The following is a 288,358-nucleotide window of genomic DNA, read 5'->3' as shown; positions in this document are numbered from 1 at the left end:
ATGTATGCACAATGGAGCATGTTCCTGAAGTGTCCTTCCGTTGGAAAAGCCAGCTAAAAACATAACTGGGCTATCAAGTTTTCAGTTTAAGAAATTCTTATGTCCCACCTACATTATTCTTGTGACATAAATAGTTAATAGCATGAAATTCAGACAGTCAGAAAATTAGATTGCAATCACTTATATTTATTTAAAGGATGAGTATAGAATACATCAGCTTTTGTGTATATCACATTTAATGAACCTTTTCAGTGAAGGATATTTGTACATACCACATTGTTTTTCATGCAATTCTTTGCACTGATTAATAAGATATTATTCTTCCCTCTGTAGTCTGGTGTCTCAGTCATCCAATGAGGTTTAGCATGGGTTTGCAATTTTTCCATGGACGGGTTCACATGAGTTAGTAGAGATTAGGCATTTTCTTTTACATGTCTTCTCCAGAAGAGAGTAAAGGGAAAGCTGTTGGGTGCATCTAACTTTTGTTTCTCTAATTAGGGAACTTTTACATCACCTAAATGCTACATCTGCGAATCCTTTGAATTCCCAGTGGCTGTGTAGATCTTAAGATGATCTCACTCCAGAAGCCAAGTGTTTTGCCATTTATTTGGGAGAAAGGTTCTTCTCACAAATGTCACCAGCAGATGAAGCTGTAAATCTTTTAAAATGTAAATCAGAGTGGAAGCATTTTCACAATTTTTTTCACTATTATGAAATGCTTTTCTTTAGTCATGGAAATATTGACAACAAAAATGTCAAAAATTAAAAAATGGATAATAGAAACCAGAAGCTGATCTCCTGCCTTCACTGTTAGTTATCAAATACTCCTCTCCCCCATTCCAAACCAAAACCCACAGTTGTCATCTCTCACCCATTAAAATAAACAAAATAGTAATTGGAGAGGATACAAATTTAAATACAATTTTGAAATAAAATTTAAAATAAAATTTTAAAGTGAAAGTTAAGTAGAGAAGATAAATTTTCCTTTGGTGTTATGAAGTAAAAATTTTCCTAGTCTTGTAAGTTATGAGTTAAAATGAATCCACCCTCTACTTGTTTTCTCTGTGACTAAAATCAGGACATCTCAATGTGCCAGTATTACTTACCAGTCTTAGGGAACAAAAAGAGGGTTAACAAGTGAACTGTTCTGTGCAAAGTCACCTAAGAGGCCAAACTGGAATATCAAAGTCGGAATTTTAGTTGCAACTATATTAGTTAATAAAATGTCCAAGGTCCATTACCTGTCCCTAAGTGCAAGTGGCATGGAACAGAGCACATCTTCACAGCTAAGCTGTCTTATCAGCCAGTCTATATGACCTCTTAGGAAAGATCCATGGACCATGCTATTTCCTGGACAGTGCTCAAGCATTACCAGTGCCTGCTGGCATGTAGCAGAAACTGAGCTGAGGAGCATGGCATGATTTTAAGCAGAACTAATGATCACAGGGTAGCACGGAAGTGTCTGGGTTTGTTAATTTATTGGTATAGTCATAACCCTTGCATTCCAGTGCAAAGCATTAGGCATTAGGTTACCTTACCTCAAAAGTAATCCTATAAAGTCATATAAATACCTAGTTCATAGATCAGAGTTCTGGTCTGTAACTAGAATTTGCAGGTATAGAAATATTACCTGAATTTAGGTGTTTCCCCAGCTTGAGAAAGTTTCTCTGAACTTGGCTTTTATGTTGGGCATAATGTAGTAGATGGAATTTTATTTTCAGTGGAAGTTTTTCACTGGGAATTTCTTATGTGACAGATGCATTCTATTCTCACAAATCAAAAGAAGCAACAAGGGGGTTTTTTTGCTTTTTTTTGGTTTTGTTTCTTTTTGTGGTGGAGAGAATGCTTTGTATTACTCCTGGTAAAAGAAACTAACTAACAAATAAAAATGCAACACAATGCAGCTTTATGCCAGCTTTTGTTTTGAACATGTAGTAAATCTGGTGCCCAATAATTACTATCAAGCTTGATTTTTATTCAGTTTAGTGTTAGTTCAATTGTAGAAGAAATTATGAAAAAAACATCCCAAATATCAGATTGTGAAGCACATCTTCTAGCACCTTTTAAGACAACTCTTTAAGCAAATTTCTCTTTGAAAGAACGTGCCACTTACTGAATAGATTGACTGTTCTTCCTCACATTGCCCACTGATATTTACACTAAAGTGATCTTAGTATAGTGTTTCTTTGATGACCAATACCCCTGTGATGATGGTCACAGAAGCAGTGACCTTTGAACTTGAGGTTGGTTGATGCACTTGTAAAGCCAGCTTGATCTTCTCCACAGCGTTTGTCCTATTAATTTTTTGTTTGTGATTCTTCTGTCTTGCCATGTGCTTTCATTTTGTCTTGGTGTGATGCTGAGTTTGTATTTTATCTATCTCAGACAAATTTTATACATGGCAGTTGGCAAGGAAAACAAGTCTTGAGAGATACAGAGATCACACAAAGCATGGGGGGATGGAGGAACAGGAATGCTGCATTGGGTTGCTGGTTTGAGTTGAATTGACTATGTTATCAATCACAGCTTTCAGTGACACTGATCCACGAAATAAATACTTTCTGTGACATTACTGAATTTGGTTCAACAATAGCAAAATTTGAACAAAAAAAATGAAAAAAGAGCCACCATGGAGACATGATAGCCTGAAAAAGAATTTTTGGACCAGGTGAACATAAAGCAAAATATCAGTTTTAGAAATATCAACACAAAATGCACGACAGTACTGAATTTGCTAGTAAACATAAAACACTAGAGCTATTCTGGCAAGCACTCCCAGCCAACACTGGAGTGCTTTTGAAGAACTTTTCTTCAAAAAAAGTCATACTTTTCTTCAAAAATAGTAATTTCCTGAATAAGATGCATTACTCGGGCAAAATTATTTTTGGCTATTATATTTGCCTTATTTTATGAAGGTCTAGACCATAGTTTTGTGAGGTGTGCAACTTTTTCCACATATTTTAATTAAGATAATTCAGCTTGCAAAACTTACGAGCATGGATCATGCTTAAGAGAGAGATGGGAGACCAAACAGTCCTTCTGTTGTAGGTACCAGCTGCAGAGTGATAGTGTTGATGTCAATAAGAACAGGAAACTGCTAAAGAAGAACACAGATTTAGAAATTAAACTCATACTATTAAATCCATGCAGTCTTGAACAATGGATGAGACACAAGAAGCCTAAAATATGAACTGAGTATCTTTGGGATTAAAATGGGAGGTCTTTTCTTAACATTATCATTACCTGAGATCACCCTGCCCCCTGCCCAAAAAAAAAGGAGATAAGGAAACAAGCTGGAAATATGTAGGATGCTTGGAAATTCTAATGCATAATGAAGAAAGTAGTCCACAGAAACAAATAATAAAGAAATGCTTAGAGACAGTCAGCTAAAAGACAAATGAGTTTAAAATATCGAAAGGATATCCAGTTTAAGGAAAGATTGAGCAAGAATATTGAAAACCAGCAGGGAGGACAAGGAGAAAGAAGGAGTATGGGTTGCAAGATGCTGTTAGAGGTATTTCAGAGAGCAGTTTCAGTGCATGAAAATGACAGGAACTGGTTTGGAAGTGGTCCAGATCAACTTGGTAAAAAGAAATTTGAGACAACAGCTATAATCATCATGTTACGTGAGCTTAGAACTGAAAGGCAGGGCATTCCTAAGATTCAGGGATAAACCTAAAAGGGGAAAGCTTAGGGGAAAACTATTTGAATGTTAAAGACCAAGAAACGGCAAGAAGGTCCAAATGAGCAGGAAGTGCTGTAAGACTGAACTCTGCAAGAGCAGAACTGAAGAGGTCTCAGGAAAAATTAAACATACCTTTCTGAATTAGTGTAAGCACAGAAGATTATGAGCTGAATTACATGAATTATTAGTCTGTAATGTGAATGATTCATGAAGTAAAAAAGTCCTTTTTTAGCATACAGGGAGAAAAGAAGAGCTGGCATAATGAAGCAACAATGACGGGTACTAAGCTGTTTTCAGGACAAAACAGAGACTAACATAGCTGTCGTGTGACTGTAAGATGACCTCCTCTGAGACTGGACTAACCGCTTATTTAAAGCACCCAACAGGTTGTTGCTTATTATTAAATGTATGTTCTTTTCTGTGCATCTGGGTAAAACTATTCTTTTTCTAATTTAATATCATCAATTTTCTAGAAAAAATATTGTAAGTCTACTAATAAAAATAGCATAATCCCTTTAAGGGAAAGAGAACCACTTTTACTGTGATTCGCCTACATTTATTTGCATTTCTGTATGTTATTTCAATAGCTTTAATGGAATTAGTCAAAAGCTCTTTCTGCTGCATTGCTTGGAGGGAAATGTAGGAACACAGAGGGAAGCACTGAGGCCCTGAGAACAGCAGGAATAGGAACAGAGCTTACATAGCAGGTTACAAGGCCCCAGGAGTGCCTCCTCATGAACGCAGCATGGCTGGTATTAAGCAGGTTGAGAGGCTGTCAGCTTGAAGAAGGAGTGAGCCTAGGGACAGTCACTTAAGTTAAATGCCAGAGAAGCCATTAGCAGCAAAGCTCTTGAGTTTGTGCTGCCAGGAGTAAAGGAAGGATGGGAACTAATCCTCGCACAGATATTCTACAATCAGAACTTGATTTCCCATAGATCTTTTATGCTTAGCAGGCACTGCTCCCTCAGTTTATCCATAAATATCCTCTCCCTCTTTATTTCCCCCTGCTCACTTGCATTCTTCTCTTGACCTTCACCCCATCACAAAATGTCTCTTTCAGAGCCATGTAAGATAACACTGCTTGAGCAGTATTTAGAGGAGAAAAAATACATTTGTTGCAATAGGCTGAATTTCCCCCCAGAAAACTAAAATATGTGTGCCACCACATTCCACAAATATCCTTGTGAATGGCATTAAGAGAGTATCTAAAGGAAGAAGGAGTTAACAGATATCTGGCTGAGATCATTATTCTGAATTACATTTTCTAATCAGTTAACCAGTGAAAAAAGATAAAACTGTTCATCTGCATGCACCATTAGAGAAAAAAAATAGAAACCTTTTACTGTACTACACAGTGTTATAGGTCAGATTCCAACTTGAAACACACACCTCCACGTTTCTTGAAAATTTCCAACACAACCAGAAAGCCATATGTTTAGAGATTCACAGAAATACTCAGCTGGAATTAGAATGTGATCCTTAATACCTCAAGTACATCAAACAAGCTATGTTCATTGTGGCTAAACACCATATGAAAATAAATATGAACTGAGGTAAGACTGTATGAATAGAGTATTTCCATATATTGGTGTATGACAAATCTCACATTGAGGGTATGCTTATAGCATAAGTTTACCCTGTGTCCCTGCCTTCTGATTACCAAATAATGAGTTTTCACAAGCAATTCTCTGATGCAGCGAGAGTGAAAACTCAGTGATCATTCATGCAAGTAATGGCTCACTTGCATGAGGGTGAGGTTTACAAAGTGACTTCTCTCTGTTAATTTCTGATCTGTTAGCAAGCGCTATATGTGCAAAGTATCAGCAGCTTAGAATACTTTTATCATCAGCTTAAATACATTCGCAAAAAGTATAATTTCCTTCAACAAATAGTCTGAAGGCTGCATTGCATTATAGGTATGTGCAAAATGTCATATTCTTAGGAGAAAATAAATAGGAATGCAATAATTATTAAGCTTGTCAGGCGAAAAGGGTATATAACTCAAAAAGCTGTCTCAAGTAATGTCCAGTAATCGGTGTTCTGGGAAAGAGCATGAGAATTAGCCAGCCTGAGAGTGGCCATTTCCTGGTATAACATTTTAGATTCCATCTAGAGACAATTATAGTCTCTTTTGTTTGTTCAATTACAAAACTAGAAGTTTTAATTAAAAACAATAAGAAGAAAAGATTTCCCTTGGTTTTTTTTAATGGAGCATGTTTTCAGAACATAGAATTAAGTAATTAGAGAAGTTTTACATTTGCTCTCCCGCAATAAAGGTGGAAATTTTCATCTTTTGAAACTCTGTTTCATTTTCAAATCATTCTGACACAAACAGACATATTGACAATGAAGTGGAAAAGTGTTATTCACTGTGCTCTGCTTCCTGTCATTCAAATGGGAAAATGTATGCAGCCCAGCTAGGGCCTTCAACTTGGAGAAAATCTCAAATAGGGATAGAGCAGGGAAATAGGGAGAAGTGATATTTCTAACATAAATATAAAATCTTACCAAGCAGATGAAAACATAAGAAGCTTGCCAATAATTTTTATTTTGTTTCTGTTAATTTAAATATTTTAACTACTGTAAATTTGGCAGTGAAAAAAAAAAAAAAGAGCATATATCTTAAATGTTCCAGTTCTATTTCCAGCATATTATACAAAAGATTTCAATCATTTCCATAAAAAATATTGTTCCAAAGGGCCTGGTCTTGTCAAATATGCTCTGATAGGACATCTTCACCACTCTTTTTAGTCTCTGGTGCCAGTGAGGCATAGGCAATGATAAGTACACATCTACAGGAATGAAGCATCCAGTCTGTTCAAAAAAATAGATGTCACAGAAATTTCAGATCAAATGGGGAGGCACCCTGAGTTTAGGCAGCTAATTGAATGGATTAGAAAAGGATTCCTTGGCCCAGGAAAGGAGATGACCTCCAGGAATCTCTAAATGTCCCTTCCAACCTCAACCATTCTGAGATTCTGAGGAAGGTACTGTGGGTAACGATTATGCATTTTGGGTTTTTTTAGAAGTTCAAGTTGTTTTCAATGTGTCAAATAACTTGCAGAGTTAAATTTTATGTCAGACATCTGGCTACATATCCTTTGCTTTCCTAGCTTGGAGATCTTTTCCATGTTCTGCCACACTCTTGAATATGCTATGATGTTACAAAAAGAGAAATAGACCTAACAATCAATACAGAAGTTCTAAAGATGAATGTGAAAGCACCAGAGTCTTTAGATAATGGCAGTGCTTTAAGTGCACTCTAGCACCCAAGTGTCAAATCAGAACATAAGAAAAGGCATGCTGGATCAGAAAAAAGGTCATACAGTCCAGTAACAGAAAAAGCCCACACTTAACTACCCTTCTGCTGGATTTAACCTGCCATATTCCCACCTAGTGTATTGCAAGGTACACTAACTGATTCTCAAAAGTAAAAAGCAAACTCCATTGGGTAAGGGTTACTGGACGACAACTGAAATGCTCAGAAACTCTTCTTAAATGTGGCAAGTGCTCTTAGCAGTCTTACACAGATTTCATAATTTTCAGATATCAGGGAAAGAATTGTCAAGTTTAAATGTAAAGCTATATCAATATTTGCAGCATCTACTAACTGATCTTTATTAAATTATAGTTCATCTTTTAGTGAAGGCACTATATTTCTACTTAATTATTTCAGGTTCTGTCAGACTTACATACAGAGGATACTTGTTCCAAGAAAACTGTACCAGCTCTTTCAGCAGTCAATATTTTCAGAGGGTTCAGGTTTTGCACGATTTTTCAGTCAACTGTTAATTATCAAAATAAAGGACAACAAGCACTACTTAAATTTAATGATTTTTCATTTTAGAAAGGCCATCTAAACAAAACATAATCATGATTTCATATAATGTAGACTTCATCTTTGTATCCCATTACATTTGAGATTGAAGAATGAATGATCAGAAAATATGTATTTTGAATAAAAAGATAATGTGCTAAAAGCAAAAAAGACACAATATTCACACTGTCTTTAATGCAGAAATAACATTCACAATGCATATTGATAACATATTTTGTTTAAGAAACAGTTAAATACTAAGTACAGAGAATTAACTTTTATGTAACTTCAGACTGACATTTTAGAGGTGGATACAAAATTACTAATTAAATAACAGGATATATTTGGAAAGCAAGAAATATAATTTGCAAAGTAAGGGCATAAGCATATAAATAGGATAGTATAGAGAAATCCTAGCTAATTTAAAGAAACATTTCCGGCTACATAATGAAGACTACTGAGCTGAGGTAAATCTGCCTTAAACCAAGAAACTTTATTTCATTTCCAGTCCAAGGGAATTTAATCCTGAGGCAAGGTAATCTCTTCCCAGAATAGTCCTTCATTTGCACACTATTGCCCTGAGGCATTTATCTCCAGTCTTTTGTCTTGAGATTCCCTATTTTGGGTTACTTCACTGGTGTATTCCTACCCTCAGTCTCAATTTACAGAAATAACAATATAAGAAATATTACTTAATGTAGGAGACTCGATAGTGGTTGATAGAGTGTAAGACTCTATCATGCCAACAGGCTGTAAAGTAATCTCAATTATTCCACAGATTTGACATTACATAAGTCTTAGGAGAAGTCCAGTACTTCAAATTTCCCTTTTTACTTGGAGCTAATGCCTCAGATAATTCCATGAAGAATAACTGGAGTGTTTGGTAGTAAGTGACTGCCAGACATCTGAATTCCTTACATTATTACCCTGAATTTTAGTTAAACATTACAGTTCCAATCATTCCAAAGGTTTAAAGGAGAGGACAGAAAACTCACCAAGCTCCTCAGGATTTTTCCTTTTGAAGTACCTTATTTTCATATTTTTTTGCAGTGTACCAAAAAACTAGAAAACTGACTGAGCCCCAGCTTTATGCTGCCGTACACACAGCTGAAAGCCATTTTTGAATTGTGAGATGGAGTGATGAAGGACAATTAAATAATTATGTTTTTTATGATACCACACAGATCACCTCACAACATGACAGTTGGCTGTAAAATGGACATTGTGTGTTCTGTCATGACAAAAAACATACTGGTTTCAGTACGCCAGCTCTCTATGAGAAGGACACTATTTTTCAGTGACAGTGAATGATGTGCAAATGTCTAAAATTATAAAGCAATTTTTTACATTTTCAATTACATACAGCATTTGACAATTAACATTTTGTTAATCATCAAGTTCCCAGTTCTATTTGACTTCTAAAGAAAATAGGTTACTCATTACCTCAGTAAAATGATTATCAGCTGAATCCCTAGCATTCTGCAATTTTTGTATCTGGCTTACTAGTGTGGACTCCTGGCAGTAAATTCATTCACCTCAGCCAAGTTAAGTGACTTTTTCCTACATTGCTTGACTTATTTGCAGACAAGGCCCCCAAGTGGTTCTGTTTTCAAACATCCTTCTAATATATTTCAATTCTTTGTTTTGTTTTCTTTTCTTTTTTCTTTCCCATCTCAGAATTTATCTTACGTAATTTGGGCAGCTACATTGACTCTGTCTTCTTTGAATTACTTTTTTCCACTGTTACCTGCCCATGTCCATTAGAAAGCATTATATCCCAGTGTATCAAAACACTGAAAATCATGAGCTGAGTCAGCTCCCAAAATAGTAGATATCAGGAGCAGAATTTTACAAACAAACTCCCATATATTGTTTGACAGATCTTGGCAGAATGTTTATGCACTTCAAGCCAGATGTAGGCATTGTTTTTCCCAGCCATGTGGTCCACTGTGATACAAAGTCTACAGTCTCTGTTCCTTACCCAACATCTCTTGCCTCTGGAAATTCCTAGAGATTACATTAACACTAGCACAATCAGAAGCCCTCAGAGTTGCTAATATCAAAAAAAGCACTTTCTGGACAGTCTCCATCTTCCAGCACACCAGACCATCTCACTCTGCTGTTCTTTAGACTTACTAGCATTATCCACTCACCTCCCCAACAGCCATCTACTCCAGCCACAGTTAATTGACTGTCTTGTACTGAGCCCCAATCTAGAACAGGATGAATATATGCGTAGGTGGCGAAACTGGTGACTCTTACCTGTGAGAACGATTCATCCAGAAGCTAGTTTTGTAGCCCAGATCTCATGGTTTTGTATTACAACCAGAAGACTAATCTGCCAATTTTCACCTTCACAAAAATGTTTATGCATTTCTTAGCTGCCTATGTGACAGATGCTGCGATTCCCCTGACTCCATCTGTTTCTGCTGCTGAGTTAGACGCCCACTAGTGATAAGAGGTGTCAGGTTTCTCATCAGAGAAGTTGTCCTTACCACAGCAGTATGCAGAAGTCAAATGCGATGAAGTCATCTGAAAACTTTTTTACCCTGATGCACGGAGCAATCATTCCAGACATGTAACCACCTTTCCTGAAGGCAAACTTCAAAATTCATTCCTTCGCTGCAGAACTGGCAGGTGGGTAGTTACACATTTTTTTCTCTCTATAGCCTTACTATAGCAACTGGAACCCCATGTAATACTATGTCATGTCAGGGTAATTGAGTTATTCATTGCAGATCAGATTATCTGATGAATTTCACCATTTTCTGCAAAATAAATTATTCAAGGATGCATTAGATGAACAGATCTAATTTCAGGTACAAGTGTTCTATAAATTTTATTCTTTTCCCCCTTTTGAGAAGCTCACAGTCTAATAACTCCATACTTGAAAGATAAGAGTAAATCTGTGACTCACACCTTAAACATCACAGTATAAAGTACATGGGTATATACCCAACTGAGACAAAGGACTCAAAAAAACCAGTTGGTAAAACATTTAAACTTGTCTAAATCTTTGACTGCTTAAGCGTTCTGTAGGCCATCTGTATGCAAGAAAGTATATCATTTTATTAATCATTAGCATTAATACAGGATTAGATCCAGCAAAGGACTGAGGCACCAAGTGTTGCCTGACTGCCCCCTCTTCAGATGAAATAAATTGAGTTCAAACAGGCAAGGTGTTACAACAACTAGTTGCGTCCAGGAGAGAGCCTAATCCATCATTCAGCTTAATCGTTGTACAAAGACAACATACAGGAAGAAACGAATGGAAGTTTTTCTGAAGGAGGTAGAAGTATGAGGGAAGGATAATGAACGTGGAAATAGAAATGATTTGCATTCTGAATTAAGAGCCCATGTTAAGAGTATGCTTGCAATCTCTTCAAGGAGGTTTAATCAGTAAAGCAAACTGTAAGCAACCTAACAAGGAATTTATTGTCATGTTCCCTCTAAGAATCAAAGCCTTTTGTTTATAAAACAAGTTTTTAAAAAGAAAAAGGCAAAAATCTAGATTTTAACAAAAAGAGGGACATCTGAAGTGTTCGTGTTGAGGAACAGCTAATAAAAGAGATGTAAAAAGAACCTCTGAATTGTTTGCAGTTTACAAGGGAGATAATCAAGTGGTCTTGGCCTAAAATTTCAGTTACGTTAATTTTTCTCTTAGCTTGGGAACATCTTATGAATTCAAATATTTAATATTCCTGTTTCACATTGATTCAAATCAGATACTCCTTGACAATAAATTGAACACTTTTTTATTCTACTGCCCCCATAGAAAAACTATATCACAAACATTTCAAGGGTAAAAAAATTAAGGTGATCAATATACTCTAAAATTTATAAATTCTAAAGACCATTAATTCATTACAAATAAGTTTCAATATTTATGTGGGTTTTAATCAGATAAAATTACTGTACATTTTAAGTTTTATACTTTTTAAGTTTTGCTTCATTTTTAAGGAAGAATGAGAATGCAAACAGGAAGGAGCATTTGTGCATATGGTCACCTTTTACTTCATCTAAAAAGCAGCTCTTCTCATTGGACTTTTTGGTTGAACATTGTTTAAGAAGAAGAAAATACAAACTTTATTATCAAGAGGAAAATAATGCACATTTCAAGAGTCTTTATAGCCTAATATCTTATTTGAAAATAAGATAAAGGTTATTTCATCATGTACAAAAGAATACCCTCCCTTATTATAATTTAAATTTGAGGTAGTATAAAGTTTTTATACTCACAAATCAAAGGAATATTAAAGTATAAATTTGCAAGCCGGTGAAAACTGTATTAAGTATTGGGCTCTCAATGACTTTAAATGGAAAGATTGGACTAGAATATCACATAATACTTTTCAATTTACTTTGTGGAATAGGATTTCTGATAGATATTTTATTATGAAGTCATAAAGTTCTGTTGGTCTTCTGTCCTTGGTTGCTCTCCTGCAATGTCCCGGAATCTAGAGATTTTGCATTTCCTCCAAACAAGTTATATTTTAGGGAGCAAAATATAGACTTAAATATCCAGTGAAAGGACTTAAACATCTAGGGGAAAATCAAAATGCACAAACTGAAATACAGGAAATTGCACTTAAAAGAAAAGAAAAAAAAATTATTGTGAGGGTGTTCAAACACTGGAACAGGCTGCCCAGAGATGAGGTTTTGGAGTCCCCATCCTTGGAGATATATAAGCTAAATTCCTCTTGCTACTGTTCAAACCAGTTCTTCACCTTTTAATCCCTGTGGACACAGAGAACAGGCTATTTCCCTAAGCAATTTTATTACATATTTGTCTGTTGTCAGTCCGCCTCTCATATCAAGACTTAATGTTTCACTCCTTTCAGGTTTTCTTCCTGTACCTTGTCTTTTCTAAACTTCTTATCATTCTTACAATCCTCTGGATTGTGCCTAATTAAGACCATTTGTGGGCACTGGATGGATTATTTTATTTCTTACATATAACTCTGTTATTTCTGCATCACAGAAAAATTTTGGCTTTTGCAGCCATGTGACATTGTTGACTGATGACCAGTTTAAGAATTAAAGTATCTCCCAGATTACGTTCTGCAGAACTATCTAGACAATGATTCCACATCTTGTAGGTGCAGATTATTCTTGTTAAATGTAGTATCTTGCCCTGTTTCTTACTAATTTTTTCCTATTTTTCAAGCATTTTTACAGCTTGTCATGATCATTTTGAATTATATTCCTGCCCTCCAAAGTACTTGCAACTTTTCCAGCTTGCTAACTTTACATAAATGTACTCCCAATTATTGTCAAAAAAATAAATGGTATCAGACCCAGAACAGATATCTGCACGACCCAGCTTCATAAAGTCTTTAATAGCGAACAGCACACAACCTTACTTTCTTTTCTGGTGCTCTGTCCACCCACTTTACAATAGTTTCATCTATACCGTATTTAACCTACTTTGATTATGATGTCAACTAAAACTGTATTAGGAACCTTAAAGCAACAAGAAAATCTACATATTTCACTTTTCTCTCTTGCACAAGGAATAGTTGGAAATTGTATTGATTTAGCATGATTGCTCTTAACAAATCTATACTGGCTCTTACTTACTGCCTTATTATCTTCTAAATGCTTACAAATAGATTGTTTGATTTTTATTCCATAGCCTGAAATTCAGTATACACATTTCATCTTACCACCTGAGGTTAGGCACCATATCTTTTTCCAGTTCTCTGATGTTCCAGTTCTCTGTCCTTCTTCATTTCCCAAAGATGACTATTAACTAGTCTGAAATTATTTCAGCCAATTTCCTAAAAGCAAAGTCGATTCAAACTCTAGTTTATCTAAGAAGACTTTAACTTATAATTTTTCCTATTATAACTTGAATTTTCACCTTTATACGATTGGTGCCAATTGTTAGTCATATGGCACAGTTAAACTTTATAAGAGAGAAAAAATTACAAAAGACAATGGCACTTCTGGTGTTTTCAGTGGTTTTTTCTTATTAGCTTTCCAACCTGCTGAGTCATTGACCAATTGCTCTTGCTGCTGATGTAGTGACTCAAAGCATTTTTATCTTCCTTTAAAATTCTGGTAAGCTGTAGCTTGCAATTTCCAAGTGCATTTCCATTTTTTATTTCAGCTTTTCCTCCTCCTGGATAAAAACTTTGGATTCCACAGTTCCGTGTTGCTCCATAAAAATCTGTGAAAGGATGCAGATTTCGTCCATAACGTCATATTAATCTCACCTAACATTAGCTATTGAGAAAGTCAGGCTACTCTAGGATAGTTCTATATGTTCTTCCTACAACAAATGATGAGAAGTAGATTGAGAAGAGGAGATAATCTTATGACACATCCCATCCTAAATTTGGTCTCTGAGATAGGGAGGATGAGGATAAACTGTCCTTTGGAAATGCTCATTGCTGTTGCTAGTCACAAACTGTGCTCATCACACCCACAACATGGTTCTGAACTTCAGCAAATATAAGGGATCCAGATCCAGTGTTTTATTTCTGTGCTAGCTGTGTAACTCTCATGAAATTATCTTAAACTGCCTTACAAATATTAGTTAACTTAGGTCACAATATCTCTGTGAAAGAAGAAAATAAAGACTGAAGCACCCATCTGTTCTCCATCACAAAACAACGCTACTCAGCACTTTAGGACAATAAATATTTTGCGTCTAACTCAATATGTAATCAGAATACAGAATTAGGTGAGGTGATCAGAAAATGACCTGAAATAAAATGAGAAAGGCCTGAAATAAAGTGTAATCATGATTTAAACCTTAACTACTCTGTTCTGAAGAATGTAATCTGTGATTTCTAATGCAAAACTACTTCTGGGATTTTGTTTTTCTGCTGTTTCTTCAGCTAGGCAGTTCTAGCACTGTACAAGCACTAGGTATCATTTTTAAAAAGCATTTTTGTTTAAATGCCTGTATTTTCATAGTTACTCACTCCATGTCACTAATAAAGTAGTTAGCAATGAACTGCTTTGGTGAACCTGTCTTCTTGGTTCATGCAGAAATGGGAAGATGTGCATACTATACCACCAGTATAAATTTTTGCCACGCCTAGATGACCTTTAAGGAACCTTCACATTTCAGATGTCACATTTTGCTTTTCAGAAACAAAGAAGCAGAAAAAAAGACTATATGTGTGTTTCCACCATTTCTGAATGTTCACTAGTAAAGATACATGACACATAATTTCCTAAACAGGTACGCTATAAAGTGTGTCAGAGTACAATATCAATGGTTCCCAAGTGCAGCACAATGTATTTGCTGCTGAGCATTATAATGAAACTCCTGATATGAGGACCTAGTTGTTTGTGACATAGTTGTCTTATCTAAGACAAGGTTTTATTAAAATATGCTACTTTTGTCTGTCCTGCTGATTAATGATGCTTTGGAAGGGTTCATGCTTAGGAACCGGATATTTACAATAGAAAGACATGTACATATATTCTATAACCTATACAAGAACGTACTTAAAATAATTCACAGAAGAGGCCTCTGGCTATGTACTCGAGACACCTTCAAATCCCTTCTTCTCCTCCAGCTACCTGAGTCCAAGGACAGCTGGTGGCAAGGTAGAGTAAGCATCTGATATTGTTGAGAGCACAATTCTGGCTGTAGGATGTCTTAGAAAAACAGAGGCTTGAGGCATTACGAATGGCAACTCAGATCAGTCCAAATTCAGATCAAATCCACTGAAATTTGTATTGTCTTCAGGAAGATGGTGAGATTAAGGAAGAGGAAAATGGTCTTGATATAATCTCCTGGACTTCATCCTCAGCTAGGAGAAAGGGATAGAATTCTTCCTATTGTTAATGTGGGATAGGTATCTTCCATGGTGTACAGAACAGTCCTAGTCTTTCAATTATCCGTACAAGGGGACTGACTGGAGCTTACTATAGCTTCCCCCCCTCCTGTTTTGCCCGTGTACCATGGTTTTTGTTGCTGCAGTTTCACGCAGGCACGAGGCAGAAGCAGACACATCCAATGGCCACTGGCATTCACTGTGTGTATTCACTTGTGTATTAGCACAAATCACTGATGAATATCCTGAACTGCTGCAGCTAAATGCACTAGAACTCATGAGTCAAAACTTTCCATTTCCATCTCTGTAAAATGAGATGATAAAACTTCTAAGTTTCTAATACGTTCTACAAGGCTCAATTGGTGTTTGCAAAGTGCTTTGAGATACTATAATTTAAACAAAGACTCATATGCATTTCACTATGTGTTATTATCTCAGTGAATTTTCTTGAATTTTATGTGTGGGAATATTTTCTTACAGTCCTGGCACAAAATATATAGAAAAACACAGATCAAATATAATAAAATTTTAAAAATGTAAACTATAGTGGGTGTTCAGAACATCAAATGATGGCAGAATTTAGACTCTTCAGCTTGAAGCTGATAAACACATGTACAGATTTTTAGAAGGAGGCTTCATATTTCAGAAAGAAATGCTTAGATATCAAACCCAAACAAACGGAAAACACAGTTAACTGATCCGCGTGCTGCAATGGTGGATCTGAAATGGTATGTGTCTGTCCACCCACTATTGTACAGGCACTCAAGATACTAGTCATGAAACTATTTTTACCATCATGAGCTTGGTCTTCTAACCACCCACATTTGTCTTTTAGGTTCTCACCTGTCAACGATGTAATTCACACGTTCACTTATAGCCCTGCCCTAAAGCCAAGAATAATATGAAAGTAACAACATTTTTAAATTTCATTATTTCTCCTTAGGATTTGTATGCCTCTGTATTTTTTTTGAAAATGTTTACATGAAATTATTTCTGCAACAGCATTCTTTAAAAAAAAACAAGATTTCTGAGAAAAACAAAAATTAATTATCATTAAAATATTCCTTAGGAAGTAAACTGTGTAAACTTTCGAGTTGCAGACTGAAAGAAAGCAGATAATTTTTATTGCTGTTTATAGCATGGTTCCTACTTTGCACTGATTCTGTATGGGGACTCTTCAAGGATGAAAGTAGCTGCTTCACTCTAAAGAGTGTCCATCTACTTTTCAGTACATGGTAACTATCAGGACCCTTTGTTTGCTTGTCCAAATTAATTTGCTTTCCAACTGATCCATTTTCCAAGTCTCTAGAGAACCTTTTATATTCCGTATGTTCAGACATCCTTTTCATAGCTGTTCATCTATCTTTCAAGTGGATCGAATCCATTAGATAAGGGGTAGGAAATTTTGTTAACTTTTACACAAAGGGACCATTAATTAGGACAGAGTTTTCTTGGAAAGAAGGCTACTTGACAACTGCCCCTTAATTATGCTCTGAACTTTATCCTAGCCTTTCTGTCCTCAACATTGATATTCACAGATTATGGTATCATAAAGAACCATTGAGATTATCCAGTATGGCCTTAAGATAGGCCAGAATTAATTTTTGAACTAGGACAGCAGGTAGTAACTGTAGTCTGAAAAGTCCTAATGGTCAAAGTCTAAATCAGGCCTTTTAAAGATGATTCTCAGACCATATATAGTATTTGCAGAAAAATAAATTTATATATAGTAACATTCTGCAATAGACAAGAAACCTGTCACTTGGCTAAAAAAGCTCAGTAACTTCTGAACCGCAGTTTAAAAAAAAGCCTTGCTTTGAAAATTCAGAGTCATGAAGCATCTACCATAACATTGAGAATGTTAGTGCACTAGTCAGTTACTCCACTGATCATTCTGCTGCTGTCACTGTTAAAAAACTTTGTCTTGTTTCTAGTGTAAATGCAGGTAGTTTAAACTTCCAACCATAGGCAAAAAACCCTTAGTGATTTCTAATTATGTTAAATGTAGCAATCAATCAGCTACGAGCATGTTCTTATATCTCAAAGGAGTTAATTCAGGTGTTCCAACGGAGTATGTGCCATCTTCATTTTTGCTGAGTACATGAGTAGCTTGTGTAGAACTCTTACATTTATGTCATTAATTGCTCTTACTATAAAACATTTTTAAGAGACTCCAGATTCTTTCCAGCTACAGAATTGTGACTGCTACAAACTGCTTCAGAAAAGCGTATTACAGAAAAAGTTGCCGTCTGGATTAATAGTGTGCACTATGGGTTCACAGCCTTCACAGTATGCTGGAGGCTCCATTGCTCAGTTAAATACATGCATAGCAAGCACTGCATATCTTTGCTCTCCTATCCAATGTGTGCAAGTTCTAAGGTGAATCCAAGCCATTATGACCACTTTCCACATTGTACAAGATGCCCCTGTTACTACCCCTAGCCTGGGGTTGAGTGACAGCTATAAGAAACAACTCTTAACTATTTTACTTAGGGAGGAAACAAGTTGGTTGCTATCCTGCAACTGCCAGGCACATCATAGCTTTAAGAGTGGACAGCAATATGTCATAATATTAATGTATTTCTGATAATACCTGTGCAGCCATTGAGGAGCTACATTTACTAATAGCAGCACAAGCACTTTGTCAATCACTGCACACAAAGTCATCCACAAATCTCGATGGTTCCATGTCAAACACGCTCCTTCAGAAAGGACGCGTAAAGATTTGCTGTCACCATAAAAACACTTTTGCATGAATTACAAGCTATATGCTTACTTACCAGTCATTCACTGTTTTCAGGTGATTTGAGAAGTCTGTCCTTTAAGTCTGATGTGAAATATGAATACAGAAGGGAATAAGCTAGAGAGAGTGTACAAACAACACGAATCTCACATGCTGTGAGTCCTCTGGACGAGGGCTTGTGGTGTGGATCCATGCATGCTTATGTTGGAGATAAAGTAATGCAGGTGAAATATGATGTATCGGATTCAGTGCCTCAGTAGTCTGATATTTTGGGCTTTTAAAAGTAAGAAGCAAGTTCAATATCCCATTGGAAAAATGAACATTTTCACCTTTTACAACCACATGAGAGTCCAATTCTAACACTGCAAAATGACAAGAGACTGAAATAACATATTACATTTTACTTTTTCAAAAGCCATACCTCACCTAGTACATAATCTTATTCATGTCTAAGGACAGTGCAAGCGAGTTGCAGTTAAAAACTCATGAAAGTATGTCCAAATAGTATTTTAAATATGCCTGCTTACTCTATAGATGGGAGCCCTAATAATACACAATTATTTAGACATATGTAGTTACTTATTTTTATTTCCTCCAAGCCTATTAATTACCTCTCAGATTTCAAATGTCTCACAGCTTCCCACGAAACCTTGCAGTCTCTCTCTAGCACATTGCAGCATGCATGTCTCCTTTGGCACTTTCTTCATCTTCATTCAGGAGCTCCTAGCATGCCGCTACTAAGATTTTAGCTGGAAAACACTCTTCTTTCATGGTCTGCCTCCACCAGGGACTCAGCCTAAGATTTAGTTCACAAAACTTTGACTAAAGTAACATCTACTCTAACTTAATCAATAAGGATTCTTTTAAAGTCAGTGGGTCATGTAATCTTTCTAATTAAGACAGTGATATTAAGTCAGCTTGAACCACCTACTGGCAATGCCTATATTGAGATGAGAGAGAGACTGGATGAGGAGGCTAAGACTACATGTATATCAGTAAAAAAAACAGGACATGTACTGTATTCGACTGGTATGGCACAGTTTTGAGTCCTCCATTCAATTACACACAAGCTCTTGCCTTCCAAAACAGGGGGGCTGCACCCAAAGTGCTATTGGAATGGTACCTGGCCTAGGCTGTCCCCCAGCAGCGCCTGGATATTGTCTGGGGAAGCAACAGTTAGCCTGGGAAAAAACTGTGCCAGGATCTGTGCTTACAGCTGGATGCTATGGATGATTGCATGCCAGTGGTAAGACCCACATCCTTGTCTTCTGTGGTTTACCGGTATAGGTGTAACCTAAGTACATGTAAGTATCTAACTTCTACACATCTAAAAATGAATCTAATGAATATACATTTTAGTGTTGAATATATTCTGTATTAAAAGAGTGAACTATCATAAAGGTAACATTTTTTTTGGCATGTAAGAAAAAGAATTATTGAAACCTCACTAATCAGTTCACCCACTGTGCTAAAGACATCACTTAGAGAGCATTTAGCCAAAAGCTACATATCTGAGTACTGTCTACACCAGAAGAGCCTCTGCCACTGTAATCATGCCAGATACCAAGACTGGCACTGGTACTACAGTAACTCTTTAACATAGACCTGGCTTTACTAACAGGCAAGCACTAAAAATAAAGTTCTATATTCCCAGGCAAAATTAAGTTACTCTTATAGATGATTAAACAGAAGTAGGCTGTTTGAATCTGTATAGGGACTTTTACTTGAAAAGTAAAAATAAATTCTAAGATAGCTTTGCATGTGAAGGGCAATTGAGATACACCAAAGTTTATTTGTATATTGTAATAAAATAAATGTTTTTATTATATGATCTTAATTTTTCTCATACACACCTACTGTTTGAATTTTTTTTCTTTTCCTCTTGACACAGCTATAGATCATTTTCTGAGTAACTATTATGAAAATTATATTGTCTGATTAACAGCTGTGTAGCTTCCCAATAACCTAAGAGCTCATTCTGTAATCACAGAAATAGTCCTTCTGAGTGCAATGGGGCTATTTGCATGAATAAAGACTTGCAGCCTCAGTCCCTAAATTTGTATTTATAGTATCTTTAAGTATAATAAAATTAAATTACAAATGAATCACTGATTAAGTGTCCTTTCAAGTGCTATGAAATCTTGCATTGAGCTAGAGCTCCCTACTGTTCCTGCAATAAATAAGTGTTCAGAAAGATAACACTGAAGGGTTTGGTAGGCATGCAGATTGTGGGATCTGCTTTATCCCAGTATTTGATAGAAAATGGCTTTTCAGGTTTACATATCATCTGAAAAGATATCCAGGGGCACCAAACCTCATTCTAGTTCCTCTTCAGACACTGCAACTACAGCTTTGGAAATGAGGTCTGGAAGGATTTGAAGAGAACAGTTCTCCTCTGGCACGAAATAGGGGACAGCTGGCCAAGCCACAAGCCCCACAGAAACAACAGGCTTTTGTCAGGACACCTTAGTTACAATTAGTGACAAAGAAATCTGGTGAGAAAAGAAAACTCAAGGAGATTTGGATGCTGTTGTGAAAACATCCCAACAGAAAAATGACATAGGCAGCAAGGACCATGATGCTATGCTGGAAGGGCTGCTGTCAGTAGTGGACTTGGTTAAAGCACAGGTCCTCCTTAGTTTCCTCTTTCTCTCCTATCAACTTTTTTCCTTCAAATATCTCTGTATTTTCTACTCTGAAAATAGTCACCCATCCATCCCATGTCTGAGACACTGTGCATCTCTCCTTTCTTTTGGCCCACTCCAAAATATCTTTATTTTCCCTCTCACCTAGTAGAAGGTACAGAGAGATGGTTTTCCCAGCTACACCCCCATTACCACCCAGCTTTTCTCCCTGGCCCCCAGCCGAGGCTGGCTTTGGGAAGGAAGCATGCTTGAAGAGAAGGAATGAAGTGTGTTTCATTCTTCTTACCCCTTGCTTTCTCCTGCTGGCTGAACATCTATCCCACACCCCCTAGACAGTTTCCAGCTGAGAAAACACTGGTCAGTTGTTTAAGTGGTGCTTTTTGCTGTGTTTAACCAAAACCTGTAGAGTTCCAATTTTTGTAACCTTAAACTGCGGATCTGATTGGATCTTGTGTTCAAAATGTATCACGTTCTATATGAGCAAATGGAAAAATCCCAGTTGCTTAGGGTCTCAATTTGTCCATAATAAGAAAAAAAAAAAAAAAAATTACTTTTTTCAGTGAATTATGAAAAAAAACCCCAATCAGAAAAGTGGTCCTATACTAATGTTTCTCATATTAATTGAAAAAAAACCCAACCTGTTTCAAAGCTTGAATGTTGAGAAAAATATCTGCGCAATATAGGAAGTATACACAATGCATGCATAGGAAACATGCATAAATCAAGCTAAAATCTTCTTCCTTTTCTGTTTAGAATCTTACAGCTTTAAAAATATAATACTAACCTGAAATCTATAACTGGGATTTCTGGTTGGAGAGGGGGACACTAGGCACAGAAAAACTTATGAAGCTCTTTAGTAAGAATCTGATTCAAGGCCTGTCATTATCATTTCAGAGCCTGTCAGCAATTTTAGTGGTATCTAGGTCATGCTACAAGAGCAGAAATACTATATTTACTTAGTTCACTTCAGGATATTGTAGGAAATCACTCCTTGGATTGTACTAATGCTGCTAGACAAATATATAGAATCATAGAATCATAGAATCATTTAGGTTGGAAAAGACCTTTAAGATCATCAAGTCCAACCATTAACCTAGCACTGCCAAGTCCACCACTAAACCATGTCCCTAAGCACCACATCTACACTTCTTTAAAATACCTTCAGGGATGGTGACTCTACCACTTCCCTGGGCAGCCTGTTCCAATGCTTGACAACCCTTTCGGTGCAGAATTTTTTCCTAATATCCAATCTAAACCTCCCCTGGTGCAACCTGAGGTCATTTCCTCTTGTCAAATCGCTTTCTACTTGGAGAAGAGACAACACCCACGTCGCTACAACCTCCTTTCAGGTAGTTGTAGAGAGCGATAAGGTCTCCCCTCAGCCTCCTTTTCTCCAGGCTAAACAACCCCAGTTCCCTCAGCTGTTCCTCATAAGACTTGTGCTCTAGACTCTTTTATATATATATAAACATCTTACCTCAGAAAGGATTGTGCAAATGAATTGTCATTACTTGCTGAAGAAGTCTCACTGCCTCAAAAATCACTTCTGTAATAGCAGAGCCCTGAGATGTGAAGGGTCTACTCCCCAAGGCTAGCAGGGAGCACTTTGCTATTTTTTAACTGGAAAAGGTAAGCAGGGAATTTTCAGAAATGGCTTTCCTGTGACTGATAAGTCCTTTTCACTCCCAAAATTTAAGCAAGGTAAAAGCTAGAGTGAAGGCTGATCAACATCTCACCTTAAATTTTACCTTGAATCTCACCTCACTCCATCTTGGGGCTGACATATGAGTGCAAGTAGATTAAACTTGTCTGGCTGAAGCGGCTATTTCCTGCTATCATTCACCTTGCCTCTTGCAGAGGTGGCCACTTGCAGCTGAGAAGGCTGGTCCAACTCTAATGCTATTTCTTGAACAGCTTACCACTGGCATAGTAAAGCAAAAGGCCAGCAGTAAAATGATGCCATTCAGGAGTAGCCTCACATGGAGCCAGCTGTCCCAACCATGGGGACAGCACTCGCAGGGAAAAAGGTAAGGCGGAGTGCTCCGAGACACTTCAGCCACCTGAGTTTAATTGTTCTGTGAGTCAACACCCTCAATCACCCTGAATATCCTTTGGACCTGTTGCTCTTATTACTTCATTTACACACTAAGCCATTTTCTATATCTTGCTCTGAAACCCCTTGCATATGCAGTTTCTCTGGTGTTTCCACTTTCAGGCTTAGCAGAGACCACAAAATTTACTCTCTGTTATTTAGCACCTCAAGCTAGACAGCAACTTGGCCGTAGAAAGGAACAGTCAGTGTTTTATTCACCATTAAACACAGACACCTCTTAAACTGTTCACAGTGCATTTTTATTAAACAAAAGGCACATTATTGGCTTAGAGCCATTTCACATAAATATTTCTTGGTCAAGATCTAATAATGTAAAACATCCTGAAAAACATTAAAAGAATCGTATAACAAGATTTGTATGTCAGATCACATAAAACTGAGAAATTTAAGGTTGATTAGTTGGAAATTATGGTACTGTATGAACTGAATGTTGCTGAAACCTATAAAAAATATAACATGAATATATAAGCAGAAGTTCTGATATCTATTCCAGATGTATCATTTTAGTCTGGTTTCTTAGTGTAGTAAGGCTTAAGCTACCATGCTGTCTGTCCTACAAATAACTTTTGAAGTCACTCACCAATTTCAACCAATTTAATAAAGAATTTAACTTTTCAAAGTTCATATGATAATTGGAATCTGGATAGAGGAAAGAGCCCCAAATTATTGTCTCTCCTGAGGGAAAAGGAATACAACTTATCCCTTTACCTCCTTTGAGAGGAATCAGACATCTGGCCATTCAGGATCTGTATATTGGCAAGCAATCATCACAAACATTACATCAAACCACCTATAGCAAGTAATAAAAAACTGCCTAAATGAAGTTGAGGAGGAGGGAAATACTGTCTGTGGCAAGAAAAAAGGATAAAATTCACAGGACAAAATTCAAAGGAAAGAAGGCTTTGCTACTTCCACTATCTGTTGAATAAACTTTTCCTTCAAAACTTTTTTTTTCTTTTTTTTTTCTTTTGTTAAACCCCATTAGCATCTCTCACATTTTTTGTACGGAGAAGGAGTTTGCATTTACAAGCTAGTAAACAGCAATCATCAAATAAGATGTACAAGATTAGGGCCTTTTTTGTGTGTGTGTATATATGTCTTGCTATGAATTATGGGAAGATCTTAACACATGAAATTACACAGTATTATAGATGCAAACTAGAATGAGGTTCGGGATGTCATTCCCGGACATACTGAAACAGGATTTTAACTTGGTTTAATCTATTGTGGTTCATTGGATCAAAATGTCAGGATGACCAATTTAAAATATGGAATATTTTTCTCATTAAGATTAAGAATGGACCAGCCTTTTCAGTGTTTTGAGGACAAACACTGAAGGTGTTTGTTCCAGGTTTGGAATACTTCCTTGAATCACTCTTTGAAGTGATAACAGCAATCTCCATCTCTTCAGTGGCACAGACACCTAATTGCTTTCTAGATTCACCAGAAAATATTGGGTACTTACTGGGTTTCATATGCTTCTAGCAACAGCTGATCTCCTCCATCTCCAGTCCTAGTAAAGGGCCTCCACAGAAAAGGCAGTGAAACGGGCTGAAAAGCCGGAAGTGAGTCACTGGCCACTAAATGTCTTGATTTTCCTCAAGGACTATGCTCCAGGGTAAAACTAATGCTGGAAGCTGTGCTGGAGAACAGAACCAAGTAGGTATTCTTCCACTTTGGTATTAATGACTCAGCATCAGCTTGGCAGAAGATATTAAGCTGGGTCTCTCAGGGATCTATTCTGGCTTCAGTAACATTCAATGTGTTCATTAATGACTTTGAGGTTAAAGTTGGGAATATGTTAATTGCATTTGTAGATAAATACAGTATTGAAAGTAATCAGAATATCGTGGTGGTACAAAACAGATGTAAATGGCAGAGCCTATGTCTACCTCATCAATATAAAGTATGGCAGAAGCCTGATAACCATGACCAGGGATTCTGGATGTGACTGTCCTACTGATAATAAAAAATAACTATAATGATGATAAATAGGATATAATTCCTGAAAAGAATATGAATCCAATGAGATTACATGAAGCATTCCTGATAAGAAGAAACAACCAGATGCACATATATAAAATATAAGAATCAGTAACTCTGCAGTTAGAGAGAGAGATCTACGTACTTTAGCAGATGATGAATTAAATGAGTCAACAACATGACATATTTCAAATACCGTAAATGCTATCTGGGTTGTATTATTAGGAGTGTCATGTTAAACAAGCTAGGCAATTATGCTGCATTGCTTAGCAGTACATCAGTGCACCTTAGAGTACTATTTTCAGTTCCAGTTACTCCTCAAAAAAGTGCATTAAAAAAAGGAGAAAAATTAGAACAGTTTTCCTAAGCAAATATTTAATCAAATTTGGAAGAAAGTCTCAAGTAGAGGAGTTTGAAAAACAGTAAAATATGCAAATTTACTAAATGTTAAGTTAAATAAATTGATTCTGTAAATAATACATGGCTCAACTATCTTTGCATATTAACCAGAACTAAAAATAATGTTATAGGATTAAATTTAAAGATTAAGATAGAAATCTGAGCATAAATATTTTGTAAAGCTTTGACTTCAAGTTGGCCACGAAAACAACTGCCAGTTGAGTCAACGAAAACACCAATCAGTGTGAGAAAATAGGTACATTATGTGGGGTTAATGGGAAAATCATGCCTTTGCTACAGAGTTTGGGAATCCTGGGACCATAAGCCAGACGTGTCTTTTGTGAAGAAGCCACAGCCATTCCCAGCAGAAGGGCTAGAAACAGTATTATCCATGAATCTCATTGTTAGTGGAAGTGTCCCTGGAGGAAGTGCATTAACTGGTGTAGTGAAAGAGATTTCCAGCCAAAACACATAGAGAAAAGCTTTACATCACCAGTGACAAAGGTGGAACAGAGGCAGAGCAATCCAGAGGATTGCAAATAAAAAAAAAAATTAGTTTCCAGAAATTTATTCCACAGTATAGAAGCAGATTAGTGCTTTATGTAGGATCAGAATAAAAGGTGGATGATAAACAGGGATAAGAGGCAGTTTGAGAGAGGTGGCTGAGTACACCAAGTCCTATAAGAAGTCCCACAGAGGTGAGTTTCAGAAGCCGGGTCTATGGGGACGGGAAGAGTCAAGGTAGCAGTGCAGGAGTGGAGATGATCCCTAGTACAGGAAAAATATATTTTTGCATAAGGAAGCTGAGTGTAATGTTGTCATTTGACAAAGACACTTTGAGTCAGGATGCAGGGAAGGATTCAGATAGTGTCCCTGTGTATTATCTTTCTACAGGGCTATGTGGCCCATTGCAATTACATATCTTTTCACCTCGCTATATGGAACAAGATGCTCCAGAACAATTGATCATGTGGTCTATTGCAATGCAAAATAATAGATGTAAGCTCACTTGTTTTATCTTACGTCTGTTTTGAACACTATTCCACTAAGACTGAAATTTATCTCATACTTTTTTAGTTGTCTACCAATTAGTTATCTATTGTTAGTCAATTGTTTGTATCCCTCTCTAGTCAGCAAAGGAAAATATACTCCCAGAGGACCTTCCCTTTCTCATTCTTTTTTTCTCTTTCTCTCTTTCCCTCCTCCCTTCTTTACTGTTTTTCTCTCTTTCCTTTCTTTCTTCCTTCCTACCTTTCTGTCTTTCTTATTTGGGATAGTTTTCTGCAAACTTTGTGTATTGAACTGGCTCCAGAGAGATCTGATGAACACCATAGCTGGGTGCAGTTGCTGTGTGAGAAGTGAAGAAAAATGGCTATGTATCTGTCAGTGGTGGGGAGCTCTCAAGAGTCTACTGATAGCTACCCAACAGAAACTAATGATACCACTAAGTAAAAGCTACTGTTTTTTTCTTTAAACACTTACTGAATACTTCCCAAAACCACAACGTATCCCACCATACTCTCTCCTCGTTAACCAGGAAAGCCCATTCATTGTTTTTTCTAATAGCTTCATTATGCTTTCTCTTTTTTTTCCATGCTGTCCTCTGCATATAACATTCTCCCTGGACTGGAAACTTGCTATCATAGACAGTTCACTAGGTGGCACATGGGAAAGTCTTGCACACATAATTATATGTTTTAATTAGTACTAAAGGGAATTACATGTATAAATACCACATACTTTTGGAACTCTGTTTAATGCAAAGCTGGAAGGTTACTGAACTCCTCTATTAAAACAAATGAACTATTTCAAGAACAAAAGGAAGAGATGTTTTCCTTTAATGTTAACAATTTTTACTTCTTGGTTACAGTCCCTAATCCAATAATCTGTACTAAAGTAATGATTCTATGAGGAAGAAAGGGACTCAGCTTCTCACAAGAACAGGTTATATTTTTTCATTTCTTATCAAATGATGAATCATTTCTTTATATCCATTTTTAAAAAGCCATGGAAAAGTCTGATTTACTAAGTGAATAAACATGTACTTGAAAACTCCTTATGCTCCCTTAGAATTTTTATGATTCTTATTTATTGCAATCAGAAACGTAATTTATTGCTTGTAGTATTTAGAGGTCATGATATGGGAGAAAGAGACAAAAGCAAGTTGACAGAAACATCAATGTATTCTGAATACAATGGCAGTCTTGTGTACCATAGACTAACAGAAAGGATTGATTAGTTATACCATACCATTTGAAATCTTGTTTACTCTGCATAGAAAAGCAAAATAATAATAGCAAGAAAAATATAATTGTAAGCAACACGTGATGAATGATAGGGAGCAATTTAGTTCTTCAGTGACATGTGATCACTCATTTAGAAGGAAATGATAAAATTCCCAAAGGAAAAAGAATTCTCATATCTTTTATCATTTTTAAGTTAGAAACTGAATATTAATCAGAAACATAAGTATGTTTAATAACTGTTAAATTCAGATGCTTAACAGAACTTTCATGAGCGATCTGAATAGAGGAAAATACTTATATGATTTAGGAATAAAACTTACAAATCTCCTCTTACAAGTTTCTGAAAGAAAACAAGTCCTTTCATGACTGATTATACCTTGAGATCCCTTAACAAGCAGCTACTGAAAGCAATTGATTATACAAACTAACCTTTTTGTATGTATCCCATAATCTACAAAAGGAAATGCTTGGATATATCACAAAAAGATCCAATCTACCAAGCTGTAGATGCATTGTTAACTTTAATCACAGTACTCACATACACAAATGTTTGCAAGATCAACACTCAATTAAGTATTTAAAACTACAAGGACTGAAGCCATATGATTTTCAAACACTAATTACTTTTCCATTTACAACCGTGGAATCCACATGCAATATTTTCTCAATTAATGTGGATAGCTCATTACACTGGGAAAAAAAAAAAAAAAAAGAAATTTATTTGAAATGTCTTTCTCTTGTTAAAAGAAATATGAAAGAATTCAGCCCTGGAATTTTACTGAGCTTAATAGATAAGTGACATGGCTAAATCACACCTGTCATTTCACAGATGAAAGGATTTGCCAGGAAGTGAATTGCAACTATAAATCTTCTATATATGAATAGGATAGTAGACAGTCTCAGGTTCGGTTTTCTAAGCCACGATTTGTTGACAGTAATGGCCCTGATAATTAGCAGCAAGTTTTTATAATATTTAAGCAGCAAACTTTGAGGGTCACTGCTTTTAAATCAAACCTCAGGGTTATTTGAGTTACCTTGTGTTGCGGAATCAGAAGGCCGGCACCTCATAAATCCCCTTGTATTCTTAACTGGTATTGACAGGACTCTGTTGCAGCATTACATGACTTCTGATTTATTTTGTATGGGAAAGGTAGTACTCGCTGTGGAAGTATTACAATACTGGAAATTCTCAGAGGGTGGCTTTATTGTATTAATAGAGCAATACAAATAGAGTTTAAATTGTCTATTGTTCCATAACTTGCAAAAGAGGAGCCTGAAAGGGTACAAAATGTTTCTTTATACCAAATGTGGAAGAAAGCTTATTTTTATGATTACAGTCTGACAGCTAGATCCTGAATTATGAAAGCTACCTTTATAGCAGATCAGCACCAAGTGAGGCAATTAGAACTTTTTTCCTGGAAGCCAGGAACTGCTTCCTCCTACACAGTCTTCTCATAGGGGCCTAGGTTCATCCACCTTAGCCTCAGAGAGAAAGCAGCCATTTCCAGAATGAAATAAATCACTCTTTGAAGGTGCCTCTCCCTACGTTGACTATAAAGGGAGCCTGGATTCATTTTATAAAAGGGTAAAGTAGGGTGAGAGGACTTTAAGCAAAAATATAAGGACTGCCAGGCTTAGATTGAAGCTTTATCTAACTGACAGTGTTGTTCCCAACAGTATATGCCAATAAGACCTGGAAAATCTTTGGAGTAACTATGTTCCCAGTTGCCACCAAAGAGGGGAATCTTGCTGAACTGCTGCTGCACTACCCTTACCTACATGTGTAGGTGGCAGAGATCTTTTTGGCATATGGAAGAACGGTGTTAGCAAGATTGGAGACCTCCTGGTCTACAGTCAGTGGGTATGCGTGGGCACATACTGCCTGTTATGCGACACACAGCATTCCCCATTCTCTGCTGCAGAAAATGAGGGACGCCTTGAATCCCTCGATCCCTTCCTCCCTCCGGCAAGCCTTGCAGGAGGGTGTCCTCCAGGAACACATGACTTTTGGCTACACAGCTCTCCTTATTGGCTTTCTGCCCTCGTATGCTTTTCCAGACAGCATGAGCACACCACAACACCACATGAGCAGGTCTCATGATGTGTAGCTGCTCTGTCCCTGTCTCTGCACTGTGAAAACACTTCCTCACACACATAATTCTTTCATTCTGTTTCCTTGCTTTTGTGCCCATCTAGACACTAACTGATAAGCTCTTTAACTATCAGGAGGGTAAGATATGCCTCTGGGGCAGCATGCTCCGCATTTCACTGTGAATGAATGGAAAATTGTCCACATGTGGACATGTTCATGGACATGGAGCAGTTATTGGTGTCCCCTGTGTTTGCTGCAGCAAGAGGACACCCTGGTACAAACGTATACCACGTACACCAGCTGCAGTCCCTCTTCCACCTCCTCAAGAACTCCTTATTGATGTTACCTTTTTCTCCTTTTCCTTGTATTTATACCTGTGAGGCTTGAGGCCCCACCAATGCCCCAGAACCTCCTCATCACCTTCCTGCTGGCCCTGGCCATTCCTGGCACCAGGAAAAGGAAAGTGCACAGGGAAAGTGGACAACTGCAGACTTTATTTCTATTGCCTTGTCCTGTCACATCTTCATGCATTGCATCAGTGGGCAGTGCCCATCTGCTCCTTGGATGATACTTTCAAGGAGCGATGAGTGCTTTTGGGGGACTCTGGTGTCTCCTGCTGTTTCCCTGCCTTTATGTTTGTGACCTGTTAATTGTTACCCTCCTCCCTTTTCTATTTATTGTTTCCCCCACACTCATTTTGCTCACTCCAGGTTTCTTTTTTTCCTCTGTGTTCCATTTGGGAACATGATGTGGGTTTCGGGGAAAGACCTTTTGTCCAGGCATGAACCTGTCCGTAAGAAAAAGAACCAATAGGAGCACCAGCTGCTGATTTATGTTAAGGGAAGAACATAAGAATAAGGTATATATAATCTTTCTTCTGGTGCTATTTTTCTCTTTTCTCCCTAACTTGCTTCTTCTACCTGCTACCTGGATTCTAGCAGTCATTAAAGTTAGGGATTTTCAGATTTAACATCTATGTTAACAGGTTTAAAACTATCAACTGACCTCTTCTTCATTGATTTGTCTTAACCCCATTTTGACCAACCCTAAACTTCAGCTCTACGACTGTATATAGCAAAAAGTAATACAATGTAACAATACTTTGTGTGGAAAACAATGAATCTTCCTTTTCTTTGCTTTATACTTGCTATTTGATAATTTCATTGGATTATCCCTAACTGCTGCATTGTGAGACTTGGTGAATAATAGTTCCTGATTTACTTTTGCTATACCGTGTATGATTTTATAGGCCTCCTTTACGTATCTTTCTTTATATACCATCCTCAGTTTCCATAATTTGTCTTCCAGATGAGGAGTTTAAAAGTATTTAGTTAATTGCATGTGGTACTGATAGCTTGGATGGAACATTTCTTTTTTTTTTTTTTTTTTTTTTCTGGATGGGATAATGTTAGAAATGAATGTAGTATTCATTTTGAAGTCTCATTATTCATTTCTGCAATACACGATGTTTCCTGTTTATTTTCTTCCCTTCTCTGAATAATTACCCCCTTCTTATTCTAGCCTTTTCCCAAATCATCTCAATCACTGTTAACTTCTTGATTAATGTGAAGAGAGATGACCTTTGCATATAATCACTGTCCTATTGGTAGTGGTGGGCTAACTCTCCTATGCAATTATGGTAAAATTATAAACAAAATATTTCTGTGCCAGTGATATATACTTATTTGCCTTTCAAGGCATTACTAAAAATAATTTTTACCTTCTTGTTGGTATTTTCTCTTCTTCCACTCACTCCTTTATGTTCTTGTTTCATATATTACCCTATTTGTCTCTATTTACTTATGGCCACATTTTGCACATTTGCTCATAGTGAGTACTTGTACTGAGTAAAATGTTACTTCTCAGTCCTACTAATTTACTTCATAGGAGCACACATGTCAGCATTCAAATAATGATATGATTTGGTCCCTACATTGTAAGTTCAGAAACTCAAAGAAAATATCTTACTCTATATTTGTTAAGTATTATATCATTTTTCAGAACCGTAAGAAATAATGAACAGTACATTTTTTTAAAAGTGTATCATTTTATAAATAAAAATAAAGGCCAATAGAATCATTAGTCCTTATCCTGATGGTCTAAAGAAAAGAGCTTAAAAAAAAAACGTGATTTCTTTCTCTCACAAGCCAAAAATTCATGAAGCAGTATGCTGCATCTCCTGAAAGAGTTTAGGAACGGTTGCTTTCCTCTGGGGTATTGCAACTTCATACCACTTTCTTCCTCTGAGCTATGCCTAAGTGGCATAATTGAACCCATAATTTGCAGTTACACTAGCGGGAATACAATTATAAAGATTCTCACTCCTAAAACACGTCTTTTTTTCATTTGATTTAGGCACTTAGGAGTCTAATTCCTATTGACTTTCAAATGTGATTTAGCCTCTTGTGCCAGATTTGTAAAGGTATTTAGGGTCCTAATTCCTGTAATCAATGGAAGATAGTAGCCTTTAAAAATCTGGCCCTGAGGTGCATAATTTCTATTGACTTTCCTAAGTGTCTAAGCCACTTTCAAACTTCTGAGTCACGCAGGTGTTTTTGAAAAGTCACTAAATAGCATCTACCAGAACACCCTCTCGAGTCACTGGGTGAGTAGCAACTGCAGCTACAGTGTGAATACTCTTAGCCTTTTATGGAGGGAGCTGACACTGCCTGCAGTTGGAGAGATGGCACAGAAATAAGTGATTCATTGATTGGATGCAATTACTATATAAGGCACGACTCCCAGACTTATCTTGCTCACATACCGTGATCACCATTATTGCTATTGCAGCTAATGGCATTCATGTAAGCAGCAACTTTTATCCTTGTCTATAAAGGAAAAAGAACTGGACTTTTAAGGCATCGGTCATATTTTGCTCTAGTAAATTTAGTTATTTGTCAGCAGTTTGTTCTATGCAAAATGTTAGTTATTATTCTCTCTGAATGCTCAGTTAAAACACAACTAAATCTTTCTGAGTAGAGATCCAGATTAAAATAAAGAATATAAAAAAGACATTTGCTAATTAAATTTATTACATTTTGTAGCTGGCAGAAGTACAAAGCATAGGCCCTGTGTGTGTGTGTGTCTGTGTGTGTGTGTGTGTCTTAAGAAAAGTGTGGGCAGAACACTTGTTTTCCACGCGCTGTGGACCATATGCTAGTTTTAGTGCATGTACTTCCACTGATGTCAAATGGATTTTCTGATTCATATCTGAAGATATCTGTGGCTCTTTATATGCAAATAAGAATAGACATTGTCCATTTTTTAATATAAATTATGCCCAGATTGAGTCGGTATGCTTTGAAGCCATATGTGTCTTCGTACACTGATGTACAGGCGCATAGGTAAGGGTCTATACAGAAAGGCGGTGGTGGAAGGTTAGGCTATAAGGCATAATAGGCTTAAACTGATTCTGTGTTAAAGATTTTATAATAAATGTGGCTCTGAAAACTGAACAAAAATGTGTTTCAGATGCATATTTGTCTTTTCTCAAATGAATAAAAACCAACCAAACAAACAAAATCCCATGCACACATGCACCAGAAAACAGCTGTGATTTTTATAATGAAATTTTGCAGACAATTAGCCTGGAATGTAGAATAATCAGTTTAAGTAATTTAAATTGGGCAAGATGCTGTGGTTTTAAAGCAACTACTGCGCATTCTCAGAAGCTACTTGCCATTGGGATGTTTACTTTGCATTGAGTACTGCAGGTTCATAATATGCAATCTGTACTATTATTACAACACAGTGTGTCCATGTTCAAAGGAGCCATTACCTTAATGCTGCAAAGTAACAAAAGTAGTGATTGCTTTTTGTATATATCAAACATAAAAGATACTGATGTTGGAAAAGTGTTCAGTGAGCTTGCTTTGTAACTGCAGTAGAAGCTGCAGATCCCCTATAGCTATTTTAAATTATTGTGCATACACATTCATACTACATGTGATAATGACCCTTGGGAAGAGCATGAAAAATATAACTCAATGTTATAGAAAATATCACCATTGAGGAAGCCTGCAAACCCAATGCCTTGTAACAGAACATCCCTATGTTTATTTTTAATTTCCGTGATAAAAGTGACAAAATCAACAATAAATAATTATCCTAAAATCACATTGACAGGTATGCTACATTTCCAACACAAGACAGAGAATACAAAATGCACAATTTATTTTAATGGGCTGCTTTCATAGTTAACTATTCTGATTGTACTAGGGCTGCCATATGTCCAGGTTTTTTCTGACGTCTTCTTTTTCCTCCCGGAAATGGTCTCCAGGTGGAATTCAAGTATTTTGGACATTTTTTTGAGAATTCCAGATGCCTGGCAGCTCAGTTGGAGGAGCAGCACAGACATATCGGCTACATATGGGCAGGTCAATGCATCTGATTTTATGCACACATGCAGGCCATCTGTATAGCTCAGGTGCAGTAAGCCCAGTGCTTTCTGGATGTATTTCTTCTGGGAAATCCTGCAGAGAAAGAAGGTAAGCCTATAAATTACTCAGGCTGAAAGCATACCTCCATTTATACTAAGTTAGAGAACTTCAAAATGAAGGACTCAGTCCCAAGCAACGCTCTGGACTATTGCCATACTATGGAGCTCTTCACCAAATAAAGTTGAAAATGTCATCTCCTGCAGTGTTGTCTCTGCAGCCCTGTTGAGGTGCTTACAAAAAGATGAAGAGTGTAGTGCAGGGCCAAAAAAATTGACCTGTGTAAAGCAACGGATGGCCTTTTAAAGCCATCACATCACAAAGACACAGCTTGGATAGCACTGTATATCAGACACAGCTGAGGGCACACCCTTAACCGGTAATTCACTGTTTAGATGCTTCACTGTATGAAGGTATTACGGCAAAGACTGAATACAATATACTACTGTTCAAGCCCACTTCAGTACTCACAACAGTGTGAGACAATTCCTTATAAAATATAGCATCTTCTGCCCCAAAGAAACCTAAGTCACGTTATATATAAAGTTAGGAATCTTTTCACCGCTGACACCCTGTCCCAAATCTAGTCTGAACTTTAACATTCCTGACTGTAGTGGGTTAAGTTAACACCAGCTTAACACAACTTTTTTAACTTAGTGATTTAATAATGCATGGGGTCTTCAGCTCCAAAATTAGTAACAGATGGTGAGGCAGGATTCATTCCCAGTCCTGAGGAGCACTTTGTTATACTTTCTTTGCTCCAAAAGTGATTGAGAATGCAGCCCAGAAATATAGGTGTGCAGATTGCTTCTCATGGGGAAAGCCTGGTTTGTGCAGAATCCCCTTAACTATTGCTGTCCCTCACTGTTTACTAATATGTAAATCTAAGCTCAATCAAGTTATGAATGAAAATTAAAGAGATGATTTCAAGGAATGTTATATACTCCAATATTTCTAGCTACTTCTGTGTCAGTAAGATACATTCTCAGTGCAGCCACAGCATTCCGAGAAATGTTTTAGCACATTGATATGAATAAATATTTTTCTTAAGAATTACCTGGCTGTGTGTTATATATAAATGAGTGGGAAGCAAAAGTTAGGACTTTTTTTTTTCTCTTTTTGTAGAATTTCTCCAAAATACTTCACGGTATCATTCATGAAAATTGTTACAACCCAAGAGAATATTTTAAGGTAATCTGTGTTTGAAGAAAAAAATAAACATATATACATAATTTTGAACCAGTACCCATACACAATATCATCTGATAACATACAGTATTACTTCCTACCTACCTGCTTTCCACTATCCTGTCTCAGAAGAAGCCCCTTTCTTCTGTTCACCTTTTGAATCATAGGTACCCTCTGATCCCATAAGTCTATCGTTCATTGTTATTCCTTCTTGTTATCCACAAGCTCTCAATTCCATTTTGGTTTTCTCCTAATGACACAAACATTAATCTTTCCACTAAAAAAAAAAAATCAATCTCACTTTCTTCTGCTTTTGAGTTAATTGATCACTGTTTATAAAATCTTTCTTAATTTTTTTCTCTAGCCTAAACCCTCTATTTTCCAGCTTTTCCTTTTAGGTACAGTAAAACAACTCTTACTACAGTTTCTAATTACTCTTTTTTGCCAGACTGTTCTATCTTAATCTGTCAGCTGTGTTTGATATTACTGATCTTTCCTTAAATCTTGTCTCATTTAGCTTCTGCAATGCTTTCCTGGATCCTCTCCTGCTTCTAACGACTGTCCTTTCAGTACATTTGCCAAAGGAGAAACCATAGTGTGGTGGATCTACACACTATGCTCTAGGTTACCTTCTTTCTCTCTTTCATTCTCTCTCGACAGGTAATTCTATCTTCAGATGCAAACTGATTTTATTCTTTCTCTGCTATGATAAATCACAGTTCTACTTTGGCCATATTTGTCTTCTCCTGTACAAATCAAAATACTGTTTCATCTCTCACACATTCTTGAAGATATCTAGTCATTAGCTCAGACTCCACATGGCTAAAATAGGATCTTGTTCTTCCTCTTAAAGACTTCCTCCATTTTTTCCTTTCTGTTGAAAAAAGCAACCAAAGACCTATCTGTCAATCAGATCTATCACCTAGCCATCACAGACACTGGTATGAACAATTAAAGCTCAGCAGTCATTTAGACTTCCTTAATAGTTAATGAAGATTAATAGATACTTCTAGGCCAATTTAGACTTTTCTCTAGATCTTTGTTTCCAGGCTGTGTCTAAATCTTTTGAAATATCTCTTGGTTGCAGCCTTTTCTATCTTTCTATTTCAGCTGCTTCCTGTCATCTGGCATTTCAGTTAGCATAACATCCTTCTCCCAGGCCCTAAGACAGGTAATCTTTCTCTTTTAATACATTCAAAATGGTTCTGTAAAGATCTTTTTGATAGCTTGCCACTTTGACCAACTCAGCCCATCCCTTTATGTCTTTCTCTTGGCTTTCCCTTCTTTCTTGCACTGAACTCTGGCTACCTGCTTTCACATTCAAGGAAGGGCCTTTCATAGCTTATCTTAGCCATTTTCAGTCTGCTAAATGCAGTTGTTTAATTTTTCTGTCAGGTCCTTTATGGTTTTTTATCTTTTTTTTTTACTCATATTTGGAAAGGTATCCTTGCAAACATCTGCAATCCTAATTCACTATCTTCCTTTAAATCTTAAAACTCTCTTTTTCCCTGATGCCTTCAAAACACTTCCCAACTGTCCAGCTGCTAGTACTGAGCCAACTGCCTGCAATGCTGACCAATATGCCTTATTGTTTCCTTATTTTCCTATTGTAAAAATCCGAGCTTGAACATTTTCCCTAATGGTGAGTTCAGTTGTTCAAAGTGGTCAAAAATTCATAAAACAATATACACACTGTTTGAGGGAAGTGGTATGAAAGTGGGGAAAAAATAATTTATTCAAATTACAAGGAATTTTAATAAAGCTCAGCACCTATGTGAAGATTGGGCTTATTAAATACAAAAATTGTAAGACTGAAAAATCAATGAACCAAAACTAATATTACAAAAATATTGAATTAAATAGTCTGGGATAGCGTATTCCCAAAGCTTTGAAAAGAAAATCTTTTCTTGTCGAATGGACTCAGTAGTGAGTCTGGAAAAAAAAAGACACTATTACTGTTGTTGTTATTGGTATTGGTATCATCGTTGTCATCAAGACTTCCATTAAGCAGTCATGATCAGCAAGATGTCCACACTAAGGACATCTGACCAGTGATCCACACAGTTACAAACACAGAAAAAAAGAGATATTCATCCTCTTTCATTCCTTCAGCATACTTCCATGTTTTCCTCAGATTCTTCTTATTGCTGTCCTTCCTTTTCTCACTCTCTTTCTTTCTGCTTTTCAATCCTGAGAGCAATCACAATGACAGCAGAAGTGGAACGACCCAGATGCTTCAGCCTAGCCTCAGCAAGACCAATGAAGGAGATGGACCTGGCCAGATCAGTCACACAACATTCTGGAGTAGCTAATGAGAGTCTGGAGCGGAAACTGTGATATCAGAACTGACTGATCCTCTTCAAAACATCTTGTGAAGACACACCCCTAAAAGTTCTATTACACGCAACTTTTACCGTCCCATCTCTGTTTTCATTTGTGTCTTTTTAAGACAGGAAAATAGGAATTATCACACTGATTAATTAAAAATTCACCAGCAGAGGTAGTACTATGTTTTCCACCATGAGAGAATGAGGCTACATCTAACTTGCTGAAGGTATTCACCCCAGAGAGCAATTCGTGACCTGCAAGCCAAGACATGCAGAGTACCTCATGTCCACTCAGCTCAAAGCTAGCTTCCTCTAGAGTAGACTAGTCTTGTTCACATAGCGTAACACTTAGCCTGAATTTCCTGTGGGTCCTATTTGGTCTACCTCAGAATGAACAGTGAAAAAGGCCATTATTTTCTTCTTTTTTTTTTGGTGTGGGGTTGGGTTATTTTTTGTTTTTGTTTTTTTGGTTTTTTTCTGGCTCAAAGAGCTTTAAATAATGTAAAGGCCTTATTGCACTGCTGATTTTTATAATATAAATCAAAACTGTGTTTGGTCTTTCCTAAACATTAACTGCTTGTTTGTGACTGGATGATGTTAACATACTTGATTTTCTGAGCCCATTCATTCCTTTAAAATGAAACCAATTACTCCAGTGGGTATTATTTGCTGTTCCTTGGTTCTAGACCTATAGACTATAGGTCTTTGAGGCACAGACTTTCACTTATGATCACGCAGTGCCTTACCATGGAGGTCCTGCTCCACAATAACAATTGTTACAAATAGCAGTTAATACTAGTGTCTGAGCTTGTTTATTCTGCTACAGGATTAATGTTATTGGCATTGTGGGAACAACTTTCAATTACAATCAGAGCCTATGTGTTTTGTTCTTTACAAACAGCCCCAAACCTCACCACAGAGACCCAACGCCTTCTTCCCTGACAGAAAGGTCCCTCCATCTCTCCCCAGCAGGCAGAGACATATATACAAAGCCAAGGCTACAAAGGAACGAGCTGAAATAACTCTCCTGAGCTAAGCAGCCCCAGGTTAAGGAACAGGTGTTTCCAGGAATTAGGAATTTGGGAATGGAGGAAGAGGTGAGCTCATTTCCATGAAGAGAGCTTGCCCCAGGCAGTCCTGTAACTCACTGTTGAAGGCTTTCTCAGGGACTAGCCATCTGTCTAAGGTTGACCTATACACTGAATAAGTCAGTCTGCCACAGAGCCATGTCTGTAGCCATTGAGGGCTTGCTTGTACAACCTGGAATATATTGCTGCATATGAATCATCTGATTCCTTTTCCATAGAAGTGAAATTTTAGTTTCCAGGTCACTTTGAGGCCCAATAATAGAAAAGACCATCATTACTTTATACGTTGCCAAAGGCAGATAAATCTATTAAGCAACTCTTGAACACGTGATTATGTTGTTGTGTTTATTATATAACCTTATTTTATAGCATGGAGGATAATGTTAGATAGTTTATATAGTTAATTCAATGACAGTACAATCAAATTTCAGAGACAAATTAACAGTTTGTTCTAGAAGCACAAATGTTTCCTTTAGGGCACTTGGTAGTCTTTTCCTCTTACCATCTTCATTGTCCTAGAAGAATGTAAGATCCCCAGTCACTTAAAGCTGTGTTTTTCTATGGCTTTTTTTAAATTGTTGCCTATTGTATAATTAGCTATTCACTAGGCCACAGAGAAAAACTGAAAGTAAGTCTAGGTCCTGCTAAGAAAAGGAGACCCCAGCAGGGATTCGTATCACCCAACCTTGGCCTATTTCCATAAAGACTAGTTTTAGGTAATTATCTAAATTTCCTTTACCATCAGCAGAGAAAGATTCACAGCTCAAACTAATCCTTAGATAGGTCTTAAGACTGCTTTACTGACCTGATGTTGACTATGGAAGGATCCTAGAAGATGGTTTAAACAAAATGACTACTGTTTAGCTGTCTAAAACTAAGCTGCATAAAACTTGCTCTTAAATTTTAGCTTGTGCCTAGATGATAATTTCAGTTATCATTTGAATAACACAAACCAGAAAAGCTGTAATGTGGGAGACTGGAGGAAGAGCAATGGATTGCCAATATCCAAAGAGTTTGTGTTTCTGCTTCAATTCAGACAGATAATACATCAAAACCTTGGTCTCTAAGGTCCTAGAGAGGGCTTCAGCAGTAGGGTTACCAGAAGCAAGTATCACCACTTCTGCCATAAAAGGACTTTCTTGATTTTCTGAATGGTGCTCACACCAAAAAAAATTTGTGTCAGGAATGCTGACCTGTACTATTATAGTGTCTCTTTTTCACCGCTTTTTTTTTGCTTTTTTTTGCTTTTATTTCCTTTTTTTTCTTTTCTTTTTTTTGCTTCAGCAAAAGCTATTTGTGAAACTTAATCCATGTTCAAATGTTTTCCAGTGCCCTAAGGTTTTACTTTTTGCTAGAAAAATGATCCACTAAAATACTTTCACCTGGCTCTGAAAAGAAGTGTGACAAATATACCTGAAAGAGGACCAAAAATATGTTCTGTCTTGGAGACTTTCCACTGTCCAAGTGAAAATGTGGAGTTAATATCTAAGATTGTATCTCTCTTCCCCTTCCCTTAGCAAAAATTATTTCTCCTTGGTCTGATGCAAACTGGTAGCATTTTGGTGGTTTGCAGTCTTTCTTACCTTTTGAACCATAGGAGCTTTTAAAACCCTTTGGTTCCCTCGTCTTTTGTTCATGAAAGAGCTTGAATTATTCCCTGTGACTTCTTCCTTGGGCAAGACTTACTGGTGGCATATCTGATAGATGTACTAAAATGCTGAACAGTGCTAATAGAAAATGCAATTGGAACACAAGTCAGTTTAATCATCCTCAGGAGAAGCAGACCATGCTTTGAGCCCTGCTCAGTGACCATTAGCTCAGCAATCCCAAATTCGGAATACCTTCTGAACTGTAGGCCTCTGTCCTAATGTTCTCATGATCCTGCCGTAATCCATAATAGCTAATTATATTAACTTTCTCGATTTCATGCCATATGCTTCACTATTTCTGTAAGAGGAGTCAAGATTTCCAAAGGACAGTCTCTTATTTAAGGTTGAATGTACTCAAATTATTATTTTTTATTTTATCATTGTATCCCACTTAGCTTATCCATTTAATGATATAGTTGCATTACCATCAGCAGATAACAAGAAAACTGTTTTTCTCTGGCTTTTTCTTTGTCCTCCTTTTGTAAAACTCAGTTAAACAGTGTTTTCCCTTTCATAGCTGAGAACCCTGCCCAATGACACAGCTGAAGTTAAAACTAGTTGAAAGGGAGTGAGAGCTTTTGTTGGGATCTGGCTGGAAATCGTTGCTTAGTGGAAGGCAAAAGTGTTCCTACTTTTTCCACAAACACTTTACAAGGCAAGGAACTTTAAAGAGGAATGACAGCAAAAACTATTGGAAGATTAATGAGGATCCCTGCAGCCTGGTCTTTTATGGATCACCAGCTTTTCTTTCATCAGCTATATTTACTCAGCAAGTAAATCTACTGCTAAAAAATATGAAAAGCTCTTCCACAATCCTGCTTAAAGGTAAGAGACCTTAAACAAAAGAGGTAACAGCATTCTACCAACAAAGCAAGCCCTGAGGGCGGGGAGGGGGAAAAAAAACCTTTAGGGAAACCTTCATTTTGCCTGTCAATTAGTCATTTTGCTATTCACTGCCGTGCAGCTCCTGAACTATCTTTTCTCACAAACGGAAAGAAAGCAACACAGGGTGGTTAATCATATTACTGCATTGATCTTTTATTAAGCAATATGCTGAACCTCTTGAATTGTTAATAAAACTAAAATGCATTTATGGCATACAGCATGTATATCTAGCCTTTTGGATCAAAGTGTCTTCTGGCACTGTCACATACTAATGAGGGGAGTTGAGCCTAGCAAACTTTACATTTATCAGGGGAAACAAAATTGTGTGTATTATACATTTTTAATGACTTGTCTCAGTCCTGATGTTAACTCATAATAAATTACATTTGTAAGTTATTATAGCAAATGCAATTTGTAATGATACAGAATAGTCCATGGAAATAGCGTTCTATTGACAGAATTTTCTCCTGCGTTTTTGCTCTATTGTTGATGACATGGTGGTGATTCACACCCTATTAAAAATGATCATTCAAAACAGACCACTCCTATTTCAGGTGAAAAGCTCTTTCCTGTGCTCTACGCATCAGCAGTGAGGCTCCCCAACGTGAGAAAAGCTCTCTAATCACTGAGGATCAAGACCAGCAGGTAAATTAAGCTCCTACCAAAATTTTAGCAGAAAGCTAGTCCCTTTGCTACATCTTTTCTAAGAAACTAAGCAGGGCCGGGGCATGGCTTTAAGCAGGGAGCTGTGATCAGGCTACGCTGGGGCACAGTCTGGGTGACAAGGTGGCCAGGACTGGTTACAGGAGTCAGTAAGGACATCTTCTTTTAGGAACGAGAAGATGCAAGCCATGTTGTGCCACTTGATTTCAGGAGTAAAGAATAGGCCATGGCCTGTTTTATTTATTAGTGTGGATGTAGCTTTTGTTTCTTTTCTGCCACACCTAGAAGTTACAGACATATTTGGTGAAGTTGCCTCACTTTTTAAATTACCTTTATACCTATTTAGCCATTCTTTTTGCAATATTTTCCCCATAATAATACTCAATGTATAATTTGAGTTGGTTAGGTTTGGGTTTTTTTTAAATAAAACTTCATTATAAAAATTAATAAATAGCAGATAAACAGTTTCTACCTAAGGTATTTCTCTGAAAAAAACCCCAAAATCTCATTTTATTTTTCTTATTTCTCTTTGAAAGAAAATAAAATCCCACCACCATCAAAACACTTCAAATACAAAAATATTTTCATTTTTACTTTTGAGTTTTCCTACAGAAAATATGAGAAAACCAAAAATGTAAAGGTTAATTTCTATGCACAACCATCAGCCATGTGCCTTAGAAGACAGAAAATCCTGCAGAGTACCAGGTTCCCTACAAATACATCACCATAAGATACAAAAGCTATGTTTGTGTTTAGGTCCCATGGTCTCTTACAGAGGACAGGCTATGATACTAGCAGAAAATCAGACAATATGAGGTAATCAACCCAGCAGAGTTTATACCGTAACATTTTCAGTTAAATCGCCTGGTTGGTGGGACGCATGGAAAAGCTGTGGCGATTTAAACATTTTTTGTTGTTCAAAATGTGCAACAGAAGGCACAATCAGAGAATCTTCTGTATTTTCTTCAAAGACACATCAGAGCTTCTCTCTCTCTTTTTTTTTTTTCTTAAACTGCCTTCAGCCTGCACCGTACAGCACTGTACCCACAGACATGCACAAGTGTGCATACGGGAGAAGAGTGGCAAATCAAGCACAGCCTGCTAGTTATGCATCAAAATCAGCTGAAACCAGACATTCTCACAAGTTGATATCATGCTTTCCTATCATCCCAAGCTACCCTATGGGGCTGCTTCCATTCCAGTTATGCTCCTAACTTTAGACCTATTCATAGGCAAGAAAATCCTTTAACGTATGTTTCATTGATGCTTACAGTGTGAGGCAGAGAGCCTGAGAAATAATACAGGCAAAGATTCAAACAAACACAACTCAGCAGCTACTCATACAACCAGGCTGGGGACAACACAGTCAAATGTGGTCAAGTCTGCTGATTCCCCAGGGTCTTGTAATTTTTTCTGTATGTCCATAAGAAAGAAGTAATTTCTCCATCAATATTTTGGGTGCGCTTATGTTTCCATCCCCAAAGACTTACTATCACAGACACTGATTACTGGCCCAGCCCTGACAACTCGCATGCTACTACTATGTAATATACACCTTCAGTCAAGCTAGGCTTATCAAAAAAAAGAGTAATTCAAATGCAGTATATTAAAATGAACTCTGCAGTGAAAGAATGAACCAAACGACCTTTTTGTTAACATTTTTGCAGGTGAGTCATTAAGCGACTGCAGTGCTTAAGAGGAACATTGCTCAGTAATTCCTCTTCATTTCTGCTGATTAGACTATTGGTTAACAATACTCCACAAATATTTAGGTCTGTTTTGACTAATGAATCACTGACTGCTTTTGTTAAAGTTTGGATGGATCAATAATTTTCAGACCAGAAATGATGTGTGTGAACCTCACCCATGTTATGTAGTTACTTCTATTAGCCAATATCATCAGTAAGTGGCTTGTCACCTAAGACCCACAGTCCTACCTGTAGTCCATGACAGATACAGTTGAAATAACAGAATAAAGGGAAATAATCCTCTTTTTAGGACTACTTATATGTGTTAAAATATATGTAACTTTTGAAATCAGTAAGGATCTGCACAAATAACCTTTACATTTTTCACATACCACATCTTCCAGCCTCAGAAATCATCAGCAATCACAAGCTAGCATACATTTACCTGTGAACGTTGATGAAAATTTACTGTTTGACCACTCTACTTCTGGTTACCCCCCATAACACAGAAGAGACCCACTGCAAACTGCAGACAGGCCTGTACTCCAATTTTAACTTTTACAGATGTTCAGTAAGTTTATTTTCTTAATAAAATACCACTGTTTAAATGTCTGGAAAAGAAGAGAATACTTGCTAAAGCAAATTCTATTAAATACTTATTGGTCTGTTCACTCGCCCCACTTCCTCTTATTACAATTTTATTTGCTTTCACTGCTTTTCGATTTAGTTTTTATATTCTCAGATGATAACATCATATTTTAGTTTCTACTGTCCTCAGCATGGCCAATGTTGTATAAAGACAATCAAACAGTAAATGAGAAAAAAATAACACAACATAACTACTGTCCAGCTGCAGAGAAACTGAAATATTAAGTAACTTACTCCTGAACAAAATAGAAAGTTTTATTTTCTATTTCTTCTCAATACCATAAGCCTCAACTGTCCAAATGGACCAAGTTATCAGCCTAGTCTTTAGCTCTGACAAATAGTGTTTCCTAAATAAAGTAAAACACAAGATCATACCTTTTGTTCTTCTGAAGAACAAAAGCAACAGGTTTGTAATTTTCAGCACAACAATAACAATGCCATCAATAATAATGTCATTGTATTTTTAATATCTTACTTCTGTGAGCATTCTTTTTTTTCCCCACTACCTACTAAAATCTAGCTTTTTGGTAATTGTCGTGGTTTAGCCCCAGCTGGCAACTAAGCACCACACAGCCGCTCTCTCACTCCCCCCCGGTGGGATGGGGGAGAGAATCGGAAGAGCAAAAGTAAGAAAACCCGTGGGTTGAGACAAGAACAGTTTAATAATTGGAACAAAATAATAATAATAATAATAATAATAATGAATTATAATGAGAAGGAATACAATGAGAGAGAAAGAGGAACAAAACCCAAGGGAGGGAAAGAAAAGGGAAAGGGAAAAAAAAAAAAAAAAAAAAAAAAAAAATAATACAACCGCTCACCACCCGCCGACCGACGCCCAGCCAGTCCCCGAGCGGCGATCGCAACCCCCCGGCCAACTCCCCCAGTTTATATACTGGGCATGACATCATATGGTATGGAATAGCCCTTTGGTCAGTTTGGATCAACTATCCTGGATGTGCCCCCTCCCATTTCTTGGGCGCCTGGCAGAGCATGAGAAGCTGGGGAAAAAACCAAAAAAAAGGTCCTTGACCAATGTAAACACCGCTTAGCGACAGCCAAAACATCAGCGTGTTATCAATATCATTCTCATACTAAAATCCAAAGCACTGCACTATACCAGCTACTAGGAAGAAAATTAACTCTATCCCAGCCGAAACCAGGACAGTAATTCAGCTTGAATTTTGGTTCTAGAGTTCCTATTTCTCATCAGCCAGCCAAGCTTGCCATGCAAGAGCAAATGAGGGGTGTGTTTAGTGGAAGCATGTGCCATATTGTCGTACACATAAATCACACGGGCCAGCCTCTTATTCAGTCACTGAAAGGACTGGCGGGTTCACTTGCAGTAGTCGGTAGGTTAATTTGTTAGGTAGTAGGCAGTGAACTTTAGCATGTGCCTATTCCAAGGCTACTATTATGAAAAGAACACAATTTTTCAGCAGTAGTGGATGAAAGAGTATCTTATTCTTCTCTTATGAAAGTACACCCAGGACAGCCAGAGTAATACTGTAGCTCTCCTGAAACAGTGTCTTTGTCTGCTAATATAGCAGGAATTTGTTAGATATATGATGTGCAGATATCAGCATATGTCTACGCACCAGTCATTCAAGGCTACCAGCTCTACAGGTAACATGACCTTTGTCAACTTGAATGTCTGACCCTCTGAAGCTGGATTCCCCCATTTGCTACTGGTAAACTTCACCTTGACTGTGGATTTCAGTTCAGTACAAACTAAACTCTAGCTATCTTGTCATTTTGAATGGCCTTAAAGTCTGCATCTATATTAGCGAATAAAACAGCATTGGGGAACGTTGTCAAATACTGATTATTTGCATATTATTAGAGCAGAATCTGGCCAGACAAGCTAGCACTTTCCTAAATGATTCCTGGGCATGGGCAGGTGCATTTCCCCATGGGCAGCCTGGATGTGGCTGCCTGATCTGGTGGTTCAGCCAGCTGAGGAGTGGGATACAGAATCTCCTCTACCAGATGACCAGTGTCAGACACCAGTCACAGATGTGACACCAAGACAGACTTGTCCAAAGTGGCTAAAAACCATGCCAGATCCCAGAAAACTGGGATCTCCTTGTTGTGTTCTCCATATGTCGTGGGTAGTCCTGTCTCACAGGTAGGGAACAGTAGCAAAGGACTACTGCATCACCTCTAACATCCTTGAGTAGTGAGTATGTACTCACGGGTCTCACAACATGGTTCTGATCCTCCTCAAAATGCCCTTAAGGAATTCTCACCATCTCTGTCAGAGACTTCAAAAGGCTAACAGGACATCTACCTTCCTGAGCCATAATACTGAGGAACCACAGCACTTCCAAGCTTTACGCTTGTTGGACCTTCTAGCAATACTTATTTTGCACCCTATAGAATGGCTTCAACTTTCAAAAGGAACACAGATTAAAAAAGTTAATTTAATCAAACTGTCAAGAACTGCTAACTTTAGTTCAGATCATCAGTTCTGCAGAAATAGTAGAGACTCTGCTTCAAAGTCCTATGTGATTCCAGTGGCGGAACATATCCTGGGCTAGCATAAATTTGGGTGAGCTGGAAAACAGGTGTCAAATCCCTGATTAGTGATAAAATTGGAAGACATAACCCAAAGGAGTTAGAAGGCTGAGAGGAGAATTTGAGCAGCCTTATTACAAGCTGAACTTACACTAGAATGGATGATACTTTCAGGGACAAAAGAAAAAAAAAAAAAGCGAGTTAGACCCTTTATGCCATTGAATCATAGTTCTCCTGATCTATTAAATTGCGTCGTCTTTTAAACTTATACAAACAAACAAGTAATCCCAAACTTCTCATTTCTGGTCCCTTTGCAGCATTCCAGCTCAAAAAGGTAAAACGGACTTTCTTGAAGTTTTGTGAGGAAAATGTGATCCTATAGCGAACAGTGTGAACACCAAATTTCATCCCAGACTTAATTTTTATAGCCCATTTATAAATCTTTGAAATACAGGTTTGTAATGGAAATACTGACAGACCCTTAGCAATAGTGCTGCTATAATAAGATTTGTCATTTATGATTAATTGAGGACAGTCTTAAAACATATTTTCTAAAGGCATCTTCTTTCTATCTGCTTTATTTGCCATAGAGCTATATCATAAAAATAAGTTCCCCAATTTTGTCAAGTGCCAGAGACATTCTGCTTATTTACCCTTAATGATAATCCAAGTTTCTGACATGTAATAATTTCCTGTGTGTCACTTCAATCAAACTGATTTTATTGAAATCCTACAAAACCAGGGTCTAGGAATCTGCAGTGTTTTTAATAATGTATTTCAAATTGCTATATTGTTTTTAAATCTGTATATACAAATGGATTTAAAATAGATGTGTGCCTAATTACATGACTGAACTAAGAATACAAAACAAAAAAGATTGGTTAGCTGAAGACTGTTTAAAAAAATGTTTCATTCTAAATGTTTCATTTAGTGTATTAATACCACTTTGTGAATGCAGTTCGTTTACTCCAGTGTAATTGAATTTGCTTGTTAATCTGTTTCCAAAAGGTGTTTAGAGATACTGCTGTACAAGCAAATGGAATCTTACAAAAATGAATATTGATGAAGATCCAGATTTCCTTATTCCCAAAGGAATGTTAAAATTTTACTCTAAATCTTTAAAAAGATTTTTTATCTTGCTTCTTGCGAATATTAGTGATGTGGGCTGCTTATTAATCAATGTTTAACAATGTAATTACAGCTGGTTTTAGTCTTACCAGATAACACAGATTAATAAATGACCTGCAACTAGTGAAGTGTGTAGAAAGGGTAATGAATTCCTTCCATCAGCACATTAATTTATTAGTAATAAACAAAGAGTATGATGAATTAGAAGAATTTGTAGAGTTTCTGAATATTGCAACGAAATTTCCAGATGAAAGCATTTAATCATGCAGTTTTCATTCATTTTTTTCACTTTGCGTGCTACACTGTGCTGGGATTTGCTTTTCTGAGCTGCATTAAGCAGTCCATTGAAAGCTAGGTTTCCAGAGTTTTATATCAGTTTACATTGATTCAGCTCATACTGCTACACACCAATTTCACCTGTCACCGAAGGTGGTGTAACTTTGATGTGAACTAATTAAATTCTTTCCATATAGCAAAACAACTTAATGCAGCTGAGCAAAGCACTGCTGAATTAGCCCTGTCTCTACACTGGCTATAACTGTGTGGAATTCCTTTGGAGAACCATATGTAGTTGCAGGTAGAAAGAAGCAGTTATAGAAGTAGCCTGATTAATGTGACCTAACTGTCAGTTAAGTGGGGTTATCACACACATCTGCATGCTAGAGAGACATAACAGTTAAAATCATAAGCAAATGTCAGTTTAAAATAATCTTGTTATTTTAGCCTCCTTATGAACTCTTCTGGCTTCCCATCATTTGGATACAGACAGACACTTTTTGAAATCAAAGTTGCGCCTTTCTGAGAATTGGATAATTCCCTATGAATAGCAAAACTGAAGGTGAGAAAAGAAGGTAAGGCATGGATAATACACCATACTCGATGGCATCATCAGAAACTACACCAAACAGTAACAGAAGTGTTAGGTGACTGTCACAGTATCCACAGTGATAACCTGGTATATCCCTCTGCACAGCACAGCAGCCTCCCCTTCTTGTGGCTTTACTCCTGCTACTCCCGTTCCTTGAGCTGTCCCTCTCCTCAGTTCATCAGGGAGGAGGTGGAGGCAAGCTGTACTCTTCATCTTCCCTCACTCTTCTCGTTTCTCCAGCAGTCTTGAAACAGAGCCAGAACAGTGAGCAAGTGGAGTCATGTAGACCTGCCATGCCCTTAGGGGGGACAAGGTGCTTCATGGGGACAGGCGGTACTATATCTCAATGAGGATGTGAAGAAGAAAGCAGTTCTAACATCTGCAATCCCACTGTAGGTTACCATCTCAACTGCAAGGCAGATTTCCTCAGGAACAAGTCCCAGCCTCCTAGCAAAATCAGGTGGGAAGCTAATGGGAGAAGAGGTGGAGAGTTTGCTCTCCATTCCCACAAAAACCTGAGAATTCTTGTTAAAAAAAGAAATTTAATATTATCTAGATACTTGATATTGTAGATTTTTTTTATATATCTATATAAACAGAATTCAAAAGATTTAAATGGTATAACTCATCATAAGGCAGAAATCTTAACAGGTGCATAAAGACATTAACTCCAGGGGCTCACATCAGGTAAGGCTCAGGCACACAGCACTTAGTAATCGGAAGCATGTGCAGAGCACTATTAGAAGAGCTCAGAATCTACTGTGCTTTAACCAACATCCAGCCCTATTACCCATGTGCATCTAAATCCTGCACTGACTTCTGAGAACTGCATAGATGGAAGAATTGCAGCAGTGACTCTCAAAGTGACACAGTGACAGAAGCATATCCAGGGGGAATCTGAGGGCATGTCTGAAGGGAATTTGCAAGCAGAAATCACTGGGATTGTACAAGCTATGCCTAAAAATATGCATAGATTTCAGTAGGTTAGAATATGCTGTAATGAATTATGTAACTGGCATGAATTCTTGCCAAAAAGCCCCAACTAGCATAATGTTGTTGCAATTATGTCAATTCACAAGAGATAAGGGACTGGCCCTCTGTACACAGTATTGCGTGCATGAAACTATATTATCTCTAAATTCCATTTATCTATGACTATTGAATTTGTGAGGAAGTTATGTATGTAGACACATACATATGCATATTTGACAAATAAATGTACTCAAAAGTCTCAGTCTGAACAGATACAGTACAGTGCTTGTTTTGAAAGAAAAGTATCTTAAATTAATCTCCTAGTGAATCCGAATTCAGACGAAGCTCTTGCCAGCTGACAGCAGTTACTCACAGGTACAGTAGAGGCAGTGCAGACTTAAAGCTATGTACTGATTTCAGCTGGAAGGAATGTGACAAACTATGTTATTTTGCTGAGCCTGATTAAGCACCTAAAATCTAGCTTAATTATGCTACAGCTGGTTATATGCAAGGCACATTATATGGCAGGACAAAGGGTCTGGAATAGCATTAAAGCCCTACAATCACTGTTTCTGTCTGAGAGAGGAAAGACTTTGCATAGGCATGCTAGAAAACAGCCTTCAAAGCACTGTCTTACAAATCATAGCAAGGGGCAAAGCTAGGGGCAAGCTGGGGGAAGGAAGAGTGGGTTGGGACAGGGCTGCAGAAGGCAGAGACTGAAACTGGTCCTGCAGTGCACCAGGCAGCCTTAGGAGCGTGCCATAATTTTACAGGCCCCCAGAGCACTTTTGGATACACTTGAGGACATTTTCAGCTTGCCAAATCAGAAGGACATGAAGGTGACATAATGCTCTTTCAGCCTGCCATGCCCCTTGACTGTAACTTGTAAGAGGCTCACTATGGTTTTGTTGGGGGTTTTTGCGTAGCAACAGTCATTGAGAACTCTGTGCCCATTTTGGGGAAAAACAAACTCCCATTACCCATATGGGATGATTAGGAAGATATATGTTAACACTGAAGAAAGAAAAAGTAGCGTAGAGTTTTTCTCCTGGAATTCAGGAAGCTGATTTCTGCTGAAATGTCCTTGGCAGATGCCCTGATCTGGAAGACTACTGTTTCTTTTTTTTTTTCTTAACACTGGAAGTTCAATTAGGTAAGCTGATTTCTTACTGTGGGACTTACTACTATAACACAGCAACTATAGAAATTTGCCTGGTAGTTTGTGTACTAATAAAATATGTGAAAAAAATACAAAATCATATTACCTCACAGACAGCATAAATCTGATTGTTTTGTTTTTAAGGTTCAGTCTGACAGCTGTACTAATTTGTTTCCTTTCATGTAATGTTATTTGAATATTTGCTTATATTTGAAAATGCGATAAAGAACAAAATTAAAAAGCAAAGGGAAATAGAAGATGTTGTTAGTTCATGTATTACAGTTGCCTTTTATTTTAATGTTTTGGATCGTATTATTAAAAAGGGAAAAAATAAAATTTCAAATAAAATGATACAAGTTAGTCTGTTGAGTCTCCCCAAAGATGACTGTTAAGACCTAAATAATTACAGAGTGCAAGGTAGACATCTGTCAAGAATTACAGTCTGGCTATGAGATGGAAAACAAATTAACAAATAAATGGTTGATTTCATCATAAAACCAAGCAAATTACAGGATGCTCCAAGATATGTACTATGAGTAGCACAGTTTAATATATTTATTACCTATTGTAGAAGTCGTAGACAGCAAAGTGGCAAAAGATTACTCAGGTCAGCCAGGATTAAGAAAGGTTATGCAGTGGATTAGAAACCCTACCTCTAAGCAACTGGGCAACGCAATGACAGATGAATTACTGTAGACTGCTGCCATGTTATTCATTGGAAAGAAGAAGAGAAGGAAAAAAAAAAAGAACTATTCAATCACATTGATGGGCTTTAAATTTATTGCAACCACTTAAGAGAATGACCTAGACATCACTGGCAACACTACAGCTCAGTGACAACTGCTTATTGTACCATCATTGGGGAAAAAAAAAAAACAAAACCACCAAACAAAACCTAAAAAACAACCTCAAACAAAAAACCCCCCACAAACCAAAAAACCCTACACCAACAAAAAAATTGAAAAAAATCAAAGTTATTGTCTTGAAAAAAATTGATGTACAAAAAAGCACCCCCCACCGCCTCAGTTAACTCTGCTTACTGCTTACAGTTCAAATCACCTCCTCAAGAAAAACATGTACAAAAGGACAAATAAAGGATTTCTTGAAATGAAGTGTTTTCCATCTGAAGGAGCTTTAAAGATACTTAGTGTTTACCTAACAGTGTCACTCTCATTCAGCTTGAGTAGCACCTAACTCTCACCTAGATCAATGGAACTGCTTACAAGAGGAAAACTATCTGAACAGAGGCTTTAGACAGGAGACAACTAAGAAATTACTTGGTAAATGTACGTGAAATAATAATAATTAAAAGAAAAGAACCCACTCAGTGGTGACTGGGGTGAAATTATCCATTTTGCAGTGCACGTTATCGTGGGGACAGGGATAGCTAATCTGGTTGCATGAGGGACTGGAGAGGTCCAGAGGCAGTGTGGCAATACTGTGGTTTATTTCTCAGTCTGCATTTACCGAACCAGACAGATGTTAGCTTGCCCTTTAGGGTTGAATATAGCAAAACCTTTTTTCTTCATTATAGTCATGTAGCTTAATTTTACAGAGGATTTGCATCATCCTTGCATTTGTATTACAAGATTATTACTCTAGATAAAACAGAATTGACTATATAAAGACACTTTGTTAGGTACTTCTATTAACCTTTGTCACACTACAGTAAATACTAAAGAAATCACATCCTGAAACTACAGTGGGCAAATTCAAGCCAAAAGTAAATGTGTTCTGAATAAAGCATTACTTACTCATGAAACTCACTATCACATGAACTTCCGCGTCTGAAGGAGCTAAAATAAAGTACATAAGGTCTTGTGATTTAACATATATGCTAAGCATCAACTATGTCAGGATAAACCAAACTTCCACAAATTGGTATGTGTATTACTTGTCAGAAATCTGGTTTACCTGCAGTGGATAATGAGAGATCAGTTTTGGGGGGAGGTACATCAACAGACCAGGATAGAAGTGGAAACTTGACAGAGTATGACAATATGTGAAAGATGGCAAAGAAGGAAATCTGCAGAGGCTTGTACTCCTGAGGGATGGAATTCTTAAATTATTCTACTTCAAGGAACACCTTCTCCCATACACTTTGGCAGCTTTCCTGTCAGTAGTGATGCTCCACATCACTATGCTTCCTGGATCTAGAGGTGAAAGCACTGGAACTCCTGCCATTGCAATCTGTAGTTTATCTTTCAGAACTAAATAAAGGTTATTGCATCTGTTCTTTTATCCTTCCCCCTCCCACTTCCTAACACAGAAGGGAGATTGAGAGGAGAGATTTTTAAATTTTTTTTTTCCCTTCCATGCTCTTTCACAGAACCATAAGGAAATTGAGAGATTGAGACTGACTGTAAGAGGAGGTAATATATGGAAATGGGAAATCTACTGGGTCTGATTTTTCACCTCAGCTGGGCTGAAAGAAGAATCTAGGACTGTCACAGATGGAAGTGATCACATGTCACTTGTACTGAGGAAGAACAGGAAGATACTAACTTCACTGGAGCATATTGCTAGAGTTTATCTACTACTTACAACTAATTAACTAAAATAAGAATTAACTACCCTTGTGATCGGGCTCTTCTGTGTGCAATTTTTAGTTGGACAAACATCCAAGGAAAATCCAAACTTTGAATCTTATAGAGTATTGAAGTCAAGAATGTGCTTATGTGTGCAGTTACTTCTTGTTGCACCTGGGAACAAAGGCATTCCTTTAATTCATAGGCAAGCAATGGAAATTATCTCCTTTCAGAATATCTTCAGATGCTGTTGCAGGATGATGGCACTCATTTGCCCTGCTCGAGCTTCCCAGAGGAAGGTCCACAGCACAATGAGATACACTAACAGACTCTGAAGAGTGGTCAACAGAGACAGTATATTCTCCATAGGCTCTTGTTCCTCAGTAAAACAGTTTTCAAATTCAGATTTATCAGTGGAAGCAGTCTTACAGGACCCAGATGCAGTATATTTTTGGACCCCATACAACTCTTTGCTACTCTTCCTCAGGAAAGGCAGAGGCTTTTCATGTTCACATATGTATTTAACATGAATTTAATTTGTGTTGTTCTATAGAATGTATTTCATTTCTATTAAATGGCAAGATGATACACCATCTTATCTCTATTTCTGGACAGTGTTTTTCAAGTGTATTGAAAATTCATAGATTTGAAAAACAGAATCTAAGTATCTATTTAACACAGTGTATAATTTTAAATCCCCCAAGAGAAAATTTGACAGTGAATTGTTATTACCATTCTGATGTATGTGAAGACTTTAAATGTGAAGCTTTCTACCACTATTTTTGATTTGTGCTAACTAAAATAGTTTAAAAAAAAACACCTGAAATTTTAACTACAGAAAGGACAGTTTATATAAGCATGCTTTTCAAACAAGCCAGTCCCAATTCTCCACAATTTCTTTATGAACCAGTAATATTTATTTAATGCACTGCCTTCTTTACTATAATAGAGCTACTCTGACTTATAAATCTACCAGAAGATCTGAAATTGACACCGTACAAAAAATTAATCTCTGGTCCAGATTTGGAATGTAAGTGCCATTACATCTGGAAGACTAAATGCAAAGTCTCATATAATGATTTATTATACATATATTACTTAAAAGTCAAATGTCATGAACCCACTGCACTTTTATATTAAAAATTCTACAGAAGTGTGACAAAAATTGTACGAAAATTTGTACTGCATAGTTCATGGAAAATCTTGTGCACAGGTAAAAGATTGCTTAGGGATTGCTTAGGTTATGACCACAAATGCCCAAATTCTGGGTTTAAAAAAATCTTCTTCTATTACTTAAGCCTAATTTCTACTTTTACTGCTGTAAAACACAGTTCAAATATTTTGGGTCAAAACCAGTTTTAAGGATCATTCTTGTGTGGACAGAACCAAGACTCAATATCATTTTCATAAACTATGTCCGAGGCTAACTTTCAACACCTTTTTGAAGCTATTGAAATTTTGCTTCAGCCCTGCACAGAGTAGCCAAGAAAGAATGTTTGAATCCTGCAAAAAGGAAATTTGTGAAAACAGAATTTTGTAACTACTTTCAAACCATGCTCATTCCCTTACATATGCTTGTATAGCCTTAGAATTCATCCCATATTTCTTGTATCACAATTTCAGATTGAGTTGTGTGGTGGAGATAGAGTTAGCTAATTTTAAGGAGAAAATTCTTTAAATATTTCTCCAAAGTCTGCTTAGACCATTGCAATTCAATATAGGGAAGCTCGGCTATTATCAAGCGAGTATCAGCATAGGGAAGCTAGGTAATATCAAGAAAGCCATTCTAACTACTCACAAGTTCAAATAAAAGGCATAATCTGGCCTACAGATTTTGAGTAAGAAAAAAGGACAAAACAGAATAAAGCAAAAAAGCAACATTCGTATCTTTGATTACATTGTTCTGTTCCAGTTAACTATTTACTTTGATGGTGTCTGAATTGCAACACATTGAGTTGAATGAAGTTCCCAGTTGCTTTTTTTTTCTTTTTTTATTTCTTTTTTTTTTTTTCTTCTTCTCTCAGAGATTTTGATACCAAATCTGAGGGTTGTGGTCCATTTAGCTTGAATATTTTGGTTCAGTTGTAATATTACTCTTTTCTGGTTTTGTTCACAGAAGATCCAACGCTCAGCTGGATGAGATGCAATACAGGCTGTGCATCCTACAGAATACAATGAAGTATTAGAAAACACTACAAAGAAGCAGAGGAAAAGAAAAAAAATCAAATTCACTAAAAAGGATTTCAAATTCTGAATCAATTTCACAAAGATTTAGTGTGTAAGAAGCACAATTTTAAAAAGCCACACTGTAATATACCCTCTCAATGTATATGGATTGTTTTGGTGTAACTGTGAATATATCCATGACTGTTTCAAGGAAGTAGTACATATAATATGTTATCTGTAGCTCAACTTACCATTATCAGGAAGACAGGGCATTTAAAATGAGTTTATCAGGAAGAGAAATATACACCTTATTTTTTTTGTAAATATCTTATTTAGTTTCTTTATGCATTCAGTCATGTGCATATATATCCTTTGTGTGGTTAATATATTTACATAATTTTAAGTATCCTTATATGTGTACAGACCCTATACACATATTATACACAGACAATATTAGATTGTACAATGTAGTACAATGTAGCCTGTATAAATGCAGGTGATAATGAAAATAGGTGTCTGGCCTAATACTATATGCAGGACATGGATATATCTCATTACCATTTGAGCCTTTCTCCTGTCAGTTTGTTCATTTAGTAAGTTCCTGTGTTTTTATGAACATAGTAATTCAAAGTCTTAATACAAATAACTCTTTTAAAAAATACATTCTGTAGGTTACAAATTATCTTTTTGGATTAATGGTGTTGTAGTGAAATTCCTGCACTTTATGCTAGGAAATCATAGAGAACTAACTAGGTTAAGGACTTCCTACATCTGCTTTAATCACTGTTACAACATATGCCATATGAAAACTAACTTTACCTCTGATAACTTGCAAGGAAGTTACAAAATACCTGCATGTAAGTATTTAAAGCAAAATAATCTTTTTACAAGAAGATAAGCAAACTCACTGTTCGGTACATCTCCTCTTTCCGAGTACACACGTATGAGGGATGGGAATGACAGATGAGAGAGGATGAGAGAATCAAGAGCGCATACTTCGCCTACACTCATCATGGTATCCAGAGTATCAAAAGAGCATTTGGAATGAAACACAAAAAGTGTCATATCTAAGCCATGAGTATTAATTATTCAGGAAGTGAAAGGAATACAGTGCATTTTTGAGGCTACCTCCACAGCATTCTCAGAACTAATGAGGAGACCACAGGGAAAGTGCTCAAAGCCCGGAGTATGGTGGCTGTTTATCCAACAACGCTGAGCATATTACTATCATTATTATTATTATTAATTTTTAATTCTAATTTTGCTTTATCTGCCTAAAGATCCCATACACACACACAATTTAAATTTCTATTTATGGCATAACATTTTCTGTATCAGCGTCCCCACTCGCGCAAGAATTGTTTCAGATTCTCGCATAATCTTGCCACCGAATTGCAATTACACCCCCTGCGCTTCGCTGTCTCTCCGGCTTCCAAGACAATAATCACTTATTCCGTTTACATCGCGTTTCTATCCTCCGAAAGGACACAGCGATGCGCTTTTAACAGAGCCCTACAAAACCAGCTCCGCGCCGCACAGCACCAGCCCGGGGAAGGTGCGCAGGGCAGAGTTAGAGGTAGGGGCCGGGCAGGGGCTCCGCGGGGGGCACGGAGCGCGGAGCGCAGCCGGGGCCGCCGCCTCCGCCGCGGGGGCTGCGCGGTCGCGGCCCCGGCCGCGGCCCCGGCCCCGCCGCGGCCGGGGAAGGAGCGCTCCCAGCGAGGCCGCCGCAGGCACCGTGCCCGTCGCACCCCCCTGCGCTCTGCGGCCTCGCTCGGGGAACGGTAAGTTTTTGTGTCGCTCGGTTGCTTCGCTCGTAGAAGGAGCAAGGGTGGGTTTGGGGAAGGGAAAACGGAGGGGTGGGGGCATAATGGATCCCCGGGAAAAGCACTCCCGGCCCGTAGGGTGAGCGCTGACAAAAGAGATTTGGCAAGTTCCTCTCTCCCCCGGGTTTTGCTTTTTTTCTTCTTTTTTTTTTTCCCTCCCCCTCCTATTTAAATTGTCCCATTGTTAGCGGATTACCCTCGCTTCAGGTTACACCCGACGGGGGGGGGGGGGGGGGGAAGCAACCGCCCCTTCCCCCCCCAAGTAAGATCCATATTGTCATTAACCTGTGCTTCGTATTTGGGGAAAATCGGAGACGCAGGATGGAAAACCCAAATAGAACAAAGGGAAGGGAGCCCAAGTGATGTCGACCCTGAGGAACTTGACTTTTGGCAGGGGAGCGTCTCTGGGCACCATCCCGCAGCTCCCGCCGAAGTTCCCCTTTCGGTGGCAGCAGCCCAGGTGCGCGCTCAGGCCGGCCACGGACGGACACTGCGCCGGAGGCAGCGCCGGGACCCGCTGGCGGCGGCTCGGGCTGGGGTCAGCGCTGCGCCCAGGGTCGGGCCCCGGCCGGGACACCCCTCGCTCCCTACCCGCGGCACAGGACGAGCACACGGAGCACACGCTCGCTCGGGGGACAAGCCGGCCGGCGGCCTCCAGGCGTGCGGGGCTGCCCCCGGGTGCCGGCCCGGCGCCCCGCTCCCGGCTCGGCCCCTCCGTCCCGCCGCCGTCGCCCCGCGCGCAGCCCGCAGCTACCCAGCACCGGCGGCAACCCGACACCGCCGCACGCTCATTGGGCGGCACCGCCGACCCCGCCCCCCGGCCGCGACGACTCAGGCGCCGGCTCGGCCCGCCGGGCGCCGAGGATTGCTGCTGTTTGGCCGGAGGCCGCTGTCAGTCAGGTTGAGGGACGGGCCGCCCTGCCGCTGCGGTCCCGCCCCCTCGCCCTAATTGATATTATCGGAGCGCGGCGCGGGCGGCCGGGCTGCAGTCGGGGCTGGCGGGCGGCCGGCCCGGTGCGGGAGCCGGGCAGCAGCGCGGAGGAGGAGGAGGAGGTGGAGGAGAAGGAGGAGAAAGGCAGCCAGGAGGGAGGGAGCGAGCGCCGAGCCAGAGACTAGCAGAGCAAATTCTCCACCGTCCTCTAGCACCCACCAAGCGGCGGCAGCGGCAGTGTCTAGAAATATATAGCTAGAAATATAAAATCACCCCGCTCCTGCAACATGGTTTTCCAAAGTAGGCTCCCTTCTTGGATTATTTTGTGCTCCGTCTGGCTGTTCCGGTTTGCACACACGGGGGAGGCACAGGCTGCAAAAGAAGGTAAGGTGATGCGGAAAACAAAAGTTTGGGCTTATTTATTGCTTTTGTACACGAAGTCTGTGTGGTGGCTTAGTGGAGGACCTGCTTGGCACTGCAAGCTGCTTGTCAGCCCCCCCCTTAAAAAAAAAAAAGGCATTTTTTTAGTTGGGGAGGGAGGGAGGAAAAAGCAAGGCATTCACTGGGGGTGTGCGTGTGTATGTGTGAGAGACCGGGACAACTGCCTTTGCTCTCAGGAATGAGGTTTGCGAGGCATTCGCACGTGATGAAGAGGCATGGGGCTGGGGAGACGGCCCCCGGCCCGGGGATCCGTGCAGGGGAGCCTCGCTCTCCTCTGGCTGCCTCAGTCCTCCCGACGAGGTGCGGGGAGGGCGGGTTACCTCGCTGCTCCCCGGGCGGGGGCTGCAGGGGCTGGGGGCCGAGTTTCAGGGCTCGGGACGTTTCGGGGGAGGCACGGCACGGCGTGGGGCTGAGGCTGCGGGGCAGCTCCGCGCCACTGCCCACCGGGGGCCTGCAGCGTTCCGGCCCCGCGGGGCCGTGCACAGACCGTGGGAAGGAGCACTGGGGTGCAGTTTTGCACCTCCCGGCCATGTAGGCTGGGCATGCATTTAGAGGGTACGTACAGCCTGGCGTCGTGTCTCTGCAACGTGTGTGCTCTTCCCCGGCATCGCTGGAGAGAGGGAGAGGTTTAGGGATGGATGTTTTACACCATCTGCGTATCACAACGGGGCTTCCCGATTCCCATCAATCCAACACCGCTATCTGTGTAAGGCGAACCCCGGACATTGTTTCCCCCGCGCACGGAGAGGAACCGGGCAGTTTTATACCAGAGGCTGATGGAGGTGTATGAAATCAATTCACAAAGTCCATCTGGGAATCTCTTTTCTCACGCTGAGAAAATCCGAAATGATTTAAAGGAGCGCCCTGCTCGCGTTTGACAGCCAAAGGCCGTCAAAGTCCGTCTCCATCTTCGAGGGTGGGGGACGACAGGGAAGGGGGAGTCAGGGGCTTTTTCAGTGTCTCTGCATATGTATCCGTTTGGGGGTTTTCCTCCCTCAGCTGGATACGTCAATATTTTTCATCAAACCGTTGGCATGCAGTAAAATACCATTTCGAGCCTGTAACTGGAGCTTAAAAAAATCCCTCAATTAAAATGTCCTCTGCCCTTAATAGAAGGCGGCGATGGCGAGATTAGAGAGGGAAAGAGGAGAGAACCTGTCCTTAGCAGCATTTCGAAAGTTTATCTGGAGGGGCTGTAAGGCACAGAGACCCCCACGCGTGGGGGGTCTAACGCGTGGCCGTGGGGTGGGGAGCGGAGCAGGGCCGGGCAGGGAGGCAGGCAGGGAGGGTGCGGGCTGCCTGCCCCGCTCTGCCCTGCAGATTGCGCCGCGATCGGGGCTGCGCCGGTGCCTCCGGCGGTAGTCTGCCTCCTGTTTGTGTGTGTAATACGTGTAGGGATAAGTATATATATGCATCTATACATATAAGTGTGTGTGTATAACGTGTGTATGATTGGGGAAAAACAACCAAGCCAAAGGAGGGTCAGGAGGGGGCGAGCGGCAGACAGGAATTGATAGCGGCTACCTGCTGCAAGCGCAGAAAACTCCCGCGGAAGAAAGAGCGGGGGGGAGAAAAAAAAAAAAAAAAGTAACTTTGCAGCTTCAGCCCCGGCCTCGCCGAAGGGCCGGTGGCGGCAGCAGGCCCGCGTGGTTTCCCACCGCTCCCCGCTGGGTACGGAAGAGGGATGGCGGGTGAGAGGCTGAAAAGTTTTCCGAGTTTCCTTTCTGTAGCTAAATAAAAGCCGTGGTGAGATGCCGGAGAGGAGCGGGACAGGGTCCGCCTGGCTCTCCAAGCGAGGGGCGGAGGGCGTTACCTGCGGAGCCCTCTGCCAGCGCCGCGGCCGGGACCCTCGGGGAGAGCGCAGACGCGGGGACGCTGCGGGCCGGTCCCCTCGGGGGTGAGGTCCTACCCCCTCCGCCCCGCGGCTACGAGACTTCGGGGCTCCCTTCCGGAGCTGCCGTCCCGGGCGCTCCCTCGCCAAACCGGCGGCTGCCGGGCGGGGGGGGGAGTCTGGCGGGGGCGGCCGAGGTACCGGTGCTCCGCTGCTGCTCGGCCGCCCAGCCCCGCTCCTCAGCGCGGCGGCGGCTGCGCGCAGCCCCGCGCAGCGCCCGGGGTGGGTGCGCGGCTGCGGCTCCCCGCGGAGGCGAGAGGCCGCTGCTCCCCGCCTGCGCGGCGCCCCGCGGAGCCCCTTCCCCGCGGCCGCGCCACCGCGCTTCGCCCGCCGCTTTTACGCCTCCTTTCGCCCTCTGTCCCGCCGCGCCGCGGAGAGGGGCCCCGAGCGGCGTCTCCCCCGCGCGCGGAGCGCGGCCCGCTGCGCCCCCGCGGAGGGACCGCGCGCGGGAGGCTGCGCGTCCCCGCGGGGCTGCCGGCGGGGTGCGCGGGGCACGGCGCCGTCCTCCCGCCTCGCTTCGCAGCGCCGCACCACCGGCCCTGACGGCCCCAGGGCTCCCCGGGCTGGGAGCAGCGCACCAGCCGCCGGCCTGGGGAGCTCTTCCCCGGTAACTTTCGGTGGCACGCGGAAACGCCACGTTTATCTTTGCGAGGGGTGTTTGCAGAGCAGGGCTGTATGTTTGTTTGTTTGCTTGCTTGTTGTCTTTTCTTTCTGGGATGTGCCCGCCCGTTGCTATGGGATGGAGAATTGCTGCCAAATAAAAACTATAATGAATCGCAGCCATGGGACGTCGTGCTGGTGCTGAAATGGTTAAATTTTTCGTGGTACCTTTTTTCCAGGGCCATTATAAATGTTCTTGTTCAACAAACCACCACATACACCACCTGCTCTTCTATAGAAAGCGTTACAAAGTAAAGCCCCTTGAATCCAAGCTTAACGAAATAAGCAGATAATCTTTCTAGAGAGAGACTATCAAACTTCCTTAATGAGTAGCTCCACTTTATTACTGAAATACAGGCCTGGAAGCTACCGTTTTGTGTTCAGCTAACATTCCAGATATTACTGTATGAACCTTTAAATAACTTTTTTAGTCATCTCATCTTTCTAGTAATTCACTGAAATTTTGTGTTAAATTCTACTAGGATAAAGGGCCGAAGCAACATTTATAACAATTTCAAAAGACCTGACAAAAGTTGCTTCAAGTTACAGCCTTAAATATCAGTAAATTTCAGTGCCTTGAAATATCAGTACTTAAATGCTGTGTATAAAGTTATAAATAGCTTTATAGCTAAAAATATACTGAACAGATTTAAATTATAAATGTTACTTTTTATTTAATCAAATAGAAGTATGAAGTTAAATGTACAGCTTTGAAGAAGGAATCTTCAGAGTGTACCAAACCTAGATATATGGTGGATCACTTTACAGCTTTGGCTGTTTGAAAGAAGGTATTACAGCAAATTATTTCACTTTTTTTTTTTGGACATCAGAGATTAACGTATGTACCATTTGAAAGTCTTACAGAAACTTACAATAATATGCTAAGAAAGAAGCTTAGAGCTATAATTGAAATATAAGACATATATAGAAATGTATGTTTGGAGGTAACAGAACATCAGTAATATCACCTCCAATATGTACTGTAAAATATGTAAGAGTTGGTTTATTAGGCTGTGATTAACCACTTTCAGAGACAGAGTTACAACTAGCGGAAAATAATTGCAGTGCTACTAGAACTGATGTCTTTTTGTATAGAAGTGTCACTGGGGTATAGTGACATGAAGATTTTAGTAAGCCATTACCATAAAGTGAGTTAGTCTGATTTTGTGTTTGTAGTATTTTGTGTATGCAAAGTGTGAGGTAATTGCAGAGTCTTTTATTTTCTGTATTCCTGGTTGTAATTTGTTTATAGAATTATTGCTTTATCACCTAAGGGACATATTCTTTTTCTTTCAAACTCAAAAAGACCATTGCTTTTGCAGTGCAGCTCCTGGTAAGGTATAGACTAGTCCTTTCTAAATCAGTTTGGAAAAGTTTTGAAATGTTGGTGTGTATTTGTTTGTTTTAAGCTCATTTTTGTTTGTTTTAAGCTCATATGCTAACCAGCATATGGGAAATGTCCTTCTTATGACAAAGGAGATGAAGGGAGCATGCATCTTAATGACTGATTAGTAACACTTTAGAGCACTAAGAAAACAATATGCTTTGATTTAAGCATTGGAATTGTTAAGATTAATGTATATCTGCTTATATGTGGATGGTACATAATCGTTTAATCATCTATTTACACGTAAAGGCATAGTTGTGGTTGCAGATATTTTTTTAATAATATGAAGAAAAAAATTAATTTGTACAAAAATTGTATTCTTTTTATCACTTTTTTTAATTCAAGCTTTGTGCTTTGGTTTTATATTCCCACTTATTATATTTAACAAACAGTGGAAATTCTTTTTTTTCTTTTCTAGTAATATTGCTGGACTCTAAAGCACAACAGACAGAGTTGGAATGGATTTCCTCTCCTCCCAATGGGGTAAGTACTCCAGGCAAAAATTAAGTTCCTAAAGATGAGTAGTTGTTTTACCAAAGCAATTGAAAGACTTGCTTTAAAGTAGCTCCCCCTCATATTTCTCTCAGTAATCGTACCAAGTGTTTACGGCTTTTTCATTTTTAGAATGGAAAGAAGTGTACCTCGGGTTACAGTGTACAAATGTACAAGCTAATTAAAAGTAAGAGTCTCTTTAGAAACTCACCTAAATGTTCCCAGTAGCTTTATGTTTTTTAGTGTAATCCTTTGTGCTGTACCAGAAAGCTCTGTATATTTATAACACGGTATTTTAAATCACTTTTTTCTTCTTCATTTAGAAACAGCAGATTTACTTCTGTGTGGAAACTTTCTAAAAATATGTTTTCCATTTTCTGTATAATGGGTGATCATAAATTTGTTTATGATGTTTTCTTTGTAATTGAATAGCACAGATTGAAGTGCTCTAAAATAAAAACATTTATACTGCAGATGTGTTTGAAATGACATTCCAGACTTGAAACATCCCCAAGTCTTGAGGAGCTTGATATCTGGAACTAGGCATGAATTATATGGCTAAGGCCACCTCCAGCTTGCTTACAAATTAATCTCATGGTACTCCATGAAATGTGCCATTGTAAAGTACATCATTATAAAACCCGAGAAGTTTAGAAACATTGGTGTTATTGTCTTATTTATTATGCGCGTAAAGTTGAGAAATGCTGCTTTCAGTCTGAATTAAAACTGGTATAAAACCCTTTCTTCCTCAAGCGTTGAGGAAGAACATTTTCAGCAAGATATAACGGGTATATTGTCCTACCTTAGCTTAGTCCTACCTCAACTCAGTCTGACAAATCATAAATTATAGGGACAGTTCTTACTCATGGAAGTAGTCTTGCTGAATCCATTACGACTTCTTGCATGAACAAGGACTTGGGGGATCAGGCCCTTAATCTTCAGCGCATTAAGAAATCTGGAGCCAGAAGAGCGTGAAGTGTGAGTGGGGATATAAAAGTGTAACAAATCCTTTAAATAAGAAGAATGAAAATCTGAAAGTGTCTTTCTTTAAAAGCAAGATCGTAAAATCAATACAAGCATAAACTGGAAACGAATCTAAGGACTTCAGAAAGAATGTAATGTGAGCTCAACGGGTATGATGGCTAATAACCTTGGCATTAGCGTTTTGCACTGATTGAAGCCTTTACCAGAGGTGTTTGAAAGATTAGCTTGGTGGCAATTGTATTAGGCTAACCTGTAGATAATGAAAGACGTCAACACGTTACACATGTCAACATACTTAAAGATGAAAGTAGAGTCAAATTCAACAAATAGTAAAAGGCGACTTTTAGAGGTAGAAGCCAATTTCAATCAGGAATTAAAAGTGAATCAAAACTAATGACCGGATTCATATGCATGAGAACGTTCAGAAATAGTTGCCTGTACATTAACATAAAAATACAATTTTAATAATGTAATTTTAAAAATAAATGTTTTTCTAATTTTAATTACTGAATTTTCGACGATGCACTAAAGACTTCATGGGAATAAACACAGAAAATCTTCTTGAAACTACTGCATCATCATAGTACGGAATGTATCAGCCAGACACTCATTAAATGCCTTATTCAACTGCAAATGTTACATCTAACAATGATCTCAAACATTGTTAAGATAACTAAGAAGTTAAGATACCATATATTGAAACCAATAAAACAGGACACATTCAAATAGAATTGCATGTTGCAGCAGGACAATGAAAAGTTGAATTTTCTTGCTGTAAAAGCTATCATGGAACTGAACACTTTAGAAAGACTTTAATGAAATGTGACCTCAGATGGCATAGATGAAAACATATCCTGAAGTACTGATGTATTTTTTTTTTCCCTGCAGAGAAGCAGGTACACCTCCAATGGGCTACTTGCAATAATAGCTCTGTGATTACAGAATTGAATCATAAGTCATATTTCCTTAATTTTTTAGGAAAATCATATTCCATGGCTTTGGGAAAATACGGAAAGCTAGACTTCGGCATTTAATGCTAGGGTTAACGCAAAGTAGGACTTCTTATCTGAATTTAGTGTTTTGTATTGTTTTCCTTGACTGTAGCATAAGAATGTCTCTAATACTAGGTAGCCTCATGTAGTGGGCTTTTGACTCCAAGAAGGCTCATTTGTGTTGTATTACTAAAAATGGTTTGATTTTGTTAAATGTATTTTGTTTGTTTGTTATTTTTTTGCTTTGCTTTCTGTTTGGTTTATTTTTTCTGGGGGAGTGGGGATTTGTCTTGATGGAGTAGTCCACATCAAAACCCAAGGAGTCAGATTCTGTTGTGTGGTGCATTAGAGTTACTTTCACTTCAAAAGTACAATATGTCGTCTGACTGGAATATCTCATTGCAGAATCTGGCTTGGTGTTTTGAGGGAGGACTGCTTACACAAGATAAAAAATAAAACAAACAAAAAACCCAAAGAAACGCAAAATCAAAAAACCCAACACTACCTGATGTGAAATGGGGAATATAAAAATCAGTAAAATTTTAGGCTTCATGCCTTTTTTGTCTTCTTTGTGGGGTTTTTGTTTTGTTTTTTTGTGCTTTCTTTTTTTTGGTTTGTTTTGCTTTTTGTTGTTTGTTTGTTTGTTTGTTTGTTTTTCAATGTGTCAGAGCCAAAAGCCTCAGTTCAGGGCCCCTTTTCTCCTTTCCTTGTTAATACTAGTTCTTATAGAGGGGGAAAAAATCTTACGCATTCAGCTCTAATAAATCTATTATGAAGATAGACTTTCTTCTGTTCTGAGATTAATACAGTTCCATATGCAATCAGTTCAGTTAACTCCATGAGCATTTAATAATATATTTCAATAATTTAATACCATATGCATATATAATACCATATATACCATATCTATATTAACTGTAGGTCTTTGAAATGCGCTTTGATATTTACAACTTCTGTGCATTTCAGCATCTACAGCCATGATATATTTTGTGGTGATAACTTCCAGCATCAATTCAGCCACATCTGCTTTTTCTTGGAGCAGTAGACCAAAATTAAAATGATCTCATTTGCTCTCAAATAGGCTTGCAAAGTACTGTATACTGCATGGCTCCAAGTTTGGGAAACCAATGCCTTCCACGCTTGGTTACTGGTATAAGCAATGTCAGTGGGTGCTCCATCCTGCAGAGGTGCCGAGTATGCTAGTCCCACAAAGCACTTAAGCACATGCTTACCATTAAGCTCATAAGTACTGTCATTGATCTTAAGCATGAGCTTAAGTGCATTATTGACACAGGGCCAGAGGGCTAAGCGCCATACGGAGAAGTCATGGTTGCTTGTATCATCGGGTGAGGATAGCTCAAAACCCCCCCCCTAATTTATTACAGCTGCGGTTTCTGCAGTATATTAAATGTTATGAGAAACGTGAAAAAAGTGAGACAGACATTGTTTTGGTTACACCTGGGCAGATCCGCCTGGTTGATCTCAGTGGAACGTTTGCCATTGCCGAAGGTGAGAATTCCCACGCCACCAAAGGCCGTTAAAGACTACGCGGCTGTTACAGGCTTACCAGTTTGTTACATAGTTGTTATCCTAAAGAGGGAACAGCAGCAAAACCCAGGCTTTGAACCAGTGAACTTTCAGTCATGTGGGTTGTTCTTAATTACGCATGTAATCTCATGGTTCATTTGAACTCCGAACTAAATGAAGTTTGCTCCTTTTAACATGGATGCAGCCACTGAACAAAATGTGAGGTGAGGAGCTCCTGCTTACCTTCTTTCGTTTGTAAGTAGAACAGAAGGTGGACTGAACAAAAAGGGGACAAATAAAATGTTTTCTTGATTTTGGATTTTTAATTCTGTCCATTTTCTCTTGCCCTCTCTCTCTATGCCACTTTCATCATATAGGAGTGAAAACTGTACGACTCACAAGTTTCCCATGCTTTCCGTACAACTGAAAGTTTAACTGGAAGTTCTATGTACACAAGTTTTATGTACTGTAACACTAGGCAATTTCAGTTTCTAAGACTTCACTGATTTTAGGTTTCTCTGGAAGTGAAGCTGCCTCCCTCCTTTTGGTCTGTGCTTACCCAAAACTGTCATGACCTTAATGAAATGTGGATGAGCCCAGTGTGTAATCAGAACTTGGTATGTTGAACAGCCTTCTCTGAAGCTTCCCCTTTACAACTGTGCCTATGATATGACAGGGATATTTAGAAGTTATTTATATGTGGGAAAGATGTGGAGGGAGAGAGAGCCTGCAGCTGCATTAATATGTATTTTCTTCATTTGGGTGCTTAAGAGTGTTTTAACAATAACCTACTTTTTCTGAAGCCATACTGTAAAAAAGGAGGAAACTTGAGTTGTGTGAAACCTTTTAAAGTACACAATAGTTACGTCTGGTGGCGTACTTGTTTTGTATTACTAACTGTTTGTTATTGTTTTAGTGGGAAGAAATTAGTGGACTGGATGAAAACTACACTCCTATACGAACATACCAGGTATGCCAGGTGATGGAATCAAACCAAAACAACTGGCTTCGGACTAACTGGATTGCAAAAAGCAATGCACAAAGGATTTTTGTAGAACTGAAATTCACTCTGAGGGATTGTAACAGTCTTCCTGGAGTTCTGGGGACTTGTAAAGAAACTTTTAACTTGTATTATTATGAAACAGACTACGACACTGGCAGGAATATCCGAGAAAACCAATATGTAAAAATAGACACTATTGCAGCAGATGAAAGTTTTACCCAGGGTGATCTTGGGGAGAGAAAAATGAAACTTAACACAGAGGTGAGAGAAATTGGACCTTTGTCCAAAAAAGGATTCTATCTTGCGTTTCAGGATGTAGGGGCCTGTATTGCTTTGGTCTCTGTCAAAGTCTACTACAAGAAGTGCTGGTCCATCATTGAGAACTTAGCTATTTTTCCTGACACAGTGACTGGCTCAGAGTTTTCCTCTTTAGTTGAAGTACGAGGAACTTGCGTCAGCAGTGCAGAGGAGGAGGCAGAGAACTCGCCGAAGATGCACTGCAGCGCAGAGGGAGAATGGTTAGTGCCTATTGGAAAATGTATCTGCAAAGCGGGATACCAGCAAAAAGGAGACACGTGTGAATGTAAGTAAACATGCAACTTGTTGTAATATGTACATTATAGGTCATGTTCTACCAGCTTAATTATTATTATTTTTTTTTTTCCCCAAGAGAAATACGTCATCAGTCTGCTTTTAAAGTTTTTGGATCCTCACTCTAAACTTCACACTGTCTAATCCAAAGCAGTCAGCACTTCTGGATAGGGAAATCAGCAGTTGCATACTGCGTTTTAAAATTTAATCAAGAAAACTTAAAGTTGTATGAAGTATAAATATAGATTCAGGATTAACATTTTAAACCGGTTAAGGTTATGTTCCTTGTACCTCATGCCGAGCAAGTCATACCGATCACAGAACATTGTATTAATAATCTTGGATATTAGTAGTTAAACAATTTGTTCTTTCACATAGTCTGTGGCAGAATTAAAACTAAAACTGAGGAAGAATGAGGTGTGGTTAGTAATGAATGGGAAGAATACCCGTGCAATAAAAACTGAGTTAGAGGTTTGTGTCGTAAGTGCATACAAATTCAGACAAAAGAGTATCATTTTACATCTTTCAAACAGAATATCAAGTTTCCAGAGTAAAGTATGTTTTCCTTTCTACAATATCTTTTTGCATAAAACTAACTCTAAACTTTTGTCTTGCCAGGGTATCATGGTGATTAGTTTAAAATACTAGCAGATCAGAGACTACTGAGTTGTACTTTCTAATTGACTGATTCAGTTACCCATATTCTTAGAATAATACTTACCATTAGCATTGCTGTCACTAGGGCTACATGTGTAAGAAAGACGCTTCTGCTTAGCATGAGAAAGGATATTTCATTGTCTTTGCTTACAGTAAAATCAAGAGAATAGGCAGTTTTTTTGAAGACAGGTATTTTCATGTACATTTAACACAAGGTCTGTTATTTTTATCATAAGATGACACAAGGAGTTATATATTACCATATTTCAATATAAGATAGGCAGACATTTCTTGGTGAGAAATGTTGTAAGTCAAAAACTGGAAAAAAACCCCCCACAAATCTGTGAAGGGGAGAAACCTACAGAATCTCAAAAACAAAGCTGGCAGCAGTCACTGAGTATGAGACATCTGTACGAGGACTTCAAAATCCTCTAGGGATTATGAGCACCCTAAAAGAAAAATAAATGTATCTCATTATTAATAATTTGTCCTCAGGAAAAAAAAAGATTGTGGTCTTGACAAGTTTTTACGAAGAGATTTGATTGATACAAGGTGAAGGGAGTGGAGTTGTTCTGATGCCTTTGTAGCCTTGCACAAATCTTTCATTGTTCTATCGGGAAGGGATGAGGGCTCGTATGCTGCGGAGGGTGATCTCATTAGGAGTAATCGTAATATGAAAAACTGCCCCCACGAAACCATTCAGTAGACTGTATTAAAGCTCTGTTAAAAATATTAAGCACTGTGTCCCATAGAAGCCTGTTTTGAGGTTTTCAAATGTTTTTTTGAAGCGACTGACTTTTTTCCTTTTCTTAACTTGCTCTTGATTACAGACCTAGTCATGGTTGATGTAATTAATATACTAACTTTATTTGACTTTCAGTAAAGGAGAGAAACTATCCAAAAAAGAAAGCAGTGTATGTTAGGAAGTGGGTGGGGGGCAGGAGCTGAGTGAGTGTGGGGAGGGTGAATGAAGAAGAAATTGGTGTTTGGTAACTGGAATTCAAGTAACCCGTTTATTAAACAGGCTTCTTAATTTCTAATCACACTAATGTTGACAAAAGAATTAAATGATAACTCGTACTTGAGTACAGTAGCGTGCTCATTTGCAAGAATACTTCCCATTTTTGGCTTGCTTCCAAAGCAATCACTAAGAGAATATACTACTCTGGAAACAGTCCAGAGGATCATTTATGGTATTTTTTCTCTTTTTTTCAGTGATCCTGTTAAGAGTTTCAAAACAAACTCTGTCTCCATACTGAGGCAAGTTAATGTATTTGAGAGGGAAAAAGTGGGAGGCAGGCACTCGCCAAATGCACGCCGTTGGCAGCTCGGAGTCAGAACGATCTGGGTGACTGCGGCGCACAATAGTAATTGCTGTCTGTGATACTTGTTAGCCATGTCTGTGCTCAAGGATGTTATTAAGTATGATCAACTATGTAGTGACCGATAATACAGCTGGCACACTGATACTGCGTCTGTTTTTTGTGACAGATATTGAGAGAAACTTATCTGAACATTGACACTAATGCAACTGGCTATCTGTTACTGTCAAGCTGTGTAACAGATCAAGCAGAAGCAAGTTGGCGTGTGCTTCCTTAACCCAGAGCTTTTATAGCCCTGTCTGAGGGCTCACTTCTGCAAATACTTTGTACCTGGCATGCTGTGTGACTTCTTTGGGACTACTCATGGCAGAAAGCATTGTGCTCTGTCAGGATGGGCAGAAGTCTGTGATTCCTCTCTCACACTTGCTAAAGCTCAGCTGAATTAACTTGACACAAAGGAAGGTCTTTTAAAGATACAGAATAATACCTTATCTGGCTGCGTTGTAGCAAAGGTAGGAGTAGATGGCCACATTGTAGTTCCAAATAGCTCTTCAGCCTGTAGCTCAGTGGGGATTTTCATTTGTGTTAACGCTAGCTTGATTGGCTGGCTGTGATTGAAGAACGTGTTCCTTTTGCATACAGCTTCTCTCCTGTGTGTGAAATTTATTGAGTTCAGATACTAAAACAATTGAATTTTGATTTATACACAACTCTGCACTGGATGTGTTGCCAGAAGATTTTTTGTTGCATAAATGTAAGTAACTGGTAATGCTGGGACGGATAAAGAAGAAAACAATCATGAGCGGTGAAATACATAACCTGGAAAATGAGCTCCCATGTGTTCCTCCTTCAGTGCTCGATCTTTCAAGCTGAATTAATCTTTTTTTTGGATGTACACTGATTACTTCTCACTATAGGCGTGCCAAGGAATCCGTGCCGCCTCAGTGATCTATCGTGATAAGGTACATACATAAGAGAGCCAAATTCGAGGCAGCTCACAGTTGTCATTTAGAGCAAAATCTTAAGGCTGGGTGAAACAAAAATGAGAAAACTAGATGAGCCTCTGAACTTTGAATTGCAGATTCTTTTGCCTTTGTGCAAGGACACTAGCTCCTCAACGTTGATCTTATGTCTGTTGGTGTGTGGCACTAGGCTTAGGTGTGGAAGCTGTACATTTGAAAAGATTGTCCTGAAAGGTACCTAGCAAAGGTACCAGAAAGATGCTTAGAAATATTCAGTTCTTCCAACATCATGTATTGCATCTGTTCTGGCAAAAAAACCCCCAACCACAAAAACCCAATAACGTTCTCATTAACTGTAGTGGACTCCCAATAGGTCTAACTTTGATTTTTTTTTCTCACAGTGGAGTACAGTCAATATGTTCTGCATGTAAGGATGACACTGCAACTGGTGATTGGTATTTGAAGGAGAAAATAATTCTTTGAGAACTTCTAGTGTAATGTATTTTCCATCTGTTTCATGTTAGTTGGGGGTGGGGAGGGAGAGAATTACATTTATTCAATCGGAGCAGTAGAGTGATATTTCAGAAGGTAGAAAGCATCTCTTAATATGACTGAACTGAGAAATTACATAGATGACTTGGCACCAAGTCAAAAAATTCAGAATACTAGGGAAAGCCAAATGGGTGCATTTTACTGTTAAACATTTTATAATACCATATGCATGAACAGTTGTTTTATTGGCCCCAAAATGGGGAGGGGATTATAGCTATTTGTACATTTTGTCTTGGTGAGGTAAAAAGGGAGCTACAGGCTTTTCTTTCCAAACTTTGTCATGTGCTGTACACTGTGCCAGACTGGAAGCTGCATCTGTTCCTCCTTTTTTTATTCTTGGTACAAACTTTTATCTCTTGACTTTCTGAAATATTACTTGATAACAGATCCAGAAACCAATTTGCCTTATGCTTGGCATATTTGTGGTAAAGTATGTGTGGTTGTGTTTTTTTTTTTAAATTTCATTTTTTTGTTTTTGTTTTTTAATATTACTCCACTTAGGAGCTGATGTGCCACAAGTTTCCTAGTAGAGGGCAATGAATTAAAGGGGGAATGTGAATAAGTTGTCATTAAAATAATGTCACCATGCTTCTAAAAAGCCCAAGTTGCACATATTCTGAATTGGGTGTAGAGTTTAGCCCAGGTAGTGTGTCCCAAAAGCTGCGAGTGACCTGCAGCTTGAGTAACCTGTGTTGATGTTCCTGCATTTTCAACTTGAAAATGTTTTGCTTTGTGGAGAAGGGGCAAAATGGTAGAAAACTTTCTCAATGGCATTTATATCATCAAGAGTCTAAAAGTTTCCTTTTTTGAAGAAGAGTTACCTTTCTTCCATTTGCCTCCAAAATTACTCTAGGGAAGAGAATGTAATTATTCTCAGCAAATTGAACCAGAGCAGAGAATGAGGATATCTCTGAGTCTTGTAATTTTCTCTGAATCCAGTGGAAGTTCAACAGAAAAGTGTCTACCTCCTTCCCTTTTTATCCCCTAACATATTAAATAATTTTTCTGTCCCTTTTTAAAGAAAGGTCAATGTGATCTGATATCAGGTCCCAGATACAGCTGCATAGGAACTATTGGATTTTAAAAAAAAATAATTTAAGTGTCTTTCCAAAGTTTCCTAGCAGGGTTCAGAAGAATGTACCAGATACTTTTAAGGTGAAAGTAAGACCTTTTAGCTAGATGGTCAAGAATACTGAAGATGTTTCTACTATGAAATGCAGAGCTGTGATTTCTGCTTCCAGCCCCCTTTGGAGTTTTGAGAAAGTTGAATGTCTTGGCTTTCCTTCACCCTGGAGTCTTCTGACTGCCATTCTTGTTGGAGAGATGTGGTAGAAAGGTATATTTTCTTGCTATATCTTTCTTTCAGAACAGTCTAGTGTTCATAAAGAGGATGATTTTCACAAATTTGTCAGTCTCCCTAAGTCATTCGGCTTTCTTTGATCTATTTTGTTCATGTCCTTCAGCCTTTTGGATGTGTCGACACAGAGAAGAGAAGGGGAGAGGAGCTATGTGTACTGTTAAACACAACCTCTTTGAAGAGTGGTTTGCAAATTAAATCATACCAAATGGTCAGGGCTAGCCATCACCTGAAGAAACTGGTGCCTTCATGCTTCATAGCATTTTTTCCCAGTCTCCTCTGGGTAGCCTTTTGGCCCTAAGATACAATTATTTTTTTGTAGTGTCCCTTTGCCTGAAGTGTCTGAATTAGTTTGATTAGTATGATTATAGGCCATCATAGTTTTGGCGATACAGCATCGTCTCTCTCGAGTGCAATGAAGATATGTGAGAAGTAAGGTGATGTTAAGTTGAAGTGATTGAGTGGTGGAGGCAGTCGAAACCGGCTAGTTCTCATCCATAATGTCATCAGAGCGATCCCTAAAATGAATTAACTGCAGAGCTACTGACAGGTTTAGTTTCCAATGAACTAGTTGTTTTGCTCTGGAAGAGCTGACAGGAGTGAAACAGCACATGCAGGTGGGCAATCAGGAGCCCAGATCTTAGAAGTGAAATTGTTGGATGATGTAGTTGAATGTAGCGCTCTTCTTCTCCAGCCTCTCTTCTTCCCCGCCCCACTCTGTTCCTCTTCCCAGATTCTGTTGTCTCCAGAAATGAATTTTATTTTTGCATTTTGCTAGAACTTTGCTGAATATCCGTTCCTTAAACTAAATTTGTTGTAGTTTTTTTTGTTTTCTTTTTGTCAGATTCACTGCTGTGCACAGATTTTGAAAAAAAAACAAAGCCAGCAATGAAATCTAACAGAATCTTAGTAATTTCTCCTTTAGTTACAGAGGAAGCACTAAAGCTGTCTTTTTACGGGCCTGGGATGCCACTGCTGAATTAGCTATGGTTGCTCACCAGCTGGGCTGTTAACTCCTTAGCCATAAAGTCTATCTTCTGTCTGTTCTAAATGAAGCTTTAGTTGGTACTTAGAAATGGAATCTCATCATGTCAAGTCTGTTGCCCAAAACCATACATCTTGCTTTTGAAACAAACTTTTCTGCCCAGAAATCTTTTGTGAAAGGTGCAATAGGCATGCAATAGTTTTGTTGTAATTTTCTAAGTATAAAAGATTTTCCTAGACGAAAAAGCAACTGGCTTGCTTGGAAATTCTGAGGGGTTTTTTTTGCCCAGGGTTTCTGTTAATCTCTGAGAATTAAGGCACTAAAATAAATTTAAATATTCTTTCATTTCTGAGTACAAATGGGAGAAGTGACACATATAAGCCTTGTTAGGGGAATCTCAAGTGTACATGCATTCCATTAAATATGACTGTTAACTTTTTAAGGATATAACAAACAAAAAAAAAAACCCAAACCCCCAACTAGAAAGCAAGGTTCCAGGAACTGAAAAAGGAGAGTTAGTAGGTTACAGCGAAACTGAAAGTAGAGATCATTTAATGGAAGAACTGACCACAGAAAAGAGAGGAACATGTTAATAAGTGTTTAACTAATCTACTTTATGTGTCTGTAAGACATCTATTATATGGATGGTGAAATGCTGTTCAAAGTTGTTCAAGCAAATTGCAGTTCAAGGTAGAAATTGTTCTCTGAAAACAAAGTCTCTTAAGCAAAGGAGTGAAGTGGAGGTTCTTATGTGAGAAGTGGGACAAACATACAGAGATCCATGTGTGGTACTGAAGTTGGAAGAAAATTAAAATTATGTGAACAAAATGTTTGCTTTACTACATTAGCTTTTGAATTTTGCAGCATCCCAAACTTCCTCTGTTATCATTAAAATATTTGTCCCCCACACCCCAGCAGTTCATATGTATTAAGTAATATTAAATCTTTAAGAATATCTGTCTGTTTTTACTTGGGAAACAGTGGATATAGTGTTCTTTTCTCTTTATCTGGGTTTTCAGTTAGTATCATGCTTATTAGCACTTAAACTACAGTGTAAAAATTAATTGTTCTTTCTTGACTTCTCAGCGTTAAACCAGGGTGTTTTCCGTGTACTGTGCAAGCTCCGTCTGCAATGTTAATTTAGTTATTAAAAACAGTAAGCTGTACACATTTAGTGGGTTAAAACGTTTTAAACTGAAAACAACTAAAACATTTTCAAATTAATATCTGCAAAGACAAAATGGATCTTTTGAAGTGTACTCAATACATATACTTTGTTTACGTCATGATTGTGTTGGTCTTTTTCCCCCCATAGAAATACTATAAATACTATTTTGTTAATAAAAACTTAAGGCTAGAACCAAGTTAAGAATAAAACAAGTTGTAAGGGGTTTCCTTAAAAGAATTAGAAAAGTATGTGCAGGAAGCTTATTAAAAGCCAAACATGGTTCACATGACAGGAAAAATATGCAAATATTTTCTACTGTAAGCCTTCACAGAATGTTGTGGCATCAAGCAGGGAAAAAAAAAAAAAAGAAAAAAAAGGCAGGTTCACTGTTTAATTCAGCATTACCCATCTTTAACTTAATAAAAAGTAACCTCTCTTTACAGGATGATGTATCTAATTTCTTCTATAACCTTGCATTATTGAGAAAACAGCAGCAATAGCAAATATATTTAAGACATTTTTATGAACCATCTCCTTACTTAGAGAAGCTTTTATCCCTGCATACTTCCTAATCTTTCTGTTGCCTGTGTCTGTCACAGTGAGTTCTCTTGTCCTTAATATTAATGAAAAATGTTATATTTGAAAGTGAATAGTATCCTAGTTAAGAGTTCACAGCAGAAACTTTCTTTTCTGTGGGAATCTCATATTTAGTTTCTTGTGCTCAGACATATCAGCAGTATGTCCAGTGTTTTCACCAAGGTGTCTCTGATGAAGGATTATTCTCATGTACTTTTCCATTAATGACTATTTCTGACTCATCAAGTCTCCCTAATAAACACAACATGTCAACATACTGGAGAGTGACTGTTCAGTATTTAACGCTTTTTTCCTTACTCCTATTTTTCTCCATTAATCAGAGATTTTCCTTTTAGGAAAAATTATCTTTTAGAAGCTATATGCATTTTAGGGAATTTGGCTTAATATTAAGCTAATTTATAAGTATAATTCAGAGTAGCAAAGGAAACCAAGTATAAAACTTGTGTGAGATAAGAATTAGGCTCAATTATTATACTTCTAGAGTCCTGATCCTGTCAATGCATGTACCTGTATAGCTTTATTTAGCTGGGTGGCCCCGCTGCCTATCCTAAGGAGGATAAAGTTGCTCACATATGTAAGAAACATCAGGGCTTTTTACCCAAGGTAAATTGATACTTTAAATTCTTAATTTGGACTAGTTACATGTGACCCTTGGCAAGATATGGCTGTCCTGCAATAATAATATCAATCATTTTTCTAATAAAAGTCTAATTAACTGTAATTATTAGTATTTTCTGACACCTGACATAACACAAATGTGTGTGACTGATGGATAAAAAGAGAGTACATGATTAGGAAATATAATTAATGCTATTATTTCACAATGTATTTGATATACATAAATGCAAAGATTATTTCTTGCTGTAATTGTGAAATAAGTTAAGGGTCCAATTTTGAGAAGCTGGTGAAGTCTAGAGCCCTGTCTTGCTGGTTGGCTACTGATTTTTTTGTTTTGAACAAAAAAAATTCTGATAGTATGTATTACCATAAATAAACATGCTGTAGAAAGTGTAAAAATGGGGCTCCTACTTTTCAGTAAACAAGTTTATAAATATTTTAACGAAGTAATACCTGATGCAGAAAACTATCTGTAGGACTGTGGGCTGAGACATCATCCCTAGAACTTAATGGCAAGAATCCCATTAACTCGATGAGAGTAACATTGTGTGTTAATATTTTCCTACTGAGGAAAGTGCTAATGTTTGAAGTAACTGTAAGCATATACATAAACCTAAAGCTTTTATGTTGATGAAACATATTTAAATACATGTTTGATTAGGTGTGCTTTTCTGAATTGTAGGTATTGTGTTGGTGTACAGAGGAGAGAATATAACCGGGACTCAGAAATTCGACTGATGGTACATGAGATATGTAATCTCTAGCATAATTAATGGATATAGCTTGTTATTATACTTTCCTTACATTTAGTGAATGTGAAATATCACCTAGCCTAGATGACTGGTGTTCATTTTTCCAGTAGATTGAACACAATGGATAGAACTAGGGTGGCCCTTGAAAGTGATACTCAGAGATCTTCTGGCAGGTGACTAATATGGTGGTCCTCATGTAGCCGTATGCATGTGACCTGCGGTATGTTCCCTTCACCTTACTGGATATGTCCTCATGATGCGACTAAATTGCAAGTGTCCCCTGATGGTTGATAGAGCTTATTTTTCTCAAATGACCATGTATATGCTTTTGTTCTAGTCTTATGAAATAGTGTACATGTGCATATTTCTCTATAGAAGTCTAAACCCCTATGTAGGAGAGGGGCAGGATGTCAGAGTTCTCCATCCACTTCTCATGGACCATCAAGGATGAATTCAGGAGTTGTCTGGAGCTTGGGTTAATGACCTGATCAACTCCACCTGAAAAGTTGGTGCTGCCTGTGGCCTCCAACCCTCCAAATCCTTCAGTTTCTCAATTTACTAGCCAGTCTTAATTTATGAGTAGTAAGCATAGCATTCTTTGAACTTTTTCTACACTAAACTATTGTGTGGGTAGATTTTGAGAACAGATAATACATTTCATGAATGTCTGTGTGGTGCCTATTTGAATCAATCCATTTGTGTCCACAGAGGGACATAGTTGGTGTTGAGAATCTCATTAAATCTCTGATTTAAAATCTTGGAGCCCTTGCTTCGCTACCATGAAAATGCTTGAAGAATGTTGGCAATTGAGATTCTATAAGTAAAGTTTATTGTATTCCTAAAAGTTTGGTAGTTTGTGTGCCAAACAGCTCAGTCCTGTTGGTGCTGGAACAAATTACATGTTCAAAAATTTGTCTGTGGAACATGGTCTGAGTGGCTAATGTGTGGCTGTGATCACTGATCATATTTACATGATCTAATTCAACTCAAGTTTTCCAGACTTGGATCAATTATTTTCTTGCTGAGGAGAATTTGAACTCAGATCTCTTCCTTCAAATAGGGGATGCCCATTAGCCAACATACAGTCACTGACAGAAGGTTTTATTAGCCCCTGCTGAAACTTGCTCTTCCCATAGTCTAGCAGTTAGAACCATTCATATGGAACGATGGCTTCCAGTCTCTTAGGTCCTGAACTTTCTTCCATATATGTATATATTTAATATATAAAACACACACGCGCATATATATATATATAAAATGTAAAACATTTAATCTTGGATGTTTGAGCTCTCGTGTTTCAAAATGTTAACATATTTTTGTCTTGATCAATTTATTTGCACAGTATATATATGTATATATTTCTGAGGTGAATGATAGAACTGGAGAAAATGTTCTACTGATTTTTCATTTGTTTATAAGGGTGATTTGTTTATATTTCAAAGCAAATGGAGGCATATTGATCTTTTTTCTTTTTTCTGTTAGACCGTATAGTTTTGTTTGAAGTCTTAAAATATCAAATAAGAAAATGTAATTAGAAGGAAAAAGATTGCATGAAACAGATTTTTTAAAATTTGTTTTTTAAGATCATCTTTGCTATTTCTTTTTTAATTGCTGAATAGAGATAATTTTGGAATGTGATTGGAATCCTGTTGAAGAGAGGGTATTCGTACTTGATTTTGTCTTGGATCAGGCCCATGATACAGTCTCTTAGCTGAAATCAAACATTGAATCTTGGATGTTTGATTTCTCATGTTTCAAAATGTCAACATATTTTTCCCTGACCAATTTATTTGCACAGTAAATAAATTAGATAACTGTCCGTTTTCATTTTTGTCCAACTTATTGAAAAGTTTTGTTCTGTACTGGTAGCCCTTCAGTAAAAATTAACATTCATTATTTTCTTTCTTGAGTATATCATAATTGTGACATTGTTTTGTGCTGATTGTATAAGGACAATATGTTTATACAGACAAATGGACAGCTTTGAAAATGTGGGTAGTTTTACTGACACTACCTAGAAAAAGAAGTGCTGATAAAGTCCCCCCCAAATGATACCTAAAGGAAATGGACATTGTTTTAACTGTTAGCAAATCCCAAGGCTCCACATTGTCACCTAATTATCTCACCTATGGAAGTCTCAGCCAGATTTAATCTGCAGCCTGCTGCTGGCAAATGTGAAAGTATCGTGTGCTTAAAATCATAAGCAGGGTTGAAAATCATGTCCCCCAGTGCAGACTGAATAGAATAGTCAATCTATGATCTGTGACTGTCTCTGCTGTTCACTTTCACTTAACATTAGTTGCGTATCACTTAATTTTCTGATTAAAAGGGGGAATTTTTTGGCTTTATGATGTGTATGCTTGTCTGTCTGCTTTAGTTTGTCAATTGAAATAAGTCTCTATTTGGACTTTTATTAAAAAAGTCTCATCAGTGGAATTGCTAGTGAATAACACCACTAAATGAGGGAGAGAAATAACATCTTTTTAAAACAAACTTGTTCTTTTCCTGGGGGAGTGCAACAGAGGAGGAGACAATGACATGCCTACTTTTCATCTTTTATTTTAAAGATTTTCTGTCTTATGTAGAGCTACACAGTCACTATATTGTGTATTACCCTTGTAAAAATCATGTATCCAGGAGCATAAGATTCAAAATTGTGTGACACAAGTAGAGATGAGGTTTTTTTAGAAAGTAAAACACATGTTGATAGTACAAATTATGTGCAATCTTTAAATGGAGATTTTATTTCTCTCCTTAATACAAGGACTAAATGAAAATACAATCCCTGTCCTCACAGAACAAACCCCATTTTTTAAATTCCACCATTTAAAGACATTTTGTGTGTTTAAGCAGTGACAAGGGTATTCATTATTAATTAACATTCAGGAGATAACTGACTGTCAGTTGCCAGTCAAAGTGGAGCTTGGAAGAATGTTGACATTGATTGATGGACGTGTTCTGGGACTATGCAGAAACAGGCTGCTCAGGTCATCTGAACACAAAAACATTACAGATCAGCTCCACGTACACAAAAAGATCTTTTGCTTGGGCTGTCCTTCTTTCTAAAGGGAGGATATCCTTCCATGTATCCTAGATTCACTTGATTTGTAAGTTAAGCCTCAGCTTTCTAGCACCATGGTCATCAGTTAAGAAGAGTGTAGTTTGGTTTAGTAAATATGGGTAACGTGCAATCGTGCTGTTTCTAGCTGTGAGTGGCTGAGGTACTTAAGCATTCAGATTGAAACAATATTTTTGGATGTTGCTTTATAAAGCATTATACATACTTACTTACCTAATGGATATATACTAATGTAATTTCTTCTTTAGGAGGAAGAAAATCCCCAAACCCTAATTTATATTACATTGAAATGCAGAGATGGAAGAGGCTTTTCAGTCTTGCAATCTCTTCAATCTCTTCAGAAGTGAGTTTTAAATATCTGCAATCATACCAGTTGTCTCTATTTCCCTGAGTCAGTAGTGTATTTATATTCAGTGAAATGAAGATCCAGCTTGTGGCACCCTCATACCTCCTTTTCAAGGAGGATATAACAAGACCTTTGTGTGTCACATACAAATTACACTTGCCCTAGGCTGGGTAGCCTATGCTCCATGGGAACAGTGGCTCAGCTCCTCCTGCTTCTTGTGGTGGGCACCTGGTTGTACAACAGTGGTAGTAGTTGGCTAAAGAAACACAGTATGGTGGTTTATGGACAGTATAGCCCATATAACGAGATGATACTTTCCTGTACAGGTGAACAGCTTGGTCACCTTCAGCGTATGATAAGCACCTGCTTCACAGGTACTTATTTCTCATAATTTTTCTTCATTTTAATTACCAGAATATGCTTCCAAATATATCATGGTTGACTTGGATTTGTTATCTAAAAGAGATGGAGGGCCGTTCATTAAGGTGGTAGAAAAGGAGAATATCTTCTGACTGGAGCCCTTTTCCTGTGATTATCCATCGGGGAAAAACTCCTGTGCTGTATTAAACATCTCTGTAGGTTAACAAATGGATCCATCTTGTCCTCTTTAAAATCCCTATAGCTATCTGCTTTGGGAGACACTATAGTTCCACCCAGACCAGATGGAAGTAGCGTGCTGCTGGGGATGCCTTGCCAATCTCCATCCCTGATAGCAGTTTCTGAAACATATTGGAGAAATCTGTTGAGAGCTGTCATCATTGCATACTTACGTGCCAGTTCTCCCTCTCCCTGTTCCTTCCAAGTACCTGCAACTGGAGTTCCTTAACGCTTCCTTCAGGGCTGGCAGAGCGCGCTGAAGAGGCAGAGCTCCCTGCCTTTACCCAGTGGAAAAAGGGACCACAAATGTTTTTGTTGCAAAACTGCTTATTTTCCCTTGGGTAAAATCTTGCTTGCTTTATTCATAAAAAAAAATAATTAGTCCCTTGGGACTACTTGCGAGAGTAAGAAAAACAGGAATTGGCCCCATGTCACAACCATCTGTTATTAACACAAAGAGCAAGGGCCCAGTCTTGCAGCCCTTGCTAAAAGCAGTTTGTTTAACAGGAGTTACTACAAATATGAAAAATGTCTGTTTTCCTCATTACTGTGGCAATATTCCCTACCAGTAGTGTAAAGAAAAAAAAAGTCATCATGAGTCTTGGTGTACAATTGCACAATTGTGTTATTTTATATTGTGGTAGGCTGTATGCAATAAACATCTCATTCCAAGAAATATATTATTGCTGTATTTTCAAAAATCACTTCAGCTACTTTCATGCATATTTTTTCATTGTACATCTTTTTGTTTTATGGCTGAATTATGACCGGGTTTTCTTTTCTGCTGTTTTTATGACTGAGGTAAACTTTTGATCGCAGCTTGTTTGAAAGTGGTGCCATTTTTCCCTCTCCCCCAGCAGAAAATGTTTGCCTTTTTACTTGATGATCCCCCCCTCCTCCTAACAGTCTCCCTCAATTATAACTACAAGCATTATTGGAAAACTGAAATAATTTGATCCATCCTGCCACACTATGTCATGGCAGAGAGGCAGTTTTGGTGGCTGATACTTCTATTCACCTTTATAGGCTGGACTGCCAGGTTGGATTATGAGTTTTCCCACCTTTGTGACCTCCCCTGTATTTGGCATTTCTACCTTAATATTTGAGAGAATTACTCCATAATATTTACTACAAAACCCATAGCTCTGTAAAAAAACAGTTTTGGTGCCCCCCTGCTCATTTTTTTCATCAGCTTTTATATGCATGGTTTTTAGATCATCCTTAGTTCTGAGAGTTGTGCCAGGCCCTGCTAGATAACTTGAGCCGTGGGTTTTAATAGGGGCGTTTAATCTGTGCTCCTTTGCTTCTGGCTATAAACCTATGTTGGGTATAGCAAGGGTTGTTATAATCCTGTTGATTGCACCTCGGTGGGAGTCCAGTCCTCTGGCTACCTGTACTGCCTTTAAGGGTGGCTTTACACAATCAGTCTGGCACAGAGCACATGCAGCGCAGCCCAGAATCTGGGAAAATATATAAATTATGATAGGAGGCTGGGTGTTTCCATAGTGTATGCAGAAAGACAGGAATTGCTGTATTGGATCAAACAAGTAGCTTGTCAAATCCATTGCTCTTTTTCCAGCAATGTCCAGTAGCAGATGTTTAAAAAAAAAAAAAAAAAGATAAAAGAACATCAGTTTTGTTTTTCTTCAACCCCAAAGCATTCTATACAGCTCTGTTACGTTTCCTTTATATCCTTTCTCCGGTCGTTCTGGCATTCAAATGTTAAAAGATGTCTGATTGTTTTCATTCCGTGTAATAGATATGTTCTAATCCATTTAAGCTCCTAATGTATTTTTGTGATTTTTGTTAAGTTTGTGGCCTCAGATTTAAATAGACTAGAAATTCTACAGATGTTTACATTATTAACTATTCAAGCCTTATTATTTATAAAATGCATACTTTGAACTTGACTGAAAATCCCCTTGAGAATCTGACATAGAAGTGTACACAGTAACAACACTAAACTGATTTCTGTGCACTTAAGAGCTGTGTATTTCAAATAGTTTGACTGAAAAAATGAGTTCATCATTTGTGAAGTATGTGTAGGACAAATGCACTGGAATTTTATTACAGCAGCGTTACAGCAACTACTTTTTCTGCATTTATAGACACTTTGAGCCATCGAAGGGTTAACCCCCCCCCAGGCAAACAGCGTATCACTTTCCTTAAAATGCCGTTGGGAAACTGAGATAAATGGTGAAGCATTTTCTGTGTTGACATGATGTTCGCCTGTCCGATTGCATCCTTCCCAACAGACAGCAGAGAAGCAATTACAAAAAAAGACATCTGTGCCAAGGTTTGGCTAGCCAGGGAGGGCAAGCTCTTGTGTTTAAGAGGTAGAGAATCCAATCGATGAAAATGTCTGGGCCTGTTAGCACCAATAAAGCTGAAGGCCACTGGGAAGCTCAGAGAGGGTCTTTTGTTGCCGAGACAGAAAAGAGGCCGAAGCTGTGACACTTGGGGAGGAATAGGGTCAGCTAGTACGATCATCCATCTTCCTCAATGGCAGCTTTCTGTCAGTTTTTAACCCTGCTCAGCAGAGGATCTAAACCTCTATTGTTGGCACCAGCCAATTCTCAGCCAAGTGTAAATGAAGTTAATATTCACTGACCTTATGCATAGCCAATGAAGGCCCTTGATGTCATCCTGGAAATAATGTTATCTGACACTTCAAAAAGCAGATGTTGGCAGGTTGTTTGTGGTTTTTTGCTGAGCCAGTATGCAAAGGCGCATTGTTTAGCCACCTCGCATTTAAACTGATTTCCATAATAACCACAAATAGGCCTTTTTGACCTTAAATTGACATAGTTATGGTTTTAGTTTGCATATCATTATACGCTGCTCACAAAGCCTGGCTAACCTGCACTAAATGATCTGGGAGAAGTAGCTCGGTTCACTTAGATAAGAAATATATGGGTCAGTGAGCAAATTTTATTTATGCTGATAAAACGGTGAGTAATTAAGATAGTTTAAATAGTTCAAAGCAGACATTTTTAGAACACAATGAAGAATAGCATTTATTTTGCAGCTTACCTTCATGAAAGGAAAGATATCACAGAAGTAAAAAAACCTGTCGCTTTCATGGGTATGGATTTTATTTTGAAAGGCCTATTACAAGCAATGGTTAAGGTCTTCCTTTGTCCCCAGTAATATCTTGTCATGGTGAAACATGATTATTCTAATATTGTTTTAATTGCAGAAAGTTAAACAGTTTTCATAGGTTCCACTTTGCCAGAAATTTATCTAACACAGAGCATACTGATGATAACTGCATATTTATACAGTGCATTTCATCTGGATAGATCCCCAAACCTTCCACAGACTTTTACAAACAGAACGCATCTGCGCTTCTCTTGTGCGAAAGCCAGTGTCGAGCATCTGTTGTAACTCTGGGGTGACACACTATGGCTCTTTTTAAGTCACAGTGGTGTTTCTCAGCAGCCTGTGGTTCTGATTCGAGGAAGCACATAAGCATGTACCAGGCATGGGAGGTGAAAAGTAGTTTGATTTGATTTTTTTTCTTGTAAATTTTCTTGTAATTCTGGCTTACGTGTGCTTACCTTATGAGAGATGAACATAATGGCTTATGGTAATAAAGTGCAGATGCAGGCTGAGTAGTCATTATCAATAAGAATTATCAGCTGTATCCAGCAATGAACTTTGCACAACCATGTTTTTCCCTGCTGTGTACAGAACACAGCAGCAGGTAACAAAAAACTAGAAAACTCTCTATGATGCTGCAGTATTGATTTTAAAAATAAGTTTGAATGATGATTGTAGTATAGTTAGCACCTTTCCGGCTGCAATTCATACCGGTCCTTTTGAAAAAGAACTCAAAGTGCTATGGCTTTTTTTTTTTTTTTTTGTCAAAGAATGAGTTAATGGTTGAACTGAGAAAGCCTGATCACCTGAGTTGCTTGGGGGGCAATTATCTGACAAGCTGGCAAAGATGAGAAATACCAGAACAGATCTGCATCTAATTGAAATCACTCAGATCTGATCTTAAGATAAACAGTCCTAGGATTTTTGGAAACTATTTTATTGATTGTGTTCTTCCCATCAGTTGCATTTGTTTGTACCTGTTAAAGATGTGAACATGTTTCCTGTAGTAACTGATTTACTTAGCAACTAATCAGCTAGAGATTTCTCTGTGTGCCTTTGCTTGATATTAACTCATGTCAGATGGGATTTAAAAAAAAAAAAAAAGAGAGAGAAATAAATTCACTAGGTTTCTGGATGAAATTTTAAGAAATCGGTGATTGATTTTTTTTGAAGCACTGTATTTCATTAGCTTCTGGTTATTTGTGTGCTGGGTATGACATATGATGGCTCAGTCCTGTAGCTCAGATGATTAAAAGGCTACTTTTCGTTTGGACCAATTTTAATGGGATATCTGATAGGACTAATTTGTCCAGATAGATTAACTCAGATTCCTGCCCCCCCCCCCCCCAATCCCATATTCAGTCCATTCTGCAATCACTCTGAAATTACCTGAAGTTAGAAGAAAATTCCTGAAAGACAGAATTACAGCCAGCTACTGAACAGTGTGGAAAGAGCAATGAGCCAGAGAGCATTGAAAGCAATGAGGCACCTTAGTGGCCCTTTAACAAGCCCTAAGTCTGCTAAGCAAGCAAATTAATTTGTTTAAGACTTTACAAAGACCCATTTCTTCTGTAAGTTATATTGAGTAATAACCAGATTGAGTCACATTTTGATTTTACTACACTGCTGTAAATCGATTCATTTCTGGCTCAGTTTTGATAGTCTGTCCCTTTGTCAGGCTATGAAAAGTGCAGAATGCCAAAAAACACCACCAAACTGACCCAGTTCTGCCCTCTCCTCCAGCAGAAATGGATACTGAAGTGCAGAAGTTTATTTCCCATTTCTGGGACAAGACTGTGAAAGAGAAATTTGCCTTTGTGAATTAAGCCATGGGCAGATTGATTCATTTCATCCTGTCGGTATTGAATATTGTTCCTATTTTAGTTGAAAGTTTGCAAAATGCTAGCTTTCCATGGGCAGGCCGCTGAGGAAGTGATCCAAAAATAATGTAAATTGAAAGTGTTTGGTTTAATGTACTTTCCAGTTTGTTTGTGGGTTGTTTGTTTTTTTTTGTTTTGTTTTGTTTTTTTCTTTTTCCTTTAAACAAAACAGAACAAAACAAAAGATGCTTTGGACTAAATGTCAGCAGAAGATTCATTAGGGGGGGTAGTGACACAGCTAGCTGTGAATCTGGGGGTGTGGGGAGGTGGCTGGTGGTGTCTCTCTGGCTATCTGAAGGCAGGAATAAGCCTGGCAGTACCAACAGCTGGTTTGCTGGTGACGTGGTGGCTGTGTCTGGCTGCGCTCATGGAGGAAGCCTGGCAGGTACTGGGAATCTGGTGTTCTTGCTTGGAGCTAGGTTGATTTTGCTCCTGATTAATTTCATCCATAAGGGGTGAGGTCTTCAACAGCAGATTTTTTTGGCTGGTTCTGTTGTTTAGAATAATAGATAATTTTCACCTCTGGACTCTGGGTCGCTGCAGAAATAGTCTGTATGGATCTGAGTTCATTCTGTATTGCTTTGTCAGCATAGCTGTGATTTTCTTTGACAGTTACATCAGTGGGCAGGAGAAGAATGGAATTAGGTATGAAAAATAGTTTTGTTTTCTGGAGTTTCTAGAAAAGGTCTTTGAAGCTGCAGTGTGAAATCTCTAGCACATCTGCAGATGATTTATACTAATAAAGACTAACCAGCAAAACTGTGTTGGAGAAATTATATTGGAAGAAAAAAGCACAAAAAATCAATTGTATGAGGAGACAGAATATTTAATACTGAGTCATCTTCCCTAATCAGTAGAAAAACAGATTATATGACTAATAAAGAATCACCTCAAAGAGAACAGTTAAACCATGTACCATTTTGTTGGACAGATCGGAAATACTTACCAGTAATGAAACGTGTGATTTTACAACAAACAAAATTTGCCATATGGGGGAAAAAAGTCTCAATTAAATGTACCACTTTATTCTTTTGTATACTAACATGGCTATCCATTTGGCTTTTTTTTTTTTTAAAGTCAGTAATATAATTTACTCCACCCACACAAAGCATTGAACTGCTTAAAGCATCTGCTGTCAAACTGAAGCCTGGGAATATATCCTCGAGGAGAGGGAAGGGGAGGGTATGTTGATGAGGAGGGACTGCGGATAGGTGAGGAGATGCCATCTGAGGGCATGATTTTGGGCAGGGGCTGAGCTTGGGGATAGAGATGTTTCTTAGCCTCTGCCCTGTACTTTGGAGTGCCAGGCAGTAGGTATGTCAACAGGTGAATATAAGAGTGAAGCAGGAGTTTTCATCACTGTGGTAAGCATATCATTTAATGGTTTGCATACCACAGCAAAGTGGTATCTGGATGCTGTGCAAATAGCCAGTGTCTCAGCCAGCGTTGGTGCGTGGCTAGGAGCTGCCATCTCTAATGACACAGGATCACGCAGGCATCCTTGGTTTGCACAATGTGTTCTTTACTTAGGGCTTTGCCTCGTTTCATAAAGTCAATAATGCAAATGCTTCAGAATAAAGGTGAGGCCTAACCCTGTCCCCTTGAAGTGACTGGCAGATTGTCTTTGGCTTTCATAAGAGCTAAGGCCTACTTCCTGCTTTTGTTTATTTTTTTCATAACAGTTTTCAAAGTGCCTTTCACACAGACAAAAATAACCGTTTTAAGAGATTAAATTTCAATGGTAAATGTTGTGGAAATACCTTTTATAAATAATAAAAAAAGAAGGGCTCATTTGTAAGTGCGGCCATATTCTTATTTAGTGGAGGAGAATAAGGTGCATTCTTCCTCTTCCCTGCTGCGTGCTGTTCTTTCTTCTCAAACGACAGCAGGTGTGACAAAGGTTAGATTTTTGTATTACCCATACAAAAGGCTTCACTGTGTTTTTTCCACACAGCAAGAGAGGTAGGAACTGTGTAATATCACTTCAGAAAAAAAAAAGATACAATTTAAATTTGTGATCTGGACCTAAGGCGATTGAGCTCTGTGCTTCTCATTAAGCAAGTTGGAATGTCTCTTTTCTCTCTCCACCATCCCTAAGCGCCTACAAAACTGGAAATTAAAAGATGAGTTCAGTAGAAGCAGCCTTCTGAATCTAAGAATTTACTGCCTTTTTTTTTTTTAACTTTTTAACCTTTAGACAGGATTGCATAGCTCATGTAGCGGAAATTAATTGGGTCCCCACTTTTTACAGGGCATGTAGTGATAGGACAAGGAGTAATGTCTTTAAACGGAAAGAGGGTAGATTTAGATTAGATATAAGGAAGATATTCTTCACTATGAGGGTGGTGAGACACTGGAACAGGTTGACCAGAGAAGTTGTGGATGCCCCATTCCTGGAAGTGTTCAAGGCCAGGTTGGATGGGGCTTTGAGTAACCTGGTCTAGTGGAAGGTGTCCCTAGACATGGCAGGGGGGTTGGAACTAGATGATCTTTAAGGTCCCTTCCAACCCAAACCATTCTATGATTCTTTGAAAATCAGGAATGTCTGAAATCACTATTATTCTTTAATCTTTGTGTATGCATCTGTTCAGTCTCTGAAATGTAGTTGGGTCATCTTTTCCAACTATTTTCCACAACTGCAAGGACTAGAAGCCATTTTCTTCTCAACCTAGAGTTTAGGTGGTCACTTGGAAACAACAAAACCAACAAAACTATGTGATTCTTAGAACGGGAATTTAAAATAGATTATCAATTGCTTTAGGATTAAGAAGAAATAAAAATAAATAGAGGAACTGGCAACTTTATATGCTCAAGCATATTTGAGTGTGAAGTCCACATGTAAAACCCACAGTTAAAAGAACTGCAAAGTTCTTTTTTCATATTCAGTCAGATCAGTTTGGGATTCTTTTGCTGTTTATTTAAAACATGCTTTTAGTCCTGATGAATCAATGTATCAAAAGAGTAAGCCAGGGATCCTAGTTCATATCATACACCAGTGATAAGACTGCTTAGGAAGTTGTAGTACCATAATCATAATAACTTTGAGTGGCTTTTATCTGTATAAAACCATCATAGGCAAAATGTCTCAAAGTGTGGGAGAATGTTTATTTGTTGCATAGGTGTAATTGGGGACATAATTTAACTTGTGGGAACACTGTTACCACTGATGAGGAATGGGGAGGAGAGAAGCCCCTTGGGGCTTTGAAAGTCCGTAAGTAGAGACTGAATTTGTATGGCTGGTGAATAGCAAAAACATCCTTTTTCTTGCAAACTAAGTATGTTTGCTGCAGAAGCCACCAAGCAGACCATAAGCATGGACTGCTGTCTCTCTCCGATATGACTGTTTCTAGAGGCCCTTTTGGAGTGAAATCTTGCTACAGCCTGTGTGTGTAAAATACGTCAATGGCCAGACTGCAGGGGACATTGAGCACATGAGGCCTCGCTCTTTCACAGCTCCTTGCGTGCAGCACATCAGGGAGCACAGGACTTGCATTCCAACATCTGTGTGATTGGAGTCTCCCTATGGGCAAAATTTAGATTAAGAGCAAGGAAATACCCTTCTACACTGAGCAGCAGAAGGTTTCTAGTCAGGGCAAACCTGTTCCTCCATGCTGAAGAGTGCAGGATAAAACAGGAATTGTTGGTGGAGAACAAGCATGTCAAGGGGAATCTAGGCTTAAAAGCAATTTAAACTAAACAGGAGCAAGACTTATTGTGTTTGCATGGATTTTATCAGGGACAACTGCATGTGAAGACTGCAGTGATCCTCAGCTTGCAAATCAGATGTTTAACTATGAGTTGCCATGTCTGGTGTCTTTACCACTGACTGCTAAATGGGAATAAATTGTTGGATATGCAATGCCAATCTCATTATTTCAGAACAGTATTCCACTGCATTTTCTACTTTGCATGTAATTTTTTACTTCCACTTAAGTAATGCACAGTGCTCTCAGTACACAGCCCTAGAAGTATACAGCCTTGCTGCTGCTGCTCATTTATGTTATGACATCTAACCTTCCTGGAATGATCAACTCCTGCTCTGCTGTATTAACTGAAATGCTCTATCCTGGTGATATTCCATCATTCACTGAATTCCTTTGCAACACTGGGGAGAAATAGGGGGTAACTTTTAATTCTCTTCTAAAAAATAAAGTGCAGGATTTCACTAAAGTTATGCCGGACAATAAAATTGGTAGGTCAAGCAGGCAGGTCCTGCTTGACTAACCTGATCTCCTTCTATGACAAAGTGATCTGCTTAGTGGATGAGGGAAAGGCTGTGGATGTTGTCTACCTAGACTTTAGTAAAGCCTTTGACACTGTCTCCCGCAGCATTCTCCCAGAAAATCTGGCTGCTCATGTCTTGGACAGGCACACTCTTTGCTGGGTAAAGATCTGGCTGGATGGCTGGGCCCAAAGAGTTGTGGTGAATGGAGTTTACTCCAGTTGGTGGCCAGTCACAAGTGGTGTTCCCCAAGGCTCAGTATTGGGGCCAGTTCTGTTTAATATCTTTATCAATGATCTGGACAAGGGGATTGAGTGCACCCTCAGTAAGTTTGCAGATGACACCAAGTTGGGCGGGAGTGTCTATCTGCTTGAGGGTAGGAAGGCTCTTCAGAGGGATCTGGACAGGCTGGATCAATGGGCTGAGGCCAGTTGTATGAGGTTCAGCAAGGCTAAATGCCATGTCCTGCACTTGGGTCACAACAACCCCATGCAACACTACAGGCTTGGGGAAGAGTGGCTGGAAAGCTGCCTGGCAGAAAAGGACCTGAGGATATTGGTTGACAGCCAGCTGAACATGAGCTGGCAGTGTGCCAGGTGGCCAAGAAAGCCAATGGCATCCTGGCTTGTATCAGGAATAGTGTGGCCAGCAGGACTAGGGAAGTGATTGTCCCCCTGTACTTGGCACTGGTGAGGCCACACCTGGAATATTGTGTTCAGTTTTGGGCCCCTCACTACAGGAGAGACATTGAGGTGCTGGAGCGTGTCCAGAGAAGGGCAACGAAGCTGGTGAAGGGTCTGGAGCACAAGTCTTATGAGGAGTGGCTGAGGGAACTGGGGTTGTTTAGCCTGGAGAAAAGGAGGCTGAGGGGAGACCTTATGGCTCTCTACAACTACCTGAAAGGAGGTTGTAGAGAGGTGGGCATCGGTCTCTTCTCCCAGGTAACAAGCAATAGAACAAGAGGAAATGGCTTCAAATTGCAGCAGGGGAGATTTAGATTGGATGTTAGGAAACATTTCTTCACTGAAAGGGTTGTCAAGCACTGGCACAGGCTGCCCAGGAAAGTGGTTGAGTCACCATCCCTGGAGGTATTTAAAAGATGTGTAGGTGCTTAGGGACATGGTTTAGTGGTGGACTTGGTGTAGTGCTAGGTTAACGGTGGGACTCGATGATATTAAAAGTCTTTTCTAGCCTAAACGATTCTATGATTCTATGATAAAATAAGTCTGAATTTGCCTCATTGTGCGAAGAGTCTCTTGCCAGCTCTTGTAGTGTTATCACGAGCTTTATGCCTACTTGCTGCTGTATAGTATCAGCTCCTGCAGAAATATATTTCGGTTTTCTTCTCTTGAATTTTTTAAAGGGTAAGATGTCAAACACTTCTGATGTTTGAGAAATGCTGTGTAGTTAAGGATACTAAAAGAAGATAATAAGTGATAAGGGATAATAAAAAAAGGAGAATGGAAATCATCATATTTTAAAGTCTCCAGTGCAAATAAGTAGAGATCGACCTCCTCTTCTTAACCTTTCTGTATGTCCATTGTACATTAGGCAGGCAGTTTAAAGTTTTTTGTTGAGATGTGTGTTTCAGATATGGGCCATTTGTTTGGGGCTGTGTGAGACTCCAAAGTAATCTGCTTATTCTGGAGGAAGAAAGTAATGTGTTCTAGGGAGTATTCTTTTAGGGCTAAGAGAATATCTTTCTATTTTTGTCGCAAAGCTATCACCTACAGTGCACTTCAGGCCTGAAGGGGATCATTTCGATGGAGGAAAAAATAGTTGCTCTTTTATTAATAAAACACAGTGTATTGTGTTTGTGCCTGTCCTTGGTGCTGCACAGAGGCATCCCATTTAAAGTCATTAAAAACTCATTGATACATTTATTCTCACCACAATGCACTAATAACATTCAAAGCCATTAGTAGCTGGCTATTGTGCATTTGCAAAAAGTTGCAGTGCTAGGTCAGCACACATGCTACTTTTCTGTGATAAATCAGCAATATTAACATATCAGGCCAGAAACAGATTAAAAATATTTCTAGCATCAGCTTTCTGTCTTACATTTCACTTTTTTTTTTTTTTTCTCTTGCCACGATTCTGAGGTAGGTGCTAATTAGTGTATCATATGGGTATAGTAATTTTACATTATTATTTTAAATTAGAAATAATGATTAAACATAGTTTGACAAACTTGCAAAATGAAGTGATGTAGTAAAAGATAACCCTCTAACATGATTAAAAATTTCATACTCCTCCTTGCTGCCTCAGGAAGCTCAAAGAGTTGATGTAATCTCACAGCACATTACTAGAAATTCAGAACAAAACAAAATGATGTGTAATTCAGGGACAAACAAAATAATTTTCTGCCTATTTGTAGAATGACCCCTTTTAATTTGGCCACTGGGACAACTAAGAAGTTCTTAAAATCATAAGTTTTGTGTGGAAAACATCACTTTCTACAAAATATTCCAATGTGTGCATGTTTTTCTGCCCCCACAGCTTATTTGCATGAGATAGGTTCATCCATGTTTCCATGAAAACAAATGCCAAACCTCCTGCTGAATTTATTTATCAAATGTTGCATAAAAACTGGATGCCATGTTCAGTTCAGCTATTCCCACTGGGTTTTCGTTGGCGGAAGTTAAAAGGTGAAATCTTGGCCTTGCTGAAGTGAATGGCATGAATCTTAGTTTAATTGGACCAGGAGCTGACCCAAAGTATTCTGCTTATTATCTCATATTCATTTCCATGACAGCTAATTGTGATGTCACAAAGCAGAAACATCGTGGGTAAGACAGACATCAGGAGGAGGTACATTTCTAAGCAACATAGATAATGATTTATTTTAAACATGTCCTGTAATAAAAGGAAATCAATGGTTGAAAATCAGTGACATTTAAAGGTATTTCACAACTTGCTTTTAGAAAGAGTTGGTATTTTTATTAGGTAGTGGTGAAAATGAAAAGAAAGATTATAAATTCCTTCATGATTTTTAGCATAATTGTAGTGAATATCTACATGCGCCACTTTGCTCTACTAAATTTTGATCTGAACAATGTACAGGACACTGACCGACATAGGATCAAGGTTTCTCTATTTTGATTCCAAAAGTGTTGTCCACTGTCACAGGAGAAGTGAACTTAATCAGACGTGACTTGACTTTACATCTGCGCAGGAGGTTATCTCTTGTAAAAGGGTAGACTTGTGAATGAAACCTTTGTCTTCAGCTTCCTTGTAATCCTGCAGTACAGTTGAGCATGTTAGCTCAGTTGGAATAATGTGCTGATTTTCTAAAGATGAAAAAGAATTTTAACCCCTTTCCTCTTTTTAAGTTCTCAATTCTGTACTTCCTTAAATTTCACACCTGCCTTGGTTTTAGCAACTCTGATTTCAGTCTGTCACCTTCCCTGGCTAAATATAAAAAATGATACGCTCCTCTCCTTGAAGGAGAATATTCAAGAAATGCAATCCCGGAGAGAGAGCTGTTTTGTAGCAGCAGGGATTCTTTTTTCCTGTCATTTTCTTAATTCAGTCTCTGTTTCAAATCTTTATCAGCACCTGTCCTTTTAAGGAAACAGATTAAAATGTCTGAGGGTAAATGGAGGATTGATTTGGTGTGAACGTACAGCTTCTGTGCTTTTACAATACATGCAGTTATGAACAGGGATACCACATGATTTAACATTCTTATTGACTCTAACTGCTTTGCTTCGTTGCCTTTGTGCATGCTGATTTTAGTTCTCCTTGCACCATATTAGGCATAAATTAAATGTATATTTGAAAATAAATTATATATTTTTTTTAGAAAAGGGAGCATGCGAGGCTGTTGTATGAAATGTTGGATCATCCAGTCAGTGCTGGAGAGGGGTTATCTGTTAGGAAGCTATGGAGGTATACAAGAAGTAAATACTAAAGATATTTGGTTTAATAAAATGATAACAATATTCTGAAATATTACAGAATATATTGCTGTAGCTCAAATATATTGATGACTGTCTGACTAGGTTAGAGATAAAAGCAGTAGACATGCATTTGCTCTGTTTGCTCTCATTTAATTTCATCATAGTGAGTCACATAGGCATCAAGATTTATATGCGTCTGATAAGTAGTCAGGATAGAGAGTGCTAATGACGGTTGTAATGCCTTCTAGAATTCTATTTCTTCTGACTTTGGTTGACATTGTGACTCTAAATACTGCAGACTCTGTAAATTAGAAAGTGGAAGACAGAGGAGGGGAGAACCTGCTTCAGAATTCACACAATATTAATCAATATTTAGTCATCCATAGGTTGATTTTTAAAATTTATTTCTTTTTTTTCCCTGTGTGTCTGGACAGGCAGAATGCATAGTGCTCCTCAGGGAATATTTATCAGCCTGGAGTGTGCATTTATCAGGAGAAATTCAGGGAAAGTAAGGCATAAAACATGCTGAGATTTTTTTGTACATACAAGGAACTTGCAACATTTATCCTTCAATTCAAAGAAAATCCTTTTCATCAGTGATCAGTGCAGAATGGAGACAATTGGCTGAGTCTTACTGATTCACATGGGACAACTGTCTCTAGCACAATCTGTGTATGCTGATGGCCCTAGCACTGACACAACAGATGCTTGGAAAGCTGCTGTCTCTACTGCCACTGTTGTTGACACCATTGCAAATTCTTAAAGGAAAGTTGCAATGAGTCTTACTCTGCTTGAAAAAAAGACCCACAGTAAAAACAAGGCAGTCTTTTACAGCCGATCCTATGGGATCTCTCTTGCCATCATGTGCTTTTGGATGGTTTTAACTATAGGTATTGTGGGTTGAAGGTTTTCACCTCTTTAAGTGACTGTGGTGTTGATTGATAGGAGAATTCAGAATATTGTGAAGTATTTACACGTCTCTTACCATCTTCATTTATATGACTTGGGTGTCTGCTGCTGTTGTAGCAGTAGTCCTTGGAGGAACTGCTTTTCCAGGACATGAACAAAGACAGGAGCAGCAGTATTGCAGCCAGAAAAAACATGGAAAAAGATAGCTATGGACAATTTCCACAGCTCTTAATAAGTAGCGAGAGCAAGTATAGCACACAAAATCAATAAAAGCCCCTTGTCTATCTACCGTCTTACCTCCACAACCCTCTCCTGAAATCCACAAGAAAAAAGATGCAAGAATAAAGCGTTTATCTTCAATGTGCCTGTCTGTTAGGTATATCCTATGGCTGACAGCAAGACTCTTTTCCACTTTATCATTTCATGCTTGTTTTGGTGGAGGTGTAGAGAAGAGAGTCAATTCTTCCATTTAATTCTATTGGCTGTTAGAAAGTATTCTCTGTCCTACTGATATTTTCCTTTAAGCAGTTTAAATTCTTCTGAAATTGCACAGATTTTACTGAAGGCTGTTGTTGCTGTTTAGTGTATTAATGCCTACATGTTTCAACCAGACTCAAGAAGAGGAATCAGTTGATTCTGAGGTGCTACTGTCTGTACACTGAATGGGAACGCATCCCCCTGTGCTCCTGTTGTTCATTATTTAACCAGAGAAGATAGAGAAAACAAGAAAAATGAAGTGAGTTGGCTATGGTCACAAAGCTGTTAAGTGCTAATGTGGGGAATGGATCCGAAATACAAATTTCAACTTAATGTCCTTGTTACTGAGCAATGCTACTTCTAAATAATTTTCTTCTGTGAAGAAGACTGCTTAGCCTGCAAAACTGGCCAAATACCTATTATAGTTAACAGAATAGTAGAATTAAATCTCAAAATGAAATAAAATCAGGTGTGGATTTGGTCTATTTCCACTTCTGCTTTATACCTCTGCTTAGAACAGAACAGAGGCCATAAAACCTAAATTTTCAGGCTGTACTGTACCTCATCATGACTAATGAAAATTGAAACAGAGTGGGGTATTGACCTTTCTGCAGCTCTTCCTATAAAATCTACTTGTAGTTTGATGGTTATCATCACAAAGAGAAGGATAAAAAAATGGACATTAGGCTTATAGACATTTGAATAAATTAATTTTGAAGAAAAGCCAGTATTTTGTGTTTTGCTCATATTTAAACATATGCAACCAGCTGGAACAGTGTATGAAAAGTATGACAAAACTTATCTTTTTAAACATTTTTTGTGATGTGACGTTAAGGACATAGTACATATATTGTTGTTGACTCAATCACTTCAGTGTAAGGGCCTATGATGAAGGCAGACACAGTGAAAAAGTTTATGTTCCCTAGTGAGGGAATAGTCATTTAAAATTGGCAGGCAGGTTCGGTGTACTCAGTGCCAGGAAGTCAGCCTGAAGAAGACAAGGCAGTAAGATGCTGGAAAGGCTGGAAGAACAGCATACAGATTCTCTGATATAAAAATGAGAGGCTAGAAGAGATAAGATGAATTATCATGATGATGAGTTACTGTGGTCATCTTCTTTCAAGGAATAGTTACTTCAATGGAAAATTTACCCAAGTTAATTGAAAATGTAAAATAATTTTATTTAAAGAAATGGAGAATAAAGAAAATGATTGCAGTTTTAATCTGGTTTTGATGCAAAGAGAAAATTAAGGAGATAATGCAGATGTATGGGTTGCCAAATGTTATGTTATTCTTTTATGCAGAAAAATTGCCTTTTCCCATCCCACTGAAGTATTTAAGCATGGCTACAGGCTTAATAAAGTAAACCTAAAACCCACAGAATTAAGGTAACTTTCCAGAAATTTAGGAACTAAAAGCAGCAGAAGTTTGCATCACCTGTTTGACCTTCATGAAAACAGCAGTGCAATCAATCTTCTAAGTTTAACAGAACTGGTATAAAACCTGAGTAGGAAACATAAATTTTGCTGCATATGCAAAGAGCTGCATGTAAATGGACTATATACCTGTCGAAATTTTAGCTGAACAATATAGACTGAGATAATACCAAAAGTCAATCCCTTCCTCAAGTTTTGTGTTACTGGATTTGATTTACTAGTAAACCCACGTAAACCCTACCTAATCTTCTTGCATTCTGAGTCTGTCTGAGGTTTTCTCTGTCCCCTGTTCTCTTCTGATTTTCTCATCTGAAAGAGGTGCTTCACTTTTTTATATTGGTGGGAGCTACTCATCTACCAGCATGACTTGGCATTTGTCGTCTTCATTCTCAAGGTTGTGAGATTTTTTGGGGGTTTTTGGGGTTGCTTTATTTTGTGGTTTTTTTAAGCAGGGCAGAACACATGAACTCTTATTTCTACACAAAATCTTATGCCTGCCAACCTGTTAGAGTGTTACAAAGAGAAAAGGAGTATTTTATTTTCATATGTCAGTGGATGTAAATAAAAATGCTATGTGCTTAAGCACTGTCAGGAACAATTTATATTAAGTTTTAGGACAATTACTATACGATCGATTAGACTACAGGCTTTGCTGCCAAAGGATGTTGTAGAAACATCATCATGGAAAAGGTCAAGAATCCGTATTTCTAAATTGTGCAGCAGTAGTCCTTAATTCTGCAAACCAGCTATGGCTGACAGAAAATTTTATAGCAGCTTCACTGCAAATAAAAAGCAGAGTCTGTAAGTGAATTCAGTATTAAAAAAAAAAAAAAAAAGCAATCAGTACAGGAACCCTAGCATTGCCTATTTTCACATTAAATTCCATTTCTTTTTCCACTAGCTCCTATTTTCAGACTTTGATGAAACAGTTTTTTTGATTGCTGATCCACAATATGTGTTATGTTCAGTTCTGAAGGAGGATGAGTGAAAATCCAGCACTAAGTACGGGCTGTTTGAAACCTCTGGTACTACTGGAAAAGCCTAAGTGCAGAGGACAGATGGGAGGATATATTGGTTTATGTCCATCCAGAGGTACTTGTTGGGAACCTTACTGGTTGAAAACCAGTATGCTTGCAGTGATGATATAGGTTTGAGCTCATTCTTGCAACTATTTACAATAAAGTCACCTTGTGTGACACTGACGTTAAATGTGTGGGTACACATAGTCAAAACCTCTCCCTGCGTTTGAGGAAGATTCCAATGAGCTTTGCGTTCCTTTTACATCTCAGAGCTCCTTGCTCTGAACAGCATTTTGTTTTATTTTGGCAAAGTTATCAGTAATTATCAAATATCTTAAAAGCTGCAGGTTAAATGCAGAATAGGATGCGTAAGACCACTTATGGGCCTTACAGGACAAGGAAACCAAAAGGGTGCAAAAATGCACAAAAGTGCCTTATTAATTCAACATGAGAATTAGTGGCTGGGCAAAGGGGCTGGCACCCTTTGTAGTGCAGGGAGTAGAATGTTAATTAGAGATTCCCAGATCCCCCAGAAGAGTCCATAATTAATGCTTCTTGTAGCTTCATGCATACAGTGGCAAAAAGCCCAATATACGGCTTTTGCATCTGCTATTTCAGTGATGTCATATGTTAGTTTGTTCCAAAGTTTGAAGAAAGATGAGATAAGGAAAGACAAATAGAGGGTTTTTTTTCTTCTTTTAAGAATCAATGTGTACTTGATAAAGTCTTTAATAACTCAGCTTTCTGTGGTCACTAGTAACTGAGAATGTTTACTTGTTCTTGCCTTCACCCAAACTATTTGCTACTCTTACCATTCATTTTTGGACACATAATAGGCCAGTAGAGAGGGTTATATCATTAAAATATGAATGCTCATGAAGCATGCACATGTGTACACCCATGCCCACAAACACAGACATGCTCACGTTGTTTGTGTAGAATTAAGATTCTTCAGATGTGTGTTCTATCTATACTGCTGCTGTAATGTGGTAAATTGCCAGCTAACATTTGCATTCTTACCAAATTAGCTTTCATCATCTTCCACATAAATGTCATAATAGCCAAACATAATCATAAACAACTGGACTTCACCACTATTTTATTTTTAATTTAGATAACTACTTACAGTACACCAGTTCTCTACTCTAAGGCTCAGATATGCCAGCCTCAGCTTGATATCTCATTCCATGTAGGCATACATTACTCATTTCAATTCAGTCACTGAGACTTTGTGTGACAAGCTATAAAAAGCTCTACAGCACTATGTGTATGGATCTGTGTGGTACTTGATAGAGGCAGATCTGATAGAGAATTGTGGATAATCTACTGTTCTCATTTCTCATCAGTACCCACCTATCATAGGATAATAGATAAACTGCTTGCATATGAAAACAGGAGATATTTTACGAGGCTATGCAGTTGGGTGCCATTTAAGGATTACTGGTAATTCTTATGACTGGATGCTTTATATGTTGGTATGCCAGGACAAGTAACTGAGAGCAGGATTTATTTTGAAGCTGTTGCCTGGAGAGCCATTCCACTGACCATTTGCAAGAGGCTGCAGTTGGGTTCATAAACATTGTTTGTCTGGTCTTGTTTGAGGTGGTGTGTAGCATACAAGACATCTTTGTGGGCTGGCAGACGTGATACAGGAGTCACAGAAGACCTATACTCTTTTGGACCATTAGCTGGGGACCTGGCAGTATAGTCTTTCTCAGACTGTGCTAGGCAATTGCATTTAGGCAGCTCAGAATTGAGCCCTGGGTCTCCATAGACTCCAATGAGAACTTAGCTACTCATTACACATGTAAGCACTGACATATTGACACTGAAAGTTAGGTGGTGTAATCTTGGGAGAAATAGCATGCTGAATATTTAATCTGTGGCCTGTTGTCAGCTAGGCAGTGGAGATCAAGGGATTAATTTGGATGACTTCTCTAAAAATATTCCTGCTCTGTATCACATTGCTGCAGTTTCTGTTGATGTTTCCCTCCCAATAGCCCCTTTTTTCCTGCTGAAGTCTTCAAGGCAGACTCAGGACGCCTAGATCTTGATCTGACTTTGTATTTAAATTCAGTGTCAGAGTTGGCCAACCTTTTTCCTTTGTGTAGCTTTCCTGTCACTGTCTCAGAGGAGACCCATTTGAGATCAGTAGGTCTGTTGGATTAGTGTGCTTGCTGGTGATAAGGAGCTGGGTTGTGTAATGGAAATTCATCTGTCTGAGCAATTAGAAAAAGTTGGGAAGAGAAGGGGAGGAACTGAGCCCCAAGTGAGGACTGCATGCTTGTTTTATTTCCTGTTGCTCAGCCCCATTCTTTGACTCCTAGTGGACCTCCACAGTCACTCTACTCTCTGAATTTGTTCCATCTTTGTTTTTCTTATAAAATTAACTTTAAAATTAAAGTTTAATCATATTTGTGTTTTTATCAGTCAGAAAAAAACGTTAATATTTAATGCAGAAAATTGCAAGAATGGGGGAGAAAGGCAGTGGTACTAGAGGACCAGTGTGCTTTTGGGTAGTGTAGCAGAACTGAAGACGGAAATGTGTTAGAGGCTAGAGAGATATCAGGGAATGCTTTCTATCAGTGACAATATCTGCTGTCCCCTGGGCCATTGCCATGACTTTCACGCCTTCTTGAGATATGTTTTATTTCTTCCTTGGCAGTCCATTCTTTTGAGAATGAATGAATGATTTTTGAATAGAGCTGCCTAATTGAAAGCCTTAAATTCCACCCTAAGTGGAAAACTGAATTCTGCCATGGGCTGTGAGGGCACTTCCCTAACACGGACAGTATTTCTTCTGGGAGCTACATAGACATTATACGAGGAAAAACTGGGCCCCGTTGCCTGTTATTGAACTTTATATGAAATTTGCTTTTTCTCCCCCCACTTCTGTAAACCAGCTTTTATTTTCTTTGTTTTTCTTTTTTTCTGTTTTCTTTTTTTGTTTGTGACTATAACAACTTGCTTCCTTCATTGTTTCTCTTTCATTATCTTGCTCTCTTTCAAAGGATTGTGCAGTTTCTTGAGCACTGAGGAACCAATATGTATAAATTTGTCTTTCTAACAAGATACACAGAGCTTTTTGAAGAATTATTTGCACAGAAAAAAAATCATTTGAGTTATAAATTGTTCACAATTAGGACGCTGAGTCAGTTATACATCTGTTAGATAATTTATGTACTGATTTGTCAATCAAAGCCAACAATTAAAGCTTCTCCAAATAAAGAATTCATGTTTTCCCTTCACGATCGTGTCACTAAGAAGGAGCATGGAACAATAGGAGTGAATCTGTAAAGCAAACCAGTTAGTCCTGAGGACTTGATGTCCACACTAAATAAATTTCTGGGGGGTTTATTTGGGGTAGGTCTAATCTGATCCAATTGTGGTTGGAGTGCATTAGTTTCCCTCTTGGAGCACATCTGGTTCTTTTCCTCTGAAAGCAAACTAGTTCATATGCTCTGAGATTACTCTGATGTGAACCGAAACATGGTAAGCAGGGATGACTGGGAAATCCCTTCAAAAGTGCACTCTGGGTCCGAACGAAAGTTCTAATGTGGATGCATTCATGTTATATTAGCATTCTTTCTATTCCCTTTCAGTTCTTCAAAGTTGAAACCCGAGACACAAATAAATAATGATAATAAAGAACACAAATAGGAATTCTAAGTTTCCAAATCCTTAAAAGTTTTGTAAATGCCTTGGAATATCGGTATGCTTGGAAATATACCTGGCAAGATGCAATGGAGATGGTTCATGTGTCTATACTGCATTCTCTGCTATGACGTACCTGAGCTGGCTATGTAGTCAGTGACACCTGCACATAGTCCCTGTAATGGTTGGTGTTTGGAACGTGCTATTTACTCAGCTTCTTGGGCTTTTGAAAGCCACACAGTGTTGTCTGCTGCTGTGGCATTACTGTCAGCATTACCCAGATTCAGTGTTGGTGTGGCTGTATCTGTATGAGCTACAGTTACGTAAGGAATTGTGTGGAAACATGCATTATGTATACTTTCTTATAAAAAATAAAACATGCTTTAACATTCAGGTAAATAATTGCTTGGATGAACTCTGGTAGTTTATGAAAACAATTTGATAAATTCAGGAAAGAAAAGTTTGTCAGGTGATATTACGCAAAGAGATGGAGATGGCTGATAGCTCACGATTGCCAGTGCCTGGTTGTTGGATGCGGGTCCCCTCTGCCTGTGCCCTGCTCTTTCTTTCCTTTTGTAAGCATCTGGCATAGATCATGGCCAGAAACAAGCCAGTGGTCTAGGTGGACCTTTGATCTTCCTCATTTGCCTTGTCTTTATTGCATGATTCAGGTCACCCATTGTCCAAGACACCCATTACTTCAGTGGGTTTGGATCAAGCCCTCAGGGCTGTAATTGCTCAGCTGAGTAATGCACTAAGTTTCTGGAAATTTGCAGAGAACTATGATTGTACACAGTTCCAGTGAACTTGGGCATTGTATGTGCACAGAGCTGTTCTCTTAGGGGGTTTAAAGGATTAAATGTAATAGTAGAGTACACTGAAACTGAAAGTGTGATAATCTTAGTTAAAGAGCTTGATTAGGTGACAGAAGCAGCGTGGAAGTTCATGGCGTTTTCAGTGAAAAAAATCTTTTGTATGGTTAAATGAATATCCTCTTGTCTTCTCTAACAAAAAGAAAGTTCATGTTTTAAGATTGCTCCATGCTGGCTCCATAAAGCTTCCTCGGGTATCTAGCTCCTTTGTTTTGCAGTGGCATTTAATCACTTGCAGAAAATGCTTGTTGTATCATACACTCTTCAGCCATGCACATTATCCCTTAATTATATACGACTAAGCCCCTCTTGACTATAAGACATGTTGTTTGTTCAAACGCACTTACAAATCCATTTTCTTATCAGTTCTTTGCTGAACATTTACACAATGGGATACTGTTTAAATATGAAAATAAACCTTTTAAAAAAAAAATTGTTTGACCCACCCACCTGGCCTCCATCTGTGATTGTTCTGTCTCTGCAATCTGTTGTCTGCTTTTCCTCAGTGTGTTCTTTATCTTTTTGGATAGCTGCTATCTTTGAGCGGCTTTATTGCCCCTCCCTGTTTTGTCTTTGCTTAGTAGAAAGTGACATTTCCAAATCATAAGGATCAGCCAGGCAGATTTGATACATTCTCTGCTATAAGACACACTTCTGCTCCGAGTATGCAATTAGTAAAGACAACTTCATTTCACAGTATCACAACTCATGCTGTACTATTTGGAATTAAAGCATTGTGTGAATCTGGGAGTTTTCTCATAAAAACTTGTAGCAGATAAATCTGTCAGAATTAGCAATGTTTTTTCTTACCACAGACTTACTGAAGCAAACCCAGAAAAAGTTTCTTCATGTTTTATTCCAGTTCAGTTTCATATCAGTGAATTACTATGGTAATGCTTTTCCTCTATATTTTTATTTTTATTTTTTCATTAAAGGGGAGCTATGTGTTTGTAATCTCTTAATAAACTGATACTCTAATCTTTAGATAAAGAGGTTAAATCCATTTTTATCTTGAAAGATTATAGTTAAATACTTACACAGACAGTTTAAATTTCCAGTCTATGCACTGATAAAAATTTTGTTGGCTTCAGTGAACCTGGAAGGGAATCTCTTCTTAAAGAAATTAGAACGTATTTTTTGTTTCCTTTCCAGAAGTATTTCTATTTCTTCCCATCCCAAGCCAAATGTAACTGTGGAGAACAGTTGCTTTTTTGCATTAAAGTTCCTCCAAAAGCACCACAATGGATTGATAGACATGAGCATATTTTTCTGAGTAAGTAGGACAATCAACATTAAATGTAAGAATATCTGAGACCAGGATATGCAACTGAAGTTATTTTTAGATTCTGTAGCACTGTTGTGCAGAAGTGGGGTAATTTCTCTCTTGCGGGTTCTTAGAAGCTAGTCTTTTGTTTGGATGGATTTGCCTGCTGTATAATGATGGCCTTGAGGAATGCGTTACAGAAACCTGTGAAAAATTTCTTCTGGATTGAGGCCTGGAATGGTAGTGGTAGGTCATTGTCCAAAGGAAACAAAAATGTGTTATTAAGTTATTTTAATATCATTTCAATTGGAAAGCTTTCTTGCCAGCCAATTATTAAGCACCATTACAGTTTAATTTGATTTAACTTCCACATCAAGTTGATTGTCTCAAAGCTTCAGGAATTCTACAGCAACAGATCTATTTGCACCGCTTCCTTTACAGAGAACTTTATCCTTGAACCATATGATCTAAGACTCCCCCAAAAGACCTCCGTTATTTCACAGGGGACAAAATAATTTCATTAAAGGATTTCAGATTATCTGAGGCCTTCATAGGAAACTCTGCCATTATATTTGTTTCTGGACAGTTGTCTGTCCTGGTTTGGGCTGGGATAGAGTTAATTTTCTTCCTAGTAGCTGGTATAGTGCTGTGTTTTGGATTTAGTATAAGAATAATGCTGATAACACACTGATGTTTTAGTTGTTGCTAAGTAATGTTTACACTAGTGAAGGACTTTTCAGCTTCCCATCCTCTGCCAGCGAGAAGCTGGGAGGGGGCACAGCCAGGACAGCTGACCCAAACTGGCCAAAGGGCTATTCCATACCATATGGCATCATGCTTGGTATATAAACTGGGGGGAGTTGGCTGGGGTGCAGTGATTGCTGCTCGGGGACAGGCTGGGCATTGGTCAGTGGGTGGTGAGCAATTGCATTGTGCATCACTTGTTTTGTACAGTCTTTTATCATTATTATTATTATTATTATTATTTTCTTTTCCTCTGCTGTCCTATTAAACCATCCTTATCTCAACCCACAGTTTTGGGGTTTTTTTTCCCCAGTTCTCTCCCCCATCCCACTGAGGGGGGAAGGGTGAGCGAGTGGCTGTGTGATGCTTAGTTGCTGGCTGGGGTTAAACCACGACAGTCCTTTTTGGCACCCAATGTGGGGCACGAAGGATTGAGATAATGACAGATCTGACCAGAGCGTGTTAAAACAAATTTGTTATAAGCATTCATTATATTAGTTTAATAGTCGCTGGTCACAATGTTGATTTATTTGCTCTCAAAGTTGTTATGCTTGTTCTCAGAGTTGTGTTATGTAACACCTTACTTGCCATATATACTGTTTATTAGTATTTATGTGCTGTTTATCACCTCTGGGAGGTGGATTAAGGTTATCGCTTTGCTGTACTGTGTAACAATGGCTTATGTTATGATAAAATTATTGTCCGTGAGATCAATCTGGTATTTGTACTCATTGCTGTCACCGCTGTACTTCAGGAGCCATCTATCGGAAATTATTAATAATTACAATTTTTACTTTTTGTCCTCGGAGAGCCAACCTATGGGGGAGACACCTTCCTCCATCTTCCCCTTCTCCTCCAGGCTAATTACAATAGCTCTTGAGAATTTTGAATATCCCTGGGATGTTCAAACCAGCATTTTCCTATTGCTATGTCTCCTGAATGTGTGTCAGGTCTTGCTTAGGGTTAAACAACTATTTAAGAATACTGCGGCTACTCCAACCCCGGCGACAGGCACTGTGACTACTCAAACTCCAGCAACAGGCACTGTGGCTACTCAAACCCCGGCGACAGGCACTGCAGTTGAACCAGAGAACCAGCCTATGCCGGTATCAAGTCACCCCCATGCACAAGAAAAAATCTTGGAAGCAAAAGTGAGCTCGTTTAGTAAGGGATGAATAAGCTTCTCCTAAGAGGGAGCAGGAGGAAGAAGTGTACTGCCCCACCAGCGAGGAGGCAGACTACTCTAAAGGAGGGCCATCATGAGAACAGGAGGAGGAAGAGGAAGAATTCCCCGCTTCCCCCCAAGGAAGAACTCAGTGGGAGGGTTCCTCCTCTTCCTTGGAGGGAAAGGAAGAACTCATAAACAAGATGGTAACCACCCAATCCCTATCCCTGAGTGAGCTGTGAGATATGCGAAAGGATTTCAGCCGTCGTCCAGGGGAGCACATTGTCACCTGGTTGCTCTGATGCTGGGATAACAGGGCCAGTAGCCTGGAATTAGAGGGTAAGGAAGCCAAGCATCTGGGATCCCTTTCTAGGGAACGGGTCACTGACAAAGCGATTGGAAAAGGCGCACAAGTCCTCAGCCTCTGGAGGTGACTCCTGTCAGGCGTGAAGGAAAGGTATCCCTTCAAGGAAGATGTTGTATGTCATCCGGGCAAGTGGAACACCATGGAGAGAGGTATCAGGTACTTGAGGGACTTAGCCACACTGGAAGTGATTTTTGATGACCTAGACAACAAGCAGTTATGCAAAGATCCAGATGAAGTCCACTGCATGCGACCCATATGGCGGAAGTTTGTACAGAGTGCACCATCGTCGTATGCCAACTCATTGGCACTAATGACCTGGAAAGACAGAGTGAGACAAATGGTGGATGAATTGGCTGGCCAACTCCAGCAATATAAAAAAAGTCTCTCTTCCTCCCTACAGACCTGCATCTCGGCTGTGGAGAAACTGCCAGACATGCTAGCCGAGAAACCGTCCTGGGAGTTCCAGCAATTCAAAAAGGATATGACCTGCTTCTGACCTGCACAAGCCAGTAGCTGAGCTATTATGAGTAAGCGTTCCTCTGCTCAAGAGAGAGGATACAGGGGGTACACACCACGAGCCACCCTATGGTTTTACCTGCATGACCATGGAAAGGACATGAGGAATTGGAATGGAAAAGCTACCTCAACCCTCAAGGCACCGGTTCGTGAGTTGCAAGGAAAAACAATCACCAAAGGGGGTTCTTCCAGGAAAATTGCTGCTCCAGTTTCCAGTGGGCAGTTCCCCAGACACAGCAGAAGGGCTGATCTTACTCCAGATTTTAATGAAGGAGCTCCTGACTCTCATCTACAAGGAGTAACGAATATTATCACCAGGACTAGAGGGGCCCTGACTCCAGCCAGGTGGAGGAAAGAGACAACCAGGTTTATTAGACTGTGTGGATTCGATGGCCTTGCACATGAAACCCACAGGAGTATAAGGCTTTAGTGAACACTAGTGCACAGTGTACTCTAATGCCATCAAGCTATATAGGGACAGAATCCATCTGTATTTCTGGAGTGACAGGGGGATCCCAACAGCTGACTGTATTGGAGGCTGAAGTGAGCCTAACTGGGAATGAGTGGCAAAAGCACCCCATTGTGACGGGCCCAGAGGCTCCATGCATCCTTGGCATAGACTGCCTCAGGAGAGGGTATTTCAAGGACCCAAAAGGGTACCAGTGGGCTTTTGGTATAGCTGCCTTGGAGACGGAGGAAGATAAACAGCTGTCCACCTTGCTCGACCTCTCAGAAGACCCTTCTGTTGTGGGGTTGCTGAGGGTCAAAAGAGCAGGTGCCAGTCACTATCACAACGGTGCACCGGAGGCAATATTGTACCAACCGAGACTCCCTGATTCCCATCCATAAGCTGATTCGTCGACTGGAGAGCCAAGGAGTGATCAGTAAGACTCGTTCACCTTTTAACAGTCCTATATGGCCAGTGCAAAAGTCTAATGGAGAGTGGACGCTAACAGTAGACCATCGTGGTCTGAATGAAGTCACGCCATCACTGAGTGCTGCTGTGCCGGACGTGCTGGATCTTCAATATGAATTGGCAACCAAGTGCTATGCCACAAATTATATCGCTAATGTGTTTTTCTCAATCCCTTTGGCAGCAGAGTGCAGGCCACAGTTTGCTTTCACTTGGAGGGGCATCTAGTACACCTGGAATCGATTGCCCCAGGGGTGGAAACACAGCCCTACCATTTACCGTGGACTGATCCAGATGGCACTGGAACAGCGTGAAGCTCTGGAACACCTGCAATACATCGATGACATCATCATGTGGGGCAATACAGCAGAAGAAGTTTTTGAGAAAGGGAAGAAAATAGTCTAAATCCTGAAGGCTGGTTTTGCCATAAAACAAAGTAAGGTCAAGAGACCTGCACAAGAGATCCAGTTTTTAGGAATAAAATGGCAAGATGGACGTCGTCAGATCCCAATGGATGTGATCAACAAAATAACAGCCATGTCTCCACCAACTAGCACAAAGGAAACACAAGCTTTCTTAGGTGTTGTGGGGTTTTGGAGAATGCATATTCCACATTACAGTCTAATTGTAAGTCCTCTCTATCAAGTGACCCAGAAGAAGAACAATTTCAAATGGGGCCCTGAGCAACAACAAGCCTTTGAACAAATTAAATGGGAGATAGTTCATGCAGTAGCCCTTGGGCCAGTCCGGGCAAGACAAGATGTAAAAAATGTGCTCTACACCGCAGTCAGGGAGAATGGCCCTACCTGGAACCTCTGGCAGAAAGCACCAGGGGACACTTGAGGTCGACCCCTGGGGTTTTGGAATTGGGGATACAGAGGATCCAAGGCCCGCTATACTCCAACTGAAAAAGAGATATTGGCAGCATATGGAGGGGTTTGAGCTGCTTCGGAAGTGGTTGGTACTGAAGCACAGCTCCTGCTGGCACCCCAGCTGCCGGTGCTGGGCTGGATGTTCAAAGGGAGGGTCCCCTCTACACATCATGCAACTGATGCTACGTGGAGTAAGTGGGTTGCACTGATCACACAACGGGCTCGAATAGGAAACCCCAGTCACTCAGGAATCTTGGAAGTGATCATGGACTGGCCAGAAGGCAAAGATTTTGGAATATCACCAAAGGAGGAGGTGACGCCTGCTGAGGAGGCCCCACTGTACAATAAACTACCAGACAATGTGAAGCAATATGCCCTGTTCGCTGCTGGGTCCTGTGGTATTGTAGGAAAGCATCGGAGGTGGAAAGCTGCTGTATGGAGTCCTATACAACAAGTTGTAGAAACTGCTGAAGGAGAAGGTGAATCGAGCCAATTTGCAGAGGTGAAAGCCATCCAGCTGGCTTTGGATATTGCTGACCAAGAAAAGTGGCCAGTGCTCTATCTCTATACTAATTAATGGATGGTGGCAAATGCCCTGTGGGGGTGGTTGCAGCAATGGAAGCAGAACAATTGGCAGTGCAGAGGCAAACCCACCTGGGCTGCCGCATTGTGGCAAGATATCGCTGCCCGGGTAGAGAACCTGGTTGTAAAAGTATGTCACATAGATGCTCATGTACCCAAGAGTTGGGCCACTGAAGAACATCAAAACAACCAGCAGGTGGAGCAGGCTGCTGAGATTGAAGTGGCTCAGGTGGATCTGGACTGGCAACATAAGGGTGAATTATTTATAGCTTGGTGGGCCCATGACACCTCAGGCCATCAAGGAAGAGATGCAACATATAGATGGGCTCGTGATCGAGGCGTGGACTTGACCATGGACACTACTGCACAGGTTATCCATGAATGTGAAACATGCGCTGTGATCAAACAAGCCAAGCGGTTAAAATCTCTCTCGTACGGAGGACGATGGCTGAAATAGAAATATGGGGAGGCCTGGCAGATTGATTATATCACACTCCCACAAACCTGCCAAGGCAAGCGCTATGTGCTTACAATGGTGGAAGCAACCACCAGATGGCTGGAAACATATCCTGTGCCCCATGCTACAGCCTGGAACACTGTCCTGGGCCTTGAAAAGCAAGTCCTATGGCAACACAGCACCCCAGAAAGAATTGAGTCAGACAACGGGACTCATTTTTGAAACAACCTCATAGACACTTGGGCCAAAGAGCATGGCATTGAGTGGGTATATCACATCCCCTATCATGCACCAGCCTCTGGGAAAATCAAACGTTACAATGGACTGTTAAGGACTACACTGTGAGCAACGGGTGGTGGGACATTCAAACATTGGGACACACATTTAGCAAAATGTCACCCGGTTAGCCAACACTAGGGGATCTGTCACTGGAGCTGGCCCTGCCCAAACAAAGCTTTTATGTACTGTAGAAGGGGATAAAGTCTTTGTAGCGCACATAAAAATATGCTAGGGAAGACAGTCTGGGTTATTTCTGCCTCAGGCAAAGGTAAACCCATTTGTGGGATTGCTTTTGCTCAAGGACCTGGGTGTACTTGGTGGGTGATGCAGAAAGATGGGGAAGTCTGTTGTGTACCTCAAGGAGATTTGATTTTGGGTGAGAATAGCCAATGAACTGAATTGTATGCTGTTAATTACTACATAATAACTGTAGGTCATCACTTTTCCGGTTGCTATATGCCATATCAATGGTATTACCATAAGAATCACCCAGATTAATGAAGAATGAACTTTGATGAAACCGAAGAAAGTACAGTTATGATGGAACCAGAACTGGCTTCTCAATGCAACAATCCAACACCACACACCATCTCTTCTGCCCTGAAAGACTGTTATGACAGATGGAGCCTGAAGTCATGGACTCAATGAACTCAAAGGACATTTAAGGAGGATGGCCCATAGACCAACGGAATTATATCTGTGTGTATATATCAACAGACAGGAAAAGTGGTGGTGATTAATCATAGAATCATAGAATGATTAAGGTTGGAAAAGACCTTTAAGATCATCTAGTCCAACTGTCACCCCAACACCTCCATGTCTACTAAACCATGTCTAGAAGTGCCATGTCTACATGTTTTTTGAACTCCTGCAGGGATGGTGACTCCACCACTTCCCTGGGCAGCCTGTTCCAATGCTTGACAACCCTTTCAGTGAAGAAGTTTTTCCTAATATCCAATCTAAACCTCTCCTGACACAACTTGAGGCCATTTCCTCTTGTCCTATTGCTTGTTACTTGGGAGAAGAGACTGACCCCCACCTCACTACAACCTCCTTTCAGGTAGTTGTAGAGAGCCATAAGGTCTCCCCTCAGCCTCCTTTTCTCCAGGCTAAACGACCCCAGTTCCCTCAGCCACTCCTCACAAGACTTGTGCTCTAGACCCTTCACCAGCTTCGTTGCCCTTCTCTGGACACGCTCCAGCACCTCAATGTCTTTCTTGTAGTGAGGGGCCCAAAACTGAACACAATATTCCAGGTGTGGTCTCACCAGTGCTGAGTAGAGGGGGATGATCACTTCCCTAGTCCTGCTGGCCACACTATTTCTGATACAAGCCAGGATGCTGTAGGCCTTCTTGGCCACCTGAGCACACTGCTGGCTCATATTCAGCCATAGCAGCAAGTAGGCATAAAGCTCATGATAACACTACAAGAGCTGGCAAGAGACTCTTCGCACAATGAGGCAAATTCAGACTTATTTTATCATAGAATCATAGAATCGTTTAGGCTAGAAAAGACTTTTAATATCATCGAGTCCCACCGTTAACCTAGCACTACACCAAGTCCACCACTAAACCATGTCCCTAAGCACCTACACATCTTTTAAATACCTCCAGGGATGGTGACTCAACCACTTTCCTGGGCAGCCTGTGCCAGTGCTTGACAACCCTTTCAGTGAAGAAATGTTTCCTAACATCCAATCTAAATCTCCCCTGCTGCAATTTGAAGCCATTTCCTCTTGTTCTATTGCTTGTTACCTGGGAGAAGAGACCGATGCCCACCTCTCTACAACCTCCTTTCAGGTAGTTGTAGAGAGCCATAAGGTCTCCCCTCAGCCTCCTTTTCTCCAGGCTAAACAACCCCAGTTCCCTCAGCCACTCCTCATAAGACTTGTGCTCCAGACCCTTCACCAGCTTCGTTGCCCTTCTCTGGACACACTCCAGCACCTCAATGTCTCTCCTGTAGTGAGGGGCCCAAAACTGAACACAATATTCCAGGTGTGGCCTCACCAGTGCCAAGTACAGGGGGACAATCACTTCCCTAGTCCTGCTGGCACACTATTCCTGATACAAGCCAGGATGCCATTGGCTTTCTTGGCCACCTGGCACACTGCCAGCTCATGTTCAGCTGGCTGTCAACCAATATCCTCAGGTCCTTTTCTGCCAGGCAGCTTTCCAGCCACTCTTCCCCAAGCCTGTAGTGTTGCATGGGGTTGTTGTGACCCAAGTGCAGGACCCAGCACTTAGCCTGGTTGAACCAAGGTCATATAGTTGACCGCAGCCCATTGATCCAGCCTGTCCAGATCCCTCTGTAGAGCCTTCCTACCCTCGAGCAGATCAACACTCTCGCCCAACTTGGTGTTGTCTGCAAATTTACTGAGGGTGCACTCGATCCCCTCGTCCAGATCATTGATAAAGATATTAAACAAGACTGGCCCCAAAACTGAGCCCTGAGGAACACCACTTGTGACTGGCCACCAACTGGATTTTACTCCGTTCACCACAACTCTTTGGGCTTGGCCATTCAGCCAGTGAAGAGTACACCCGCCTAAGCCATGAGCAGCCAGCTCGTCTAGGAGAATGCTGTGGGAGACAGGGTCAAAGGCTTTACTAAAGCCCAGGTAGATAACATATACAGCCTTTCCCTCATCCACTAGGCGGATGTAGAAGGAGATCTCCTGGTCGTAGAAGGAGATCAGGTTGGTCAAGCAGGACCTGCCTTTCGTGAACCCATGCTGGCTGGGCCTGATCTCCTGGTTGGCCTACACATGCCTGTTGAGCGCGCTCAAGACGAGCCGCTCCATAATTTTCCCTGGTACTAAAGTCAGGCTTACAGGCCTGTAGTTCCCCAGATCCTCCTTCCATCCCTTCTTGTAGATGGGCGTCACATTGGCAAGCCTCCAGTTGCCTGGGACCTCCTCTGTTAACCAAGACTGCTGTTAAATGATGGAGAGTGGCTTGTCAAGCTCCTCCACCAGCTCCCTCAATACTCTCAGGTGGATCCCATCTGGCAATAATTGGAATGTATTGGAAAGTGTAGGACCTGGGCATGACATAGATGGTATAGAATAAGGGGTGGATACTGTCCTGGTTTTGTCTGGGATAGAGTTAATTTTCTTCCTAGTAGCTAGTATAGTGCTGTGTTTTGGGTTTAGGATGAGAATAATGCTGATAACACACTGATGTTTTAGTTGTTGCTAAGTAGTGCTTACACTAGTGAAGGACTTTTCAGCTTCCCGTCCTCTGCCAGCGAGAAGCTGGGAGGGGGCACAGCCAGGACAGCTGACCCAAACTGGCCAAAGGGCTATTCCATACCATATGATGTCATAGTCGGTATATAAACTGGGGGGAGTTGGCTGGGGTGCAGCGATTGCTGCTTGGGGACGGGCTGGGCATTGGTCAGTGGGTGGTGAGCAATTGCATTGTGCATCACTTGTTTTGTACATTCTTTTATTATTATTATTATTATTATTATTATTATTATTATTATTATCCTTTGCTGTCCTATTAAACTGTCTTTATCTCAACCCACAGTTTTGGGGTTTTTTTTCCCCAATTGTCTCCCCCATCCCACTGAGGGGAGGAGGGTGAGTGAGTGGCTGTGTGGTGCTTAGTTGCCAGCTGCTGGGGTTAAACCATGACATTGTTGTAAGGCAGGATTTGGGGGCATCAGGAGGTAGTAATCTGTGTGAAGACGGAATCTATGGCATAAAGATAGACAGAATCAGTAAACCTAGTACTGTTCTCTCCACAGAAGTACAAGAAGCTACTCAGATTACATTTTTTCTAACTTTAAATTTTATTAATGCATCAATTAAGCATTGGTGCTGAAAGAAGTGGTTCTACCACTTCTCAGCCCCCTGGTCCTGTACTGTGCCTTCACAGACATTTAGTGGCTGTAGAGTGAACTGGATTGAGGAACCAATAAAAGTAACCACAGTAGTACCTCAGAATGGTTTGTAAATAAGGCTTTAGTGACGTGTGAATGATCATCCCTGTATAATAATTTTTTATGTTTTGCAGAAGTAAATTGCTGTTGGGGAACTCCTTTGTCAGCGTAGGTGCATCTACATTGGATTTTGCTCAACATCATTGTGGAGCCTTTGAGTAAAACCAGACTGGCTGAGCGTCCAGGCTTTTAGAAACAAGTGTTAGGTGAACTTCATGGTATACTGGGAAGGAAAACTTGGCCTGGTATCCTCCAGCTGGCTTGAACCATGACTGTCCCACCCATGCCTGCCAATGGTTGGTGTCAGGCAGGCAGGTCAATGTATGGACTCTCCTGAAAAGTCTCAGAGGGGCAGATCCAGTCTGTAGGCAGCCTGAGAAGTGCCTAGCTGCAGGCATCTGCTCTTTCTGGGGCAGCATTAAGCCATGTGTCCCCGACAGCCATAGGACTTGCCCATTGAGGAACGGCTCTGAAGGATGAGAGGCAAGTTGGAAAACTCAGTCTCTGCATACCTGGATCTCTTTGGCTGGCGGATCTGGCTGATGTGTCTATGATAGACCAAAATTTCCACTCTCCCTCTGATGATAGTTTAGAAGCAACTCCACCAGAAAATCTATCACTAGTCTTCCCTTCACCAGTTCATGTTTCTTCTCCTGGAATTTTCTTGCTATTGCTCCCAGGAAGGAAGAAAAGGGGCGGCCAGGGAGCAAGAGAGTTTTTGTAGATATTTGGAAACTGTTTTTGTGGGGTTTGGTGAAAAACACAGTGACTTCATGATCAGAGGACTCTGACAACCAGACTGGCAAGACTATGACTGTTCATTTATCAAGGGAGATGAGAGCCTTTGGGGGTCTTAACAGGCATTAGAGATGCTCCTGACAGGGAACATGTCTACTGCTCTGTATAAAAGGTCGTTGTCTCGTAGTTGTGTTGCAGCAGTGCTGTGTAGTGAGGTTGCTATTTAGAGTGAGACGGTCTTTTTTTGTTTGTTTGATTTGAGGTAATGAGGCTAAAAGACCCTAAAATAATGGAGTTACTTAAAAAAATCAGTAAAAGAGGAAAAAATAAAAGGTCCTACCTAGTAACCAGTACTTTCAGATTCCACTGTATATTTCTGCCTTTAATATCATAGAATCATAGAGTCATTTAGGTTGGAAAAGACCTTTAAGATCATCAAGTCCAACCGTTAACCTAACACTGCCAAGTCCTCCATGAAACTATGTCCCTAAGCACCACGTCTACATGTCTTTTAAATACCTTCAGGGATGGTGACTCCACCACTTCCCTGGGCAGCCTGTTCCAATGCTTGACAACCCTTTCAGTGAAGAAATTTTTCCTAATATCCAATCTAGACCTCCCCTGGTGCAATTTGAGGCCATTTCCTCTTGTCCTATTGCTTGTTACTTAGGAGAAGAGACCAACACCCACCTCGCTACAACCTCCTTTCAGGTAGTGGTGGAGAGTGATAAGGTCTCCCCTCAGCCTCCTTTTCTCCAGGCTAAACAACCCCAGTTCCCTCAGCTGCTCCTCACAAGACTTGTGCTCCAGACCCTTCACCAGCTTTGTTGCCCTTCTTTGGACGTGCTCCAGCACCTCAATGTCTTTCTTGTAGTGAGGGGCCCAAAACTGAACACAATATTCAAGGTTAAATGTTTTTTTCATTAAATCCAAAGGCCTTTGCTGCAATGGAAGGTCAGATAAGAAGACCATGGGAATCTCATTGGCTTTAAATTGAAAGATATTTTTTCAAATTATTTTTATATTTTTGAAATTATTTATCAATGATCAGATTTTACTGTATTTTTATTTAGAAAACAAGCAAACCCATAATACCCTCTCCCCCCTTCCTGAATTATGTTATTTTCATTACTGCTTGGAGCTTTTTTGATGTGTTTTGTTCTCTGTAGGCAACAACAGGAAACCTTCCCTAAGACATGTTGGCAATCACAAAGCCCGAATGCACATTAAACACCTCAAAGGGTTCATTTCTGTATGGACAGACAAGGTATGGCTTTACAGAACCTGTATGAAGTCAGAGGAGTTGAGTCATAGCATTGCCAGTGTCAAAGTTCCTACTGAACTCAGTAAGCTCAGTTTATTATTGGAGTGGCAACACTGTATAAGGCAATCTAGCTAGACTGTAGACTATAAGGAATTTTTTGGTCCTTCATTGTTTGAGCTATGCCCTAAGAATAGGGAAGAAAAAAGTTTAAAAAAAAGCTCATGGAAACAATCATCTATTGTATTAATTTCATCACCAGTATTTTTTTTTTCTTTTCTTACAGCTGTTAGAGTTGAATTTTGTACAAGTTAAAAAAAAACCAAACAGACAACAAAACAGACAAAGATATTAATACAGGAATGTGATAAATTTAGCATTAATTTTTCATACATCTGTTTAGAAAAAACCCCACCACTTACACTGTAGTTTGCATAGCCTATTTCTTTTCATTGCAGCAATGTCTGTTGCCTGCTGATGCATCTCAGGGATGTGTTATTCCGCTCATTTAGATAATCATACAACTTTTCTATCAGAACATAATAACTTCCATAACATAAGTTAGTTAGTGGTCTTAGATTTGCTGACTTCTTAGTCACTGTAATTTTAACAGATTTTTTAGTAAAAAATAAAAAGTTCATAATTAAATATTACCAAGTCAGTAAAAGAGGAAAAAACAAAACTGCAAACCCAAAGATGAAGAAGCTATGAGCAAATCAAGTGCATTTTTCCATTAATTCTCCAACTGGTTGAGAACCTTCTGAGGAAGACGGATAAAATTTCTACTGCTGACAAAACTTCAGGCATGGATTCTTTTTTTTGTGACGAACCTTCATCATGTCCTGCAAAGTGTGGAGCATTTGCTCCCAATCTGGCTAATCAGTCAAGCTGTCGCTCAACTCTGCGCAGAAGCTACTCGAGCACCTTGCAAACCTGATCTTGAGGGAAGGCCATGGGGGAAGAAAGGGGAAAAAAAAAAAGAAAAGAGTGAACAGGAAAGCCAGAATATCTTTTCTCTTTTCATTTCTCTCACCCACCTTTCACTTTTGATCTCTGTTCAGTAAGAGTTGCATCTGTCTGCATTTTTGTGTCTTTGTATCTCTCACATGTTAATTTCCCCGAATTTTCATGGTGGCTTTATATTGTGGTTCCCAAGAAAGTTAATGATAGGCACATGCCCAAGTCCTTGCCAACTCTGAAAATGTAGAGAAAACATTATGTCATAGCCTCAATGCACAACTTTTAACTTACCCAGTTAATTAATTCTGCTCAGACTATGCTAGAGTTTCTTTAATTGCCATTTAAATGTAGTCTTTTATGTACTTCTTGAGAATCATTAGATTCAAAGTAATTTCGCTGTTATAGTATAGTGACATTGGGTATTCTTTGATTTGTAGGATATGTTCTTCAACCTGATTACCTTGTCCTTGTGTATAAATTAACCAGGAAAACATCAGAGTATTTCTTTGTGCCTAGGTTTCTTTGCACCTATGTTTCTTTGCAACTAGATAAGTTAGAAAGGCACACATGATGACATACTCAGGTTTCTTTTTTAAGCAGATTTGTAGACAGGGAAAGGTTTCACTTCATTCGGTGGAAAAATCAGAGTAAGTTACTATTACTTAGCAAGCATTCTATTTCTGGATCTCTATTTGTGTGAATGGCAGTATGTGAACATCTCTCAAAATACATTAGCAGGACTTTGGACAACAAGGGCGTATTAGGCTTGGGAAATGAATACAAGGTCTGAGAGATCCCTGACAGGCAACAGCAAACATTCAGTGGATGATGGTATGCAGCCACGGGACAGCCCTATTTAGATATGTCATTCACACTATAGCTGAGGCACCATTAAGAGTCTTGAGTTTACTCTGGCTAAACCATACAACATAATTCCTTGTCTGAAACATGAATAATCTTTAGATGCTATTGCAGTTTAAAAATCAAGCTAAAATAAACATCTTTTTTAGCTAGACATTTATCATTGCATAGTAGTTAGACAAATAAAATACTACAGTCTAAGCTCCTTATAAAACAATATATATTAGGTGCCAGAGAAGGCATAACAGATGCCATATCTCACTATAAAAGTAATTTACAGTTTCAAACATAGTCATGACTTGAACATACACAAATTATTGGAAAAGGGGATCAGAGGTTATAAAGTCTCCTTTTGTTACTGGATTTCTTATGTCTAATATTTCACATTGAAATCCACATTTGGAAATTATTTTATAATGGTCTGCTTTCAGTTTATCTAAACTTTTCAGATACGTTAGCTAAAATGTGTCTGTGGCTGATGTTGTGATCTACCAGCCAAGTATCTCGTAAGAGAACAATGCCCCCCAAATTATTTTCAAAATTTTATTTTTGATACTGTGGAAGAGTAAACATTTTGTATTTCTGGTGTCTCCCATGCCAAATTGTCATATGTTTGTAGCAGGTTAATACAGAAGGGGGTTGACAAATCTTGCTATAATCACTACCCCATGTTGTTTTCATCCTCCTTGTCTGCTGCTCATTTTCGTTGTGAAAAACCCTAATATATCAGTGACAGGAGGTCTGGATTTGTGGCTGACTGTTATAATTACTCCCACTGAGGCACTGTCAATAGGATTAAAATAAAGATTCTGGACCTGTCCATTGTAGATGAGGTCAGCAACACTAGCAGTAGGAGTACAGTTTCTGCAAGCTGTGCTTTCAGTCCTGAGTTATGGAACCATAGACATTAATATGAAGCAAATATTTGAAAGCTCCAGTGGAGAAAGACCAGCCTTTTTTCTGCATTAGCTAAAATATCCATCTGTAATAAATAATCTAACAGCATCCATCTATGTCCTGATCATACATATATGTATGTTAATTTTCAAATGTATCAGAGCCCCAGAGAGTTTCAATTACAGAACAATCCATTTTGCATTTTATAATTAATAAAGTCTTTGCAGCTGCATAACTTCATCCAGGAAACATCTGCACAAACTCCTTGTGTACACAAAATTTCTGTGAAAAGGGGGTTAGCTGAATTGTCTTTAATGTTCGCAGGCTTGGGGAGGGTAGAAAGGTAGGGAGTTGATTAAGATAACACAAAACAAATCACAAGAATGAAGGCTTATATCTGCACAGATATAAAACAAATTGTAGCCACTGCCTGTAGGAAAAAAAATACAATGTATAGGATCACTTTAACTTACTTTACTCAACTGCAGAGGAGGGAGGAACCCAGGAGAAAACCTGAGCTCTCCCGAGGTGGGCAGTCATTTTGCTGTGGTTCTCAGTGGGACCAGGCTGTTACTCCAAGTTCATAAGTAATAAGCTGTTGCTGAAACTCTGTGATTACTCCTTTGTCATCCTTTGACACTGACTTTGACAAAGTATTGGTTTTTAAATGTTAGTTTCATCTTCTTCAGTGTGCATGAAACCATGGCATGTATGCCACTAAAACTTACTCCTGGCAGCAAACTCAGGGAATGGTGAGAAACCAGAATAAACAGACAAGCTCTCTTGCTCTGCTAGCACAGTATGTCATCTTTATTTTTCCTCTCCTGACACCCATCTACTTTTTATAATGGGATCAAACAGTAATTAGTGCAGTCACCTCCTTGCAACTCATTATGTTTCATTATTTTCATATAAACTAAAAAAATATTATCAAAAGCCATGTTCAGTCAAGTGTCTAATGTGCTGAAACAATTTCGTGCCCTTTCACTCTTATACTGATATGACACCTTGTGCTGGTTTTGGCTGGGATAGAGTTCATTTTCTTCCTAGTAGCTGGTATAGTGCTGTGTTTTGGATTTTGTATGAGAATAATGTTGATAACACACTGATGTTTCAGTTGTTGCTAAGCAGTGCTTACACTAGTCACGGACTTTTCAGCTTCCCATGTTCTGCCAGGTGCACAAGAAGCTGGGAGGGGGCACAGCCAAGATAGTTGATCCAAACTGACCAAAGGGCTATTCCATACCATATGATGTCATGCTCAGTATAGAAACTGGGGGGAGTTGGCCAGGAGGCAGCAATCACTGGTCGGGGACAGGCTGGGCGTTGGTCCGCGGGTGGTGAGTGGTTGTATCACTTGGGGTTTTTTTCCTGGGTTTTGTTCCTCTCTTGCTCTCTTGTTGTTTTCCTTCTCATTACAATTTTTTTTTCCCCAGTTATTAAACTGTCCTTACCTCAACCCACAAGTTTTCTTACTTTTGCTCTTCCAATTCTTTCCCCCATCCCACCGGGGGGGAGGGTGAGCGAGCGGCTGTGTGGTACTTAGTTGCTGACTGGGGCTAAATCACAACACACCTGGAAGCCTTGCACTTCTAAAAATGGAGATTTCTTTTTTTATCTTGTTTGTATTATTGTAGTACTAAATAATTTTCTTGATTAATATGTCACTGCCCTACAACTGTTTACTCTTTCTCCTTTGGTTATATAAATACTGGCTGTTACACATGTCACTCATAGCCCTTGCCATATTTCCATCATCCCTCCCAGTTTAAGTTTCTTAGCTCTCCTAGAAGCAAAATGAATCTCCACAGTGTTTATAGTTAAAAGGTTACATAAAAATGAACAGTACTTAACATGTCCCTTTTTTCCTTTTTCCTGTCCCACAAGTGGGACTCCAGACTGCTGTTTGCTGCTCTCTACATCTGCCTTCGTTCCCCCTTCCAGAATTTCTTGGAATTTTTTTTTATAAATATGAAAAGAAAAATATATGTTATTTGATCTCTACCAGACCACTAAGGCATGTGATAAGCTCACAGCAGAGAAGCTGCTATTTTTCTACATAAGCTGCAGTCAACACCTCTAGTTATGACAGCTAATGCCTTGTTGTGCCACAGATGTGGCATCATAGTTTTTAGTAGTGTGTGTTAATTCCTCAGTATTTACTTGCGGCTTTGCAGTATTCCATTATTTACAGTATTTGTATAGGCCCTTAAATGATACCAAAAACATTGGCTCAAACTGTTTGCAATTGCACTGACTGCAGAGGCATATGCTAAACCTGTATTCGAGCGAGTACCATGCACTGACGCTGCAACCTTGCCCAGCTGTGTACCAGACCCTACTGTCATGATACGTCCTTGTTACGGCTGAGTGCTGCTGGATGTACAAGAAGAAAGCAACTTAGTCCAAGCCAAGAAAGACAGCTAGTGTCATCTTCAGCGGGGTCTTTCATCGTATACAGACAGAATAGTATACGTCTTTATCTAGGGCTTCCAGGCAAGGAACTTTGAATATGAAACGACAATGCCCTGCTCAGTTTCAAACTGCAGCTCCACGGTGTAAGGAAACTCTCATCCGAGGGCCGTTCCCATCATCTTTGTATTTCATGGTGGAACTGTGCCAGCTTCCCAACAAGAGAAACCTCTTTGCTTCACAGAGGAGGTGGGAAGGTTTTCTCTGAGGAGCAGCCATGGCTATTGCAGACAAGTAAACAAATCTAAGGTGCTGAGCAGCCCTGGGGGCATCACTGGTGGTCAGTCCCTGACAGAGACTAAGATATTAAGCAAAGGATTGTGCCTTGGCTGAAGCATAGCTTTCTTCTATATTTATTGTTGATTTTGTACTATGTGGGGAAAGAATTAGTAACTAATTTTTGTGTTATTTGAAGACTGATTTAGATTAGGCTGGTAGGTGTTGTTCTGTGTCTTTGTGCTGTCGGTAAAGTTGACTGCTCTTGGTTTGAAACCTTTTTCTGGAACGTATAAGACTTTGGAGCAGCTGTTTGAACAAAATGGGAGCTTCATCTGGGAAGAGCTGTTCTATTAAATTAGCAGCTGTAAATGACACACCACAGTGAATGGAAGTAAATTTATTTTGTGCTGTCTTTCTTCCCTCCCTCCCCCCCTCCCCGCCCGTCTTTTCCAGTACCCCAGAAGCCCTTCAGTAGCAGAAGTATTCCTGGATCTTCACTTGCTTGAGGAAGATCAAATGAGTTCACGTTTTACTCAGATCAACAATAATAAGGATTATGGCTACAACATCAGAGTGCTGCCTCGCCAGTTATACCCTCCTGCATGTCTCCCATTGCTTGATTTCTGTGCCCTGATTTACAATATAGGTTCCCTTTATAGGGAAGAAGTGCTGCCCATGAGTGCTCTCCTGCACTAATGAATTGAAATATTAAAATGGATGTGATCAAATGCAATTTGAGTTGCCTCAAGCTTTGCCATGAGATAATTTTGTGGAACAGTACCTGTATTTATCACCTTTAGATTTGCATGTACAGAGCTCCAAGTAATGTTTGGCCAATGTGGTTTTCTTTACAATTAGTATTTTTTTAATGTTGCTTATGGAGGTAGTGGTAGTGGGGATTTTATACCACCTGTCCCTGTGATCTTCAAAATATTACGTAAAGAACTAAACTGGATCAAAATAGGTGGATTTAAAATAATGTAGAACAAAACAATGTATTTAAATTACTTGTAATATAAAAAAATTCACTATGGCAATTTGGCAAGATAGGACAAAAGGGGGGAAAAAAAGGAGTAAAAAAAATATTTTCGAATGGTTCTTTCCCATCTGTGATCTGTAATAGCTCACTGGCAAGTTATCACACCTTCATAAGTGGCCCATGCAACATCCTGTCTTGGTAGAGTTTTCAGCTGTAAGTTTCTTGGCAAGGACAATGATATATGTTAAAAACAGATAAAGATTCATAGCTCCCCAATTTGTGAGCAATAGAAGTATTCCACTGCTAGGCTGAAAAAACAAATTTTTGTGACAAATTTAAATTTATGAAGAAAAATGGGAAAATAATTTAGTTGTATTCCTCCAATGAGTACTTATAATTATGATGTGTACCCCTGCGTACCCTCCTCTCTAAAGAACTATGAAGTTTTTAAAAATATTTTTTAAAAGAACTCTTTTCATACTGTTAAAAATTTCAATGCTGGAATATTCTGCCCCTTATATTTATGGGGTGTATAAGTTGAAGGGATGGTTATTAAATGTCATCACAAGCCTTTTATTGCAAAAAAAGCTAATGGAATTGTAGCATGGTACGAGTGCCTGAACCTGCCGCTTGTGATATGCTGTGTGGGAGAATAAATGGCTCTCCGTCATGTAAACTAGTCACAGACATTCAGATCCTTTGAACTCTAATAAGAAATGCACACTTACTTTAAATAGTAAGTGACTAAGCATATAAATGTCTTGATCAAGTCATCAGAAAAAAAATGAAAAGGGGTTTTCTGTTTACGTTTTGTTATTTCTGTCTGAAATCTCTATTTTACCCTCTGCGTCTTTGCTTTGTAATGTTCCCTGCTGAGAAGGACAGACTGGAAACACAGTAGGGATCTTTGCCTTTTAAGTTGCTCTTTGCTTTGCAAGAGTGCTGCGTGCTGGAAGACCCAGTGTATTTGTCCAGTGTTTTGCTCGGTATGAGAGGAACATGACTATTTAAGAAAGGCAGGAAACTATTATTTGGTAATTTTAGCTGCATTTCAATTGCAAGTACTGAAAGAGCAGACAGAAGTTTAAATATATGTCTTAAGGTACGTGCATACAAATCAGTTCAGCTTTTGTGCTCTTTGTCTTTGATGAGGAAATTCTGAAACAATCTTGAATGAAGGTGTAAAAGGATAATTCTGAGTTAAATTTGCCACAACTATGAATTCATGGGTCATGTTTATCTAAAGAGTTTCTCCAAAATTCTTCCTGTCTTCTGTTCTAAATAGCATATATAACAGCTACTGTGGTAGAATCAAACTATAGCATGTTTTACAAGCAGGGCTAGATTTTCTTCTAATGCAAACTCGTGCCCCTTTGTCAAAGTCAAAGGGTGCATGCTTTGCATGCTAATTTTCTCTGCCAGGTAATTTAGCTTCCATCCTCTGTTCTTTTCAGCATGACAAACTCTAAATGTTATGGCGATTTCTGTCCTTTAAGTATATTTTTCTTTTGAAAGTTAGTATGTTGCTAAAGAGTAACAGAGGGCCAGAATTTCCTATCATTTTATACTGGTATGGTATACTGGTTGATTTACCTAATTTACCAACTTTAATCTACTGTTATCTGAAGTATTACCACCATTTTTTTCTCTCAGTTGCATACAATTCATCAGATTAGTAAGAGTCATGTCACTGTAGCTACACTGAGTCCAGTCCAAAGGCTATTAAAGTCAGACACTCCTCGCTGACTTCAGTGAGATTTGGATAAAGCTCATTGTTTCCATGCTCTTTCCATCACTGCAGTACCAGACAACTGAAATAACTGTTCCAAATATCAGTGTCTTTGGATACTTTGCATTTCTGTTCTGAGAAAATATCCAAGCAAATATGAATATAACCAAAGTAAATTCTCTCTCTCTGAATTCAGAATGACTATTTAACTAGCTTTAATATTTTGATACCGAATACTAAGTTTCACCCGCTGTCCCTTTTCTTTGCATACAGGTGATGGCTTAAGAAGGTTAGACTGTTAGGGTTGGAAAAAAAAAGAATAAAATAGTGTGGTTGAAAAAGCCTCTGCTTTATTAGAAAGTTCTGGAGGACTTTTGTTTTCTGTTTTTCATGTTGACAGTGTTTGTAAGTTTGCCTATAACCTCAGTGCTGAAATGGAGTCTTAATCTATTTCCAGTTTTAGCGTTGCCTGATCCCCACTTCCTTCTTCCTCATCCGCTACAGTTCTCATAGTTTATCCATTCTGAAGCTGGCTGTCTAGGTTGCAGTTCTCTGCTTGTAAGAATCATTATAGGTGTGTTTTGTGGGTGTTTCTGCTTTAGGAACTGTGGCAATGGCTGATAAAAGTATTTCTAAACATCAGTTTTGGAACACAGCACATTTTTTACTTCCATGGCTTCACAGCGGGCAAACCAAAGTATGAAATGATCTTATATGCATATTTCCAACTATCTACCTTTTAACTTTCCCTTTAAAGTTTTAGCAAATGCATTTCAGCCTGGTTGTCTCTCTCTGTGAAACTGGAAAAACCAATTGTGCAGCTTATGCTGTCTGCCCTCCTCCTCTTTCTGCTTGTTCCTACCAGCATCGTCTGTTCAACAAGTGTTCACGCCTCATTCTTTCCTCGGGATCAGGGTTCACCAGTGGGTTACAGCTTCTTTGGGTTTTTCAGATCAGGGAAGAGTGGCCTTTGCTCCAGTAATTCCAAATCAACTATTTCAGATACCAGAAACACTTCAGTGGCCTTAAAGCGGAGCTTCTCCAGGCTGTTTTTCCCTTGTTTAGGCCTATTGCAGGCATCCAGCTGTTTCACACCGTTATTGTACTCTTCTTTGGTGAAAAGCAGATGCTTGTTATATTTCTGTGGTCCTCTGTGCTAAAATATTGTGCTGCCAACTGCTGAGGTATTTGTAGTGCTTGAGCTCATAAAAATGCCACAAAATCATTATCAGCATCAACTGAAGAAAAAGAAATTGTGATTTCTTTTGGCTTGCACCAACATAACAGAATGGATAGTTTAGACATTTACGGGAATGTGTAACTCATGTGCAGAGACAGCAAAAAGATCAGAATAATCCATGCAAATCTAAACCTTAATTTGTTTTGTTCTGCTTTAGCTTGTGGCCGTGGGTTCTACAAATCCTCCTCACAAGATCTGCAGTGCTCCCGCTGCCCTACTCACAGCTTCTCTGACAAGGAAGGATCTTCAAGATGCGATTGTGAAGACAGCTATTATAGAGCACCTTCTGATCCACCATATGTCGCATGCACAAGTGAGTCAGTCATGAATTTAATAGTAAAGGACGTTGCTTAACCAACCAGGTGCAGCCACTTGTAGCTAGGAGTTTTGCTTGGCTTTTCCTATATTTGAAAAGTACATTTACAACAGTAAATGAAATTGAAAGGCAGAGGGGGAAAAAAAGTTGACAGTGAATATAGAATCAGCATAAATATAAATTTCATGTTTGCTTGATATAACATTGGAAAAAGTTGCATGTTGGGTAAGTGTGTAACTCATTGTAATGGATAGAATACAGGCATAGTTTTCCCATGGCTGTAAAATTGTTGTAGACAATGTGCTTTATGTGCTATAATACCAAAATGAATAACATGAAAAATGAAAAGTAACCTGTGAGGATCTGAGCTTTGATTGAACTGTAATTGGATCTGGCTTAACCTTCTAACTGCAAATAGGCTAGCCTACACAGATTGGTGGTTCAAACAGTGGAAGTCTCCTAAATCCAAAGCAGCACCAAATATCTCTGTAAATCATATCAGAGCTGATAACAAAGGACTAGATGCAGGTGGTGCAGTATGTTTAGAAGAGAAGAACAAATCCCGTACTTGGGAAAACTATAAAAGACAACCTTTAAGGTACATTAACCAATCCTTTTAATTGCACAGAAGAGGAACGGCTAAAGTCAGTTGCAGTGAATATACAGACAATTGTTATTCTGATGCCTTAATGGAAAATAAATAAAGCTCTTGCCAAGTGAGTTCAAGGAAGCTTTTATGCAGCTTGTAGTAAAAATAATGAAATGTTTATGTGAAGAAAACTGCTTCAACTATTTTTTGTCTCAGTAATTAAAATGCTAGCTACATGTCCCACCGTGGTTCTGTGCAATTACCCTGGACTTTTTTGTCTGTTATATAGGACCACCCTCTGCACCACAGAACCTAATTTTCAATATCAACCAGACTACCGTGAGTTTAGAGTGGAGTCCTCCTGCTGACAACGGGGGAAGAAGTGATGTGACCTACCGCATTTTGTGCAAGAGGTGCAGCTGGGAGCAGGGCGAATGTGTTCCCTGTGGGAGTAACATTGGATATATGCCCCAGCAAACTGGATTAGTAGATAACTATGTCACTGTCATGGACCTGCTAGCTCATGCTAACTACACGTTTGAAGTTGAAGCTGTGAATGGGGTTTCTGACTTGAGTCGTTCCCAGAGGCTTTTTGCAGCTGTCAGTATTACCACTGGTCAAGCAGGTAAGTTTTCATCACTTATGAATCTCAACACGGTGAGACTGAGAGAAATTGGGAACATGCAAACTACAAATGCCATAAATAAGGAGCATGTTTGGTGTGTTCTGGCTCATTAATCTTTTCACCTTGCCAACTAGTTAATTTGAGTTTATACTATTTCATGATAACCTGTCCTGTTTCTTGGCCTCAGGATTGCTTTCAGAAAGCATTCATGAAAGACTTAAAGAAGACATACCGCTTTATTATTAAATAGATTTTCTTAACTCTACGACTTTTTTTTTCTTCTTACATCATTGTAGGTAATTCCCTAGTATTTGAAGAAAAAAAAAGTAGATGTGACAGTCCTGTGCAGGCTTCCTTTCTGAATTTTTTAAATCCGTATGGGAGTCCTAGGTCACTGGAAGATGATTTGGATATCTGATGGTGTTTTCAGTGTTCATGTTTTCCCTCAGGATAATGTTTCTAATTTATCTTATATTTCCAGATATTTGATTATGAGATTCAGTGAGAATGTGATGATTATTCTTTGTTTCTTCTGCTTATCATAATCTGACAGGTGAAATGTCAAGGAAAATAAAATCAAACTAGCATATCACCCCAGGGGAAAAAAGGGCTTTAGTTGTCTGCATGCTGAGTGAAAAAAAAGAATTCTCTGATTTAGGTTTCTGAAATGATGAGTTGCTTGTTGATAAAAATTATAGGCCTCTGAATCTACAATAGTGCACTGTGGGCTTTAAGAGGAGATAGTAAAACCAACCTTTTATGCATTGAACAAAAGATCTTAAACTGAACATTAATTGCAAGATCTGGCTTCTGAAAAAATGCCTTAAAAGAAAATATGAAGTGGATAAGTGATGCTTGCTGTAAGAACAGCTAACCAATGTTTTAAAGGATACTTCATACTTACATCTTGGAGGAAATGCTAATGACTGTGATCAAGCTATTCTTTTTTAGTGCCGTAGAAATGATCTCCTACAGTAATGCTTTGAACTGAGGACAAACTCACTGTACAGGGGCAATGAACAAATAGGAAAAACTGTAGTTATTTTGTACTTTAAAGATGGTCATCTCAAAAAAAAAAAAAAGGACAAGAAATTTACTTCAGAACCTTCCCTCCCTCCCCCCAAACCTAGGACAGTTTATAGAGTTGTTAAAGTTAGGCTGGAATATTTATGGGTTATTTAATTTCCCCATAGTGCTTTTCTGGATACCAAATGCACATTTTATATTATTTTGGAACCATCCCTGTGACTGAAAGGATTGGTCTCTGTGCTCATTCAGGTCTTGGAGTTTATGATGAGATTTTGAGCATAGAGAACTTACCCTGAAACTATTTTTGCACCACAGATTGTATTACTTTGGCACCTTGATTTTTCATCTTTAAAATAATTCTCTATAATTCTTCAAATGTGTACAGGTGGACAGTGTTCTGCTCTCTGTAGATGTCTGTACAGAACTACCACATGAAGAAGGGGATCTGGACTTTTTCTTATTTAGCTAAATCAAATTAGCTTTACTTTATGTGCTTTGATGGTTCAGTGGCACACAGGGTACAGAAAGAGACAGTGCAATTTGGTGGCTAGTATCACATCTCAGGAAGATGAAAAAGCCTTAATCAGAAGTTTGCTGTGTTACCACCAAGATAATTCATTACAGTTAATTCTTTTGTGTTCTCATAGTCATAGATTTATAGGGTTTTTCAGGCCAGAAGACATAATATGGTTATCTCATGTTATCTTATAAGTAACACAAGCTATATGATTTTATCAAATGATCCTCATATCAAGCCCAGAGATGTTAGTGAAACTGTAGCTTACATATATATTAGAGACAACATCTAGATTTTACCTAGTGATTTCAAGTAATGGAAAAACCTTCACCCTCCTAGATAAGTTTTGTAAGAGCATGCAGCAGAAAGCAGGAGACCTGACTCTGTTCCTTCCCTGCTCTCCAGTTTGCTGTGGGATTATGCACAGGTGAGCGTTTCCCAGTGCTACAGAATCTGACACTGTCACTGTTGAGAGAAAAGGTACTTGTACAACTGAAGCTTTGTCTGTTTAGCACTTCTGAATATCAGGATTTAAAGGCTTCCAGTTGGGCATCTAAAAGGAATATACAGAGGAAACAGATTTTGGGGAAAAAAAAAAAAAAAAGGCTTTAAGCTCTCTTTCTTGCAGTTTTCTCTGTCTGTAAAATGAAGGTAACCCTTACCTTTCCTTACCAAGCTGTTCAAGATTTTCTGATTAAAAGTACCATATAAATGCAGCATTTTTTTTCACCCAAATTACAAAATTCATGTTAAAGAAAATACAGTCTTTCAGAACAAATGGATGCACCAAAAGGAAAGACCTCTTTTACATTATTTTTGCAACAGCATGTTTTGGATCCCAGTACTGATTTCTTTGGTTTCTCAAGGAGGAAAATATTTTAGGTGGAACAGATTGATGACTATAATTGAACAGAAAGAGACTGGTTGCTCAAAGGAGACTGTTATGCTTCTGTGCTCCTATTTTATTTTACCATGGAGAGAAAGAAAATGTTGGATTTATTTATAGCCAAGTAAACTAGGATTCATGCAGCTCTCATTTGTTACTGTGTGACTGTTCTATACTTTTGGCAAAAATCACTTTTTCTATGCCCATATTGCTTTTTATGTGTGTAAATGTGTCTAACTAAGCCTTCTTCGCATGTTGTTATGCTAGCACAATAGGTGGCTATATATAATTACTGGGTTCACCAGTTGCACAGAGGCTTGCAGTGAGATTTTCCCTTTGTAGTTTTGGTTTAATTGAATTGATCCTTTGTGGCCATATTCACAAAATTCAAATCATTGTGTAATGATAACAGGAAATTATTGATAAAAGAATGGGGTTATGGAATATATTCAGTGTTTCTTCACCCACATATAACAAGCTTCTGATGAGACAAAGAGAGTATGTCACAGAAAAGAACCAGGTGGTTGATAAAAAACTGTTTATATTTGTGGAAATAACAGAATAAAATGACTGCAAGTGAGTAGGTAGCATTTCACATTGCTCCCATATATACATATGACACATTGCTATTCATTCCTTGTGTTAAAAAGACTTTGTGACTAGGCTATCAGTTGTCATATGGCATATTTTTTATGCTGCAGCCATGAACCATGAGGCTTTTTGTTTTGCTTTGTTTTGTTTTTTGACAAAAGCATGAAAGAACTGAGCTGGAATCAGAGGTAAAAGATTAAGTGCACTAAGTCCTCCAGGATTAAACCATCTTGTTTCATATCTTGCCTATCCAGCATCATATAAAGAATACAGGATGTCATCCCAGTATTGCAAGCTGATCTATGTGAACCCCTGCATCCTTGTAGAATTCAGATTTAAATGTGACTGAGCCCCAGTTACAATAGGTAAATGTACTGAAGAGCTGCAGCTGGCAAACAGCTGACAAACACTACGTTTGCAAGCTTATTGAATAGTTGCTTACCAAAGATAAAATTTACCACTTCCTGTCGTGGTTTAACCCCAGCCTACAACTAAGCACCACACAGCCGCTCGCTCACTCCCTCCCAGTGTGATGGGGGAGAGAATCAGAAGAGTAAAAGTGAGAAAACTCGTGGGTTGAGATCAAGACCATTTAATAGGTAAAGCAAAAGCCGTGCACACAAGCAAAGCAAAACAAGGAATCCATTCACTCCTTCCCATGGGCAGGCAGGTATTCAGCCATCTCCAGGAAAGCAGGGCTCCATCATGTGTAACAGTTACTTGGGAAGACAAAATGCCATCACTCCGAACATCCCCTCCTTCCTTCTTCTTCCCCCAGCTTTATATGCTGAGCATGCCGCCATATGGTATGGAATAGCCCTTTGGTCAGCTGGGGTCAGCTGTCCCAGCCGTGTCCCCTCCCAACTCCCTGTGCACCCCCAGCCTACTCGTTGGTGGGGTGGGGTGAGAAGCAGCAAAGGCCTTGACTCTGTGTAAGCACTGCTCAGCAGTAACTAAAACATCCCTGTATTATCAACACTGTTTCCAGCACAAATCCAAAACATAGCCCCATAGTGGCTGCTGTGAAGAAAATTAACTCTATCCCAGCCAGAACCAGCACACTTCCCTAATAAGATATTCACCTTTCAGTGGTACTGGTAGTTCTTTTTGATCGATCAAATTCCTTTCCAAATTTTACTTTTTTTCTGTACAACACTCAAAAGGCTAATGGAGTCAGGTAGGTTTCACAGCAGATGAATATTTGTCGGATTTTGGCATTTATGCACTTTCAAATCCTTTAACAAGTATGTGTTTCAATAACAATTGTATAATTTTTCTGCTGACACTTTTGCAAAGATAGTGTCTTTTTAATAGTATCTTTCCACATCCTTTCCTCTGGAATTTATCTGAATGGGCAATGGACTGGTACCTGATAAAGGCTGATATTCACCCAACCTAGCCTGACTTTGAGAAAACTTGAGATAGGTTGGATGAATCCTAACATTTATCAGGGTTTGAGAAATTTTAAATATCTGTCCTGAGTCAGTTTGAGTCATCTTTATAGTCACTGGAAAGAAGAAATCATATCCAAGAGGGCACACATCATGTCTTATTACTGTAACCAAACATGACAAACAAAAGTTAAAATGTAATGCCAATACCTGTTCCTAAATATACTCTCTGTTCTTACGCAGGGAGCACTTGCTAATGCTTGCTGCTTCTTCAGAGCAAGAAAAAGGTGCCCCACAACACTCTTAGGTCATGCTGTGTCTTCAGATGCACTTAATGCTGACAACTTGAAGTGGTTAAAAAACCCTGATTCAGTTCCATAATCAAGGCTTACTCTTGAAAAACATTTTTAGTAACAAGTTATTTTGTATATGTTGATTTGCTTTCCCTTTTTTTTTTATGTCTTAGAGTTCAATTTTCAGACCTTTTCCTACAAAAACCAGATCCCAAAATTGACAGTTAAAAAAAAAACAAACAGGGAACTGAATTTTTCAAAGTTTCATTATCCCAGCAACTTGAACAGAAAAAACATTACATGCTATAATATGACTATTAATTAGCAGCAGTACCATTGATTTACACGGCAAGAAGAAATGATTGAATGCATAAAGGAAACAAGCTATCCCTTATTTAAAGCTGTGTGATGGGTTCTGCCTTTCTTAGGTACTTCTGAAGTCTTTCTAAACAAGGGAGACACTTTGCATTCTCCCCTACTCTACATTCTCCTTTCGTTGTTGCTGCTCATAATTTTTGTCTTCTTTGCTTCCCTTCACGTTTTCCCCAGCTCTCAATTATCTCTACTCATTTTTTAAAGTCTCCCCTTTCATAGTCTCTGCACTATTGACCATCTATTTGTTTCCTGTTCCCTGTCAGTCTCACTTAAGCCTCACTTTTTTTCATCAATGAGCTGTACCCCAGCAGGGGCAGCAATCAAGAAGATTTATGCCTTTGGCTTTCCTAGTCGCTTTGTCCTCACTGTTTTAGTCCTATTCTCACTTCTCTCCTTTCCCCAGATCATTTTGGTGTCTTCCCATTCTGCCACCAAGTTGTTTTAATCTACCTTCATCTATGCCTTCCATCTAATGTTCACTTCTGGTAATACATGACAGCTTATTACAAATAGTTTCAGTGTTCAACTTAACATTGCTTCTATGTTTTCCCATTTCAATGGACTTTCTTTATCTTCAGGTTTCTTTTGATATTTCCTGCTGGTGACTTTACTTTTTGAGCTATGCTTCATGTTCTGGCCTTTAACTGTAGATCAACTTTCCCACATTGATATGGCTACGTCATCTGTATATATATTTAAAAACAATGCTTCATGTAAAAATAATTGCCATTATAAAAATAATGTTTTTCTTTTCTTTTTACCAAACGTGTTCCACCTGTTGAGCTGGGAGAATTATTTTATATAAAAAGTCACTTTTCAAAACTAATATTCCCTAACCGCTTTCATTAAGCTGTGGTTTTTAGAAATATGTATGTTATGGTGGTTGTACTTTGGGTTACCATTTTACTTAGTTTATTTAATGGGAGCTACAAAGATGTTAGCGCTTATTCTGAATACTATTTCAGATATATTTTAATCTGTTTTAACTTTTTTCTAAACCAGTAGGCAGACAGCATAGTTCTGCAAGCGTTCTGCACTCCGTAGCCACCAACTGAAAAGGATAAAACTAGAGTAGAAATTATTACATATGGTAGTTATTATTCTTCCAGTTTTTTATATGTCTTTTCAGTACATTTAAACTGGGTTATTTCTGTGGAGCTAAGACTCCCTATTGATCTGCAATCACATTACCCTGGACTAATATCACAAATATTTTGACAGGAGGCGGTAACCTGAATTTGTGCCTGAATTAAACTGATGGATAAAAACTTGATAAGAATTCCAGTCTCTGTATAGCAAATACCACCAGATCAGGGAAAGCAGTTTGTTCATTCACTGATTGTATCAGGTCATATTAAATGTAGTGAAATCCACAAGGTTATAGAGATACTGTAGAATTGCTAGGTTGGGGTGTTATTGTAAGATTGCTAAATGTTGGGGTTTTTTTTAGGATTTTCACAAAGAAGGAATCATATATATAGGATATAATATGGTATGGCGTATATGATATTTGACAGTTTTGATAATATTTTATATACATATACAGAATGTATATATATATATAAAAATTTGAAATTACAGCAATATGTTTTATAAGAAAACTACCACAGAATAGCCAATTGATAGTAATTTATTTTTTCTAATATTTAGTTCTAATTTGTTCTAATATTTTTCACTGAAATATAAGAGAGAAAGCAAGAAAGCAGATGTTAGCTGTGTTGCTTAGGGTCTGGTCCTGCACCGCTGAAGTCAATGGAAGTTTTGTCATTGACTTCAATAGGAGCAGGATTTGAACCTTATGCTCTATCAGAACACACAGGAACCAAAACAATGGGCACTCTGTCATCCTGAAAGGAAACTTTACCTTCATATCACATTTTTATTCTGACTGTAGCAGGTTTTTGTACATCAGTTTGTGGCTGAATGTCATTTGAACTTTTTTTTTTTTTAGCATACTAAAAATATGATTTTTTTTTCCAAATAGGTATCAGAAATCTTGCCTGTTCAGCTTTACCATAAAAGCTTTTTAGAAATAGATGTAATCATTTTTCCTAAGAAACTAAATAAGTTTTTCCAGTAGAGATGATGTGAATTTTACAATATTTAGAAATAAAAATAGCGGGAAGCTACACTTTAGTGTAGCTACACAAAGACAAAGTAAAGCTTCACCTTCACAGAACCAAAACTCTGAATTATAAATGGTCAGATTAAGCTTCTCTGTATGTTAAATGTTTGGTAGCAACCTTCTAGGAGAAGCATGACAGCCACAGGGCTGTTAACTTTCCCGTGCACTGAGCTATTGAAATAGAAGGTTATGTCACCACAGTCAAATGTACACTACTAAAGCATAATTTCACCAGCTATGCAACAAATAACTATGTACTTGAGGAAGAAAATGAGTGATATAAAGTACAATTTAGCCAAAGAAAGGAGAGATTGGTTTGCTAATGTGACACAAAGGACTAGGAACTACTTTTTCTTCTAATGTTACAAACACGGGCCGAACATCTCCCCGATGTTTATTAGTTACACCAATTGTCTTCTTAAAAGTAGTGATGAAAAACTAATCCTGACCTTGAAAAGAAAATATGTGTGTCAACACCACATTTTCTATGACCAATTCCAGAAAGGTTTGTAAAATAAAAGAACTCTATTTGTGACAGCTGCTGGGTTGGTTTTTAGCCCTTCATAAATATGACTGGCTTCTTCTTTCACTTCATCCATAGTTAGATTATTTCTCATGGCCATAAGTCCTTTTGAACAGAGTAGAAACTAAACAGAACTCTTTGAGCTTTATTATACTCTTTGGGAACTCTTATACATAGTTCTGCAACGACCTGGCCAACCTTACGGACTTTCAAGATAACTGCAGTACAAAGACAAGAAATCACTTGATACATTTATACATGGTGATACAGTCTAGTGTAGCTAATTAACTCATGCAAAGAAAGAACAATTCCACAGACCTTTGATTTTGGCAGCAGAACTGCATCTCCAGCTCTTCCTTTTTCTGCTTCCTGTGAACTGTAATATGGTAACTGGATGCAGGATCTAGATGAGTGCTGAACACCATCAGTAGGATCTCATGCACTCGATGTTATTTGTTTGGTATCTTGGACACACATATCATTCTCTTACCAAAATAATGCCATGATGATGATTATGACATGTAGGCAAATATTTATCCAGAAACTTTAGAATTTCCATAGGAAATCATTTTAGGTGAAACACTGTCATGGCTATATGGAGACCTAAGAGTAAAAGAGAAATACAGTGGGGAAACTGACAAAAATAAAGGCCTGTTCTGATTCTGTCATAAAATTTCTCAGTGATATCTTTTGTTTGTCTGGCTGAGCTTCCTGTTTCTTATTTGTAGCTAATAACAACACATAGCTGGCCTCATAAAAGCACAAGGAAGATTTGGTTTTCAGTATTAACAAAACAGATTTGAACTCTTTCAATGAACAAAACTGTGAAATATTGATATTGGTAGGACCAAATAACACATAGTGTTTGAATTAATCTAGCCAAAACCCACTGTGCTAATGAGTTCTGAGATCTTACTTCAGTACAGTGTAATTTATTATTAAGGTGTTTCATTTCTTTGTTATTTTGCCTACAAAGAACAAAATTCAAAGAAAAAGAGTATGATCATATTTGTAGCAAAAAAAGACATTAGAAGTTTTGTCCCTGAATTTCCTAATATTTGATGGTTTGTTTCAGACCTTTTGAAGAACTCAAGTACCATTGTCATTAGAACAAACAAAACCCTCTAAGTACACAGATGCTTTTTCGAAGAGAAACGAGCATCACTGCTGAAAGGCACTTGCAAGTGCATAAGTGCCACCAAATGTGAAATCCTAATTGAGGTTGTATGCAGTAAATTAAAAAATTCTTTAACTGTAACATCTCTATAGAGTGAAGCATTTAATGACAGCATGGCATGGAGCCAGCCTACCGTAATGACTCCTGTGGAAATCTTTAAAAGAGAGAAGATAGCTTATACAGGGAGAGCTAAAGAAGTTTCTCCATTAAGTTTAAATGATAGAATAGCTAAATGTGCAATTTCTAGATGGGAGAGATTGCTCACACTGGTGCCTATTTAATAGCTGGAAGACTTGCGTGGTGAGTCTATCACAGCTAGTGTAGTTGGTATGCCAAAAATGCACTGCAGGAAGGGACAAAGAATGTCTTGAATCAAGAGCTTTCTTAAAGCAAGGTTCAAGTCCACCGCTTAGGGATGAAGTTTAGTCTCATAATTAACTGTCTAGAAAGAGGTGCCATGTAGATTTGTCCAGCATTTTAAGACAGTGTATTTCCAGTTTGCTTTATGTATGTATTCTCATTAGAAATAGAGTCAGAGATTCTGCTGCTGCTCTTTTGGAACAGATCATATTTTATTCAGTTACTTATTTTTTATTTGTTGCATGTGCCAGCAAGCCTGCTTTTTTAGAAGGAAAAATGGACTTTTGGCTAAACAGGCCCTCAGGTGAAAAATAAAAATCTTCCCCTTCTGGCCCATGGCCTTCTGGCAGTTTAGGGAGTATTAATTGCTTAAGAATGAATGGTTCACTTCTGGCAGGTAAGGTGAAGATAGCCGAGATGGGTTGGAAAGTCAGGGCAAAATAAAGGTTTGTGAAGAGCTGGGCTTATCTTTCTGATGCTAGTGGGGTAATACGAAGGGAAGACATCTTCCCTAATAGTAGCAGCCATTACTGACGTACCCACTATGACAGCTCCATGGGTGGCAGCAGATTTTCCAGGTGCTGGAATAGCCTGGGTAATTAATAAGTCTGGACAATTTCTGCCATCTCTGACAAGTTGCTGCCCTATGTAGTTTCTTCTGCTTTGCATGTGATAGAACCAGCCCTGGCTCCATAGGGCATATTCCTAATTGAACAGTTATATCAACTACTCTTTAGTGTATGAATTGTTTTGTACATTTTGGCATTTCTGTAGTCTTTCCCCATTATAGTCAAAATATATCATTGAATCTATTTCTAGAGGAAATTCTCAGGGCAATTTACTGAGGAAGCCATGGTTGAAGGCTGCAAATTGACAACAATAAAAGTGTTATCCTGAGTTCAATAGTTAATGTTAAGATAGGAGATGCTGATTATCTTTTTCTTTGCTTCGTTAGTGATGAATGGAAGCAAATTTGATGCAGACAGCAATCTGGTGGAATGATGCAGAGCTATCTATGAAAACATCTGTACTAATCCACCAATGCAGTAAATTATAGCTACAAGCAAAAGACATTGATCCAAGAGGATCATTAACAGCTTTAACCAACTGATCCAAGTAATAGGGTAAATGAGAGAACATTATCAAGATCTGATTTTTACAGCTGTCAACTACAATTGCTAAAACATGGTTACCATTTTTTCTCAATTTCAACCATTTTATGACTTAAGTTTAGTATATTCTATTGTGGGCAGCCAACAAAGATCAATTAAGTGGTAAAATACGCAGGAAAAAATTGCCCAGCTATCATGCACTCCATTTACCAGGAGGTCAGTCACAAAGGGAGAGATAATTGCTGCAAGCCAGCAAAATTAATCGGGGATGAGCCAGAAAGGATGATGTATGTTCTGTGACAAAGTATGTGACAGAGATGTACGCATAAACCTGTAGCTGCTTGCCTTGTTGAGGACACAAGGACGAGAGAAGGAGACCTGTGAAAAACAATTAGCATGGCTTCAGAGTGAGCAATTCTTAATTATCCATAACATGTCGACATCAGATAATTAGTGTCCCAATTTTTAACAATATTTGGTCATTAACTACAGTAGAATAGAGAAGATCAAGAACAGAGCCATTTGTCTGAGCTAAGTGTTACATCACAGTGTCTGCATGCGAACATAAGTCAACTAAATCATGCTCATGATAATGACACAGAAATCTTCTTATTGTAGGACGAATACAAATGTCCTAAATTTGAGCTTATAACAAGCTGCATTTTATGTTTCCATGAGGTAGGTTGTTTGTGATAGCGACCCACAAAATAAAGCAGGCTTTAATGACAGCTGTAGTTTAAACCTGCTACTTTTTCATCTGTATATTTAAATTTTCAGGATAATCTACACTGCAAGCAACAGAAGTCATATGACTCAGGCCAGTTTAGTATTAATGCCAATTAACAAAAGGTTATTTTAGCTCAGTTTTCTAAATGTACAAGGCCACGTGAGTGTGCTAAATGTGTACTTTGGACAATTTTCTTTCAGCTCCTTTGTCCTCTGTCAAGTTTTTGACCAGTTTTAACTATGTTTGACAGAGAGGTAGAAATCTTAAACTCCTACATAAAGTCAACAGGCCAATGAAAACCTGTACCTTACGGAATGAGCTAAATCATGTGTCAGACATAAGAGAATCCACATGTGCAGAAACACAGAAAACAATAAGAAAAATTATTCATAAAACTGCTGGTATTTTTCTAATGTTAATGAAAGAAATCTTAGAAGTGCAGAATGGGATGTTTCATATCTTACTTCCGTCTGGTTTCTGCCATATACAGGCACAAAGAAAGGAAAAGAGAGGGAGAGATGTGCACACACATGCACATGCACACACACGTGTAGATGTAGCTTAATCTCTTTTTAATCTCGCTTTCTTCTAGCCTGTTAGTGTAATTTTCAGAATTTTTAAGCCAGATCTCACTTCCTCTGAAGTGAGCTTAAGACTCTAGGGACAAGGTCCTGTCACTGTGATTCTTAGTTTTTCTTTTTAAAGATGAGCCTCCTAAACTTTTACATACATTTCAACAGCTTGTTGTACACAATTATCCATTGAATTCAGGGTTACCTCTCACATGTATGCATTTGCAGCAGTAGACCCTTCAGTTCCTGTATCTCCCATCTCATACCTGCTGATGGATCTATTTACCATATGTCCTTTTGACCTTTTCTGTCTGTCTGTCATCTAAGGATTTCTCTATTTTGGGTAGCTCATTTCCTAGTGCATCATGAAGCGCTCATTTTTTTCCTTAGCACCCAAGCTCATTTCAGGCAGTAGTGGCTGAGTCAGCAGGCCGGATTCAGAGCTAGTAAACCCTGATGCTTATGTGGAGAAATGCCATTTACTTCGCTAAATAGTCTATTTAAGTTCATAGAGCCTCTAATCATGGCTGTGAAATGAGGAATTGGATGTTAATATTTCAGAGCCAATACTCTAATGATCTGTCTCTGTGGACCTCCTGTGGAATTATTCCAAATATTCCCTTGCGTAGCTGTGATCAAAATTTCACCCTTAGTTCTATTTTTTTGTATTGCAGCTTAACTGGTAATGAAGAGGGAAAAGTGTCATTGCTCTTTATATTGTGTAGAGTTAATCACATGAAGCATTTTAGGGCTAAACGTTCTGCTCTTTGATGTTGGCATTAAACATTAGCATTTAAATCTTTGGTGGATATTTACATTGTTGTAGTCAGTGGAGATTGATAGGTTTCTTTAGGGAGTGATTTGGAACAAGAGCCAAATTTAGGAATTCTGCATTGACTCGTCCTTCATTATAGAGGAAGCTTTAGATTACCTTCCCTATTTAGCCACCTAAATTAACTGCCAAAAGTTGATGACATGAATGCCCTCTTCCTCCCACCCCCACATATGCAAATGTTAATTTCTGCCACAATGTTAACAGTAAATATTTACATGCTTCTATTTATTTTCAAGAAAATACTAAACAAGCAAGCAAATTTAAAAATAATTTCTTGCCTTCAGGTTTTTAAAACTCCTTAAAAATAATTTGCTAGTCCTATTAGTAATTCATGTTATTAAGACTCTTTGAAGCCTTTTACCATTGACTGAATTAACTGAGGTGCTTAGTGAGGATATGCATATATAGGTGTGTCTTAAAAATAGGTATATTTCACTTGATTGCAGTTTATAGCATTAACATTAAAAATGTTTTAAAAATGTAAAATACTTATTCTATGCTTTCTTTTTATATTAATGCTGGTTAAGAGTCCCCATTAGGAGGGCTGCCTGTGCCTTACAGTTTATCTTACCTACAATAATTGCAGTGAAGACCACTCATCAGTGTTACATGCTTTCATGTACAGAACAATTACAAACAGATAACCTTCAATGAGCAATAAATAGAGCAAGTGAACTCCTTCACCATCCTCCTGGGAGTCGTTTCTCAACCTTTGCCCTAGCAGGTACCTCAGGCTCTCAGAATATTATCACATTCATGATGCTTTGGAGAGTAATTTCTAGATGTCAAAGAGGGAACTACCTTTCGCACCTCTGCCGACTACAGCAGGGGTAAAGGATGGTGGTGATCTCTCAAGGCAGACAAGTCTCATCCCATTTAGCAATCTACAGATCTAAATCAGTAGCTCAGACTCCACTTGGATACTAGCAGACAGGTGGTGGGAATCTAAAGAAGCTAATGTGTATTCCCTGTTTACCAAAGCTATGCCTACACAAAAGGGATCAGGGTCCATCCTCTGTTCCTGGCATGTCAGGGCTCACGCTTGCAAAATTAAACTTCTTTATCTCCCAAAACAGCGTGCCCACATTGAAATTGCTACAACTATGCCCAACTGGCTAACCATGCTAACAAATTAATGGTATAGGCAAGCATGTGTTCATACTCCATCCTCAACTCTACCACAGTTTACTTTACTAGATTAAGTTTACGAAGTTTACTGAGCTATATCTATAGATTAGGAGGTCTGTAAAATTTGACTTCTTGGAAAATATTGTAATAGGCTAATCTCAAAATGATAAAACTATGCACAAAATCAGCACAACTCCTTTTCTGGGGGAAATGCCACAGCTGCCAACTGCAGTGAAGTTGGTAAACTAGTACCATGCCTCTTTTTGTCACATGATCATATAAACTTCTGTGAATACTGAATACTCCCCTGGAATGGGAACAGTCATGGCCGGTGTCATAAATTCTGTTTTTAAAAAGGGTTATGCTTTCCATTGGGGATGCAGAAAGGGCTTCAGTTTGTAGTTCATATTTTTGAAGTTTACATCACTTTTCAGTACTCACTTAAATTTTCATTTCAAGTACTCACTATGAAGTCTAGGGAAGGGAAAAACATTCAGAGGATGCAGAAAACAGTTTTGAAATTATTTAGAAAACATGCAGAACTGTTGTTTCAAAATGTGGGAAAACCTTAAGTATATTTTTGGGAGAATAAATTAAGTAAAGGATTTAAAATAAAAATCTTTTTGCCTATTTATGGTCTGATTCAAAGTCAGTGGTAGGCTTTCCTTTAACCCTGGTAGGTATCTAAGCCCTTGAAAATGGCTATTACTAAAGACAAAAAGGATGGCACAAAGTTGCTTTCCATTTGACTTACACTGAACAGTCAGCATTATCCTAACACCACAACTTAGAGAGTTAGCGCACATAAAAAAAAAAACAACATTGAGAGAAGGTGGTAATTATTCAACTATCGATTTTCATACATTTTAATAATCAGATGTTACATCCAAAATAAGGTCATTTTGAAATTTTCTGTAAAAATCTGGGATCTGGGAAATGCTTAGCAATGTAAATAGCTCAATTTTTTTCAAGTAGGGAATGAATACTTAGGAATTTGCATAAGCTAGCTGTAAAAAATTACTCGATCTTGGGTTTTTTTTCTGCATTCAGAAATGCATTTAGTTGAATGTTTTGAACTTAATCAGTACATCTCAAGGGGAGCTTTCGTATAAAAGAAGTGCAGTTTGACCCCTGTAGCTGTAGAAAGTAAGAGTCAGTGATCTCCATTAGACTGTATATCCCGCTGGGTAGTATCAGTTGCCCTTTTGTTATTGTAAGCTCTTTCTCTTACTTTTACTGTTTAAATAAATATACTGAAGCTAAAGAGTTAATGACAAATTCAGGAAGTCTTGACTTAACGGTGATGAAGTGAGACATGTTTTGTGCTATTCAATGTACACAATTTATAACCCCGTTTGATTACCGCAGCATGTCCTCCGCCTATAAGGATTGCACCCGGGGGACTAGTCAACTTATTAATTCATCACTTGCCGCCTTTTATGGTTGCAATACCCCTTTATGGCATACAAGCAGAGAGATCTAGTAATCTGAAGGCTGCCAGCCGACTGGTTCCACTCTAGATGACCCTTTGTCTGCAGGCACAATGCTGATAACTTTTATTTGGGTTCCTCTTTCTTGGAGGCTGCATTACCCTCCTGCCTTTTGTCTTATGATAGGAACAAGCAGCCACAGTTACTGTGACTTCCAGGGAGGAATGGCCTTCCACAAGTTAAACTGGAGCTTTTTTAAGTGCCTTTTGATTTATCTGTCACCTGATCCATCAGCAATGAATAATTTTCATGGAAGGTGCACTTTAATTACCTTCCCATTTGACTAGCATTATCATGCCCTATCTAGGTAATTAATCTCACAAAGTATCCAATTTCAGTCTTTATTGCTGGCAGGCAGGCCTTCTGAATTATATGTGCTTGAATGGGCATTGGGTCTGTTGTTAAACCAAATAGGCCATGAAACAAATTTTGGGTCCCTCTTTTTTTCTTTTTTTTTTTTTTTTTTCCCCCCTTAAAGTGTCTGTAAGGGTGTTGTGGTCTAGTTGCTTTGGGTGACATGGTTGACATTTGTACAATGTAAAGCAGGAAAGGGCAATGGTAGAAAATGATGGCTGATACAAAAATAATTAAAATAACACAGATCATAAAAGTCAATCAGTCTCTGAAGAAATAGTTACAGATCGTGAAACTAGGTACCAAAAATAATCATTTTTTGCTCTTGAACAATATATAGCTTTTACAGTATGAACTCTGTATGCCGAAGAGTTACTTTGTAGAGCTGGTGCATTGAGAGAATAAATTAGAAGTTCTCCCTCCAATATCAGATTAGGTAGTTGCAATTGTATTCAGTTTTGTGTTTCATTGCTCTGTGGGTGAAAGATAGACCTTTAAAAATGTGCTGTTGAACCAGCAGATTAAATAACATGGTAAAAATAATGGTAACATGGTAATTAAATAACATGGCAACATGGTAGGAGAGGTTATTCTTTTTTCTTATGCCTGTCTCATAAAAATGGTGAAGAGTTAAGGTATTTGGAAAGCTGAATAAAAATGCTGTCTCTGGGTAAAATAAATAATAGCATAGTGCCAATCTTTAATTCAGTTGCCTACACTTTAGAAACACTATGTCTACTTTGGAAGTTCCTTTGTAATTTTTCGGAAAATGTTTTTTCTTCTCTGTTTGATCTCAATTCCCTTCCCATTCCCCAAAGAAAAATTTTAACAGGTTAAATTTTACAAAGGTTTTGACAAAAACATCTTACCTCAGATACAGCTGAGAATTCCTTGAGAATTCTCACAAGTCCATTTCCTGGAAATAAATTTACAGACTTCATCACTGAAGCTGATAAGAATGTGTGTCTTAGTTAAGTTTCATGTTTTGAGTACGGAACAGAATTGTTGGATTAGAAAAAAGTTTTTTAAAGGAATTAAGAAAGTATGAAGATTTGTGAAGGAATTTATGAAAACTTAAAATCATAGGATTTGTCTTTGTTGTCATAATTTTTAAGTTAGCCAAAGCAGGCTGTTTGACACTCTTAACTAAAAACCATTGAAATAAGCAGACAGTTTTACAAAGGCACAATCGAACTTGTAACACTGTTTTTTCTTTACTGTTTGCAGGGCTTCTTTAATATCAAAATTTGATTATCTGCCAGAAGGTTATTTTCTTTTTTAATGGAAGTACATTTTTTTTTAATCAGAAGTCCTCCGTACATGAGAAAATTTGGTATAATTGCGGTTTATGCTTAGAATAATTTTAAGGGAAAAAAAAAAAGAAAATATTTAACTGGATGAAAAGTGGAGGCAACTGTGTTTAACCATGTAACTCTCGCTTCTACCACTTTGAACTTCAGAAAATGGGAACAATGAACAGCATGGAGATTGATCCTGGAATGCAGAATCTTTCACCTTTAGGTCACCAATTCAGATTCAGTCAACCCAAGCAGTGACCAAAAATTGTTACCATATGAAAGTTGTTTGTGAACTGCATGGAATTTAAATGATGATCTCAGTTCATTTTCTTTTTCATAAACATCATCATAAGCAGTGCTTTTGGCAGTCACCCAAAAGAGAGGGTAAGATTAAAGGAGCGTGACCTAGTAAACTTTTCACTCCTGGTCATGATCCCTTCAGGTGAACATAGTAGCTAGAGAATTTGAGGTTGCTGATGTGAATTGTACTTATTCTCTGGATAAAGACAGAACTTTAGTAGCTTTTTCTTTAAATATAATATTTTAATTAATTTGAATCTTTAGAGGCAGATACTGACCCAGTGTGTCAGACTCCTAGTCTCATGGGTGCTCCTGCAGCTTGAATTACGTTCAAACCAAAACCGTTCATTGAATATAAAAAGAAAACCATTTACTTCTTTTTGTTTTAAAGCAGCTTTACCAAATGATAAACTGATCTCTTCAGTTTTGTTTGCGGTTTGCCAGGAAAGAATTTATTTTGGTACTTATCGAATGGCTCCTGCCATATATTCAGACTTATATATTGCTAGTGTGGTAGCTGTTTTCAGTCGCAGGAATATGAAAAGCCTTGAAAAAAACCTGTAAAGGACTTTATTAAAGTATGGTCATTTGCAGAGCATGAAAGATCTTTGCCAGCTGCCAAGATGCTGAGCTTTAGCTTTGCTGCTGACTTTGAAGAGAAATGTAATATTTGGTCTGAAAAGTATTTGTGTTCCGAAGTTTCACAGCTGATGTTGAGACAAGATACAGGGTGCTTAATTAAGCTTTCTCAAAGACTGTTGCTTTAACAACTTTCTTTAGAATGGTGATAGAGCAAAAAACATGTAAAAAATAGCCATTTTGAAAGGTCATTTAAGGTACTGTACGGCAGCTCTTGTCTGTTAAGAAGAGAATGGTCTACTGGTTCAGGCACTGGACGAGGACTCTGGAGATCCATGATAAATTACATAGTCATTCCCACAGGCATCTTGTGTTACTTTGGATAAATGACTTAATCTCTCCATGACGCTGTTCTTCATGAGAAGAATGAAGATAATAGGACTTCCTTGCATCAAAGGAGCATTGTGAAGAAAAATCCATTAGTGACTGTGAGGCGTTTAGATACTATTTTGCTAGTGGCTATAGAAGTACTAAGATAGGTTAAAGTTATCTATCTTCCTGTGGGTTTTTTTTTTTTCTTTTCTTGTTAAAATGTATAATGGAATTAAGCCTTTGTTTTCATACTAATCTAGAGCTGTTGGTCTTCTTTTTTCAGTTTCTTCTTGATTGGAATTCCTGTAAACCTCCCTTAACAGAGTTTTTTATCTCTCTATATTTTCCCTGAGAACTGTAATGCAAGAGAGATTGTAAACAGGACTAATCCAGTATATCACCAGCTTTTTAAGAAAGCTTGGGTCTCCTGCAGCTCTGCTGGATGCACTGGGTAACTGCCAGTGTTGCATATGAAAGAGGAACAAATCTCACCAGGAATCTCCAAGTTCTCAGACAGTGAGCAGGTAGCAGGGTTAGCCCTTAAGGATGTTTTAATAATACATTTGCTTATTAAAAAGAATCCTGAGATTGTGACCTTTCTGAAATAGTTTGTTCTTGCTGGAACTTTGCTTTTAATCACTAATCATTGTGACATTTTTTTGGCAACCTAACCCCTGTGAATCTTTCTGCAATGTTCTAGGTAAGTCTCCCATGGGACAAAGCAGGTCTTTAATACAGCAGTTTTTAAACTATAACACTGATACATTCCTCCATTCCCTAATTGCACCGGAGAAGATCTGGTTCTTGTTGCAGTTAATAAGCTGTTCACCCAGTACTCTAAAATAACAAGATTGGTCACATTAAAGTGCTTTTTCATGGCTCATGTTTTTGCTCACCCCACTACTCCAAATGAGAGGAATAATTTTATGGAGACCAGCACCATTACTCTTTATCTTTTGTGTGGAAAGATCTTAGGTTTGTTTTATATTGCAAGTGCTCTAAAACTTAAATGTCACCTTTCTGCCACATTGCAACATCACTAAAGCTCAAGAGGTTGTTCAGGCATATGGGCATAAGTTTTTTTAGCTTCTGTCCTAATGGCACCAGGGCAGGCAATTTTAAATCTGATGGTCTTCTAAGATCACACAAAAGTAGGTGTAAAGAACAACAGAGGATACCAAACTTTGGGGACCAATTCTGTTATTTTTATTTTTATTTGAAATATAGTTAAAGTCATTTATAGTCCAGAAATAAAACCGCAGACCTTCAGGAAATTCAAACCATTAATAAGGAGGTAATCACAGAGTAAGTTTTAGGTACAAATACTGAGGACAATTTCCCACAGCTCCAGGTAATGGTGAGCAAAGGCAGAACCATCAAGCCTTGGCCTCCTGGTTCCTCTTCGACACTTTCTCAAAGCCACTGTCCTGCCTCATACATTTGCAGTGTGATGCTGTGATCGCTTTGCCACCTTCTTGCTCCACATTACATTTTGTTGACCCAACCATAAGGGAAGAGAGAAGCTCAAATGCTCAGCTGAAGCTTCAACAGTGCACCCTTTTGGGTCCTGTCATGAAAGGACTCCTACTCAGTGGTACATTCCCCTGCTCTGGCCAAGCGCTACCATTTTGCTTTTCTTCACTATCGAGTAGCTTAAATGATTCTCACTAGGGGAAACAGGGATCTTCAGAAAGCCATTTCTTTCCTCATCTTGATTTTGAAAACTTTGGGTAAAAGACTGAAGGGAAGGTAAAATATGTACTACTGAAGAAAAAAGTAAACTGATAAACTATTTTAAAAGCATCCTCTAGATTCTTGTTGAGGTGAAGGAAATTTCACACATTTGGACAATGGGCTAATAACATCTGTGATATAGCTGGGTTTGTAGTGGTACAACCCCAAACATATTAAGAATAGATAAAGCTCTTAAGTGAATGCCTTGTCTACATTCCAAGGGTTTACAGACAACTTTGCACTGTCCCGTCACCATGGGAATAAGGAGTCCTTGCACATGTATGTCCCAACCTGAAGTTTCACTGGTGTTTTTCTAGTCCTCTTTCCTTTCCCTTCTCAAGCCCCTCTTCTTGCCCCTTCTCTTTCCCTTCTTTCTTGTCTCAGTGACAGCTTTGTTCTGTGAAATAACAGTGCATCACCAGTGTTGCTGGCACTTTACAATTACTTAAGTCATTAATATCACTCAGAAGTTGAAACATCACAGTCCACTTACAGGTCAAATTCCAAAGCTTTTCAAAATTACTGTTATTGCAGTTATAAATGAGGGTTTTAGCTGACACCTCTATCAATTAATATAGTTCATGTTCTTGTAAAGCAGTCAAGATTTATATGAAATAAAGAGTTATATCTTCCTCATGGTTTTTGAAACACAGAGAATAGAACTTACCAGTCTAGTAAATACCACATTTTCTAAAATTTTTACTACTGTAGTGAGAAAAGCATTATTTTTTAAAAAGAAGACAGGAATTGTGGCCTCTTTATCTTTTCCTGTGCAGCACAAAAATGTATTCAGTTTAATGGAATGCCATAATGCACTCCTAAACTGTCAGATTTCTAAATATGAGCCGTACATCATGACAGTGCAGAACAATGTATTTTGTACCAAAGCAGTTCTATTAGAGAAGGTGAAAATATGTTAATCCTACCTCGATCATCAGGGACCTGTATGAATTTGCATTACTCTTTTAACCTTGAATTCAGTAGGTGATATCATTTTTGAATTTTTTAAGAAAAATCTGTTCAACTGCAAACAATATTTTTTGTTTGACAATATTATTAATGACGTCGTAGACATCAGTAATTATTATTTGCAAATATGCAAAATATTAAAAATCACAGTGAATCTTTTGGTACACCTTTTTTTTTTTTTCCCCCAGGGGAATTCTCTGAGGGTTTTCACTTTTTTGCATGTAATTTGTATCCATTTTGAGTTAGAATACTAATTGTTTTGTTGTACTCTATAAAGTCTGGACATAAAACTGCTCACAGTTTCTGTTGCCCACAGATTGCACTGAAATGCAAGCTAATGTTGGAAAATCTGGCTACAGATCTGTTATACAGATTTATAGATTACTGCATTGAGTTGTCTCAAATGTAATTTCATAGTAAGAACACCTGAAATTACCACTCTAAAATATATTTTAACCTTTAAAATGTATTTTAATGATCTTGTTAGGTGAACAGCACTAATTGTATTATTAAATTCATTTTGGGTGAGGGGTGTGAAGAAAAAAAAAAAGTAAGGTAAGGTGATTACAAGTGTTACAGTGGATAAAATACTTAATTTTTTGTTGGAGTTTATAAATATGAAGTACGACCAGACAGAACTCGTACTGCAAAGTATGAAAGTAGTTAGATTTTGGTAACTGGTTGTGAATTAAATGAAACCCACTCTTATGTCCTCATCACATGAAAAATCTTGGGGAATTTTGATTTGGTTTTTTGTTTGTTTGTTTTTGTCATGAACATACATATAACAGAAAAGCTCAAGATAAATATGGCTGTGGTACAGATTTAATATAGTGTAATATCTGTGGAGATTAACTGTGATAAAAAATGAAACGGAAGAGGTTCAGACTCCTATAAGAGTTGAAAGCAAATTCTTCACTTTTGTAGCATTAGGGGCTGTATTGTTGTTATTGCTTTGTTGTCTTCAACTGATCTTAAAAAAATAAAAAGCAGTTTGAAACTAGAAGCTTGGTAATGGCTGTGTGATGAATGACAATGAACTGCAGATCAGTTTTTAAAAATAGGCATGAAACCATTTATACTTTAGATTTAGTTTCAAAAAATTAGGTTTGGTTTCTTTTTAATAAGTATGAAGTCATTTATATTTTAGAGTTTAACAAAATTATTTGCTTCTGAAAAGTCCAGGAGTGGCCACTTGGAAAATAAAACTTAGTCTTCAGTATGAGTAAAATAGTCTTCAGTACGAGTACAACGTGGACTCCATCAAAGATGATCCTCATTGTATTGCTTCAGCACCATGATCACATGGGAGCCTGAACAAACCTCAAACAGGTAGTTTAATTCTACATTAAAAAGTGATAATTAGCTCCATTATACAAGTGAAAAAGAAAAGATACAAAAACCTTGAAAGGACCTGAGTGCTGGGTCCTGCATTCATAATCCAGATGCCAGGGTTAAGAAAGCAAAAGAACAGTTTCCTCTTATTCTCCACTGTGGTTCCACAGATCTCATGTAAAGGAAATGATGGGATAGTGCGGTTTTGAGCACAGGGGAGAACAGGAATATTTTATCAGTACCCCATTATTAGGAGGGATCAAGAAGAGTATAAAATTTCACCTTCTGCTTCTAGAAAGTCAGGTGCCTCAGGAGAAGGGTTCAGGACAAACATGCTGGAAGAAAAGCTGTTGGACCTGGTTAGCTGAAAACATAGCTCCTTTCCTTCTGCCTTTAATTTGGCACTGGAGTGTGTATGGGATTGAGAGCCAGAAAACCTGTCCAGGAGCGAGTGTGCCAGTATTCATGATTTTTTTTGAGAAAAGAACAGGCTCAGCTTTCTGTTAAAATGGGGTGCTATGGGTCAGAAATGCTGCTTTGACGTTATGCTGTAGCCTGTGAAATGGGAGAGTCAGGTTCAGTTCCCTTCTTTAACTCATGAGTTTAACTGTGCTTCTTCCATTTCTCTAGGAATATCCTGATTTTTAGGCCACAGAGTCATGTTTATGTGTAGGGCCTAATTTTCTTCCTCTCCTGTTGCCTTTCTTTCACACAACAGAGATTCAACAGGAACGACAGAGAGAGACTCCTTACTGCTGCAAATTCCACTAGTATTCAGAAATACACTGGGAGAGAACGTGGGGAAAAAATCACTAGTGAAATGCTGACTTAATGGAATGACTAGTACTGATGTGAAAACAAATGGTTGATTTTGTAACATGAGATATTTAGGCTGGAAATTATAAGTTTTCTAGCCATCAGACCAGTGAGATTCTGGAGCAGCCTTTTGATGGGAGTAGTGGGAGACATAATCTGATTTTAAGATGGAGCTTGGTCATTCTTTTGGAAGGAATGATGTCATGTGGTTGCCTGAGATGGCAGGTGACTGGATACAGGAATCCTAAAGTACCCTTCCACTCCTACCTTCTTAATTAGGAAAATACTTTATATTTTGTTATGTTCTCTGGTTTCTCAGAAACATTTCACCTGTAATTTGATGGTGGTATTTTTTATTGCTTAAGAGAGGTTGGATATAGAAAAGAAAAATCTTTGTTGAGATTGCAGAAGTCTGGTAATTGATATGTGGTGGACTGGAGATGATGAAATAGCTGCATGCAGGGTAAGAAACAAGGAGGACACTGTTCACATTGAAAAGGCTGGAAGGGATGTATAAACAATTATGTCAGTTTGTATAGCTGTTTTAATATCGATGTCAAGACTGATAAAGCATAGAGTAAGTGTTGTTTCATTGGATAGCGTAAATTTAGAAGGCAAGCAAAGACTTATCCCCGGTTTGTTTACTTTTAAATGAATGTTGCATTTGTTAACCTTTTAGGATCTGTAAATTCTGCATCATTGATACTAAAAATACATTTGACTGTATTCTGACTTCACCACTTTTTAATCAAAACACTTTTTTTATATTTGTGGGAGGGTAAATCATGTTATGTTTTCATCAGTAAAAGGAGTACTCCAAAATATTGCTTTACGTTGGTACTACAGTTAAATGAGTTCAAATCAGATTTTTTAAAAAATTTTTATATTATGCAATCAATGATTCAAACCCAGAAGACAAATTTATGATCCTTAATAGTAACTGATTCTTATGATGCATTTTAAACAAGTTTTGCCTTGTGTTGCACAAAAACTACATGCTAAAAGGGTTTTCTGCTACAAATAATAATAGTATAGTCTTATGTCATGTCTAAGTTTAAGGGACTCTTTGGAAGATTGTGTTTATCCTAGCTTTGTTAATGTTACATATCTAACATCTGAAAAGCTTCTGCTTTCATATGTTGTGCTGCTAATGACTCAGCACCTTACTGGCAGTGAAACAAAAAGCATGTCATTCATAATCAAGGTACTAAAATGAAGTTTTGAATCCCATTATAAGGAGGTACTTTGCAACGAGTCATTGACTTGCTCTATGGCATGAAACCCCTGGAGGAGGGTCTGTGAGGTTACGGATTATAAGTAATGACATAATTGCTTGATGATGTAGATATACGACCAAGGTTTAAAATATGATTTCTCTGAATGCTTCAGATGCTGGATGCCCACTGACTAATGCCCATGGCCTGATTTTCAGCAGTGATTACTGTTCCTTTCAAAGGCTCAGGAAGGAAGATGTGGCGATAGGACACAAGTTCACTTTGCACCGAGTTGCTCAGTCAGGCTTCAGGAACACAACAAAGCAGACACCTGCCAGACTCCTTGGCAGGAGTATTTACTGCATAATTGAAGTGCTACTGGACTTGTAGGCAATTAGCATCTCTGCAAATCATGATCTGAGTTACAAAAACAAAGGAATTGAAAAGTAGAGGCTACTTCTGAAGACTTTGGGCATTAGTATGAATTGCTTATGTACATCTTTTTTTTATTATATATCATTATTTGAAGCTTAGATAGAAAAGAAAATGGATTTGTCCATTGCTGATCATGGTTAATTTATCAAAAAAGTAGAGCTCTGAAAGGAATTGCTTTTTAAAACATTGTGGGTTTTCAATCCATTTTTCTTCCTTTAACAGATTGATCTGTCATTCTTGAAAGATCAGCAAAATCCCACAAAGACCTAGTAGTTTTTGTACAGCTTTTGAACATCATAAAATTGATTCTTTTATATGTGTGAGAGGGTGTACATTTATATGGGTTTTAATAACCTGCATTCATCTACTTACCACTGTTGTTTAACCTTAAAGTAACAACCTAGAAATTTCCAAGATATATTCTCCAGTGTTTAGTTCACTATGTGTTGTTATTTAGTTTGTTAGTTAGTTGGCAAGGTTAAATTACATGAGTATTTGACTCATGGTCACTGTAGCTATACTTCTTTAAGCTGTTTCTCTTCACCTATCAGACCGAGTAGGGTTATACTGGGGAGTATTATTACTTGAATGGGATACCTGCAGTGAGAATCCAGATGTTGAAAGAAGCGCTAAGGATGATCAGAAGATACTTCTTTCTCACTGCATTATGCTGAACCCATTGTCCCTTGTGGGAAAAAGAATTTTGCAATTCAATTTGTTGCTTTTCAAATGAAATGAAAAACCTGAAGTCCTGTGAGCTGTAGCCTTGGCACAATTTGCAAGAGGAGAGGTGTTAACCTCAGTGTCCTGAGCAAATTCCAGTTTGAGTAATTCTGTCTCACATCCCTGTCATTCCCCCTGTAGCTTCAGTAGGATTAGCTATTCATTTCCTGTCCCAAACCTTTGTGTAGCATTTCCATGTGCTCTGTAACAGTTTCCACATTTCACCCTAGAGCTAACTGTAATCATCTTTCTTTGTCTGTCCCCACATACAGACACAGAATAATTGTGAAACTCTTTGCAGGCTCATAGAGAAGCTAGCCAAAGGCCAACTGCATTAACTAAATTAAGATATAATTCTAGATCTAGCACAATCTGAATTTAAACCAGGGCATGAAATGGCTTTAGTGGCATGTATAATAGGTAATCTGCTCCTCTCGGTGGAGAGAGGACAGACATCTATTCTCATCACTTTAGACATATCTGAATCATTTAACATGGTTGATCATGAGATAGTACTTCCTTGCTTGAGAGAGGTAGCAGGATCCAAAGTAATACACTAAAATTGTATTGGCATTCTTCCCAGACAAACACAGACAACAAGTAGTCAGGGCAGACCACCTTTCTGTTCTTCATTCTGGTGTCCTTCAAGAATCAGTTTTATTGCTAGCTCTTTTTGGCATCTATTCTCAGCTACTGTGTGAACAGGTCAGATGGTATGCTCAAGAAATATGCAGATCATACACATTTCTTTTTGTACTTTTGAGACCTGTAACCATTCCAGTTTCACTGTAGTGGAAACTGGTTGAAAGAAAACAGCACAGAAATGAAGAATAGTTGGTTGAAACTGAACCCAAATGAGGCAGAGATGGTACTAGCAAGAAGAAAATGACAAGTCAGTGAGTTTCCAGGCCCAGTATAGTAGCTTCTGGTGAAAGTTATACACCATTTTTTGGTTAGTGCATTCCATAATTTAGGAGTACTTCTGTATTCTGTGTCAAGACTAAAGCTGCCACAGAGTGACGTCTAGTAAATAAAACTGTCCATCTTTCCTCTTTGGGTAAGAGAGTCTACTTCATCCTGCTGGCTGTTGAACTGGCTGCAGTTATTCATGCATTTACTGCTTCTCCCTTGGGTGATAGCAACACAGTATACCTGAGCATAAACCTCTTACTGGGTAGGGAAAGGTATCTAATACAAAAGGTTGCAGCAACTCAGACTACCATGAGCATATCAGACTGCCTTACGCTGGCTTTTCAGAGCATTAGGCTTAACTTCAGTCTCCACTCTTATCTTCAAGACTCTCTGGCCTGGGCCCAGATATCTAAAAGGCTATCTCAAGCCCCAGTGCTTGATAGCTTCACTGCTGGAAGTTCTCCAGTAGATTTCTTCACAGTAAATACAAGGCTTATCATCTGTAGGAGAGAGCATACAGCAGTGCAGTTTGCATCAAAGCCTCTGAGTTAATTCCCAAGGAATCTGATGACCATCGAAGTATTGCCTTATTTCTCTGTGTGATGCAAATTTCTTGGACATGCTTCTATCTTGATACAGTTATACAGAAACAGCCGTAGTAAAACAAAAAGGCACTTTCCAGCTTAGATGTTCAGTTATTCTTTCCTTTACTCCTTGAGAAAGGATGAGAAATATATATTATATTTATATGCTGCTGTGTTTGTAAAGATCCCTAGCTTTATAAACTAGTACAGCTCAAAGGACTACAGTGAAAATATGCCAAATTATTACAGATGATTTATAGATGGGAAATCATTATTACAAGAACTTGCTGGATTATATGGCTCATAAGCTTTTCTTCTAAAGAAGCTGCTAGACTACTTTTTGTTCTGTTGTAAATCACAGACATAGACAACTGCAATATCTACACTGAAGCTAAATATTAAAATAATGAAATAAATGTTATGACTTTTTTTTTTTTTTTTTTTTTTAATATTATTCCTTCCTGTTAGCCAGTAGCCAGAGATGCTGGCTACTGAACAATAGAAAACCCCATTTATTTGTGTACAATTCTGGATATTGATCTTATTTTTTAAATTCTTCACAATTTTGTTTATTATTCCACTCTTCATTATTCTCTGACTGATGCAAATAGTACTTCTTTTGGAGAACTGCAAAATACAGAAGATAGTAAAGTGGCTTATGTACATGTGCCTCTTCACATACCTTCATAATATTTGGCTTATTTCTGGAACTCATGTCTCTCACAATTAGGTTTATTACTGAGATTCTTTGTAATGTTTCTTGAGTCAAAAATGTGAAAGGAAAGAAAGACAGATATTTATTTTTCACAGTATAATTGTATTAACTTGTTAGATACAACAGCACTAAGTATTAGATTGCAATGTGTTCATTAGTAAGAACTGTTAGGTGATAAATGTATTCAATTTAATATAATACATTTTTCTAGCCCAAACTCACTTTCTACTGATACATTTGTATCTGCTGAGTGAACCAGAAAGGATAAAACATACAAACCTAAATCTTTCTGCAGAATTTGGATACCTTTCTCATGACTGTTTTAATTTGTGTTATTTAATTTCAGCAGTTGGAAAAACTTTCTGTGTTTCCTATGTACTAGACTTTGGTAGTAAGAATAAAGTCAGAAGGAAATCATGAGAAAGCTGTATCCAAAAGGCTCAGAAGTCTCTGATGTGGAGTCTAAACTGTTAATTGCTTGCCACATCTACTTAAAGCACATTCCTGGGTGACATTTTTTTAATTAGAATAAATTATTAGATGGAGCAAGATTTTATTCTTTCATTTTTATAAGGAACATATATAACAGAATAGAAGAAGATATAATATCCAAAATACAATTTAGCTTTCTAAAACAGAAATGTATTCAGTTGTCAAGGAGTACTTCGGAGCTAAATGTGTCTGATGTCTCTTTAGTATGAAAATTTTGGCATTACTCCATTCACTTCAATAAAATTACTCTTGGCTTTCATTAACATAAGTTACAGAAGCATCACACTTTTTCATCCCTCTTGAGTTTCCATTAGGATGTCTTTGAATTTTAAACTACAGTATATAGTCTATTAATCCATTATTTTGCTGTTTTCTTACTTCTTATGTCACTGCAACTGTTTAAAAGCCCTAACTGGGCTGGGGAATTGTTCTCTTTTTGCTTTTTAAGATGACACTGTACAAAACAAATGCCAGTCTAAGTCAGCTGGTCTTTCAAGTTAAATAGATTTGTATCTATTATTTTCAAAGTGTTGCTCGTGAAGGTGTAAGATTATCTCAGGACGCTGGCATGTGCAGTTGAGGACTCTCAGAAGGAGCAATTTACAGGCCCTAGCAGGTATAGCAGGAAAAAAATACTTGAGCTTCTTGTGGCTAGGATTAGTCTTCTCCTTCTGCTCAGCCATTGTGCTATCCCTGTTTCACAACAGCCGCTTAGGCTTTCACAGTGGCAGAATTGGGGCTGTCCCACACCTTCTGTCGGGTTCCCAGCAGGGGAGTGGAAAGTGAAAAGCACTTGCTTAGTGCAATGTAAACCTCAGTCCTTGTTCAGATTTGGTGTATTAGGGTTATTGCCCTAGCACAGTGGCAGGTACGGTTCGTAGTGTCCTCTCCTTACCACGCTGAACTTTCTAACATGATTTTGACAGTTTAGGCAAGAGCCATGTTCACAGTGTTGCTTTGCCTTTTCTTGAGGACTTTTATTTCTTTGCTCAAGCAGATCTGAATGTTCAAGTGCAAAAAGAGGAGATTAACAGTAGTGGGCTAGACCTCTCTCTGATACAAAGGTATGTACACAGCTATCACTTCAGGATGTGTTGTACACGTGGAAGTCAATTCGGACTGGTAGTACAGCTAGGACTCCTCTAGGATGTTGGCTTCACTGCTCCTACAGGTATCCCTGCTCACAAAAAAGGGGCATCTTTTGTTTTCATAAAAGGCTCTGAAACACTGCAGCTATCGTGCCAGTTTACTGAAGTACTGATTTCAACTCTGGGTTTGCAACTGCAGCGTTGTGGGAGCAGGCTGACAAGCACACCAGCTTTGCCTGCCTCCAGGGTGGGGCAGAGGGACCCGAGCTATTTATAGCTGCCGCTGCACATCGGCCAGGTCGCCCAGTCACGTAGGCATTTGCAGGGGCTCTGCAAGAGACAAAGTGAAGGTTTATCAGCTCGGGATTTCTGTTTTATTTATCTGTTCTTTTTGCACCAAATTCCTTCCATTGGATTTTGTGGGTTTGAGGGAGACTATAAATAGATGGTTTTGTTTCTTCTAAATATATTCGTCAGAGGAATAGAAAAGTGAAGGGCCACCTGGAGTTAAGATTTTAATATTTCAGTTGTTACAAACCAACTCCAAAAACAATATTTTTTTTCCCCGGCAGATTTGGTGTGAAAATGTTTAGTTGAGCAGATGGAGCCACAGCTGGTAGTGTACATGTTTATCGGGATAGTTGGCATTTAGCTGCATCCAAAACTGATGTCAGGCTCAAAGATGCTAAAAAGCAGGAATGACTGGAAGCTGAGATGATCCAGGAACCTTCTTCAGATCAACTAGGAGCAAATGTCTTTAATTTTCAGTACTTTGGCCTCATAAGAATAATTTTAATCCAGCAGGAAGTTAAACATTAAAGCTAAAATTAAAAAACATGTCAAAATAGGTAAAACATTTGCTATTGCTATGCTTTAATAAATAGCCTGAGGAGTGCAGAACATAACCCAGAACGTATTGATGTTTAAGGCCTAGTTAGCAAATAACACACATCTGCTGATGTTTAATTATCATGTATGCTTTGCTGGCAGACTTCAGAATCTGCATAGTTCATATTTACCAACGTAGTCTCTTGTTTCACACATGAGAACATTCAGCTGGAAGTTTGAAAGAAGATAGGGCACATGAATAATAGTGAGGAACCAAAGAAACAGAGCAGATATGTGTGGATGATAATGATTTTACAGTTGTGTCTGATGCACACAATGAGGTTCGATGTCCCATTGTGCTAGGCACTGTACAAACAGTGGGGGAGAGTCCCTCTGCCAGGGAGTCTAAAAGAAGAAGACAGATTCAGACACTGAAAACTTCGTTTCAAACAAAGATTTCAGCTTAAAGCTCCTTAGGACAATCTTAATATGAGCAAGTGACCGAAGTGTACTCCTTCTGTGGCCCAGGCCATGCAGCAGTCTTGTGACAATGTGGGATATTACTCTGTTTAGGTTAATAATATTGCATACATTTATATCAGGGATGAATTTGGACCCCTGATTTCAACAGTATTTCTGGGATTAGTTTTTTTAAAAGGATAAACAGTTTCGTAATTATTTTTTTCTTCCCCCTATGATTATTTTTCCCAGTACAGTTGTTCCCCCTGTGCTACTTTCTCCCAAATATTGTAAATGCATCTTGGACTCTAAAGAAAAATGGAGTGTGTTTCTCTCATCTCCATAATACACAGCATTCAATAGCACTGGTGCAGTAGAGATCTGTTCCAGGGGCATTCCCGTACAGATGGGATAACATACAAGAAGTGAGATTTATTCACGTATATGTCTATCCTGTAGGCGGCAAAGAATTTTTGCCTCATTTTTGGCATGTGATGTTCTGAAGCAGACTCCTTAGTTTGTTGTCATTGCACAAGTAGCAGAGAAAAGTATCTCTCCAGGCACATAAAATGGCTGCATTATAAATGACAATCTAAAGGGAACCAAACTGCTTTACTAGATGACCAGTGATGCCTGTCACCTCTTTGCCGGTGGGTTGTGAATGCACAGTGTACTAAAATGTAACAGTGCCTTCAATAGCAAAATAACAGCATGCGGCATTGTGCAAACTCTGAGCAACTCTGCTTACCTTAGGGCATCCTTGGAGTCTGCTGTAATACAGAAAGCCCCCCTCAGCTGTCATCTCCTGGAGCCCGTTCCAATTTCCATCATAGTTCAGCCTGGGAAACACAAAAAAGTGCCAGAAAGGCATCCTAATCCTACATTTCACTGAACTGGGCTTCTTAAAAATAGAAGCTTGTACAGAATTCAAATGCCATGTTTCTTCCTTGTTGGAAAATTGCATAATAAAATAATTATGTAGCAGCATTTAAAGATGTTTCAATCATAGACTGTACCTGAAAAAAATTAGTCTAACATTAAAATTGGTGACGTCCCATTTTAAAGCACAGTGATGTCCATTTTTAAAGCACATATGCACTTATGCACTCCAATGCACTCACCCAACGGCAGGGCAATAGCATAAAATGAAGTTATAATTATGCAAGCTTAATGATGATGAAACAATAGTACTTTATGAGATAAACAGCCACAGTGTTTTATAAAGCAATGGGTTTGTTACACATATGTGACTCTTGCTAATTTCACAGGGTGGGAAATACAGTTTCTGTAATAGAGTGTGCGGAGACATGTGGAACCCCTTACAAACGGGATTATCTCCTAGCTATGTCCAGATTATTTTGGGGACATATGAGTCAGTAAGCTTTTTCTTATCTCAACTTTTAGCTTTTTAATGCTGTCTCAGAGCTTTACTAATTGTGTTGGACCATAGTGGCTCCAGAGCACTAAGCATTACCACAAGTATGCAAGCTTTGGTCAAAAAATATTTTTAGACTGGCATTTATGCAGTTTAGTATGTTATAGATAAATCTGATAACTGGAAAGGATATCCCACTTTTTTTCTTTTTATTATTTTTCAATTTGAACTTTATGTTGATTTTTCAAGAACATATAGCCATCATAGCACCTAATTATGAAAATTATATTATATGACATCTAATTATAATGAAAATTTAGGGGATGTGTTCTTACCTTGTGTAATGAACTTGACGACAATGCTTTGTACACTAATGGCTGCACTCCTTTTAAAAAAAGCTAATATAACTGGTCTTCATCGCTACGTTGTAGTGTAGAAATATAAAGCTCATCTTTTGGAACTCCTTTTTCAATGGGGAAAACGATAACACACATACATTTTCACTAAAATTAATATATACTTTTACTGAAGTTTCAGTATATTAAAAACACACTTGCTCTTAATTTGTAGTGAAACCCAGCATTTATTAAACCAGTATTTTTTAAGGGCAGGTGTGGAAAAAAGGAATTTTCTAGTCTCAGCTGCATTTCTTTATTTTCATGGCAGATCATGGCGAACATCAAACTGAAATTTAGCAGATGGACTTCGTGCTAAATCCAGATGCAGTTTTCACTAACAACTGGTAGTGAATATTGAAGTATAAATAGATAAGAGAATATATATCTCAGATTTATGACCATATCTTCATGCAATTTTTTGTATACAGTATGCCAGCAGGATTTAGCCTTTTCAATAAGGTATCAAAATCAGAAGTGTGTTCCAAAATAGTGGATAACAGTGACAATAAGAATTATGTAAATTAGGAAAATGGTCATATTTCACTTGGATTCTACAAATACATGGAAATACTGGACTGCCAGTGATAAAAACAGACTAGAGTGGTGGAAGGTTCAGCTGTTATAAACAGAGAAACAATAAAAGTCCTTGCATAATCTGTCTGTTTTGATTAGGAGCTGAAAATTAAAATTTAATATAGCAATGCATAAAGAAATGAATATGAATGTGTTCTGAGGAAGAAAATGCTTTACATAAAAAATATTATTGCAAGGGATGTTGTAGTCCTAGTGAAGACATAGCAATTTATTTTACTTTTACAAATGTATACTGATATAATTGACTTACCATTGCTATGGGGACAGTAATGATACAACAATACCTGGAAAAAAACAGTGAAAGTCAGTGGACAAAGGAAACTAGTCTGCTAATTAAAAGTCTTAATATATATCTGAACATGTTGCCACTAAAACAGAGACTGTATATTTTTCTCCTGTTGCTTGAGCCTTGAGACCCTGTTGTCTCCATATCCTCTGCTTTCTTCAAAGCAGCCAAAGTTTGAGTGTACTTCTTTTGAATGCAGGAGATACACGCAAGTGCAGATTAGAGTTACTGAGTACAGCTGCCTTCACATTTTCACTGGCTTATAAAGGCAAGCCTGTGGCTGGTTTGCTTGTGTTTTGCGACACCAAAGTCATAGATCGTTTTAGAAAATTTGATCTTTCATATTACCATTTTGTTTGTTTGTTTTATTTTTTTTTAATTCTTCATCGCTTCTCTCTGCCAAATCAAAACAACTTGTTTATCTCCTTTTATATACTGTGAAGAAGAAATAGGCATCAATAACATAAAAATGGAAAGTCTTTGCTGTGTTTATTTTTGTTGTACAGAAAGAATAAGTAATTTTAAAGATATCTGCTAGACTGTTTCTTTTTTCCTGGTCCTGGTTATCCACTTTAGACTAATGAATGTTGATTTTCTCATAGTAATGTTATTGGACTGGATTTCAAACACAGTATCTCTTGCTGTTGTTGTACATGTCAGCACACTCAGTTGTAATGTAAAATATATCCATCCACATAAAATGAAAGGTTAATGGTTGTTTGAGTAAGTTGGGACAAAATTGAAGGAAGCTTATTCTGCACGCTGGTTAGTATAGTTTGCTTTGTTTTGATAAACAAAGATTTTTATAATAGTAAACAACCTTTTGACAACCTACCAATCATAGCATGATGGATTCATTCATTTACCATTTCGGGAACCAACTGCTCCTATTACTGCTGCTGCAATTAGAAAATCAGTCTGTTAAAATATAATGAATTTAATAAATCTCATGCTTTCAGATTTATGAATTTGTTATCTGCTAGTCATGATAGAATCTATAGCTAATATAGTTTTTTCAAAAGCTAAATAATAGTAAATAGATCAGAAGGCTGTCTTGTGTTACAAAGCAAGCCTTTTTCATGCTTGTCATCTCTGGGAGAAGAAAAATTGCTGGTGGGTGTAGAGAGGCAAGGATAATCTCACTACCTCACACAGTGTTGCTAAATACAAACAGCAGTAATAGTCTTATCTTTGCAGAAATGTTCTTATTAAATAGACAGAGGTGGGTCAGTGAATGACCTTTTTGTTTAATGCAATAATTACATTATGTTTTCAGAGAGATATGCCTTGTAGGGTTCATGTCCTAAGTATAGGAAAATCCCTAGGGAAATATGATGTACTGTTTATTTTCCAATCTTCATATGCATCATAAATAAGGGTAAGAATTATTATCCAATGTTGCAGTAGAAATTTCTGATAGAGAGATATCAAATGTTACTGAAGATCTGAAAGGAAATCATTGGCAGAGTGTAGAAAAGAATCCAAACATCTCAACTCCAAGTTTTGTTCCTTAATTATTTAATCATACTGGTTACTTAATGTGAGCTTTGTGGCTAATTTGTTATGTAATTACTTTTTCTTATGGCGTTGTCTGGTTAAACTACACACACACAGACTGTGTTCACCTAAACAGTTAGAAATAGGAAGGCAATCTGGCTGATGTATGGTTCATATTTTGGGTAGACACCTGGAAATGCTGTACACTTTCTTTCAGCAAAAATCCCTTCATGTCTGTTGCTATTTTCCTTTCTTAATTTTATTCTCTTTTTTTCTCCTTGTTCTGAATAGTCTATCTATTTTATCCTTCAAATAGTGGATCAAGAGCCACCTGGCAGCCAAGACCAGGCCAATATCAGGAAGAAAAAAGTTATGTGCACAGCAAAAGCAGCATTATCCCCTCTATCACTGCATTGATGTTGGCAGATGTTTGTTCTACTCATAGGGCAGACTCTCCAAGGGAAACTCTCAGAGCTTGAACAGACTTCAGGAGCATCCTGGTCACTTCAGCTCTGCAGCTGGCATGCTGTGCAGAAAAAGGGAACTATAATTTGCCTGGATATATTCCACCTCTCTGCACCATTGGAAAAGCCTGTGTTGCAATAACCCAAGAAGAGAAAAGGAGTGAGACTGCCTTCACTTCTTTGGGGTGTGTTACTTTAAACTTGCCTTCAGCAGAACTGTGTCTATCAGTGGGTTGTCCAGAAAGCAGCTTTGTAAAAATACTTCTGTTTGGGCTATATCACGTACCACAGGGTTTTGGGTCTCGTAAAGAAGATAGAGTTCAGATTTTGCATTATACTGCTTCCTTCACTTCCTTCCCCTCCCATTGTCACTTCTACCTCCTACCCCTTCACCACAGCACTTTTAGTGTTAGGCTCACTAGGTGACATTTCTCTCCCACTCAGATTTCTCTCCTACCTAAAAGATTTAGTAACTCCTCCCTAGACATTTTAGGGATATTAGATATATGCATTTTGCCTCACCTAGGTGAGGAAAAATGAAAATATCTAGCTTGTTTAGCAAGAGGAAGGCCGATAGGAAATGCTCATAAGTTAATAATGCGTGCATCTCATTCTAGAAACAATCTTCCAGTCAAAAAAGCAGCAAACACCCTGATATTTTGCGTCCTGATATCCTGACCACATAATGTTATCTACAATGTAGTTAACAGAAGATTAAGCTTTATGACCCAGAGATCTCTTTCCAGTCATAGAAGTACGATGACTTGTCAGGTAAGATTTATTTACTGACTCCTAGAAATTCCAAAAATTGAACAATGTATTACCAAATAGAGGAAGGACAGAAAGGATCTAGGAAGTGTGTCAGGCAAACAAACATGTCTCCAGATTATCTTTGCCTGTTACATTAGGGATGGAGAACTGCCCAAATCAGAATATGTAAATCAAGCTGTGACTCTGAATGGAAGTGTCATTTCTTAAAATGTTTATCCGTTGTGATCAGAAACATCAATATTGCCTGGATTTTAGAGGACATTAAAAAAAAAGTAGGGAAAAATAAATCTATTTTTAATTCAGATGTTCAGTATTTCAAAGGCAATAGTTTGTGATAAAGAACTAACCAAAGATTGATAAGCATGTTATTGGTCAGGCTATGTGAACATGATAGCAAGAAGGGCAAATCCATGCCTTCTGTCAAAAAGAATATAAAATGCTAACTCTGTAGAAACTATATGGTTGCAATAGAAGCTTCTGAGGCTTCTTTTTGAACAACTCCTGATGTAAAGGAAGATTTCTCAAGAAATAAAAGAGAGGGTGGAGAAACTCACCCTCTGATATCTTATATTTTATATAAGATATAAGTCCTAAAGTCTTATATCAGCAGCAATCAGGAGATATAGTTTTGGTTGTTTTGAAGCAGTGTCTGGTTCAACATCTTTTGAGCAGGCATTTTAGCTTCTCAGGAATTCCAGCCTCTATAAGAAATTTAACTTGGATATCCAAATTTTTGTTTGTTTTTTTTTGATACAGTGTTTCAGCCCTTGCACTTGAGCTTTGTCCCATAAGTAACCATGATTGCAGTTGTCTTCTGTCCATATTCATTTTAGCTGAGTATACAAGTGTTGCCACTGTTTTGGGGCTCTGAGGTATGATCTCCACTACTCCTCAGTCTAAGTTCTCCAGCTAAAATACTTGCTCTTTCTGCAGAAGCAGACAAGTTGCATTCCAGAGATGGAAAAACAGTATTTGACATGAACTTCCTCATTTTTTTCTTCCTTTATTCCTGTTTAGTTTTAGGACAGAGAGAGAATCTCTGTCAGTTTAAGAGAGAAGACTAAAGAAAGGCAAAACCAAATTAGTAATAATAATGAGAAAGAAACAAAGCCCTAGAATGAGTGTCAAATAAGTCTTTTTACCAGATAGTTTGCAAGAGAATAAAGAAGGGAATCTGAGCAGAATGGACGGTCCTTAGCTGGCAGAGGAAACCAGGGCTTGCCAGGGGAAATAGATTCTCAGAGGGAAGATAATACATATGCAAGGGTCACTTTCACATAGATTTAAACTTCAGATAACACCATCAATTTACATTTGGTATGACATAATAGAAAAGACAAGTTTAAGGAATACCTCTGTTAAAGAATTCTATTTCCTCTAATCCCAAACTAAAATAAACTCAATATATATAAATTCTTATAAGGAGGATCTTAAATGTTCCTTGGGGTTTTTTTCCCCTTCCCAGCATCAGAGTAGTATATTTAATAGTCTTTTTCTGTGCTGTCTAATTCTTTTCTTCATTTAAAGTCTATTTACTGCATAGATAATTTTTATTGGCCATCACAGCAAAATAACTTTATTCCCAACAATATCCTGAGAACATTATGCTGAAATATCAGAGGGCTCTGGTTGTAATAAGGAAGTTTTTTCTAATATGCAACCATTCATCCTTCCTATACAAATGTAGCAATTTAAGGGATAGAACAACATGATTGCATCTTCAAATGTTTGCATTATGTGCAGCTTTTTGAACTAACAGTGCAGAAATTTTTAACAATTTTGGTTTTGGTATAGTATCTGACCCTGCATTATGAGAAGGGAGGCTGAGTGGTCTTTATTTGTAGAAGAGCTTGGTGGAGAAAGACAAGGAACATGCACTTTCTGCTGCAAAGGAGTTATGCATTTCATGGAGTGCCACAGAGAGCTGACATATGGGTGTCACTTTCTCCATTCAATAATCTGAACTTTTTAAATGTCTCTGTGGCTCTTTGTCCCATTCACATTTCTTGTAATGCAGAAACCTTGTTTGGGATGTTGCAGCTATGACCAATCCCTGTTTCCTGAGGCTAAAGAAGGAATGATAGTCAGAGTTAAGAGAAGTTTAGCAAATTTTTGTTTCATTCCTGATGACATTCTGGGGACATTGAGGAGGAGGGGTGAAGAACAGTTAATTAGAAGTGAATAACCAGATCTGTGTTTAGTGTTTAGTTAGTGTTTAGTTAGTTCAGCTTGTGACTCATGTCTGCTGTGTGCAAACAACTGAAAACTCATCTTACAAGAGGCAACCTGGTATTTTAATAGTTGGGCTTTTTTCTGTGAGAGGCACAGAACAAAGGATTTTGACAATTGAATTCCTTCTTGAATATCTTCTATTCCCCTCAAGAAGAAAGATGAGAGAATTTAAAGATTGGTCTGAATCTTTAAATGAACTCAGTCAAGCAGTTCTCAGGGGTGGTAGCCCTGTTATTTCTAGACAGGGTCTTCTTACATGCCATGTATACTGAATTAATAAAACGATAGCCTGCTACTTCAGGAATGTTCCTGTGTCTGTACTTATTCCCTTCTGAGTCTGAATGTCAGTTATGACTTTTGGTTTCTTCAGGTTACTCAGAATAAAAACCTGTAAGGTAATGACTGTGGAAGGGTAATTTCACATTATAAAAATTCATGGTGTTGATTTAATAAAACTAGCCAGGTACAATATTTTAACTATTGAATCAAACTTGAAACATTACTGACAGTAAGAATCGTGGGACCTTATTATGATATCAGGACTTTGTTGCATGTCTTCTCAGGGACAGAGCATGTTATGCTGCAGGAATCTATTGGCTACGCCATGGTACAGAGGTCAGCCCCTGCAGGTTTGATTAGAGCTTAAAAAAAAGCTAAAACCTTCAAAATTACCAGTCATATCCTCTGGGAGTTTGTCATGAGAACTTAGACAACACATTCCACATTTTCTGAAAGGATATTTTCAAACCATATTTAAAGTATTGTGCTTGATGCAATTTCACATCTAAAAAATCTGCATAGTCAAGGAAAAGGAAATAGAGAAGTGAATTGATTTGATCACGTTTGTGGAGTGTAAACCCAGGAATCCTAAAGGTATGCTTAAGATATGACACTAACCTATAAGATTTTCATGGCATGGATCTGTTCTTATAAATAATACTTATGTTGATAAGCATTTATATATCTGTATACATCCCCTTGTGGCTATTATAAAAGAAACTTTCTTAGTGTAACTTCAGCTGAACAAATTCAAAATAAGTTTCATTTAAACCAAGACAACTCTTTATAAGCCTCGGTGGTTTAAGACCAGTTTTGGTTGTTTAGGGGTTTTTTTTTTGATGGTGATGGTTTTGTGTCTTTAAATATATTGAGACACCTTGAGAACATGTAGAGATGAAGTTTTTGAAATAATTAAAAAGCTGACTGTGAGAGCAGGAACAGTCCACTAATCTGATATATATAATTTGAAGCATCTAGGACCTCATACAGACAGACATTAAGACCTGAAATGGATAAATATGTGTCTTATCTACAAGAATCCTTGATAATATATAGGATTCTTGTAGAATTGACTGTCTTTGTCTACAGAATAGATCTTGCCAAAATAAGAGTAGTATGCCCAGGTTGTGTAGGAAATTGCACAGAATCTCTCATTTCTTAGGTAGGATTTATGAATGTGAAACTATTTAATGAAAAGTTAATAGGCATCTTTGTAGTTTGGCTTAATCCTTTCTTCCCAAGTATTTGTATGTAAAAATGCCTCCAAGACCCCACGCTTCTTCCTTCCAATGTCCCAGGCTTGAAAGGGAGAGCTAAGGAAGGACAAACCACATGAAAATTCACCTTGAAGTTAATGTGGCAACAGGTGTATTCATTTCTAGATGGATTCCTTCCATACTGTTCCCTCTGCAGCATGTGTGAGACTGATGAGACATGAAGCAAACTGCAAGAAATGGACTCTGACAGGAAGAATGCAGCAGAGCCCAGAAATTCCATGCAGAGATCTTTCCACAAAGTGCTCTGGTATGCATGTATAAACCCAGAGTAACTTAACTGAGAATCTACCTGAGCACAGTTTGCCTAATGTTTATTACACGTGGTTAAAATACAGTTTTTATCTTTTGTCTGCAAAGGATTCAAATATAAAGCACAAATATATCTGCTTTCTGTTCATTCATCTTAAATGTAGTGAGAGTATGGGAATGTAGTGGAATAGATTTAAAGCAGGCAGTTGCCTATGGGTAGGTTATTTAGTTTGGACTTGATCCCACAAAATAACCATTTTTTAAAAAATAGGTAAGCAAAAGTCAGCATATTCTTAAAACTCATTGACTTTAATTGGTCAAACGTTTAAGCACAGGCTTTCAGAATTTACAGAACTGAAGCTTGTCAAGGTATTCACTGACAGATGGGCTGGTTAAAAATATGTTTACCTCTCTTACCTATTTCTCGCATCAGATTAAACAATTTCAGAGTCAGAAAATGAAAATATGTGTTTAGAATGGGATAACTTCTAAATAGAAGATTTATTTTCTATCAGTGCTATCCTTCAGGAAGAAAACGGCAACAAAGAAAAAAAATCAAAAGCAGAAAATCCTTTCTCTGGCTTTGTGACTCTTTTCAGGTAAATGATTGATTCATGGTAGCTCAGAATCAAATCTGGTATAACCCAGAGTTTTATCAGGGTGAATTTGGCTATAAAGTATCACTCATTCCTGGAAGCATGAGTAGCAAAGCACTGATTCAAGAAACAATCTCTGTGATAGTTTGTATTAGAATTAACATTTTAGCAACGTAACAAGTTTTATGTAGAGAAAGAGTGGTTTGGAGTTTATTTATTTATTTGTTCATTTATTTTTTGGCCACAGTAATCTAGGAGAGATGGCGAGTGTAAATCATCTTTCTCTTTGTGTATTCACTCTCAATTCATTTGTTGAAATACAGAGCTAAAGCTGCTTTTTGGAGCAGCCCATACTTTAGCATATTGAAGACTTTCAGAAATTAAAGGTTTTCAAAATGTAATCTCTTCCAGGAGGCAGGGAGGGAGACAATCTTGCCAGACGTTCATCTTGTTAAAGAATGACTGAATGATTCATAAAGTAACATTCAAACTGATTTCATTGTTGAGGCTGGAGCAGATCACATCCTGAATTTGTTGCAGATTGGGCTAGTTTAATCTGCAGGCCAGCATTTCCCAGCTACGAGCTTTGCTGATTCCACCTCTTTCTTCTTTCATGTCTCTTCCCCCTCTTCCATTGCCCCTTTCCCCTTTCCTGACCTCCTTCCCTTTTCCCCCATATTTTTTTTTCTCTTCAGCTTCAAAACAAAGTGGATCAATTTTGATTTAGTTTCAAAGGGTAATGGAAGTCACATTTTTCTTTCTAAAGCTTCCTGCTAATAAAGGGCAGTGCTTGGATAGGTCTTTATTTGGGTTTATTTAAAGCTCTTGCACTTTCCAGAGCAGGTGATGAAGAGTGTATGTGAGTTCAGTTCAGTGAGCCATTGAGAAATAGGTTGTAGTTTTCAGGAACATTAAAGGTTTGGTGTGGGTAGATCCTGAGATGGAGCTTTGAGTTATCATATGGCACATCACTCATTAGTGATTAAGCCTCAAAGGCTTCAAAACAGTGACCATTTCATGGAAGATAAAGAATATATTGTATACTTGCACCCCTTCAACTTTCTTTGTGCCTTCAGTCCTGTTTTCTTGTCTCTCTCTTAAAATAATATCTTTAGAAAGCTTCTCTCTCACTTTGTCCATTTATGCTGTCTGAAATGAAATCCTATCCCCTGCAAAAAATCCTCTTCAACTTTCATAAGGAAAAATGCTGAAATTTAAGAGCTACAAAAAGGTTTTCAAAATTTTCATATGAATACAAAGAATCTTCATCCTCTTAAAAAAAAGAGTTCTCTTTTCCCATCTGTCAAAGTGCATAAACCTGCTTTCCAGAAAGCATATCCCTGATGGTAGACACCAGAAAACTGGTAAGAAACTATGTGTACCTTTTTATAGCAGTAAGTGTACAGTGTTTGCTAGAGTTGACTAGCATGACACTTCATTTGCACTTATAATCTGGACATGCCTAGCAAAATTTAATAAAGTTTACACATTTACTGTTACTGCAGATATTTTGATTTTGATACCTTGACACACAGAGATTTCCTTCTCTCAGAGTCTTGCTTGTAATTTTGGAAGCTCAGAGAAATCCTGAAAATGTATCATATTTGAAGTGTCTAAATAAAGTGAGGATGCAATAATGCATTTGTATTTGCATTTGTATTGTAAAAAACTCTTTGTTTTCCCAATGTTGTGCTGTACCCTAGTTGTCATCCTGAGGTAAGGAGTAGGAGCGATCATTTCATCCCCTCTGTGTTCCCATGCAAACAACTTTATTCTGGTCTAAGAGCACACATTCCTTCGATAAGTGTATTACCAGAAGAAGGCAGGAAACTGGAGTGTGGCCCACTTGGCAGCCCAGGATCTGGGGCTCCCATTCCTGCCCCCTGTTCGCGCATGGAGAGAGGCAGACCACTGAACTGCAGCATGCTCAAAGGCTGATTAAGCATTCCTGTTCTTCATTGTGCTCCTCTTTTCCACTCATCTATGCTACGGAGTCAAAACGAAGCATTTGTGCAGAAGTTTTGGCAGACATAAAAATCCAAATCTTTCACCCCAGCCTCAAAGCCTGGAAGGAGAGAGGGAGACATTGATCCACAGAGAGGTGTCGGAGCCACGGTGCTCCTTAGGAGGACTGCTGGGGCGTTTCCAGATTTCTCTTTGTTTAAAACTGTGCCGGCATTTGAAATCTAGCTAATGGGAAGAGAATTCATAATCCGATAGCATGCAGTGCTTCCCTTGTTAAGGGTTAATTATTATGCGTCTTTCGCACCATATGGTGGACTTTTGTTTGCTCTAAAATACCTCTCCTTTCAACAGCTCTGCAGATCAGAAAGTAAAGCTCATTAGCTAACGAATGCTATCATTTTTACTTGTGATTTACATTGTTTTATATAATTTTACATACACTTGACTGATTGTCAATTATAACTAGATTCAGTTAATAAAAATTAGGGTTTATTTTTAATATTTCTTTTTAACAAAAATATGTGTGGGGTTTTTTTTTTCCTATACTCTCTGTACTAAGAAGAAAGGTTTTCTTTCTTTATCTAATTGCTGTATTTACGATTAAGTATGACCATGGACTTATATACTCCTCAAATGACAAAAGCTTAAATCACTTGTTGCTGCAGGATCAATGCCAAGCAGCTCCAAGTAAAACTGGTTTTATGAAGCCAAAGCTGCCTTAAACGTATTTAGTTTCATGATAATCCGAGCCTAGGTGTGGGTACAGATAGAACCAAGACAGAGCAAAGTCAATTAGGCTTATAGTTGCTTAAGCATTTCCATTCCAGCTCTTAACTTTTGGCTAAAATTTTTCAGACTGATAGAACTTCTGGTTTTTTGCTTAGTAGTTTGCGGAGGAAGAAAACTGCACTTTTGAAATAAAAGATTAATTTTTTGTATTAAGTGAAAAGTGAAAGGGTAGAGTGTTTTTTATGATGTACGTATATATGCAAATTTATTTGAACCACACTTCCAGCAAAATAACAAAGAACAGTGAGTTGAAATTTTGGCAAGGAAATAGTGATTATTGATTTTTTTTTTTTCTTTTTAATATTCTGATGAAATTCACTTTTGGTCTGGTATAATCACAAGTCTTTGGACAGTACACATTTTGCATGCACCTTTTATGGAGGTATGCCTTATTGAGTGTTACGTAGATGTTCATGAACATTCATGTTGATGAATTCTGGCAACCACAGGATAATGGAAAATTTTAAATATTACACATATGTTACCGTGCCCTTTATATTGTTTATATAACATTAAACACACTTTAGGAGCTACTAGAAACAATCATTACTGTAATATTAAAATATTTATTCCCTTGTTATTGCCATTACCATGCACTACTGGCAATATCACTGTCTGGATATACCACTGACATTATTGATTATTAATGGTAGAGTAAGAAAGGGAATTCTGCCAGTACATTATAAATATTCAGAGAAATGGAATCTGAATTCTCATAGCATACTTGTGTTACACAGTTTTGGAAAGCATACCGTCACTGGAACTAGCTTTAAATGATTCTTTATCCCATTTGGTGCTCCATTTTCATATTTTTATGCTTTTTATGCATTTAGATATTTTTATGCTTTTTCTGCTTGTGACCCATCTTTTCCTGGCTTATTGTTCAAAGAATCTTTACTCCAAAATCTGTGATAAGACCTGTTACACTGAACATTATTTGTGATGTCACAAATCAACTTTATGATTTTTCTGCAGGACTGAGTCCTGCTAACCAAGATGGAAATAGAGGTAACCTATCTTTTTTCATACAGCTATTTCTGATGAAGAGAATGGCAAGGAGTGATGTATAAAGCAAGGGAAAGTAGATATAATTCTGTTATTTTTCTGCTATGAATGTGCCTTATTAAATGTATGGAATCACTGGATTTTTCACCTTATTTTTGGAAGTATACTTAAAATTATCTCTCATCTGCAGGGCCATATAAAACTTTGCTACCAAACTAGCTGAAAGACAGTGTCATTATCAGCGTTCTTTTGCACACTGTTTTTTCTTTTCTTTTAGAATAGTGTTGAAAGGCTTCCATCAGACTTCAGACTGACTACATTAGTCATTAGATACACATGTAAAAATGCGTTCTCTAACCCAAAAAGCTTTTACTTTAAGTAACAATGGCATGCTTTGCCAAGGACAAGGTGAAATGCTAATGTCCTGTTTACCACTCGTTCCAACGTACTGCGTGGTAAAGTAGACAAGTGTCCTTACTCTGAAGGACAGCTTTATGATTCTAATTTCTGGAACTTCCTGAGTAATTAGGACATGCTCATTTATTATGCCAATTTACAATGGTTCTGTCTGGGGAACAATACAGATTCTTCAAATTTCTTTCCACCGTTTTAGATGAAAATCTTTATCTGCTGGTTCAACACACATTTCCCATGTCTTCTTTCCTAAATCTCTGCCATAGACAATTTTTTTTTATTAGGCATGACAGAGAAAACGTTACACAGCTGTTGAACTTTAGATTAGGAAAAGCAGTCAAATGTTAGTTGAGTGTCTGCAGGTTTATTTGAGATGGATTTGATGTATGTCTTACGTGAAATTTCTGGGACTTGGAAAAGTTTAATCCAGCACATTTTTGTGATCTAGAGTAGTTAAAATATCACTTTGCTGGAAGACTGATGAAGTACACATTTAACCAGACCTCAGGTTAAAAACCTTGCAGTAAAAACCAGAAAAATATATTTATGCTTTGCAAACAAGTAATTATGCAAGTCATTTTTGATTGTTGTGGGTTTTTAAAGAAACAGTTCTAATATTAGAAACAGTTCTAATATTAAATTAGTAGAAATAATTACCAGGGAAATATTCTCATGACAATGAGTACTTTGCTGAAAACAGATATATTGCAAAAGATTGAATGGTATTCTTGCCTTTTTTTTTTTTTTTTTTTTTTTTGGGGGGGGGACTAAAACCAAATAAATAACTAAGTAAATAAAACAAACAAATGACTAATAGAGATTTTTGTCAATGTATTTGTAACTAGGTTATTCATTCCTGTATTTTAAAGATATATTATTCATTACATAGATTATATATGCATTATATATTCCAAGTTATATTATATAGAGACAATAATGTAATACATACTAGAATAGATGTTAATTGCTATATGATTATCTTCTATAGTGCTGATTTTTTAATCTTAGTATTATGAATCATTTGACTTATATTAGTGCAGAATTTTCTTTTCAAAGAAACCCTAGTATTTCAATTTATACATATGTAACAGATGTGTGCCTTATTAACCAAACGCACTGAGTTACTTCTAAAGAGGTTTAAGTTATATTACTGTATTTTAAAAAATTTTTTATTCATATTGTAATGAAGAAAAACAAATCTTATGTGTAACATCAGAACACATGAACTGAAATTCTGGTCTGAATTAATCATTTAAGGAAGTTGTATAACAGTGGGCTTAATTTTGTTCACTGTGCAGAAAAATGAAACAATTTACAGATGTAGATTTACATAAATAGAAATTAAGTTGTAGCATTCCCCGGCACTCTACTGATTTATGCCAGCTAAAAATCTAACCTTATATCCCCATGTCAAAGGCCTATATTAAAAAAAAAAGAGCAGAAGCAGTATCCTTTAAGTCATTGCTTTTAAAATAAAATGGTGGCAGCCACTTTTTGTTCTGCCTTGCAAAGTCTCTTCTGTATCAGGTGGCCAGATCTCAAGAGACAGGTTCATTTTTGGTGAATAAAGAGTTCTAATGGCTGTAACTAAGGGCAGGTATTTCATACACAGCTGTGATACGGAAGTCTCAGGGCATCTCACCCACCCACTCGCTGATTCCTGAGATACTCCAGCTCCTCACAGCTCAGTGTCCACTTGTCCTTTCCTTTACAGAGTAATTCTCACAAGCAGTACTAGTAGTTGCTAAAACATGTCATAAGTTTTCCTCGCAATGCAGGACTTGTAGTGATTTTACTATGAATTGGCTTTAACCTGTAAAAGGAAATAACAAGAATAAATGGGTGTAATTAATAAGTAAAAACCGAGTGTTTAATATTCAGCATTGTGTAAGCTAAAATCATACAAGCAGTAAATGTTAGAATGACATATCTGAGACAGCTTCCTTTGAGTGGCAGGAGCATTTTCTCCTTGAGCTGTGGCCAAGCCCTAGATATACAGAGGAGAAATCTATTTGGAAGAGATATACAGAGAGCTCACGATCTTGTTTTCCTGCATTTTGTTAGCATATATCACTAGACTCATGTTTACACTTGAACAGACCCAGCTTTTAGCAGGAACAGCACTGTGAATTGAGTGCCCTGAATTGTCCTTTCACCTTGCCTTAGAAAGGGATGCCACCATTTCCACAGTTAAGAATGAAGGAGTAAGGAAATAAAAAAACTGAGGAAGTAAATGCTGTTAATTCCAGTCTGAAATATCTTTTTGTGAGGCTGTTGTTCAGTGTTTGTTTTGCTTTGCTTTATCCATACACTAGCTTTGCTGACCTTTGTGGCAAGCTTTGGCCAGCTGAGATTGGAATTGCACAGTAGATCATACTTTGATCAAAAAACTGCTTTTCTGGACTCCCCTGGGACAATATATCTGTGTAAGTTTGGTCACATACACTTTCTAGATAAGGACTCAGGCCTAGTTTTAATCCTTTTCAGTTTAGCACCTAACCAGAAGTCTGTGTGCTAGTGATAAAGTTTTTTTTTAAACTCTCCTAAATCCAACAGCAAGACATAGGGATGTTAGATCGGAATGTGTCTTTACTCTAAGGAGTCTTGGAGACTTTATTTTTAACTTTGGTGTGCCATTTAGTGCCTAAAATTGCATGATGATGAACCCAGGTTTTCTGGTCCGAAGTAACCATTAGAGAATGAGGCACCCAGACGCCTTCCAGTCACTGGTACAGATGCTGATGCTTAAGGTACTTCACTTCCATAGCTCCATTTTAGATGGAAATCTATAACATCTAAGAAGGCTGTATTTCTGTTACTACTTTTTTTTAATCAACATGCTTCAAAAGTAATATTTCACAGAACATTTTAATAAATGTTAATAAACAATACATATTTTAAGTTGAATGATGATTAAGAAAATTCAGATCATTAAATGAGAGAACCAGTTTAAAATGTATTAATACTTGCTATGGTAGCACCTGGTTACTGTAAAGCCTGTATTGCAAAACTCAGGCTTGCCTTCACATGGGTGTATGACCATTTATTTTGTCAGGGAAACATAATGTAGTGATTTATTTTATTATCGGTATCACTTTGATGGATTTTGTTTGTTTTTTTGTTTTTTGGTATTTATTTTTTGGTGGTTTTGGGGATGATAATTATCCCAGCAAATTCAGTTCACTATTTCTCACGAATAAAAGAACATTAAAATGAAAAATTACTGTATTTTGCCAAGAACATCTCTATGTGTAATCAGAGATCTGTATCTAGCTCAAGAAAGAATAATATTCTCTCAGGATACAAAGATTCATTAATTGGCAAAAATCAATGTCCTGGCAATATAAAAGTCCAACAGCATTTATAAATATGCTGCCATTGCCTCAATAAAGATGTGATAATTAGAGGGTCATCAGTTTAACACTTTTTTGTTTCTTTTATGTCATTAACGCACAAGTCATTTGTAGTATTGATTGTTTCTGGTGAGCAGAATTATTTAACTGGTGAGCAGTTAAAACAAAGCAGGTGTATTGGCTTCTATTCACGGCTGATGTTGCAATGAATCAGATAGGTCAGAAAATAAATAAACCAACCAAACAAAAAAAGTGCCAGGTGATATGTCTTGAATGAAAGCCCATAGCACAGCCTTCATTGTGCAGAGAGTTTGAGTTAAAAAGCCATATCCTGATAGATACATAGGTGAGATTGTTGTTTACCTCAGGGCTGTGAAAGAATGCAAACAGTACAATAAACTTAGAAAGTTAAAAAGAAAGATGGAAACACCAAGTCAGTAAATAAAAGTATATGTCTAAGAGACAAATAGTTTTACAGAGTACATTAAATAAACCATTGTTAAGGCTGGCAATTTCAAAAGAACTAACTTGAAAAAAAAATCTTTTGAGAATGTGAAAAAAAGCGAAAAAAGACACGTACGTTTTATTTAGAAGAAAACTGTGTTTGAATACATGACATAAAAGTCAAGAAAAAAAAGAAAGAGGACAAAAATGAATTTCATTAAGATACCTATTTTATTCTAGTCACGTAATTTTATTTTCTTTTTTTTTTTTTTAATTTATATCTGTGATTTAACACAAGGCTGGATGATTCCAGTGATTAAAAGACATAATTTGTTTTTCCAGCCCTTGGCAGCATTCTGCTCTTGGGGCTTCTCTCTCTAGGGGTACACACCACCTACCTTCCAGTCCCTTGGGGGGTGCAGGCTAGTAGTATAGATGCTATCTACTGGCTAGATTTAGGTCATTGTGACAAAACAGAGAGGGATGGAGAGTGGTACTGTGTCCTATTATTATTTTAAAATGAATTCACCATTTACAATTAAAAGGGTGAAAGATAATCATAGGATGTAAAAAGGAGTCCTATTTGGACAGTCTCTGTTCAAACATAGTTGTCTCTTAAACAAACCACTCAACACCAGTACATCCCTGTTTTACTTACGTAACTTTTAATCCTCTTCTTCATCTGCCATGGGCAAAGATCACAGAGAAAAGTCTTCTGTAGTAAGATTTTCTGTAGTAAATAAAAGTTTAAGTTAGGTAAGTTTCAGAAAAGTTACAGTTAAGTAAAAGTTTTCTGTAGTAATATTAGAGGAGACTTAGAAGTATAATTTCCTGAGATTGCTCTAAACTATATGTAAATTCGGGTCACCTCTCATACCCATCCTTCAAGGGCTGGTATAGCCTTCCTTTCAATGACTCTATTTTACTACATTTAAGAAGTTTGTCTTTTCCATGCTCTTTGGTTCTTCTACAGTAGAGACACCATTTGTTATAACCTGAGTGTTGCAGTGCCATGTTATAAGTGCCAGTGATTAGACTATTGTTCATTTCAGCTTAAAAGACACTTAAAGTCTTTGTCCACATTTCATATTGCAAATTCTGTGGAATTTAGGTTTCATGAAGCTCTATCATTTTGTTATTCAAACTGCACAACTTTATTTTAAATCTTTGAATGCATTTAAGTGCATGAAACATAACATAAGTGGTAGTTGAGTCAATACTAGAAACACTTCGTCATTATTTTTGCTTTTCAATACAGACAAAACAAGAGAAGGTAGAATGAAGACAGGAAGTCTATAGAGAAGAAAATTCAGATCAGTCTTATTAGGCATTCATAGCAAAGAGATAATAGGATAACAGATATGTAGGAGGAAGGCTGACCTTTCTTCTTCTCTTGTCTGCATAATTTTGGAAAGAAAAAGAGACTCTTGCCCATCTCAACTTCCATTCAGAAAAGACTATGGCTCTATCCAGGAAAAGTTGATGCAAGCCAGTGGACATTTCTGAACCTCAAACTCATAAATTTGGTTCTCCAATGAAATTATTCTCTTGCAAAGTCCCGATTCCTGGCAAAGGGACTTTGCTGTGGAGACAAAGGAAAGAGGGGAGATTTACTCTCAGTTCCAGAATGACTGGGGCAAAGGGTGCTGTTTAAGCAAAAATAGCATTCCTGCAAATCTGCCACTGTCTGGATAACCAGTAACAATCTGGAAATCTGTATCTGGAGCAAATGGTAATGCTGTTGATCGACCTTTCACTCTGCTGATTAATAGCCTAATTAAGAGAGTAGTGTGTTCCATTTGTTATAACCCGAGTGTTGCAGTGCCGTGTTATAAGTGCCAGTGATTAGACTATTCTTCATTTCAGCTTAAAAATAATATAACTGGATTTTTAAAAAACATTAAGTGCTCCTGTCACCATTTTATTTTTATTTGTATTTTCTGCCTTTGAGCTTTATTCTTTTAGGTGTACCATTAAAAATTAGTCACCTGTTAATGTGCTGAAAGCTTTAGGTACCTAGATGATTCTTTGAAAAGAACTAAAGAACACCTGCAATGTCTTAAGGTAATAACCGTCAAACTGTCAGAGGCAAAAGTAACAAGCAAAAATATTTGCAACAAAAGAAAGAAGACAGCCGTTGGAGAGGGAAGCAAAATATATTTATAAAGCAGGTTGTAAAAGCGGTTAATGCTAAACATGTGATGTTTATGCCAATAGAATGAGTCAGATATGCTTCAAGTGAAATACTGTATTTTGAGCTGCCTAATGTCACCAGCGCCTGCAGGGACAGTTTGCTAACTCTCCATGAACACACAGCCATCTCTTCAAAGTAATTTCCATTATGCAACAGTGGAGCTTTAAAGACATCCTCCCTTATTGATCTTGGGTTTGCATGATTCAACTTGTTAAGAACAAGATAAAGTTCCTCTGATAATCATTGATATTCTATAGGTAAGGAGTATTTCTTTAGTCTAACATTTTTATTGTCATTGTTTGTATCTATGCAGACAGTTTAACCTGCTCTGAGACTCTGGTAAGTCATTAAAATGGCTTCCCCCCCCCTCCCCCCCAAACAGTTAAGTTTCCTTTAAACTCTAGCCAGCTGCTTGCATTCCTGACCTTCTGGAAGTACTGAGACAATACTCAAGACCAGTCATGGCACTTCACTTGCTGTTATACAGACAGGGCTGGGATGGAATTTTTCCAGATTTTGCTTTCTTCATGTTAAAGTCAATGAAGCAGATGCACGGATCTGATTTCTCAGAAAGAAAGCATGATTGAAAAAACCCACATCCCTTCCAGACCTGTCCTGTCCGATCCTGTCTTTCCCCTTCCCTTCCCTTCCCTTCCCTTCCCTTCCCTTCCCTTCCCTTCCCTCTTCCTTTTTGTGCCATGTTCTCTGAGCTATGGACTAGTATGAAAACTAAAGGAAAGGAGCAAATAGGATAAGTTCACACTAATTGAATCCATCTTGTGCAAAAATGCTGCAGATTTGGATTTTCTTTCTTGGTTTGGGTTTTTTTTGGGGGATGGCAGGGCGTATGAGACCTAGCTTGTTATTAAATATATATACATATAAAAATATATTCTAAGTATTTTAAAATACTATGTTGATGATCTCTTTTATTTTTTTAAATTCTTTTGTCAGCAACTTACCACAGAGTTGAAAAGGGAAGGAGAAGTACATACTTAACACTAGAGTATGTCATCTGAATAGGCTGGCTGTATAGTAAAACATAGGGTTTAAGCACAATTTTGGATGATCCTGTAACTTCAGTCCAAGCTCGGTCACTTAAGATACATATATATGGCTGTTGTGCTGTAGGTCAGCTGGCTAGCTGCTTGCATGTTACACCTCACAAACCTGCATTAGTCACAACACTAATTTATCAGGTATATCTACATATCTTTTATGTAAGTGTGTTTGATAGAATACAGTCTTGTGGGAATTAATTGCAGAAACTCAGAAGTCTGTTTGTATCTAGGGGGTAAGAGTGGTTTCTAGGGATCCTGGAGAAAAGTTAATGACTGCAGCAGAAAGGTGGGTAGGTGGTAGACTCCATCTGCCAAACTTTGCTGTGTATTGCGTATCAACACAAATTTTAAGCTCTGAGTAAACCAAACTCCTTAAAGGACATGCCTCGTTTACCCTTGAAGAGTGGCAGATGCTTCCAAGGTCCCTCAGAGAGAAGTCCTGCCTCCCTAGCTGGGGGCCTGAGCTGTACCTGATAGGATGTCTCTCTGGAGGCCATTTAGGGCAGTCCTTTTCCTTGATTAGATTTCTTCTTGGAGAGTTTTTCATCAGGCATCTACTGCATAGACTCAAGAGTTTAAATTAGGGGGGCTAGTTCCCAGCTATGGGTAATAAATTGATACAAATACCAGAAATTAGCATCTCTCTATTTCTATCACAGAAAACAAATATTAGACTAACCATTTAAAACTGAATACTGATAATAAATAATAAAAAAATGCCAAACCCTACAAAAGATGTAGCATGAAAAAAAAAATCCTACCAGTCAAGCAATGTAGGTTCCATCTTGAGACACACCTGGAGCAATAAAATCTAACTTTTAGGTTAGATTTTATTGGCCCACCTAAGGCCCACCATTTTAAAGGCCCACCTAAGACTTGCTTACCATAAGATCTAAATGACCAGCAGGATCTCTCTCCACTAACTGAAAGGACCTTAAGGAGACTAGACTTGTATTTTAATATCTCAGGTGCAAAATTAGATGGGATCCGTCCAGGCAGGTATTGCACACTTGGGGAAAGGGTGAAATTTGTCATCAGATAAGGAGAATTGTATTTATTGATAAATTGTATACTACCTTAAACATTGCAACGTATGCAGCCAGTATATAGTAAACGCTCTTTTAATAAAGGTAAGCCTGTTGGGTGCTCCACCCCTAAAATCAGTTTGCAGTCATGTCCATTTGAAGGTATCTATCCTATTTAATCTGCACACATACTGCATGTATGAAGCTATGATTGGTTCCTGTGGGATACAAATGTTATTATAATAAGTGCCATAAGTCTTTATATTATCTGACTTTACATGCGTATTTCATCAACCTTTAATTTAGTTTGGATTAGAGAAATTACAAGGTTAAAAAAAGAAAAACCCTTCAAGTAGAGATTTAAAATAAGACATGCCCTTATCATTGCCAGCTTTATTTTATGACTAATTCAACCACTGTTGGCTAATCAGAACAAAGGGGAAAATTTTTTTGCTTTTTTTATTATCCCTGAGCATATGTGCAGTACAGCTTTGATTAGTTAAGTAGCCTCTCTACTATTCCACCTTTTTACGTGGGGCTCATGTAAAGAGCTACAGAAACTCATATCTAGTTAATGAGGAGATTGAGTATTTTTATCATTGAATAATCACGAGAGGAGTTTCGAAGTGTTTTAGCATAGCTATTTTCTAAGGCGGGGTTTTTACATGCACATTTAAGGGAAAGTAATGAACATTCAGTGTATTTATTATCATGGGAAATTCCAGTACCAATAATTTATTTTTTTCTTTTCATACAGTAAGCAGTGCTGAGACCATATATATTAAGGAAACAAGCTATAGATGTTCAAGATTCTGATGTATATCCATCTTAATATGTGTATTATAATACATTCATGAGTATAAATAATTACACTGGAGCTTTTTCAAATGAGTAAGGCAATAGACTGATATTCAGAGAATATAGTCCTATTTCTGTTTCTGTTTACATACTGTGCAACCTTGCACATTCTGGTATTTAATAATTGCACTATTGGTCTAAATGATGTCATATTGTTTGGCTAATCTAAATATGAACCATATTGTACACTGTGCTCACTCATAAATTGAGTTGCTCTACTGGTGATGTGCCTTGGAATCACTAAATTTAAGTCTTTTGATGTTGGTGGTGAATACAACTTTTGTGCTATATATACACGTAGGTAGCAATAATTTATACTTTAGACTTGGAGCCTCTCATAGAAGAATAGTGTCCTGGTTTTGGCTGGGATAGAGTTAATTTTCTTTATAGTGGCTGGTATAGGGCTATGTTTTGGATTTGTGCTGAAAACAGTGTTGATAACACAGGGATGTTTTAGTTGTTGCTAAGTAATGTTTGCACTAGCCAAGGACTTTTCAGCTTCCCATGCTCTGCCAGGTGCACAAGAAGTTGGGAGGGGACACAGCCAGGATAGTTGATCCAAACTGACCAAAGGGCTGTTCCATACCATATGACATCATGCTCAGTATATAAAGCTGGGGAAGAAGAAGGAAGGGGGGATGTTCAGAGTGATGGCGTTTGTCTTCCCAAGTAACCGTTAGGCGTGATGGAGCCCTGCTTTCCTGGAGATGTCTGAACACCTGCCTGCCCATGGGAAGGAGTGAATGAATCCTCGTTTTGCTTTGCTTGCATGCACAGCTTTTGCTTTCCCTATTAAACTGTCTTTATCTCAACCCACGAGTTTTCTCACTTTTACTCTTCCGATTCTCTCCCCCATCCCACTGGGGGGGAGTGAGCGAGCGGCTGTGTGGGGCTTAGCTGCTGGCTGGGGTTAAACCACGACAAATAGTAATTGAAAAGTGGTCTACACAGTCTGTATAGGAAAATAGTAATTTTCTTTAAAACACAGGATAGTGCTGTGGTTATGACTCAAGTTTAATTTCTTTCGTGACATTCCAGTTTTACTGTCTTTTTGCTGTATCCTTTACAACCTGGAAGGACTAATAAGATGTAGAGACACCATTTTCCCATACTTTTATGTAACAGGACAGCATATGTTGCATGCAGTCTGAAAGTCTGCACTCTCCCAGCACCTTCACTATGAGTGAGGGAATGGAGAATCAGATCTAAAGTTTATTATTTGGGATAAATAGAACCATAATAAACTATTCAAGGATGCTTAATGCAATTTTGCTTATTTTTCCAATATATTGAGTAATTTTGCAATAAAACAGAACCAGCTTCGTATGTTTTTTTTAAGTTTAACCTTTCTGACTAAATGTTGCATGGTTTTCTGTTACTGCAAAGAGCTCCATTTTCATCTCCTTCATCCTGGATATTGATAAAAGTTCAACATCCAGGATGAAAGGAGTCAGTGCAGTCACTACTTATTCACAACATTAAAAATTGAAAGAGAATCAAACCCAGAAGGTCTTGTTCTGGTTTGTTGTTTCGTGGTTTGTTTTTTTTTCTTATAAAAATGTTAGTTAACACTTCAGTTCTACTTAGGAATATTTTCAGCATTAAATTGATTCCCTTCAGTTATGAAGTTGGAGTTATGTAAGTAGTTACAGTATTTAGCTAGAAGCTTGCTAACATACCTCTAAGCTCATCAAGAATTAGACTTACACTATTGTGTGTAGAAAACTGCATCCTACAAGATTTGCATGAGAGGTAAGTCAGAGCAGACTCCAGGGTAATTACCTTAAGGTGCTTTAGGGGTCAAGGAATAAACCTTCTTAAATTCACAAGGAAAATTTAGGAGATAGGAAGAAATTCTAGGTAGTGTATGAGGAAGATAGGGTCTACCTCACCTAAAAAGTATGTAAATGTTACGTGTCAGGTTTATTTGGTGTACCAGGTCATCTGTTTCTCCTAAAATCAGTGCCTAAATTCACTATGTAGTCAGTGGAGAAAGATTTTCCAAGGCCTTAAAATGAAGATGTTTTCAAATTTATGGGTCTCAGTTTAAACAGGCAGGATCTCTTTCTGGATTTTTCCAATGCATTTACCTCTCTGTCACAGGGAGCAAAGCTATTTGGGGGCATTTAAGCACTTAATTTAGGAGAGCTGTAATCGCCTAAAGGGTAGGTGCACCCAGGTGCCTAAGTTAGATTGTCTGGGTCCCATCCAGAACTATTTCTGAAATAGAAGAGTAAAAACCTATCTCTGTGAAATTGGCAAAGAAATTTTAATCTTTTTGTTAAAAAAAAATGTAACCAGTTAACGATGTAGATATGTTGCATGATCAGTTGTGGTAATTACATTTTTAATTACTTTACCCTTAGGACCTGATTCTGATCTTATTTCCATTGGTATAAAGCAAGGATAACTTAGATAAAATCAATGCAGCTAAACTAAAATATAATTGATGAGAGGTCAGAATTGAGCCCTAAATGCTATGCTAAAAGTGGAACTAATCAGAAAGCTAAATGGGTTTATAATTTGTGCAATTGACATTTTCGTAATCTAAATCTCCAAGAAGTTAACCTTTGGATGTAGAACTTGGGTTTCCCTTAGAGCCTCATAGCATTCAGGGAAGTAAAGCCACTAGAAAGTCTGTAAAAAGATTATGATTCTGTACAGCTTTTAAAACCACATAGTAAATTCTTTCATTAAATGACTGATGTCTTTCCAGTTTAATATGTTTCTGCATCAGGCAAGTCTTTGTGCAAGGTTTTCCAGTGAGTAGGCACTGGAGAAGCATTCAACCATAGCATGTTCTCAAATAACAAAAAAATCCCCCCAAATCTAAGGTTATTTTAAGAAATAGGGAGATTTAGGAACCCATGTCTACTCAAAGTCAAGAATATTTAAGGTCTTTTGGAAATTATGTTTAAAGTTTACTGTTTGTGTGATAGATGGTAGGGATATATTTTTTTAAAATCATGCCAATTTATCATACATAGTTGCATAAATCCTAGAAATGTGTTATTCCTGTTACCAGTTTTAATACTATTCATTGCAAAAGAGAGAAAATATAAACAAACTGAAGATATTTTCATACAAATTTTGTGTATTTTATTATTAAGTAAATATGTGCATCATCTCTAAAGTAATTATTGCTGTTTAATAGGCAGGTGTTAATTTATGTCGTATATTCAAATCAATCAACTAGCTTCACTTTACAAAATATGTTCCCCCTAAGATAATGGGTTTTCATTCTGTTTTTGCATGACAGTATTTTTTTAACCGCTCATACATACTCCCAAAATTATTTCATTTGGGACAATCAACATAGTATCAAATGGATTTTTTCTCAGTTATCGGAATGTATGTCAATTTTTATACCTCAAGGGAAAGTTTGAATATTGTATTTATGTCAGTAGCAGTTGTCCACAGTGGTGACCTCACTCTGGTCAGCACAACTGCTTCTTCCCATAAGCCCTGACCGAGGGAGTCATAGGCTGACTGCTGTGCCTCACCTTGCTCTCATGGACATGACTTTCATTCCTGTGCATAGTCACTAACTTCAGGGTTGTTGCTTCTGATATTTATCACTCTAGCACAGATTCCCAGACAGGTATTTGTCTATCTCCTTAAATTCTAGACATGTAATACTCTTTGGGAGAAGAAGTACAAGCTCATAACATGAAAAAAAAAAAAAAGAAAAAAAGCGAGCCATTTTTGCAAGGAATTCTTCCTGCATTCCCTGGGAATACCACCCGTGCTGCTTTCAGAAATATGCCCATCATTAGCAGTACCATTATAATGCATTTCACAGGAATTTGGAAGGCTGGAACAGAAGTTGTACACATTTTAGGAATGTTAATAGAGTAATATTTTTTCCCCACTGAACAATTATGTCTTTGAAAACGTCAGTTTGATCAAACCTCTGGCACAGTGATAATTATTGTTTTGTGCTGACATCTTTATAGAATATTTATATGCTTTTCTGTTAATATTTGATCAACTGTTTTGATTTTTTTGGCATGGCACTTTGTTTCCACATTTTTGTTGGCTATGTCTGAAACAAATTGCTTTGTTATGGGGCTGGAATTCATTTAATTGTCTCTTGGACATCCTACACTAAATAAACATAATCGTACTAGTCCGTAGGCCTCCAAAGCCACAGTTCTAATCACCGCATATCCTCCAGCAAACGCAACTTTTACTTTTAGACAAGTCAAACTAAGGTGGCAATATTAGCTATACAGTAGCAATGAGAATGTATTAAGGGGTTTTGGTATTTTTTTTTTTCCCATGAGTAGCATCCTTGATGCTGACATCTTTTTGTGACTGAATAGATGACAGCATGAAATTCAATTACAGCAAACAGTCTCAGTCATTACACCTGTCTGCTTCCAGAGGAAAGTATTTGTAAATTGTGCTTTATCCTTCTGTTCCCTAAAACCTGTGTCTGTAATTGACACTTGCCAGCAGAGATGACTGGAGACAGAAGGAGAACATAATGTGTCTGAGTAGCCCACCAGGGAAAAGAGTGTCCTCATCTTTGGGAGTTTTGTGGTGTTTTGTTTTCTTTAATGAAGAATAATACCTGTGTGCCAAGGATTTACTGCAAGGCTGGTGGCAGATGTTTCTGCTAAAAAAAAAAGTTATGAAAGATGTATCGCAAAAGAAGGCAGGACAAAAGAAAAATCTAATTAACATAGAAATATTTCTTCTGCAAAGGAAAACAAATGCTTCAGGAGAACAAAAGCCCCTCTCTGTTATTTGTAAGGCTGGTTTGTTACTCTAACACATTTGTAAGAATCAGGTTTGTGCCTAACATGTCAAAACTTATTCATAAAGCAAGAGTTGTGTATACCTTGAGAGTCGATGTTGTCACTTGTTACGCAACTCAGCATCCGTTCAGCACTGACTGATGCCCAAGTCGCCAGTTTTGGAAGAAATGGGATACAGACATGACAATAATATTTGTACCAAATGTCAGGCAGGAGAAACAGGGGAGATCACAGTATGGGTCTAGACATAGACTCTGACCAGAAAAAAAAACAAAACATGGTAGACAAACCGTCAGCCCTGATCTTTCTAAACTGTTTCATTTCTTTCTGGTAAGTTCTTTTTCTTTCTTTTTATTGGTTTCCCTCCCCAGAATTTTGCCAGAGTAGACAGCATATAAAACTGATTCAGCTGGTGAGTTTTGAGCTTGATGAAGGAATTACCAAACCATTAACTATTTTAAATGCATCAGATATATAAAAGATATGAACAATTAGTAAATCACTACATATTTGGTAAGAATGCTGTTTGAGCATAAGCTTTCTTAGAACTCCCCTAATAATATTAGGGGAGATCAGAATGTATTTATTGCTTTTCCTCATTTTTTGACTTACATTTATTAATTGATTTGCAAAAGTATTTGGGTAACTACTGCTTCTGTTCCTCTCTGCAGATCAGCAGGTAATTTGAGAGTTTCTCAACCACAAAAGCAATGGCAAAAAATGTAATGGAGTAATGCAGTCAAGTATTACTTGATTACATTGCCTGTTACCGTGTACTCAGGACATCCCCAAGTGGCCTAGAGAGCTGTGTGTGCCTCTGCTGATGGCTTACAGAGCATTGTAAGCACACTGTAAGCACACTGTGTTATATTTATGAGCCGGAAAGTAAAGTGTGTCAGAGAGGAAGTTAAAATGGCTTCTCTGTAGGATGTTGTTAGTGTAAAATATCTGATTTATTTGGGTCTCTTTTTGAATGCTGCAGCTTGTAAACACAGTGGGGAATTTCTCTGTCATTGATCCAAAGCAATGGGTACTAATGGCATAATACAGTGGTACTCAATAACCTTTTATCATGGGCTGCTTTGTCATATGGAGACTTAACTGATGGGACAGCTACAAAAAAGGAAGTCTTATGAATTTCCATCTATCCATTTAATCATGCTCAGTTTAAGAGCTATCGTATTCTTTTCTGGTTGGTTTGTTTGTTTGGTTGTTGTTTTTTTTTTCATGAACTATCATAAAAAATAACATAAAAAATAACATGAAAATTATTATACATATTAGTGTAAACATGAAGAGAAATGTAGGCATTTTTTCCCAAGAACTCAGAGGACAAGCTATGGTAGATCTCTATCATGGCGTGAGTAGCACTGCCATATTATGGTGCTCTAAAATTTTTATATATTTTCTTTTTCCCACACATAAAACCTTTGTATATTTGTGGAAAACAGAATAAACAAATAAGGGAAATATCTACACAGTAAAGTCTTAAAATTTGCCCAGTACCTGCAAACCCTTGACAAGATACTTGCTTCAGACCAGCATAAAAACCAGTGTGGTGCCACATGCTGACCCCAGGCCCCTGACAGGGGTAGCTGCAATTCCTCAAGGTGTATAATCTGTTTGCCTACCACTCTTATTTAGTAATTTTGGCAATTCTGATGCCTAAGTTTCCTTTCAGAGCAAACCAGAGCATGGTGGGAGTCCAGGTTATGACTTCATTTACACGCTTTCTCTTGGGAGTAAATTAGCATGCTAGCCAGTGCAGAAGGGTGCCATTTGGGTAATCTTGGTGCAGGATTGTTAAAAGAGTATAAGGAGTTTTGTATTCTCTTCCTGAAGAACCATTTAAGAGCTAAGAACAGTATAATTTTCTGCTACTATTTTCATATATATGTATACATCGGTTCATTTTGCGTTTGTTGTTGGTAAGATGCCAGACTCCAGTCTCACTTAAAATAGATGTAGAGTCAAAGCAACTCTGTTATCTAAAGATTTCTGCCAAGAAAGGAGACGGCAAAGACATTTTTTTAAAAAATAATAGAGTAGTTTATAACCATGGGGATGCCGATATCTCCATTTTTCCATGGTTTGCATCTCTTAGCAATGTCCCCTTCAGGCTGAATACTCAAAACACCCTCCAACTGCTGTAGAACATTGTTGCAGAAAAATGGTGTTAATGCTTCTTGTAATGTAAAACTTATGTTGGGCCCTAAGATACAGTTTTAGAGGGATGTAAAAATTGATCTCTTTGCTGCTCTATGAAAAGCCAGTGGTTCTGAGTGATTGCTGCATATCTTTGCGATATGAAAAAGAAAGAGGCCAAAAGCCAAGAGTTTTTGTCCTTCAGGAAGTGCTGTAATGGTCCCATGCTATGAAAGTGAAAGTGTTACTCTTAATTTCAGCAAGTACAAGATGAAGCTCAGATTGGCTTAAGCACATTATTGCTATTATAAAATAAAGAAATATAAAAAATAGTTAAGGAAGGCTGATAGCCCATTCATTCATTAGTCTTTGTATAACAAATGATAAAACTGGAGTTGCAAAACATAGATTTGCTAGCATTTATTGATATGGAATTTGGTCCTGTGCTGGGGGCATTTACTCATGTTCATTTGTGAAACTTTCTTCGTGAAGTGGGACTGCAGGATTGAACCACTTATTTCTGAGGACTTTTAATAGTTTGTTTTATACACACAAATTACTAAACAACCGGAATGCTGCTTCTAGAGAGACTTTTTTAAAAGTATCAAATTAAAGGTCTCCGTGACTGATGCTGTTGATGGAGTTGAGACCCATTCAAGATGCAGAACTTTAAGAAATCTCAAAAAAATGGCTAGGTATGTTTCTTTTACTGAGTTACCTTTTTTCAATACAAAGGTGTTACAGTTGATTTTGTGCTAGCAATTGGTGCATTGTACCTAGTTCCTCTTATATGTGGAAGTCCAGCTTCACATGTTTTAATTTTTAATTTTTATTGTTTTGTTTTAGTATTTTTTACTTTTTTCGTTGTTTGTTTTTTTGTTGGTTTGTTGGGTTTTTTTCTGATACAAAGTGCAAAAGATTTAATTTTGCATCTGTCTTTGTCTTTTGGAAAGTACACTGTGGATCAAGGGAAATGTTAGGCATGAGAACCAGAGAGTAGCTAAGCATAGAGATTAAAGGCATAAGCAATATTATGTTACAACATTTTCAAAGGACTCTGGACTAAAAGTAATGCCTTCCAACATAATCAGTACAGTTTTCTGTACATAAATATTTGCACGTATTAATAATATACCATATGCTTGGCTTAGCAGTATAGATGTAACACATCAGTCTACCAGATGCAATATTCTCTCTGGAGCAGAATATTTCCTTGGAATATCCTGCTCTTTGTGACACCTCAGTTTTAACATTTTCTATAACTTGATCTGAAAATGATGACCAGCTTGAAATCTATATAACTTGAAGGCTTTATCAGTAAAGCCCAGCAGAGTTATATTTCTCTGTGGCTGTGATGTTGAAACCTGGTGAAAAATCAATTTTTCGTTTTGCTGAATGGTATATTTGAAGCATTTAAAAAAGGTGAATGAGTGTGCTGAGGGCCTGTCATTCTCGAAGTACTTTCTTATGCAGCATGTGTAGGTACATCTGCCTGTTAGCCCAGAGAGGCTGTGTGTGTTTGATGCATTGGATGTTGTGTCAGCAGGAAGGAGAAAAAGAAGAGATGAGGTATATCAGAAAGAAAGTTGATAAGGAGAAAAAGGAGAGATGAGGTATATCAGAAACAAAGTTGATAGTAAATAGTGTTTTGAACAGCCTGTATCCCCCAGTGTAATATAGTATGAAAATAATGATTCTGACAAGTGATGCTTCTTTGTAACCTGAAGTGATACAGTAGGGATTATGCATGCTCAAGTCATTCAGGACTGGGTACTTAGTCGTCTAGAAATGCTGTAAGAAGTGCCTTCATAAAGAACAACTTTGTTATAGATGCAGTGGCAAGAGCTAGATTACTAAAAGGAAAAAATACCTGAAACAATTTTTATCATTATTATCAGCTAATGGTAGCTAATATCAGCTAATGGTAGAATAATAATAATAATAATAATAATAATAATAATAATAATAATAATAATTTATTATTATTATTATTATTATTATTATTATTATTTAGCTACCATTGGGAACACAAATTATATTTTTAATTCTGTTTTATAGAGTTATCTTTTTTGTGATTTAATACCATATTTTATCTTGTATTTAGGGATGAACTGTATGCTTTCACTCATTTTCAAGCTTGCTCAAACATAGTTGTTTCAAAACCATAAATAGGTTTTTAATTAATTAACAAGGGTAGGCAATGAGAAGTGGGCTAAAGGTTTAAAACAAGGTCTCAGGAAGCCAGAACAAATAAAACATGAATGCAAAACAGTCTGTGAGAAAGGCACAAGAGAGAATATGGAGGAAATGATTACACTAGAATAAAGAACAAAATGCTTCTGACCTGTACACTCTCATTAAGCACAGATCAAGAAATACAACCCAAAAGGCAGGACAAAGATAGCATATACATCTAGCCTCTAACGTCAACAGATTGGCTTACGTGGTTGCTCTAGTTTACAGAGATTTCCTTGCAGTAACAACAGACCGGTGTACCTTCCCAGAGGAGGATAGTCCGGCTTCAACTGATTTGATGATTCTCTTCTTTCCCCAACAAACGTGGGGACACAAAGTAAGCTTAGGTAACTTACTGCATTTTAGCAATATCATATGGTATGGGAATTATTTACAACATAATTGTCTTCAGAGCTACCAACATATACAGTCTGCAGGGCTGGATTTTCTCTTCTTCCTCATGTGGTTCTTCTACCAATAAAAAGTAGAACAATGTTTTTAGTAAGGGGAAAAAAAGCCAAAACCAAAACCAGCTTTTAATCTGACCATTCTTGAATTAAAAGAATATTAATTGACAGGAAATATATTTAAGAGTGCATTTATTTAAGAGTTTTGAATGCTGTCTTGCAATGTTGATAAATCACTGAGATTTTGTTTCTAATGGAAATTCCTTAAGAATGGAATATGGCTTTTCGTGGTGTATTTTATACAGATGTTAAGTAGGAATCTCACGTAGTATATTTCACTTCCCTGATAAAAATCTTCCCCCTTCTCTGTTCCTCCTTATCTGCATTGCTGTTCCTTCCCCATATACGCAGAGTTAACTACCACCAGAGGAAGCGAGTTCATTTTGCTTCACTGCTTAAAAAAAATGAATGCTATGACCAACGGAATGAAAAAAATTGATAAGCTAAAACAAAAGGCAGCAAATGTTGAGAACAAACTCCAGGGACCTAGGTTATATAAAATTGTTTCTTGATAAGTATGAACATTAACAATTTTGGACATCTAAAAATATAAAATTAGCAATTTGAAAACATTTATCTGGATGAGATAGAACATTATACATGAAACATAATGACCTCTCTGAAATTCAGCCAGGATGCTGTGTTAGTCATTTAGACGAAGAAGACAACTAGTTAATCACCACAAAGAAAACTAGACAGAGTAAATTAGTTTGCTGCATTCCAGACTCTTAGCTACGAAAAAGAATATATTTCACTAATTAGAGAGTGAAAATACTCTAAGCTTTTAGAAAGAGAATGCAAGAAGAGTGAAAGAGAGAGATCCTGGCTTTGGAATGGTGATCAACCCGTGGTGTTTACATGATACAATGTTGTGATTTTATCAGTTAGGAAGCCTACATTAAGGGGTCTTCAACTTTGATTATATTGATTATATACAACATAATAGTTCATAATGAAAATTATCATGCATGGCTTCAATCCTTAATTTTCATGGACTCTTGGAGCCTCTAATGAAATGTAAATATATTTAATTTAAAAACCTACATGAATATACATGTTATAATAAAAAAGGCTAGAAACTTCACAATTAAAATAAGAAGTTAACAATCAAATTTTAAGGTTTTTAGAGGATTATTGTCTTGATTGTGCTGTAGTTCTTTTTACTTTACCATTATATTTTTATCCTTAATGCTACAGGAGTGTGCATTCTATATGTTTTATTTCTATGTTCTTTAAATTAAATAGAGAAAAGTGTGTGTGCTATAGAATATTAGAATGGGAATTAGTCTAATTAGACTCAAAGTGAATGGTAAAGGAGAAAGTGAAGTTAACCTGCTTGTTGCATAGGATAAGAACCCTGTTTTGTCTGAAGACTGTACATCATTTTACATAGTGAAAACTTTACATACAGTTCTGAAATAAGGTTGTTCTTTCTTTACCTAGAAAAAGATTTAAATTTTTCAGAATTTTTGTTCAAACAAACATTCAAATATAGAATCAGTACTAGATTATATATTGCAAAAGATATAAGTGAATTTATCTCTAATTTTCATTTCCTTTCCCGTGTCTGAATCTGCTCTCTGAATACGACCAAGTTCTTGTACACGTAAATGTCATTTTGCTTTTAACTGCAGGGGGCTGAGGATCAAGTCCTCTCTTTATCTATCTTTTGCATGAGCAGCATTACACCCTTGAATTATTTCAATTGAATTGAAAGAGAATAAGATCAGGTTCTAGGTGGTTCCAATGCCATAGTTGTTTTTTAAAGAGCTATAGTTTTACAGAACTCCTGTGCTACATTCATATAGGCAGTATGTACGTTTGAGGAAAAGCATGATGTTGGGCTTCCTCTGGAACTGCGTGTCAGCGGAAAATCAGCTGTCTTTCTTTTTTGATAAACATGAGATAAGCAGATAAAGCAAGCCACTTTTTCAGTCTCTGCCATTTTATTACATTATCTCTTAAACATTTTAAAATGAGAGTCGATGGCTCTGTAATGCTTGTACATTGTTGTTGTTTTTTAATTTCAAAAGGTACTTGTTTGTGGGTGATGTTTATTAGGAAATTCTGTGTGTATGTGTGCACGTGTGCAAGTGTGCACATATGTATGTCTCTGTAGAGTGAGGTGGAGGAAGACAGCATCCACTTTATTTCATAAGATCTACTTGTTAAATTGTCTCACACTTTCAAAAAATGCCAAGACCAAATATGGAAACTTCAGCTCTAAAGAGAGAATGTCCTGGAAGCATTTGAACTAATGAAAAAGAGGGGGTTTAGTCTTTTAACAAAGTCATTTTCATCACCAAGTCATGCTGTAATCAGATAGTGTGACAGATTATTTTTTAAGCAGAATTGGAATCAGTTATATGAAATAAGCCTAAAATGTGGGTTTTTTTCTAAAACATTATTTTTCTTTAATGTGCATTTCAGAAACATATGCAATAAATATTTATCCTCTTAATTTACTACACATCAATCTAAAAATCTACCTTGCTATCTTAATCAGAATTAATTTCCTTAATTGTTATTCCTATCCCATCAATCTCAGTTTTGCACTAACTGGAAAAACGCCACTTTTTCCTGTTTGCACTTTAATTCGACTTCCATTCTAAGTTTATGAACAGTAATAGGGTCCTGCTTGAATATTCATTAGCTTTGAATTGTGAGCTATGAAAAGGTGCTTTCTTTTACCTTAATGAAAGTGGCTCAGCATGGGGTCGATCAGTAATGACATTTGATTTCAGGCATCCAACAAATTTGCTTTTTATTTATTGACACATCTTATCCAAACAGCTCCCTCGCAAGTTAGTGGAGTAATGAAAGAGAGAGTGCTGCAGAGGAGCGTGGAGCTTTCCTGGCAGGAACCAGAACATCCCAATGGAGTCATTACTGAATATGAAATCAAGTATTATGAGAAAGTAAGTGCTAAGATTATCTGTAATGTACAACAGTGTGCTGTTTGCTTCATGTTGGCTTGCTCTGTTATGGAACAATGTTAAAACCATCACCTATCAACTACCCTGTCTCTTCACAGTCACAGTGATTTTGCTTGTTTTTAATAATTAGTGAATCCCTGCAATTATTATTGCTATCATGTCCCATATATTGTATTTTGGTAGCCTATGAATGAAATATCCACTTGAAATCTGCCTTTTTTTCCACTTCCTTTTTTTATTGTTAAGTTGGACTTGGATATTTTACCATGTTATTTGTCATTTTCCTCTCTCTTCTACATTGTGTATAAAGCTTGTTTCATTTCCTTCTGTGTCACTGTAATTCCAGTCTTGAGATGATATATCAAATACAACCCTTGACTGCATTTGGTATTTCCTTACAAGCTGGGCCACTTCAACTTGATGTCTGAAAACTTCCAAAGCACTTCCTACAGTTTTGGCTGATAAATATTCCTTATTTGCTCTTTTAAAAAGTCCCAGCATTGTGAGATTTATTTTTCACTTCTTCTCTCAACACAATAATGAATTGAGGGCTGCTTTTCAATAGTAGATGAAGTGATCTCTGTTTCTGGTAGAGTGAAATTGCAATCTTATTGATGTCAGTCGGAGTTTTGCTATTCATTTCAGTGTGTCTAGGCCTTCATTCACGATAACTTTGAAGTACTTCAGAATAAAAAAATTCTGACAAGCATGTAAGTAGGGCCACATGCAACCGTAAACTGGATGAAAGCAGAGTGAAGGCAGGTTGTGCAGCTACATGTTTGTCATGGGACCCAGACTAAGTGTGGCTCCTCCAGATTCCCTGGAAAATTTACTGTACTAGGTAACGTATTTCTAATTTTTATAAAACATACTGGGAGAAAAAAGAAAGAATTAAAATGCAAAGAAATGAACAAAGGAGCTCCTTTGTGATCGCTTATGAAGACATTTCATCTCTGCAAACAAGGTAGTAGCACCTCTATATCAAAAAGAGCATGTCAGCTTACTAGGTAGCATAGAATTAGGTAAATTCAGACCAGATTGGATCTAATATAAAATGTCACATCTAATTTTCAGTGCTGAATTACACAAATATACTTATCAAAAGATCTTTATATGATTTGGGAAGGGAATAAAATGTTTATTTGTTGATGCTAACTCCCAGTTTAAGTTGTTCACTTTAATGACTCCTGTAACAAAATTTATCAGATATTTACAGATAGCTAAACAATTCATTTAAGGGAATTTTACTAATTTTAGCAGGTAATTTTTGTTCCTCAAGCATGTGTGTGTGCACACACACACAAATAAAGTCCATACATTAAAAAAAAGAAAGTTTACATATTTACCAAAGGCAAAACTGTTCTCCACACAAAAAAACTTAAAAAAAACAAACTACAAACAAAAAGAAGTTTTTGTTTAAAGATGCAGAGTAATTTCTAATCCATTACAATAAAATAAATAATTTAGATAAATAGTGGAAAATGACAGAAAAATGTTCAAGATACTAGACTCTTCATAAAATGGTAACTTTTAGAATGTGACTCATTATTTTCCCTGTATATTCATGTTACTTTACATTAGCAGCAGAATTTCATTGCCGGTTTCCTATGTTTGCAAAGACAAGAACTGATGTTAAACTTCTTTCGTAATAAAAGGAAACCTACCAGTATTATACTTATTACAGTGAAATTAATAAAAAAGAATAAGCAGCTTATCCTATGAACAGTCACAGATAAACTGAACTATATACCTTTAATTTGGTGAGACAATTTCAAAACAAATACTTAAATGCTTGGCCTTCCTTCCAAAATAATGCAGTTCAGCTTGAAAGGTACTTCATAAGCTTCTTGCTCAGAACGAGAGGCAGTTTAAGTTTTGTTCCATTAGTTTAAAAGAAAAAAGAAAAAAAATAAAAGATCTGAACTTTCAGCTCCCTTTAGAGCCAAATTAAATCAAACATTTTTGTGGTTCTGAAATATTCTGATAAGTGTTTTTTTCACCTCTCACTTCTGGCTAGGGTGGGAATGGAAACTGCCTGAAATCTCCCAAGTAAGCCTGTCCTGTGAGATTTCTAGTGCAGGTTATTTTTATTTCTTTGTTATTTATTTATTTTAAATGCAAGAACTGTTGGCAATTCAAATAAGCCTCATTTATGCATCAAAACCCAAACTCTGAAGTTCCACTGTGGCTTACAGTCCCGAACCTGAGTTTTTACAGTTTCCTTACCCTTGTTTCTCATCTCTCAAGCACTCCTGTTCTTTCTCACATACCAACATACATTCCACCATGGTCCTCACATACAGATGTTTTAAACCCTCTTGGAGAAGATAAGAAAAATTGTTGCTAGCCGAGCCAGTGGGCTTGCTCAAATTACAGACTGGGCAAGACCCAGGAGGGGGCATTACTGAATCTCAGAAAAGAAATCATGTATGTTGTATTTAACCCTGTATTTCAGCAAAAACCTTTGCTGCTTTACTGACTGCAGAGGGGAAGGTTCTCCATAATTTTTAGCTGGCAAACTGCTATTGAAATGAGTTACAGATTTATTCCTTCCCTCTGTATCTGTCTCATTAGCACTGTCTCGTATGGCTCATGCTTCTCTGGTCATGTGGTGCATTCAGATGGTTGGTTAATTCATCTCTTCTGCCCTTCAAATCAGGGTTGCATCTGCCACCGAAAATCAACAGGGCTGCACATATCTATGCTGAAAGATAATCTGGATCAGTAAATGTGATGAATAAGTAGAGCTTTTTGAATACTGTAATGATCTGTGATACAGCTTTTGTGGTGTTTGAAAGTGAGTTATTACTCATAGCATTTGTAATTTTACAGCTTCAAATTTGGGAGGTATCACACTGAAGTTCTTTCCCTGGGTTCTTCTTGATGCCATGGAGTCAAAACCTGAGAAAAGACTAAAAGCCAGAGAAAAAAAACTAAGTGAAAACTGAGTTAAGGACCTCAGAATTTGGTGCAAAATCCAGTCAGTTATACATTGGCAGTATTGTATTTTTTAAAGGTATTGGAAGGTGACAAGGGAAGGTGTTCTGACCATGAAAGAAGAGATTTTCCTGTCCTTGAACTCTTTAGACCCCACAGATCCCCCTGGAAAGCTGTGGTCAAGCTATTTTCTCATCAAAATTTCAGAAAATGTAATCAGAGCCAAAGAAGCAGTCATTTTATGTCTGGATGTTTTATGAGTAACAATATGAGCATCCCATTTGAATTTTATGTTACACTTAGAGCTCCTCATTGCATTGACAGTGTTTTGTAATACTCCACAGAGTACACTTTATTTTTTATGTTGGGAAAAAAAGCATTAAACAAATTGAAATAAACTACTCAGGCTGGCTGTCAGTTGCTGATGTGCAACCATGATAAAATCTGACCTGTAAATGTCATTTAATGTTTTGTCTTATTGTTTCCAGGATCAAAGGGAGAGGACCTATTCAACAGTGAAAACCAAGTCCACTTCAGCTTCTATTAATAATCTAAAGCCAGGAACAGTGTATGTTTTCCAGATTCGTGCTTTTACTGCTGCTGGTTATGGAAATTACAGCCCCAGACTGGATGTTGCCACACTAGAAGAAGCCACAGGTAAACAATTAGATTTATAGGAAATTAACACTTTCAGTAGAAGTAGCAAGTAAAGCAAGAAAGGAAAGAGTCATAGGCAATATTATTAAAACTAGAAAGAATGAAAACTAGAAAGAATGAAGTTCTACATGAAGGTGGATTTTCGTCACTGTATTTTGAAGGATGAGCTTCAATTAGTTGTTTTACCATAGAACTACAAATTACACTCTTATAATTAGCTGGAGAAGATTTTTAACATTTCAGGTTCTTCTCCTCTGATGTCCTTCTAACACAAAGAAAAGTATTTTTTTCATTCAAATACACACCTCTTTCCTCCCACAAGAGAAGTGAGTAGTGGTGAGCTGAATAACTCTACTAGATTCTTCTGTAACTGGGGAGAGGAGGGAAGAGGAGATTTCAGCCCACAGAGGCTTCTCCAGGTAATTTTTTCCCATTTGATTTCCTGAAAAAACTCTTTATTTTTTTGTTTATGTGTGTGTCTTGTTTAAGCTGTATGTCCATCCTTAGTGTCTTTTGAGTTCATTGGCTAGTTTCAACTTGGTTTAGTAAAGAAACAGAGGTGTCAAAGATACTAGGTTTCTTTAAGGCTCATGTAATAAGTTGTAAGCCGTGTAAAGAAAAAACAACCTCTCAAAAACCCTCACAATGGAAAGTATGAAGCTGAAGTACAAACTCTCTCAGTACAGTACACCAGAGAATCTGGCTGTGACATCTCAGCAGAGGGATAATGTTTGGGGAGAGCTTGCTCTTTCCTTGATGCTGAAACCAATCTTGTGCCCTTATTTGTCTAAAAATCACACTGATACCCTTTTTCCTCACCAATGTAGATATGTGCATGCATGCTTAGAGAAAATCTTCCACATTTTGGGTTTTCGGAAAGAAACTCTTGCATCACTGAGACCTGGCAACCGTGAGCCCATTCACAGGAACTGCCTGTGTCCCTGGCAGCTTCACTGCTCTGTCGCAGAGCCAAATTTGGTTACTCTTGTTTTGGGTCATTTGCTTCAGGTCAACTTGCCTGACAGCAAGTCAGACAAATTTGGAGGATACATAGCCTACAGGTTCAAAGGGTACGGATGCGAACTCTGCTCTCTGCGCTTTGTGCAGCATATCTAAGGTGCGGACACAGACTATTGCATCTTATTAATTGCAGCCAGATGTCACCTGAACAATTTGTGGGTATTCTTAAAACTCAGTAGTTAGGTCTTGATTCCACCTTGATTCCACACAGAATATGAAAACTATCAATAATGAATAATAGCACATTTCTAATAGACATAATTGAAATAGTAATTATCATAATAGCAGCAATAAACTGTTATTACTAATATTATTAGCTCTGTGTCTGATCGCATTCTTTCCATCCATAGAGTTCTGCTTTAGAAAGAGTCAGTAGCAGAATCCCTGTTTTGCAGAATGGGAACCTGAGGTACAGCCAGAAGTAGTTTCTTATTTTGAGTGGATTTCTGGAAAACAAAAGTCTGTCATTAGTTTCTGCTAATTAGCTAATTTATTGTCCATAGTGGTTTAAAATTAGTAGACCAAAATGTTTCTCCAACATTTCCTTAGTTACCTGAGTATTGTTTATATACTGAACGTAAGCATACTGGTAGCTGCTAAGATTAGCAAAGATAATTTCAGAGGTAAACAGTCTTGACTGGGGTTTGGTCGACATATGGAAGATTAGGAAATCCTAGAAGTGCATCACTGACCATGCTTATGTACCCTTTTTCTGACTCAGGTGATGAAAAACAGCATATAAACCAGCGACATACTTGGCCATTATGCACAGCAGATTTTTCTCTTATCACAGGCCAGCTTTGTGTTTTGACATGCCATGTAAAATGTCCTGTACTTTCGTTAAAGAAAATTTTTAAAGTGGCATATTTTCCACTATCTTGAGAGGACATTATAGAATCTAATTCCCATCAAGAGTAAGCATGCACAATTTTCCACATATGATTTTCAGAAATAATTAAAATGTTGGTAAAAAGATAGTAAATTCCATTAAATTCTTCTAGAATTGTTTTACACAAAAATATTTGTTTCTCATATTTTATTTATAGTTTTATCAGAACTTGCAGGCTAATCAAATTAGTCTTTTGTTAACATTTTAAAGGAAGATCTTTATTGGATCATTTTTAGGAAATACACCTCAAGTGAAGTACTGTACAGGTGATCAGTAAACCAGTGTTATGCTACAGTTAAGAGGCATTGGTTTCTTATTGTTCCAGAGGATTTCTGAATGTGGCTTTTAAATATGTTGAAGTATTGTAAGAATATATATATAGTGAGAGCATTTATATATATATACACACACACACATATCTATATATGTAAGAATATATATAGTGACCATCACAGTCAGCTAGTCATGTTGCCTACCTGAATTTCTTCTGGTACTTCAACTGGTTGGCACCTTTTGGTTGGTGCTGCTGATTAAGTAGATTTTTGTATTATGCTCCACTTTCTGAATTGTAATAGAAACTGCATGGCCACTTTTCAATATTTGAGGAACTACATCCATTATAATAATATTATCCGATGTGTAAAATAGGCATATTTTATACCTGTATTTGCATATACCATACATGTTGGGCATTGCATACATATTTATGTAAAAATTTCAAAATTATGAAGTAAAAATGCTTCATAAACACAGGATATTTCTATTCTACACTGTGTTTGCCACAGATAGTACTTTAATCGTATTTTTTAATTGGAATCATTGCTGGTTATTAGAGACATAAGTCCCTCAGGAAGAAAATATAAATCCATAGATTTATTTTTTATTTATATTACCACTTATGTGGTAATTTTATCTTTTGATTCACTGAAGTATTAAAAAATTATATTAAATGACTTGTAGCCAGTGGATCTAAAGATGATCCTGTGCTTTTTGTAACTGAAGGGATTAGCTACTTGTTACAGCTCTCACTGTTAAAGTATAAGGACTCAGCACAACCTGACGTGAAGAAAACTTTGCTTTTTCCTTTTGCCATGAATCAGTTTAAATCAAGCAAGGTTGAAGTAATATGCAGATGTAAAATTTATTCCTAATGTCTGAAATAATGCTACTACAAATTTTTATAGAAGACATAAAGAATAATATTCAAGAAAGTGATATTTGGCCTACATGATCATTAAAGGTTTCATGATGGACTTCATCACCAATTCTTTTTTGCCAATCATACATTTCAGGTTGCTTGCATGAGAAAATGTTGCTGGAGGACCAGCACAGCTTTTACAGCTGATCTTTTTTAAATCCTCCAGGGTGTTTGGATATCCATTCCCCATCCTTCCAACCATGTTTTTAACTCCTTTAAATTAAGCATTGCCTCATTTGTTCGGATATGCAAATATCATAACACCAGATTAGGTATCACCTGTAGCTGATTGCCCAGGTGTCAGGTCCCTGTCTTGCTCCGAGTCCGAGCGCAGCGAAAGCAGAGGTAAGGGCAGACTGCCCTGTCCTGCTGGTGCTTCCCTGCCATCACCATTGTGGCAGCAGCAGTGACAGGTAACTGAGTAATGCAACCCCTGAAAGGATCATCTGTACCCTAAAATCATTCCTCTAAGGACACTCTAGCATCTTTATTTCTGCCAAACCACAGTGATCATTCCAGAAGCTGGATTCTGGTTCACCCTTACACTAACAGACTGAGTTCATCACACATAAGGCAGAAGCAGCACAGAGTACATGAACAGAGGCAGATGTCTTAGACTGCTGTCACTGAAATCATACCGGACCATGCCCACAATCAGACCTTTTTTTTTTTCTTAAAAGATGTAAAAATGTATCATACATTGCATCCCACCTATCTTGCCAGTTGGCCAGTGTACCATGTCCCCAACATTTTCCAGAGTCCAAATAACATCCTTGGCTTGCTTCCAGAATGCAGCAGTACCCAAAATCTGTGAGACAGTTATGCAGAGCGGCCCACTCACATATGTCAACCTCTATGCACTCAACTTGGCTGCTAGATTAGGTGACAGGCTGGGGTGGGTATTTTTCCAGTCTGTTAAATGGATGCAGCTTCGCACCCTGGCCATTGTGAGGGGATGCTGCCTCTTCTTGACTTGCAAGTGAGGTTTGCACCGACATTCAAAGAGAGAAGGGAGCAGGTTTAGGAAATGCTGTATTTTACATAAATTTGACATTCCCATGTTTGGGATTGTCTGCTTTGATGGCCTGGTGGTGTTACAGGAACTGAGTGGTATTACTTATGCCCCTACACTCTTGCACAAAATAGTGACCGCTGGTTTCCTAAAAGTTTCACAGGTGGGATATATGCAGGCCTGTGGTAGCATCCTACTGACCTGGGTGTCTCAGAATGTTATAGCTACTCAAAAATAAGCATTTGTTCTTTTCAGTTAAAGACCAATATGAATAATGAGATCTTCCTCACCTGCATTAGGTAGAACATAGAAAAATTACAAAGTTTCTTTAGGAAATGAAACAGGGGTGGGGGTGGGGGCGGGGGAGAGGAAATTTCCCCTCAGTGCATATTATTCTATATCTGTGTAGAATAACAAGAGATTTGTCATTTTGGGGGGGAGGGGGGCGAAGCAGCTGGTACAGGTCAGTGTCAGTGACAAATAAATCATGTTGATTGGCTCACTTCTCCCAAGACAGAGCAAAGAAAAGACGTTTGTTTGTTTCTATGGGAACCTCTGAAGTCTGCAACAGGAACCTGATTCTGTGGAATTCATAAAAGCCTCATGTAGATATTCCTGTTCAGTTACCACTACCAGGAGTTAACCATATTAACATACCATGTCCAATTTAGTTAATCAGCTATGAGTTGGGTTTCCTTTTTTTCCCCTTCTTTTATCTCTCTGCTGCTTACAGATGACTCACACTTTCACAGTCCCTCAGCATCACTGCCTGATCTCTCCTCCTTTATTCTCAGTCTCTTGGGCTAGATCCTCACTGTTACAAACCAGCATAGCTCCATGGAGTTCAGTAGAGCTGTACTCATTTAATGCAACTGAGTATATGGCCACCCTCATTAGATGTTGGGCAAGCAATGTATTTAACAAACCTTGAGGTTTCTCAGGCTAAGTATTTACATCCTCAGTTTACATTAATGTGACATGCATACATTTGCATATATTAATAGCATTGGCATATCTGAATAAAAAGAGCGATAATGTGTGGATATTTTAGCACGTAAATGCTCTGAAGCATGGAGAATTCCATTTTGTATATGTGGAAGCACCTTTTTGTTGCTAACAGAAACAAATGATAAATAATAATAGTGATTGACAATGATTAATAGCAGTAAGAGATAGAAATATGCTAACTAGGAAATCTGTGTTAGTGGATAGTGTGTCTCAAACATTCTTCTTATGGTTAAGCCACTATTTCCTTGGATACCATTAAAGTCATATCAACCAGTTTTAGGGGGGAGGCTAGGAGCAGAGCTCTTCTGGGATTATTCTCCTACTGTCCCCCCTTATAGGGATATCCAGGTCTTCTCTTTTAGGAAGGAGTCAACTGCTGAGCAAAATGGAAGGCAGCGCAGCAGTAGGAGGGAGTAGAAGTGGGTGGTGCTGGCTTTTGGCTAATGGCTGTACCACTTTGACCAAATCAATTTCAGCATAGCTCCTTTTTATTCCCTGTAGATGATCATTAACTTATCCAACATTTGGATGAATTTCCAGTGGAGGCCCCTCTTTAGACTAACTTTATGAATTTAATAGTTTCAGGCAATTGAAAAGGTAAACTAACAGTCTGCAATTCATGAAGGTTGACTTAATTTTTTGCAGTTCCTTTGTAGGGAATAATTTTAAACTGATCTCTGCCCTGTGCTCTGTTTGTAGCCACGGCTGTTTCCAGTGAACAGAATCCTGTTATTATCATAGCTGTGGTTGCTGTGGCAGGAACCATCATTCTGGTCTTCATGGTGTTTGGATTCATCATCGGGCGAAGGTATTTGCACCTTGCATAAGCATAAGAACATCTGACCCCACTCTTGTGAACTCCTGAGTCATAGTCTAATCTGGGATGGTAATTTGCAAAACTGAAACAGAAGTCATTTTTAGTAAGGACAATTTTCATTTAAATCCTGTTATCAATTATACAGTTTGTTCTCTTACTTTGGCAAGACACACTTAAATCAAGATGTTCTTTTTGTCCTATGTAAATGTGCTGTAAAAGGAACCTCCAGCAGGTTCTTTACCTGTACTCCTCAAAGTCCCTCTTTCTGTTCAGTTTTCTCACGTGGAGAAGTCTGACACTTTATCTGATCAGCCTTTAAATGACTTTACATTCAAGAAAAAGAGGCACAGCAGTAAGTTTAAGAATACCCTCATGTAAAATTGTGTTCTACATTCAAGTTCTTTAATCCTGTGTTTTATACATAGAAGATTTTCACCAGAACTAGAATTTTCTCTTTAGGACATGTCCCAACTGGTATTTGATACAAAAGCCTTTTGATTGCAACTGTTCATGATTTATTTAAAACTCTGCTGTCAAGAGAATTATAGCTGAAACTTTCAAAGGGCCTACAGGAGTTAGGTGCTCAGTGCCTGAAAATCCCAGCCTGCAGAACTGATGTTGTCAGGACTTTAGATGTGAGGAAGTAAATCATTATTTACCAGTAAAACTGGCATCTTTCTTTCAGGCACTGTGGTTATAGCAAAGCTGATCAAGAAGGGGATGAAGAACTTTACTTTCATTGTAAGTGTTTTGCTTTCTTTTCCCCCTTTCAAAAATTCCCAACTGCAATAGTGTAGACAATACTAAAACAACACTCCGTGAAAGACAAACGCATAAGAAATTCAAAAATGCCGTGTAAATAGCAAGTGGGAAGTTAAACACTGTAAATATGTGACCTACACAAAAAGAATGCTGATTAAAGTCAACATTGCTCACACAGACTGTTTTATTTCTATACATGTGTATGATATATTGTTGTTTTCATTCTGCATTTTTTTTCTTTTGGTTACTTTGAATACATGTTTCACACCATCCTAATGATCCCTCTGAGGTGCAGTATTTGAGAGACCTTTGGCTAAGTGACTATATGATCTTTACCTCAGGCAAACTTCAGATTAAGAAAGTGTGGGTCATTGCATCACCCTAGCAATGAAGCTGTTCTGCTCAAAAGCTGTTTTCTGCTACTGTGAATACTATAGCATCAATATTTACAAAACATGAAAATAGAATATTTAATATGAAAAGAAAGGTCAGCTACTTCCTTACTGTTCTCTGTTCTAGAATCACTTGCCTAGCTGAAAGCAGCACCTAAAACCTCTTTTGTTAAAATCATAGCTACCATCTGAACTTGTGATAGAACCCTGAGAAAATTCAATAAAATACATCTTTCTTGGGTTAATAACAACTGAAAACTTAAGGGGAGAGGAAGGCTTATGCAAGAATAGTTTCAGTTTTATCAAAATATTGTTTAAAAAACTTTCTTATTTTAGCCCTTTCTAATTTCAGTCGTAATACCATTTTGACATAAGAAATTGAAAATGTTTGAATGTCTTTTAGAATCAGTCATTAACTCAGGAAATATGGTAAAACAAAGTAGCAAATTGATTTTGAGCATCCAAAATTGCAAAATCACATAATAGAATTAAACTGAATATAAGTTCTGACACAAAACAATGCCTGGGTTTCCAGCATCTCCCATGCCTGATAACTCATATCAATAGAACTTGCCATTTAGTCATACTATGCTGTATGTAACCTATGTTGTCTACCAATAATTGCAGCTGTAGCTTAAATACATCAGATTTTTTTTTATGAAAGCAATATGGTTTATCTTATTTTACATATGTTAAAATCATGAGCTATTATCAGAATGTAATGTCACATGGAGAATGAAGTAGCCACTAGTCACAAATTTGTAGCATCTTCTCAATGTATGCCTCTTTAAATGAGTAGCTCTAGCCAAAGCTCCACTCAAAATCAGATCAAGGTTTCTGTTTCACCTGTCTGCCCTGAAAAAAATCAGATCAGCTGGTATTTGCTCATGCTTCCTGAGTCTGGGTGTGTTGCTACCTAAATAATTTAATTTAAATGCAGTGAGTATTAAACTAAGTAGTGACATCATTGCAGCTTTAGTTAATCAATTCATAATCTGTGCAAGAAAGGTGGAAAATAATAATGGGATAAGAATTACTTATCATGCACTTTGCAGTGCAGCTGATTTTAAAGAATTCATCAAAAATCTTTGTTCATCAATGTTACTTAAACGTTACTCTTCTGGGAGTGATGGATTTGAAATTTGCCTCTCATAGATGCATTATAAACTTTCCACGTCTTCAGAAGAGCTACTGCTTTCACTTTTAAAATGCCCATTATGCCCTTGAAGGAAAAGATCAGCTATGCATTCTTGTATTTCAGTATATAAACAAAAGGAATATGCTAGTTAAATAATTCCCTTCCTCGTCTCCATTATCTGTGACATATTTTGTTTCAGTGAAAGTGTAAATGAATTAATACAAAAGCATCTACTTAGTGATTAATAGCTGATCTAGAAATGGTGAGACTTTATAAGTGCTCATTTCCCTTGTTTTACTTTCAAGAAATCTGGTTAGCCAGCAAATTGGTCAGAGCAGTTAGCATACACAGTCTTTTTAAAATCGTAGCACCAAATATAAGTCACTCTTTGCCAAGCTAGTTTTTCATCATCTGTTGATTGAAGGTTTAGTTTAATTTTATTTGGTAATCATGTACAGAATGAGAGAAACCCAGTGCTGTAGTCACCGGCTTGGTCACAGAGCTGTGGACACTAGTTTTGTGTCCTTTTGCTCTGTAACATCTAGACAACCTTCTTCTGCGCTGAAGCACCAGATTGGATTTTCAAAAAAGTAACTTACAACAAACACTTACTTAACACAAAAACTTACAAGTAACCATTTTTTAAAAACAGGTTTTAAAGCACTGTATTTAATAGAGTATCAGATATTTCATTTCAGTCCCCCTCAACTCTCTGTGACCTCAAGTGCTACACTCAAAGATACAAGTACAATGGAGGAGTTTAGTCAAGCAATTCAGATTTATATTTGGTTTCCTCCTACCGTTTTCTTCTAACAATGTCTTCAAATCCAGGCCAGCACTATTTCACGTTGGTATGCCAGGATAGCCTTGGCCTGTCAAAATGTTTTATGACAGCTCGAATAAAGAACCATCAGAGGCCCATTTGAGATTCGCAAGGTTACCTCCAATCCAGGCCCCTTATCACAAACACAAGAGGATGGTTCCTTCTCCATCTCCCTGCCTGAAAGCACTATTATAGGAGGTTAACCTATTGCTTTCTCCTCATTTCCCTAGTCCTTTTTGGTTTTAAGAAATAAATATTTATCATTTTAAAAATTTGTAGCATTGTCAATACAATTGGAAGAACATCTATTTAAATACATAATATGGCAGATAATAACATCTGGGAAAAATTTCAAATAATTTCTCTGGATGTAAATTCATTACAATCCTCAAACAATTTCTCTAACTTTTTCCTTTTTATGAAGGTTTGGGGTTTTTTTTTGGTCAGTAACACCATCTGAAACATAAATGCACATGATTACTAAGTTGTTTTTCAATATATTTTCAAATTTAAAATATTTTATGTTCAACTAAAAGATTACAAAGCAACCATAAATTATGTTTTGTATTGACTTTTGATCCTATTCTTGTATATCAGTATATCAATTAGCAGAGGAACTTTCTTGCATTTTCATATTGAGTTTTAATTCACTGATTTAATTAAAGCTCAGGACTGTAATCCTTGTGAGCCAAATTTACTTCATAAAAATTGCTTGGTTAATAGATTTACAGGGTTGCTCTACTTTCACCAGAAGTTTCTACTTTCACCAGAAGGGCAAATAATAACTTTCCTGAATCAGCAGCAAACTAAGGGAAAAAACTACATGCTGGTCAGAGCACTACACTGCCTGAGTTGCACTAAGTGCTATACTGGAGAAAGAGTGAGCAGAAACCAAGTTGCTGCATATTATTCACTTAGGTGCTTGAGAAAGGGAATAATTGTGCCACAGACCCCACTTTCCCTTCCTGTGCCTTTACAAGTTGACTACAAGTGTTTCTCATGTTCATATTCTAGTGCAAGAAACATACCTAAGGATATAAATTCTAAGTGCTGTGAATAGTTTAGCTTGGCTATTGCCACAGTCTGTAAATAATATTATATTCAATAGTTTAAGCAAATTGAAGTAGGTGCAGGAGCCTTTCAAATCCCACTAGAAGGCAGAGAAAACATAAAGAAATGCTGTTTATGCAACCTGGGAAAAGAAGATAAGCTGTCCTTACACAGAAAAGAAAGATTCACCTCCTCTGCTGCTCTTACACCCCTTCCCCTGCTTTATTTTTGCTCCCACTCAACCCTTGCATTTTATTCCATTGAGCACTATTTAATATTTATTACTTCTTTCACTTCAAGGTGGAGATGCAGATGCTAATGTCAGTCATTTTTAGAGATGGGATTGTGTACTTGTGTCAGCATGCTTGCACATGATGCCTAAAACTAAGGTTGCCTCTCAGAGTGGCTCCGACTCAGGCAGTGTGGAAGCAGGTTCACTCTTCCAAGGAGCACTCTGCATAATGAAATTCCTGGGCTGACTGCACAATAAGTGCCTTTGCTTCATCACAGTCATGCTTTCTTACATCATTACAGTTAAATTTCCAGGCACCAAAACCTACATTGACCCTGAAACCTACGAGGACCCAAATAGAGCTGTCCATCAATTCGCCAAGGAGCTAGATGCCTCTTGTATTAAAATTGAGCGTGTGATTGGTGCAGGTAAGGCTGCCGTGGCTTCCTGATTCAACTGTTCCATTTAGCCAGGATCAAAACTCATACATCATAATGACAGGCAAATAATTATACCTCAAGTATAGAAGAACTTTTTGCATTTGCCAGAGTGGTTAAGAGCAATGAAGCTGCACTCTTTTCTAAAATGTAAAAACAAACGGGGAAAAAAAACAACAAAAACCAAATAAATAAGTAAATGAAGACTCTTGCTTGCCATTGAAAGCTTGTGGGTTTCTAATTCTGTATCTGCTGTTAAAAATGTAATTGGAGGGAGGGGGGCAGTTTTGCTGCCTATTATTTACTGTCAGACTAAAGGCGTTAGGCATGAGTGCAAATTCTGCTCGCTCTCCTTTTGCAAGAGAGCTTTTTGACCTCTGAATTTTTGTTCATGTGAGTAAGGAAAACTGGCTGCAGCACAAAATCTTAAATAGAGACTAGGAAGGTCTTGTTTCTGTATAACAAAATCTTCCCTGAGGCTGTTTTTTGTTCTACCATTTTTCTTTTTGATATTTTATGAATACAAAAAGTTATTGTTTAACGTCTCATGACTGATTGTAATTGCACCAGCATTACATTGCTTTTCTTCCTCTTGAACTGTCTACCACCTACTTAAGCCATGGTGTTCATGCTCTAAAAAGGCAGTTTCATTTGTTTGCATTAATAAGATATGTGACATTTTTATTGCACTACTCCATGTAGTGAAATTAAGTTTCTGTGGGTAAGAAAAATATCAAATACTTTGGATTCCTGGAGGAAATGTTCTTTTGCTTTCCTGTTGTTTTATAAAAGTATTAGTAGAATACTTTTAAAGTCACCCTGTAGTTTGGCATGCACTGTAAATTACATACTGTGGTATTATTTAAAAAGAGAAGAAATATCTCTAAAATAAGCTGGTTTACCTGTAAAAATATCTTTACACTTAGAATTCACAATGCCTCTTTAAAGTAACCTCTCTCATGTTGAATCATGTCTTAATCAAGGAGTAGTACTGTTGAAATTAACAACACTGCTGAGCAAATTATTCCTTCAGATGAGTAAGAGCATAAGAATCCAGCCCTTGCTAACTAGTAATTTTTGTGATGCTAGAATGGCAGCATCTCTTCTAATAAATACACAATATACAAGATTTAAATTCAAGATTAGCATAGAAAAATTACTGAGCTTTATCTTTTGCTTTGAGTTAAAAAACTGCCAGCATAGCAACAGTTCAGAGCACAAAGATATATTCAGTTGGACTTTGCCGATGCTTTCTGAGCAAAATGCTGAAAATGCTTCAGTTGCAAAGAGTATACAGTTTAAAATGTATTTTCACTGTTATGACAGAGTAATTCTAGAATGTTAAATTTGTTGACTGAAGATGAATTTATTCTTGATTTTAATGAGTATAACTGATAGCAAAAAACCTAACGTGTGTTAGTAGTCATTCTGAAGAAAGTTAATAAGTGCTATGGTGAAAGCATATTGTGTATGGGGTTTAGGTATGGCTTTAATGTGGATAGCAAATAGGAGTGAAATGAAATGTAGTCCAGGAACAACAGAATGGTGAAGTCCTGAAGAAGCAGCTGAAACTCATACATCAAAGAAGAATATAGAATTTCTACTAGTGACAGCACCAGAAAAGCCACTTAGCAGTCTCAATATGCATCAGCAATGCTGGCCATGTCAACTGTTGAGTAGTGCCATGTCTCTCTCAGACAAACAGGGTGCAAGTATGCTTGTGCTCAATTTGCATGAGGGATATGTGCTTTTCTTGCCAAAGTTTTCATTACTATCCCGCTGTGGCCACCTGTCAGATGCAGAATATGGTGTCCACTATTTTGAGTCCTTGTTCGTACCACACATCCTTTGTTTCAGCCTCTTCCTTGTTGACATGCTGAGCTAGTGGCTGTGCGGCTGTGTAGTATTCCCACTCTTGTTGTCATATTTTCTGGATCCTTTTTGGGATTCATTTCAGCTGAATATACTATTTTCTTGGGAATAAAAGTAGTTCATTGGCTAGCATCCTGGCCTGAAATGCATAAAATACAAGTTCAAGTTTCTGGTTTGCCTGAGTGTGAGTGATCTGCTTTTGGAAATCAATCAAAATCAGATCACAGAGAGCTGGAAAGGAGTTAAGCCTTAGTGTCTCCCATGCCAAGTATCCTGATTACCTGGCTCCAAACTATCACATACACACACACTTATACTCACATCTTGTTTTTGGCGTGGAACAAAAACAATTTTGGAAGGTACTGCTAGAGAAAATTGTTATCTTTTAGTAAGTTGTGGTGGCTAGGAGCTGTAAGTGAGGTGAGCGATGAATTCATTAATAGTCATCCATATTGCCAATGAAGTGCGGGAGGGAAGTTAAGGCATCAAGATAAGGGCATGAGCAGCTAGTTGTTATGTATGTAACAGCTATGCCTCATGGTATTCATAGCTGAGATGGATATTCAGACCACAACTCCAGTGCCCAAGGATGGTTGAGGCTAATACCTCACTTGTGCAGGCAGGGACAGTTGTACTCTGTCTGGCCAATTAGCTCAGGTACAGCACAGTGTTAACAGAGGTATATGGAGTTGATTGGAGCTAATCTTAATTCAGCTAGGGTAAAATGGGAGGGACAGGAATTCAATTCTGTATGCAGTCATCTCCTATGAGATTTGTAAAACCAGCCATGCTGAGTGGAGATTTGCTGAAAAAAGTCAGTAGGAAATACTAAGGTCTGGCCAAAGTCCTACCCTTCTGGCTGGAGAACTGTGAAGCTGAGGCCCAGGCACTGCCTTTTTCCATCTCTAAGCTCTGCTGTTGGGGGGGACAGGAGAACAGTAGTGTTGGAATTGTGACAGTGTCCTAAACAAGATTTCTCAGAACTCATCCATTAGGACACTTCAACTTCTACCTCTTCAGGCTTTCAGCCCCATTTCCAGGCATACCTCTCTCTCCACTGCCAGCCAGACACCTTGCCAGTGTGTATGTGCACTTAAGTCCTGATCCCACCAGGTTTCTCAGGACCTCAGCCTATGTCCCAAAGGGATTCTCTAATCAAACTCTGTGTTAGTTTTTCCTAATTCAATCCTTTTTTTCAGCACTCACCTTAAAACATGTCTTGAATGTAGGTGTGTCTGCATACTTGTGTATACTCAGTAGCTTAATGTTAAGGCACTTCACAGGTATGCAGGAGATAAATTTCAGACTTGATTTGATTTTATTTGATTTGATTTGGAGAAAGGACTTGGATCTATATCTCCCAATCTGCAGATAAATTTGCAAAGTACCAGATTATTAAATATTTTTGCCATGAATATTTCTCTTTTTAGAGAGATGTTCCCCTTTATTCAGTATAAGATGTGTTACTACCCTTTTTTCCTATGTGTCCCAAGAGATTTTTTTCCTGGCTACAGAATAGGGGGTCTCTTTCTCTCTCTGCTGACATGGCTGTGAGGCAAGGGACAATCCTTAAATCCTTCACAATCTCAATAATAGTGAGATAGATATTTTGCCATTCAGCTCCACATCTTGCATGCTTCCATCCTCTTTCCTGTCTGATGGAGTCCAATTACTTCTCTCCCAAATTATGGTTGTTGAGGCTTTTTTTGGTATTCTTGCTGGCTGTTTGGCAATTTTTTTCACATGCCTTTTCAAGTTCCAATTGTCTGTTATTTTAGAAGCCTTTTACAAACTTCCAGCATTTGCTTCTGTTTGTTTAATGTAACAAAATTATTATAAGTCACACCTTTCATTTCATAATTTGCAACGTAAATTATCCTGCTTGAAGGTAATAATGTAGTGCTTCATTTAACACCATAACGATGTTAAATTAAAAGCAGCTTTGAAAGAGCTGCCTTTTGAAAGAAAAAAACCCATTGGATCTAAAGATAGCAAGCAAACCATGTAGAACAGAATGACATTTTCACTTAGAAATGGTATTGCTATTTCTGTAATAGTATTTTCTTATGAAATCTACTTCGTTTTTATTTTCTATTTTTGAAAAAAAGGTAACAAATTACTAACAAGTATTTTAAAAGATTCAAATAGCAGTCCTGTAGATTGGCTTAACGTGAAGTGTTTACTCTGTAAAGTACTTAGTCAGCAATTCATTTAAAGCATGCGCCTGTCTTTGTGTTCCTAAGTAATCCATTTCAAATATGAACATTCACATGTTAAATTTAAACACACATTTATGCGGCTAGTTGAATCAAGGCCTAAAAAGAATATTGATATTATAGTTGGAGTAATTCAGCGTTGATCTACTTCATTTTAGGAGAGTTTGGTGAAGTGTGCAGTGGGCGTCTAAAGCTTCCTGGCAAGAGAGATGTTGCAGTAGCCATAAAAACTCTGAAAGTTGGCTATACTGAAAAGCAAAGGAGAGATTTCCTGTGTGAAGCAAGCATCATGGGACAGTTTGACCACCCCAATGTTGTTCACTTAGAAGGGGTCGTTACCAGAGGTAAGCAGAGGCTTGATCTGTCAGTCAAATAACAACATAATGGCAGAAATTACTTTAACTTATTCATGGTCAAAGATTCAAATTATAAACAGGCTGCACGCTCCTAATGGATTTTCTCCTGATGCGTAACTAACTAAAACAATACTTACTTTATGCTACAACCTGAGGAAAAAAATTAAGATGCAGGCATGATTAAAAGATGAAGTACTTTGAAATATATTATTTTTCTAGTTTCATTTAGCCTCAAAGACCATGCAGAGAGATAAGGTTTCTTATGTCCTTTCATATTATCTGAAGTGTCATTATTCCAGAGTCCTGTTCACACAGCAGGAGTTAAGAGAAAGCACTGACATTTTGATTTGTATGGTTTAATTTTGTGAATTGTGACCATGTTCCATGCAGACATTTAAGAACTTATTAGAGCTCAGTAACAGTGCTGGAGGCCTCAGAAATGTTCGTTGTCTCAATGATTCAGTCCTTCAAAGGAATAGCATGTGTTTTATCAGAAAAAGGCACTCCGTTTGTGTTACAGTTTCTCAAACAAAATCTGTCTTCTTTTCTTTCAGGGAAACCAGTCATGATTGTAATAGAATACATGGAGAATGGGGCCTTAGATGCATTTCTTCGGGTGAGTACCAAAATGAAAACATATATAAACATTTTAAGTGATATATATATATTATCTTATATATTGTCACTTTTAAAAATATGGTTTTATATATGTGCATATATATATATGTATACATGCATGATATTCATATAATTAAAATAGGTTTCAGGCTAAAATGGAGCTTGACAAATACTAGCAGTTCTCTACGTTATTTCAACAAAACCAGATCAGAAATGAGAGGATTAGACAGGATCACATGGCAACATTCTAGGAGTTTAAGTGACTTAATGTGGCATAGACATAGTGGGTTTTATTATTGCCACCAGCTGAAGTTAAAACCACTGATACCTGAAGCCCAGTCTTCTGCCTTTTGAGAGCAGAATTTTATTGTGTCAGCACGGTGGAAATCAGCATACAAGAATCCCTAAATGAACTATGGTCATGTTTAAGAGAACAAAGGAAAAAGAAATACAAGTTCACAACAATTTAGCATTTTTTGAGTGTGTGTTCTGAACTGGCCAGTTCTGACTCCTTACCAGGTGTACAAGACAGTGTGAAATGATGTATAAACACTCTACAGAGAAGAGAAAGATTACGTTTGTTTGATAAACTCCAAGCTATGAATAAAATTATCAGTAGCTAGGGTTCCAAAAGGAGGTGGTTCTTATTTTCTTGATACAAATAATTATGCTGAGAGATGAAGAGCATAGCGTCAAACTATAAAGAACTTGCACATCAGGTAATCTCTCTTAGAAGAGACTTGCCATGATTTAGCCAGAAATTTATAGTGCTTAGCAAGTTTTGTTACTTCTAGTAGTTTAACTACTCACACATTTCTTAACTGGACGTACTGCTTCATATCTGAAGAAATTAAAACTTGTGTTTGAAGTGAGTTTCTTTGCCCCAGGATGAATTGCCACAGAAGCAGTAAATAAGTAGAAAGCTAAAGTTGTAAAACTAATTCTTATTTCTCTTCTCAGCTATACTAACAAGAATTGCTGCTCCTTTCTTCCCTCCAGAAACATGATGGGCAATTCACAGTCATTCAGCTAGTGGGAATGTTGAGAGGAATTGCTGCTGGAATGAGATATTTGGCCGACATGGGATATGTACACAGGGATCTTGCAGCACGCAATATTCTTGTCAACAGCAACCTTGTTTGTAAGGTGTCAGACTTTGGCCTTTCCAGAGTTATAGAAGATGATCCAGAGGCTGTCTACACTACTACTGTAAGAGAAATTGATGGGGTTTAGTAGTTTTGAGATGCGGTTATTAAGAAGAAGCGTATCTTCTAGAGAGTATAGATAAGAGAAATACATTAATTGCTTGAGAAATGTTAACTAGTCAAAAGGAAAAGAGTCTCTGCAGAAATCTGGCTCTAATTAGGGATTGATATTTTTGTAAGAACATGGATTTTTATTTGGTAAAGCTCTAAAAATTTTGCACAGTATCTTCATTATTCCCTTCCTCATGATTTTCTGTTTGAACAAATACGGAAGTTTTACCCATAAAAATTTTAATCATCTCATTTACTATGAGTCAATTAAAATATTTGTAGTCTATTACTATTTTTCAGACTAGATTTTATCTCACCAGAAAGTTGACTAGCTGGAGGCTAGACTGTGACAAAGCTCAACTCCTGTATTTTCCCTTGCTTTTGGGTGGGACGCTTTTCTTAAATAAGCATTCATCAGGCATACTATGCTCTTTATTCTTTTGTTGAGCCAGCTCCACTTTCCCACCCGTGGGGCCTCATACCTATTTTCTCATGCTGAGGGAAGGAGGGGCCCCTGGAATCTGCTCCAACAGGCGCAGGGATCCGGGAAACTACGCTGACGTTCACAGATGTCACTCCTGCCACTGGGCTCTAAGTGTGATCCTGGTTTAAAAATGTCAGACCGAGATTTCAGAGGAGCTCTATGACAAGTCAACAGGTTTTATATGCACAGATGAGATTCCCCTCAACTAGCTTCAGCCAGCCAGGAGCTAAATGACCAGTGCAAATCAGACATCTAAGCAGCCCCTTAAAATCAATGGAGAGACAAGCACTTCCAGAGAAATGCATCCAACTTAGCTTAGACAGATGTCTAAGTTTCCATGGCCCAAGTGTTTTAAGAGCCTAAACTTCCTTAGACTCCTTTGAAAATTCTGCAGTCAACTATAGCAGATGATATAAGTGCTGCTTTTGATGTTGGTGGACATATTTATAAATGACCTCTACAGAAGATGATATGGAAATTTTGTGGAGAAAAAAGAAAACTTTCTTCTTTTCTTTTTTTTTCTTAGGGTGGAAAAATTCCAGTGAGATGGACAGCTCCAGAGGCCATCCAGTACCGCAAATTTACATCAGCCAGTGATGTGTGGAGTTATGGAATAGTTATGTGGGAAGTAATGTCTTATGGAGAACGGCCTTACTGGGACATGTCAAATCAAGATGTAGGTTATACTTTGTGAGCATGTGTGTGTGTGTGTGTGTTAGAAAAACAAAAATTACATATTGTAAACACATACATATGTGTTTTACTATACATGCATAAAATGTTGGTTTAGAAATAAGTTTTATCACAATACTGTAGGGTTCTCACAAAATGAAAAGTTACAGAGCTTTCACTTTTTACCTAAATCTCTAAATTGTTCTTCTGCTGTGTGGATGTTGTAGGTTTCTGTCCCAAGTATCAAGTAAAATTAGAACATCAAAAATAGTAATATGTGCTCTTCACTTTATTACACTTAAGCATAGAAGGAATTAATTTTTTTCCAATAAAAAATAATTCTGAGGTTTCTGACCTCAGAGCAATGATTAATCAGTTGAAAAAAGTTGTTAAAAATCTGAGTGGCAGTTAATGACCTACTTTGGCTTTTTCAAGTTAATTATGCTGATTTAACAATACCCTTGTTTGCATAAAATATGACCCAGAGCAACAGGTCATCAGTAATAGAACAGATGGGTGTTAATCTTGATTTCTGACAAGAGTATCTATTAATATAGAAAGTACACAGGAAAAAGCCATGCAGGTGAGAAAGATGTCAGAAAGAATCTCATTTAAAGTTCTTCAGGTCGGGGACTTGAGTGGGTTTTTTATTATTATTCTATTTTTTGATTGAATGATCGACATCAAAGTTGAAAAAAAAAGATAAAAGTGTAAATGATGAGTCAGTTTGGCACAGTGCAAAGTTGTTAATATTTGACAGGTCTCAGTGTCAAAGATTTCATGGACTGTCAAAATATGGGCAAACAAGTCCTTGGGGCAGAGAAAGAGAAATATTTACATTCCCTAGACACCCAGTAGAGTTTCATTTCTTTTGACACCTTCCTTCTGTACTAGATTTAAACATAAAAGAAGTCTGACAGGAATATAAGATGCCTCAAAGGCAAACCTTACCTATCTTTCAGGGAACAATAAGGAAAAACTTTTAAATAGGGGAGATATTTGGTATCTTCATGCTTCTTGTTGGATTTTGAAAAGTATTCCCTCTATTGAAAATTGCAAGTAAAGCACATGAATGAACCTTTTTCATGAAACAGTGAATTACCCGTTCTTGCAGTTTCATCTCTTTTTAGCATCTTACATAATAATCTTCAATAACACATAATGAAAAGATGCACCAATTGCTTGGTAAAATAATTTCAAATATTCTTGTATACTGTGATCTTCAAGCGTCTCCTGCAACATACCTCCCAAAACATATACACATCCTTCCAATCCCATAGATAAATCTACGATGCAAAAATTTAGAATCATCTCACAATTAGTTATTTATTCCCCTTCACAGTTACCAATGGGAATATTTAACTGGAATAAAAAATGCTAAATGTGCCTTTTCTAATTTTGCATTTACACTCAGGCAGTTTATATATCTTAAGTGTATCATTTTGCCTAAAAGCGGATGTGGGTGTAGTCATAGACCAGATCAGATCTCCTAAAAAATATGTCTCCCTGACTTTGGATCTTTAGATGGCTTTTCTTTAATTCTGCCCCTCTTCCTGTAAGTCATTATTTTACATGGATGGAGGATGCAAATTTGTGTTGCAATGTCTTTTTAAGCAAAAGTCCTCCTTTTAGCAGCAACCTGGAGCTAGGGTGCACTAGAAGAACACTCATCCTACAAGCTCCCCACAGAGGCACAGAGGGCTGAGCCCAGATGATACACATTCCCCCCAACTTCTTGGAGCAGTGGGCTCCCCTCAGCTCAATCCTTGCTGGTAACAGTAGCCCTCAAACTGCTGCACTTTACCCTATTCCCCTGTTAGACTGCTGGTGTTTGCTAGTTCTTCCTCTCATTCGCTTACTGACCCTGGTGCAGATTAGTTCTTCAGAAAAGGGCACGACCTTAGGCTTACATATTTTTTCTCTGCTGTACTCGTGGATTTATTACCATTATTATGATTATGAATTTGTATTATTATTATCTACCCAGAAGCAGAGTGATGACATTACATTGTCCAGTTACCATATTTAATACTTCTTTATTGGCAACCAGTATATACAGTGAGCAGACCTGGCCCTCTTCTAATCTACTCAGATAGCCTGATTATGATAAAAGAATACTTGACCCTTAACAGTATTCACTTTTCCTCTTTTTGCAGCGAAAGCAGAATTTGAAAAGCAACTTGTGGGAAGTGTAAATAATATAAATCAATTCTATTAGTAAGAACTCCAGCTGTGTTCCCTTTGTAGCTTTGCTTATTTTAAAAAAAAAAAAAAAAATAAAAATTCCTGCATCTATTCCATTATCTCCGAGTACTGATTTTTGGAACCCCACCCCCACCTTTCGTAGCAGATTAGACACTTGTAGCACCCTTCAAAGTGCCTGAGTTTTGTATAAACTTTTTTTTTTTAAAGAAGAAACTTTACTTATCAATATTTTAGAATGTTTTTTCAATATTTTGGATACTCCCAGCAATTCCATCCATCTCTAGCTAACTCGTTGTTTTATATTTCCCAGTTTCATCCTTCTTGCTCAGAATACACATCAAAGAAGCTGATTCTGCAGTATCCCCAAAGCCTTTTAAAAATAATATCATCATCTTGATTTCCACCTCTCTTCAGGTTTCTCTGCAGATCGTAGTGAACGTGGAAAAGTCCTGTTCATGATCCTTTCTTTCATGTTTTCACTATCGCTTACACTCTTAGACATAGTCTTATCTAGATCGTTTGCCATCTAGATAAGTCTTAGATATTTTGGTGGTTGTGTTGCTGTTGGTGTTACCTGCTTTTTCATTCCTCATTGATTGTCTCTGCGTTCTGACCTCTTAAGCAACTGCCTAATTTGTAGTAAATCATATGTAGTATGCACAAACGGTTTAATACCTTTTACCTTTTTGGTCAGAAATTTCTGCATTACTTTTCATAATACACCAGTTGTCCTGTACACACAGTAGCTTATTTTTCACTTTTATTCCACTGCTACTTCTAAGCATAAGGAGCTGTTCTTTTGTTTTTCCTATTAATACTGATCTAAAGGATCTTAAATTTTACTTATAATGTTTTATTTCCTCTGTAGTATTTTCCTTCCAATATGCCTGTTCTGCAGAAATCCTTTCTCCCCACCCTGTCTGACAGATAACTTCACTGTCTCTAAAAGGTCACCGCACTCATTCTTCAAGGTGTGGATGTTACTGCAGGAACTGAATATTTCTCAGTCATTTTTGAGTTGTAGGACAGCACTGTCATTCTAAATGTACAGATAGAAAGCTGAGGCCCAGGCAGATGAGGCAACTTCCCTGAGGTCGGAAGGACATTCTGTGACACAAACCTGCAGTAAGTACCCTACCACCAGGCTACGCCTCCTCTTTTCACAAAACTTGTTTTCTGCAAAAGGTTTTGGTACAATCATGGATTTCAGCCAGCTTTTAGAAGGTCATTTTGTATTTTTTTGGAGTTCTGTCTACTTTGCAGTCCACTGCTTTTGCATTTTCTCACACAACTGATGGAATATTTTCTATCTGAGGTTATTATTGTCACTAAACCCTGGATATTCACCAACTTTATTTATCATACCAGATCTTCTTCCTAGGGCTACATCCGGAACAGCTTCTGATCTTGCTTTCTGTACAAACCGAGAGAGAAGACAGTCCTATGCACTACCCTTCAGGAACAAGCACCCTTCCTTAGCAATTCTAATACTGCTATGTCAGTCAATGTCAGGATACTTGAAATCCCCCATGAATGGTGTTTTAGCCCTTTTTCACAAGCCTTTCTTATCTGCCTTGCTTCCTGATGTGCTTTCTTATCCTGCCCTCAAGCTTTACAGCAGTTTCCTGTGATTTTACTTCACCCATTTTTATTTTTTACTTAAATCCAAATGGACTTGGCTAAGGAAGTCAACGGGTGGGTGTAATTCTTGGTTCAGACATCTATGCTCTCCTTTGATCATAACACTATCTAGCAGCATCTCTTATTAAATCTAACTTTCTGTTTAGGTGATATATTAAAATACCATTCAGCCAGGTCTTCCTCTCTCACGTGGCACATTTCTGCTATTTTATCATTAATGTAACATGGCTAGACATAGAATACAACTTTTTTCCCTAACAATTTCTGTCTGCTAAAGATTTTTCTTGGATCCCTTTATAATCTCTTCAGGCTTTTTGTATTTTATATGTGCATGCACAGATCCCTATCCATTTTCAATTCAGTTATTTCTACCATACACTCCTTCATAAAAGCCTTGGGGCAAGTAATAATGCTTTCTGAAATAACTCCATTTATCAATCTATCTGTTGCTCCCTTGGTGAATTTAATTGCTGTTCCCTGCTGCTCACTTGACTAGGTAATATAGCTATGTTCTGCACATATAGAACAATATGCTTAATAAGCCCAAAGGTAAAGTCAAGGAAATTATTTGAAAACACGAAGGCTAGTGTCAAAACAACAGACTCATATTTTTGCAACCCTGATGGCAAATTTTAGTTTATTGATTTTTTTTTTCTTCTTTTATTTCTTGAACTGGGTAGTAATATATATTTCTTAAATATCCCTTGATGAAAAATGGTTAACTATGTTGGCTACTAGGTTATAAAAGCAATTGAAGAAGGCTATCGTTTGCCAGCACCCATGGATTGTCCAGCAGGACTACACCAGCTGATGCTGGATTGTTGGCAGAAGGAACGTGGTGAAAGGCCGAAGTTTGAGCAGATAGTTGGTATTCTGGACAAAATGATTAGAAACCCAAACAGCTTGAAAACCCCACTGGGAACCTGTAGCAGGTAAGAAAAGCTTTAGTGTGTGTTTGTATGATGGAGCGCATGACTGGGTTCTGGTTGTTCTGCTTGGTGACTGGTTCCAGTTCACACTTATTCCATGTGTCTCTCAGTTTCTCCTTCCTCCTGTTTACTCTTCTTCCCTTCCCTCATTTGACCTTCTTTTTTACCATGCTGAACAAAGCCAAAAAGGACTTCCTTAAAAAATAACCAAAATAAAGAAAGTAAATATCATGGAACTAACACACTTCTCAGTAAACTACTGCCTGCTCGTCACTGCTTCCACACTCTCACCTCTAGCAGTCTTTGTTTTCCTTGTTTCCTAAAATTATGAAGTCTGGAGGGCAAGGATCATCATCTACTGTAGTTTTATATGATGCATCCCTTGCCCTAGGAACTGCTACAGTAGAAATAGTAATTAATAATATTCATGCTTGGCCAATGTACTTTGACATTGCTCTAGATTTTTATCTTTCATTTTCTGGCTTTAACTCCTTTCAGTGATTGCATCTCATTGTGTTTCATGGTGTAGCTTTTAATGACTTCTTCATAAATTTTAGGTGAATTATTTAATCGTGGTAATCTTTTGATCTGCTAGCTGGATCACTGCTCTAGGGAATCAACTGGCCTGTGTTCTGCTCCTGGTTCTTCCACTGACTGATTTGCTGTGTGACCTTAAGCAACTTACTTTGTGTCTCTGCTCTTTCCTTGTCTTTGTTTTGTCCCATCCAATTGAATAACGGGAATAGCTACTACTATATTTTCTAAGATGCTTAAAAGAATAGCATCTTTATTTTACTCAGCAACTTCAGTTGCAGCTGCTGTCATGCTAGGTAATAAGGTTGATTTTCTGTTGGTAATAGTCCATTAGGCTGATTTTGCTCACTCTGACCTTTCATCTTTTACATGAATAAGCTTAGGAAATACATATTGTGAGCTACAGAGTAGTCAAGAGCTATTCACAGAATTATCTAAGCTGTTTATAAAGACCTATTACTTTCTACTCTTGACATTTTTAATACCCCAAACTTATTTGACTCTCACCTTGATAAATACTCCCTGATGTTTTACTCTCTTTGGAAACAACTTACTTTCCTTTTTCCTTCTCCGTAGACCAATTAGCCCTCTTCTGGACCAGAACACTCCCGATTTTACCACTTTCTGCTCCGTAGGCGAATGGTTACAAGCTATTAAGATGGAAAGATATAAGGATAATTTCACAGCAGCAGGCTACAACTCTCTTGAATCAGTTGCCAGGATGACTATTGAGTAAGTTAGTACTGGGCATGTTTAACTTACATTTAGGGAATTTTTAGGTAAAATAATACACAATATTCAACTCCAAAACTTTACCCTGAGTACAAACATGGTACTCGGGGTTAAGCCAGCCGGTTTAGCAGCTGATGATGTTGTACTAGAGTATCCCATGAAAGTGCAAATACCCTGCTACCTATGTGTGGCATCACTTTTTTCCCTGCTTTTGAGACCAATTGAAATAACACCAAGGGGCTAGAATTTAAGGGAGAATGTGGCCCATTTCAAAATATGTATGTATAGGAAAAGAACCACTTTGCCTCCACTACCTAATTGGTACCTTTTTCCAGACGTGTACTAGGAAGATGTGGAATTTTCTTCTAATTGGCTGGGGGCTGTCTGTGTCCTGCAAGAAATGACTTTGCATCAGGATAAAAGTCTATAGAAGCAAAACAATTTTCTGAAGGCAAGCATGGCCTGTATTGGTGCTGCCATCTTAAACAGGTTTTCTTGGTACCCTGCAAACAACATTCTTGTCCTGGTGGTTGCCAAACACATGTAATTCCTCTTACAGAGAGCAGTGTTTTTCTAAACAAGTTTCTAAACAATATTCTCAAGTTTGCAACCCTACTCTTATCTACCTGGTATCACTAGGGGTCTCAGACTATAGCTTGAGAACTGCCATCAGACCCCATAAGCTTCTACTAGGTCAGTAGCACTAGTAGCGGCAGAACTGAAACAGCTGCTCCTCTTTCACTTGCATGATGGGTATGGGTCAATATGCAATTTCTAGGCATCTCTTTAGAAAGCAGAATGTGATCCCCAAAATCTTGTATTTATACATACCTTTGTCCTGAAAGCCACCCGAAGTATTTTACAAGAGAAGTGTCTCTTTCTTCGGGTGTCCTTAAAAGCCACAATAAAAGCTTATCGTAGTGCAAAACATGCTGGGCTCATTCTCAGATGTGGAGATACGTGCAGTGTAATTACATGACACTTACCATGTAATTGCACTCCTCACTGAGAAGTTGAACGGCGCCTATATGAACTTCACAGTACTGAGCTGAGGTTCCAGTGTAGCTTCAATGTTAGAAACCTGTAGCCCAGACCACTACATAGCTTTGACTCACAGTTGAATACCATACAATAGCAGTCTAAGTTGAAAAATTAACAATGTACGCATTTATCTTCCCCAGGGATGTGATGAGTTTAGGGATCACGTTGGTTGGTCATCAAAAGAAAATCATGAGCAGCATTCAGACTATGAGAGCACAAATGCTACATTTACACGGCACTGGCATCCAAGTGTGATAGACATTTCTCCCTTATGAGGGAGGTGACAGACTGAGAGAACAGCACTGGCCTTCAGTATATATGAAGTGCTGCTAGAAGACACTTGATTTCCTGGGTCCTTCCTGCAGTGAATAGAAGAGCTACAAGAAGCACCTACAGACTTGAACTCCTAAGTGCCACCAGAATTTATGAAAAGGGAATTAGGATCCACCAGTGGTGGCAAGGAAAACAGCAGTGACAATAAACAAAGTACTACCTGAATAAACATACAAACACCTTGAGCTCTCTAACCTCCTTTTTATCTAATAGACTTTTTAAATGTACATAAAAATTTAAAAAAGAATATATTTGTCAGATAAAATCATGATATTATTGTTGAATTCAACAAAATATTTTCCTTAAATCTGTGATTTCTGAATCTTTTTTTAATAATTTGTGTTTATTCTTCATAAAGACTTTCTTTTAGTATGATGTTTATATCTTTGGACATTTTTAGTGCTAATTCTATGACACATTACTACACTGGGTACCTCTGAAGGATTATTTGAGTTCCTTGAGATTTAAGAAGCATGACCAAGCAATGTATATCTGTCCGAACTTTGGTATCCTTTTGTGCCATTTACTTTTGTTAAATCAGCACCGTATTGACATGGCTAGGTAATTGGCAGGGAGTCAGGAAAATGCAAGTTGCCAAGAGCTCTGATATTTTTTAAAGAGTTTTTTAAGGTTACACATATACTATCTTTTAAAAGAAAATAAAAGAGAAAAAAAAAAAAAGAAAAGAAAAAAGAAAAGAAAAGCAATAATGACCCCTAAGTAGTTCTAGGCACTTTTAGCAAATTGTTTGCAAGATGATTTTAATGGACTAGAGTGAAAGTGAGATATATCCTAAAACGTAGGTCTACAACTGTAAACCTGCTGAGACACTGCATTGAATGGACAAGTGATTGTAGGAGTGTCTCAGAACATGGGTGCAGTTCTCCGGTGTTACCTAAACCATTTAATCTGAGCACATCACATTTTTTTTCAATACTCTGCTTTAGCAAATCTGAGAGAAATAGCTGGCGTATATTTTATATGAGTTTAAGCCGAATGCTGTCCAGCTGTCAGAATAAGGACATAGATTTTATATGAGAACTGTAGAGCATGAGGCAAGGGGCAGTTCAGAATTTTCAATTTTTTTACAAGCTTTTGCTGCTCTGAACAAACATGCGTGTGTGTGCTCACACAGACACAACAGTCATTCATCAGGAACACAGATGCAAGAGTAGTTGCTCAACAGAATATCTTTTTACAACATGTACTTATATATGAATTTTGTTTGATTAAAATATTTAACTACCATAAGCAATAATGAACGGCATCTTTACAGATATTACAGGAATGTATATGAACCAGAGAGAAATGCTTTAAAAAAAATCTGAAAATTGTGAACTACCCCAGCAATGAAATGCTGTACTTCCAAAGACAATTGGGCTGCTTCTATTGATTTTGATAGAGAAAGATCCCAGGGATCAGTCATAAATTGGTCTTGTTTGATAATGTGGGCATCCACACAAAAAAAATAAAAACAAGAGAAAAACCCTGTAAATGTTCCTTTGTAAAACTTGTAAATTTTATTTATACTGTCTTGTTTTGTACACACATTTATGTGTAGTGAGCTCTGAATACATTGAAAATGCACTATATTTTTCTATTTTACTTGCAGAGCATCACAAACAAACACGTATATTCAGTGCTACATAATGTGTTTTCCCACATTTAGGACCAAAGATAGTTATCAAAAACTTAAATGCATCATTTTCCCCCCCTCCTTTTTTTCTCCCCCTTTTTAGATCACTGTACAGTGTTATATTTGTCATTTTATTTATTTGTTTCATTAGAAAAATCAGTTTGGTTATACTAATTTTTGTCCCCCCTTGCCTTTGTTGAAGAAAATCTGTAAAAACCTTTTAACTAGCATAATCCCGTTACATAGACACTTCCATTTGTAATCTTTGTAATAGACTGTAAATATATTTTTGGAACTATAATGCAATGTGCATAAGGTTTATTTTTCAGTGTCCATATATGATTGTTTATACAATTCACGGCACTTTACAGTCATGCTGAGAAGCCTAATTTATTGCCTGGATTTGGGCAGAGTAAGAAAAAAAGGTGAATATTCTTATTTCGTATTAGATTGTCATTCAGTAGAAATGGAGTTATTTTCATGTATGCAGCTCAAGATGGTTTTTTAACTATTAAAATTAATTTTCTAGAAATGCTGTAGAAGTAAGACGCAGCGTAGACTGTATGCCCAATGCTTAAATTAGTGCACGCAAGCACTCGGCCAAGGCACTTCGTGTAGCCATTGGAACACTCTTTATTAATAAACATCCATTTTGTGTTATGACAAATGCTAAGTGCCTCACTACTGGGGTGAGCATCTGTGGGCAACTGCACAGGGTACTTGTCAGTTTTGCTGCTGCTTTAGGCACCCAGCTATGAATTTAGGAGTTCAGACACCTGCTTCCTTACAAATCTTGGCTATTGTTTCTAAGGGCTTGGTGATTAAAGGTGCGATGCAGCAATGCTGGTATTGCTGAGAACCCACAAACCCTAAATGCAAGAGAGTTGAGGCCAGGCTTCACCTTTAAGACTTGTTCAATATTCTGAAGCACAGAGGCCTCGAAGCGTGTGTGGTGACCTGGGCTCACACATGTAAAAGTGAGAGCCCTAATGGTATTTCTTCCTTATTTTTCCTTGTTTGATTTAAGCCATCTTCTTTGAATAGTGAATATATTTTAGCATTCGTCTATATACCTTGACTGCCTTAATGTTGCCACAGATTTTTACACATTTGAAAGTGGTAGAGTAGACCCAGAAAGCACAATCGCTATCAATACTCCTAACGTATCTATCTGTTCAGATTACTGCAATTTAGAGCACATGCATGTAAATGGATTTGTAACTGGTAGAGCAGCAACATATCAATGTTGGTTGCAGTTCCCCAGGTTCCAGGAAAACATAGTCCAGTGTAAGAAAAATAAAGTGCCAGAGAAAGTTCATGTTCATGGGAGGAACTGAAGAAAAAGTTGGGTCAGAGGGAGAATTAAAGACTAAATGATGAAACAAAGACGTTATCTCAGTTCTGGCTTAATTTCATTGAATTTGGAAATTGTGCATTGCTAAAGACAGATTATCAGGCTGTCAGTGAGGCTGATCTTTCTTGACTTTATCCATCTACAAGCATCTAAAAGAGAGATGCCTAAGACAAGCAGGATGAATCTCCCTCAGGGAATGCTTATCTCCATTACCTGTAGAGGGAACCCAGATGATTAGCTTAAATTAGGTGTCTAATGTCTAGATAGTTAGTTAGGTGAGGTGATTCCTACCCTATATGTCCTTGGCTGCTACAGTTTCCCTCGCAAGCTGTGTCGTAGAAAGGCAGCCCCTCCACTATTAGTATGTCCCAGAATGTATTTAAACTGGGCTTTATTACAGAGAGAGGTGATTTTTTTTTTTATTCAGAGATTTGTAACAGATCATCTAAATGCTTTTTGTATATGGGTATTAATTCTTGAAAAAAATTGTGATTGTTCTGAGGAAGACCTGCCTAGTAAATTAGTTATTTAATATTTTAAATAATCAGAAATATTTGCTGACATACTGCTTCAGTCCAGAGGTTATGTGATCCAATATGATAGTTGCTGTTTGCAAAACCATGTTTATCTAAAGCCTTGTCATGTAAAAATCTCCAGGAGGCAAAGATGCTTAAATGTATCTCAAATTGAATGTTGCCCTTAATATCTCAATAATTGAGCTCTGTCTGTATTATTCTCCATTTAAAATGAGTTTTTTATATTTGTTTAAGCTGGAGTTATCTGGCATCCACTGAGGGAGTTTGAAAAAATGATTTTAAATTAAATTTGCTTTTCTCCACTAATAGTAATATGCGGTAAATAGTTTCCACTGTTTTGAATGTTACAAAAACTATTGCTTTAATGTGGGGGATGAAGGTGTTTATTTTTGTTTTGTTGTTGGTATTTTTTTTACATTTATTGGTTAGTAGTTGAAATAAAAAAAATAATAACTTGTCCTTAACTTTCTAAATAATTCATATATAGCAATTCTGAGAATGATTCAAATTCTGCGACTTTCTGGTTACTACTGAGAACGGTGATCATGTCACTACAGCCATAATACCAAGTGATGCCGAGACACCCTGCCACAACGGCGGGTTCAGCCGGCATTCTGTTGCCCAGTAATGGGATGAAGCAGTCCACTGGCTGTGTACAAGGAGTGATGGCCAACTCAGCCAAAAAAGGGTCATTTCACCTTTTAAAAATATATATGTTAGAGCTAACACATCCTTAATGCATTACTCCCCTGCATGCAGTTAGAAACTGATATGCTCATCACATGCATTTAGATTTTTGGTGTTTTTTGTTGGATAGTTGGTTTGTTTGTTTGTTTTATTTTACATGAGTGACATTTGGGGTACTTGTGGAAGAGAACAGTTTCCAAACAGGCTGACAAGCCCAGTTTAAGAAAAGTACAATACAAATTCTTGCCTAACAGTAATTCTGGCAGCAGGTGCTGCAGGGTTATTTAGGCAGTTGGTGCTATGATTTGCTGAGCAACTAGCACAGCAGGGTTTCTGCATGTTCAGGACCTGTTAGGATTGTACTTCTGATTAATTAACTGATATGTAGAAACAGGCGAATTTTTTCCCCCACTAGCTTGGAATGGACTTGCAGATGGTAGATTTGGGATTCGCAAGACTACTCAAAAGTCTTAGCCTCAAACTGATTTCTAGTAAAATAAGAAATTCTGGGCAGCAGCCTATATTTTCCCTCCTATTCCCTTAAGGGTTGTCAAACCTAGCCAACAATTACTTTTAAACAGAGAACTTTATTGTTTGCATAGTGCAGCCTTCTATTTACTTGCGAATAGGCAGTTCTGTAATTAAATTTCCTGCAAAAAGGATTGGGGAGGGATGGGGGATGGGGGAGGGAACACAAAAGTTTGGAAAAAAGACCCACAAAAACAAAGAAAGAAAAACCCAATCCAACAAATGACCTGTGAAACCCAAAGTATGACTGGGCTCACCATTTTTGTAACCCATTCCATATAAGAATTTGAAAAATATAAGAGATTAAACCATAGGCATAAAATCTGCAGTATCCTGATGAAAGAGCAGTGACAGAATGCAAGCTACATTCGTGGGAGTTTTTTTCCTCTCTGGATTTGATTTGTGAGATTTTTAAGTTAGCATAATTAACACATGCATTTAGAGTCAAGTCTGTTGGGACAGGCTAAGAGACAAAATTAATGTGTCTATAATATCCATGAAATGCTCAGTGCACTTTCAGGGCAGGTAATGGTCAGGAAGCTTGAAAGTGAAAGGAATCATGTGGAGTTTATATGCTGTACAGACTGTGTAGGTTATGTCCAGTGAGGTCATGGAAGGTTAAAGGTTAAAGAGGAAAACCCTCACTTTTGTACCTGGTGAAAAGTCAGAAGATGGAAGTGAATGGAAAGAGAGGGGTGTGAAGCCATTCAGAATGTCTGAGTCTAGGGCTCTGCAAGACATTGCTGGCAGGGGAGTTAAGCAGTGTCAAGATTTTTTTGTTTAAGTAAAGATACTGTGTTAATAAAATATACCTAATAATCTAGTGTGGAGTGGTTTCAGTACTCTGATTTCTCCTCAGGCCAGATTGGAATTTGTCAAAGAGACTAAATTGAGACAGATGGGAAAGCAACTGGTAATACACAGCTCATTCAAGCAGACTTGAAAGAGACATGAAAGGAGAATTTTACATTAAAAGCCTGAAAATAAAACATGAACTCTGATGATATTTACTTTCAGAAGGTTTTAGAGTAGTTTTCTTTAAGTCTAAGGTAATGATAGCAGATTTTAGCACTGATACTCTACAAATTGGGTGAAATTAATGTCTAATTAGAGTGACCAAAAAAGAATCACAAGTCAAAAAATAGTTGATGTCTTGATAGACTTCAAAAAAGATGTGATAGAGTCATGCAAAACTTGTGTAGCCAGCCAAATTAATCTTGGACAAAACAAGACATAATGCCTAGTGCCAGAAGAGCTAAATCAGGAACAGAAAATCTATTCATCCGTGGACCAAGGCTTCTGTACTTAACTGAACCAAATAGCCAATTGTAGTTAATACTAATAATGAAAAACTACAGCGTAGAGGTCATCTGATGAATCATAATACAGCTAACACTGAAATGTGTTACTTATGTGTGCTACTGGTATTCGAGTTCCATGACTCTGAGTATTTCAAGTCATTTATAAACCAGAGACATTATAGCCCCAAGTCCATAACTAAAGCCTTCCTCTGTTGAGCCAAAAAAGAAAAGGAAGGAATGCTGAGGAGTCTATAAGGTCTATCCAGTGCAATAGAAATTATCTTCTGGTTATTTCCTTAGAATTACCAAGAAAACCATGAGTTTAACTCTTCCATTAAGAAACAAACTTCCTGCTCCAAAGATGCCGTCTCACTGAGAAGAGAAATCATCCGTTAGTTTTTCTAGGACATCCAAATCTGGCTTGAAAGAGGCTAGACTGAAGAATGATAGATAGAATGTATCCACGTTGATCCCTCGCATTTCATGTCTGTAGGAAAATTACTCAGGCAATTTCTTGACTATCATTCAACCTGTCTTACTATGCCAGCTTCCATTGGCTTCCTGATGGGCTGCATGTCCGTTTTTAAGATGTCTGCTGGAAAACATGTTTCAATTTCCTTTCCTCAGGGACCAACCAGCCTATGCCAAGAATGCATGTGTAGCTTGAGAGTAAGAAGGTGCAAGAATCTTAGATTAGTTCTTTCCAGGGTGTTCTTTTCAGCCATAGTCGTAAATTGTGTTCTCCCACTGAGGTTGCACATAGTAAATTGCATGAGAAATCTGATTTGCCTGGAATGAACTTAATAAAATCATCCAGATACCTCCTGAAGGCCACTCAGAAATGGCAGTTTTTAAGTGGTAGCTCGGATCTTGTTCAGAAAATGAAAGAGGTGTGTGCAGCTTTCACAGCCTGTAAAACACTCTACTTTCTAAAGTATGGAGCTTTCTGGGTAGCAGATACCCTGTCACTCTCACTGAAAGTAGACCGTAAATGCAAAATCTATGAGTTTATAAGAATAAACAAATAAGAAAATAATTCTGTAACAGAATTAGACCAAGACTTCACCATTTATTCAGTTTGGTCTTGGCAGCACTGGTGCTTCCATGTGGGGTCAGTGGAAGAGGAAGATGAGTCCAGACAATAGAAGAGGAGAATAGGATTTGGTGCAGTGAGGTGACTCTCTGGGTGGGAAAGGAGAGGCTGAGAGGAGGTGTTGGACCTGTGGGTGACCTTGAGCAATCCTTGTATTTCTCTTTCAGGATCTTTGTGGTGCAGAGACCTTGCCCTCAGCCCATTTCATCCCAGGTCTCTCTCCTGGCTCTTTTACTCAAGTAGCCCCTTAAGTTCTCCCTTATATTACTCTATACAAAATATCAGTGTCTTCTTCCCCAGTAGCCAGTGTTTGTACCCTCATGGGCTGCTGGAGAAGACAGGGTTAGATTCAAATCCAGGCCAATATGCCTACAGGAAGAAATTGAACGAGCAAGGCAATGAGAGGGATTCCTAATGAGGATTTTCCTTTAATATTATTGGGCCTCAGTACTATGGACAAGTGACGGATTGCTAGTGTAGAGAGAAAGGCTACACCTTACTATATAACTTCCCTACACACTCCAGTCATCCACTGCCAAAAGCAGGAAGGGAGGCAGGCAAGAGGAAAAAAAAAAACAAACTTTCAGGCATTTCTTTGTAGTGCTCTTTTCAAGAGAAATAATTGTCTCAATGCCTACATTACCTAAACTGGTGCAAGAGACAAATCCTCTTTGATGCTTCCTACTTGCTGCCAAAAGCATCCCAGATAGACTGTGCTGTCTGTTGCAAATCTCAGTCATAAACTGCCTCATCTCCCATGAAACTGCTTGCCTAACATGGGGGTGTACATTCCAGTCCCCCAGACAGTGTCTTTCCTGTGGTAGTTACTTGAGTATCACAACACCCAAGTCCCTCTGCAGGTGTCCATGTTTGTTTCCTTGTGCAAGGTGCTTCTGGCTTTTGAGGGATATTTCTCCAGCCATGAGGAGGGAAACTATTTTTTGCACTATGCTCTACTTCCATTTCTCCCCAGCTGGCATTAGTCATTAATACTTACCTAGCAGCACCCATGCCTCACTGGGAGGTAAGTAGAAGATGACAGTGGGGAAGAAACATTTAGTGTGCCGGCAACAACAAATGCAATGTCTAACTATGACCAACAGACTATGGGTCAGGGAGATGACTCCAAGTGATCTGCACTCAAAGTGCAGAAGTCATTAGTGTTGGTCAAAACAAAACAAAACAAAAAAAAGTGTGTGTATGGCAGGGGGCGGCTGTTGAATACAGAAGAGCTGAATCAGCCAGACTTACATGTGAACTTCCCAGTAACACCAATGATACAAGCTAATGGAGTATGTTTAAAATAATATCCAAATCTTTCTGTTGGCAGTACAATCTAAGAGGGACCTGAATGGCAGAAATCTGGTGAGGAGACTGTTTCAGGGCAGTGGGAAGAAAGAGTTACCTTCTGTGATTTTATACTCCCCATAATGAATGGAAGACAAGTCTCTTCCTATTCTATAAACCTATTTATTATGGATTTTATGAAATGAATATAGTTGGATTAATGAAAATCATATAGAAACTAATGCTTTACCTGTGTTATCTGCTTCTGAATTATTTGCTGAAAAAAAATTAAGATATTCCCTAGAAATATTACCTGCTTTCAGTATAGCAAAGTATCTTAATAATTGTGGAAAAGGAAAAAAAATTCTTATAAAGTAAGCCTTCAAAGCAGCTAATACCATTTTTACCCTTGTATTTTGAAATAGGATTGTGTGAAGCTGAATTTATCTTTTTTTTTTTAACATCAGATGCTGTCAAGTTATTTAAATTTAAAATCCTAGAGGAATGGATATTATATATTTCATAATGCTTTTACAAGTCATTGCATGATATTTAAGGTTGAATTTTCAGGCCTAAATTAACAGTGCTTCACTTTAGCTACCAGAGAAACAGAAACCACATATCTTAGCATACAGTTATGCGTCTGCACGTCTGTCGTTAAGCCATCACAGCATACTTTTGCAAAACAGAATATTATATTTGGCAGTGCTTAGACCATAAGTTCTATTGTGTTGTTGCTATTGTTGGTGTATTTAAGGCCTTTTGGTGATGTAAGCCCTTGTTAGCTAAGGTCAGTGAGCACTAGCAAGTAGATGAATATGATGTAAATTGGTAGAAACCATTTGCTGAAAGTATGGACATTATCTCACAGAGGTGACGTCCAGCTGTTACTGAACTCACTCTCTCTCCTTGTCTAGCGTACATGCCAGAGCGACCCAACAGATTCCCCTCATACTTACTGACAGCTGAATTGTGGCTACCCATAGTTCAGGATACATAGCTGATGGAAATGTAACACCTATCTGGCATCCTTTTACCTCTGGTTCTAGGAAGACTCACCTTATTTTTTTGTGATTCGATGAATGGCCTACTTTTCTGAGAACATATGGAAATTTTACATGTCTCTTGGATGAGGAAGGCATGGAAAGAGTAAGACTGACTACAGCTTTGGGCTGTGGGAAGGTGGTACAAGAAGGCCAACATGATACTTTCGACCTCTGTGTGGGAAGGGAGAGACTCTGTAGGTATTCATATATTGGCAAACACTTTGAGCTGAAGCTGCTTGCTGGGAAAATGTTGGTTAAACTAAGACTAATCCAAAATTACCTCCAAAATTCCTTCCTGCACTGTACAATCTCTTCCCTTCCTGAAGCACCTTTACCTTCCAGAAATCCCCTCCCTCTTCTTCTGAAATTGGTGTTTAGGTCACTTCTCTGGGAATGCGGAGACTTGTTCTGAGTAAAATGGAGTTTTTTCCTGAAAGAGATTGAGTGGCCTGTCATGTCCCAGAAGAGCTAATATCTTGGTCCGCAGGCACCACGCTTTCCCATATAATTCTGCCATTGCTCAACTTTTAGAGAAAATGTATATGATCTCTTTGATCCTTCTTTTACATGTGTTTCCTGTTGAAAGGATGAATTTAGGCATCTATTTTCAGAGAAGATTTGGGGCTGTGAATCCCTGAAAATAGTTTCTTCAGGACACATCCATATTTACTTCTGTGATACATGATGGCATACCCAGGACCCTCTGAGAACTAGTTCTTGTTGGGTTTCCTTTCTGTGGAAGTTACAGTGTGGGTGGTAACTTGTGCGTGTGCTAGTTTTGTCCCATTATTGACTACAGGTATGGCCTTGGCATGCATCAGAGACTGGGTAAATGAGTACTAAATCCAACAATACAGATAGCCCAACCAAGAACTGAAGCCCTATCCTCACCTCAGAAGGGCTTGTCAGCTGGTTTATCCACTGTCTTTGACTGGCCTTCAGTTTCTCCAAACCGTTTCAGGTTTCTATCTCTTCCCAGGGAGACAGAGTATCTAATTCAGGCCTGGAATGACATTGGACAGCAGGGCAGCTAGAAATGAAGCATTATGATGCTAGGTCATACAGATGCCAGGAAATTATCAAATCAATTTGCCATGTGTCACACAGGGATCTTCATCTCCCATTTGTTGATGTTTCATACTTGTTAGCTTGCACCTGGTCTCTGCTCTGGTGAAACCAGTACTTGGCAGTGAGAACCAGGTGCAGCACAGAGTAAAGCCATGCCACAGTCCAGCGTGTATGTACACTATCTCATTAATCTCTTGATCCGGAGACCTTCGTCCTGATGCTGACCAAAAAAATGTCAGTAGAGATAGAGCCAATATAAATGTAACCCGAGGTTTTAAATACCTATGCATCTAAGTGCTATTTGTGACTACCATTTGCCTTTAGCTTTGAATAAATTCACGTCAATCATTTTTACTAATTCAAAGACTTACTTGCCTTCAAAATAGTAAAAAGAAACTATCAGGCTCAAAAAAGTCTTCCTTTTGGAAAGGATTTCTCTTCAGAGTTCCTTTTTGCTGCATTCTTTTCTCACACATTCCTTGCATTACTAGGGTTTCAAAGGGCAGGTGCAAAAAAACCTAATAGAAGTGAGATTTAGCTTAGTTATTACCTTCCCTTCATGTAAAATTAGTCCCTAGGACACTACACTAGAGATAGAAAAAAACATTCTGTCCCTCCATCAGATTGCTTCCTCTAGCTTTTCTTTTTTAATAAGCCTCAGACATTATGGCTATTAATATTGTCAGATCCTCTTCTCAGCTTATCATAAAACATCTGCTCCCATTTTGTCCAGTTTGGTGACAGAGATGTATGGCATGCTACAATGTATTAATAATGCTCTTCTCTTGAATGAGTATCTTTCCTTTGATTCACACTGTTAGATAATCTAATCCATGTGCTGGAATGACAGATACTACTTTGGAATCAACTGTAAGAATATTGGTTGGTATGGCAGGGGGACATTCCTCTGCTGGTTTATTTTTCTTTAGTATTAGTGTTACATTGGCTTGTCTCAAAGTCTGTAATAAATTGCTTTTCTCTCAGGAATTTTCAAATAATTTAGTTAAGAGATTGCTAACCATATGTAAAATAATTTCTATTCAATCCTGGCCTACATCCATTAGTCCTAAAGCTATATTGTTTTAGAGATTTCATATGGCTAGCCTGTCACTAAATGTACAGTAAAATCCACATCTTTTTATTTCTTTTTTTTTTTTAAGCTCTGGGGTTTTTTTTGGCAACACAAGTAACATATACATTGTCTTGGGATGCCTAATATCATGTAATGACTGAGACAAGTCAGTTAAAATGTTTTATAACATTCTTCAGCAACACTGAGAGCTTCTCATAGTATCAGTTAGGCTAAAAGAGAGTCTACTTTATTAGTTTACATGCTAGAATCTAACTACCATGTGTACGCTTTTTTAATTAAGCAGAGTTTAAATTGAACACACCCATTCCACCCTTTTCCTGCTTCTCTGTTTTCAAGAGTTATCTACATCTTCTCCCAGTCCTTAATTTTATACCCAAACACCCATCTGAAAAACTGCACCTCATTCATTTATTTCTTTTATTTCCAATACTGAAATTTTCAAGTATAACCCTGTGGCTCATTGAGATCCAATGTGAAACGCAGCTACATTTCCTTCATGTTAGAGGTGTTTGCTTGGGAATCTTTGGGTTTATTGATGTTTACCTAGCTAGTTGATGAGAATTTTTGTCAAGTAGTGGTGTATACATGGCAATGACAATAATAGTGTAATTTGCCTCTATTACTTCCAGATATCAGGATTCTGCTGCACTGCCAATTTCATATCTGTTGTTATTATTTGTTTGACAGAATCAAAAACATGCCAGGTGCTTTGCAAAACAGAGAACAAGAAAAATCCCTTTCCAGAAGAGATGACAGCCTGAATAGAAATGACATAATGGCAGGAGACAAAGGAAGCAGAAAGGGGAAGCAAAACAAGAGTTATAACCATAAAATCATGAGATTGGTTTGGAGGCACAGTGAACGCTATGAGGCTTTTTTTTAAAGCGCATAAGGACTGTAGTTGGGATTAGAGAATGGAAATGTAGAAAAGAAGCATGGAAAGGAATGGAGAAGAAGGGAGGAACAGACTGGCAACAGGAGGAAGAGTAAACAGAGGTGTATGGGAGAGGCCAGAACACACACCTGACAAACTGAGGATTATGACTAATGCCAAGAATGAAAGACCACATCTGAAGAGCATGATGATTTCAGGAGGATGGCGAAGCAGGACATGGCGATGCTGCTAGGGAGAGAAGAGCCAGCAAATCTGCCCTCGAAGCCTGCCCTGGAAGCTCCTCACACTAACATAACCCTGCTTCCCCATCTTCTTTCTGGCTCCCCTCTTATACACAAAATATGTATATAGAAGAGCAAAGGAGAAGGAGAAGCAGCTAAATCAAACATTTTCAAAGATCGTGCTGGGGAAGAAGTTTAAGCTGGGATGATACATATTTGCTCCTACTGATGCTGATGCTGGTAGCAAGCGGCAGAGAGCATCCCGTTACCCTTTCTCATACAGACAAATCAATGGCAGTCTTTGCCACTACTTACCAATAGGCCTTGCTGAGAAATACGCAAATTATACGAAAAATTATAATACACCAGCCAATCCAGGACATTTTAAAATGTCCTTTCATTCTAGATCAGAAAGAAGCAGAAATTATAACATTCACATTGAAATGGAAACAGGGAAGAAAAATATTTGAGCAGTTTCTTTTAAAGCTGAAAATAACAATTTCAGTATTACATAAAAATATAAGGAGGATTTTTCTCATTGAAAAAAATACATTTTAAAACTTTTCATGAAAATTTCTGATAAAATTGGGAATTATTTTAATTATGTTGGATTGGCTTTTTTTTTTCTTCTAGAAAATTGGTGTTGTTTTTAGAAGGAAACTGGAAAATTGCCATTTTCAGTCTGTCAGACATTTTAAACTACCCTGATTTCCAAGGTAAGAGTTCTTCAAGAGTAAGAAATCTGCAATGTGGCCAGTCTAATCTCTTCCTCACTTCCTTCTCCTCTGCTTCAGTGATCAGACATGTCTAATGATTAGGCTGCAAAGAGCAAAAACAGTTTCTATGTCTCCCTGAGAAAAGGCATTTTGCCAACTTCTTTAAGAATTATTAACTAGATCTGCTTATAGGAAGTCATTTTTTTGCTGCAGACTATGTCTGCATTTAAATCCTCCTCACAGCTCTTCCATTTTGCCTGGGAAAGTTTATCAGAAAGCACACTGGAAAGGCTCAGATCTTTCTGTCTCCAGTGAAACTGTTTTTAGACATAGTTATAGCTTGGCAGATGTACTGGTATGACAGTTGAGAGACTACTGCTGGTAATGGAGTGTTCTATTACTTTGGCATATATAGACACTTTTTGCTTGGTACTTGTGACGGCAAAGTGTTGATGTTTAGGGTACTATAGGTACTCACCCATTGTTTTTTTTCTTATAAGTTTTAGAGGACAACACCGGATAAATTTTTCTTCTCCTTCAGGGTAACACAGCTTTGCATGCGTCATTCATCTTGAATGTACACCAGAGTGATATTAAGTTGGTTGTTGTGACACCTTATCAATATGATGCCCATTTTCAGTCTCTTCTAGCAGTGGAATGATTTACGTATTGTCTAGCGGAGACAACGGCCTTGTTTAAGAATATCTTGGTGACTCTGGATAGGATTCAAATAATTCATCTAGGTGAGGAGGAGACAATTGAAAGTCATAGCTGAAATATTACCAGAAATCTTTAACTGGTTGCGTTTGTCCATCATTTGCTTGAAGATTTTGGTGTATGGTGGCTTACTGTCTCAAATAGCAGCAATGGACAAGTACTTTTTTTTACTGTCTTCAGTTTGAACTGTGCTTAAGTTAATTAAACTCTTGTCACCTCAGGGTACCATTTTAGCAATGAGGTTTACAGGACCTACTCTGTCAATGTAAAAACTTCAGCTACTAGAGAACATACCAGGTATAGAGAGTTAAGACAGTGCTCAGCAGTGCTTGAAGAATTAGGCCCACCTCAGTAATTTCTCTCCACCATTACTGAAATAATACTGGATTTAAAGGATATAGCCATGGTGTCAACTTAGAAAATCTACCCTGCTTAAATGCCTCTTACAATCAAATGTAGCTCAAAGTTTTATAACAGTCCATGTATCATTAAAAAAAAGAGATTACAAAGCAGTGTCATAATATCTCCCCATAATACAGAATTTTTTACATATCATTTTTACATATTTGAAAGAACCCCATTAACTCAGTTGCATACAACTTTTTGCAATAATAGACTCAGCATAAAGCAATATCAAAACATAGTTAATATTTCTACTAATTATATTTAGCCAAGCTCCAGATTTTGCATAATTTTGTCCCTGCTTCTGGCATGATAGCAGGTATGGAAGATGTGTGTACCTATCTGTTGGCCCTGAGAGAGGATTCTGCTGTGTGGCACCTTCCCACCTTCTCCTACCAAAAAAAAAATTTCAATTGGGAAAGGTGGCATAACCTCTGAAAACTGCAGTTTGACTTACCTTCTGAGTTCAGACACTGAACTGGATGCATGATTTGGGAAAGGATTTAATACCAGCTACCTCAGTAGCCACATGGTGTTGAAGGAAAAAGGCTGAAAAATAGAGAGTATTATAATGTATCCTGAGAGTAAAGGACAGCATGGTTATTTTGCCTATAATTTTATTTATTTTTTTTAACCTTGCCTATACGTTTCCTGCCAATCCTTTCCTGTTGTTATCTATCAGCTTTTCCAAGAAGACACTTGGTTGTGCATAAAGTAAGAATAGCTGCACTGACACAAACCACAAGTCCACGTAGTCCTGTGTACCTGGCAGGTGTCCTGCCTTGGTAGGGGTACAGTCTTCTTGTTATAAGGCCTCCACTGTCCCCTACAGATTAGGGACACCTTCAGCTGTTGACTTCCAGACATCTTCAGGGCTCTGTATCAAATATGTACAGTTCAAATGCTTCCTAAATCAGGGGGTGCATTATGTTTAATAGTCTGAATTTGTCCTAGATCCTGTGAATTTACTTCCTCCTTCTGTCTCTCTTTCTCTCTCTGTCTTGCCCTTCTTTCTTCTGAAATAGAATGACCAGGGCTGCATGAATTATTCAACATAAGAGTGTATGATGTATTTATACAGTGATATAGCGATACAGTGTATTTATACAGTGATATATATATATGTTTTCTATTTTGTTTACAGTTTCTTTCTTAATCATCCAAATATCCTGTTGCACATTTTTACTTGATACTGAGTGCTTGACTTGATGTTTTCAGAGAGCTGTCTAGTATTAATTCATTATTTTTTTCTTCTCGAGCAATAGTTCATTTGTAGTCCCTGCCTATGTATGTATAGTTAGACTTATTTTTCCCTTGTGCATTTCTTTCTGCTTTATCAAATTTCATTGCCACTTTATTGCCAATGGCATTCAAAATTGTGAAATCATTTTGCAGTTCCTTACAGGCAGCTTCTGATTTAACTTTTAAAAATCATTTTGTATCAAACTTTCTCATCTGACAGTTCTTAGATATCACATTTCCCTTTACTACTAATAAAAGTACTTTTGGTTAAATCCTTTGTTTTAATTCATGCCTCAGTCCAGGAATCTTTGCACACACTTAAATGCCCAGTTGCTATAATTCACTTCTGTATTTTTCAGGATGGGGGAAGGAGGCCTTCAAGCTATTGTCATTTATGTTTTATTAATTGGAAACCTTAAAAGTAGAATTTAGACCTTCTTATTGCCTACTGGTTCTGACAGAGTGGTTATACAACCTTCAGAGTGAAAAATTGCTAAGGTCTAGATCCATAAAGTGCATTTAGGAATAGCCTTTAGCCTCTTAGATGTCCTGCCTCCTTACAGAAGCTATAAACCCAGATTAAGCACATCCCTCTACACTGAAAGAGGCCAGCTGGGTGTTTAGCAGCAGCCTCCACCAACTCTGCCATACCGAGCAGGGAACAGCCAGATGGGGGAAGTAAAACAAGTGAATGATGTACTGATATTGGTATATTTTTCAACACTGCGTGGACAACATGGGACTACAGGGTGTTGTGAGGTGAGACTTTGAGCATTTCTCCCACAGTAGCTGTTCCTCTTGTTTATCCCACTATTCCCTGCAGTGAGCTCCAGCATCAGACTACAACACTGAGGTGCCAATCCCTCTCTTTCTATCCCAGTAAATATTGAACTTTCAGGGTTAGGCAACAACTGAGGGGACTTTGGGGAACTAGCCTGTCAGTGTGAGCACCCAAAGCCACATTTAGCCACTTCTGTTTCATTGCAGGTCTAAGCTGAGGTCTGTGTTACAATACCAGTGAAAGCAGTGAGAATAATTTGAACCCTGACTTAGCAACTCTGTTAAACTTGCTAGTGTAAAAAGAATCACTTCTGTTTGACCCATACCTTAACTTAACTGAAATGGTATTTTAGTAATTCTCCACAACCTATTCTCTGTCTACACAAGGATTATGCCATGACCCAGTTACCTTATGTGAATACTGAGTATGTAATTGTAGACAGGTGAGTAGACCCTATGAGTTATTAATATTCATAACATACCAGAGATCTTACATACTGGGGGAAATAAGTGGGCGATATACGTGGGTGATGACTGACATTTAGTGTTTCTCAAGCTGCGTTGCATCTTGGATATTTGAGAGGAGGAATGAAGAGCTATTTTATTTATTTGTTTGTTTTTTAAAAACATCTCCACTTGCCTATATTAAAAAACCCCCACAGAAATATGTAGTACTGTGTTTATTTTTCTGTAGTTATAAAAGTAATTCTTTCAAAAGCTATAGTTATACTCGGCTGGCCAGTGACAAAAGAGAACTAGCTGTCAGAGGAGATTTGTGATGTTCCTAGAGAAAGTGTTATGAATTTCCATCTGTTCCATTACAGTGTAGATGCCTGTAAATCTTTCTCTGAATCAGTAGAACTTTAGGAACTAATAAGCCAAAAATTAAGAGACTCCACAAAATATCAAATCAAACTGCCATGCAATGTTTTAAAAATGAATAAGCCCTGAATGACTGCTATCTCTATCATCTATATCTAAGTATCTATATTGATAAAGGCTAGTTCCCACATTTATAATTAATTTCTTACTTTCTCAGTTTATTAGACATATATATTGGCCCAGTCTCTCCACTGCTTCAGCATTTTTTTGTATTGCTGACATTAACTTGAATGGGTTCTGCTTTTTAATTGACAGATATTAATTGAGACCAACAATGGCAGGCAGCAATAAAATAAAAGGGAGTGAACAGAAATCTGGGATTAGAGGAAAATTCATAACAAATCTCAGGTCAGCCAGTCTTTCCTGGTACGTACTGGGTAGGTACAGCTCTTTTTATACACAATGACAATGTGGCAAAGAAAGTGGATTTTTATGCACTGATGCCAAATAACAGTAGAGCTATTTCTAGGAGATCTAATATACTCAGTGACACAAATGAAGGAACTGGTAGAAAGGCTGTGGCTTTAAACTTGGTCAAAAAATTCTAAATATAAATGTTAAATTTATTAACTTTTTTTGCTAGTTCTGCCACTGTGTGTTCACACCAGGTCCTTCAGGAATGGTGTGAACTTCCTTGTTGGCAGCCCATCTCACCAGTGCTTTCTAGTTCTTTTATTTCTGTGTAGACTGGCATCAAAGACTGGATGTCCACACCCTCTAGCCCTTCTTTCACCTTCACTTGGACTTGTTCTTGCATCACTTCATTGGTTGTTGGCCTCATGTCTATTTAAGATTTTTCTGTCCTTTTAGTTCCGTTTTGAATGTAAACTATTCTTACACTATTGAAGGATGGATTTGGTTCAATCTTTTGTTCTAATCCAAACCCCCAGAATTTAGGAAGTGAGAAATGATTGATTCTTTAGAGAAAAAAAAAAAAAAAGAATTATCTTGTCTAGTTCTGTAAAAGCAAAACTTTTCCTGTAACATAACTTTGCACTGTTTCCAAAAGTTTGGGAACTCAACTTGAAACCATTTATGGGAATCTAACTTTTTTTCCTTAAGTATTGATTTCCAAACCTCTGAAATACAGGAATTCTCAGTTTATTACAAACTACAGAAATATATATTTAAAAAATCTTTAAAATAAAAAGAAGAGCCTAAGTTAGTGACTTTTCTTTGACATTTAGGGCCTTGATTTATTTTATGCTCAAACTCTCTCTTTCTTTTAAATGCATACACATATGTCTGCACTTTCATAGAATAGAATCATAGAGTCATTTAGGTTGGAAAAGACCTTTAAGATCATCAAGTCCAACCGTTAACCTAGCACTGCCAAGTCCACCACTAAACCATGTCCCTAAGCACCACATCTACACATCTTTTAAATACCTCCAGGGATGGTGACTCCACCACTTCCCTGGGCAGCCTATTCCAGTGCTTGATAACCCTTTCAGTGAAGAAATTTTTCCTAATATCCAATCTAAACCTCCCCTGGAGCAACTTGAGGCCGTTTCCTCTTGTCCTATCGCTTGTTACTTGGGAGAAGAGACCAACACCCACCTTCCTACAACCTCCTTTCAGGTAGTGGTAGAGAGTGATAAGGTCTCCCCTCAGCCTCCTTTTCTCCAGGCTAAACAACCCCAGTTCCCTCAGCTGCTCCTCATCAGACTTGTGCTCTAGACTCTTCACCAGCTTTGTTGCCCTTCTTTGGACACGCTCCAGCACCTCAATGTCTCTCTTGTAGTGAAGGGCCCAAAACTGAACACAGTATTCGAGGTGCAGCCTCACCAGTGCTGAGTACAGGGGGACAAAGCCTGTAGCGTTGCATGGGGTTGTTGCGACCCAAGTGCAGGACCCAGCACTTAGCCTGGTTGAATCTCATACTGTTGGCCTTGGCCCATCCATCCAGCCTGTCCAGATCCCTCTGAAGAGCCTTCCTTCCCTCAAGCAGATCAACACTCCCGCCCAACTTGGTGTCATCTGCAAACTTAGTGAGGGTGCACTCGATCCCCTCATCCAGATCATTGATAAAGATATTAAACAGAACTAGCCACAATACTGAGCCTTGGGGAACACCACTTGTGACTGGCCACCAGCTGGATTTAACTCTATTTACCACAACTCTTTGGGCCCACCCATCCAGCCAGTTTTTTACCAGCAAAGAGTACTCCCATCCAAGCCATGGGCAGCCAGTTTCTCCAGGAGAATGCTGGGAAACCGTGTCAAAGGCTTTACCAAAGTCCATGTAGGTAACATCCACAGCCTTTCCCTCATCTACTAAGCAGCCACCTTGTCATAGAAGATCAGGTTAGTCAAGCAGGATCTGCCTTTCATAAACCCATGCTGACTGGGCCTGACCACCTGGTTGTCCCTTACGTGTCACGTGATGGCACTCAAGATCATCTGCTCCATAACCTTCCCCGGCACTGAGGTCAGACAGACAGGCCTGTAGTTCCCTGGATCCTCCTTCCGGCCCTTCTTGTGGATGGGTTTCACATTTGCTCACCTCCAGTCAACTGGGACCTCCCTGGTTAGCCAGGACTGCTGCTAAATGATTGAAAGCACCTTGGTGAGCACTTGTGCCAGCTCCCTCAGTACCCTTGGGTGGATCCCCTCTGGCCCCATAGACTTGTGTGTGTCTAAGTCATGTAGCAGGTCGCTAACCATTTCCCCTTGGATTATGGGGGCTTCATTCTGCTCCCCATCCCTGCCTTCTAGCTCAGGGGGCTGGGTACCCAGAAAACAACTGGTCTTACTATTAAAGACTGAGGCAAAGAAGGCATTAAAATACCTCAGCCTTTTCCTCATCCTTTGTCGCTGTTTTCCCCCGCATCCCATAAAGGATGAAGATTCTCCTTAGCCCGCCTTTTGTTGCTAATATATTTATAGAAACATTTTAAATTGTCTTTTATGGCAGTAGCCAGATTAAGTTCTACTTGGGCTTTGGCCCTTCTACTTTTCTTCCTGCATAACCTCACAACATCCTTGTAGTCTTCCTGAGTTGCCTGCCCCTTCTTCCAAGGTCATAAACTCTCCTTTTTTTTCCTGAGTTCCAGCCAAAGCTGCCAAAGTTCAGCCAGGCCTATCTTCTTCCCCACTGGCTTGTCTTTCGGCACATGGGGACATCCTGCTCCTGCACCTTTAAGATTTCCTTCTTGAAGAATGTCCAACCATCCTGGACTCCTCTGCCCTTCAGGCCTGCCTCCCAAGGGACTCTGTCAACCAGGCTCCTAAACAGGCCAAAGTCTGCCCTCTGGAAGTCCAAGGTAGCAGTTCGGTTGACCCCTCTCCTTACTCTCCAAGAATCGAAAACTCTATAATTTCGTGATCAGTATGCCCAAAACAGCCTCCAACCATCACATCACCCCCAAGTCCTTCTCTGTTGACAAACAACAGGTCCAGTGGGACACCTTCCCTAGTTGGCTCCCTCACCAGCTGTGTCAGGAAGTTATCTTCCAAACACTCCAGGAACCTCCTAGACTGTTTCTTCTCCGCTGTATTGTATTTCCAGCAGACATCTGGTAAGTTGAAGTCTCCCACGAGAACAAGGGCTAGCGATTGTGAGACTTCTCCCAACTGCTTATAGAATTTTTTGTCTGCCTCTTCATCTTGGTCGGGTGGTTTACAACAGACTCCCACCATGATATCTGCCTTGTTGGCCTTCCCCGTGATTCTTACGCATAAACACTCAACCCTATCGTCACCATCATTAAGCTCTAGACAGTCAAAACACTCCCTAACATACAGGGCTACCCCACTGCCTCTCCTTCCTTGCCTGTCCCTTCTGAAGAGTTTATAGCCATCCATTGCAGCATTCCAGTTGTGTGAGTCATCCCACCATGTTTCCATGATGGCAGCTATATCATAGTTTTCCTGCTTCACAATGGCTTCCAGCTCCTCCTGTTTGTTGCCCATGCTGTGTACATTGGTGTAGATGAGTAGCCAGAGAAGTCTCTCCACTTTAATATTATAAATGAACTTTTAACCAGTGGACAGAAATTCTTATTAAAGCTGAAGTATCAAGGAAAACAAATTGAGATGGTCAGTTTGGAGGCAAGTTTTCTAATAAATACAAGGAGATAGTTATATGCTTCATTAAATATTTCAGCTAAGTGAAACTTAAAAGAAGATGCACTGTTGTCAACCATAATTAATACTAATTTGGACAAGAATATTTCAAACCCTGCTGTAGTCCACTGTTGAAATAACTATCTCCAGAACAATAACACCATTTCAAAATTGTATCTCAATAACTAGACCCAGCAGAAATTTCTTTAGACAATTTAAGTTCTACAATTTTCTTACTGTAAAGTATCTATATTGTCAAGAATTTTCCAATTAATCTGTAAAAATACATGCAGCGCATTCTTTCTGAAAAATACATGCTGTAGTATTTTCTAATATCTGTTGAAAACAAAGTTTAAGCATAACTTATAGAAACAATAGGCAAGGCTCACAGCAAAAGAAAAGAGCAGACTTTTGTAGATGAATCAAATTAAGTCTAAAGCTAGTACAACATATTAATATTATCTCTTTCTGCCAAATAAAAATGTAGGAATTGTCTCACTAGTCCATTCAATATAATATTTTATCTGCATAGTGATCAACAACTGTACATCCATTTTGATGGATGAATAGAAAAAAGAAAATGAAGGATTTAGATACTTGTGCCATCATACCCTAATTATCACCAAAGCTGTGCATAAATCTTTAGGTAAATCTAGATCAAATTCTTGGGCAAAAGCTAAAAAGGTCCTGCTCTAAGTTTACCAGAAATTTTCTCTACCTACCCATGGGTGCACACAGATATCCAAGCACACATGCACAAATAGACATACAAAGGCCAGTCAAAAGGTCTGACCTTTGTTTCTCTACTCAGGAACTAGAGACATGTTCAGAATTGAACAACTTTTTAAGGAAAACTTTGCCTTTGCATGATATCTGAATTGAAATTGCACAGAAAAATTCATGTGTATAAAGATGTTGTTTTCTGAAATCCACAAAACCAAACACTCAGAGATGTAATCTGCATTCTTTCTTGCCTATCTGTGTGTCCACCTTTTGCTTTTATTTTGAGAACATATTTATTTTCCACCCCCTCACTCCCGTGCTTTTGGAGAAGATTAACAGAATCACTGACTAACTGCATTCCCCCGAGGGACCCTGGAAAAAAAATTCAAGATTATATAATGTGTACTTTAATGTAATGAAATAGTCCCTCTGTCACCCTTGAAAATAGGGGGCATTACTTTCCCCACTTCCTTCCCTCCAGGCTGCCCTCATATGCATTTCTATACTGAAGTATTCCCAGGGGAGAAAACAGTGCAGAAGTTCTGAAACTCATATTTTTCTTTTTTTTTTTTTAATCATGATTGTCAGTGGGAATGGATTTTGTAAGGAGAATGTAACCAGGATTAAAAATATCAGGTGCTATTAGGTGACATTAAATGTAATGAAATCTCAAGGTCAACTTAATTTCTTGCCTCTCCTTATCTCTCTGACACATAGTACTGTATCTCAGTAGCTGCCACCAACAGCTACCATCAGAACGCTTGGCTAATTAGTAATCAGTCATGTCACTTGGTGTGATCTCATCCAGTCTGACTATTGAACCTGAGTACAACAACAAAAAAGGAAATTGGAAACTCTTAGCAACTATGTGTTTAGTCCACTTATTTTCAGCAGCATTATGTGCCTGCAGTTCAAGCTTTCATTATGCTACACTAATAGGCATGTTTGAATTTGATGGTTTTGGTAGTTATTCATTTAGGAATATTCTGTAGCACTAAGAAGCATGACATTTAACTACCAGCCAAATAACCCCATCAAATGCTAAAAGATAAGATTTCTTAGCAGTTCAACAGCATTAAGATAGGGAAAAAGCTTTTTAATAAAATTCCTAATCATATAACCTTTCTCTTCAGTAACCATTTCAGTATAGAAAGTACTCATCATAGCTGAATGAAACCAGAGAGCATCTCATTGCTGGGGCCTGATCCAGCAAAGCGCTTAAGCACACCTAGAATATAATATCCCATCAAAGTTACTATGATCACCCGCATGATTAAAATTACACAGAAATGTAGGTGCGTTTCTGGATTAGGATCTAAGGAATGAGTTATTTAAGATCAGCCTTTCATGTAGTAAAAATATTTACAAATCTTTTTAAGAGATGACATATAAATAAAAATTACTATCTTGCCTTTTGACTGCTAGACTCGGGACACGTTCATATGTGAAAATCCTGCACATTAAATGATCACTTTATTTCCAAACTAAGCAGCTGTCTGAAATGGCAATCGTAAAGTGCTAATCTCTGCTACCAATAAACAAAAGTAAATCACGATGGAAAACTCGTTTATGTGCAGTAATCTCCAGAGGATTAGCATTTCAGGGGATCAGATTTCCTAAAACTCCTCTTTCCTGATAACAGCCTCTGCTGTGAGGTGACACACCAATAGGCATAAATTATCTAGAGCTGCAGATAAGCAGAGGCCATTTGGGGGTTCAGAGTGCAATATAAATAGATGCAAAACAGTAGGGGAACTGGTGCTCATCACAAACCTCAAAAGGATTAGCAGTTCAAGCTCTGATTTCCTTGCTGTTGTTAGCTGTGATTTATCATCAGACGGTGACTGAGAGTCTGTGTTATCTGTGATAATTTAATGGCTTAATGGCAGTCCCTTTATCTGGGGGTCATAATTAAGCTTGTTTGATCAGTTTCCTAAGAAGCACCTCGCCTGTATTTTTAGCTATGCCTATTTTTTCTCTGGGTGTAGGAGCATTTTTGCTAATTGGTATTAACAATATTATTGTTAACAATTACTGGTAATGATAACAATCTCATAAAAGGTTAGCATTTATCCGGAGGAAAAATGCAAGCCAAAAAAAGATGCAAGACTCTTTGAATTTAAATACATTTATGGGAGATTTTAACTGCAGTGTCTCAGCAACTCTTTGGTTTGTCGGCTTCAAATCCAACTCAAATACATAACTGAAAATGAGAAACAACTGCATAAAATAATTTTCAAATGAATCATTTTCTCTGGTACAAAATTAATATCAATTTGAAAGTAAAGATGACTACTAGCTTACAGTACATTTACTGTTCCTCTCTATCATCCTACTAATGAGCTGTTTCTTCCACTGTCATGAGAATTTTCTCAACAAAAGTTGAACTTTAAGACCTTATGGCTGTTTAAGAACACAGGTGTCATCAAAATGAATCTAGTGACACTTTATCCGTTAACATCACTACAGAAAGAAGCAAATAAGTTTTTTAAAATGTACTGAATATTAGATATTTGAAAGGAAAAATTTCCAAGATTTTAATTTTTTTTTTTTAATACAATACAGTGACAAGCAAACAGACAACTACATAAAATCTGAGGTTTTGTTTTGTTTGCTTGCTTGTTTTTTAAGGACAACCAAAAAAAAAGGAAACAAATTCAGAATGACCTCAGTACTTAATCATTAATGTAATTTTCTTAATGAAATACCTAGAAAGTCACAAGGAGAGGTGAATAGGTTACTTATTGATATTTAGGGAAACAGAATGACTGGCTATAGAAAGACATCTAAAAAACCTTATCACACATATATAGACACAGGAGGTATGGGTGTAATGTGTGTGTGTATATGTATATAAATCTATGTATATGTGCATTTATGTGTTTTTGCACATCTATGTATGTGTTTATGTATTATATATTTTATGTTTATGTATACTTTTAGTCATATACATGAATTCATGCATTCACATATTTATTGAAGTTTGTCTTTAGAATAGGTCTTATTTCTCTTTTGAAGAAAAAATTAACAGTGGGACAGAGAATCTATGTGTCTAGCCTTAATTAATTATTTAGGTACTATAATTAATGCAGAAAGGCAAGGTTCATTAGAAGGTGAGTCATTCCACTTACCTGAGTTGCTTGTTTTAGAATTGGATGCGTTGCTTTTCTTTCTCGTGGCTATAGAAGAACCCTAGGTGACGTGACTAAGCTTGTAAATTGCTGAGGGTTAGATGAGATGAATTCCACCCACATGAATGAAAGAAACAGTAAATTTCAGAATGAGAATTCCCAATACTTATAAAGAAAGTTACCTCCCTGTTCTTTGCAAATGGAAGGACTGTCACACAAGAAGTATTATATATGCGTGCGTATATTTCCTGCTTCATGTAGAACAAGGCTCACCTGAGACCCTTGAACATACCAACCATTCCCTCTGGATATTATCAAATAACCTATAGTAATATATAGTTGATTAAATAGACAAAGACTTGCAAGCAGCAGCAAAGAAAAACAAAACCAAAAAACAACACATGTCCTATCCTAGTAATGTAATGTTACTGACTTTTGCTGAGTTTTGCAGGTGGATCAGAAATGGCTTGTGTTCAGCTGTTTGGGTCTGGCAAGCAGGAATTTGATTTTAAGCTTGCTATCTGACCAAGAGCATGGCAGAGGAATTTACTGGGAGTATTACAGAAGACAATCTTGAATGAGCTTTGTTCCGCACAAAAACCTTGATCCAGATCTTGATGAAATCAGTGAGAAACTTTTCATTGACTGTGGTGGGATCAGGGTGCAGGTGCCAGCCATATTGCAGAAGCAGCTGGCAGTTGCCTGGGAAGTTGAAATTCTACTGAGATATGAAACAAGCAAAATGTGTGAAAGATAGAAATGACAAGGTGTAAGGGAGATTGCAATATAACACACTGAAATCCTTACCCAGTATCTGCAGCTAAGGCCATTGACACTTGGGTGCTGAGCTGACTGTGGGAGGCCTCGATGAGATAAGCCCACACAATCACCAAGACGTCTGCTTTACACATCTAACTTCTCAGATAACTTTCCAAAACTAACAAGATGGAAATATTTCTTGATGAATATTATTTTTATTGTTGTCAGTGTGTGACAAGTTTAGTAGATTTTTTTCCACCACTAGAACAAATTGTTAAGGATACATAAAATAGGAATCTTTGCCCAGCTCACAGTGAGAACAGAGACAGCATCATGTAGTCACCACTGTGCTATCTTGTTAGTTGTTCACCAGCTAGTGCCAGATATAATATAGCCAAATAAATCTCCAAGAACAAAAACATCATGAACATTGTGAAATGCCGAAACCTTAGTTTTAAGTTCACCAAAGGTTTCAGTGGATCTTGCTGTTGTCAGTATAGAAAACAATAAATATCCTAAATATATCTCATTGTTTTAATTTTGGCCATTACTTGCAGAACTAATGCTCTTTCTAAAAAGAAATCATAGCTATTACAAAACAACTGCTCACATATCTGAAAACTGAAATAAGTTTCCAGTTGAAATAATGCAGCTTATTGGTTTCTGTCTCTGGGTTCATGGTCAGGATTACAGCTGGATTAAATTTGCCATTTTGATTTTGTGTAGTTTTGCATGAAAATTGTCATTGTCTGGCAACATTTTTAGTCCCATTGTTCTTCCTATATTTGTAGCTTTAATAGCATGATTTTATTAGCTATATGTATATATAAATATAAATATATTGGTATACACATACATAGATACGGATATATTTGGACAAGGCTCTGAGCAACGTGATCTAGTTGAAGATGTCCCTGCTCATTGCAGGGAGGTTGGACTAGGTGACCTTTAAAGGTCCCTTCCAACCTAAGCTATTCTGTGATTCTATGATTCTATATAAACCCATAAATTCTCACTTGTTCTTTGATGTACAAACAATTTTCAAGAATGTTTTCACCCACAAACAGGCATGTCATTACTGGAAAACAGTTCCAAATGTGATTTGAATACTTCCATCACAAAGATAAATTTTGTTCACACTAGCACGTAAATGTTCCACTAAGTTGCACCAAATTTTCACTAGATTGGATCCAATTATTTATTTATAACAAACAATCTCCTTGAAATTTAAGGCATTTTTTATTTCATTATGAAAATTTTGCATAATATGGTCTTCTCATCCAATCTCTTGAATTCTATTTTCAGCTCTTCCACTGATTTACTATTTTATTATAGAGAAACCCTTTAATCTCTCTGAACTTCAGTTTACTAATTTAAAGTAGATGAGGAGACAAGTGTGATTTAATTTATGTTTATAAAACATTTTGAGACCTTGTAATGAAAAATAAGACAAAAGTGATAAATATTCTTAAAGGTACACTCTTTTTCTTCGCTCCAGTTTTTGCCAAAAATCTATATAATATTGCTAAATTTAGGATTATCTGTTCAATTTATACTTTTTTCACAATCAGAATTGTTCAAAATATTACAGCATGATGTATTTTCATACTCAAGTCACCATTTTCACAAAAATGTAAAATATTGTGGGCATGGTATGGTTCTTAAAAAGTGAGTCTTTTTCATGAAATATTTCCTGTAATGTCATGATGCTCTTATTAAATTCCCAAATTTGCAATTCACTGTGCATTGGCAGACTGCTGTATACATAAGGAATCCCGGTAGTATATGGCTCAAAACATTTAGCAGAGAAATCTATTGAAAATTCAGTTGTGGGGCAGGCAATGCAATAAGAATGAACCCGATGATAATGTAAACCAACATCCTATGGCCTGTATATACATGAATAAATATTTATATATAAAAACCAATATATATAACAATTTCTATCTCTATATATGTACAACAAAGTTTTTTTTCTTTAAAAAAGTAATAATCACATTGCAATGTTCAAATGTGCTTACATCTATTTATGAAGACTAATCATTCACTGTCACAAGGTATTTGGCAGTGAACTAGCAATACAAATTCAAACTTTCCTTTGGATTTGGTGGGCTCCAGAAAAGCAGGGCAGGCAGTGACATATTTGCAGTTTTGATCTTACCATTCCAGCGGGACAGAAAGTGCTGGGTCTATTCTGGGTCTATTTTATATTCTGGAATAGAGTTTCTCCCACGATGACCTAGTTGCATAGTTGCAGGATACCACAGCCATTGGTGCTGAGGACCAATATCTAACACTGGAACTTAAGAATGGACAGATCAATAAGGCAAATCAAAACCTGATCTCTCATTCTTATAAATGGCCCACAAAACCTGCTTCCTTGGGGAAAATTATGTAAAGTTTTCTTCTATAATAGCTCTTCAGACCCAATGGGGGTCCTAACAAGGTGGGGGGAGGACACATTAACTCATTTTATGGTCAGAGGTTTTTCTTAGACTTCAAGCAATAACTTGCTGTTAAGGAACACCACAGAAAAGTTAATACCATCCACAACTGTATGGTTATTTTCTTACAATTTCTGTTGTGCTGATGGGGGAAGCAATATCACTCTCAGGGATTGAGGGAGATTACAAGTTGGAGAGGGTTATTAATTACTAGTTACTATTCATGGTTTTTCTGTTTAAATGGGCAGGAATATGAGACTGGGATGTGAAATCAAGTTCATATCTCCCAGGCAGCTGTGCAGAGCAGTATCACTGGACATACATAATTTAGAGCACTTCTAACTTCAAACTCTTGCATGCCATTTTAATGGCTCATTTGACAAAATGATGCAGGGAGAAGAACAAAAATATTAATTCCTCCCAGATGAGAATCAGAAAGAGAGACCATTCTTCTTTTCATAAAGTTGTGCAGGGATACTGTTCTGAAAAAAATGAAGAAAGAAAGTACAAGTTGTAGGTATTAAGTAAAAAATAAGTCACTATAGTTACCTTGGTAGGTGTCAGCTACTCTGTGTAGAACATAAACCCATGCTGACCTTTAAGTTCCTGAACAGACTAGGGAGGGTCAGCAGCAGTTACTCACATGCTTACAAATCTGAACCTACCACTGGCAAAGAGAATCTCTCTATATGATTTCTGTGACAAGTTAAATATTTTTCATGTCTTCACTACTGCAATTTCAATAGGTGGGAAACTGTTTTCATATTGCAAATCTTGACATTTTGCTTAGAAAACATCCTGCCAGGGACAACGTGTGAAGCATTATAACTTACATTTTGAAAAAAGACAGATCCTCAGGGAGAAAGTGATGAAACTTCACTCTCATCAAGATTCTCCCCCAAACACAAGAAAACTGATACACTCTTTTGAAGAACTGTGGTTATAAGTTAAAAGCAGGCCACCACAAAGGGTCAAAAAACCAACGCACAGAGGCCAAATGCTTGCTGTTCTTGAAAGTAGTTAAGGCTTTATCAAACCTTGGTACAACATATCAGTAGAGTGGGCATAAAAATAAAAGATTCCTCGTGTTGTGGAAAGATTATAAAGATTAGCCTTTACTGAGAAGCCTCCCTGTGTAGTACTGGGGAAAAACCCAAACAACTCCCTTATAATTCAGCTCCACTTATCTCATTGACCCTTTTCTTATTGGTGTTATGGCAGTGGGTTTACCTTTTTCTAATTTGACAAATATCTCTAGCTTAATACTATTATTTAATACATGATAACATCTTCAGAATGCTCAGCTAGGCCTGTTCTTCACCTCCTTTGAATTATTATTGTTTCTTGCAAGCAGATAAGTCACTGTTAGTGGCATTGCATGTTCATTTGGGTCTAAATTTACCCTTTTCCATGGCCAAAATAACTCACAAGGAACATCAGAATTCATATACATACACAGTTTCTCTTGCATTCATTGACTGAAAAACATAATTACCTTTTCCATCTTTACAAAGTGAGATGATGATAATTTTTTTCACAAAACCTATGGGTCTCCTGAAAGAAACAAAGTACCTATTGCTTGGTTCATTGCCTTTACTACATGCGTGTAAGTTTGGAGATATGTTTTCAGAGGCTTTTTCTCACATTCCTAATAGAGTGGAAAAAGATCTAAAGTTATTGAAGGCTGGTGACAACAACTGGTGATGGTTTGTGTTTTGGAGTGAAGGGGAAATACTGAGATCTACAAGCTCCTTTCATTCTCTTTGAGCTCAGATTTTTTAATCCAATGTAGACAAGTAGTTCATCCCTACAGAATTAAGACAAAGGCTTATCTTATTGACAGCACTTTCCTCTCCTGTGCAAGAAAGGAATGATTCATACCAAATGGTAGTATAGGTGTGAGATGACTGTGAAGTTCTCTGCAGTTGTTTCTCAGGCAGTGTACTTCAGTGGCAATTTTATCTGCATAGAGACGGTAGTATCATACATAAGAGAACAAGACTTCTGGTCAGTTTTTTAAGTTAATATTGTTGCATACATTGCTGTTAAAATGTACACTTTTACACTGTTCCTTCCTTTTCTATGCTTGCATTACCAGAATTTGATAGCACAACTAAAAATAGAACAAACATGGTCCATGCTAAAAATGTTCTATAATCTGAAGAGTTTCCAAAGTGGTTAAAGGAGAACCTGCTTGTGGTCCACTGAGGACTGGTTGGTCCAAGTTCTCTTCCATGTTATATTGCAATTAATTAGAAATCTTTCATTTAATTTGACTGGAATTATACTTCCTCTTTTTTTCAGATGTTGTCACAATAAAGCAAGCAAAAAACACATCAGAACCATTTGTCAATATTGTTTTCACTTTTAGAAACCTGTGTAGCAACCCCAGTACTATTATTGGTGGACAATTAGAGGAAGGGAGGTGAGTCAATCCATAAATTATGAGAGATGGAGCCATTCTCAAGGCAATCTTTCTATCAAACAGGAGAGAGAATTTCAAAAATTCATTAAATGCTCTGCACTTTTATTTCAATTGTATGTTCAGCTATAGGAAGTCATTATTTATGATGGATCTTTCAGCAGCTGTCCTGTCTTGTTAAGAAATAGTTTTGGAGAAAGTCCCCATAAGGAAAGGAAAGGAAAGGAAAGGAAAGGAAAGGAAAGGAAAGGAAAGGAAAGGAAAGGAAAGGAAAGGAAAGGAAAGGAAAGGAAAGGAAAGGAAAGGAAAGGAAAGGAAAGGAAAGGAAAGGAAAGGAAAGGAAAGGAAAGGAAAGGAAAGGAAAGGAAAGGAAAGGAAAGGAAAGGAAAGGAAAGGAAAGGAAAGGAAAGGAAAGGAAAGGAAAGGAAAGGAAAGGAAAGGAAAGGAAAGGAAAGGAAAGGAAAGGAAAGGAAAGGAAAGGAAAGGAAAGGAAAGGAAAGGAAAGGAAAGGAAAGGAAAGGAAAGGAAATAGTGATACTTTTAGCATTTAAAATATCATAGCAAAATCAAATACCACCACAAAAAAAAAAAAAAAAAAAAGAAGACACAGATGACTTGTAGAATGGCCCATTTTTTGTAATTACATGATTAGATTCATTCAGTGCCACTGATCTCTTCAGATATATGTGTAGGTCTATTGATCAGAAATCTGCCTCACTGTTATACTAACAGATGCACAGTTATTAATCTTGGAAAGAATCCACATCCCCTTTTCAGAAAGATCAGAGAAGCCGATTAAGGATGTCATGGCATCTTGTGTGGAGGAACTGCTCTGCCCTTCCTATAAATGGGCAAAAATGATGCCAGAACCTGTGAAAAAAATGCCAAGAAAAAATAATTATGCCATACATCATAATCTTTTCATTCTTCTCTGCCATTTTAAGCCAATAACTTTACAAGATTACATGTTCAGTGTAGCAAGCGCAGCTCTGCAAATGCATGACACCTGCTAACTGTTCTTCTTCCCTTCTCAAACTTCTCATTTACCAACCTTTGTTAAGTGCTCCAGTGGGTTGACACAGCAAAATAAATGCCAAAAAATGCTCTCTACAATAGCACTAATAGATCAACAGTATGAGCCAGGCCTATTAAACCACATCCTAAGTGGTGTCTGGGCTCTTTGGAAATATAAATAAATAATGAAGGAAAATACAGGAAATCTGTGCTCAGAAGAGATTAGTATTCAGATTGTTGGGGTTCAGTTAGTGCCAGGAGCTATATGATGTACAAAACATACTATTTGTATATTAATTTTGCAAGATAAAATCTTAGATCTATTAGCAGAATTACCTTGGTGAAGAACACTGAAATGACATACTTTATAAATAAACTAAATCAAAGATCATATCACCTTTCTCGTCTGCTTTCGAGATTTTGGCCTATCCTATTCAAACAGGGTTTTTTTTTACTATACTTATACCTGTTAAAACTGTTTTCATATATGGGTCATGTACTTCCTTGGAGATGACTTCTTCAGCAACTTAAATGGCAAGACAAGCCATTGGCAACAAAATAAACAGATTTGCACTGAGTGAACAACAAAACCCCCTATGAAAGGAACATAAGGGCAGTTTTTACCATCATTTTGGTCATTTAAATGTCTTTTTTTTTTCCTTTCCCTTTTTCTCTGATAACTAGGACAAACCTTAAGAATATGGAGGTAAGTGACTTCTTGGACTTCCAAAGATCTGGGGATGCTCTTCCCATGAATGTCCTCTTTCTCTGTAGGATATCTGAAGGAGCTTACTTCTCCTTCCTGAAAGGATAAGGATTTCAAATCATCTAGCATGTGCTACAAGGTCAAAGAGACATTACACAAGTTATTCTCATGACACAACTGCTGTAGTAACATTTTTAGAATGACAGCAGTGCCCTACATATTGCTTTTTCAATGACTGAGCTTATAAAATTCCTGGGGGAGATCAATGACATTTGTATGGTAGAGGCTTTAAGACATCTGGATATGTGGTTAAGGAGGTAAGTAGAGGAAGTGTAGTGCCTACAAGGTTGGAGTCCTGAACTGGGGAGATAAAAAGTACAGTAGGATAGCAAAGATATAATCACAATATTGGAGATCAGGATTGTAAAATGAGTTCTCGGAAAGAAGAACAGAGGAACTGCAGACATTACAGGATAAATTAGGGCTTGGCTTCTCAATTTTACGTGAAGTCCTCATTTGCCTAAGGCTGATAATGTTAAACTTAAGTCACAATAACCTAAAAAAATGAGAGGGTAATGAGGGACTGTGGCTATAGTGGAATACCAGCTTGGGTGCAGGTGCTGGCTCTGAAGTGTTTATTTCAACACTCAGCCCTGAAGAGGACGGTAAATGATTTTGCCCATAGAATCCATGTTCCTAATTCTTCTGTTTTACTTAGCTCAAAAGATTATAAATTCTCACAGCAGTTTGTTTTGTTTTGCTGAGAAGTAGAAGGAAAAGAGGAAGTAAAGGCGGGGGGGAGCATGTAAGGCAAGATTGATTTTGGAGTCTGTAATGGCAGGTTTATTGATTCTAACTCATGAAGTATGAAGTTATAGATTTCTGTGATGCTACAAAGCCAGCTAAAACAGCTACATAATGTCACACACTACCCAAGTATTGGTCAATTACATTCTTGCTTTATATCTTTTGGCTGTTTATGATACATTGTAGACATGATTTAACAGCTGGATCAACCATCCAGCTTTTCTTTTTTAGTAGCAAACAATATTGTGTACTCTACAAAAATAGGGGCAAAAGAGCTATATGGTTCTCCTAAAGATAAGATTCTAACATCAAAATTAAGAAGACAGATGGCAGTGGCATTTACATATTTTAAAATGTTTTTAGTTAAACGCTAATCATTCTGTATTTAATAAAATTTTTGCTTTACTATAAATAAAAAAACAAATGTACTGTTATTTCTTGTGCAAACCAGTGATATGCCTGGGAAGATTAAATCTCAGGAACTGGGCATTTGGCAGTGTGCCAGCTAATACAAGTCACACCATAACCAGATTATTAAGAAATAAGTTCAAACAAAACTCAAAAAGCCCTTATGCAAGAAGAAAAAGTGTCATAGGTGGTATTTAGTCTTCCAGAGGTGTTTCAGTTAAGCACATTTCCGGGAAAAAAAGTCTTTCAGCTTGGCTTATCTACTGACTCTAGAGTCAATGGAGAGAACAAGAGTGATATTTAAGTTAGACTCTCAAAGATGTTTGCTGTTTGCTTAAGTTAGGTTTTGAATGTTTTTCTTTTCACTGACAGTAGAGCCACTACTGGCCAGGTATCCAAATATTAGCCAAGGTGATGCAAATTTCTCATTCTTAGTTTGACTTGGGGTGCAAAAGTATCTGTAATGCTTATATCTGACACCTCTAGAAGGTGGTATTTTTGTAACTGTGATGGCTGTAGGGAAAATTGTTTTCAAAGACAAACAAGATAATAAACAGTCTTCAAAAGATATAATTTTTTTTCTACTATTTTTGTCTAAAGCAAAGACAGTGCCATTAGAAGTGTATATGGTTCCACAAACATGTAGGGATGAATCTTTACAAGGCCTTTAAGAAATCTATATGCATGATTGAGCATCACTGCACAAGTCTGTGTCATGTTCAGCTTGCTAACATGGATCTAGCTAATGTGGCCAGAGTAGCAACACTCAGTACATAAACACTTTTTACAATTGGACAAAAATTATTTATTTCTCATTGTAATAAATATTTCTATCTATTTCTATTTCTAAAAATGTGTGCTGCAGCACTATTGTCCTAGCCCTATGCATGAACATGTGCGTGTGCACGCGCACACACACACACACACTCCTCTGGCTACAAAAACCTTAAGGTAACAGTTTAAATACAGAGAAAACACAAAACTGAGAGAAAGCTATTACTGCTATTCCTATTTCTGGATTGAACATGGAGACATGAAGAGGTTATAATTACTTAATTGGTGTTTCACAGCAAATCTGAACCATTAGAACTAACTATTTTATGTCCCTGTCTGGTGGATTTGAGATTTTCATTCACCTCCAAATTACAGGAACAATCATGGAAACTTTCCTGATGGATCAGGCTGGCTGTCACCATGAGGACCTGCTTAGAACATACCAAGGCGTTGTATATTCAGGTTTCTTTCTTGCAACAGCCAGGATATAGAAACCGGGTGTGTGACATGGCCAGAACATGCACCATGAGCTCAGATGCACTTGTGGGTTCAGACAAAGTCCAGAAATCATCCTTTCTGGGTGCTGCATCTGTTCTGTTCATGGTCTAGCAGAATAAAAATTATATTTCAGGGAAATGAAACTCCAGAGGTAGCAATCAGTATAATTACATTCAAACTACTGCTTGACATACAGGTTATAAGAAAATTGTTGTTGTTTACAAATACATTCCAGAAGTATTTCATTTAGCTCTGTGAACTCCATAGCTCTCAATGTGAAAATATACATGCAAATTGTTCTCTATTCCAACAGATTTATGTGAAGATTCATACCCATATGTATTGATTTCCTTGCCCAGTGCAATCCCCTTTTTTAGGGTAAAACTAATACGAAGCACTTCCCAGCAGAGTTTTCCCACAATAATAAAATGAAGAAATGCTAAGATTTTGTAAAGTGATCATGTGGGCATGTTGATTAATTTGGAAAAACAGATTTTCTAGTTGTCTTAATTAAAATCAGCAGAGTAAGTGGAACACACAAGAAGCCCCAGAATCTTCAAAAATATATTTTCCAAATGAGGTCTGGCCAGATACCTGTCTAATTTTCTTCAATTTGTCTCAAGAATACATGGATTAGAATTTATGAACTCCCATCTCTGCATCTTATATTTGTTTCATTAGGCTTCACTGCTCCTGAGCTAGAAGTATCTGCTTCTGTAAGTGTTCCTTTGAAATGGATCCAAAAAACACTGAGTAGTTTCAGAGTAAATTTTATACACTCAGTTCTTCAGTTAATGGATTTGGGGTCCCTCCTGCTTTTCACTGCCATCTGATGAACAAACGTACATGCTCCTCACTAATAAAGGAGTTATTGCCATGTAACTTTTATGCAGAAGCAAAGCAAGAACAATACTTACATGATGTTCCACAAAATAAAATTTGCTCAGACCAGCTGTTGAGCTTGTCTCTAGCTGTTAGTTACAACAACATAGACTAATGTAGAGAAGGAGATGCCCCACAGGAAAAGAAAAGAAAAGAAAAGAAAAGAAAAGAAAAGAAAAGAAAAGAAAAGAAAAGAAAAGAAAAGAAAAGAAAAGAAAAGAAAAGAAAAGAAAAGAGAAGAGAAGAGAAGAGAAGAGAAGAGAAGAGAAGAAAAGAAAAGAAAAGAAAAGAAAAGAAAAGAAAAGAAAAGAAAAGAAAAGAAAAGAAAAGAAAAGAAAAGAAAAGAAAAGAAAAGAAAAGAAGAAAAGAAAAGAAAAGAAAAGAAAAGAAAAGAAAAGAAAAGAAAAGAAAAGAAAAGAAAAGAAAAGAAAAGAAAAGAAAAGAAAAGAAAAGAAAAGAAAAGAAAAGAAAAGAAAAAAAAGAAAAAGAAAAGAAGAGAAAAGAAAAAATAAAAAGTAAAACCAGGAAATGTTTGGATGACAAACATGTTATTAAAAGTGATTTTTGATAATTAAGATATCCTGCTGGAGATGGGCTAGGTAAGAGAGGTAAAAATACGTGTATCTAATGATGAATTTATTCATTTTCCAGAAACCAAAATACAATTTTTTGCTATCTCTGTAACCCACTTAACTAGTATGGATCTCCCTGTTTCTTCCATTAAACTGTGGTAACTAACCGTATCCTGGGCTGCATCAAAAGAAGCGTGACCAGCAGGTTGAGGGAGGTGATTCTCCCTCTCCGCTCTTGTGAGACCCCACTTGGAGTATTGAATTCAGCTCTGGGGTCCTCAGCATAAGAAGGACATGGACCTGTTGGAGCGAGTCTAGAGGAGGGGCACGAAGATGACCAGAGGGCTGGAGCACCTCTCCTATGAGAGGGGAGGAGGATCCGTGGAGACCTTATTGTAGCCTTTCAGTATCTGAAGGGGGCGTACAAGAAAGCTGGAGAGGGACTTTTTACAAGGGCATGTAGTGGTAGGACAAGGGGTAATGGCTTTAAATGGAAAGGGGGTAGATTTAGATTAGATATAAGGAAGAAATTCTTCACTATGAGGGTGGTGAGGCAGTGAAACAGGTTGCCCAGAGAAGTTGTGGATGCTCCATCCCTGGAAGTGTTCAAGGCCAGGTTGGATGGGGCTTTGAGCAACCTGATCTAGTGGAAGGTGTCCCTGCCTATGGCAGGGGGGGTTGGAACTAGGTGATCTTTAAGGTCCCTTCCAACCCAAACCATTCTATGATTCTATGGATGTCACAGTAATTACGAAAGCAAATTTGGAAACTGAATTAAAATTCTAGGAACATGTAGGGAACTTGACTGTAATTTGCTACTTGCCTCCAAAACCTCTATGATAATGATTCTTCAATTTCAGTAGAATCTGAAGACAACAAGAAAACCTAGAGAAGCTGAAGAACAGTCAGGATCAAATTCTCTTTTTCCAACTGATTTTTATACAGCATTCCTGGGCCTGGTTCTCAACTAGTGATATATGATGAGAGCATGGTGAAGTTGAGGAAATTACCATGCCTTACTTATTCATTTACTGCTGCTGCAGTTCCAAAGTATATAGATTGCATCATTATCTATATTGCTCTTTCCTGCTGGACCCGATAGGCCTTGTATAAGGCCAGGTTGCTTTATGTGAAATGGAAGAACAGTCACAGCAGTGGTTCATTTCCCCTTTTCCCTAGCCAAAATAACTGATCCAGCTCACAGTGGGAGCATAGGTATTCGGTGTTGAGCCTCACCAGTAGTAAGTTATTAACTCCTAGGATGTAAAAGGAAACAGAGGAGGAATTGGGTCTGTAAGCTACAATGCCTCCTGTGGTTGTGGTGGGAGTGGGCACACTCTTCACTCAGAGTTGTGCCTAAAGTAAAACTCCAGCCTTTTGTAGTTTTGCATGGATGTCATCAGTTTAATGTTGCTTAGCGTGAAACACAGCTATAATCTTACTTTGAAGGGGAAAAAGAAAAAGGTTACATTGAAAGAAAGTTATCTTTTTTTTTTGACATCTGAATAAGTTAAATAAATGTCATGGATCAGACCCACAGCTTGTGTAAATCAGCTCCACTCCATTGATTTCAGTTCAGCTGAGAATCTGGCCCAGTAATTTTTAAGTCAAATAACATAATCTGATTTGCATGAAATGTTACATGCAAGAATGAACTGGGAAACATGATGTGGGATCCTTATATTCAGCTTTTTAATTACTTTTCCATAATTCTACAAGGTGGATATTATTACATTCAGAGGACAATGTTTGATCCCCTTTGGTTAATTTAAATCTCATTTAAAAGTTCCCGTGGGAGGGTTTTGGATGAGAATGTCTGACACCACAACTGTGTTTACACCAACTGCAGTAAAAACATTCAAGACATATAAGACAAAATAAACAAATCCTGTTTAAAAATCAAAATATTTTTCAACATCAAGCTACACACATATTTACTAATTTTCTTCATACAACTCTTATGAGGCGAATAAATACTTATCTCCAAATTACATATGGGAAAACTCAGAGAGGTAAAGTGAATTGCCCACTGCTACAGCAAAGTCATTTTCACATGCAGGTTTGGAACTTGGGAGTTTTGGGCTATTAGATGTTGTGCCCTTCTAATTAACTAGAAGTTGTTTTTTTTCAGTTAGCAAAAGAGACAAAAAATAAATTTCCTCTATTCTTTCACTTTCTCAGCATTTCTACATTACTCTCTCTACACATCATTTTTTAGCTGTATGTCTGTTTCTGGTAGATTCCTCTTCCTCACCTGTACGTGTTTTCCTTCTTCTACTGCACACAAAAGATGATTGCTTATGATATATTTTCAAAAATAAATGAGATTATTTCCTTCCTATTTACACATACACAACAACAAATATAAGAAGACTTTATATCTGTGTGAAGACTAATAGGATGAGGGTTAGGGATATATTTAAAAATATTTAAGTCTTCTTTAGATAGTCAGTGTCTTGCTATCACACATAACTTTTTAAAATTATTTTTTTAACTTATTTTTAAAAAATATTTTATGTACTGTAGTAGGAGCATGGGCACCTTGGAATTAGTTTGTTCTAAGGTATGTGCAGACATATTCCTAACTATTCAACTTTTGTCACACCTCTGGACTCTCCCTTCTATTGCACTTCGCATCCACTTTAGCCTAGTTAACTTTTGATGTAGTTTTTTTGCTTACAAATTTTTATGTCCAGGTTACGTTTTTTTAATGTTGGAGGATAGCCAGGAGAGTCCTTTATAATATATGACATGAGTGAATAATACAGGACTTACCCATTCTGGCAGCTGCATCCTCCCAAATAATTTTAGATATAAAGTCTTATAATTAGCCAAAGATTGCCATCATGCTCAGGCATGTCTCGAGAAGAATCATTAGAAGCCAGACTTCTATAAAATATTGTCTGAATAGTTGAAGCATATAGGTACTTTGAAAGCAGCCCCAATAGGCAAGTCAAAGCTCAGAAGAGCTGACAAAATAACAGCGGACAAAAAGATGAAAATTGAACCTCTGGAAATATTTTTAATACCTGTAAGAATACTATAAGAATATGACAGCATTTTTGCGAGCAACTTGACTCTTACTAAGGTTGCTACAGCTGATAATTTTCCACAAAGAATAATAATAATAATAAAAAATAATACATCGAGCAGATAAGCTAGCATGGCTGGTGCCCAGGAACCCATTGTGAGATCCTTTGACTTCATGCATGTCCTGGTGTTCAACCAAGAAAAGATTCACACAGGGCAGCCAAGAACTATATTACCCAGCAGATTTGGAGATTACACAGAAACCTTAGGCGGTCAGCTAAACAGAAAATGGTGTTCAGGACAGCTCTGCCAGCAGCCAGCAGGAAAAAGCTGCATAGGGGAGCTCTATTAATAACACTTATTCTTTTATCATGATTTGACAACAAAACCAAGATGAACAATCTGTATCTGTGTGAGTATCTGTGTACTGGATATCCAATGCCATCATTTACTCAAGGAAGAAACTCTTTGGGTGGGATTCAGTTTGAGACTAAGACACCTAAAGCTAGGTGTCTATCTTAAGGTCTCTGTATCACTTGTAGACCACAAGATTGTATTACACTCAATGGAAATCGTGATTCTGCTAAGTTTAAATTAGATTCCTAGGTATCGCTAAACCACAGGTATCTGGAGGCACTTTAGGAGCACTGGAATACCTAGTATCCATCCAGGAAGATGATAATCCATAGGTCTCATGTGATATCTGCCAGTCCATGCAAATGCATTGGACATGTAGTACATTATTACTCTCTTTATAGCTGAGACATTTGTGCTGGCAGACCTAACACAGGATCCATGGGAGACACATGCTTTCCTGCAGCAGTGGATGGAAGCCAGGTAGGAGCAAAAATATGGCTTCTCAAATAGTTCTGGATGCTTGTCTGGAGGAAAGTACTCTGGACTCTTTTAGTTGGCTATCGCCACATTTGCCCATATTGCAGCTGTCAATCATGCACAGTGACATTCCCACCAACGATGGCAGGAGTGCAGGGCAGCGGGGGCAATGGCAATGTGCATCATTATTTTGAGGAACAGCTCCATGATTTTGTCCTTCTTTGTCTCCACCACAATGGCTATGCATTCCCTTTTTGAGGTATGTTGTCCTTCCCAGTCCATTAAAAATGTGTCAGAAAACCATTCTTCTATAGGTCTACTTTCCAGTCTCTCTGCTAGGATACATAGCTGACTCATTAATAAATCTTTCACATTTTTTTTTAAAACCAGAAATTCATCAGGCTCTCTGCGACTAGGAATAATTAGATAACACTCAACAATTGTATAGAGCTTTACAACCATCAGCTAACTAATCTTCCTGACAACCCTGTGCAGATATAATTACAAAGTCTACAACCTATGTACAAAAGTATTTCTTATTCTAAATATAAACAACACCTTCTAATTGCTGCAAGTAAATATTTTTTTTGCTATTTTTATGTTTTATTTCATGATTCCTGTTTTTAAAGGTGAAGATAGACAAGGAGACAACAAAGGGTATAAAACTGGTTTCTATGTTAGTGGGAAAACATCATTCAAGTCAAGGGCTTTTCTTTTTTTCTTTTCCTTTTTTTTAGTGTTCACTGGTTACCCTGTCACTGATTTACTGGAAGTTCAGCATGTCTGAAAAATAACTTAGATTTCACAACAGGCATTGAAAAATTGAAGAATCTAAATTTGAAGACTGTTTTTAATGTGTTTCTTTTAGTATTTTTCCCCATAATACAAATCTAACTAACTGAAAATATATATTAAAAACAAAAAAGCCTAGATCCAGTCAAAAAGCATATGGTCACATGGTAAAAAAAAAGTGAGATCTAAATAAAGCTTTTTCCTTTAGGATTACATGAGATAACTCTAGTCTTAACATTGGAATTTATTTTACTTCTGCTGTTATTCAAATATGAAAAAAGATAATTAAAGTGAAAATGAGGCAATAAATACTGAGCGAAGGATGAAAAATACAGTAAAATTACCTATTTAGACTTAAATGGAGCACAATTTTACCTTTTCACTCAGCAAAGAATAACAAAAGCACATAAGTGAAAGAAAATCATATTAAGAATGAAAACAATTTTTCTGCCTAAAATTAGCAGCTAGAGAGTTAGAACTTGGCTTAGTATTAGCAAATTGTTTATTGGTCTTAACACTAGTGATAGTCCCAGAGCATCAACTGTAATCAGAGATCTGTTTGCAAAAGTAATTCATTCAATTTATTCTTTTCTTCCCATTCTCATAAAAAATGAAATCTTTCTTTATCACCACTCCTAACTCTTACTTTTATAAAAATGTGACTGGGGAAAAAAGAAAAAAAAGAAAAGAAGAACATAGACTTTTAGACTGGTTAAATTTAATTAAAAAACCTGACAGCTGACAATTATTTCCAAGTCTGAAGGGACTTTAAGAATATTATTCCATTATAAGTTCACCACAAAATTATTTGGAAAAAGCATGTAAAAAGCAATTTCATAATACCAAAACGAGCAGGTATCATTGAAGGAGTGAGTATTCCCATATTCTGTCTCCATTCTCTGCCTTTATCACACTTTTAACTGCTTGTATGGTCAGGGATGCCTAAGCTCAACATTAACATGAACTGCAAGAGCTAGTATGCCATCAGAAGACATTATCTGAAAATATCTGTCCAACAGTCAGGAAGGGAAAAGAAAGTTTGCAGCAGGGGACTGGATTAAGGCCAATGGTACAAATAATGAAAAAAAGGTTATCCCATAGCAGCTTTTAACTTCTCAAGCAAGCTGTGAAGGCATGCTTACAAATGTGTGTGACACACTTATCATTTAAGGTCCAAAGTGCATAGCTGTATCATGGCTTGCAGTGAAATAAGAAACCATAGTGCTTTTCCCCACAGACTTCCCCACATTTGACTGCTTCCAGGCTGGAAGGCAGAAGCTGTACATCTAGAACTTCCCTTACCCCCAACCTGTAGTAAAAAAGCTAACAAATCCAAGGGCAGAATGATGGCACATGGGTTGATGAGGGAGGCATAACTAGGAAGCTCTGGACCAGTGCCTATACACTGCTGACTGATTTTCTTCAAACATTGGCTTCAACATCATCTCACTTGGTTGACAGCAAAGACCAAGTTTTGTCTGAGAGTACCAGCCCAGGGGCTTAGTGTGCTTTCAGTTTATGTATTTGATAAATCTGTTCCCTCTGTCCCTTTGTATTTCCACAAACAAGGTCTTCAAGAAAGCACATAGCACTATTGGAATTCACAAAAATCTAGCTCAGTAGCTAAGGTGAGGCAGGCAGAGCAGTTCAGTGTGAGCCCTGACCCAGCTTCCATATTTTTGTATATATATATACATGCACACACATAATATGTATGTATATATGTAACTTTCAAAGGTAAGGGTGCAGCTTTCTGTTATTTTTCAGATCCATTTCTGCATTCTATGTCTAATACAAGTCTGTCAGATGAAAGGAAGAATAATTCACAGCCTTTTAGCTGATCTTACAGAGGATTTCTTTCTTCCATTTGAATGTCTAGTGACTGGTGAACAAGCCTCTGCAGCTCAGCAGAGAAACCTCGAGTGGCTTCTGGTGTTATTTTGATGGTATTAAGACAATGGTGCATTATAGCATGATATGTCGGGCTTTTTCTCTGAGGTCTTCCTTTCCTTCTGAAGGAATGCTCATGTTTTCTAAATTGGAATCAGTCTTTTAACTTAGAATAGAACCTGTCGAAAGGAATCTCTCTCATTTGTTCAGCTTTGAAACTAAGTGAATTAAATGCAATTGTAGTAATTTTCAGTGATTTCAGATTTGGGATTATGCGTTTCTCTTTCAGAGAAAGCAAAACACTTTTAATCAAAGACATTTGCACAGTAGTATATTAAACAATAAATTGGACTATTTGTTTCAAGTATTTAAACTATTTTCAGATTTGACTTCATAATATTGTTCAATAACAAAACTGGAGATGGTCAGCAATATCTTCTTGTAAATAAATATATAAGACAACATGCTATTTATCTAAGATAGAAACATTATATGACTTGAAACAAAAAGGGTAAATGTGTTTAATTAATTAAAAGAAAAGGTTTACAATTCAAACTAGAGAATCACTTTAATCAATGTTCCTAATAATACAGTGATATAAATGTCAGGGAAAGATATATATTTTTCCTTACAGCTGTGGGCAACATTTTCACAAGGTAAGATGTGAAAAAGGCTATAAAGTGGGAATGGTGTGTCTAAGTCCAGATTTATGATCCTGAAAACCCACATTCAACTGATACCTGACTGTCAGAGTGCCAAACCATATAGACACGTTAGCGCTTGAAATGAACATTCCTCAGGTGCCTCTGCACTCCCAGCATAGGTTCTATTTTTATATGCTATAGCAGCTTTACATCTTAAACCCAATCAAAATCTAGAAGACAAATTTTTTTCTCCACTTGAGTACACTGTACACCCATATTAGGAACCCTGCACTACAGCGAATGCAGAAGTGGCTGCCATTTTCTTTTAAAACCCAGCTACGGGAGGAGAAAACCAAGGAGGTAATCCTTTTACAATAACTTTCTTCTGCACAGTAGCCAAGGCATAAATCTGAACTTGACTGTGAAAACATTAGAGAGACCGCTTTAGTAGGGTGAGGATGGAAAGTAGTGACTTAAATTTTAACATCTATTTAAGGAATCATTATTTTCTTACATTACAGACTCATTCTTTAAAATATATAAATGTTATTTGGAAATGGATTGGAGTCCAGGTGTCCCTAACCTGGAGCAAGTGCCTTAAGGATTAGAGTACCAGCCACACTCTTTGTCTTGCTCTCTGAATCACTAATTCTTGCAATCTTTCCCCCAGAGTAGCTCAGGTTCAACAGGGAGATGTAGATGAAGCTGGTCTTGCCTAGCCTGTTATTTGGTGTTTAAGTCCCTCTCCCAGTTGCAGGAGCTGTAGTTCTGATACCCCTCACAGTGCTGAAGCTCTACTATCCTCATCCATATCTTTCTGGGTAAGCATTTGAATTATCAGAATTAATTGCAGTAAGATTCTTTATCTGGCTGTAGCTTTTAATTAAAACTCTAGAGTGTCTGAGTGTGTTGTCTTGCTAAGATCACATCTTACATATTGGGAATTCCAAATGAGTAGTTGCTTCCCAGCCCATCTGTGAATCATAAAGGGGGTTAGGTGGGAACCAGGTGCTACTTTCAAACATATGTTAGAGCTTAGATTTAAACATGTTACAAACTTTATCTTCCAAAGCAAAAGTGTACAGATTTTCATGCCATCAGCTCAGGTGAAATGGATCAGTCTTAGACATAAATGCTTTGAATTCTATCTGAGTATCAGGTTAGAGGGAATTCGGCAGTCTGAGTGTCAACCTGCATGATAAAGGACATTTTTTAAGCTTAAATTTCATCACACAAGAGAAATATTTTTCTGTTTGAATCACTTTTAGACTTCTTTTTCTTTAATTTTGTATCAGCCAGCAACTAAACTAATAAATAAATAAAGAAGACCTTCCCTACTGATCCATTCCTAAATCAATTAAATATTTCTCTAATCAGTTCCACATCTAATGAAAGAGGTGAGAATGGTACTGAGAGGTTAGATGGTAGTGAAAAATCTGCACTCCTCTTCACCTGTAAACTTGTAAACCTCCACAAATCTGTAAAACTCTTTCCCCCTACATGAGAGAAAAAGGGAAAGATAGTGAAGAAGAATCTATGTTAATTTGTGAATGACCACACATATCCCAGTCTTGAGTGGGTGCTGGTTAAGTCTAGAAAGAGCATCAACTTATCCCTGATCCAGCCCCATGCTTAGGAGGCTACTTTCAAGTGTATTACTTTGCTTTTTGTGTTTAACACTGGCTTTATGGAGGGCTTAATACATTCCTTCTTCTTAAAAAGATTAACCTTCTTCGTCAGAGGTGACACAATTCATACTTATTGGCAATACTTTAACTGCAGGATTATGATATCTATACGACTGGGTTGCATACAGAGGAGGCATAATACAATCTAAATAAATGGCCAGAGAATGTTTCTTTTCTATAGTAAGCTGCAGCTCACTCTCGTAACGGAGCAAATGAATATACAAATGAAGGTTTTGTCTCTGTTTCACAGTGACTATACAATAAATACTTCCCTGGAAACGTTAAGTGTCAACAGGCATGTATTTTCTATCAAATTATTGTTTCACTTTTATGGAAGAGAGACTCCTCTAAGTTTTTATAAAAATTGTCACAGTATGGCTGCTTTCCTGCTTTCCTTTTTTTTTTTTTTTTTTTTTGTATACAACTACATTTGGGAAAGATGCAAGTGATGAGATATTAATAAAAGATTATGAGACTTCACTGTAACTCTGTAAGCTTAGAGCGTGTTCTTTCTCTCTCTCTTCCTGTCTATACACATACCACACACATACATGTATATACAAAGATAAAGGCATTATAAAAAGCAGATGAATCTAGATAAAAGTGCCTATAAACAGTGTCCTTGTGACAATTCCTAGAAGCACTGGTTGTATCTCTATAGATATGCCATAAAGCTGTGAGCCTGCTTTCAGGTTTCAAGTGCACTAAATTTATGTCCACACTATATATCTTACTGTCGAAAGGCTAGATGTTTTTTCTACTGATCACGACAGCTTTGTGTCTAGTTAAAATGCACAGTGATACACCTAACCTATTAAGTCAACTTTGTCTCCACCATGAAGTGGCAAAAAATGCCCAAGCTTATTAAATTTCATTACCTTTTGTAACCCCTTCAAGAAGACAGGACAACTTTTAAACTAAGGTCACATAAGGTACAACATTTCCTCCTCTTGTTGTTATTTTTGTATTATATTCACTCATTATTTTTGTATTATATTCTTGGATATGATTGGTAATATCTAGATATGGGAGAGTATGCTGTCTTTCTAGCAGACACTTGGAAAGTTTATGAGGACAGGAAGCTCCAGTTTTCCCTGGCCGCTGTGAGCCGATGTACTTGCCAATGAAACAAGAATGAATAATGGGTTGCTATTACATGTCAGAGGTTTGGAGATGTGTCCAAAGAGAGAAGTTTTAGGAAAGGGATAGTTTTTGCATTGTTAAGACTGAGCAAAGTCGATGGGGACAAATGGCAAAACAATTTGTTTATTAAATTTTGGCTTCTAAAAATGAGTGCTGTGCAAACACATAATTGACTGGGAGATACTTCTGGTCTGGTCTGACTCTTGGCAACTTTTTACCTGCATATGGTATGATTAGCAAATAAGGACTGTCTGCCAGTATTCCTGGAGAGCTGGAAGTGAGCTTGAGGCTTTTGTGTTTGGACACAGATCGTATATAGGTCTTTAGGATGGGTTAAGTTGTCTCCAGGCAACCTGCTGAAATGGATAGAGGCAATCAGGAGCTCATTACATGGGTGCACCAATAACAGTAATAGGAAATACCTTACAGATTCCCTTCCTCTCCTCCCTCTGTCCCCAGTTTTCATTCATTCAGTTTCTCTTCTCCAAACATACCAGCAAGATGTTATTCAACCTGCTCTCACTTTTTTATTCAGACTTTATTATCCTGGGCCTCATCTTGTTCTTAAAAGACCGATTATGTTAACCAAAACCCAAGCAATAAAAATGTATTCACTGTTAAATGCAAATGTTATTCTACTAACATCATACACACATCCATATTTTTGGATGTCTCCTTAGGAAATGCACAGTGCTCTTTATTCAACAAAGTAGGGAAGTCATAACATTCTCCAATAAGCCTAAAAGCATTGATGTCATATTTCAAAGTGCTTTGCAGAAATTGAACATACATGATTATTTAATCATTGCTGAAAAACAGGTATGTATGTGGTAGAAGTAACTACTTGCTCTAGGTTGGTAATGGTGGAGAATGAAGTATAATGTATGGTTTAACTAAATTTTCAGATGAGTGGATTTACATTTACTTCCAATCATTTTTCTTTTTTTTTTGTTTAAGATATTTTTTAATATAAAATACTCTTTTTCTAATGAAATTCATAAATAGAAAAGAAGTTCATGACCTTGGAACATTAGGAACCAGTTCAAAACCTACTGACTTCAGTAAGTTTTGGACCAGAGCTCCCAATGAAACAATGGGAGAAGACTTATGAATAAAATTTATTCAGAGTGGGGTGAGGAAATTCTGTTTTGACAATGAAAGATATTTTTCATGCCATGATCTTTCACTTTTTTCCACATATATATTTGCAACCAGAAGCAGAATAAAAGACGTTGATATGCATTGCCAAGTATTGTCCGTCTAGCAAACACCATTGAAATGCAGGAATTCTAACAATGCTTTTACAGATGAAAGCCTAGGAATGGTATACTACAACAGAGAAATGTTAATCTGAAGCTGTTTTCAAGATACCAACCTATGGGTCTGATATAGAATCAGGCCCACAGGAGAAATAAAGAAGACTTGAAAAATAGATTACAAGTATTACTACTATTCTACAAGAAAAGATAAACAAAGTAATATTTTATAACTGTCTTATGCCCTATCTTTGAACATCCACAATACCCATATACCCAGCATATGGCTATGTTGTTACATCATTGTGTGATGCTTTACTTCTAGGAATAGCAAGCTGGAAAGTCAGAAACTAGAATTTTCAATGCAGTCACATCAGCAGCAGAGTTACTCTTTCTCATTAACAATATGTGTTCAGAGGAGCAGATAATTTAACAAAGACCTGTGCAGGAAATGTTAGCACATTTAGTGATATTTGAACCACAAAAAGATGAATTGTGTGACTCTGTTTTCTGAGATCAAGACCTAGTAAGTCCTAATTTGATGAGCAGTTTGAAGGAAAAGGAATTTTTAAAAGGTCTACCTCATAGCTAATTAAAAATAAAATCTCTTTTACAAAAGCAGTACAGTAAACTGACAGAATACTTTGATTTTTTTTCTGTAAGTGAAAGCATTTCTTGTGTGAATTGTTTGTATTTTTCATTATCTAAATAAAGACATATGAACAAAATTTTTTGCAAAAAAAAGTTGTGACATTTTAACATATATGTATATCTGGGTTGTTATCAGCACATTGTATTTCTTCCTAATTTGGTATGTCAATGGCTTATGTAGTTATAAAGCCAAACAGGTTATCACAAATATTTCTCATCCTAGAAAGCATAATGCTTTCAAGAAGTCTTTGTTGCCTTCCCAGCTGTAAATAGATCTTAAAATAATGAATCATTCTTCTCATTGGTAAATTGTTGTATTTGTAAATACAATGACCATGAAGCCAACGCACTACAAGTTATGAACCTGAAAATTAAATGCTTCTGCCCAGGATGTTGAATGTTTAATATTAAATTATTTCAATGTTCTATGGTGGAATACTATTTTAAGTAAGGCATAGTTCCACACACAAAAAAAAAAAAAAAAGGAAAGAAAAAAAAAGAAGAAATCTTATTTCCTTTAGTATAACATATAAAAAAAACCCAAACAGAACTAGTTTCTGCTGTCTTCACATATGCCTGGTAAAACCTGAATTTGTCAGAGATACCACTAATTTTAATGGGATCTCTGACAGAGAGGAAGTCTTCTCAATGTGAATCAAAATCATTAAATGTTATTAGAAGTTGTGTTTTTGTTCCTGCAAATACCTTTAAATAAACAGATAATGGTGAATGCTATTTAGCTAATCAGATTCCTTTACCATTTGTTTGGTGTTTTATTGTTGCACAGAGTTTATGCATGAGCTTTATTTGTTATGAATACCAGAGAGCCTTGTGCAGATTCAGTTGGGGTTGGCCATAGACACAAAAGCACATGTGTTTGCATTAGGGCTGGACCAGCTTACATTCCGCTAACATTTTGAATCAGGATATGTGAGAACATTGCTTTTTCATTTTCTACAAAGATATTAAGACAAAGTTTCCTTATTCAGCAACATTAAAATTGAATGTCATGTTATACTAATGATATTATTGGACATCAAGTATTCTGGTAAACAGCTGGCATAATCCTGGATTGCACATCTGTTACGTGTGGATGGAATTCATTAGAATAAGTCTTCCATAAATAATGTGCCAAAGCTTTGATATAACAAGTGCTTATGCCTGATGGCAGCCATTTACTGTTTGCCAGTTCAAATGTGCTTCCAGTGTTGGAATTCATCCACACTGGCACTTGAAATATTGAGAATGAGCTCACTACATTTTGGAGGTGAAAGTTGAAGTAAGGGGTCCATATACTCAGCTGCTATGAACTGCAGCAGCTCCAGAAAAGTGAGCAGAAACACCTTACTTTGTAGCTGAAACTTTGGCCTGTATACTTCCACTTTTAGCTGGCTTAGTACTATTTTAGGGCAATTAATCATGGGGCATATCATTCTAGAGAAGTGACCTTGAATAGAGATGTCTCCTTAGAGAAAAGCTTAAAACAACAAGAGAGGAAGGACTTATGTGTTATCATAGAACAACAGAAGATAGATCTGGAAAGAACCTTGAGGAGTCACCTCCGCTATCTTTCTGCTCCCAATGTATTTACCCCATTCCTGATGGATGCTTGACTAATCTGTTCATTAATCATTTATCATTAATCCCAGCCCAACATCGTCACAGAAAGTAGTACACATAGCTCCCCCGTGTCCCTTACCCCAGATGCAGGGAAACGTCTGACATTTTTTCTCTTGATAGGATATGTAAGCAAATGATTGTCATCCTTGCTGTTTGCAACAAGAAGCAGAAGTGTTCAGCTGAAGTGCTGACAAGAGGTTGGAATATTTAAATTTGACCATTAGGCTAGTGAAAGGGGACCACAGAATAATAATTCAGATATTTTTATTTGTGATTCAGAAGATAGCCTCATCTAAAAACTGATCAAAAGGAAACATCATTCCCTCCAGACATTTCATTACAATGTCTTCTTATTATTTGTATTTTTTTAAAACATGCTGCCTTTTTTGTAAAAAAATCTGTTCTTTTATGCTGCCACATATATAAAATTGGTTTCCAAGTACTATAAAATCTCTCTTATATTTGCCCTGGCAATAACAAAAGGTTTATAGAATTCAGTACTTGGCTCTCAGTATGGGCAAATTAAAGAAAAAGAAGCTGAACTGAAAGGCATAACAAATACAGAAAAGGCACTTACTTAATATCACTGGGTAATATTTTCAGAGGCACGTAGGTTGTTTAGTAACATAAACCAAGAGATTTAGGCTCGTAGGTCATTTGGGCACTTCAAAAAAATTAATTTCACAGAAAAATCTTGAGAGAATAATTTTGCTGCTCAAATGAAATACTTAAATTAGATTTTAGCTGAATTACAATCAATGATCAAGGCCTTACCCAACTGATTGCTCTTCCTAAATAGATTGCACATTATCTATTTCTCTGCAGAGTAATTTCTTTTTATGCCTTTATGCCCTATTGAGCCACAGCTGATCAGAACATCTTTACCTGTGTAAGTGAACTGTAAAGCATTAAAATGTCACCCTTCATTACACCTTAAAAATAGATACAAGTAGCTCAATTTTTTTCTTGTTATTGTTGTATTTTTATTGTTGTTGATAAGAATTCTGTATACATTTTATTCTTAAACTTCTCACTTTCAAATCACAATCTTTATCGGGATGACCTGGGACCAAAACTAACGTAAAAGGCACGAATTAATTTAGCAAGATGAGAGCAGCAAAAAGCATGCTCAGGAACATAGAACAATTTTTATTCATTGGCAATAATTGCTTTTTATTAAAATTAGCAAGAATGATGAATCCAATGCTCCAAGAATTTTACTGTGACATCAGAAAATTAATAGAGGACCACAGGAAAAAATGCCTGGCCTAGAAAATAGGTGAAAGCCAGAGCTGTGTGGGATAGTAAGCATCTATAACCCAAAGTTGAGAGGAATGTGGCAATGTTTATCTCTTGACTTTTATCATCAGTTATTAAGTGTCTTTAAAAGCATCTGGATTTCTCGTCATGGTGACGAGCTTCCATGTTATTATCTCTCCTGCTGACTGTATAGGAGAACAATAGAGAGGAGAGAAAAAGGTAAGGTGTTTCTGAATTAGCAGTGCTAACATCTCAGTCTCTCTCCACTTAAAACTTGGGAAAAGGAGACACTGTTCTGGTGCTTACATTAATAGTGGTTTCAGTCTCAGAGAGGCAGTGTGGAATTACAGGTTTACATTTGTGCTTGCCATCAGATCACTGCTCTCTAGTTCCCTTTAATTCAATAAATGTTCTCATTTACAGTTAGTCATAGTTTTCCTCTAATACATTGTTGTCATTTAATACTATACGGTTCAAAAATAAGAAAGATGCTGCAGAACTGCTGCTTAAGATTATTAAAAGCATTTCACATCAGCCTGAAGATACTGCCTATGACATCAATAGCACAACTTCAACTGATTTGAAACAAGCCACTGTTAGGCCAATGCCATAATGTACTTTAGAAAATCCTGGCCATCATGCTTTGTCTTAATCTTTTTGAATCCTCTGCACAGTGACTATGCTTACAAACACAGTGGAGGTTTAGCAAACCTAATGATGTGGCAAGTCAGCTGTAGATCAAACTGTGATCTGATGTTGAAGGTACCTCTACACTGGAAGACTAATGCAATAATGAGGAGAGCAAGCATCTAGCATTTCACAAAATAAATAAACCCCAACCTTGCTTCTATTATGACTGTCTTTATTGTTACAGACAATAATTGTCTGTAGATTGCAAATAGAAAGACATTATATGTCAGCAAAGAGTTGCAGGATTTTCTGCATTTGTTTTTGGTTTGGGGAAATCAAAACTTAGTTTTGTTCTATTACATCTACTGAAATAAAGTGTATATACATATTTTAAAAAATAAGAAAAATATGTTCATCTAGTTCAAGAAGATGCTTGTAATAAAATAAAAAATAGGACAACTTCTAGATGCGTATCCTGATCTTTTTTTTTTTCTTGAACACATATATAAAAGAATAAGAGATTAATAAAAATTAAGCCAGAGGGAACATTGGATCATCTAGCCTTACTAATTTATTATAAGACATTAAATTTCACCCTTTACCCCTGTACTGAAGCCAACAGTCCTTGTTTGACTAAAACATGCCTTGTATTTAGTAAAACCATAGCTTCCAAAAAGGCATCCTCTCTTGATATGAGGATGTTGAGACACAGAGAATTAATTTCTCTGCTGGGTTGTTCCATTCATTAATCATGGCCACTTGTTTTTAAAAAATGCTTTATTCCTAATTTGGATTTTTCTGGCTTCTTCTTGCAGCCATAAATCTTGTTATGTCTTTCTTTACTAGATTTAAAAATCCTCAGTACCCTATATTTTCCATCTATGATGATATCTGTAAGTTAAAAAAGCCATTTAAAAAAAAAGTCAACACATGAAACCCTTTAAATCTCTCACTGTAAGACATTTTTCTCTAGACTGCAAATAATTTCTATGGATTTAGTTACCTCATCTCCAACTCTTAACCTTGTTTCAAAGTTGTGAATACTGGAATTGCACACACAGTTTTCTAATATCAACCTTACCAATGCCGTATGTGGCTATAAACCCTTAGAGAGCTGCATTTTCTATTTATTTCCTTTCCTTTTTTATATCAGTTAAGAAAAAAAAAAAGAACTAAAAAATATTAGTCCATTCACCAGTTTAGTGTTTAGGCATTATACAACATAAAACGCAAACCCCCTAAGAAACATTCCCAAGCGGATAGGTGGAAAACATAAAAATAGTCACAAAAGTCCGCCTTATTAGTTGCCAGAAATCTGTTCAGAAGCATAAGTTAATTCCTGCAGATTTTCTGAGGCAGAGCAAGTCCTTTAAGGAGAAGCTAGGCTTATGACTACATGGCTGCCACAGCTGCATTGTTCAGATATGCCTGCCCTGAGTTTGCATTAGCTACCAGAAGAACGCACAGAGAGAAATAATTCGGGTTAAGTTTCCTACTTTTCTCTAATATGTAGCTTCCTTGTCAGGCAGGTGAGGCCGAAGATAAAAAAAGGGAACTTAGTTTTGAATGGAGTTGAGTATGTATTTTTCTTGGAATAATTTAAGCAACACAGTCATATTTTAGATGCTTTTCAGTGTAAGTAAAATGGGAGAACAGGGTGGATAACCCAACAGTTTTCATCACTGCAGGTGTTAGGTCAAAACATTGGTATTTATTCCTAGGTCAGAGTAAACATTTTCCTTAAAAGCTCTGACAGAGATGCTGAAACCTGTTGAAAAGACAATTTCAGGGAATTAGGAGTAGGCTCTATTTTTTAAAATTGTTAATTTCTTCTTGGCCCTGGTATTGCTGCAATTAAGGTAAATAGCTGCACCTCTGTAGCGAATAGTTTGGGCTTCTACCAGCCTTGACCTGATTTTATCAGGTGACAAAGACAGAAGCTCTTTGTCTTGTTTTAAAATTCTGTAATGACTGAATCCATTTCATTAAATGGAGGAAAAAAAGCAACGCCTCAACTTCCTCTCTCCCTCTCAAGTCCTGCTACAAGTCACATTTCTCTAGTGAGGCACTAATGACATCATTCACAGCCATGAGCCTGCTGCAATAAAACAGACACATAATTTCAGAGTGGCAAAGTGTAGCATCTCTCTTATTAACATCAGTTCTGTTTCTTGTTTCATCACAGGAAAAAAATTTCCCTTGTCAAAGAACTGCTGTAAGTCTTGCAAATAACTGACTTCAAACTGAGAGAAGCTTAGCACACCTATTAGTGGAAGGCTCCCTTTTGACTCACTTGGTAAACCTGTTTTCTATACCACCCCCAGGGTTCTGGTTCAAGGACTGGCTGAGTGCACACACAGCAAGTTCAGTTACCAGATTTAATGTGTCAGATGCAAACAGCTGTCATATCCATCTGTGGGACATGCTGAAAGGGTGGAGAGATCAAAACCCGAGATTCCCTGTGAGTTTCCAGGATTAACAGTCCCTGAAGTACCAGAGATCTAAATGAACAAATCTAAGTGAGCACAGGGTGAATCCAGGTGATTTGGCAGGTTTGAGACAGCCGTATGGCAGGAAGTATTGCAGGGCAAGAATAACATTTATGCCTTTCTATCAAAAGTGATTGTGAAAAATGTTCATTTTCCAGTTGTGCTTTCTGTTCACCTTTAGCAACTGGCCAGGCAGTTGTCTCAGTGTCACTGCTGTTGCGCTGCGCCATCCGAAGGAATGCTCCTGGACAGCATGCCTTTGACCATCTCTGACATTTTTGTCATAAAGAATACCCAGTCCCTCCCTTCTGTTCCTAAGCTAATTCATGCAGCACAGTTAAGACTGAGATTTATCCTCTGCCTCATTTCCCTCATATCTGACTGCTGAGCTTTCAGCCTATCTTGTCAATATGTCAACTTGATTGCATGACTGAGTTGCTACCTTACAATTTTTACTGTGGGGAAGAAGGTATACATTGACATTCATTCAGAATTTGCATTCTGATGGACAAATGTTTAATTTTCATGACTTCAGATATGGCTGCTTTAGTGCAGAATGTTTAAAAAGGAGAGTCATAGAGCATATTTTTTTAATTTATTTTAAGTTGTTGAAGACCTCAAGTCTGCAATGAAGTAATAATACGCATATAGACAGAATTCCCAATAACTAAAGAGACAATCCTAGTTAAAATTTATGTTTGGAGACAAGGATCAACACAGTGTGTTTGTATAGCTGAGTTGCAGTTTCTCTGCAACTACTGAAGACATTTCAAATACAGTCAATGCAAAAAGGGGAAAAAAATACATGTAGCCTGTCTTGTTTGAGATAATTGCCATATACGCTCATGCAAAGGAAAAAGAAATGGGAAGAATTTACTTCATATTTCAAAACAAATTATTTTAAAGAGGTAACAGAGATCACATTTTGAAAAGTAATCCTTCTTTAATAGGCACATCCAAGACACTAGACATCACACTATGAGTACAACCCTAATCATATCAGTCTTTGTAAATGCATGAAACATGCTTGAATTTAACTGCAGGCCAACAAGTAAAAAAAAAAGAAAAAAGCCTCTAAGAAAGGTCAAATGCTTCAACTGAGAAACTTCTAATAAATCAAAGCCATCATGTTTTAATCTTCAAGTATGCTCTGTTAGTTATTTGCAATCTTAATCAGTCTTTCTTTTAAAAAACTTTTGAAAGTTTTGAACAATGACACAAAATTAGGGCTGTGATGAGCAGTTCCCCAGAGTTTTGAGTTTTGTTCAGAAAGTCCTTCAAAACTTGCAATCTAATTAGAGCTCCTAAAGAAGCAGCATTCTTCTGTGGCTAGTAATTGGAATATCAGTCACAAAAGCAAGGGTAATATGTTATAAGCATAATCAAGTTAGCTTTAACCAGGGTAGTGCAGGCACCTCTAATAGTTTAACCACAGCAATAAAGAAGCTATTGTGAGCTTACAGCCATGATTTATTCACAGTTTTGAAGCCCACACTCATCTTTGTGTTGATGTGGCTTCTGATGCTTTAGCCAGTTTTAAACTAGTCAGTGAATATGGACTTGATCCTACTGTAGCTAACACTTCCGACTTAGTCTTGAATTGCTCTCTTAGGTCTACCATTTGAACTTGAGAAATAATTGCTTTTCTCTGTGCCTCAGTTTTGCCTTTTGTATACTAGGAACAATAATATCCCTTATAAAATTGCTTTAAAGGCTATGGATACAAACTATGATAGAATATTCTCAGAACGACTGAGGGGAAAATAAGATTTTGTAGCATGAGGAGCAAACACAACTGGGTCTGGCCTATGTTCTGTACATAAATTTCAACCAGTCACTGGTTAGTATCCTATCTACTCTGCCTTCTTGCTTTAATTAGGCCTTGTTGAGAATAACATAAAGTGCCCTGTAAGCATTCAAGGCATGTTAGCTGGTTTAATTTCTCCAGTGTATAACAGGCTCTTGATGCATAAAGCAGTCTCATCTAAGCCAAAAGATATTAACTGTGATTATGAAAAACCTGTATGACTAAAACGAGTTCTGAATCAGTCTTGTAAAATCACATGTTAACACAACATTAGGTCATACGTACCCTGTGCTTTGTGTACATATATGTTACAGATTTGAAAAGGAGTCACAAAAGGCAAATACAGCACTTGTCAGGCAAGAATCTTACTCATTTTCATTGGCTTGATATCCAAGATTTCCTTCTCTTCTCTCATCTACCCTCAACCAACATAAACAAAAGGACAGACTAATATTTATGTTCCTCAGCCGCTTAAACAGACCAAACAAAACCCCCCAACCACCCCTGTGCAGACATTTTATGGAGCACAGCAGATGTCCAAAACAGCTGACAAGACAGGAAAATGTTAACACTAACACCGTAACAAGTCGAGTAGAATTTTGCTGGTCACAGGCTGCTCAGCAAGCAAGTTCAGGGAGTTAACGGCAAAACTGCTGCATATATTTAAACTTTGCGCTGCGGGTCATGTAAACATTCCTTTCATGGAAACTGTGCTGGGAATGTAGAAACTCTCTGACCCTGCTGTGTCTTCCCTATAAGGTTTATCATAATGCTGTGACATAACTACATACTGTATCTGTCAAAAAGATGGCATCTTGCTGTTTAAGAAAACCAAGCTCATGTTTATCAGTGGAATCTGGAGAAAAGCAAAAATGCAGTCTTGTGCCATTGGAAACATTTCCATTGATCTTGACATTTTTTAAAACAAATTGTCATTTGAAACGGAATGTAAACTATAAGACTGTAACGGTTCTTTTCTAATAGTAGTAAAGGCAGGTATGGAATTGAATAGTCATACATGGTCTTGAGGAGTTTAAATCTCAATTAAAGTTCTCAGATAGAGTATTAGTGCTTCCGCAGATAATCAGGCAAAGAAATGGTAATGTTTAATTGTATATATCATTTCTTTTTTTCTTATTTTTCAGAGGCAGGGAAGTTGGAGATTACACTACAGCATTCTAGTCATTTCACTGCAGTCCTAAAGCAATATGTCATTGTCAGACACTTTATCTGTCACTTGCACTCTTGCCTGCAGACAGCAGTAGCCTTCTGGGAGATTTCATGGTGACTTTTTTTTTTTCCCAGGCTACAGCAGGTGTGAAGTCACCACAACTCTATTAGCTCCACTGTGGCAATGAAAGCACAGTACTATAATAGAATTGGATGTCTACTCATTACTAGGGAAGCGACTTGCTCCAGGACCTGCCCTTTTTCTATGTAAGGCCACACTTTCCTGCCAGCTCTTTTTCAGAAGAGGCTTCAAAAATGAAGACATCAAACACTCAGCTGGAATCCAACTGCATTCCACCCTGCCATCCTCACAGACCAGACCTGAAAAGCCTGTCTTCTCTTATTTCAGTCTTGACAAAAGCAGGACAATGGGTGGCTATTGCTAAAGTCTTTTTTTTGCAGTTAAGAGCCATAAGCATTATCCCAGGAATCTCCATTCACATGAAGATAATGCACAGTCACTCTCTCCTTGTTTAGACTACAGCTCAGCCTATCTCAGACCACCTCTTATTTTCTTTCTTGCTTTTTAATCCTTGGCTTTACCTACTGAGCTATCCAACAACTGAACAAACTAAATAGGAAAATAATTGTGGTAAGTCTAAGTGCATCGAAGCCTTAGACAAAGATGCCTCGCCTTTTCCCCCTCAGCTCCTAAGCTATATTGGTGGGAAGGAACTTCCAAACAGACATGTTTAAGACTGCTGAATGAGCTTCTGGAGCCTGGAAGGGGTCAATGTATTCTGTGGAGAATCATCTATCCTTCAGGGGTAAATGGAGTTGATCACAAATCTTCTTAGCACTCAGCTTCTTAATGGGCTTTTTGCACACTAGTCTGCATTTACACATGAGGTTATTACTATAAAAAAAAATCCTTGTGTGTTGTTTAGGAATTTCATCTCCTGGTGGTATTTTTTTGGTTTGTTTTTTTTTTTTAATAAGGGTGAAGAACATGTTAGGAGGTTCAGAAGCAAACTTTTCTGTTGCCAAGGCTCTCTCTAAAAGGGTGACAGAGAAGGCATGGTTATGTCTAAGGAAAGATTGCTTGAAGAAAAGCTTTCTTCTTTAGCAAAGATATAAACTATCTGGAGTGTACATGAAAGATAATTCTTTTTTACATATAACTTTACATCTTTAAATTAAACAAATACCTCAGCTAGTAATGTTTTCCTTTACTGTTTCTTCTGCTCCTTCCAGCCTCTATCCTGTCACCAATAACAGCAATAAACAAGTACTGAAAGGCTTGAAGTTTCTTTGCCTATAACAGTTTGGATCATATTCCAAGGAATAAACCCTGTGGTTTATTTTCTTCTTTTACTGCATTCTTTATGTTTCCATACCTTATACCACTGCTTTGACAGGCTTCTGTTTGCCTGTCACCTGGATTTGACTAAGTCCCGTACTCTTATACACACCTGAAATGATCCTAGGACCGATCAACTTTCCAAAGGCATCCACAGGATTCAGTTGTTGAAACAATCAACTTTCTGAAAGGTTACCCAACGTCCTCTGTGATCTTAACTCCACCAGTTTGCCAGTCTCATCCAGGGAGTTATTCTTATACATCCTTACATCCTGGCTATATACAAATACATTTACCAGATACGCTTGGTTCAGATCATTGTTCAGTGCAGATAAATTATTAAAGCTGTTGTATCCTACTTAGGCAGTTACACAGACTTAGTACAATATCTGAGAAACTTCTGTAAGTGCACTAAATTAGAAATCACCTTTGTTTCACCATCTGCCTCTCAAAAACAAAACTATGTGGGAACATTTTTCCCATTTATTAAGTATATTATCACTATGCATATTTATGTTAAGATGGAGAAGGTTGTAGAAGTGGCTTTTCTTTCCCATGGGAAGTTGTTCTAGGAAACTCCTTTTGAAGAATAATTACAGTAATTAACACGATCACCTCTGTTAAAGTCATGTCGCTCTAGGAGGGGAGAGTTTTCTCTTTGGAGATTTTTGTCTGGACATGAGGATTAGAGTTGTCAGCAGTGATGTGCCTCTTGAAGAACAGCTATCCTGGATACAGACCATTTAGCGTTTTAAAGGTATGAATTGAGGGCAAGATCCAAAACAAGATTTAGATCTCTAAGTCTGTAAAACCAACACTTATCCTGTTCAGGGAGCATATTTTCACCTCACAAATTGCTTAGGCACTTAAGATTCTGCTACAAATCAGGCCCCAAAGCATTTTCCTCTTATCTGATGTGAGTATCTAGGTGCTCACCAGCTGCTTAAGCCGCCTGAGATCTATGAGCTCTTCAGCCTTGTCCCCAGCACGCTCCCTGGGCTACCTGGACTAATGCACTCCGGCAACACAAAATGCAGCGGCTGGGGCCAAATTCACCAAAAGAAGTCCAGAGGAGGAAGCCCGATGTCAGTGTAGGAGCTCTGTGTATCTGTCTAGCAGCTGGCACGCTCCTCTGGGAAGGAGGAATGGGTCAGTTCCTTTCTTGGCACATGGGGTTACAAATTCTCAACTTTCACTTTCAAACCAGGGCAAAAAAGACATTAAAAATAGTTACCCAGATCCAATTTTATAGACATTCCAAGCCCAGCTGGTGTTTGACAGCTGTTTCACTTAAAGTATAACCTAGTCCAGATGTGCTCCACATCAGGGCCCCATGGGGGTTGGGGTCTCCCCAGGGGATACCAGCCAGGACCTGCCCAGCCAGGAGCAGGGCAGCTGGGGGCACCGGAACAGCCACAGCCATGGCCACCGGGCACCTCCGTGGGGACGAGAACGGGCCAAGGCTGGGCTGGGATGTGGGCCTGCAGATGGGCCCGGCTTGACAGGGCCTGTAGCTGGGTAGGGCAGGGCTGTGAGGAGCTGGAGAAGGGCCCTGCTGTGGCATCGCTGGGGCGGGAGCTGACGGCCCAGGGTGGCTGAAATGGGGTCCTGAGCCACGGGCAGGGTGGGGGCAGCCCTTGAGAGGGACTGGGCAGGGACAGTCAGTCCCACTAGTGCCCTTGCCTTGCGATGTCTGCAGCCCAATGCATACACAGGTTAGACACGGCTTTTTAGGCTCAGGTTTCTTTGGTGAAGAAGCATTTCTGACAAATCTGAGAGGCCTCCCATCTCTGATGTGAAAGTCCTGATTATGGGGATGTAGAGCTATGTCCTTCTCGCTGTCTCCGTGACCCTTTCTTCCTTGGCTAGAGAGCTGTAGCAGGCAGTGCACAGGGTATGGTGAGCTAGCGTATGCTAACTCATCCTTCTGCAGCTGGTCACACATCCTCGGGCCAGGTAGCATGTAATATTTCAACTCCCTGCTCTCACAGCAGGTTTTCTCTATGCTCACCTATCAGGCAGTAGTTGTCACTCAACCACTCCCTTCTGTTCTCATACTATTTTTCCATAAATAGTAAGTGTTTGTCAACTCTGCTCAGTGGCATGATTTAATTGTCTAAGCTGAAAAGAGATCTGCATTTTCGGAAGGGATTTTCAGTTTCCCATGGGTGTCTTACTGAAGGCTACAGCTACAGAAGAGTCCAGCAAAGACAGAATTATAGACGTGGCCTTATTGTCTCACTTGGTCGTTTCTCTGCTTGATGTATTGTCAGCTGTATGTTTCATTCTTAGGCACCCAGCAACAATCCTACAATATATAGATAGCTTGAGAGCCTAACTCGGTGCTAAGAATTTGAGACATTTAACTGTCAGGTGTCATGACTCTCGGCACGGCCCAAGTATCTTTTTAAGCTGTTAATATTCAGACCTGACAACAGATGGGATATGTTTTGCTCTTTGTGTATTTGTTCTTTCATTTTTTATTATAATCATATGCTTACTGTTGACAGACAATAACAAAAGAAAATGCATGATGCTACTTGCTCAGAATAGGCAAATTAGATTTATATTCCAAATTAGTCTGGAATTAGTAAAATAGTCTCAAATTTAAAAAATAGAGAGAAAGGAAAAGAATTTCTCTGATATCACTGTTGAATACCAATGGACCGTGCGTATGTCATTAGGAACATAATAATGAACATAATAAAAAAAACAGAGAAGGAAAACATAATGGAATATACAGCACTCAAAACTGTTGTTCTAGCTTCCACTCTAAGTGTCCGTGAAATGGTTTATCATCTTAATGTCCTAACTCTACAATAGCTGTGGTTTATGTCACTAAACCAAATGTTCATCAGATTAAGTCATCAGACAGCAGTTTTAGTGCTGTCTTTAGAAAGCAAAAACAAAATAAACCCCTGGAGCCCTGGTTGAATATTGCAAGACATTTTTCATTGATGTTTGAATATCTGCAATTGCTCCCTTTCATTTTGCACTTTTTCTTCTTTGTAGTATGTTAGCCATGGTAATTAATAGACTCTTTAGCTTATCTGATTTTATCAGATTTATATCAGTCAGTCAGAAACATGACATATAAGCTATGTAGTCAGTAAAACTGTAAGCTACCAAATATTTCCAATTGAGTTAATTTGTGCTGGTTAAAACTGATGAATTTTTATGATGTCAGTAATCTGTAAAATGTTTTAAAATGTGAAAGAGAAAACACATCAGAAAATCTTGATAACTTTCTCATGACCTTCTATCTCTTCTCTTTCTTCAGATATACAAAAGGTGAGAATTCTTCAAGAGATTTGAAACAGAATGTCAAGTTTGAATTAACTGCAACTGATATGAGCCTTTTGTGAATAATGGAAATAATCAATGAAATATTTTGTTTAATTTATGAAATTTAGCATAAGAAATATCTGACAAGCAAAGTTATGAAGGATCCATGACTGAATAACTTCAGAAAGGATGTGTGTTGCTTAATAAAGAGCATTCATGCTTCTACTCTGCTTCTCTCAGCAGAGTCACAAGGAGATGAATGTAAGATCTTCATCCATAAAGATATGCCAGAGACATTGTGACTTTCCACTTCAGTTCCTTGATCTGGAATGACTTGGGATTTATTTCATCTGTTGGCATGAACTAGATAGGTAGAGAAGGGTGAAAAACCTACTACTTCTTACAACATCCCTGAACAGTAGAAAGGTATATTGCTTCAACTAAAAATACTCTTCCTCCTTCAACATAATCTGGAAATGGTGAAATGCTTTACAGCATTGTATCCCCTTCATAGAGAAGGCAATCATCTGTTTCAGCAATGCATATTCAAACCCTAGCAGCAGCTGGAATTAAAGAGCTGCATATTACAATAGTGTCTTGTACAATATTTCTATAAAATCGAATATTCAGGAATGTTCCTTTCCCTGTCTTTTTAATGTATTTTTTCATCCTTACTGTTATTCATTTATCTACTTTCTTTTCCTGTTTATAGCTCTTCCTTCCTTCTTTTTTTTTTTTTTCTTTAATTAGTTCTTAGATTATTATCTCTGGGTTTAGGGCACAAGAGGCATTTGCAAAAGTCATATTAGTATTTACTGTTATAAAAGGACATACATGAATGAAAACATGGAAAGCAAAATTTCAAAGCAATGAAGTAGCAGAAGCATTTTAATTTTTCAAATAAAAGACAAGCTGCTGTTTTCTAATATAGTCTATTTGGATACCACTACATCAAAAAAAAAAGGTAATTTTCATTTTAGTGAAATTGCATGAACATTACAAAATTTTGATGTTAACATCTTCTTAACTTTTAATACTTTTAATGATCTTTTCACTTCACCTGAATGATGACTGACATCTGGATCCCAAAGCCATCAAGCATAATAATCTAGCAAATGTATCAGGCAAGAAACTGAAAGCTTCATTAAAGAACCTACTTAATTAACCTACATGTCTACAGAAGTGCTATGGACATTTTCAGAAGACTCCAGTGGATACAATTCTATCATAGGCAAAAACCATTCACAGTGTTCAGGTAGGTCTGGACCACCTTTTGCAATTTCCAGCTTGCCCTCCTTCAGATCGGTGGCTGCTAGGGTATGCATAATTATCTATTTAATTCAGTGAAGTCAAATAACAGTGACAGGATGACTGAGTTACTTTCATTTGCATGTGTAAAGGAAAAAACTATGTACTTTTTTACAGAAAGCTTTCTTAATACCTTTGTGCTTTTAGTAGGTGTTCACATGTCCCCATCATGTTAATCTATGAAGACTTTATTAAAGTGACACTTGGTTTGAAAGTAATGATTTCTTAGTAGTTATGGCTATTAAAATCAAAGTTATACCTATATCTACAGGTAAAATGAAATACACTTAGAAAAAATTATAATTTTTGAATCAAGAATCTTTGGAAAAAATACAATATTGCCAGCAACAAATTACAGTAATAACAGAATATTAATAACAATCCATTTGAAAAGTTTACTTTTAATTTGTTTGCAATGGATTAGAAATCCATTTCCTCATAGTATTTTTTTTTTTAAATGAAAAACCTGGCTTAATTTAAGAAAAGGAATGAACTTTAACAACATTAACACTCAGAGTCCTAAAGTACCCATGAGAAATATAAGCTTGTTTAAGCAGTCAGAACTAAAATTGCGTGAAAAATTAAAAGTAGCCCTTCTTCTATTCATCGCTGTCCCTCTTGGAAATGCAAATGTAATATTTCCATCACCAGAAGTTCTGTTTCAAATTCACATTATTACATATTGTTAATGTTTGTATAGAAATTTTTAAAAAAAGTAAAAGTAACACCCTTCAAGTCATTCCTTGAATGCCACACTGGGAAGAATATAGTCTACTTCAGCATGGGACATCTTTTGCAAATAATTTCTGTAGTGCACTTTAGATGTAGTTTTTCACTGTTTAATTAATTACAAAAATATGTGCTGTGGTTTGCAGAACTTTGCCATTTTCATAACATTTCTTGAAGCTCAGCCATCTTGTGATAGTAAAGCTGTCATGAGGCCAGAGGTGGCTGCAGCTCACTGTTCCTGACAATTATTTGTGTAACACACAGAAATCAAATGAGTATGCAAATTATCTGCTTCATATAAATTTAAATGTAAATATAAATTTACATTTAAATTTATATTTTCCCCTTTAGACATCTCCCTTTGCAACAGCAAAGAGAATGAGATACAACCATATTTCTCCACTAGTATTTGCTACCTGAATATTTGTGGAAGCTCAGGTCTTAAATGTTAGAAGACATTTTAAAAAAATTTCTTTTTTTGAGAGAACATGGGTCAAATGCTTCCCAAGGCTATTCCAGTGTCTTTCAAAATAATTCTGCCATTATGAGTAGAATGATCTGTTCAAAATTCTATTTTAACAGCGAACAAAATGGCCTCAGATGTTTAGCAATAAGCCTTTCAGATCGTGCCTCCTCACCTAGCGTATCTCCTATCCAAGACCCATTTATCTATCTCTAGGACTCATTTTCTTTACTTTGTTTTAGAAAGAAAACAAACGTAAAACCTAGAAGGATGAGTCTTCCTAACCTGAACTCCCTTCCTCACCTTTTAATTCCCAGTAACATGGAAATGATCACTTTGCAAAAGTTCAGCAAACCAGTTACTGACTGAAAGTCCTTTCCACCCTTTCGTCAGCTAGTATCATCAGGCATATCTAATACTTTTTCCCAATGTTACCTGAGGGTCATCAAGGTCTCACTGCCTGAGTCTGCATTCCTTGTTGTTCTAAACTGGCAATTCTGAATTAGTTAATATCATGCAAATGGTATTTATGTAAATTTTACATGTATGCACACACACATAGATAATAGCTAGGCAGCCGGTTTGCTGGTATGCATCGCTGCTTATCATGCTGATTATAATCATCTCATTGCTACCTTATTCTTTCTCCATCTGTTTGTTACATCCATCTGTTGTCTATCGTCTTATAATGAGATTGTAAGTTCTTTGCAGCGGGGAGAATTTCCTTGTTATTTGTTTGCATGCAGTTAGGAAGAATGGTTTGATGCTATTCAAGGTGTTATTGCGGTTTAGATGGTGGTAATAAGAATGATCTAAATAACTTTTTTTTTCCTGTCAGAACGGTTTGTAGGAAAGATTCATAGACAGTCATTTTAATGTATTGGTGTGGTAACATGACTAATGGTGAATTGCTTTTAGGAATTTTTTTTTTTTTAAATGGCTCTTTTAAAATAATTTTCCCATCTTTTCAAGTTCATTAACTTTCTAGGGAAAAGGGAAATTTAGCAAGCAAATAAAACTTTTGAAGCTCTGACTTCAGAGTCTCTGCAACAGATGTCTACTCAGATGATGCAAAGATATTTCAATTTTTTTCTATCGTGATAGCTGTGTTAAAGGAAAAGTAAAAAGCATTTTTTATGTTGGTTAAACCCAATTTTCCCAGTTAAGATTATATTTTTGATTATTATTATTTTATCCCTTTAAGCTGGTCTGTAAAGAAAAAATTGGTTTTGACTTAAGGACATCTTGGAGAAAAAAAAATCTGATTTCCTTGGAAATTTTTATTTCTTCATTTATTTGCTTTCAACTCCTATGTTTTTAAACTGGAAATGTGGAAATTGCTGCAAGGAAGTGAAACTCAGATGAACTAGTCTATTACTCTCAGCCACTTCCAAAATTCTCTGCCCTTACCCTGCCTCAAGCATAAAATGTAGTGAGTGAGAATCAAGCCAGACAGAATTATATATTGCCCGGAAAACATCTCTGAAGCATGGAGAGGACAGGTAACTTACAATTTCCAGGCAACTGCTTGCATTGGCCCAGACCTAATTTCCACCTGCTCTGCTGTCAATCTTAAACTAACATGTTTAAAGGGGTTGTTTCTCCTTTAAAATTTCTTTTCCCACTCCAAGTGCTGTATGAGGATTAAAAAACAACAATATGTAAATGCCAGCAAGTCTGCATCTTAATAACATATAAGAGCACACAGCAAATTTAAACCTTGTAGGTTATCAAATGACA

The 288,358-nt window shown here is 37.8% G+C and overlaps 1 protein-coding gene and 1 long non-coding RNA gene across 6 annotated transcripts; one reads left to right on the top strand and one right to left on the bottom strand.

Moving 5' to 3' along the window:
• Nucleotides 1-55,316: 55,316 nt before the first annotated feature.
• LOC140650064 (uncharacterized) lies at nucleotides 55,317-57,955 on the bottom strand. The gene is made up of 3 exons (XR_012041842.1): nucleotides 57,538-57,955; nucleotides 56,338-56,430; nucleotides 55,317-55,425 (listed from the first exon to the last, which is right to left on the bottom strand). It is a non-coding gene; the product is annotated as an uncharacterized lncRNA (long non-coding RNA).
• Nucleotides 57,956-58,238: 283 nt separating this feature from the next.
• EPHA7 (EPH receptor A7) lies at nucleotides 58,239-235,102 on the top strand. 5 transcript variants are annotated; one of them, XM_072855507.1, is made up of 17 exons: nucleotides 58,239-58,567; nucleotides 62,981-63,045; nucleotides 67,474-68,143; nucleotides 125,234-125,389; nucleotides 126,271-126,606; nucleotides 192,474-192,598; nucleotides 196,042-196,210; nucleotides 202,037-202,145; nucleotides 202,840-202,895; nucleotides 206,854-206,979; nucleotides 211,235-211,420; nucleotides 211,987-212,048; nucleotides 213,050-213,259; nucleotides 214,317-214,466; nucleotides 219,047-219,240; nucleotides 220,348-220,503; nucleotides 234,194-235,102. In XM_072855507.1, exons 1-17 carry the CDS (start codon nucleotides 58,471-58,473, stop codon nucleotides 234,387-234,389), a joined length of 3,063 nt encoding a protein of 1,020 aa, XP_072711608.1. In that variant the 5' UTR covers nucleotides 58,239-58,470; the 3' UTR covers nucleotides 234,390-235,102. The 5 variants fall into 5 exon arrangements, with proteins under 5 accessions (XP_072711608.1, XP_072711605.1, XP_072711603.1 ...); XM_072855504.1 differs by lacking the exon at nucleotides 234,194-235,102 and adding an exon at nucleotides 221,685-225,822 and having other exon boundaries at nucleotides 206,866-206,979; XM_072855502.1 differs by lacking the exon at nucleotides 234,194-235,102 and adding an exon at nucleotides 221,685-225,822.
• Nucleotides 235,103-288,358: the final 53,256 nt, after the last annotated feature.

The sequence above is a fragment of the Ciconia boyciana genome, chromosome 3, assembly GCF_034638445.1.
Source record: "Ciconia boyciana chromosome 3, ASM3463844v1, whole genome shotgun sequence".
NCBI lineage: Eukaryota > Metazoa > Chordata > Aves > Ciconiiformes > Ciconiidae > Ciconia > Ciconia boyciana.
Note: the sequence above shows the minus strand (reverse complement) of the source record. Positions and strands in the feature narration are given on the sequence as shown.

Excerpts from the sequence above, each read along its gene's own strand:
- EPHA7 (XM_072855507.1), top strand. The coding sequence starts at position 58,471 with ATGGTTTTCCAAAGTAGGCTCCCTTCTTGGATTATTTTGTGCTCCGTC. Across the intron at positions 125,390-126,270 it reads ACCATATGTCGCATGCACAA|GACCACCCTCTGCACCACAG; the intron begins GTGAGTCAGTCA and ends TCTGTTATATAG. Across the intron at positions 213,260-214,316 it reads AGGCTGTCTACACTACTACT|GGTGGAAAAATTCCAGTGAG; the intron begins GTAAGAGAAATT and ends TTTTTTTCTTAG.